Genomic DNA, 259,924 nt, shown 5'->3' with positions numbered 1-259,924 from the left:
AATAACAAGAACATTTTCAGACCAATTAAGTGCTCAAGAAGTTGTACCTCCCACTTACATGTCCCAGGAAAGTACTGGGACATATGTTCCTCCAGCAGGAACAAGTAAACCAAAAGAAGCTGTGAGAGGCAGAATCTAGGGCTCAAACAGAGAAGACAGGAATAGGGTCCTCCACCACAGATCGTGGTGATGTATGACCAGGCCACACTGGAAATTTTGTGGGCTTCAACCCACACAGGCTTTGTGTCCAGGGCTACTTCTTTTTGATGACCACCAGCTCTGCTCCACCGACAGAGGGGGAAGGGACAACACAGAGAAAATAAGGGTAAGACAACAGAGAATTGTGATCTCTATTTTATGGGCAGGAATGTGCAACAGACTGGTAGCTCAAGCCTTAATCCTAGCTACTTAAAAAGTGTACATAGAGGATCCAAGTTTGAAGTCAGCCTAGGCAAAAAGGTTAATGAGACTTCCTTTATCCAACCTCTATATCTCAACCAACAGAGAGAAAATTGTGGTGTATATCTGTAATCCCAGCTACTCAAAAGGAATAGGTCAGCTAGACACTGGTAGCTCATGCCAGTATTCCTACCTAGGCAGGAGCCTGAGATCTAAAGATCCCAGTTCAAATCCAGCCAGGGCAGGAAAGTTTGTGAGACCCTTACCTCTAATTAACTACTAGAAAACTGGAAGTGGCTCTGTGGCTCAAAGTGATAGAATGCTAGGTTTGCGAAAAAGCTCAGGGACAGCCCCCATGCCCTGAGTTCAAGCCTCATGACTGACGAAAAACAAAAAAAGCCATAGGTAAGAGGATTGTGGTCAGAGGTTAGTCTGAATAAAAAGCCCAAGAACCTATCTGAAAAGTAAGTAAAATGAAGACAAGCACTGTAATTCTAGATACTCAGGAAACTGAAATCTGAGGATCACAGTTTGAAGCCAGCTCAGGCAGAAAAGTTCATGAGACTCATCTCCAATTAACCAGCAGAAAGCAGACAATGGAGATATAGAAAACAAAACAAAACAAAAAAGCCCAAACCCACAAAAACTTCATGAAGCTGGGCGCCTGTGGCTCATGCCTGTAATCCTAGCTACTCAGGAGGCTGAGATCTGAAGATCACAGTTCAAAGCTAGCCCAACAGGAAAACCCATGAGACACTTATCTCCAATTAACTACCAGGAAACTGGAAATGGCTCTGTGGCTCAAGTGGTAGAGTGCTTGCCTTGAGCTGAAGAACTCAGGGACAGCACCTAGGACCAGAGTTCAAGCTCCAGGACCAACAAGAAAAAAAAAGAAAAGGTCATAGTCTCATATGTTCCCATAATGTCTGTCTTCCTGTGTGTTTGTAACTGATTTTAATATTGCTACATAATGTAATGGGATTATTTAAAAATCCAATTCTTACTATATTTTCCATTCTGGCCTCAAACTCTTGGGCTCAAGTGATTCTCTTGCCTGAGCCCCCTGTGTAGCTGATATTACAGGTGTACTCCACTAGGCCCTGCAACAATCCAGCTGGTTATTTCTAGTGCCACAAGTGACTACTACAAGATGGATAGAGGTAGAAATGCTGATAAGAAAGAAAGACATATATATGCACATATATATAAGAGAGAGAGAGGGAAAGAGAGAGAGAAATGAGTTATGTTCACAGAAACAAGGGAAAAATCCAAAGAAAAATTGGAAAAATTGAGTAACTAGGACTCAGGAAGATTAGGGACCCTCAATGATCCAATCCAGGTGAGAATGATTTCCCTTGCCTCAGGGTCCCTGACACACCCTTCCCCCCTCCAATTTGGTTTCCATTCCTGATGAAGGGGGCCAGGGAATCTTGTTTGTTTGGTCTGATCCCCTGCTTACCCACTGGGGAAGAGAGAAAACTCAGTGACTCATAGACACACGCACGCACGCACGCACGCACGCACGGACACAAAATGGGGTAGAGGAAGTCCTTTCAAGAGATGGGAAGTTGTGGCCGGGCAAACCAAACCAAAAGAGAGCTCTTCAATCCCAAAGATTAACTTCAGTGCAAATGACAGAGCCCCAAAGAAACAATGGCTTCAACAAGATCCAAATTTGTTTCTCTTGGGTTAAAACTCAGAGGTAAGAAATTCAAGCTGCTAATAGGGCGCCGGTGGCTCACACCTGTAATCCTAGCTACTCAGGAGGCTGAGATCTGGGGATCACAGTTCAAAGCCAGCATGGGCAGGAAAAGTCCATGAGACTCTTATCTCTAATAAACCATTCAGAAAACCAGAAGTGGCGCTGTGGCTCAAGTGGTAGTGCACTAACCTTGAGCTGAAGAGCTGAGGGACAGTACCCAGGCCCACAACTGACAAAAGGAAAAAAGAAAAATTCAAGCTGCTAGCTGGGTGCTGGTGGCTCATTCCTGTAATCCTAGCTATTCAGGAAGCTGAGATATGAGGATCGTGGTTCAAAGCCAGCCTGGGCAAGAAAATCCATGAGACTCTTTTTTTTTTTTTTGTAGGTCGTGAGGCTTGAACTCTGGGCCTGGGCGCTGTCCCCAAGCTCTTCAGCTCAAGGCGAGCGCTCTACCGCTTGAGCCACAGTGCCATTTCCGGTTTTCTGAGTAGTTTATTGGAGATTAGAGTTTCACAGACTTTCCTGCATGGGCTGGTTTTGAACCACAATCTTCAGATCTCAGCCTACTGAGTAGCTAGGATTTCAGGCGTGAGCCACCAGCACCTGGCTTCCATGAGACTCCTATCTCCCATAAACCACCAGAAAACTGGAAGTGGCATGGTGGCTCAAACTGGCCTTGAGCTGAAGAGCTGAGGGACAGTGCCCAGGCCCAGAGTTCAAGCCCCACAACCAACAAAGAAAAAAAGAAAGAAATTCAAGCTGCTACCTGGTTCCTCTCCAAGGTTCTCAGGACCTGGCTCCTTCCTTTTGAGTCAGTAGAGGGTTTAGTTCAGCTATATATGTCCCATGGAGAAATAGAGAGGAAAATGGTCAAAAGAGTGGGCTAAGTGTGTCTTCAACTTCTTAGATCTCATTGGCCCCATATGTGGTCTCATGACCATACTGAGCTTCAGGGCAGTCTGGGAAATGCCTCCCCTCGTGAATTTTATTACCCTAAAAGGAATGCCCAAACAACGGTAAGTCAAAGAACAATTCCTTCCATATCCTCTATGCACCATCTGGCTACATGTCTCTTCAAACACTGAATTTTTTTCATGCTTTATTAATATTCCATATTAATTATATAAAATGATGGATTTCCTTGTGGCTCTTTCTGGTGTTAGCCCTGGGGCTTGAACTCAGGCTGGGCCGGGGTGCAGTCTCTTAGGTGTTTTTTTTTGTTTTTTTTTTTTTGGTCGGTCGTGGGGCTTGAACTCTGGGCTTAAGCGCTATCCGTGCACTCTTCAGCTCAAGGTGAGCGCTATACTGCTTGAGCCACAGCACCACTTCTGGTTTTCTACAGGTTTATTGGAGATAAGAGTCTCATGGACTTTCCTGCCCTGGCTGGCTTTGAACCGACATCCTCAGATCTCAGCTTCCTGAGTAGCTAGGATTACGGGAGTGAGCCACCGGCACCGGGCTTTCTTAGGTGTTTTTTTGTTTGTTTGTTGGTCGTGGGGCCTGAACTCTGGGCCTGGGCGCTGTCCCTTAGCTCTTCAGCTCAAGGCTATCCCTCTATTACTTGAGCCACACCACCACTTCTGGCATGAGACCCAGGGTCTCATGCATGCAAGGCAAGCACTCTGCTACTGAACTACCTTCCCAGTCCGTTTTGTTTTTGCTGAAGAGTAGCTAATTCTACTACTTGAACCACAGTTCCATTTCTGGCTTTTTGGGGGTGCTTAATTGGAGATAATAGTTTCACAGACTTTCCTGCCCTGGCTGGCTTTGAACTGCAATCCTCACATCTTGGCCTCCTGAGTAGCTAAGATTACAGGAGTGAGCCATCAGTGCATAGGTCAAAGTAGTTTTGATCTGCATGTCTCTGATGGTCAAGGATATTAGACACTTTTTATGCATTTATTGGCCATTTGCTCTTCTTTTGACCTCTTGGCAACTTAGTAACCCCTCCAAGCACATATCTTTAAGCCTTACTTCATCTTCAAATAAAGACAAGGAAAATATCATAATTTAGTCTGACATGATATTATCTTGAGTAAGACCGAGTACAAAACTTCCAGTATTGCCGAGCACCGGTGACTCATGCCTGTAATCCTAGCTACTCAGGAGGCTGAGATCTAAGGATTGAGGTTCAAAGCCAGCCTAGGCAGGAAAGACCACGTGAGACTCCTATCTCCAATAAACCATGCAGAAATCCAGAAGTGGCGCTGTAGCTCAAGTGGTAGAGCACTTGCCTTGAGCTGAAGAGTTGAGGGACAGCGCCCAGGCCCAGAGTTCAAGCCCCATGGCCGACAAAAACAAAACAAAATTTCCAGTATTGCTCAAGTTCAAATTCAGAGTTTCCTCTGAGCCTCAAGGTGAACTCTGACCTGTGAACCCCTATAAGAATCAAACACAGCTATAGACTTCCAAGGTATAATGGTAGAGACTGAAGGGCTGAGATCAAGTGTGACAGGAACCCAGGGCTTCTCCCTTTCCTTAGCTTTTTTTTTTTTTTTTTTTTGTCAGCCATTGGTCTTGAACTCAGGGCCTGAGTGCTGTCCCTGAGCTTTTTCACTCAAGGCTAGTACTCTACCACTTGAAACCACAGGGACACTTTCAGTTTTCAAGTGGCTAATTGGAGATGAGTTCCACAGACTTTCCTGGCCAGGCTAGCTTTGATCCTGAGATCCTCAGATCTCAGCCTCCTGAGTAGCTAGGATTATAGGCATGAGCCACCAGTGCCCAGCTTCTCTTCAGCTTTTTTGGTCGTAAGGCAGATACTCTTTTTTTTGTCAGTCATGGGGCTTGAATTCTGGGCCTGGGTGCTGTCCCTCAGCTCTTCAGCTCAAGGCAAGCACTCTACCACTTGAGCCACAGCACCACTTGCAGTTTTCCAGTAGTTTATTGGAGTTAAGAGACTCAGACTTTTCTGCCTGGGCTAGCTTCGAATCACAATCCTCAGATCTCAGCCTCCTGAGTAGTTAGGATTACAGGCGTGAGCCACCGGCACCCAGCCACACACTATTGTTTTTGTTGGTCATAGGACTTGAACTCAGGGCCTGGGCGATGTCCCTGAGCTTTTTCACTCAAGGCTAGTGCTTACCACTTTGAGCCGCAGACCACTTCTGTTTTTCTGGTAGTTAATTGGAGATAAGAGTCTCATGGCTAGTGCCGGTGTCTCACACCTGTAATCCTAGCTACTCAGGAGGCTGAGATTTGAAGATCTCAGTTCAAAGCTAGCCTGGGCAGGAAAGTCCGAGAGACCCTTATCTCCAATAAACCACTAGAAACCCAGAAGTGGCACTGTGGCTCCAGTGGTAGAGAACTCTCTCCTTGAGCTGAAGAGCACAGGGACAGTGCCCAAGCTGAGAATTCAAGCCCCACAACTAACAACAACAACAAAAAGTCTCATGGACTTTCCTGCCTGGATTGGCTTTGAACCACGATCCTCTGAGTAGCTAGGATTACAGGCATGAGCCACCCTTGTCTAGCTGATGCCTCAGATTTTGTTGGCTTTCTGTTGTATGCCCTTTGACCTCTCATGTGTAATTACAACAGGCTTCCGACCTAATTGAGTTTAATTTCAGGTTAAATTTGTGGGCCACTTTATATATTAATTGGTTAAAATGCTTTTTTGTACTTAGCAACATAGAAATGAGTAACTAGAAGATAGGTGACAAGGCTCACAACTATTATTTAGCTACTTATTTAGGAGGCTGAGATTATGAGGATCATGAGGCTAGAGGCCATCCTAGGTTAAAAAAAAAGTTCATGAGCCGTCTTTTCAACTAATAGCTCTGTTTGATGTCTTCTGACTGGTATCCTAGTTACCAGAGAAAGCCTAAAATAGGAGTAGGGAGAGGCCCAGATGCGCTTTCACACAGAAGTTGAGAATCTAATCTTAACAATAACCAGCACAAATGGACTGGAAGTATGGCTCATGGATAAAGTGCCTGCCTAGCAAGCACAAGGCCCTGGGTTCAATCCCTAGGAGGACGTGTGTGTGTGTGTGTGTGTGTGTGTGTGTGTGTGTGTGTGTGTGTGTGTGTGTTTATTTCACAATGCCATAACCCATCTGCTCTTTCAATGTCATTTAAATAACCAGGATTGGCAATTCTCAATCCTCACTGGGGAAAAATCTTGACAGGCCTGGGCTGGGAAGGTGGCTCAGTGGTAGAGAGCTTGCCTTGCATGTATGAGGCCCTGGGTTTGATTCCTCAGCACCACATAAGCAGAAAAAACAAAAGCTGGAAGTGGCGCTGTGGCTCAAGTGGTAGAGTGCTAGCCTTGAGCTGAAGAGCTAAGGGACAGCGCCCAGGCCCAGAGTTCAGGCCCCATGACCGGACCCAAAAAAAAAAAAATCTTGACAGGCCTGAGAGTGATTTTGTCACATTGCCAAACTGATTTTATGTCTCCTAGCAAATTTCATCTTGAAGATGTTAGCTTTGAAAATCTCAAGCTATTTTCCCCAATTCTGCATCAGAAGACTTCATTTTGCTGAGTTTGAAAGGAATAGCTTGAAAAACAATAATAATTTAGCACATGTGTTGTATTCTGCAGTGCTCAAGATAGCAACCAATGTGCAATGAAAAAGGAAAAAAATAGCTTACTAAAAAAAAAAAAAAAAAGGAAGTAAGCTTTTTAATGTCAAGCATAAATGTGGCAAAACACAATGCTACAAGAATAAAAGAAATTAGGGACTGGGAAGGTGGCTCAGTGGTAGAGCGCTTGCCTTGCATGCATGAGGCCCTGGGTTCCATTCCTCAGCACCACATAAGCAAAAAGGAAAAAGCCGGAAGTGGTGCTGTGGCTCAAGTGGTAGAGCACTAGCCTTGAGCTGAAGAGCTGAGGGACAGTGCCCAGGCCTAAAGTTCAGGCCCCACAACTGGACCCTCCCCCCAAAAAATAAATAAAATAAAGGAAATTAAAAGTTTCTAAAAAATTCTTTGATGTTGTTGTTTCTTTTCTTTCTTTCTCTTTTTTTGGGGGTCCTGAACTCTGGGCACTGTCCCTCAGCTCTTCAGCTCAAGGCTAGCACTCTACCACTTGAGCCACAGCACCACTTCCGGCTTTTTTCTTATGTGGTGCTGAGGAATGGAACCCAGGGCCTCATGCATGCAAGGCAAGCGCTCTACCACTGAGCCACCTTCCCAGCCCCCAAAAAATTCTTTGAAAAAGTTTTTTTTTTTTTTTAAGTTGTGCGGCCTGAACTCTGGGCCTGGGCACTGTCCCTCAGGTCTTCAGCTGTAGGCTAGTGATCTACAACTTGAACCACAGTGCCACTTTTGGCTTTTTCTGCTCATGTGGTGCTGAGGAATTAAACCCAGGGCTTCATGAATGCAAGCAAGCACTCTACCACTGAACCACCTTCCTAGCCCCTGAAATTTTTTTTTTTTTTTGGGTCCGGTCGTGGGGCCTGAACTCTGGGCCTGGGCTCTGTCCCTCAGCTCTTCAGCTCAAGGGTAGTGCTCTACCACTTGAGCCACAGTGCCACTTCCAGCTTTTTTTCTTTTTGCTTAGTGGTGCTGAGGAATGGAACCCAGGGCCTCATGCATGCAAGGCAAGTGCTCTACCACTGAGCCACCTTCCCAGCCCCTGAAAATATTTTTTTATGGTAGTCCTGGAGTTTGAACTCAGGGCCTCTAGGTTTGTTTGGCTGATATTCTACCACTTGAACCATATTTCTAGCCTAGTTGTTTGCTAATTATTTTCAAGATGGAGTATAACAAGCTTTTCTTCCTAGGGTAGCTCAAACCATCATCTTCCAGATTAGCTAAAATTACAAGTGTGAACCACCAGTACTAGGCTAAAAGGTATGATTCTTGGGCTGTGTCTGGGAATGTAGCTTAGTGGTAGAGCACCTCCTTAGTTTGGGTTTGATCCTTAGGGTTAGAAAAAACAATTAACTATGTTTCTTTCAGTAGACATTTAAAGAAAATGGTAACATTTAATAATGCTAATACTAGAAACATTCTTTATGATTTAGCTTCTTTGAAATATAGACAAACATATATATAGAGAGATAGATGGACAGACAGACAGACAGACAGATATGTTTTCTTTGGTTGGTCATGGGGCTTGAACACTGGGCCTGGGCACTGTTCAGCTCTTCAGTTCAAGTGCTCTGCCACTTGAGGCACATAGCCACTTCTGGTTTTCCGGTGGTTAATTGGAGATGAGTCTCACAAACTGGCTTTGAACTGTGATCCTCAGATCTCAGCCTCCTGAATAGCTAGGATTACAGGCATGAGCCACCAGTGTCTGGTTAGATTATTTTGTTGTTGTTGTTGTTGGTCGAGGGGCCTGAACTCTGGTTCTGGGCGCTGTCTTTCAGCTCTTCAGCTGTAGACTAGTGCTCACCACTTGAGCCTCAGCCTCACTTCCAGGTTTTTCTGCTTATGTGGTACTGAGGAATCGAACCCAGGGCCTCGTGCATGCAAGGCAAGCACTGAGGCTCTACCACTGAGCCACCTTCCCAGCCCCTAGATGAATATTTTTGTGTGTGTATGTGGGTATTGGAGTTTGAATTCCAGGCCTGGACATGGTCCCTGAGCTTTTTTGCTCAAGGCTGGTACTCTGCCATGTGAGCCACAGCTCCACTTCTGACTTTTTCTTGTATGTGTGATTAGACATAAGAGTCTTACAGACTTTTCTGCTTAGGCTGGCTTCAATCCATGATCCTTAGTTCTGAGCCTCTTGAGTAGCAAGGATTACAGGGTGAGCCAGAGGTGCCTGGTTGCACATGAAATATTTTGTGTGTATCTATAAAAAGATATGTATCTTCATTGCATGGCAGATGTTTAGTAAAAAGCTAGATGTCTAAGCAACACTGTAAAAACCCACTATCAAACAAAGCTGTGGAAGTGGAGTTGTGGTTCAAAGTAGAACATTATCCTTGAGGAAATGAGCTTGGAGACAGCACCCAGGCCCTGAGTTCAAGCCCCATACATACACACACAAAGGCATACATACACGGAGATTTACATTTAAATCATTAAAATGAACATTAATAACTTCAAAAATCAACATATTTAATTTGATACTGAATCAATCTACATAGACTCGACTAGCTGTTGATACACACACACACACACACACACACACCAAAAAAAGAAAAAAAGCCTCCTGGGCTACTTTTCTTTTAATCGTGGTAAATGACACGTAACATAAAATTTAGGACTTTTCCATTGTCCGAGATTTACCTTCTTCCTGTGTTTATTTTCAGACTCGCCACTAGGAGGCAGTCGAAGAGAACACATCAACCTCGGTACCTCGCGCCTCGATTCCGGACGCATGCGCGCCTCACCTGCAAGAAGAGGGCAGGACCGAGGGAGGCGTGGGCGGGGCCTCACGCCGCGCATGCGCGGAGGGTTTTGTGACGTCAGGCAGCGCGGTCGGGCCGGGATCTCTGGCCCGCCGCTCGTCGAGGCGCTGCCGGAAGGAAGCGTGACGCGCGGACTCGGTTCCCCGGCGGCCCGCAAGCCCGCCGGCCTCGCCGCCTTCCTCCCTCGCTCCCGGAGCCCGGCCCAGCGTCCGGGACGGAGGCCTGGGGCGACGCGGCGCGGAGAGCGAGGGAGGGAGGGAGCGAGGGAGGGCTGACGGGCCGGCGGGCGGGCGGGCCACGGGAGCGCCGGTTCCTATATGGCGGCGGCTCTGTCGGGCCTGGCTGTCCGGCTGTCGCGCTCGGCCGCCGCCCGCTCCTATGGGGTCTTCTGCAAGGGGCTGACCCGCACGCTGCTCATCTTCTTCGACCTGGCTTGGCGACTGCGCATCAACTTCCCCTACCTGTACATCGTGGCTTCCATGATGCTCAACGTGCGCCTGCAGGTGAGCGAGCCGCGCCCTCCTGGACCGCGAACCCCAGCACCCCAGTTCCTGCCCGCCCCCCACTCTCCCCTCAAAGAATGGCCTAGCGCCGCCCTCAACCGGGGGAATCCACACCCCTGGCCCACATTGGAAAATGAATGTGTGCTAAGTAAGCATCGTGCATCTTTCTCATTGCAACCCTACTGGAGAAAAACAAACAGCAAACACCTCCTCGAGGTGGGGTTAGTCCGCCTTCTGTGAAAGGATTCCGGCCCCACGACCCTGAGTGGCGGGGAATGGGCGGGGGGGGGGGGTGGCAAGGTCGGAGGAAGGATGCTAAGGGGCTTAGAAAGATCCTGAAGAAGAAATTTTATTGTTTTGGGACATGAAAATGACAGGTTGTCGAGATCCAGGGGTGGGATTGTGGCAGGATTTTTGGGTTCCTAAACATTTAAAAAAGGCCTTTTTTTTTAAATACCCCTTTGGTATTTTCCTTGAGTCTTTGAATACATCAGAGATTAATGGTGCTTTGAGCAAGGCATCTAATATATTTCTGGTCAAGGGTAGAAGTGATGAGGGGTGGGGATGAAAGTGAGAGAAAGTGAGTTGGAGGAAGCAGAGACAGATGGTTTCTGAGCCTCCCCCCCAAAAAAAAACCACAAAAGAACCAATTCAGATGTGAAACAGTAGCCCGTATTCTCCAGTACCTCCCTAGGACCACTTTTGCTGTATACACGACTGACGTTTCTCCATCTCTTGAATTACAAATACCTTTCCCTCGTGGAAGGGGAAGTTGCGTATTGGGAAATTCTTTCTCAAAGAAAGATGGCCAGATACAGAGCCATTTTTGGATCTTGTGTACAGCTCTGGGAGTGTCACAAGCTCTGTGATAGAGGAGGACTTGTCCTTGGGGAGCTTACAGTCAGTGTGACGTACTTATTTTGTTCCCTGGTGTGTGGAATGAGCCAGGCTCATCCATAGCACCTGATTTTCCCTCCAGATTTGATCATGTTAGAGTGTAATTGACCCTGAAACCCTGAGTGAGCATCTTCAGGTTTTTATTCTCTGGCCCAAGTGAGAGTATATCATATGAAGCCATCTGTTAGAATTGAGGTGAGAAGAACTGGGTTATTTTATTTTGGTATTCCTGGGGTTTGAACTGAGGGCCTCATGTTTGGTTGGCTTGTTTGGTTGGCTAATGCTCTACCACTTGAGTACTGTCTTTTGCTGGTTATTTTGGAGAAAGAGTCTCAGATTTTTCTGCCAAGGCTGGCCTCAAACTACAGTCCTCCTGGTCTCAGCCCCTAGCGTAGCTAGGGTTACAAATGTAAGCCATTGGCACTCTGGAGAACTAGTCTGTTTTAAAGTCTAAAATTGAGCTGTTTTGTGTGAGCAAGGGCTGTGGCATCCTTAAGTTATATTAGGCCACAGGAGTAGAAAACTTAAATCTTTGCAGCAGGTGGTATAAATGAGTAAAGCCTGTTGGATATAGGCCCTGAGGTGAATCAGAAAACCTGCACTCTAGCAGGCTGGCACACTGGAAACATGGGTTCAGTATTTGCCAGATGAAGGGATCTCCAAGGGAGATTTTTAGATATCAAATTAATTCAGACTTAGAAATGTTTGCTTGCAAAACCAAGTTTCTGCAGGCTTTACTTGATCCTCAACCTCCCACTTTGGAACCTTATATAATTTATACTCTTCATAAAATCATTTGAAGAAGCCAAGCGAGGTAGCTCATGCCTGTTATTATGATAGCTATTCAGGAAGTTGGGATTTGAGGCTAAAAGTTTGAGAGACATCCTCTCAATCAATAACTGGGGGTGGTGGTGCACATCTGTCATCCTAGCTATAATAAGCATAATACAGTAGGAGTATGGTTCAGATGTGGGCCTGGACAAACAGACCCTTCTCTCAAAATAACCAGTGCAAAAAAGGGCTAGATATGTGACTCAGTAAGTAGAATTCCTGCCTACTAAGTGCAAGTCCCTGAGTTCAAACCCCAGTAAACAAATGTGTGCACACACAGACTGAGAAATTATCTACTACATGATGCTTTTATTGTTGTACTAGAAAACCTTTCCATATATTCACTTTCCTATTTATGACTACCTTTTTAGCTAAGCCATTATAACCACTGCCTGGACTATTTTAAACACATTTGTTAGGTTATATTGTTGCTTTTAAAGTTAGGGTCTCATGTAGCCATGCTGATCCTCCTGCCTCAGTACTGCCTGATGGTTAATTACAGGCATGTCCCACCATGCTGGGCTATAAGTCACAGATCATTCCATTCTTTTTTTTTGGTGGGGGGGATCCGGTTGTGGGGCTGAACTCTGAGCCTGGGCGCTGTCCCTCAGCTCTTCAGCTCAAGGCTAGCGCTCTACCACTTGAGCCACAGTGCCACTTCCGGCTTTTTTCCTTTTGCTTATGTGGTGCTGAGGAATGGAACCCAGGGCCTCAGGCATGCAAGGCAAGCACTCTACCACTGAGCCACCTTCCCAGCCCAAGATCATTCCATTCTTAAATCACGACCCCTTTCTCATGGAATGCATTTCACTCTGCAGATCTGCCTCCCATCCTTCTGTCATTTTTTCACCTGGCTTGCTCCTTGCTTACTTGGCTGGCTCAGGGTTTCCTGCCCTCTGCTTGTATCTAGCACTTTCCTGCCCTTGGACATTTGCACAGGCTATTCTTTCCATTTTGAATGTTATTCCCAGGTGCTTTGAATGCAGATACTTTACACATTTGCATTCTTCCTTCAGGGAGGACTTTTGTGGTCATGTATCTCCATGATCCTGTACCTGCTTTCTCTATTACAGGAGAGCTGGAGGCTTGTTTGTGGTATTCAGAGGCTCCATTTCCAGGGTGATGCTCAGGGTTTCCACATGGCTCATTTGTTGGACACTGAGATCATCTTGAAAGGGTTTTCTGATCCAAGTTTCATAATGCAGAGTGTGCATGTAATAATTATTGGAGGAGGGAAGCTAGATCAATAGAGTGATATGGGCCTTTGGAATGCAGACATATCAATCTCAAAAGCCCATAATCGGTGACTTACTTGATGGACTGGATATCAGAGCTTTGACACTGTGGAAACTGAATGGGAGCTTTTAGGTCAGGGGCAAGGGGGCACAGGTGGAGGGTGGCTCAGAGATAAGCCCATCACCAGGTATCTTAGGCAGGGGTTCTGTTAAGAGCTCTGCCCGGCACCGGGCACCAGTGGCTCACGCCTGTAAACCTAGTTACTCAGGAAGCTGAGATCTGAGGACCAAGGTTCAAAGCCATCCCGGGCAGGAAAGTCTGTGAGACTCTTATCTCCAATAAACCACTAGAAAGCTGGAAGTGGTAGAGTGCTCGCCCTGAGCTAAAGAGCTGAGGGATAGCTCCCAAGTCCAGAGTTCAAGCCCCACAACTGACAAAAAAAAAAAAAAAATGCTCTGCCAGGGTTTTAGGCTTGATCTTGGGCATGACTGAGTGCAATAGGCAACCTTTTCACATCCCTGAGGGTGGTGGAGTGTCTAAGCACACCCATAATACTACCATCTGCTTCTGTCAGTTCTGTGGGTTTTAGAGAGTGTGTTCATTTACGAAGCAGCACTAGCTTACCTGGAATGAGATTTCTTAACCTGGCCTCTGGTCGGGGGAGTGCAGTAGGACAGAAGCTGAGAGGGAACATCCTCAGCTCAGTGCCCTGCCCCTTCTTTAGGGGGGAAGGTAATACATTTCCTCATGTTTACTTAGGTCCCCTAGATGTCTTCTTTGTAGGACAGTGAGGCATTTTAAGGAGGCTATTAGCTCTTTAGTATAAAGGTAATTGAACGGGAAAGTAAATGTGAAAAAAGAATTGTAGACTGAGAAATGTTATGGTTTTAAGGTACTGTTTGCAAGCCAGGTATTGTGGCATACAACACACCTGTAATCCTGGCTACTCAGGACTGAGGCAGGAGGAGCACTTGAGCCCAGGAGTTGGAGACCAGCTGGCATTATAAGACCCTGTCTGAAAAGGAAGAAAGGAAGGAAGGCAAATGAAAAAGGTTCTGTGGCAAGTCTTAATAATCTCTGGAGTTGTTAATATTGCATTTATTCATGTGAAATATGAAGTACAGTAAAAGATTTTATACTAAACAGTAAATATAAAGCAAGATTTGTAAAAAAAGCCATGCCTACAATTTTTCAGGTTATATACCTTAATCTTTGTTCACTTGGATTCGTGGACTTCATGGACTTTCTGGCTTGGAACCATGATTTTCAAATCTTAGGCTCTTGAGAAGCTTGGATTACAGGCATGAGCCACCAGTGTCCAGCATCAATTAATTTTTTGTTTATGGGATCAAATGAGCTTTTCAGACTTTGGGTCTTCTTATCAGTAGAAAGGCCTTCCCACTTAAAGAAGGTGAGGAATTTTCCTATATCCTGGCATTGTTGCTCATTTATTTGTTTGTTCATTCAGTGCCAGCTCTGGAGTTTGAACTCTGGGCCTGGCCGCTATCCCTGGATTTATTTTGCTCAAGACTAGTGTTCTACCACTTGAGCCACAGCTCTACTTCCAGCTTTTTAAGTAGTTTTAATGAAGATAAGAGTCTCACAAGGCGGGTGCCAGTGGCTCACGCCTGTCATCCTAACTACTCAGGAGGTTGAGATCTGAGGATCTCAATTCAAAGCCAGCCTGGGCAGGAAAGTCCCTGAGACTCTTATCTCCAATAAAAACCACTAGAAAACCAGAAGTGGCGCTGTAGCTCAAGCGGTAGAACGCTCACCTTGAGCTGAAGAGTGTAGGGACAGCACCCAAGCCCAGAGTTCAAGCCCCACAACCAACCAAAAAAAAAAGTCTCACAGACTTTCCTGCCCAGGCCTTTGAACCAGGATCCTCAGATTATCAGCCTTCTGGGTAGCTAGGATTATATGAGCCACTGACCCCGGCCACACCTTTTCTTTTTTTTTTTGCCAGTCCTGGGTCTTGAACTCAGGGCCTATGCACTATCCCTGAGCTGCTTTTGCTCAAGCCTAGCACTTTACCACTTGAGCCACAGTGCCACTTCCAGCTTTTTCTGTTTATGTAGTACTGAGGAATCAAACCCAAGGCTTCATGCATGCTAAGCAAGCCCTCTACCACTAAGCCACATTCCTAGCCCCACCTTTTACTTTTTTGTTGTTGTTGGTCATGGGACTTGAACTCTGGGCTTGGGCACTATCCCTCAGCTCTTCAGCTCAAGGTGAGTGCTCTACCGCTTGAGCCACAGTGCCACTTCTGGTTTTCTGAGTAGTTTATTGGAGATAAGAGTCTCACAGAGTTTCTTGCCCAGGCTGGCTTTGAACCATGATCCTCAGATCTCAGCCTCCTGAGTAGCTAGGCTTACAGGCGTGAGTTACCAGCGCCTAGCTACCTTTTACTTTTAAATACAATCATTCAGTGTTTTTATTGGTAAGTGATGGGCAATGTTGGGGGGACATTGACCTTTCTGCAAGCACTACCAAGTGAGCTTTGCACGTGTAGCATTTCTGTGCTTTACATTGGCCCAGTAGAAAGATGGCTTTGTTTTGTCTGCTTGTTATTCTGTGCTGATGCCAGCAGCCACAATAGCCTGGGTTAGGGTAGAGAGAATTTGCTGATTGAATCTGTAGCAGAAGTGTTTTTAGAGTAGAATTTTCAGTCAAAGATAATAACCATTTGTTATTTTCTAAAGTTATTGTCCTCTTGCTGTTCCAGGGGGCTTGATGAGCTCCCTCCTCTCGTTCTTTAGCCCCCTCTAGCCTGGGTGTGTCCTCTGCTACTCCCTGAAATGCACTGCCTGTCAATGTGGATGTCTCTCAGCAGCCTTTCATTCTTCCCTGAAGTTCTTGATACTGACAACAGGAGCTACCAGGGATGTTGCATTCTCACAGAGCACCAGGAGGAAGTGTGGCTTTCTGTGAGGATAGGGGGATTGCATGACTTCTACTTGAGCATGCCTTCTTTTGTGTGTGCTAGCACTGGGTTTTGAACTCAGAGCCTGGGTTCAAGAGTTCATGCCCAAGGCTGGTGCTTAACTACTTGAACCACAGCTCCACTTCTGGCTCCACTTCTGTTGGTTAATCAGAAATCAGGACTTTTCTGCCTGGACTGGTTTCAGAACTGCAATCCTCATCATTCAGGTGACTGGGGCAGGGTGATTGCTATAGAGCCAACACAGCTGTTTTGTTTTGTTGGTGGTACTGCCATTTGACCTTAGAGCCTCAGACTTGGTAGGCAGGTACTCTATCACTTAAGCTATACTCACACTTTTTTTGGTTGATCATGGGGCTTGAATTCTGGGCCTGGGCGCTGTTCTCATCTTCAGCTCAAGGCTAGTACTCTACCTCTTGTTTTTGGGGTGTTGTTTTTTTTTTTGGGTCCAGTCGTGGGGCCTGAACTCTGGGCCTGGGCGCTGTCCCTCAGCTCTTCAGCTCAAGGCTAGCACTCTACCACTTGAGCCACAGTGCCACTTCTGGCTTTTTTTTTCTGCTTATGTGGTGCTGAGGAATCGAACCCAGGGCTTCATGAATGCAAGGCAAGCGCTCTACCACTGAGCCACCTTCCCAGCCCCGTGCTCTACCTTTGAGCCACAGCGCCACTTCAGTTTTCTGGTGGTTTATTGTAGATAAGAGTCTCAAGAGTCCAGTGCTGGTGGCTCATGCCTGTAATCCTAGCTACTCAGGATGCTGAGATCTGAGGATCACGGTTCAAAGCCAGTCCGGCCAGGAAGGTCCATGGTAGAGCACTCGCCTTGAGCTGAAGAGCTGAGAGACAGTGCCTAGGCCCAGAGTTCAAGCCTTACGACCACCAACAACAAAAAAGTCTCAAGAACTCTCCTGCCCTGCCAGAGTTTGCACCACAATCCTCAGATCTCAGCCTCCTGAGTAGCTAGGATTACAGGTGTGAGCCAGCGGTGCCCGGTTCAGACTTTTTTTTTTAGGTTATTTTTCTGGTAGTGTCTTATATTTAGGCCCACAGCTGACCTTGGCTCATGATCCTCCTACTTAACAGCCTCTACATAGCTGAGACCTAGTCTGCATGACCATGGCTGGCTTATTTTTGACTGTGGAGGGGGTGGGGTCTTAACTATCTTTTTGGTTGGTCTAGCCTCAAACTATGATCTTCTCAATTATCATCTGCTGATGAAGCTGAGATTACAGACATGAGACACAATGTACAGTCACAGCTGGTATTTAGGACAGCTATGATTCTGGGGGATCAGTAGCAGAAACTACAGATGGGGGTGGAGCACCAGTTGCTCATGCCTATAATCCTAACTACTCAGGAGGCTGAGATATGAGGATCTCTGTTCAAAGCCAGCCCGGACAGGAAAGTCTGTGAGACTCTTATCTCCAATAAACCACTAGAAAACCGGAAGTGGCACTATGGCTCAAGCGGTAGAGCACTCTCCTTGAGCTGAAGAGCGCAGGGACAGCACCCAAGCCCAGAGGTCAAGCCCCACAACCGACCAAAAAAAAGAAACTACAGTTGGGATTGTGTTTCTGTTCTGACTCACCTGATTTAGAAATGTTGAAGTCGGGCTGGGAAGGTGGCTCAGTGGTAGAGCACTTGCCTTGCATGCCTGAGGCCCTGAGTTCGATTCCTCAGCACCACATTAGCAAAAAGAAAAAAGCCAGAGTGGCGCTGTGGCTCAAGTGGTAGAGTGCTAGCCTTGAGCTGAAGAGCTGAGGGACAGCGCCCAAGCCCAGAGTTCAGGCCCCACGACCGGAGACCCCCCAAAAAAAAAAAAAGAAATGTTGGAGTCATTTTATTTATCATCCTCTTAGCTGTGTAGAAATTTAGAGGCTTGTTCTAGCCACTTCCAGCCTGATCATCTTAGGTGCAATGTTACTGTAAAGATACCAGGTGGGGCCTAAGCTGTTTCCCATTGGGGTCATCTCCTATCAACACATGGTGTCCTGCTCAAGGCCCATTGTTGCCTGGCTCCTTTCAGTCTCTTTTGGGACTAGCCTTGCTTGCTTGCTTTGGGAATACTGGGACAAGATATTTTTAGTTTAGAAAACAGTGGTAGTCTGAGCTGTCAGGTGCTGAAGGCCATTAATAGCCTGGGTTAGGGAAGGCCAGGAGACAGTATCCAAGAGGGCAGCAGCCGCTTAATTGGGTCAGGCCTGTTGTCATCGAGCAGGTTGTCACTTCCTACAGGCCAGGGATTTGTGTAGAAGACATACCTGAGCAGTCTTGCATCTGTATACATCTCCCCCTCTTGTCCCTGTGGTTCCATTTCTAGTCTTTATCATCTCTCTGTAGATACGGGGAACATAGACCAGGAATTTACTTCCACTGTGGTCCCTTATTTTTCCCTTGGATTTTCTAATGGCCTCCTCTCACTGTGGTGGTCTCAGTTTTGGTAATCAAGTTTGTTTGCCAGGTTGTAGACTTAACTAGGGGGTGGGACAAGGCCTGTCACATTATATAACATATATTATCATATACACAGAAGAAAATTGTATTTGTGTTTACACATACACTGTGTAAACAAACTCACATTTGCATGCATTTTCTGGCTCTCAGCATTTAGGTAATTCATCTAACAGCCCAATAGGAAAGGGGTTACTTGAGGGCTTTGAACAAACATGTTCTAAGGACCATTGAGGTATTATTGTCATGAGAATTAAGTACATAACTTATTAGTGAAGTTACTAAGGAGCTGAAATGTGATAAGGGAAGGGTTTGTTCTGTCATGATTAAGAACATGATGACTTGTCATTAAAAAAAAATCAGTGTTGAGCTGGGCACCGGTGGCTCACGCTTGTAATCCTAGCTACTCAGGAGGCTGAGATCTGAGGATCGCGGTTCAAAGCCAGCCCAGGCAGGAAAAATCCATGAGACTCTTTTTTTTTTTTTTTTTGTCGGTCGTGGGGCTTGAACTCTGGGCCTGGGCGCTGTCCCTCAGCTCTTCAGCTCAAGGCGAGCGCTCTACCACTTGAGCTACAGCGCCACTTCCGGTTTTCTGGTGGTTTATTGGAGATAGGAGTCTCACGGTCTCTCCTGCCCGGGCTGGCTTTGAACCGCGATCCTCAGATCTCAGCCTCCTGAATAGCTAGGGTTACAGGCGTGAGCCACCAGCACCCGGCTCCATGAGACTCTTATCTCCAATAAACCACTAGAAAACTGGATAGCGTTGTGACTCAAGCGGTAGAGCTCTCGCCTTGAGCTGAATTGCTGAGGGACAGCGTCCAAGCCCAGAGTTCAAGCCCCAAGACCAACCAAAAAACAAACAAACAAAGTCAGTGGTTGCTGTAATGGCGCCTTATTGAAGTATTTTGAGACAGTTCTGGAAACACTATCTTTCTGAACAGGAAATACAAAGTCCTTGAACAAGGACATATAAAGTACTTAGAAACTTTCTTGAGAGTTGTCCCATATTAAATGACCTGTTTTTCTTAAGAATTAAAAAACTCTAATATGTATTAAAAATATACTTAGTAATGCTTTCATTTCAAGAGTGTTCATTTCTGGTGCATTCCATCAGTAAAACAGTGTCATGTTTGCAATGATGTGCTCTGGAAAGTTAATTTGAGAGAAGTTAATGAGGTTTGGCTTGATGAACTTTAAAAGTGTCTGTTTTGAAATGTAGTTGGAGGGGCTGGGAAGGTGGCTCAGTGGTAGAGCGCTTGCTTGCATGCCTGTAGCTCTGGGTTCAATTCCTCAGCACCACATAAGCAAAAAGAAAAAAGCCGGAAGTGGCGCTGTGGCTCAAGTGGTAGAGCGCTAGCCTTGAGCTGAAGAGCTGAGGGACAGTGCCCAGGCCCAGAGTTCAGGCCCCATGACCAGACCGCCCCCCCCCCAAAAACAAAGAAAGAAATGTAGTTGGAGACCAGACTTGTAGTAATTACACCTTACATTTCTATATTGCTTTGTGCTATTCACATATATTCTTTTCAAAAAATGTTTGAGACAGTTTCTCTATGTGGCCTGGATTGGCCTCAAATTCATAATCTTTTTGCCTCCACCTCCCAAATGCTGGGCTTAGAGTATGCAGCACCACACCTAGCTCCAAATATGTTCTACCAGTAGATTTTGATCTTAAATTCTATTAGTAAAAATTTGGCACATGCCCCCAAAGTATCTGTATTCATAAACTAGTTTTTAAATTTGTTTTTTTTTAAGTAGTTATGCAAAGAAGTTACAATTCCATAAGTCATGTTATGAATACAATGTTTATTGGCCAGTGTCACACCTTCTTCAATAAATTAAATATTTTGCTCATCAAAATATGGCATGAGACTGGGCACTGGTAGCTTATAACTATAGACGTAGCTACTCAGGAGGCTGAGATCTGAGGGTTGCGGTTCAAAGCCAGCCAAGCCAGACTAGAAACTGTGAGACTCTTATTTCCAATTAATCATAGAAAAAGCGCTAAGTGGCACTGTGGCTCAAGTGGTAGAGCAAAAAGGAGGTCAGAGACAGGGTTCTAGAGCTCTAAGACTGCTCCCCCCCCAAAAAAAAAAAAAAAAAAAAAAAAACCACACACAAGGAGCTGTGTGGTAGCTCAAATCGTAATTCTTGGGAGGCAGTGGTCTGGAGGGTTGTGGTTCAGGGCCATCTCAGGCAGAAAAGTGTGTGAGACTCCATCTCATCCAGTGGCTGGTTGAGGAAGCATGATGGCTGGGTACAGTGGCACCTGCCTATCATCCTTAGGAACATAGGAAAGCACAAGGAGGATCACTGCCTACACTGGCTTTGGGCATGAAGTGAGACTCTGCCTCAAATATAACCAATACAAGCCTGGCACCAGTGGCTCATGCTTGTAATCCTAGCTACTCAAGGGCTGAAATCTGAGGTTTGTTTGGGGTTTGAAGCCAGCCTGGGCAGGAAAGTCCATGAGACTTTTATCTCCAATAGACAAAGCCATAAACAGAGCTGTGGCTCAAGTAGTAAAGCCATAGCCTTGAACAAAATTGCTCAGGGACAGCACCTAGACCTAGAGTTTAAGACCCAGAACTGGCAAAAACAAAAACAAAACAAAAACTGATTGGAGGTGTGGCTCAAGTGTTAGGCCCCAAGTTCAATCCCCAGTACTGCAAACAATGGGAAGCAATGTATCTCAGTGGTAGAGCATGTTCTTAAGCCTGCATGAAACCCCAGGTATCAGATCCAGCACCAAAAGGGGGTCACAGTGGAGATCATATAAAGCACAACAAATTTAGAGGAAGAAAGAGACAAGGGCGTTCTATTTTCTGCCATACTTGAGTATGGGTCAGCCCTGTGAAGGCCTGCTGGACTGGAAGGTAGTGACAGGAGTTTTGAGAACTTCCGGTAGCTGTTTGTACCAGAAGCACACTGAGCACTCTTCACCCTCAGTTGGCTACTTCCTGGGGGTACTTCCCTCCTTTGTTGTGCTACTCCCTCTCTACTCTGGTTCCTGCTGTTCCTGCCTGCTTCACCTGCTTTCCACCTTCCCTCCTTCCCTCTTGCCATGGTACCAGGGTCTAGACTTTTCTGCCACTCAGGACAGCCACTGCTTGCCCAGGTCTCCAGAATCATTCTGTCCCAATCAGAATCCTCCTGTTTTCAGTCAGTGACACCATCACCACTCTCTTCTTCCTGGTGTCGTACTCCATTTCTCCATCCCTTCCCGCACGTTGGAAGAGCCTCCTAGTGGCCCTTCTAGTAAATGCTGCTCTCCGGGCTGTCACATGGTGTCTGGATAATTAATTCACTCTTTCCTTGCTGAAGAGTCTTCCCTGTCCCCTACCGCCCCCTGCAGTTCAGGCCCTTGGTCACATGCCACACCTCTCCTGTGGTCCTGTCCATAGCTACCTTGCTTTCAGCTGCAGCCTCCTAGCAAGTTCTCTTTTCTGTCCAGTGCTCTTAAAAGTACTGAGGAGATTCATGGAGCCTCTTAGGTCTCCCAAGTTCCCTAAGAGACCAACTCAAAGAAAGGCAGCATCTTATCTGTGGCTTCTCCATGCTTGCAGCTAGCCATCTTGCCCAAGCTGTGCTTGCTTCTTAGCTCCAAATGGCATGCTTCTGTTGTGCTGCTGCTCTCCTCTTCCTCTTCTTCCTCCTCCTTTTCCTCCTCCTCCTCTTCATCCTCCGTTTTCTCCCTCCTCCTCCTCCTCCTCTTCCTCCTCTTCTTCCTCCTTTTGTCATGGTGCTTGAACTCAGAGCTTGGGTACTGTTGTGTTGCTTCTGAAATTTCTTTATTTTCCAGGCTGTGCCTTTTGTCTTCTCTCAGGGCAGATAAGGCTTCCCTCCTTCACCCACTGCCAACTCACGTACCCACATTTCTATCTTTTCTTTCTGGTTGCATTTTTTATTTCTGTTTCTTAAGCTAGCCTCTTGGAGAAATTGTTGCATACAATTCATGTTTGTATCTTCCATCTGTTCATTTGGAGAGGTGATACACTTGTTCCTTAAATGAACACAGCACTGTGAAAGGTCTTGTGTAGTTCATCAGTTACTGAGGAAAAGTGAAGGAATTAGGGGGTCAGCAGAAAGACACAGCCCCTGCCCATGTTTTTAATGTCAACAAAGGGCTTGCCTGCAGTCCCAGCTACTTGTAGCTCAGATAGGAAGATCACTTGAATGCAGGAGTTCAGCCAGCCTTTGCAACATAAGGAACCTTGTTTCAAAAGCAAAAGCAAGCCAGGTGCTGGTGGCTTACACCTGTAATAGTAGCTATGTAGGAGGCTGAGACCTGTGGATTGCAGTTCGAAGCCAGCCCAGGCAGAAAAGTCCCTTTGAGACTCTTATCCCCAATAAACTACTCAAAAAAGCTGGAAGTGGCTCTGTGGCTCAAGTCATAGATCTCTAGCCTTGAGCACAAAGAGGCTTAGGGACAGCACCCAGGCCCTGAGTTCAAGCCCCAGGATGGGGAGGTGGGGAAATGCCAAGGTGAGTTTAAAAACAGATACAAAATTATACACTATCAACAGGGCAGAGGTCTAATTTACTTCTGTCCACAAGGTACAATGAATTTGCACTTCTTTGGACAGGAATTCACTTACCTTACCCTTGGAGTTTTATACAACTTAACATAAAGTAGCTCAGAGACAAGGAAGGATACAGGCCTTGAATTTAGGATCCTCCTGCTTTACCCTCCTGAATGCTGTAGTTACAGGTAGGTGCCACAACACTTGGCTTCTAGCCCACCTTGGTTATTTTTAAGTGTTTTCAGGGAACACAGCAGTCTGTGGTTGTAGTTACAGTCCTCACTGGGCAGGCTGTCATCATGTTCCCTGTCACAGCGTATGGACGACTGGAACCTGTGCGTTAGAATGCAGTGTTCATTGGGTGCCTGAAGGTACTCTGAAGACATTCTGTCTTCACCTCAGAAATTTAATTTTATTATCTTTTCCAGGTTCATATTGAGATCCACTGAACCCCCTTCCCCTGACTCTCAGGCGCCCCCTCCCCAGGCTCATTGCATCAGAGAAAACAAACATGAACGATGGAAAAGGGACCCTGGACACCTGCCTGGCAGAAGCCCAGCTGCTGGGAGGGGATGACTCGGACACACTGTGGTGTAGCCTTAACAATCGGACACAGAAGGGGAGCCCCTGCTCTGCATATGTGGGGCTAAAGCCGCCAAGGGTTGATGGCAGTGGAAATTTCCAGGATGAGGCAACAGACATGAAGCGTGGTTGGAGCCAGGCTGGCCTCTTGCTTCACTGGGGCAGCAAAGTGTCTCTGGGTCCGAAGCAGCCAATAAGAAGTTCAGCCCCAGCTGCTCTGATCCAGGCCATGGGGCTGTGTGATGCCCCTGCCGCCGCCGCTGCTGCCACTATTCCTGCAGAAGAACAGTTTGCTAGGGAAGCCCTCAGGCGGAACTGGCCAAAAAGATGGCCTGGAGCCCCCAACAGTCACAGAGGATCGCACCGCAAGGGAGAGCCCTGGGTATCAGGAAGGCCCTCCATGTGCAAAGCTGGAGGTTTTAAAGGGGAACCACGAAGTGCTTTCTCCAGTGGCCTGGGCCTACCTGTCCCCTTGTCTCAGCTGTCTGCAAGGCCACCTACCCGGCCTGAAGGTCTCCCTGAGGGTGAAACCAGATGTGCTTCTCCTGTTTCCAGAGTGAATAACTGGGTACAAGAAAATTCTTCCAAGTGGCAAAAGTACATCAAGTGGTCTGCAGACAGCATTGGGGATATTGGCACTGCAGTTTTCAAATTAGCAAATCCCTTATGCCATAGTTAAGGTACAGTCAGAACAGTAAAAATGCCAGATTAATTTTAAACATTGTCTTCAAATGAATTCTTTTGCATTCAGTCTGGATAATGTATGCTGCTGCCTCATGTGACCAGACAAAGCAGGTTGGCAAGTTTACCCTTGCTCCAATCCATTCATGCAGGAAGAGGATTTGGAACATGTTTTAAATTGTGCTTGACAGACATTCAGACTTGGGGAACTCTTTCAGGAGAGGATTACTCTATCTGGTAGCCTGTCTGATGCCAGCATGAAGTACCATGGATTTCTGGATCTCCAATGTCCACCCTGCAGGCTTCAGTCCCAAGCTCCATCCGTTGTTACTTCAGCTTGTCCCTGATCACCTGATGGGAGTGGAAATGTGCCACATTGGCCCCTCTGCTCTGATGAAGACTTGCTGAGTCCATGGCAAACTGTGCATTTTGGAAAATTATTTTGATCTGCAGCAAAATTTGATTTCCTTTGTCATACCATATCCCTTCCAGCTTGAAAGTTTGAACAGAGGCCTGATGGTGAAAGTTGCAATATTAAATTTAGCATAATCCTCTCAAATTAGGAACCTGAGCAGTGTTACCCTAAGTAAAAATGGAGCTTGAAATACTTTGCTGGTGTTCAGATAGAGGCAAATGAAATGTTTTCCTTAAGGAAGTCCCCAGTTCCTAGGAATTGGGTCTTCTACACTGAGACTTTTCTTAACTAATACCCTCTTTTGTTTATTGATAACTTTAATAAAGGTCATTTAAGAGTGTAAATTTTTAAGGACTCCCAAACCGAGACTTAAAACAGCCCTTTTGGGGACAAGTGACTGCATATGTCAATTTATATTGTGTGCTCAATTATGATGTGTGCTATCTTGATGTTTTGGGAAAATGGAGATGACACAGTCTGTTCTTTAGCCTAATAAATATGTCCTATTTTCTGTGTGTACTCTGGGTTTGCCTTGTCTTTTTTTCACACTGTTGTCTTTCTGATACTTAGACATCGTGTGTGTGTGTGTGTGTGTGTGTGTGTGTGTGTGTGTGTGTGTGTGTGTGTGTGTGTGTGTGTGTGTGTGTGTGTGTGTGTGTGTGTGTGTGTGTGTGTGTGTGTGTGTGCTTAAACTCAGGGCCTTGCATTGTTCCTTAGCTTAAGGCTGGTATACTACCCTTTAAGCCACATCTCCACTTTCAGCTTTTTCCTGGTTACTTGGAAGTAAGATTTTCTGGGCTGGCTTCAAGTTTGGATCCTCCATATCTCAGCCTCCTGAGTAGCTAGAATCAGAGGCATGAGCCACTAGTATCCAACTTACTTAAACATCAGCCAGTTAGGCAAAGTAGGATGCTGATAGCAAATACGAGAAGCAAGCAGAGATTGAACACTGAAGCTGGATTGGAACCCTGCTTCTATCTTCTCAGGTATGTTGTCATCCTTGGGGGAGGAGGGGAAGGTTTTCTAATGGAGTCCTTATAAGTCTGTATCATCATCTCTCCATTAAGCCATTGAAGTCTTGGTGAGTGGATTTCTTTTCAGACTTCCTTTTCTTGTCTTTTTTTTTTTTATGTTGGTCCTAGGGCTTGTATTCAGGGCCTGACACATTTTTTTTTTCCTTGTCTGTCGTGGGGCTTGAACTCTGGGCTTGGGAGCTGTCCCTCAGCTCTTCAGCTCAAGGCAAGCGCTCTACCGCTTGAGCCACAGTGCCACTTCCGGTTTTCTAGTGGTTTATTGGAGATAAGAATCTCACGGACTTTCCTGCATGGGCTGGCTTTGAGCTGCAATCCTCAGATCTCAGCCTCCTGAGTAGCTAGGATTACATGCTTGAGCCACCGGTGCCCGGCTTGATCTCAGCCTCTTGAGTACCTAGGAGTACAGGTATGAGCCGCCAGCACCCAGCCCTCCCCCCCCTTTTTTTAAAGCTAAGTTTACTTCTTTGGGATGGAACTTTCCATGACTTGTATTTCTTTTGTAAATTAGAAACATACAGATATCTAGCCAATTGCCAGTGAAAAGTACAGAATTCCCTATTTAGCATAAAAAAATTAAATTTAGAGGGAGAAAATGAGGGAGGGAGTAACAAGTTAGACAAGAAATGTATTCACTATCTTATGTAACTAACCCCTCGGTACCTCACCTTGAAAATTAAAAAAAATGAACCAAAAAAAAATTGAAGGGCTGCATTTTGAGGTCAGCTTAGTTTAAAAACAAAAAATGGACTGGGAAGGTGGCTCAGTGGTAGAGCGCTTGCCTTGCATGCATGAGGCCCTGGGTTCGATTCCTCAGCACCACATAAGAAAAAAGCCAGAAGTGGCGCTGTGCCTCAAGTGGTAGAGCGCTAGCCTTGAGCTGAAGAGCTGAGGGACAGCGCCCAGGCCCAGAGTTCAGGCCCCACGACCGGACCCAAAAAAAAATAAATGTGAGCTGGGTACTGGTGGCTCACACCTGTGATCCTAGCTACTCAGGAGGCTGAGATCTGAGGATTGCGGTTCAAAGCCAGCCTGGGCAGGAAAGTCTGTGAGACTCTTATCTCCAATAAACCACTAGAAAACCAGAAGTGGCACTGTGGCTCAAGCAGTAGAGCGCTTGCCTTGAGCTGAAGAGTGCAGGGACAGCGCCCAAGCCCAGAGTTCAAGCTCCTCCACCGACCCAAAAAAAAAAAAAAATGGCTGGGTACTGGTGGCTCACACCAGTAATCCTAGCTACTCAAGAGGTAGATCCGAGGATCTTACCTCCAATAAACTACTCAGAAAAAAGCTAGAAGTGGCACTGTGGCTCAAGTGGTAGGGTGCTAGCCTTGAGCACAAAGGCTCAGTTACAGTTCCCAACTCCCAAGTTTAAGCCCTAGGACTGAAAAAAGAAATCATGAAACCTCATCTCAACCAATATTGGGGGGGGGGCGTGGCATGCATCTATCATCCCAGCTGGTTGGGAGGCTGAGATTAAGAGGATGATGGTTCCAGACCAGCCTGGGCAAAAAGTTTCATAAGCTCTCTATCTCAACAGAAATAGCTGTGTATTGTGATGCATATCTCAGCTACTTGGGAAGAATAAATAGAATTAAAGTCTAGGCTAGGCTGGGAAGGTGGCTCAGTGGTAGAGCGCTTGCCTTGCATGCCTGAGGCCCTGGGTTCGATTCCTCAGTACCACATAAGCAAAAAGAAAAAAGCCGGAAGTGGTGCTGTGGCTCAAGTGGTAGAGTGCTAGCCTTGAGCTGAAGAGCTGAAGGACAGTGCCCAGGCCCAGAGTTCAGGCCCCACGACCGGACCCAAAAACAAAACAAAACAAAAAATGCGTATCTTAAGATTATATGTTCTTCCAAAAAAAAAAAAAAAGATATGTTCTTCTACCCTGACTGAATTCTTGTAAGGGTTAAACAGTACAACCATTTTAAATTTAGAAACAAAGCATAGCAGAAAATCTTGGACTTGTTATTCACATTTGGACACCATTTCCTTTTTTTTTTTTTTAAACATTGGAATGAATGATGAAATCTTGAAGTCATTATGAAGTTGGAAGTCTATGGAATATAAAATGTTAATTAAGAGTGCTCATATATGAATGATGGCTTTATAAAAAGGATGAAAGATGTGTTACAAAGGTTAATTAAACTCCTGTGAATTCTAAAATTCAGATTGATTGTCTTTTTTTTTCTTTTGTCTTTTTTTTTGGGGCGGGGGGAATCCGGTTGTGGGGCCTGAACTCTGGGCCTGGGCGCTGTCCCTCAGCTCTTCAGCTCAAGGCTAGCTCTCTACCACTTGAGCCACAGCCCCACTTCCGGGTTTTTTCTTTTTGCTTATGTGGTGCTGAGGAATCGAACCCAAGGCCTCAGGCATGCAAGGCAAGTGCTCTACCACTGAGCCACCTTCCCAGCCCCTTTTCTTTTGTCTTTAACAAGGTTTACTTCCAGCTTGCTCTGCTGGTGCTCTACCACTTAAGCCACACCTCTACTCTAGCATTTTGCTGGTTATTTTGGGGGATAGTCTTGTGTACTTTTCTGCCAAGGCTGGATCTTAGCAGAAAAGATGCTCTGGATCTCAGCCTGAGTAGCTAGAATTACAGCTATAAGCCACTGGTGCCTGGCCATTTGTTATAATTTAGCACAAAATGAGGAATAGGCTATATAATCCTGTACATTTTTTCATTGATAATTTAAGTTCTTTTAAAATATTTGGAGTGGGACAAATAAGGAATTCCCTAAATAGGATTAATTAATTTCTACATTTGACAGAACTGAACTTAGGGCCTTATGCTTGCTAGGCAGACACTCTACCACTTGAGCCACATCTTCAGCCTTTTTTTCTCTCTTCCCCCTCCCTCCTCTCCCCTCTCTCTTTTTCTTTACCAGTCCCCGGGCCTGGGCACTATCCCTGAGATTCTTTTGCTCAAGACCAGCACTCTACCACTTAAGCCACATTGTCACTTCTGGATTTTTCCATTTATATGGTACTGAAGAATTGAACCTCGAGCTTCATGCATGCTAGGCAGGCACTCTACCACTGAGCCACATTCCCAGCCCTCTGCTTTATTTTTCAGGTAGTCTCATGTCTTTGCTGAGGCAGCTTCAGACAAAGTTCCTCCGACCTATGGCCTCTGGGCATAGCTGAGATGAGAAGCACATTACTGCCACAGCTGGCTTATTGGTTGATAGGGTCCTGTGAACTTTTTCCTAGGTTGGTCTGAAATTGTGATCTCCACCTTCTTCCTAGACAGTATGAGCACAGAGCTGGACACTGCTTTTTGGGGGTTGGTAAGTGTTGGAGGTGTAGAAACTCCAAAAAGTATATATACTATAAAAACTTGGCACTGGACACTTAAGTCTAGTTTGTGGTAATACAAACTTGGTTCCCTTTTGCTTGTAGATGGAATCTTTGGGCTGAAGGCATGGCTCAAGCGGTAGAAAAAAATCCATGAATGAAAATCCACATCTCAAGAGCTCAAGACCTTGAGTTCAAGCCCGAGCACTGGCACACATTAAGGCAGCTAGAGGTGTAGCTCAAATGGCTAGAATGCCTGCCTATAATAGATGCTTAAATTGATCTGACCAGTTGAGTTCATCACAAAAAAAATTTTTTTTATGTCGGTCATGGGGCTTGAACTCGGCCTGGGTGCTGTCCCTCAGCTCTTCAGCTCAAGGCTAGTGCTCTACCACTTTTAGCCACAGTGCCACTTCCAGTTCTCTGGTGGTTAATTGGAGATAAGAGTCCCGAAGTCTTTCCTGCCCCAGCTGGCTTTAAACTAGGATCCTCAGATCTCAGCCTCCTGAGTAGTTAGGATTACAGGCGTGAGCCATCAGTGCCTGGCCTGTGTCTATTCGTGTGTGTGTGTGTGTGTGCGCGCGCGCACGCGTTTCAAGTCCCCTGAGAGCTATGTATTTGTACAATGAATGTGGGATTATTTCCTTAAAGGTGCTTGCTTAAGAAAGGAGAACTTCTTAGGACCAGCTCTTTTCCTTATTTTTATTTATTTTTTCCAGTCCTGGGGCTTGAACTCTGGGCCTGAGGTTTTTTTGTTTTTTTTTTTTGGGTCCGGTCGTGGGGCCTGAACTCTGGGCCTGGGCACTGTCCCTCAGCTCTTCAGCTCAAGGCTAGCACTCTACCACTTGAGCCACTGGGCCACTTCTGGTTTTTTCTTTTTGCTTATGTGATGCTGAGGAATGGAACCCAGGGCCTCATGCATGCAAGGCAAGCGCTCTACCACTGGGCCACCTTCTCAGCCCCATGGGCCTGAGTTTTGTCCCTCAGCTTTTCAGCTCAAGGCGAGTGCTCTACCTCTTGAGCCACAGCACCACTATCAGTTTTCTCATGGTTTATTGGAGATAAGAGACTCACGGTCTTTCCTACCCGGGCTAGCTTTGAACGTGATCCTCAGATCTCAGCCTCCTGAGTAGCTAGGATTGCAGGTCTGAGCCACCGGCGCCCGGCCTCTTTTTTTTTTTTTTTTTTTAAATTTTGAACATACCATACAGAGGGGTTACAATTACATGAGCAAGGTACTGAGTACATTTCTTTCTTTCTTTCTTTTTTTTTTTGGATCCGGTCGTGGGCCTGAACTCTGGGCCTGGGTGCTGTCCCTTAGCTCTTCAGCTCAAGGCTAGCGCTCTACCACTTGAGCCACAGCGACACTTCCAGCTTTTTTATTTTTTTCTGCTTATGTGGTGTTGAGGAATTGAACCCAGGGCCTCATGCATGCAAGGCAAGTGCTCTACCACTAGCCACCTTCCCAGCCCCATGAGTACATTTCTTATCAAGCATTGTTGCCTCCTCGTTTGTTTCCCCTTACCATCATTTCCCATTCCCCCCGTCCCCTCCTCCCAAAGTTGTAAAGTTCATTTTTCTACATAACATCTTGTATATCTCATTGTTGCAATGGGTCCACCTGTATCCCTATTTGCTTTTTCCCTTCCCCTCCACAAATTATACCAACATCAAATACAGTGAAAACGGGTTATACCGTGGGGGAGGGACATACAAAGCAACAAAGAAATACCTTATAAATATGTTAGAAACAATAGCAAGCAAGAAAAAAAACATTTGAGTCCTTTCAACTTTTTAAATTGTTTAATCATAAAGGTGATCTACAAAGGGGTTACAGTTATATAAGTTAGGTAACAAGTACATTTCTTTTTGGACATTGTCACCCCCTACCCTCGCTCATTTATTTATTTTTAGAGGGTTTTTCTGTGTAGCCCAGGCTGGCTTCAAATTAGTGATCCTCTTGCCTCTGTTTCTTTTTCTTTTTTTTTTTTTTTTGGGTCCGGTCGTGGGGCCTGAACTCTGGGCCTGGGCGCTGTCCCTCAGCTCTTCAGCTCAAGGCTAGCGCTCTATCACTTGAGCCACAGCGCCACTTCCGGCTTTTTTCTTTTTGCTTATGTGGTGCTGAGGAATGGAACCCAGGGCCTCAGGCATGCAAGGCAAGCGCTCTACCACTAAGCCATCTTCCCAGCCCATTGCCTCTGTTTCTTGAGTGCTCAGATTATAAGTGTGCACCGCCACACATGGCTCAAATTACATTACAGTGGAAAATTCTCAACTCCATTCTGTAAAAGTAGGTGATGGATGCCTCAGGAGAACATGGCTAGCGGCAGGATGGGATATATATTTTGTCATGGGGATTGAAGTCTGGGCCTCGCTGTCCCTCAGCTCTTCAGCTCAAGGCTAGCGCTCTACCACGTGAACCACAGCGCCACTTCCAGGATAGGATATTCTAAGTGAATCTGAGTCATGCATGTCAAAGCAAGACCCCTGCATCTGTACCCACGAGGCTTGCTTTTGCCACTAGAGGGAGCCACATGTCCACTAGTGTGCCTCTTTACCAAAGCCTCAGTTTTTTTGTTTAATCCAGATCCTTAAGGAAAAATAGGTGTAAAAATACTGGACTTAATTCACTTTGATGTGGCTTGTGAACTTCTGTGGATGTGCCTCATTCAATACCTGTGGATGGTATGTTGAGCAAAAGAGGTACTAAAATATTTTAATCTGTAGTACTGAAAATGAAGCAGTTCTCATAAATGCTAGGCAAGCACTGTACCATTCAGCTACATCTCTACCCCTTTATATTATATATATATATTTTTTTAATTTTTAAATTTTTTATGTTTTGGTTTTTGTTGGTCATGGAGCCTGAACTCTGGGCCTGGACGCTGTCCCTCAGCTCTTCAGGTCAAGGCTAGCACCCTAGCACTTGAGCTACAGCACCACTTCCAGCTTTTTCTGCTTATGTGGTACTGAGGAATCAAACCCAGGGCCTCATGCATGTGAGGCAAGCACTCCACCACTGAGCCACCTTCCCAGCCCCTATATTTATATATTATTACCATTATTTTTATTATTTTTCAGACCTAGAGATCCAACCCTGAGCCTTGCCACTAGTACCTTGCACAAAAACATTCTATTAAAAGATTGGGAATGCCCAGTGCCAGTGGCTCACACCTGTAATCCTAGCTACTAAGGAGGATGAGATCTGAAGATCATGCTTCAAAGCCAGCCTGGGTAAGAAAGTCCATGAAACTCCTCAATTAACCACCAGAAAACTAAAAGTGGCACTGTAGCTCAAGTGGTAGAGTACTCCTTCCCCTTGAGCTGAAGAGCTCAGGGACAGCACCCAGGCCCAGAGTATAAGACCCATGACCGACAAAAAAAAAAGCTAGGTGCTGGTGGTTCAGGACTGTAATTCTAGCTACTCAGGAGGCTAAGATCTGAGGATTGTAATTCAAAGCCAACCTAGGAGATATATCTCCAATGAACCACCAGAAAACTGGAAGTGGAGGTGTGGCTCAAAGTGATAGAGCACTAGCTTTGAACAAAAAAGCTCAGGGACAGCCCCCAGGCCTGAGTTCAAGCCCCAAGAACAACAACAACAACAAAAAAAAAGATTGGGAACTGCTGCTTGAGAGGCAGAGATTGATTGGGGGCCAGCATGGATGAAAGCAGAAGATTCTACCAGAAACAAACCAAAGGCCCGGTGCTGGTGCTCATGCCTATAATTCTAGCTACTCAGGAGGCAGAGATCTGATGATCATTGTTTGAAGCCAGCCCAGGCAGACAAGCCCTTGAGACTCTGATCTTCAATTCACCACCACCAAAAAATATCAGAAGTCGAGCTGTGGCTCAAGTAGTAGAGGGCTAGTCTTGAGCAAAAAAGTTCAGGGACAGTGCCGAGACCCCAAGCTCAGGCACCAAGACCAATCCAAAGAAACAAAAAACCCAACAGAGTAAAAAGGACTGGAGGTCTCAAGTGGTAGAGCACTTGCCTAGTATGTGGGAGGCTACATGCAGAACCCTAGTTTTGAGTAGGGAGTGGAGAAAAGGTTGGGAACTGCTATTGTTTTATCACATCAATGAATTATTGCCCTTCCTGGTCATTGTTGTAAAAAAAATGCATCAGGAAAAAAATGATATATTGGAAAAATAGAGCATATATAAATAGCTTGCTTCCTACTTAATATCTTAGAGATGTTTTGAGTACTACTTAGGACTTGTTGAAGTGAGGCAATTTGTCAGAATAAACACCAGGTTTTTTCCTTTGTAAAATGTTTCTACTTTAGTCTGTGGGAGGAAAATCACCAGGCTAATACTCCCTAAGTTCTGTTTGGGTCTGATGTGTAATTTTCAAGGCTCCTTCAATATATTTTACAATATCACAAAGCTTGGTTTGTGCTTATAGAACTGATAGCTTGGGGTAGGGACATGACTCAAATGATAGAACGCCTTCCTAGCTAGTTCAGATTATGGTACAAGAAAAACAGTCTCAAACTTATACTATAAAACTTGTATATCTTAAAAAGATTAAGTCAAAATCTTCCTGTGTAGCCCAGGATGACCTCAACTTGTGACCTTTCTATCTCAGCTTTTTGAGGGCTGGAATCAATAAGCATGCCTGGCTCTTTTAAAAAAAATTCAAGGGGCCGGGTGCCGGTGGCTCACGCCTGTAATCCTAGCTACTCAGGAGGCTGAGATCTGAGAATCGAGGTTCAAAGCCAGCCCGGGCAGGAAAGACCGAGAGACTCCTATCTTCAATAAGCCACTAGAAAACCGGAAGTGGCGCTGTAGCTCAAGTGGTAGAGCTCTCGCCTTGAGCTGAAGAGCTGAGGGACAGCGCCAGGCCCAGAGTTCAAGCCCCATGACCGACAAAAAAAAACAACAACAAAAAACTCAAGGGGCTGGGAAGGTGGTAGAGCGCTTGGCTTGCATGCAGCAGGCCCTGGGTTCGATTCCTCAGCATCACATAAGCAAAAAGAAAAAAGCCGGAAGTGGCGCTGTGGCTCAAGTGGTAGAGCGCTAACCTTGAGCTGAAGAGCTGAGGGACAGCGCCCAGGCCTAGAGTTCAGACCCCACGACTGTACCCAAAAAAAAAAAATTCAGTTGTGTATATTTATGGAATACAGTATAATAAATCAATACATGTATATAACATATAATGATCAAATCAGTGTAGCTGGCATTTCTAGTTAAAGATTACAAGTCTGTTTCTATTAACATGTTATAGCTATAAATGTTTATGGGGGATGGTATGAAGTTTCAATATGTGTGTATGCTAGTGTAGTGATCAAAACAGGGTAATTCACATTTTCTTTTTTTTTTTTGGGTCCGGTCGTGGGGCCTGAACTCTGGGCCTGGGCACTGTCCCTCAGCTCTTCAGCTCAAGGCTAGCGCTCTACCACTTGAGCCACAATGCCACTTCCTGCTTTTTTTTTTCTTTTTTGCTTATGTGGTGCTGAGGAATTGAACCCAGGGCCTCAGGCATGCAAAGCAAGCACTCTACCACTGAGCCACCTTCCTAGCCCGAGATTTCATCCTTCTGAGAAGCTAGGATTACAGTGTGAGCCACTGGCTCCTGCCAAGGATTTTTTTTTTGGGGGGGGTCCGGTCGTGGGGCCTGAACTCTGGGCCTGGGCACTGTCCCTCAGCTCTTCAGCTCAAGGCTAGCACTCTACCACTTGAGCCACAGCGCCACTTCCGGCTTTTTTTTTTCTTTTTGCTTATATGGTGCTGAGGAATGGAACCCAGGGCCTCATGCATGCAAGGCAAGCACTCTACCACTGGGCCACCTTCCCAGCCCAAGGATTTTTTTTTAAGGTATTGGGATTTGAACTTAGGACTTCACACTAGCTAGATTGGCACCATATGCCACATTACACTCCAATGTTATTAATTTTTTTTCTTTTTTGCCAGTTGTGGGGCTTGAACTCAGGGCCTGGGCACTGTCCCTGAGCTCCTTTTGCTCAAGGCTAGTACTCTACCACTTGAGTCACAGCAGCACTTTCAGCTTTTTCTGTGTATGTGGTACTGAAGAATTGAACCCAGGTCTTCATGCATGCTAGGCAAGCACTCTACCCCTAAGCCACATTCCCAGCCCCAGTGTTTTTTTTTATTGTTGTTGTTGTTGTTGGTCCTGGGGCTTGAACTCTAGGCCTGGGTGCTGTCCATGAAGTCTTAACCTCAAGGCTAGCGCTCTACCACTAGAGCTGCTGGGCCACTTTTTTGTTTGTTTATTTTTTTGTTGGTTGTAGGGCTTGAACTCTGGGCCTGAATGCTGTCCCTCAGCTCTTCAGCTCAAGGCTAGAGCTCTACCATTTGAGCCACAGTACCACTTCTGGTTTTCTAGTGGTTTTTATTGGAGATAAAAGTCTCACGGACTTTCCTGCCCAGGCTGGCTTTGAAAGGCCATCCTCAGATCTCAGCCTCCTGAGTATAATCCTAGCGGATTATACTCATGATCCACTGGTGCCCAGCTCCTTTTTATCTTTTTTTTTTCCTCTCCTTTTTCTTTTGTGGATCTGGGGTTTTAATTCAGGGCCTTGTGCTTGCTAGATGGGTACCACTTGAACGCCACTTCCAGTCCTTTTGCACTGGTCGTTTTTGAGATAGGGTCTCACTGTTTGTCCAATCCAGCCAGGACTATAATCTTTCCTATTTACACATTCAGCCATAGCTGAGATAACAGCAAACACTAACATACCTAGCTTTTTCTGTTGAGATAGAGTGTTGAGAACTTTTTCCCTTAGTCTTGCCTTGAATAACAGGCCCTCTCTCATCCTACTTGGTCGTGAGGTACAGGTGTGAGCCAGTGGTGCCTGCCTACCTTTTGTCTTGACAGGGTCAAGGATGAGAAAGGTTAATGGAGTTCCACCCATAGGTCTCTAGTGACTGACAGCTTCTCTCTGCCTTGGTTTTGTGCTATTTGTATATTTCAAAATGTTTACTCTCAGGCTGGGAATGTGGCTTAGTGGTAGAGTGCTTGCCTAGCATGCATGAAGCCCTGGGTTCAATTCCTCAGTACCACGTAAACACAAAAAGCCCAAAGTGGTACTGTGGTGCTCAAATGGTAGAGTGCTAGCCTTGAGCAAAAAAGCAGCTCAGGGTCAGTGCCCAGACCCTCTGAGTTCAAGCCCCAGGACTGGTTAAAAAAAAACAAAACTTTATTCTTAAATTCTAGGCAGTTAGTTCAGCAATATCCTCTCTTCTTCCTTTTCCCTTTTTTTCCCCCCTCCTTCCTCCTTCTTCCTGCTATGAGTAGGACCCAGGGCCTTTCAAGTGCCCTTCTACTGAGCGACATCCTTCAGTCCTGGGTTATATATATATATATTTTTGGGTCCGGTTGTGGGGCCTGAACTCAGGGCCTGGGCGCTGTCCCTCAGCTCTTCAGCTCAAGGCTAGCGCTCTACCACTTGAGCCACAGCGCCACTTCTGGCTTTTTTCTTTTTGCTTATGTGGTACTGAGGAATCAAGCCCAGGACCTCATGCATCAAGGCAAGCACTCTACCACTGAGCCACCTTCCCAGCCCCTGTCCTGGGTTATTTTGACACAGGTTCTTACTATGTAGCCTAGGTTGTCCTAGAAATAGAGATCTTTCTGCCTCTGTTTTCTGAGTGCTGGAATTACAGGTATGTACCACCACATCCTACATTCAAAGTCAGTCTTGTACCCTACTTTTTTTTTTTTTTGGTGATACTAGGGATGGAACCCCAGGGCCTTCTACATGCTAGAGGAGCACTCAGCACTGAGTCATGCCCTGGCTTTCAAAACACTGAAGCATCAACTTGCAGCAGGGAAGAGCAGGCTACCCCTCAGCAAACTCCAGAGGAAATACATACTCAGGTTTAAAGCTTGATTTTGGCTATGGGACTGGGACAGTTCATTGAACTTGGGATGATTCATGAGAACATCCTGTACCATTCCCCCACCCCATAGCCACTGGGGGGCCTGCAAATATGAGAGCTAATGCCCAAGGCAGGGAAGCAAGCCTTCAAAGCATTTGTCTCTTTGTGGAGGGGCCCTTGAGCTTCTTCCAGCTCCAGGCTGCATTGCTCCCCCCTCACAACCTCCCACATGTTTTCCCCAAAATAAGATTTGGAACTCATTCCCAATGTGACATAATGCATCTTATACACAGAGGCAGGAAGTGGGTAGTTTCCGGCCAAGCCCTTGGAGATGAGCTGGGAAGGGAATTCCTTCTTTTGCCCTTTAGGACATTAGGATCCATTTTAGAAAGTGAAGGCTGGCCATGAGTGTTTATACCTAGCTATATCTTACTTAGGAGGCTGAGATCTGAGGATCACAGTTTTCAAGTCTGTGAGACTCCTTATCTCCAATTAACCACCAAAAAGGTGGAAGCGGAGCTGTGGCTCAAGTGGTAGGGTTTCTAGTTTTGAGTGAAAAAGCTCAGGGACAGTGCCCAGACCTTGAATTCAAGCCCCAGGACCAGCACACAAAAAATAATAATAAAAGAAAGATCATTATCCTCAGTTTAAAAGCACAGTGTGGTGTTCCAAATTGTGAAGTAGCTAAGATGGTCCCACTGGATGTGGATGGACAGCCGCTTTATAAATAAAGCTCAGACAGATGTTAGTAGCAGTACTTCCCGTTCACTCGGACACCATTCAGCTTATGTAAATAATGAGATGGTCTCATTGGGAAAAGACACTCATTTTCTTGCAATGTTGCAATGATCAGAGCAAGCAACAGGCTGGTGGACCTTGTGTATGTGTGTGTGTGTGTGCATGCATGTTTAAGAATCATGCGTGTGTGTGTGTGTGTGTGTGTGTGTGCATGCATGTTTAAGAATCATGCAGCCAAAGCAGGCAGATCAAAGCGGCTGGTCAGAACTGGAAATGTGTTGTCCTGATCAATTTGTCTTTCCAGAGAATGTATTTATTTCGTTGAGCCAGTTGCCAGGCTCTAAAGAGTGACGGAGGAGGAAGTTGGACATTGAGCTCCTGCATCCACAGGTCAGGGAGGAAAATGGGTCATTAGATTGCAGCTGTTCATTTTAAGTACTGAGAGAGTTATTTTTTGTTTTTGTTCTGGTTGTGGGGCCTGAACTCTGGGACTAGGCACTGTCCCTCAGCTCTTCAGCTCAAGGTTAGCGCTCTACCACTTGAGCCACAGCACCACTTCCGGCTTTTTTCTTTTTGCTTATGTGGTGCTGAGGAATCGATCCCAGGGCCTCATGTATGCAAGGCAAGTGCTCTACCACTGAGCCACCTTCCCAGCCCCCTGAAATAGTTCTTGAGGTCTTGGAACCATCCAGGAGGCTCTGGAAGTAGCTCTCAAATACCTGCTAACTGTTTTCCCAGCTGCTTTGGTGAATCTTGTAGCTCAGGGAGCCCATTTCAGACCTAACTGACTGACATTGGTTTGCTAAGGCCCACATGAGGAATTATGTGTGATTCTGAGACAGACATTCCAGATCTAGTTTCTAAACAAGAAGTACCAGGTAGGGTCCAGTGGCTCACGCCTGTAATCCTAGCTACTCAAGAAGCTGAGATCTGAGGATCACGGTTCAAAACCAGCCTAGGCAAGAAAGTCCGTGAGAATCCTATCTTGAATTAATCACCAATAATCTGGAAGTGGCGCTGTGGCTCAAGTGGTAGATTGTTGGCCTTGGGCAAAAAAGCTCAGGGACAGGCCCTGAGTTCAAGCCTAAGGACAGCAAAAAGAAAAAGAAAAAAAATGGTGAGTCATGAAGCTGGTCCCTTCTTGGTGGAGTAAAAAACTTACAGAGAACCGTGTGCAAACTCATGATTTCTCTCCTTTGTTGTGCTTGTCTTATAGTTGCTGGGGGAAGAGGAGATTAAAAGTAAAAAAAAAAAAAAACAACATTGGGGTTCTCCTGCCTCTGGATTACAGCTGTGTGTTATCATTCCTTGTTACAACTTCCAATGTAAGGAAACCCTGGTTACTTAAGATGACGAATCAGAAAGTTCACATTAATTGGATTTGCTATTAACTGGGTGTTTTCACACCAAATGGAACAACAAATTATTGGGAAGACAGCCTGAAATGATAATGTTGTAGGAAGTGGTGACGAGACTGACTGTTCAACGCCTCCGCTCTGGCTGCCCTGGGAAACCACAACCCTGTTTTTCCAGAGACTTCTGAGGCTTTGCAGCTGGTCTGGCCCTACAGAGTCCCCAGACTTCCCCAGAGTACAGAATACCTTATCCTCCCTCCTTTCCCAGTTACTTTAGGATCTGGTCTTTCTTTTCTTTTCTTTGTGGGTCTTGAACTCAGGGGCCTCATGCTCTTGCTCACAGCTGGTACTGGCACTCTACCAGTTGAGCTATATCTCTGTCTGGATTTTTGCTGGTTAATTGGAAATGGAGTTTTGCAGATTTTTCTGTCTGACTTCAAACCATGATCCTCTAGATCTCAGCCTCTTTATTTATTTATTTTTGGGTCCGGTCATGGACACTGAACTCTGGGCCTGGACGCTGTCCCTCAGCTCTTTAGCTCAAGGCTAGCGCTGTACCTCTTGAGCCATAGTGCCACTTCTGGCTTTTTTTTTTCTTTTTGCTTATGTGGTACTGAGGAATTGAACCAGGGCCTCCTGCATGCAAGGCAAGCGCTCTACCACTGAACCACCTTCCCAGCTCCCTCAGCCTCTTTAATAGTTAGGACTACAGGCCTGAGACACTGTGCCTAGCTTGGTCTCTTTTTCTGTTCAAGTTGTTAGCACTAACTCTTATTTTGTAGGATTCATTTCCAGAGCAAGTGAAGTTTTCCCAGGTTCTCGTGGTCTGCCCCCACCCCTCCCATAATGTTTCAGTGATCATCCTACTTAAGATTTTATTGTAGCAATGAGGAAGAGAAAAAAGAACAAGAAATGGAAAAGACAACAGGAGGGAAGATAGGAGGAGTTAATGCTTAATGTGGGTCAGTGGAGATGAATGGTGCTGGTCCTTGTCTAGCAGTGTGTGTGTGTGTGTATGTGTGTGTGTGTGTGTGTGTGTGTGTGTGTGCTTATTGCCATTGAGCTGGACACACACTTAAAAATGGTAGATATTGTGTGTTTTATTTAGCTTCAGTTACTAGGATGATTAAATCACTGAAATTGGCTACTTATGAAGAAAAGAGGTTTGTGTAGTTCCGAGACTTGGAGGCTCAAGCATCGGCTCCACTCTGTTTTCATCCTGTTGTGGGAGGTAGCAGTCACAGGAGCTCCTCCTATGTGGGCTCCAGAGAAAAATACTTTTTTTTTTTTTCCAGTCACGGGGCCTGAACTCTGGGACTGGGTGCTGTCCCTCAGCTCTTCAGCTCAAGGCGAGCGCTCTGCCACTTGAACCACAGCGCCAATTCTGGCCTCTTCTGCTTATGTGGTGCTGAGGAATCGAACCCAGGGCCTCATGCATGCAAGGCAAGCACTCTACCACTGAGCCACCTTCCTAGCCCAAAAAATACTTTTATAACAACCCTCTAATGAGACCTGATTTTTTTTTTTTTTATGCTGGTATAGTAACTCAAGCCTGTAATTCATGCTACTTAGAAAATGAAGACCAGGGTTTTGTGGTTTGAGGCCAATTTTTTTATTTTTTATTTTGGGTCTGGTCGTGGGACCTGAACTCTGGGCCTGCGCTGTCCCTCAGCTCTTCAGCTCAAGGCTAGCGCTCTACCACTTGAGCCATAGCACCACTTCCGGCTTTTTTATTTTCTGCTTGTGGTGCTGAGGAATCGAACCCAGGGCCTCATGCATGCAAGGCAAGCGCTCTACCACTGAGCCACCTTCCCAGCCCTGAGGCCAATTTTCAAGACTTGATATCAGTCAATGACTGGGTACAGTGGTACATCCCAGTCAGCTCAGCTACAAATGGATGGATCAGGGATAAAGCAAGACCCTATCTTGAAAATAAGCAACTCAAAAGGTCTAGCAGAGTGACTCAGGTGATAGTGTACCTACCTGGCAAACACAAGCCCTGGGTTCAATTGCTAGTACATCTAAAAGACTTACTTTTTGTGTATGGTGCTTGGGTTTGAATTTAGGTCTTGTACCTAGGCAGTTACTCAACCACTTGAGTCATACCTCCAGCCCAACCTTTTTTTTTTTTTTTTGGGTCAGGTCGTGGGGCCTGAACTCTGGGCCTGGGCGCTGTTCCTCAGCTCTTCAGCTCAAGGCTAGCGCTCTACCACTTGAGCCACAGTGCCACTTCCGGCTTTTTTTCTTTTTGCTTATGTGGTGCTGAGGAATCGAACCCAGGGCCTCATGCATGCAAGGCAAGTGCTCTACCCCTGAGCCACCTTCCCAGCCCCCAACCTTTTTTTTTTTGCATTAATTTTTCAAGTAGTGCTTTTTTCCATCTATCTCAGCCTCCTATGTAGCTAGAATTGCAGGCATGAACTAGCATGCCCAGCTTGTTTTTAAGACAGTGTCTCACTAAATTTTTTTTTTTTTTTTTTGCTCTAGGGTGGCCTATCTCAGACCACGATCCTCTCATTGCTTCCTCATGCATAGTTGGGATTATAGACATGCACCATTCCACCACATGTGAAGAGAGTTACTGCGCACGCACACCTGTGTGTGTGCGCTCATGCACATGCATGCATGCATCCATCCATGAGTCCGTGTGTCTGTGTGTCCTGGGGCTTGAACTCAGGGCCTGAGCATTGTCCCTGTGCTTTTATGCTCAAAGCTAGTGTTCTACCATTTGAGCCACACCTCCACTTCTGGTGTTTTGGTACCTTATTGGGGATAAGAGCCACAAACCCTCTTGCTCAGGTTAACTTCCAATTGCCATCCTCAGATCTCAGCCTCCTCAGTAGCTAGGATTACAGGTGTGAGCCACTGGTGCGCAGGCTGACAAGAGTTTTAACTTAATCTTTTTGGGGGTTGGACCCCCAGTGATCCAAGGATCTTTCAGTAAGCTCATATGCTCACCTTTGAGAGCTTCTGCTACCTCCAGGCTTTTGGAGTACAAGCCACATTCAAAGGGTGCTTTGCATGTCTACTTTTATTTTCCCTTGTGGGATCCTCCTGGGTAAAGTGTTGAGGGGTCCAGGCTTCTTTTCCATCTTGATTACTGGAAGATTTATCAGCCCTCTTTTGTGTGTGTGTGTGTGTGGGGGTGTGTGTGTGTGGGGTGTGTGGGGTGTGTGTGTGTGTGTGTGTGTGTGTGGTGTGTGTGTGGGGGTGTGTTGTGGGTTGTGTGGGGTGTGTGTGTGTGTGTGTGTGTGTGTGTGTGTGTGTGTGTGTGTGTGTGTGTGTGTGGTGCTGCAACTTAAAATCAGAGCCTCTCAATCTTGTTTGGCTTTTTTACTCAAGGCTGTTACCATCACTTGAGTCACAGCTATACTTCCTGCTTTTTGGTGGCTAATTGGAAGTAAGAGTCTCTCATACTTTCTTGTTTAGACTGACTTTGAACTGTGATCCTCAGTTCTCAGCTTCCTGAGTAGCTGGGATTATACTCACCTATCTTTTCTTTTTATCTTAGGGGCTCACTGTGTGTCCCAGGCATCAAACTTGGAATATTCCTGCCTCAGCCTCCTGAGTACTAGGATTACATACAAGCCTATGCAAATAGTCCTGGCTCTTGACCTTAGTTTTCTCCAAAGTAAACTCCAGATGGTGTCAACTCTCTCCCAGACTTTAGATCAAGTGATAAGCATACAAATGGCTGCTAGGCTGATTTCATTGCTTACCCTTCTCTAATCTTGACAGATAAGACAACATTCTCCCAGTTTATATGAATGCAAAGGCACTCTGGGAGAGGAAATGTGCACTGCTAAACTCAAATGCCCTTTCGATAAGAATAGGGAAGAGCAAATGAGTCAAATCTGTAACCAGCTCACGAGAAAATGACACTCATTTCCATCATTAGCCACGAGGGAAATGCAAATGACATCTCAGACATCTCTGAGGCCAGCTGTAATCAGAAAGACATAATAAATCTTGGAGAGGATGTGGGAGACTTGGAACCCTCAGATACTGTTGGTAGGAATGCAAAAGAGTACAGCTGCTTTGGAAAGTGCTTTGGCAGTTTCTCAAATAGTCAAATCTATGACTTAAACCATATGACCCAGAAATTGCTCTCCTAAATGAATTCTTCAGAGAATTAAAAAAATATAAGACAAGCATGGTGGAACACCAACCTGTAATCCCAGCTACTTAGGAGGCAGAAACAGGAAGATTGAAAGTTCAAGACCAACTTGGACTACATAGCAGAAACTCTAACTCAAGACCAACCAAACAAAAATATGCCCACACACCAAACAAAATACATGTAAGTAAAGCTGGGTCCTGGTGACTCTTGCCTGAGGATCATAGTTCAAAACCAGCCCAGGCAGAAAAGTCTATGAGATTCTTGTCTCCAACTAATCAGTAAAAAAAACCAGAAGTAGGGCTGGGAAGGTAGTTCAGTGGTAGAGTGCTTGTCTTGCATGCATGAGGCCCTTGGTTCGATTCCTCAGCACCACATAAGCAAAAAGAAAAAAGCCAGAAGTGGCGCTGTGGCTCAAGTGGTAGAGCGCTAGCCTTGAGCTGAAGAGCTGAGGGACAGCGCCCAGGCCCAGAGTTCAGGCCCCATGACCGGACCAAAAACAAACAACAACAACAACAAACCAGAAGTAGTACTGTGGCTCAAGTGATAAAGTACTTTCCTTGAGTAACAAGACTCAGGGACAGTGCTCAAGCCCTGAGTTCAAGCCCCAGTACTGGCACAAAAAACAGAATAAGGCATGTAAGTATGTAAGTGAATGTACATAATCATATTACTCTTAATAGCAAAAAGTAAAAATGATTTTCTTTCTTTGTTTCTTTTTTTTTTTTTTGTCTGCCATAGAGCTTGAATTCAGAGCCTGAGTGCTCTTTTGCTCTAGGGTACTAAAGTTCTTGCTCTAGGCTAACACTGTACCACTCTGAGTCACGGTGCCACATCCGGTTTTCTGGTGGTTTATTGGAGATAAGAGTCTCGTGGACTTTCCTGCCCAGGTTGGCTTTGAACTATGATTCTCAGATCTCAGCCTCTTGACTAGCTAAGATTACAGGTGTGAGCCACCAATGCCTGGCTGTGGAAATGATTCTCATTTCCATCAATTGATAAATGGGTAAATAAAAATATATACAATAAGCCGGGCTCCGGTGGCTCATGCCTGTAATCTTAGCTACTCAGGAGGCTGAGATCTGAGAATCACAATTCAAAGCCAGCCGGGGCAAGGAAAGTCCATGAGACTCTTATCTCCAATAAACCACCAGAAAACCGGATGTGATGCTGTGGCTCAAGCGGTAGAGCGCTGGCCTTAAGCTGAAGAGCTGAAGGATAGCACCCAAGCCCAGAGTTCAAGCCCCACGACCACCTCCCCCCAAAAAATACATATATATACAATAGAGTATTACTTGATTTTGTAAATGTGTTCCTCCTTCACCTGAAGGTCATGTATTGAAACCTAACCTTAATGTGATGGTGACCACTTTGTAAAATGTTTAAGGTACGAGGGTGGGGCCCTCATGAATAGAATTAGTGCCCTTATAAGAAGAGATAGAGGAGAGCCTGTCTCCACTGTGGGCCCAAGGCTGGATACAAGGAGAATATGGCCATCTGAACCAAGAGGGTGGTCTTCACTAGAAGCCACCCATGTTGGCACATTGATATTGGAGTTCCCACCTAAGAACTGTGAGAAACAGATTTTTGTTATTTAAGCCATGTGGTTTTGGCAGTTTTCTATAGTAGCTCAAGCCGATGCAGACATTTAGCAATGAAAATGACTGAAGTAGAGTTGGGGATGTAGCTCCTGGGTAGAGTGCTTGCATAGAGTGCATGAAATGTTTAATGCATTCACAGTCATTGAAGAAAGAAGTAGTCACACACAAAAGGTCACATAATGTACAACTGCATTTACATGATACTCAGAATAAGCCAGTCTAGAAACAGAAGGAAGACTCTTGGTTTCTGGAGCCTGGGGTGGCATGAGAAGGCCCAGAGGGATGATGATTAAGATGACTGACATGCTCAGAATTAACAAGATATGATGGCACCAGCCTTTAATCCCAGCTCCTCAGAGGCACATGTAGGAGGATGCAAGGTAGGCAGTTAATGAAACTTTTTTTTTTTTTTTTTGTCGGTCATGGGGCTTGAACTCTGGGCCTGGTCGCTATCACTCAGCTCTTCAGCTCAAGGCGAGTGCTCTACCACTTGAGCTAGAATTATAGGCGTGAGCCACCAGCGCCCAGCAGTTAAGGAAACTCTTAATCTTAAAAAAAAAAAACAAAAAACTAAGCATGGTAGTACAAGCCTGTAGTCCTAGCTCTTTCAAGTGGCAGAGATCTAGGTTCAAGGCCACTAGGGGCCAAAACAAAACCAGTACTAGGAGAGATTGGAGTTCAGGGAATTACAAATAGGAGGGTTGCAGTCCAGACTTGTCTGGGCATAAAAGGAGACCCTACCTCAAAAATGATCAATGCAAAAAAAAATAGCTGGCTGAGTGGTTCACCTGTAGAGAACTTCCTAGTAAGTATAGCATGTATGAGGCCCTGGTTCAGTCCCCAATATCACAAAAATTAGATACATAAAATTTAGTTTCTTCAGGGCAGTACTGCCTCACACCTGTCATCCTAACTACTCAAGAAACTGAGATCTATGGGGCTGGGAAGGTGGCTCAGTGGTAGAGCGCTTGTTTTGCATGCCTGAGGCCCCGAGTTCGATTCCCTAGCACCACATAAGCATAAAGCAAAAAGCCGGAAGTGGCACTATGGCTCAAGCGGTAGAATGCTAGGCTTGAACTGAAGAGCTGAGGGACAGTGCCCAGGCCCAGAGTTCAGGCCCCATGACTGGACCCCCCCCCCAAAAAAAAAAAAAAGAAACTGAGATCTGGAGGATCCAAGTTCAAAGCTAACACAGGTAGAAAAGTCCTCAAGACTCCATCTCCAAAATAACCAGCAAAAAGTATGGCTGGAGACATGGCTCAAGTGGTAGAACTTCAGATTTCTTTTGGGGGGGGGGGGGTCCGGTCATGAGGCTTGAACTCTGGGTCTGGGCACTGTCCCTTAGCTCTTCAGCTCAAGGCTAGTGCTCTACCACTTGAGCCACTGCACCACTTCCGGCTTTTTTGCTTTTTGCTTATGTGGTGCTGAGGAATCGAACCCAGGGCCTCATGCATGCAAGGCAAGCGCTCTACCACTGAGCCACCTTCCCAGCCCTAGAACTTCAGATGTAAGCAAACAAAACTGAAGTTCTGTGTTTGAGGCCTAGAACTGGCCAAAGTGTGGGAGGATGTTCAGTTATTTCTATTGAGGTTGATAAAAAATGTTCTATGATTGATGGCAGAGATGTTTGCACAATTCCAAGGCTATACTAAATGACACTGAATTGTGTCCTTCAGGTGGAAGAATAATCTCAACCCAGCTGTTTAATTGAGGGCAGTAGTCTCATGCTATGGGCAGCTAACAGTGATGTATAAAGGTAGTATATAGGATGGGATGGGGTAGGGCCAGACTGAGGTCAGTGCAGCTAAGTCCTGCTCAGAGGCTATTAGTGCAGGGTGGACTGCACTTCCTCCTGGTGGTGGAGGGGGAAACTTGGAATTTTGGTTTTATTTATTTAATTTTTTATTGTGAGAATACCATACAGAGGGGTTACAATTACATGGGCAAGGTAATGAGTACATTTCTTATCAAGCATTGTTGCCTCCTCCTTTGTTTTTCCTTCCCATTCTTTCCCATCTCCCCCTCCACCCTTGAATTTTTTTTCACTGTTGTTTAGTTTTTATTCATAATCATAAACTTAACTCTGCAATCCAGCTAGATTTGGAGGGGAGGAAAGGAAAACATGGAACCCAAAGAACTGCAGTGAGAGCACAAAGATGACAGGATATCTCAAGCAGATGGGGTGGAAGGGTGCGCTCCTGAGCTACAGAAGGAATGGTCTGGTGGTTATGGTAAACCAAATCAAATGTATTAGAGTTGTCCGCAGTCGGTAATGGTGACCTTCTTGCTGGGCTTGCCATTCCCGGACCCAAAGCCCTGCATGGCTTCCATGACTTCCATGCCCTCTTTCACCTTCCTAAAGACCACATGCTTGCCGTCCAAGCAATCAGTCTTGACAGTGCAGATGAAAAACTGGGAACCATTTGTGTTTGGTCCAGCATTTGCCATGGACAAGATGCCAGGACCTGTATGCTTCAGGATGAAATTCTCATCCTCAAATTTCTCTCCGTAGATGGACTTGCCACCAGTGCCATTATGGCATGTTTAGTCACCACCCTGACACATGAATCCTGGGATAATCCTGTGAAAGCAGGGACCCTTATAACCAAATCCTTTCTCTCCAGTGCTCAGAGCACGAAAGTTTTCTGCTGTCTTTGGGACTTTGTCTGCAAACAGCTTGAAGTAGACGAGGCCCAAGGGCTTGCCATCAGTGGCGGTGGGGTTGACCATGGCTGGCAGCTGGTAACCACAAGCGACAGTGGTGTCTGCAAAGCGCGAATTTTTTTTAATCTGCATAGCTGTATAGCCAGGTGCCAGTGGTTCACACCTGTAATTCTAACTACACAGGAGGCTAAGATCTGAGGATTGCGATTCGAAGCCAGCCCAGGCAGAAAAGTCTGTGAAACTCTTATCTCTAATAAACTACTTAGAAAAAGCTGGAAGTAGTGCTGTGACTCCAATGGTATAGTGGTCATCTAGAACAAAGAGGATCAGGGACAGTGCCTAGGCCCTAAGTTCAAGGCCTAGTACCCACAAAAAAAAAAAAAAAAGTTTCATTGTGACATTTCCACACAAGCACAAAACATATTCTTTTGTTTTTGTTTTTGTTGGTCATGGGGCTTGAACTCTGGGTTTGGGCGCTGTCCCTCAGCTCTAGGTGAGCACTCTACTGCTTGAGCCACAGCACCACTTCCAGTTTTCTGGTGGTTAATTGGAGCTAAGAGTTTCACAGACTTTTCTGCCTGGGCTGGCTTTGAACTGTGATCCTCAGCCTCCTGAGTAGCTAGGATTACAGGCGTCAGCCACTGGTGCCTGGCCACAACATATTCTTGGAGAGCCCTCCCCCCAGTTATTCTCTCAATCCTACTCCCTCTTCTTCTTTTTTAAAATGCCATCCTGGGGCTTGAACTGAGGTTCTGGGCATTTTCCCTGAGCTAGCACTCTATTATTTGAACCACAGCTCCACTTTGGCCTATTGGTCATTAATTGGAGTTAAGAGTCTCATGGACTTTACTGCTTGAGCTAGCTTGAAACCATGATCCTCAGATCTCAGCCTCCTGAAAAGCTAGGACTATAGCTGTGAGCCACTGGTGCCCAGTTCCACTCCCTCTTTTAAAACAATTTCAACAGGCTTCATTGTTCTGTTTTCCTATAAAAGGTATTTTCATGCCAGTAAGTTATATGGATCCTGTTCATGCTCACTCACCCTCTCCCTTAGTCCTCTACCACCCCCTTTACCCCACTGGTGCCCACCACTTCATCACAGCATGGTTTCCTTTCCTGTCATTATTCTTAGTGTGTATTAATTACACCAAGGGGTTTCACTGTAGTATGTCAGACATGCATATATTATGCTTTGCTCAGACTAACTGTCTCTCTGGCTTCCTCTTTCCCTGCCCCGATTCTATTGATCAGCAGTTTTCATTAGGTTCCTTATGCTGTCTTCATGCACAGTTGTACTGTATTGCAAAACTACTCATCCTTTACCTTTCTTTTTCCTCTCCTCACCTCCCCTCATTTTCCTACATAGTCCCTTGGTTAGAATCATGTTCTCTCTATATGTGTGTGTAATAGATATTTACCTGTGCATGAATATATATTATATATTTTTATTACATATTTTTTTGTTGTTGTTGGTTGTGGGGCTTGAATTCTGGGCCTGGGCGCTGTCCCTCAGCTCTTCAGCTCAAGGCTAGTGCTCTACCACTTGAGCCACAGCACCACTTTCAGTTTTCTGATGGTTTATTGGAGATAAGAGTCTCACGGGGGCTGGGAAGGTGGCTCAGTGGTAGAGCCCTTGCTTTGCATGCATGAGGCCCTGGGTTCGATTCCTCAGCACCACATAAGCAAAAAGAAAAAAGCCGAAAGTGGTGCAGTGGCGCAAGTGGTAGAGCGCTAGCCTTGGGCTGAAGAGCTGAGGGACAACGCTCAGCTTTGAACCCTGATCTTTAGATCTCAGCCTCCTGAGTAGCTAGGATTACGGGTGTGAGCCACCGGTGCTAGCACTCTACTACTTGAGCCACAGTACCACTTCTGGCTTTTCTGTATGTGTGTGTGTGTGTGTTTTATAACATGGTACTGATGAATTGAACCCAGGGCTTTATGCATGTTAGGCAAGCACTCTACCACTAAGCCACATTCCCAGCCCTCAATATGTATATTTTTTTAGGTCTAGCTTGTGCTGATAAGAAAAAACATAACTGGCTTTTTTTGGCTTGATTTATTCAACATGATTCTCTCTAATCCTGTCCATTTTCCTGAAATAATATGATTGATTGATTGATTTCCTTTCCTTTTTTTTTTTTTTTCTTATCGGTAGTGGGGCTTGAACTCTGGGCCGCACTGTCCCTCAGGCTCTTCAGCTCAAGGCAAGTGCCTTGAGCCATAGCACCACTTCCAGTTTTCTGGAGGTTAATTGGAGATTAGAGTCTCATGGATTTTCCTGCCCAGGCTGGCTTTGAACCTTGATCCTTAGATCTCAGTGTCCTAAGTAGCTAGGATTACAGGCATGAGCTACAGGTATCCAGTTGTTTGTTTGTTTGTTTGTTCCTTCCTTCCCCCTCCTCCTTCCTTCTTTCTTTTTCTTTTCTTTTTTCTTTTTTTTTGTTTTGGTGCCAGTTCTAGAACGTGAACTCCAGGCCTAGGCACTGTCCCTGAACTTTTTTTGCTCAAGGCTAGTGCTCTACCACTTGAGCCACAGCTTCTCAGACTTTTCTGCCCAGATGGTTTGGAACTATGATCCTCAGATCTCAGCCTCCTGAGTAGCTACAAGTGTAAGCCACCAGCATATGGCTTTATTTTTCTTTATGGTTGTGTAATATATATATATATATATATATATATATATATATACATATATATATATATATACATATGCATATATTAAACATAAGCATGAAGGTATCTTTCTGTATATTGTTCTACTCTCCTTTGGATATGTGTTCTATAGTGGTAGGTCAGGGTTAGATGGGCAAGTGCTATTTTAGTCTTTTGAGGAACTTCCATACTGATTTCATAGTGCTTGTACTAGTTTACATTCCCACCATCAGTGTGTGTGAGAGTTTCTTTTCCTTTTCCCCTAATTCTCATTAGCATTTGCTGTTGGTTTTCTTGATGACTGTCATTATGACTGGGGTAATATTAAATCTTAGTGTAGTTGTTTTTTTTTTTTTGTCAGTCATGGGGCTTGAACTCTGCACCTGGCTTAGCTCAAGGCTAGCGCTCTACTACTTGAGCTACAGTACCACTTCCTGCTTTCTGGTGGTTTATTGGAGATAAGAGTTTCACAGACTTTCCTGCCCAGGCTGGCTTTGAACCGAGATCCTCAGATCTCAGCCTCCTAGTAGCCAGGATCACAGGCATGAGCCACCAGCTCCCAGCTTTTTATTTTGTGTTGCTACTGGCACTTCAGAGCCTGGATGCTGTTCCTTAGTTTTTTGTTTTGTTTTGTTTTGCTTTGCTTTGCTGAAGATACTCTACCAATGAGCCATAGCTCCACTTCTGGTCTTTCAGTGGTTGATTGGCAATAAGAGTCTCACAGGCTTTCCTGCCAGGCTGGCTTCAAATCAGGATCCTCAGATTTCAGCTTCCTAAGCAGCTAGGGTTATAGACGTTAACCTCTGGCAACCTGCCTGAGTTCTTTGTACATGCTAGATATTAACCTTTTATATATTGAATAGCTGGAAAAGATTTGTCTCCCATTCCATGGATTGACCCTTGTTTCTGGTAATTTGATTCTTTTTTTACAACTTTTTTTGGGGGGGAAAGGGGATGCGGTCGTGGGGCCTGAACTCTGGGTCTGGGCACTGTCCCTCAACTCTTCACCTCAAGGCTAGCGCTCTACCACTTGAGCTACAATGTCACTTCCAGCTTTTTTTTTCTGCTTATGTGGTGCTGAGGAATCGAACCCAGGGCCTCATGCATGCAAGGCAAGCACTCTACCACTGAGCCACCTCCCCAGCCCACTAATTTGATTCTTTTGTAGTGAGGAGAATCTTTTTAATATAGTCCTGTTTGTCAAATCTTGTTCTTTTGCGCTGAGCAATCTGAGTCCTATTTAAAAATTAATTACCTGGACCTGTAACTTTTTTTTTTTTTGTCAATCATGGGGCTTGAACTCTGGGCCTGGGTGTTGTCCCTCAGCTCTTCAGCTCAAGGCGAGCTCTCTACTGCTTGAACCACAGCACCACTTCTGGTTTTCTGTGATTTACTGGAGGTAAGAATCTTATTGACTTTCCTGCCCGGGCTGGCTTTGAACTGCAATCCTCAGATCTCAGCCTCCTGAGTAGCTAGGATTACAGGCATCAGCTACTGGTGCCAGGCTTGGAACTGTAACTTTTACAGTTTACTCTATGTTTTCCTGTATTCACTTAAAAATTTCATGTCTTGCTGGGCACTGGTGGCTTAAGCTTTTAATCTCACCTACTCAGGAGGCTGAGATCTGAGGATCATGGTTCAAAGCCAGCCCACGTGGGAAAGTCCACGAGACTCTTATCTCCAATTAGCCACAAAAAGTCAGAAGTGGTTCCCTGGCTCAAGTGGTAGAGTGCTGGCCTTGAGTACCAAGCTCAGAGACAGCCCTTAGGCAAAGAGTTTAAGTCACAGGACTAGCAAACAAATAAAAACAAAAAAATTAAAGTCTTAACCGTGAGTTCTTTGACCCAGAGCTGATCTTCATACGTGTGAGAGTTAGAGGTCAAGTTTCTGTCTCCTGTTAGTGGGGATTTTTTGCTTCACTCAGTGGTTGGGAATGAGATCACCATTTAGGGGATGTCAGCCAAGAAGGCCCAACCCAATCCCACACAAGAATTGCTGTGGCTAATAGAGCCCCACTCCCTAACACCTCCTATCCCAACTGCAAACAGCCCAGGATACTTCCTGATGTTAACAAGGTTTGGTTTTTGGTTTCACGGTGCTGAGGATTGAACTCAGAATCTCAATACGTGCTAGCTATGGGCTCTACCATTTGAGCTATGCTCCCCCGCCCTCTTGTTTGTGATATGGAGAGTCTCACTAACTTTCCTGGGCTGGCCTTAACTGGTAATCCTTCTTGACCCTGCTTCCTGTGTAGCTTGGATTATAGGTGTGTACCCAAGACTTTTTTCCTTCCTCTTTTTTTTTCTTTTCTTTTTCTTTCTTTCTTTTTTTTTTCATGATAGGGATCAAACTCAGGACTTTATACCTGCTATACTATACAAGTGCTGGATTACTGAGCTATGTCCCAGCTCTACCCAAGGCTTTAAAAACATCTCTGTTACAATTTCCTGGCAATTGGGATAGGTCGTAGCATTTGCTTTTATTTATTCATTGCACAGTACTGGGAATGGAACCCTGGGCCTCGTGCATGCTAAGCAAGTACTCTGCTTCTGAGCCTCAGCTTTGACAGTACTGAGGTCAGAACTCTGGGCTTCACACTTGCTAGTTAGGTATCCTATCATTTCAGTCATACCCCAACCATTATTTATTTTTCAGATAGGATATTATTCCTCCCCACCCCCTCAAGCTGGCTTTGGATCTGGATTCTCCTACCCGTGCCTCTGGAGCAGCTGGGATTACAGAAATGTCTTACCATACCCATTATTGTTTGTCATGGTAGAGGGTCTTACTTTTTACCCAGCAGGCCTTGAATGGTACTCCTCCTATCTCTGCCTCCCAAGCAGCTGAGATTACAGCCATGAGCCACTGCACCAGGCCCATGTATTCTCTTTGGACTGGCATATAATTTTTTTCTGGTATATAATTTTGAACATATTTATGGGGTATGAAGTGATGTGTCAGTCTCTGCACATGTCTGCACTCTACTTTGGTTCCTTATACCAGCTGAAACAAACCAGGGTGGATCTGCGCCTCAGAACCTTTCTCTGGTTGAGAGAGGAACTCTTGGCTCTGGATTGCTACACTGGCTCTGACTTAGCTTTTGTTATTCATTGAAAGGTTATTTTTAGCCTTTGGGACTAGTTTTGGGGTAAGCCATTTGGGTACTTATGCAGCATTTTTTTTTTTAAACTGATCACGACTATTTTCAATTGGATAGAAGTTCTAAGAAGAAACATTTCCTTTTTAAGGCTGTGTTTCTCTGGCAGTTCTAAAGCCTAATCCAAAAAGATTAGCAAAAATAGCCACTGTTTAGTAGTTCAAATCTGGGAAATGCAGGCGACAAATAGACTTCTCGGAGCAATCTTCTCAAGATGAAAAGGAAAGAAGGAAAAAAAAAATAAGGGTCACCATCAGTAATGGCAAATTCCCTATTGGAACCAAATATTTTCTATTTTTAGCCAGGAAGCTAGCCTTTGGCAATGATACATAGCATATACCTGACTATAACCTCCCAAATTTAAAGTTATATTAAGGACTAGTTTTGGGGCATGGTGTCTCATGCCCGTAATCCTAGCTGCTTGGGAAACAAAGTATGGAAGCATTGTGGTTCTAGGCCAAGCCCAGGCAAAAAGTTAGTAAGATCTGGTGGGGCGTGTGTTAGGTGGCAGAATCACTGTTCAGCCTGGCCCAGACAAAAAAGGTGACTCAAGTGGTAGAATAACTGTCCAGGTTTTTTGCCCAGATCAGCCTGATCTTCCTACACCCCCTCCTGAGTAGCTGGGAGTATAGGTGTGTACTTCCATTCCTAGTCCTAGTCCTCTAACTTCTTTTGGGGTCAGTCTTGCATATTAGCTGGTTTAGCTTAGTGGGTGTGATTTGATTCCATATCTTTGGGCATCATCTGTTCCCAGGGCTCTCCTTGAAGCTCCAATCCCAGCAGTCATAGCCCCAGAGTCTGGCTTTTTCTTTTAAAGGCTACAAGGAAACATAGCAGGGCTGGGAAGGTGGCTCAGTGGTAGAGCACTTGTCTTGCATGCATGAGGCCCTGGGTTCGATTCCCCAGCACTACATATGCAAAAAGAAAAAAAAAAGCTGGAAGTGGCACTGTGGCTCAAGTGGTAGAGCACTAGCCTTGAGCTGAAAAGCTGAGGGACAGCGCCTAGGCCCAGAGTTCAGGCCCCATGACCGGACCCAAAAAAAAAAAAAAAAAAAAGGAAACAGCATTTCCTTTTTGGAAATGTGTGAACTGCTTTCCAACTTAGAAAACAAGTGCACCTGAAAACCTGATGCCAAGTAAAATAAACCAAAACAGAAAAGAACAAACTTTGTGTAATTCCACTTAGACAAGGTTTGTAGCATAGTGAGCTTCATTGAGATAAGAATGGAATAGAGACTGCAGCTAGAGATGAGGATAGATGAAGAGTTAAGTGGGGTTTTTTGCTTTTTTTTATTGGCTTGTTTTTTGTTGTTGTCAGTACCAAGGTTGAACTTAGGGTTCCTGCTTGTTCTACTGGTGCTCTACCACTTGAGGCATGCCTCCAGCACAGCTTTTTAATATATATTTTGGAGATGGAGTGTCTCAGTTTTGGAAGTGTCTGGACTGGCCTCAAACCAGGATCCTCTAGATCTCAGCCTCCTGAATTAGGTAGGATTACAGGTATGAGCCAGTGGTGTCTTGTAGGAGTTTTGTTGTTGTTGTTGTTGTTTTTGCCAGTCTTGGGGCTTGAACTCAGGGCCTAGACACTGTCCCTGAGCTTCTTTTGCTCAAGGCTAGTGCTCTACCACTTGAGCCACAGTGTCACTTCTGGCTTTTCCTGCTTTTGTGGAACTGAGGAAGTGAACCAAGGGCTTCATGCATACTAGATAAGCACTCTACCACTAAGCCACATTCCCAGCCCAGGAGTAAATTGTGTGTGTGTGTGTGTGTGTGTGTGTGTGTGTGTGTGTGTGTGTGTGTGTGTGTGTGTATACAGAGAGACAGATTGGAGTTTATTTATTTGCTTTTGCTATGTGGCTTGTTTTGAATTTTTTTTTTTTCATTTGGTGATATGGAGTTTGAACTCAGGGCCTTGCTTTTACTAGACAGGTGCTCTTCTACTTGAGCCATACCTTCAGCCAGTTTTGCTTTAGTTATTTTTCAGGTGAGGTCTGGAGTTTTTGCCCAGAGCCAGTGCACACTTTCATATCTGGCTTATTTGTTGGAAAGGGGGTCTTGTTAACTTTTTCTTGAGCTGGGCTTGAACCATGATCCTTTCAATCTCTGCCTCCAAAGTATCTATAAATATAGATGTGAGGCACTCCCTCTATATTTGTTTGTTTTGTTTTTCTTTTAGTGGTACTGGAGTTTGAACTTAGGTTGACACAATTCCACTGAGCTATGCTTCTAGACCTTAGAATTGAGTCTTGAGAGATATTTATATGTCCTAGATTCTCTATTAAAAAAATCTCAAGGCTGGGAATGTGGCTTAGTGGTAGAGTGTTTGCCTAGCATGCATGAAGCCCTGGGTTTGATTCCTCAGTACCATATAAACAGAAAAAGCCAGAAGTGGTGCTGTGGCTCAAGTAGTAGAGCGCTAGCTTTGAGCACAGACAGGCTCAAGGACAGTGCCCAGGCCCTGAGTTCAAGCTCCAGGACTGGTAAAAAAAACCCAAAATCTCAAGGTCCTGAAGCTGGTGGCTTATGCCTATAATCCCAGCTACTCAGGAGGCTGAGATCTGAGGATTATAGTCATAGTTCGAAGCCAGCTAGGGCAGGAAAAGTAAATGAGATTTTTATCTCCAACTAACCAGTAAAAAGGAGGGAATAGAGCTATGGCTTTAAGTGGTAGAGTACCAACCCTGAGAAGTAAAGCTAAGGAAAAGTTCCCAGGCCCTGAGTTCAAGTCTCAGTACTGACATAAAATTTCTGAAGCAAGGGGTTAGGAAGGTGGCTCAGTGGTAGAGCCCTTGCCTTGCATGCATGAGGCCCTGGGTTCGATTCCTCAGCACCACACAAGCAAAAAGAAAAAAGCCAGAAGTGGTGCTGTGGCTCAAGTGGTAGAGCACTAGCCTTGAGCTGAAGAGCTGAGGGACAGCATCTAGGCCCAGAGTACAGGCTCCATGACCGGACCCCCCCCCCCCCCCGCAAGAAAAAAAAATTCGGGCACTGGTGGCTCACGCCTGTAACCCTAGCTACTCAGGAGGCTGAGATCTGAGGATCACGGTTCAAAGCCAGCCTGGACAGGAAAAGTCTTGATACTCTTATCTCAATAAACCACCAGAAAGCTGGAAGTGGCGCTGTGGCTAAGTGGAGGAGCGGGCTAGGGAACTAAAGACCTGAGGGAAAGCGCTCAGGCCCAGAGTTCAAGTCCCATGACCACCACCAACAACAACAAAAATCTTAAGCATTTTGGATGAGTTTCTACTTGGATTGGTTGAGATCTCTCTCATACATGTAGTCTCTGGCTGTAATGTTGTGCAGTTATACAATGAGTCTTCCAGCCAAGATGACAGCATTTACTTGAAAAGGGTTTCCCCTTGAACCAGTGAGCAGGAGCCTGTTGTATTTCATGCTCCATTTCTATCTGGTGTTAATCTGCCTCAAGTATAAGGTGGTTCAGGCTTTCAGAAGCCAAGACAACTCCCAAATTCAACATGGCTCCAGCTTTTAACTGAGAAATTAGTCATGTGGCCTAATGATCTATTAAGCTTTTATAGTCTCCTTAATAGCCTGTGTCCTCCCCCTCTCCTCCTCCCTTTTCCCCAGCAGCCTGGGTTCCAAAGCTTCCATCATCCCTCAGAACTGATCTCAGGAGTTTTTCTTTGCTGCTGTTCTTCACAAAGCTCCTGACTGCCCTTGTGACTCAGATCAAAAACCCAAGTCCTCAATACCTCTGGGGCACTACGTCATCCACCAGCCATGCCCAGATCTCTCTGACCTTCTGCCTTTCTCCCCAGTGCAGCTATGCCAGCCTCCAGGACTTTCAAACACCCAGAGGAGCTGTGGGCTGAGAGTTCTTCTGGGGGTTCCCATTTCAAGCTCCTTCCCCCAACCAAAAGCTCCTAGATCACACCCTCATCCCCCTTCACATCTTTGTTCCTGGTCAGTCTCTCCCTCCCCCTCTCCCTTCCCCTCCCCGTCCCTCCCCCTCCCTTTCCCCTCCCCCTCTCCCTCTCCTTCCTCCCATCCTTCTCCCTCCCCCTGTCCCTCTCCCTCCCCCTCTCTCTCCCCCTGTCCCTCTCCCTCCCCCTGTCCCTCTCCCTCCCCCTCTCTCTCCCCCTCTCCCTCCCCCTGTCCCTCTCCCTCCCCTGTCCCTCTCCCTCCCCCTGTCCCTCTCCCTCCCCCTGTCCCTCTCCCTCCCCCTGTCCCTCTCCCTCCCCCTGTCCCTCTCCCTCTCCTTCCTCCCATCCTTCTCCCTCCCCCTGTCCCTCTCCCTCCCCCTCTCTCTCCCCCTCTCCCTCTCCCTCCCCCTGACCCTCTCCCTCCCCCTCTCTCTCCCCCTCTCCCTCCCCCTGTCCCTCTCCCTCCCCTGTCCCTCTCCCTCCCCCTCTCTCTGCCCCTCTCCCTCCCCCTGTCCCTCTCCCTTCCCTGTCCCTCTCCCTCCCCCTGTCCCTCTCCCTCCCCCTGTCCCTCTTTCTCCTCCTGTCCCTCTCCCTCCCCCATTCCTCTCCCTCTCTCCCTGTCCCTCTCCCTCCCCCTGTCCTTCTCCCTCCCCCTGTCCCTCTCCCTTCCCCTCTCCCCTACCACTGTTCCTCCTCCTCCCCCTCTCCCTCCCCTATTCCTCTCCCTCTCTCCCTGTCCCTTTCCCTCTCCCTCTCCCCCTCTCCCTCTCCCTCTCCCTGTCTCCCTCTAGTCCTGGGCCTTGAACTCAGGACCTGGGCACTGTCCCTCTCTTTTGAGCTCAAAGCTAGTGCTCTACCACTTGAGCCATATTGCCACTTCTGGCTTTTTCTGAGTGGTTTATTGGAGATAAGAGTCTCACGGACTTCTCTGCCTGGATTCGAACCAGGATCCTCAAATCTCAGCCTCCTGAGTAGCTAGGATTACAAATGTGAGCCACTGACATCTGGCTCTGGTCAGCCTCTTAAAGTGGAAAGAGAGAGAGAGAGAGAGAGATTAAATATTTAGGTCTAGTATATATTGTTAATTTAGGACAGTGGTATGGTTTCCCATTTCCATGCATTTCCAGTAGAGAAGTTTGGGGAGGCTGAGTGTGGTGTTATACATCTGTAATCTCAGCTACTCAGGAGATAGATGCAGGGAGATCTTGCGTTTAGGGCCAGCCCAGGCAAAGTTAGCAAGATCCTATTTTACAAACAAAAAGGCTGGGGACATGGTTCAGTGATAGAGTTTGGGTTTAATCAGAGAGAGAAATACAGAGACACAGAGAGGGAAAGGAAGGGAAGGAGAGGGGAAGAAAAGGAAGGGAAGGGAGAAAAAGAAGGAAGGAAAGAAAGAAAGGAAGAGACAAAGAGAAAGAAAGAAACAAAGAAAGAAAGAAAACAAGAAGAAGGAAAGAAGGAAGGAAGGAGGGACTGGGAGGATGGTTCAATGGTAGAGTGCTTGCCTTGTATGCATGAGGCCCTGGGTTCGATTCCATAGCACCACATAAGCAGAAAAAGCCAGAAGTGGCGCTGTGGCTCAAGTGGTAGAATGCTAGCCTTGAGCTGAAGAGGTGAGAGACAGTGCCCAGGCCCAGAGTTCAGGCCCCATGACAGACAAAAAGAAAGAAAGAAAGAAAGAAAGAAAGAAAGAAAGAAAGAAAGAAAGAAAGAAAGAAAAGGAAGGAAGAGAGAAAAGGAAGGAAGGAAGAGAGAAAGAAAAGCAAGCAGGCAAGCAGGCAAAGGAAGAGGAAGGAAAGAAGGCAGGCAGGCAAGCAAGCAGAAAGTTTAGAAGAAATGTCTCAGCTATGGAAAGCATAGCTTTTAAATATCCAGAATACCTTCTTTTTTTTTTTGTTTACTTGCAATTGAAACAATCTTGCACAATTGCATAAAAATCCATAACACAATTTGCATTTCCAAAGAACGGTTTCAAAAACCTTTGTAGCAAGGACTGATCACTTTGTTCAAACCTTGCTTATGAGGCTTCTTTTCCACAGTTCTTATCTTTAAAAAAAAAAGTGTGGCAAGGATTGAGAGCATGGTTCAAGTGATAAAGAGCCTGCATAGCAAGTGTGAGGCTTTGAGTTCAAACTCCAGTACTGCAACAACAACAACAAAAAATATGCTAAAATATGCATAATATAAAATTTGCCATTTAACCCATTTTGTGTGACAGGTTTAGTGGCAGTTAATACATTTGCATTCTTGGGAAACCATTATCAACTTCCATCCAACCATCTTGTGAAACAAACTACACCTCTATACTCTGCTCCCTAGCCCCTGTCCCAGCTACTGGCAGCTAGCATCCAGCTTCCTGCCTCTGGATTGTACTGTTTTAGGGATTTTGTGTAAGTGGAATTGAGAAACCTCATATTGAGGCATTTAGCGATCTACCACTTGAGCTACAGCACCACTTCCGGCTTTTTTCTTTTTGCTTATGTGGTGCTGAGGAATCGAACCCAGGGCCTCTGGCATGCAAGGCAAGCGCTCTACCACTGAGCCACCTTCCCAGCCCTCTACCTTTTTTTGGGGGGGGTCTGGTCGTGGGGCCTGAACTCTGGGCCTGGGAGCTGTCCCTCAGCTCTTCAGCTCAAGGCTAGCACTCTACCACTTGAGCCACAGCGCCACTTCCGGCTTTTTTCTTATGTGATGCTGAGGAATCGAACCCAGGGCCTTGAGCATGCAAGGCAAGTGCTCTACCACTGAGCCACCTTCCCAGCCCTGAATCTACCTTTTTAAGCCTGAGTAATATTCCATTTTATGTATATGTCACCTTTTATGTGTGCCATTACTGGGGCTTGAACACAATCTCATGTTCTTATTCAGCTTTCATGCTGACAGCTGGTGCACTGCTACTTGCTACTCAACGTATGTTTCCAGCCTGGCTTTTGGCTAGTTCAATGGAAATGAGTCTCCTGGACTTTTCTTCCCATTCTTGAACTGTGATCCCCAGATCTGTATCCTGCATAGTTAGGATGACAGGCATGAGACACCAGTGTTTGGCTTGTATATACCACTGTTCTTTATATAAATATATTATGTATAATATATTAAATAGTAATACAATATATGATGAACTACTGGTGCTTATCTCCACTTATTTATTTATTGATAGAAAGTTTCTTTTTAAAAAGTAATTTTTTTTGTTATTAAGGTATTGCACAGAGGGGCTACCATTTCATAAGTCAGGCAATGAGTATATTTCTTTATTTTGGACAATGTTACTCCATTTGGGTTCTTCTTACTTTTGAAAGTTATATATATTCGAGATACAAGTTTTTGGTTGAATATATGATTTGCCAGTAGCTTCTCCCATTCAGGGATATGTCTTTCCATTCTCTTATCAGGACCTTTTTCAGAGTCCATGTATTTAATTTTAATGAGGTCTAATTTATCAGTTTTTCCCTTTAATGGATTATGTGATCAGATGTTTCTTTCTTTACCAAACACCTATGATATAATTTGGCACATTCACAGTTGGGTACAACTATCACTAGTATTTCCTTCCAGAACCTTTTCATCAGCCCCAAAGGAACTTGTATCCATTAAGCAGATACTTTCCACTGCCTCCTTCTATCTCTATGTCTTTACCAGTTCCGGATATTTCCTGTAAATGCAATCATATGACATATGAACTTTATGTTTGCCTTCTTTTATTTGGGATGATGTGGTCAGATAATAGGGAGTTTGGGATCAGACTTGTAGGTCTGTGAGGACAGTTTGCATTCTTGCCTGGTCCTTCATCCAGCCTAACTTCTAGTGTTTCACTGCATTCTGGCCCCTGCCTACCTCTGGCAGCCCAGTTGTGCAGTGCAACCCACCCCATTGTCCAGCCAACTTTCACCATGCACCCAGTGCTCTCTGCATCTCAGGGATGGACTACTTCCTCCCCTCCAATAAAAATCACCCATTCTGGCTTTCTGGGCCTCCCTCCCTCCCACTCCCCTTCCCTCCCTTCCTTTTTCCCTTCCTTCCTTCTTTCTCTCTTTTTTTTTCTCTCTCTCTCTTTCATTTTTCTTTCCATGTTGGAGCTTGAACTCAGGCTGGTGCTCTACTACTTGAGACACAGCTATAATTCCAGCTTTTTTGGTAGTTAATTGACAATAAGAATTTCATTGACTTTACTATCCCAGCTGGCTTTGAACCTCAATCCTCAGATCTCAGCCCAGTGTTGATGCTGAACCCACAAAGACATCAGTCTAATAAAATGGTTATCTTATACCCATAGGTTTTGCAGAGGTTTCTTGACAGCAGTGGCACAGGACAATGATGATGGTGTCATGCCAACTCTATGTCCAGATTCAATTTCATTGATAAAGCTGGTCATTTCTCCCCCACCTGTCCCCATTTTTACCATCTTACCTTGATCCTTGACCTTTCTTTCTTTCTTTTTTTCCTTTCTTTCTTTTTTTGGTTGGTTGTGGGCCTTGAATTCAGGGCCTGGGTGCTATCCCTGAGCTCTTCAGCCCAAGGTGAGCACTCTACCACATAAACCATAGCTCCATTTCCAATTTTCTGGTGGTTTATAGGAGATAAGAGTCTCATAAACTTTCCTAGCTGAGCTGGCTTTGAATCATGATCCTCAGATCTCAGCCTCCTGAGTAGCTAGGATTTCAGGTGTGAGCCACCAGTACCTGGTCCTTGACCTTTCTTTTTCCTTTTTCTTTTCTTTCTTTTTTTTTTTTTCCAGTGCCTGAACTCTGGGTCTGGGCACTGTCCCTCAGCTCTTCAGCTCAAGGCTAGCACTCTGCCACTTGAGCCACAGCACCACTTCTGGCCTTTTCTGTTTATGTGGTGCTAAGGAATCGAACCCAGGGCCTCATGCATGCAAGGTAAGCACTCTGCCACTTAGCCACCTTCCTAGTCCCCCCTTGATCTTTCTTAATCCATAAATACACTCTGAAGTTTCCCTTTTTTTTTTTTTTTTGCCAGTCCTGGGGCTTGAAGCCAGGGTCTGGGCACTGTCCCTAAGCTTCTTTTGCTCAAGGCTAGCACTTTACCACTTGAGCCACACCTCTACTTCTGGCTTTTGGTTGGTTAATTAGAGAAAAGAATCTCATAGACTTTTCTGCTCAGGCTGGCTTTGAACCATGATCTTCTGATTTTAGCCTCTTGACTAGTTAGGATTGCAGGCATGAGCCACCAGTGCCTTGGTACATTGCCCTTTCTTAAATACAACACCGGCCTCAGCATCTTACCTTCCCTCAAGGGTCCTTCAATGATTCTCAGTAGCTAGAGCAAAAGTCTGAAGAGATTAATCATAGCACTAAAAGATATATAACTTGGGAAAATGTAAGCGCTATGATGAGGAACCTTACCTCATTGTATTCTAGTTCACTCAATTCTTCCTGGGAAAATAAGAATCAAGAATGTGAGACAGATACTCACATACAGGCTTACGCCTGCAATCCTAGTTACACAGGAGGCTGAGATCTGAGGATTGTGGTTCAAAGCCAGCTCAGGCAGGAAAGCCTGTGAGACTCATCTCCAATTTAATCACAGAAAAGCCATAAGTGGAGCTGTGGCTCAAATGTTAGAGTGCTAACCTTGAACAAAAGGAGCTCAGGGACAGTGCTTAGGCCCAGAGCTCACACCCTAGGACCAGAAAAAAAAAAAAAAGTACTAAAGCTCAGAGCCTTGATATATTTGGAAATAGAAAGTAGATTCTTTATTGAAAAATAGGTAAATACAGAATTCACCCATCTATGAAAAAAAATATTTTGGCAATACTGGGGTTTGAACTCAGGGCCTCACACTTGCTACATAAGCACTCTGTCACTTAGGCTACATCCTGGTCTTTTAACTTATAATTGGTTTTCCAGGTAGAGTCTCATGCTTTTGTCCTGGCTTAGCCTTGGATCATAGTCCTCTAGCTCTCAACCTCCCAAATAGCTAAGCTTTCAAACATAAGGTATTGGTGCTGACTCCAAAGATTGTATTTAACTAGTTATTTGGAAGATAAATTCATTCTTTTTTTCCTTACACAGTATGAGGCTACCATCACTTTGGAAAACATAGCAAAAGTTCCTATTAAAATGAACAAGCAAAAATGACTTTTTTAGCGGTGGGAAATGGAAAATAATACCTTTAAAAAATGTCCTTTAACTGGTAAGGTTTGCTTCTAATATATATGGCTGCTTGCCACTGCCTTGTAGAGCTCAGGCGTCCTGCATCAAGCTGAAAATTCTTCTGTTGAAAGGCACTTCCTTTTGTTACTTGACTGCCTTCCTGGTTTTGTCTAATCTCACCCAGATTACAGTCATATTTCTTGGTCTTTTAAATGTGAGTATTAAAATATCAAGCACAGAGCATTTGTTCTGTGGTCTTGACTTTTCTGTGCACTCTGAGGCATATTTTGGGAGTCTGATAAAGGAGAATGTTTGCTTTAAATAATTTTTAATGTCTCAAAGACCACATGGTCCTGTTCAACTTCTAAAATTTTCATGCATTCTTATGAAGTCTTTTATTTAAAGAGTATTTGTTTTAATTAAGCATGTCTGGAGAGGCTGTCAGTTTCTGAAAGAATGTGCTTTTCCCCCCTTTACAAGTCAGTTATATTTATAACATTCATAAACTGAATTATTAGCAAAGGCAAGATTTTAGCCTCAGTCTACCTAGGTCTTCTCAGTTCACAGGAATGAAAGAGAATAAGGCCAAACTTAGCAAAGTATGACAAATCAAAGTACTTTTTTTTTGTATTGGAACTGGGACTTAAACTTAGGACCTCACACTCTCATTTGGCTTTTTCTCGCAAGCTTGGTGCACTATCACTTGAACCACAGCTCCACTTCCAGCTTTTTACTGGTTAATTGAAGATAAGAATTTTGTAAATTTGTTTGCCCAGGCTGCGAGCCTCATATCTCAGCCTCCTGAGTAGCTAGGATTATAGATATGACCAACCAGTGCCTGGTATATTTTCATTCTTTTTTTTTTTTTTAACATTATGGGAGTTCGGACTCAGGACCTTAAGCTTGTTAGGCAGGTCCTCTTACCCCTGAGCCATGCTGTGAACCTGTATTTTGATGACTAATTTTGACAAAGAGACTTGATTCATGTTTGGGTGCTGGGCACAATCTAACTGTTAGCTAGAATAACAGTATTGTGCCCCAAAATCCAGCTCTGTCTGTTTTTTTTTTCTCTCTCTCTTTCTTTGTACTGGTCATGGGGTTTAAACTCAGGTCCTAGGTACTATCCTGAACTTTTTTGCTCAAGGCCAGTGCTCTAGTACTTTGAGCCATAACACCACTTCTGCCTTTTTGGTGATAAGTTTGAAGTAAGAGTGTCATGGTAAGGGGCTGGGAAGGTGGCTCAGTGGTAGAGCGCTTGCCTTGCATGCATGAGGCCCTGGGTTCGATTCCTCACCACCGCATAAGAAAAAAGAAAAAAGCTGGACATGGCGCTGTGGCTCAAGTGGTAGAGCACTAGCCTTGAGCTGAAGAGCTGAGGGACAGTGCCCAGGCCCAGAGTTCAGGCCCCATGACCGGACCCCCCCCCAAAAAAAAAAACAAAACAAAGAGTGTCATGGTGAGTGCCAGGAGACTGAAATCTAAGGATTGTGGTTCAAAGCCAGCTGAGGCAGAAAAGTCTGTGAGACTCCTTTTTTTTTGGCGTCCCGTCCGGTCGTGGGGCCTGAACTCTGGGCCTGGGTGCTGTCCCTCAGCTCTTCAGCTCAAGGCTAGCATGCTACCACTTGAGCTACATCGCAACTTCTGGTTTTCTGGTGGTTTATTTGAGATAAGAGTTTCACGGACTTTCCTGCCTGGGCTGGCTTTGAACCGAGATTCTCCATCTCAGCCTCCTGAGTAGCTAGGATTACAGGCGTGAGCCACCAGCGCCCCATGATTGTTTTCCAGACAGAGTCTTGTGCTTTTGTCTTGGCTGTCTTCACATTGAGATCCTCCTACCTACTTTTCAAAGTGGCTGGGATTACAGGCATGCAGGCCTTGCACCTTGGGCCTGGATACTATCCCTAAGCTCTGTTTGCTCAAGGCTAGCATTCTACCACTTGAGCTACAGCATGACTTCTGTTTTTTTTCTGTGATCAATTAGAGACAAGTACTTTCCTGCCAGGGCTGGCTTTGAACTGCAATCCTCATATCTCAGCCTCCTGAGTATTTAGAATTACAGGCCTAAGTCACAGGCACCCAGTTTAACTAATGATTATTATTTTTTTTTTTTGGGTGAGTACTGGGGCTTATTCTCTTGCTTGGCTTTTTTTATTTCTGGCTGGTACTTTACCACATGGATAACCACACAGATAAATGTTTATGCTGCTTTTACTATGTGGTAGCTCCTGGGTTAGATATGAACACCATGATGAACACAGTTGGATCCAGCCTATGTAATTGTGGGATCAAATCAGAGCCACAGACATTAGTCAAATAATCACCCCGGCTTCTTGTTCAAGAGATCTTTGGTGGAGCTGTCCTTTAAGACTTTCCCTGTTACCTTTTGTTTTTCTTTATGTGCTTAAACTAGGGCTTGAACTCAAGGCCTTGTGCTCTCTTTTGGCCTTTTCCCTCATGACTGGTGCTCTACACAACCAGATAGCTCCTTGATTTTTTTTTTTTTTTTTGTCAGTCATGGGGCCTGATCTCTGGGCCTGGGCGCTGTCTCTCAGCTCTTCAGCTCAAGGTAAATGCTCTACCACTTGAGTCACAGCACCACTTCTGGCTTTTTCTGCTTATGTGGTGCTAAGAAATCGAACCCAGGGCCTCATGTATGCAAGGTGAACATTCTACCACCTTCCCAGCCTTTTTTTTTTTTTGGTCGTGGGGCTTGAACTCTGCACCTGGGTACTGTCCCTCAGCTCTGCAGTGCAAGGCTAGCGCTCTACCACTTGAGACACAGTACCACTTTTGGTTTTCTGGTGGTCAATTGGAGATTAGAGTCTCATGGACTTTCCTGCCTGCCTGGCTTTGTGTTGGACCTGAGACTTGAACTCAGGGCCTGGGTACTCTCCTTAAGCTTTTTTGCTCAAGGCTAGTGCTCTTTCACTTGAGCCATAACTCCACTTCTAGCTTTTTTGTGGTTAATTGGAGATAAGTGTCTCATGGACTTTCTTACCCAGTCTGCCTTTGATCCATGATCTCCCAATCTAAGCCTCTTGAGTAGCTATCTACTTAAAAAAAAACCTAATTTGGGGCTGGGAAGGTGGCTTAGTGGTAGAGTGCTTGTCTTGCATGGATGAGGCCTTGAGTTTAATTCCTAAGTACCACATAAGAAGAAAAAGCTGGAAGTGGCATTGTGGCTCAAGTGGTAGAGCACTAGCCTTGAGCTGAAGAGCTGAGGGACAACACCCAGACCCAGAGATCAGGCCCCATGACCAGCAAAACAAACAAACAAAAACCTAATTTTTAATATTTTATTTATTTATTTAGTCAGTCATGGGTTTTGAACTCTGGGCCCTAGTGCTGTCCCTGAGCTCCTCAGCTCAAAGCTAGCACTCTACCACTTGAGCCACAGTGCCATCTCTGGCTTTTTCTGCTTATTTGGAGCTGAGGAATCGAACCCAGGACCTCATGCATGCAAGACAAGCATTCTACCACTAAGCCACCTTCCCAGCCCCCTTAATTATTTATTTTTATGTGGTACCAAGGAATTGAACCCAGGACCGCATGCATGCTAGGCAAGCACTCTACCACTAAGCCACATTCTCAGCCTGCTATCTACTTTTGGTGGCCAAGAAATACCTCATAGTTTGTATTATATATAATGGTTTATCCATTCATTTGGTAACAGGTTTGGGTTATTCCTATCATTTTGACATTTTCAAATATATATATCTATATATTTAAATATATAGACATATATATGCTTGTTTTATATCCATTTTTTGTTGTTGTTGTTGTTACTTTTATTTTCTTTTGTTTTTTGAGAGTACCAGGGCTTGAACTCAGGGCTTTGAGCATGCTTGGCTTGCTCTTCCACAGCTGGTACTCTACTACTTGAGTCACACCTCCAATATAGCTTTTTGCTAGTTATTTTGGAGATGGAGTCTTATGGACTTTTCAGCCTAAGCTGGGTTCCTTAGAAATGAAAATTGAAAGAGGGCTCCTTGGAGGAGGGGGAGGAGGGATGGACTAAGCTGAACTTTGAGGCTATTGTATTGACCAGAGAAAGAACCCCTTCCTTTCTTCCTTCCTTCCTTCCTTCTTTCCCTCCTTCCCTCCCTCCTTCCTTCCTTCCTTCCTTCCCTCCCTCCTTCCTTCCTTCCTTCCTTCACCACATCTCTCTCCCCTCCCACCCTTCCTCTCTCTTTTACTTTCTCATCTTTGTAGCACTGGGGATTGAACCCAGAGCTTTGCGCATGCTTAGCAAGTGCTTCTCTACCACTGAGCTACACCCTACCCCCACCCCCCAGCCTTGGGAGCATATTTTGTTAAAAAAGAAAAAACAACAACAAACTGTCCATGCGCAAGTCCTGGGGCTTGAACTCACAGCCTGGGTGCTGTCCCTGAGCTGCTTTTTTTTTTTTTTTAAACTCTAGGCTAGTACTTTACCACTTGAACCACAACTCTGCTGACTTTTTAGAAAGTCTCACTGACTTCTCTACCCAGGCTGGCCTCGCACCAGATCTCAGCCTTCTGAGTAGTCAGGATTACAAGTGTGAGCCACTGGCGCCTAACCTGAGGCATATTTCCTATAGACAAAATGCCACAAGCCACATTTTCCCAGTTGAATACATGTGCCATGGCACCTGATTCATCAGAGGCTGGGTGGGACCAGTCGTTTGGTGGATGATACCTGGGGAAGAGTTGAGGCCATAGCATAGCATTCAGTCCCCTGCAGTCTTCCTCACCTTTCCATTTTTTCCATATGCTATGGAGGCTCTGTCACCTAGGCAGGAGGCATAGTTTCCCTATTTGCTTCCCATCTTGGCTGTTGTAAGAATCGTTTTTGTTCTCAGCTCCTCCAGGACAGGCAAATGTAACATCTATAATTAAATGTGTCAATTATTAGATTTCACACTAAAATGAACAGTTCTTGCTAAGGTGCAGAGTGCCAGCATGCCTCAGAACACACACACACACACACACACACACACACACACACACACACACACACACACACACACACACACACACACACACACTTGCCTGGTGTGGAGGAAATGAAAAATCCTTCTGGGACAGAATTAAAAATCCTGTCCTCGCAGTGAAACTTCTCCTTAGGTTCTATGCCACATTTTTCCTCCAAGGAAGAATATCTGGGATTAAAAGGGATAAATATATGTCAACTTGTAGTTGTCAATGATGGCTGGAGTCAGGCGATATATAAATATATATATACATATAAATAAATATAATATACATGACACATTCAAATGACCTCTATTTTTAATGGCAGTACTGGGACTTGTACTCAGAACCTTGAGCTCCACTGGTTTGCTTGGTGTGGCATGCTACAATTTGACCTATGCCTCCAACCAGGCCTTTTGCTAGATAATTGGAGATGGAGTCTTGTGGACTTTTTTTTTAATCGGGGCTGGCTTCTAGGTAAGATCCTCAGATCTCAGCCTCCTGAGTTGCTAGGGTTACAGGCATGAGCCACTAATGCCTGGCTTTTTCCTTTATGTTGTTTTCTTGAATTTGTAGGGTTTTTTGTTTGTTTGTGTTTGGTTTGCTTTCTCAGCACTTTGGCAAACTTCACTCCGTCTAATCACAAAACCCCTCCAGCTCAAGGCTCCTGCTTAGAAACACTGTCCATTGCTCACACTTCATTTGTAGTCTGATCATAAATGATTAACCCACAGTTACCACCTGCAGACTAATGGGTGGGCACAGTTGGTGGGCTGCCTGGGAGCTTTTCCTCCTGGGTTTTTTTTTGGCCAGTCATGGGGCCTGAACTTTGGGCCTGGGCACTGTCCCTCACCTCTTCAGCTCAAGGCTAGTGCTCTACCACTCAAGCAATAGCGCCACTTCTGGCTTTTTCTGCTTATGTGGTGCTGAGGAGTCAAATCCAGGGCCTCATGCATGCAAGACAAACACTCTACCACTGAGCCACCTTCCCAGCCCTCCTCTTTTTTTTTTTTTTTTTTTTTTAACCTCATTTACAAAATCTAGGAAGTGGATACAGCCCTTTGCATTAGCAGGAATGTGCTGTCTACGCTCCACACTTGAGACAGGAAACCACAAGGAGCCACTTCTCCTGTGCATTTTAACTTGAGATTTGCTCCTGCAGTTGTGGAGTTCTCTGAGTCCCTGGACAGCAGTTCCTCCTGTGGGATTCTAAATTCCCCTAAGGGATGAGTCCGTAGCTAACCCTGTATAGATATTCCATTGTTCTCTTCTGGCCATATTGGGGCTTGAACTCAGGGCCTGGGCACAGTCCTTGAGCTTTTTCTACTCAAGCCCGGTGTTCTACTACTTGAGTCACATATTCACTTCAGGCCTTTTGGTGGTTAATTGGAGGTAAGTGTCACAGACTTACCTGAGGTCTATTTAAATTGTGATATTTAGAGCTCAGCCTCCTGAGCAGACAGGATTACAAGCATGTGCCAGCAGCCTCTGTCCTACATTACAATTTTCAAGTATAAAATTCAGTTGTGGGCTGGGAAGGTGGCTCAGTGGTAGAGCGCTTGCCTTGCATGCATGAGGCCCTGGGTTCGATTCCTCAGCACCACATTAGCAAAAAGAAAAAAGCTAGAAGTGGTGCTGTGGCTCAAGTGGTAGAGTGCTAGCCTTGAGCTGAAGAGCTGAGGGACAGCGCTCAGGCCCAGAGTTCAGGCCCCACGACTGGACCCCCCCAAAAAAAATTCAGTTGTACTTAGTACATTCATGCCATGGGGTACCACCAGCTCTCTCTAGTTTCTAAATATTTCTATTACTCCCCAAAGCCACCTCATACCCACTAAGCAATCACCCCCCATTCTACTGCTACCCCAGTCCTGACAACTAGCAATTCACTGTCTCTAAGGATCTTTTTTCCTTCTGGGTATTTCCTATAAATGGAATCACATAATGTGTGGTCTTGGTGTCTGGTGCTTTTACTCAGTTTATTTTTGGAACTCATCTACCCAGACTGTTGTTTTTTTTGGGGGGTGGGGGGATGCAGTTTGCTGGTACCAGGGTTTGAACTCAGGGATACCTATTTGTTTGGCTGATGCTCTACTATGAAAGCCACCTCTCTATCCTTGATTTTTGCTGGCTATTTTGATGTATGGAGTCTTGTAGACTTTTCTGCCTGGGCTGATTTTGAACAATGATCTTTCAGATCTCAGCCTCCTAAGAAACTAAGATTACAAGCATGAGCTATTGTTGCTGGCATATTGTTGACTTCCTTCCTTTCTTTGTCTCTCTAAATTTTGTGGGTTTTTGGTGGTACTAGGGTTTGAAATCTGTGTGTGTGTGTGTGTGTGTGTGTGTACCAGTCTTTATGGCTTGAATTCAGGACCTGGGTGCTGTCCCTTAGCTTTTTTTGTTTTGTTTTGTTTTTGGGTCCAGTCGTGGAGCCTGAACTCTGGGCCTGGGCTCTGTCCTTCAGCTCTTCAGCTCAAGGCTAGCGCTCTACCACTTGAGCCACAGCGCCACTTCCGGCTTTTTTCTTTTTGCTTATGTGGTGCTGAGGAATCAAACCCAGGGCTTCAGGCATGCAAGGCAAGCACTCTACCACTGAGCCACCTTCCCAGCCCACCCTTAGCTTTTTTGCTCAACGCTGGCATTCTATTACTTGAGCCACAGCTCCACTTTTGGCTTTTTGTTGGTTAATTTGGTTGTAAGAGTTTCTTGGACTTTTCTGCCCAGGCTGGCTTTGAACTGTGATCCTGAGATCTCAGCTTCCTGAGTAGCTAGGGTTATACGCGTCCAGCTCACATTACATTATTTTTGTGGTTCGTATTCCACTGTCCGGCCAGATTACCATTTACTTCTATGTTAATCTATTCATGCACATTTGGTCTGTTACCACATATTGGCAGTTGTGAGTGGGTGGAGCTGCTTTGGTATCTACGTACTCTATCTTCTATCTTCTAGTCTTCCTTTCTTTTTTCTTTTTCTTTTTTTTTTTTTGTACTAAGGTTTGATCTTAGAGCCTCAAGTTTCTTAGCCTGGACTGGTATGGCTGAGCTAAACTCTCTGCTCTGTTTTTCACTGGCTATTTTTAGATGACAGGCAGGTGCTACTGCATCTAGCTTCCCTCTGTGGAGATGAAGTCTCATGGATTTTTCTGCTCAGGTTGGCCTAGAACCTTGATCCTCCCAATCTCAGCTGCCCTCCCACATAGGTGGGATTACAGGCAGGAGCCACCAGCACCCACCTTGAATTTCTTTCTGTATTTACAAGAAGGCTTCTAGCTTCCCTTCCTCACCTATGGCTAGGTTGGTCCTGCTGTGGTCCCCTGAAGTAGCTTTTCTTGGGGAACCTGATGGGTGACATGTCTCAGGCTCACAGCCCTCAGTGGCCACCCAGTAATTAGGAAGCTGCCTGTCACATGTCTTGGGCAGGTGCCCAAGGAGGGTGGGGGCTGGCACTGTGACTGCCAATGATTTTTGTAGAAGCCCACAGAAAGAGAAATATCAGACTGTGTAGGGCAAGTGTAGCAGGAGTCCATGTTTCTGAGTCACCTGTCAGCCTTAATTTCAAGTCTCTGGACATCACCTCTTAGTTCAACTTGAGTGTTAGCAGGATATATAAGATATGAGATGGGAGGAGACACATTGACCAAAATGCTGTCCCGTCAGGGCTTGTCAGAAAGCCTGGAGAAAATTGCTGCTGCCACTCGAATACACCTGAAGGTGCCCCAGCTTCCAGCCAATGAAGGGGCAGGATGAGCTTTTAGGCTCTGACCACGTCAAAGCTCATCCACCATGGAATTCCTCAGCTGTAAAATTTTCAGAGCTTTTTAACTCATTGTATCTCATAAAATAAGCCATTTGAAAGTGGGCACTGTTCAGTACCCATTAAACATACTCACCATCCTCAGCAAAAATTTTCATGCTCCAAGAGAAAGCCTGGAACTCCTTAAGCAGCTGGTCCATGAGATTTCTATTCTATTCATTTCCGTTCCTGTTTGTTTCTATTCTGTTCTAAGTCTTATTCTATTATCCTGTTTTATTCCATCCTATCCTATTGTATGTATGTGTGCGTTTTGTTTTGTTTTACAGTTCAGGATCTCACACATGCTGGGCCAGTGCTCTACCAATGAGTTACACTCCCTTCCCGCACCTCCCTGACAGACCATGGGATATGTTAAAATACAATCCCTAGATATAAAGTCCCAGCTCTTGGCTCAGTGTATATACTGCCTGGTAGGGGCCCAACAAAGGTGTGACAGAAGCCAGGTATGGTAATACACTCCTGTAATACCAGCTATGGAGTAAGGTTTGGTATGAGAATCTTAGTCCAAAATCTTCTCCAAGAGAGAAACATGAGTCTCTTTGAAAAGTAACTAAAGCAAAACAGGGCTGACAGTGTGGCTCAAGTAATAGAGCACTTGCCTAGTACTGCCAAAAAAAGATTTTTTTTAAAGATTCCAGAGATCTTGTTTCTTGGAAGAAAGAGGGACAACAGAGGAAAAGTATGGATTCCACAACTGTCTCCTTGTGTGGTCCCAGGGAAGCAAACACCTAGGAGCCTAAATTCTTTAAAAGGAACTAATGGTACCTGCCTTATAGAGAGTGGAGAAGCTAGGAGGGGTTCAGGAAGGGTGAGGCGGATACTTAGTCCTCAGCAGGTGTGTTAATATGGTTATTATAGTGAGGTGTAATGTGGTGCATGCCTGTAATCTCAACTACTTGAGAGGCAGAGGTAGGAGGATTTATTCAAAGCCATGGAGTGAAATTACCATAGCTGAAAAAGAAAAGCAAAAAAGACTGGGGGCATGGCTTAAGTAGTAGAGCGCTCATCTAGCAGGTGCAACAAGATGAGTTTAATCCCCAGGTGCTTGGGATGGATAGGTTTAAGCATTTAATTGCTTCCTTTGTACACCCTAAATCTAGGACAGAAGGGAGTATGGGACAAGAGACACACATAGAAAGGGATAGAGACACAGAGATAGAAACTGATTGATTGATCAGTTGGTTTTGGGATAACTCTCTCACCCTCTCTGATAGGAAGTCTTTTGAGAAGGTCTAGTCCAGAATATACCCTCCCTGCCTCCTTGGAACTTGGCAGTGTGGAGGAGGTTGGAAGGGCTGTGACTAAGCTCCCAGCCAGCTGACTTAGAGCCTTCACAGCCGGGAGCAGGCGCCGAGGGGAGAATGTGCCCTGGGCACTGCATTCATGTGGCAGGCGGCACCAGAATGTGATTTTCCTTTGCTTGCTTTCCAACTCCTGTTTAAACACACAAAAATGCTGCCTGCTTCAGGGTGTGTCCCTTTTTTTCTTTTGGTAGAAGACAGTTCTTCAGCACCAGATGGAATCTGAGATTCATTTTCCCTGCCAGGAAGCTACACTGACTGCTCCAAGATGGGGAGACTTGTCTTTCTCTGGGTATCACTAACAAGGTTCCCCTTTACCCGAAATCACCAAAAGGGCAGAATCAAAGGATAGTAGTTAGATGGATGTGGTGGTGGTGCATGCCTGTAATTGGGACTTTGAGACATGAGGGTCACCAGTGCTAGGCTAATCTGGGTTAGACCTAGTTTCAAAAAGAAAGAAAGAAAGAAAAAGAGAGAGAAAGGGAGAAAGAGAGAGAGAGAGAAAGAAAGAAAGAAAAAGAAAGAGAAGGAAAGAAAGAAAGAGAAAGAAAGAAAGAAAGAAAGAAAGAAAGAAAGAAAGAAAGAAAGAAAGAAAGAAAGAAAGAAAGAAAAAGATAACAAAAGAGGAAGTGACACTGTGGCTCAAGCGATAGAGCCCTCGCCTTGAGCTGAAGAGCGCAGGGGCAGCACCCAAGCTCAGAGTTCAAGCCCCATGACCAACCAAAAAAAGAAAAACAAAACCAAGGGCTGACTGTAGCTCAGTGCTCTGTGGTTGAGTATGCACCCCAGACCAAGGCCCTAGTTTCAATCCCCAGAAAACACACACACACACACACAAATCCAAAGGTATTTGTGGCAACTGGCCACAAACCAAGTGGCTTAAAACCACAGAAATGAGCTGGACACTAGTAGCTACTCAGAAGGCTGAGATCTGAGATCTGAGAAACTCAGTTCAAAGCCAGCCCACACAGAAAAATCTGTACAATTCTTATGTCCAATTAATAAGCAAGACCCAGAAGTGGAGGGGTAGGTCAAGTGGTAGAGCGCCAGCCTTGATTGAAAAAGCTAAAGCAGGCATAAGCCCTTGAGTTTAAGCCCCAGTACTGGAACATACACACCAAGCAAGGAAGCAAGCAAGCAAGAACAAAAGGAAGGAAGGAAAAGAAAAGAAAAGCAGAAATGTACTATCTTATAGTTTGGGAAGGCAAGAGAGTCAGACCACAGTTCACAGCTCCTCTGAAGGCTCTGAGGAAGGCCCCTTCTTGCATTCTCCCAGCTTCTGGCAGCCCCAGCCACCCTCAGCCTTCATTTACTGACAACTATAGCAGCCTCTGCTCATTCTCGCCTTCCTGTCTTCCCTGTGTAAGTTAGGCAAAAGCTCTGCTACCTGAGCTATGCCAAGTCATTATTGTTCTAGTGTTCTAGTGCTGTTCTAGTTTCTTTGTCTCTTTCTAAATAAATCTTAGAATAAACTTGGTCCTATCTACCAAAAAAAAAAACTGGCTGAGATTTAGACAGGAATTTTTTGGGGGGAGGAGTGGGGACGTGGTCAGTCATGGGGCTTTAACTCTGGGCCTGGGTGCTATCTCTGAGCTCTTCAGCTCAAGGCAAGCACTCTACCACTTGAGCCACAGCGCCACTTTTGGTTTTCGGGTGGTTAATTGGAAATAAGTCTTGTGGACTTTCCTGCCAAGGCTGGCTTTGAACCATGATCCTCAGATCTCAGCCTCCTGAGTAGCTAGGATTATAGGCCTGAGCCACCGGTACCGGCTTGGATAGGAATTTTTTTAAAATTTACATCTCAGTTTGGGAAGAATTGCCATCTTCCTATGTTGTCTTCCAATTCATGAACGTGATATGTCTCTTCATCATTTATTTAGATCTTCTTTGGTATCTTCCATCAGTATTTTATCCTAGAAGAGAGTCTGGGTCTCTTTTCTTTTCTTTTTATGTGTGCTGATACTGGGGCTTGAACTCAGGGCCTGTTTTTTTGCTTGGCTCAATTTTCAGACTTCAGCCTCCTGAGTAGTTAGTATTATAGGCATGAGCCATGGTGCTGGACTCCAGCTGTTATTTTTATTTTTGCTGGTACTGGCACTTGAACTCAGAGCCTAGGTGCTTTCCCTTAGGATGGCAATCTGCCACTTGAGCCACAGCTCCATTTCCAACTTTTTGGTGGTTAAAGAGTCTCACAGACTTTCCTGTCCAGATTGTCTTCAAACCTCAATCCTCAGATCTCAGCCTTCTGAGAAACTAAGATTACAAGTGTGAGCCACCAGCACCCAGGAACCTTATGAATCTTTAAGGTTGACAAGAAAGCTGGCCTGCTATAGCCTAGGCTTATCCAGGTACCAGTGATTGTGCTTTGGGATACATCATGGCTACGGTCCAAAAACTATCAGTGGGTGTTATGTGGCCTTTTAAAGAAAGCAATAAATGGCTGGAATTCAGAACTGGCGTCTACAATCTGACAAGTCAGACTGCTTGTGTGTAGTTAGGACCTTAGAGTCACATGCTGTGTGACCATTGTCCTGTCCCTTGCTGGCTAGGGGCAACATTTTCCCTGAAAACAGGACATGAGTCAGACAGATGTTCTATGTCCTCATGTTTGTTATTTTAGCCCCCTGCCCTTTTTTAGTGGGTTTGAACTCATAGCCTTGTGTTTGAACTCATATACTTATACTTGTGTTTGCTAGGCAGATACTCTAACCACTTCAACTATGTTTCCTTTTTTGTATTATTTATCAGGTAGAGTCTTTTTTTTTTTGGCCTGGGACTGGCTGGAACTCAATCCTTCTATCTCCACCTTGTAGGTGGCTGGGATCTCAGGTGTGCATCATCACAACCAGCTTATTGATTGAGATGGAGTCTTGGGAACTTTTTCCCCAGGCTGTTCTCAAATAATGATTCTCTTAATCTCTGTCTTCAGAGTGGCTAGGATTACAGGTGTAAGCCACCACACCCAGCAACCCTTTTTCTTTTTAATTGCTTGACCGATAGTACACTTGACTCTCTGGGATGATTCTCCTGATGATTTTAAGCTGTACATTGTGGACTCTGACCAACTTTTTTTTCCTGACCAACTTAATTTTTGAAATTAATTGTTTTTTAATGTTTTAGTAGGTCAGGGACAAACTAAAAAAATGAAGAACTAGATAAAAATAACACAGCTTTTTATTACTATAGCAGACAACTTTCTTAAATAACTCTTAATATTGGTGCTGTCTTAAGCAGAATCTTTTTTCCAAGGGCAAAGAGCTCAGAATAGGGGCCAAACTATTTTATTCCAAGTTTACTGTGGGTGGGCACTGGTCAGTAATGCCTATAGTGCTAGCTTCTTCTTATTATGTGCCAGTCTGGGGGCTTGAACTCAGGGCCTGGGCGCTGCCCCTGATCTTCTTCTGCTCAAGGCTAGCACTCTACCACTTGACCCACAGTGCCACTTCTGTCTTTTTCTGCTTATGTGGAACTGAGGAATTGAACCCAGGGCTTCATCCATGCTAGGCAAGCACTCTGCCTCTAAGCCACATTCCCAGTCCTGGTGAATCCTTTTGAAGCCAGCCTGGGAAGGAAAGTCCTTGAGACTCTACCTCTAATTAATCAGGCAAAAAAGCTGGGTTGGAGGCATAGTTCAAGTAGCAGGGCACCAGCCATGAACAAGAAAGCTAAGTGAAAGCATGAAGTTCTGAGTTCTGAGTAAGCCTCAGTAAAGGCAAAAAACAAAACAAAACCCCAACCAACCAAACAAAAAACCCCAAAGCCAAGCAAACACCCTCCCCCCCAAACCAAACCTTTACTGTAGAAGAGAAATTTGACCATATTTTTTCCCCTGCTGTTTTGTTTTTGCAAAATTGCAAGTTACAAATCAATCAGAAAAGAATTAAGCTGCTCTTGGTAAAGTGACACTGAGGCACTGATGTCAAGGAGAAAAACAAGACCAAGGTAGAAGGATGGCACTGAGCAATTGTAAAAGAGAGACAGCATAGCAAAAGGCAGAATATCTGGGCTTTTGCAAATTTAATGAGGATGTGACTCGATACATGGACTCCTCTTGTTTGCTTGGGCCCAGTGGAGCACATTAATCTATGCAACATCAGCTCCATTCTTAGGTGGAATTAGATTTTGGAAAAGATTACTTTCCTTTTATGACTGTGAGCCAACAGGAGGCTGGCTGTGGTGTATGCCTTTTCCAGATTGACCCAGGCCCCTGAGCAGATGTAGCAGATCAGTGGAGATCCCCATTTGTTCACAGTCACCACTGTGTCTGCATTCTTAACTGTTATCAGAGGGGAGACAGGAACCGCTCTGTGCTGGTCTAGCAGAGGCAATTGGTCAAGCAGTGTGGTGAGCAAAAGATACTGGTTGCTGGGTGTAGTGGGGCACGCCAGTAATACACTTGATAGACTGAGATAGAAGGATGGAGAGTTTGAGGTTGCCTGCCCTACAACATTAGACTTTCCTTTTATTGTTTGTTTTTTTTCTTTTTCTTGGTCCGTCGTGGGGCTTGAACTCTGGGCTTGGGCACTGTCCCTGTGCATTTCAGCTCAAGGCGAGCACTCTACCACTTGAGCCACAGCACCACTTCGGTTTCTCTAGTGGTTAATTGGAGATGAGTCTCATGGACTTTCCTGCCAGGGCTGGCTTTGAACCTCAGTCCTCAGATCTCAGCCTTCTGAATAGCTAGGATTACAGGCATGAGCCACCAGTGCCTGGCTTCCTTTTATTGTTGTTTTGGTGTTTGAACCCAACGCCTCAAGTTTGCATGGCTTGCTTGCTCATGGCTGGTGCTCTACCACTTGAGCCACACCTCTAGCTGTGCTTTTTGCTGGATTATTTTGGAGACAGTATCTCACAGACTCTTCTACTCTTCTGGACTCAAATTGTGATCTTGCAGATCTTAGTCTCTTGAATAGTAGGATCACAGGTGTGAGCCACTGGCACACTGATTTTTTTTTTTTTTTGGTAGGTCATGGGGCTTGAACTCTGGGCCTGGGGACTGTCCCTGAGCTCTTCAGCTCAAGGCTAGTGCTCTACCACTTGATCCACAGCACCACCTCTGGTTTTCTGAGTGGTTAATTGGAGATAAGAGTCTCATGGACTTTCCTGCCTGGGCTGGCTTTGAACCATGATCCTCAGATCTCAACGTCCTGAGTAGCTAGGCTTACAGGCATGAACCACCAGCGCCCAGCCTGACTTATTTTAAGAAGTCAGCATGGGCAGTGTTCTCAGTTCTGTGCTTTTTAGCACTGGCAGGAAAATTTCACAGACTTCAACTTGCAGGATAGAGATGAATGTATAAAGAAGCTCTGACATCTCTGGAATCTGCACATTAAAAAAAATTTGTTACACTATTCTGCAGTGGTCAAAGGCTGACAAATGAGTTTCAGCATGTGTTTAGAATATCTTCTACTTTTCTTGGCCCTGGTTGTCTAGCAAATACTGTGTTTTCTTTTTTACATGCCTATCCTCTGAGGATATAGTTGAGATGGAATAAATTGCCATTACAATCTCTATCCTGAAGAAGTTTAAGGCTATAGAGCTAACACATATGCAACAACAAACACTTGGGTGGATGTCTCTAAGTAGGGGAGAACTTCAAAGTTACAGTTAAATGATTTTTTGCCTAATTACAGGCTTAGTGGGGCTATATGTATTCTAGGCCATCAGTCCCATGAACTTGAGGACTCAATCTTGGTATGTTTATCATTGTATGCCCAGTCTGTTGAGCAGAGGCTAGAAGAGGTGACTATGGGAGGTAGAGGTAGGAGGATCTTGTTCTAAAGTGGGCTGGTAAAAGCTAGAGACCCCATGTAAAAACAAAGGCAAGGCCAGGTGCTGGGTGACTCATGCCTGTAAATCCTAGCTACTCAGATTGCTGAGGTCTGAGGATCATAGTTCAAAGTCAGGTTGGGCAGGAAAGTCCAAGAGATTCTAATCTCTAAAAGTAAAGCTGTGGTTCAAGTAGTAGAGCTCTAGCTTTGAGGGAAAAAGTTCAAGGATAGTGCCCAAGACTTGAGTTCAAACCCCAAGACTGACACAAAAACAAAAACAAAGTCAAACAACAACAACAAAAAAAGGAAGAGCTGGGATGTGTGGATTAAGTGGTGAAATTTGGCAAGGTCCTGAGTTTAATCTCCAGTACCACAGGAAAAAGAGCAGATAAATCTTGCTAAGTCTTTATTGTCTTTCAGAGTGATTGCAATATGTAATAACTGGATTTAATACAAATACCTTGGCATTTGTCTGATGCATAAATTATTTTACTCACAAATTTACTTATAAAGATTTCAACATCTAGCCGGGCGCTGGTGGCTCACGCCTGTAATCCTAGCTACTCAGGAGGCTGAGATCTGAGGATCGAGGTTCAAAGCCAGCCCGGGCAGGAGAGACTGTGAGACTCCTATCTCCAATAAACCACCAGAAAACCGGCAGTGGCACTGTAGCTCAAGTGGTAGAGCGCTCGCCTTGAGCTGAAGAGCTGAGGGACAGTGCCCAGGCCCAGAGTTCAAGCCCCACGACCGACAAAAAAAACAAAAAAAACAAAAAGATTTCAACATCTAAGGAAAGCTTTCACAAATTAGACATAACAGTGCCTATCTTAGTGAATAACTAGGGTACTTAATGTTCCTATATTTGGCATAATGGCTATTTAAAAAAAATTTGGCCGATACTGGAGTTTGATCTTAGAGACCTCCCACTTGCTCAGCTTTCTTGCTCATGGCAGGTACTCTTACCACTTAAGCCATACTTTCAGTTTTGCTTTTTGCTGGTTAATTAGATGGAGATGAAGTCTTGGAGATTTTTCTGCTTGGGTTGGCTTTAAACTTCAATTCTCTAGGTCTCAGCTTCCTGACTAGCTAAGATTACGCTTGTGAGTCATCGGTTCCCAACACAATTGCTATCTTGGTGGGAACTGAGAAATATTGGAAAGTATTGCCTAAAAAAAAAAAAAGAAATCTAGCTTTTTAAGCCAGGTGCCGGTGACTCACAACTGTAATCCTAGCTACTCAGGAGGCTGAGATCTGAGGATTGAGGTTCAAAGCCAGCCTGGGCAGGAAAGGCCGTGAGACTCTTATCTCCAATAAACCACTAGAAAACCGGAAGTGGCACTGTGGCACTCACCTTGAGCTGAAGAGCTGAGGGACAGCGCCCAAGTCCAGAGTTCAAGCCCCACGAGCAACCAAAAAAAAATTCTAGCTTTTAAAGTTAGATATTAATATCCTTTAGTTATGAAGGTTTTAAAGCCTTCCAATTCCCCCCAATAAAGTGTAGAAATGACACTCTAAGCCTTAATTCTCCCAACATGCTGGATTTGAACTCAGGACCACTCACTTCCCAGACAAGTGCTCAATCACTTGAACCCATACTCCAATACCCTTTTTAACTTTAGTTATTTTTGGAATAGGGTCTTGAGTTTTTGCCTGGGCTGGCCCTTTGAAATACAATCATGATCTCTACCTCTAGAGTAGTTAGGATTACAGGTATGAGCCATCATGTCTGAACCTTTCCCAACATTTTTGCAGGGTTTGTTGAAATGGAAGTCCAGGCTAACCTGTAGAATAATATATTTTGCTTACAAATAATTGGGTTGTACTTTGTTATATTAGAAGAGATCAGAAGCAATTTTTAGATTCAAACTGTGAGGAATAACTACAGATTGGAATGCATGCTGAGAAAACTGAAAAATTAAGAATTGATATTGAAACACATTTATAATTGATGTCTTTGAGTTCAAAGCTCCATATAACACATTATCAAGTTCAAAGAATGCTTTCTCCCCACACCCCCCAGAAATGACATTAAGATAAGCTTGACAGGAAGAAGATCAGAAAGCCACATCTGTGAGTTGGGACTTAAATTTACATCTCCTGACTACCAGATCCCTTTTCTATTCCATCTTTGTCACATCAGCTGCCTAACATCTTATCTATACCCAGAAGTATCCCCCACAATTTAGGAAGCATGAGAATACCCAGTGTTTTATTCATAAGGTTAATAGGAAATTGAACTCTGTCTGTGTGTATGTATGTGTATGTACTGGTAGTGGGGCTTGAACTCAAGGGCTAGCCCATAGTCCCTTAGTGTTTAGCATTTTTGCTCAAGGTTGGTGCTCTATCACTTGATCCACAGCTCTCCTTCTGGCTTTTTGCTGGTTAATTGGACATCACAGTCTGACTTTTCTGCCTGGTCTGGCTCTGAACCATGATCCTCAGATACCAGCCTCCTGAGTAACTAGGATTACAGTTCTGAGCCACTGGTGCCCAGCAGGAGATTGAACTCTGGAATCATCCTACAACCTTGAACAAAAGGTGAAAACTGTTTACTTTGATAGATGATGGTGAAAGAATCCTTTGAGTCAATTGACATTTTAAAAATATAAAACAGTTGCTGGAAAATTCTATTAGAGATGAACAGTCTCCTCCATTACAATGTTTGCTTTTCTTTAATGTGATTTAGTTGGAGCAGAATGGCTTGGGAGGGCCCATATTCACTGCTGCAGGAGGGGTTACTGGAAATGAGATACATGAAATGAGAAAGGCAATCCATAGGTTTGGAACCGAGGCGAACCGAGGCCTTCCGCCCAGACCCGGGCTGTGCCCACGGGAAATTGAATTCAGAGCTCCTTCTGTATCATAAATCCAGGGCAATTGGCAGCAATCCAAGGGAGATTGGAGCTAAATTCCAAGGGCATCTGACGCCAGTCTGTCCAATCCCTATAATGTCCTCTGAGGGCTGGACCCCAGGTGCGCCGGATAGGGGTTTGGTTCCAATCTCATGACAACATTCATTTATAAGCTTTACACTTTGTTAATTTTAAAATACCATCGTCGGGAAAGAGGTGAGCTGCATTATATATTAGAAAACTGAAAGGCCGGCTTGAGTTACTGGGGCACGTCCTGAGGCTGAGGAGGAGGACTGCTCGATTTATCCGTGCGCTCATTTCTAGATCTTCCCAGCTCCCTTCCCTCCCCCTCTTCCTCCCTCCCCACCCCCCCTCCTCCAGATAGCACGTGCGAGCTGGAACCCTGGGCTACTGGGTTTTGTAGAGTAGGGTGTCTCGGTGTCCTGGACCATACGTCCATCCCCAGGCTGCTGGAGGGCAGGGGTCGCGGTGGGAGGGAGCGTTCGGAGCTGCGCGTTGTGTGTGTGAGTGTGTGTGTGTGTGTGTGTGTGTGTGTGTGTGTGTGTGTGTGTGTGTGACCCATGGTTTATGTCTCGGCTTCTCACTCCGACTGCAGACACCGCCTGGCGAGCTGAGTTCCCGCGGGTGGGGCCCGGCAGTCTCGGGCCCCGCCCACCGCGCCGGGACGGGCGGGGCTTGGATCACGTGACGGCGCGCCGAGCGGCGAGGCCCCGCCCGGCCGCAGGAGGAGGCCCGGCCGCGACCGGGGCCGCGCGCGCTGTGGAGACGCCTGGTCGCCCGTGAGCTCCTGACGGCGGCAGTCCCCAGCGCGTCGCCTGCCCGGCACTGGGCTCCCCGGCTGCGGGAGTGGTCTCAAGATGGACGAAGACGGTGGCGGCGAGGGCGGCGGCGGTGAGTGTAGGAGGTGTGGCCGGTCCGCGGGGCGGCCTGAGGGACCCGGGGGGTCGCCTGAGGAGACCTGGGGGTCTCGCGTCCTCGGGGCCGGCCGGGCGGCTGCGGGAGGCCTGACACGCTCCGTGCTGGGGTCGGGGTACCCGGGCCCCAGGAGCGGACGCGCCGGGGACTGGGGGAGGGGGGGTCACCACAGGCCAGGGGTTCTCCGCGTGGGGTGGGGGACGTGATGGGCGACCTTCCCCGCGTCTTGTCACCAAGGGCGTCCACGCCCTCCCGACTCCAGCCGTTTCGGACGACCCCTTTCGGCGGCTTTCCTCGCGTGGCGGCAGTGGGCGAGCCCGTGGGAAATGGGGAGGGGAAAGTTTTGAACTGGGGTGCGCGAAAGGAAGCGGGAGGGACGGGGCTTAGGTTGGAAACCCCGACTTTTCCCCGCCCCTGGCTTGAGGTCAGTAGGGATCTGAGGGCATTGCTTGAGCGAGGAGGGGGCCGCTGAGTCCAGGTCTGAGCATGCATTTGATGAAATGGCAAAGGTTCCGGAGTCAGAAAAAGAAAAACAAAAATCAGGTCAAAGGTGCTGCAAGTGTCTGGGGCCGCAGCCAGCCACAGCAGCGGAGGTGACACTCGACATCAGGTGTGGGGGACACCTTTGGGAAATAGGTCGTTGTTTCCGTGCCCAGTGTACCCCGAGTTGTGTGAATTGGATATTCCTCTTTGCGGGAAGAATGTTTTGCTGTAAATTATTTAGTGCAATTCAAATTACTGTCGTGTCATTGCTGTGAAGTAGGTTTTCCAAACATAATCAGATGCCTCTCTGTATGGAGTCGGGTCACTGATTTGGAAAGCAAAGGGTTAATTCGCCCCTATATTACAGGAACACCCCAAGTTGAGGAGCTCTCTACTTTCCCTAACGATCTTCTTTCTGCTGACAGACGGAATCATCAGAACCCGGTGTAATAAGGGAGTGTTTTAGAAAAATCCTAATTACAGGCTGCTGGAGCAGCTGCCTGTAAGAATCAGCAGTATTGAAGGCTTCAGGATGAAGTGGTTAATCAAGGTGCCTTCTAGAATTCAAGTGCTCACAGGGAGATGTTTTTGCTTTGAAGGAAGCGATGTGGCTGGGCTGGTGGGAAGTTGGCACCCGGCATGGCATTTGGGGAGTTCAGTTCTCATAGTTGAAGCCAGGGGTAGTACTGTAGCACCGAGTGGGTGTGTTGTTTATGAGAGGGTGCTGTGGCAAGAAGGCTCTGTTGCAAACCCTCCTACAGTCAGGCTGTTTGTCTAGAGACACCAGATCCCACTTCTGTGTGGCCTCGTCCCTCCTCCCATTTGGCATAGGCGCACAGGTGTATATAAATGGTAATAGCTGGCTTCATGGTTTTGTTCCAAAGACACTCCTGATTGTGAGTAAAGAAATATGAATGACTTGAAGGTACAAGTAGGCATTAAAGTATTACAGCAGTTTTAGATCTTTGAGGACAATAAGAAAGGATACTATTAACTATCAAAAGGCTGAAGACTATCTTTGGCTATATATATCTTCTGGGAAAATGTCACAGAAACAATCTGGGAATTAAACATAGGTAATGCATCAGTAATAGTAAGAAATTTGAGACAATAATGCTTGATGGTAGGAGATGGTGAGGTAGATTTGGTATGTTCATCCACTGAAATGTTTCTTAACTAATAAAAACAAGCAATTATTTTTATCCATGCTGGCCTTAAACAATGTAAAAACTCTTTAAATTTTCCAAGCATATTTCTTTTAAAGGTAGAGAGAGGAGGGAGAAGGAGAGAAAGAGAATGCTTGTAAGAGTCATGGGGATATTTTAAATGTATAATGTTATTTCACCACCTTGGGACATTCACAATGAGCATATATTTATTATTTATTGATTTTCTACTGAAATGCTAGGCAGCATGCTAGGTGCTAGAAAGCAACTTTTAACCTTTTATTGATTTGATTCATCAAAGCCTTTCCTCTTTACATTGTGGAAGACACTTAAAAATCATGTTTGGTCATCTTAGAGTATTTAATTTTAAATTAAGTGGAAATCTTTCAGTCTTTTTTTTTTTTTTGGTCAGTTGTGGGGCTTGAACTCTGGGCTTGGGCGCTGTCCCTGTGCTCTTTAGCTCAAGGCAAGCACTCTACCACTTGAGCCATAGCACCACTTCTGGTTTTCTAGTGGTTTATTGGAGATAAGAGTCTCATGGAGGGCTGGGAAGGTGGCTCAGTGGTAGAGCACTTGCCTTGCATGCCTGAGGCCCTGGGTTCGATTCCTCAGCACCACATAAGCAAAAAGAAAAAAGCCGGAAGTGGCACTGTGGCTCAAGTGGTAGAGTGCTAGCCTTGAGCTGAAGAGTTGAGGGACAGCGCCCAGGCCCAGAGTTCAGGTCCCACAACCGGACCCAAAAAAAAAAAAAAAAAAAGAGTCTCATGGACTTTCCTGCCCGGGGTTGGCTTTGAATGGCGATCCTCAGATCTCAGCCTCCTGAGTAGCTAGGATTACAGGCATGAGCCACCGGCGCCTGGCTTTTTCACAGTCTTGAAGTATGAGTCATTATACAGTGCTTATTTGTATAAACTTCACTTGCTTGTATTTAACTTCTAATTGTTTGAAGTGAACAGTTCTTTATGGTTCTTACCACTTAAGTTTCAAAGCAAAGCATTAAAAAAAATTGTCTTGAAAAATAAAATGGAGCCTTTTGAACAGGAACAACTTCATTGCCAGCCAATGGCAAAGCATAACGTGTTGGGGTATATTTTTAGAGTATAGGACAGAACTTTCAACTGTCTGGGGAAGTGTGTTTCAGCTTGTTTAGAAGATAGTATAAATCTATCCAAACAGTTTTTTTCCGACAGAGGCTGAAGAAAATTTAAAGGATCCTTTTTGTTAATTAGTCAGGTAAAAATATTTTTAAAACTCCTACTTGTTTTTTTTTGGGGTGGGGTGGGGGGTCCGGTTGTGGGGCCTGAACTCTAGGCCTGGGCGCTGTCCCTCAGCTCTTCAGCTCGAGGCTAGCGCTCTACCACTTGAGCCACAGTGCCACTTCCGGCTTTTTTCTTTTTTCTTATGTGGTGCTGAGGAATCGAACCCAGGGCCTCATGCATGCAAGGCAAGTGCTCTACCACTGAGCCACTTCCCAGCCCTCCTACTTGTTTTTATATATATATTTTTTTTTTGTGGTTAAGAACAGGTTTTTCTATGGAGCCCAGGCTGGCTCTTGAACTGAGACCTTTTGCCTTAGCCTGCCTAGTGCTGGGATAACATTATAGGCCTAGCTGTACTTTTAAGTTTGTGTCCAGGATATACGTATTCTTTGAATGCAAGATAAGGAGAGGATGGTGACTTGAATGGTTGGAAGGCAGTTTCAAGGAAGAGCAAGTGGGGGAAAAAGATTACAAGAACATATTGTTCTTTATAATGTGTGCAGAATGTAGTTAAGGTATTTTTTAATTCCTTTGGTGCTCTGTTGCCTTTCAGTTTTTCTAGAAAAGTTCTTGGAATCAGTCTGTACTTAGAAGGTGACTGACAAGTTTGGCTCTTTGCCACTATTTGATGTTCCTGAATGGACCATCAGTGGCAGATGTCATGAATTAACTTTAATTGGTTTCTCCTCCTGTACTGCTCACTCTCATTAGTAAATATAAGGCTCAAGTGAATGTCTTTCAGCTGCACTATAAGTAAATATAAATTAAGACCCCACCTTTCACCTGTAGACAGTAGTCCCCAAGTATGAAGATAGAATGGGGCTAGGTCATCTCAATATCTGCTGGTAAAAGTATAAATCTGTCTGCTCTTAATATACCCTGTGTCCTATTGGCTAAGCTCCATTTCTTGCCCTTTGCCTGAGGAGGAATTCGACCTTTTCTTTTTTTCCTTCTTATCGGGTGTGGAGCTTGAACTCAGGGTCTAGGCCACTGTTCCTGAGCTTTTTCACTCAAGGCTAGTGCTCTACCACTTTGAGCCACAGCACTGCTTCTGGTTTTTTGGTGGTTGACTGGAGCTAAGAGTCTCAAGGACATTCCAGATTGGGCTCACTTTGAACCTCATTCTTCAGATCTCAGCTTCCTGAGTTGCTGGGATTATAGGCATGAGCCACTGGCACCCAGCCAGGATTCCAACTTTAAAGGCAGCATTTCCAGGTCTTTGGTCAGTTCACTTGGGGACTCCATTTGACTAGTGGGTACCACCAGTGGTAGACAAGGGTGGCCAAGGAAGGGTGAAAGCAGCTTGTATCTTTCCCCTTGTTCTCCTTGAGTCAGTGTCTCTGTACCTGCCTGCTCCTTTGACTCTAGCTCCTGCTACCATGGCTTTAGCTCCTGAGCTTTGGAAATACCTTTTCCCCTTGACCTTCCAGCCAAAAGGTAGACAAGCTTCTTCCTGTTTAACATGTGTAAATAGTTACTTATTTTAGCCCTTTAAAGAGATGGTTCTCATTCTGATATATATTTAAAAAGCATTGGCAGTAGCTTTAGAAATGACAAGTTTTGACCGGGTGCTGGTGGCTCATGCCTGTAATCTTAGCTACTCAGGAGACAGATCTGAGGATTGTGGTTCAAGCCAGCCTGGGCAGGAAATGCTGTGAAACTCTTTATCTCCAACAAACCACCAGAAAACCAGAAGTGACGCTGTAGCTCAAGTAGTAGGGCACTTGCCTTGAGCTGAAGAGCTGAGGGACAGTGCCCAGGCCCAGAGTTCAAACCCCATGACCAAAAAAAAGAAAAGAAAAAGAAAAAGAAATCACAAGTTGTATAAATCCTTTACCTGACAGTGACTAGTTCAAGGAATTTAACCTGAAATTATTTGTTTATGTATAAGACAATATAGGCTCAAAATTATTCATTGCCTTGAGGGTCCATTACTAGGAGACTTCTTAGAGAAATCATAGTATACCTACCTGGTGATTGAAGTTGTGCAAAAGAAGAGACAGCTCTTCATGAATCGATACAGAAATATCTCCTAAGTTACAAAAGCAAACTAAGTAAATGTGCATTGTATTCTATGGTTTCATTTGTGGGGGGGGGAAGGAAGTGCTTGTATACTCATGAAAAATTGTCTGGAATGTTAAACAGGGAACTAAGAACAATGGTTACCTGTTTGGAGAGGTTGATGATAAATGTAAGTGGGGAGGAAACTTCACCACTGTTTATTGTTTGAAATTAATAAGAGTTTTAAGTTTATTCTAAAATGAGAAAACAAGTCTTATGGAGAAATAGTATGATGGTCAGAAAGCACTCTTTAAGGGACTATATATACAAATCATATATATATATATATATATATATATATATATATATATATATATATAAAATAAACCTATGGTGCAAATAATGCTAAATGTAAACTATAAATATTTTTTTTGGGAGGGTCCGGTCGTGGGGCCTGAACTCTGGGCCTGGGTGCTATCCCTCAGCTCTTCAGCTCAAGAATAGTGCTCTACCACTTGAGCCACAGAGCCACTTCCAGCTTTTTCTGTTTATGTGGTGCTGAGGAATCGAACCCAGGGCCTCATGTATACAAGGCACGCACCCTACCACTGAGTCAACTTCCCAGCCCACCACTACTCTTGAAAAAATATATATATACTTTTGCCAGTCCCAGGATTTGAACTCAGGGCTTGAGCACTGAGTGCCACCTCTGGCCTTTTCTGTTTATGTGGTACGGAGGAATCAGACCCAGGGCTTCACATGGTAGGCAAACTGTCTACCACTAGGGCACATTCCCAGCCCTACTCTTAAATATTTAAGAAGTAGACACCACAGGTGCTTTTAGATTATGCTTAGAGCATGATTTTTTTTAAATTAGCAAATGTTTTACAGGGGGGCTTTCATTGTTACATTTCCAAACATATTTACAATGTATTCCAGTCAGTCTTACCACCTCCAATACTCTCCATTATCCCCTGCCTCCCTTCCCCCAAACAATTGCAACAAGTTTCATTGTTCTGTTTTCATAGTTGCAAACTATCTACTTCAACCATATTCAACTTCCTTCATCCTCCTCATTAGCCCCACTGCCTCCTGCCAGTACCCCTCCATGCCCATTTCTTTCTTTTCAACAGCTCTCATTGAGGTTCTTTAAGAACATATTCTCTTGTAGCAACTTATTTATTCAAATGTTGATATGGTCCCTGCCAAATGTCAGGCCCTGTGCTTGGCACAAGGGCTGTGGTGATCAGTGAGGCAGATGACTATCCTCTGTTTATGGACCTTTTGTTTAGTTGGGGAGACAAACTAAAAAGGTAAGCAGGTATATAAAATAATTGCAAGTTATGCTAACTGTATTGAAGGAAATCAAGAATTTGGAGCTGAGAGAAGAGGGTGGTGGAGCAGTGTCCTGGGGCAGCAGCCTCTTGGAGGAAGTGCTCCTGGCAGAGGAAAAGACACTGACCTGCCAGAAGTGAGTGGGTAGCTGTAACAGAGTGGAGAAAGAGAGAAATTAATTGTAAATGTAGGAAGGATTTTAAGTGGAGAATGACGCTGGATTTGTGTTTCAATAATTTTAGCTAATATTTACGTAATGCTCTCTGTAACAGGTTCTATTCCACATACTTTACTTAATTACCCTTCAACATCACCATTTATAGATAGCCAGGATGAAGGCATAGGGAAGCTAAGTAATTAACTTCGAATTTCACAGCTAGTAAGTGGTCGCATTAGGACTGGAACCCAAATGTTGTGCTTTGAAAATCCATGCTTTTCTTTTTTCTTTTTCTCTCAGTTATGAGGATTGAACTCTGGATGTCAAGCTTGCTAAGCAGTTTGCTTTTCAGGTAGTCTTGAGCTTTTGTCTAGGCCAGCCTTGAACCCAAGATCCTCTCTTTGCGTCCTTAGTAGCTAAAGTTATAGGCATGCACCACAATCCATGTTCTATCCATTGCCTACTCTGCCTTAAAAAACAAAAAAAAAGTTCAGTGGTAGAGTGCTTGCCTTGCATGCATGAGACCCTGGGTTCAATTCCTCAGCACCACATAAGCAGAAAAAGCCAGAAGTGATGCTGTGGCTCAAGTGGTAGAGCACTATTCTTGAGCTGAAGAGCTGAGGAGTAGTGCCCGGGCCCAGGGTTGAGGCCCTATGACCGAAACACACACAAAAAATGTTCAGGCTGCCTACTGGAAAATGGATTGGAAATGGAGGAAGAAGGACTTGGGGACATCAGTGAGGAAGTTGTTGCAGAGGTTCATGAGAGGGGTACAGGGGCTTGCTCAATTAGGGTTATAATGGTTAAAGTAGGAGGAAGGATAACCCCCTACATACATGCACCAAGTCTCTATTAAATATATATATATATATATATATATATATATATATAAAGTAATGAACCAAATACTCAGATTTCCTTCGGTTAGAATTAAATATAATAGCTTTGAGTGCTGGGAATGTGGCTCAGTGGTAGAGTACTTGCCTAGCATGCATGAAGCCTTAGGTTTGATTCCTTAGTACCACATAAACAGAAAAAGCTGGAAGTGGTGCTGTGGCTCAAGTGATAGAGTGCTAGCCTTGAACAAAAAAGCTCAGGGACAGTGCCCAGGCCTTGAGTTCAAGCCCCAGGACTGGCGAAAAAAGGAAATACAATAGTTTTCAGTGTCATGTAACATTGTTTTGGATCTTCCTGCTTTTTAAATAATTGAACATTACAGGTAAGTTCCTCCATGTATGTCATTTTTGTAGTTGTGCAGGCTACACACTTATTGCTATCTCTCACCTCTTTGCCTTCTAACCATCACCTTTGTTTGCCCGGAAGGCAGAAGAAAAGGCATCACTGCTTACGGTCTGCTCTGCCCTCATCTCCCTGGGATTGTCCTCAGACCTCATCTCCACCCACACACAGGCTCCACACAGGGAGCTACAGGCTGCTTCTGTCCAGATAGTAAGCATTTCAGGCATTGTGGGTCACTTGCAGGGTCTTTTTTTCTTACTATAAATATTCCTTTAAGAACACTGGAAATGTGATTGAGTGGTAGAGCACTTGCCTGGCATGTCGCAGGGCCTTAGTTTACATCTCCAGCATCCCTCACCTTCAAAAAGAATGAAAACATTGTGCTTACCTGAGTGGCTGTCTTCAACCCCTGCTATAGTCCCCTGCTGTTGGAACATTTCCCACTTCTCTTGGCCACTCTAGTCACACTCACAGGTCTTCTTTATGCCACATGAACTAGTGAGGTGCCCTTGCTGCCTGCCCCTGGGTACTTTACCTTGAAAGAGTTGTGTCTGCTGCTAGTTTCTTGCTTCATTTAGAGTGTTTTTCTTTTCTTTTCTTTTCTTTTTTTTTTTTTTTTGTATGTGTGTGTGTGTGTGCCAATCCTGGGGCTTAAACTCAGGACCAGGTGCTGTCTCTGAGCTTTTTACTCAAGGCTAGCACTCCTACAACTTGAGACACAGCTCCACTTCTGGCTTTTTGTTGCCTGGGCTGGCTTCAATCTGTGATCTTCAGATTGCAGCTTCCTGAGTAGCTAGGATTCCAAGCATGAGTCATTGGCGTCTGTCTTCATTTGGGTTTGCTCAAGTGTCTGTCTCCTTACTGCAGAGAGGTCTTCCTCAACCAGCCTGTCTTAAAGAGTACTCCATTATCATTCTTTCCCCTTCCTCAGCTTGATTTTTCTTTTTGGCATTTATCATTCCCTCACTTACTGTGTATTTTTTTTTTTCCAGCCAACTCTGAGCCTGGGCACTATCCCTGGGCTCCTTTTACTCAATGCTAGAACTCTATCACTTGAACCAGAGCACCACTTCTGGCTTTTTCTGTGATTAATTGGACATAAGAGTCTCACAGACTTTCTTCCCTTGGCTGGCATTGAACTGCAATCCCCAGATCTCAGCCTCCTGAGTAGCTAGAATTGCAGGTGTGAGCCACCAGTGCCCAGCTTGTGTATTTGTTTTTTGCTTGTTTTTTTTTTTTTTGGTCCTGTCGTGGGGCCTGAACTCTGGGCCTGAGCACTGTCCCTCAGCTCTTCAGCTCAAGGGTAGTGCCCTACCACTTGAGCCACAGTGCCACTTCCGGCTTTTTTTCTTTTTGCTTATGTGGTGCTGAGGAATCGAACTCAGGGCCTCAGGCATGCAAGGCAAGCACTCTACCACTGAGCCAACTTCCCAGCCCCTGTGTATTGTTTTTGATCTTTCTCTTCATTATTTGAATCTAAGTTCTATAAAAGCAGTGATATTGTCTGCTTTTATCCACTACTGTGTCTCAAACATCTAAAGTACTACTTTGTGACTTTAGTAGGTCTTCAGTAAACGTATTTAATACTTAGTAACCTTGAAGTCACATTTGTATAGCAATCCCTGGTCCTATATTTCTTCTTCTTTTCACTTTTCTTGGAGGCAGCCATTATTGATTTTCTGTGGGACACTGAGATGTAGTTTTCATACTTGGACATATGTATGTGCATCTGCAAACATCTAGGTCTTGTTGGATTTAAAATGATAAAACTAGCATACTTCAGGTATTTGAATGCTACACTATTTTTGTGATACTGGGGATCAAACCCAGGATCTTGAATAGGTTAGGTATTCACTCTACCTCTGAGCTATATATCACCAGCCCTTACATGGCATGTAATGTGTAGCAGCTTACATGCAAGATTTTCTGTGTAATTATATATAGACCTTGTTAAGCTGGCTATTGTGGCACATGTCTGTAATTCCATTACTCTCTATGCTGAGACAGGAGATAGAGTGTTGAAAGCTAACTTGGACTACATAGAAAGTTCAAGGCTAGGTTGAGCTACATGGTAAGACCTGTCTTAAAAACATATACATATATGTGTACATACATACATACACACACACACACACATACATATATATATCTTGTTTTAGCTGCTCATATTTTATTTATCTTGTCCCATGATGAACTTAGGTGTTGGCTTTTCCACTAATGTTGTTACAAATAGCACCAAGATACATTCCTTAAGCTTGTCTCCTTTTACAAATATGGGAGAGTTTATCTAGTCTATTGCTGGAATGGCAGTTGTGGGTTACAGGCATGAATTCAGCTTTCCTAGATAGACAGATTGCTTTGTCATTAGGAGCTGGTGAGCAGTGTTATTTCCCAGCATTCTCAGCACCTGGTGTTTTTCAGACTGTTAAATGTTTGCCTCTCTCCAGAGTAAGAAATGATGCATTGCTTTACTAGTGATGAGGTGTATTTTGGAGGATCCTGTAGACACATTGACAGTTTGGAGGAGGTTAGTAGGGCAGAAACTACAGGAGTTGAAGATGACTTTGGTTTCTGGCTTGTGAATGGATAAGTGGTACTGCTCTGTGAGCAGGAGAAAAAATTTGAGGGTTCATTTGTTTGTTTTGGCAAAAATATCTTTGCTGGTGCTTTTGAAGCATAGTTTCATTTGGGTATATAGTTCCAGGTTACCAAGTTGATTTCTTACAATATTTTCAAGGGATCATTTCACTGCCTTCGGGCTCCCATCCCTGTATGGAGAAATCAGTAGTGTTAGTCTTATTGTTGCTCTTTTGAAGTTACTGTGTAACTCCCCATTCCCCTTCGGCAGTTATAAGAATTTTTCCCTTTGGTTTTGGTTTTCAGATGTGTCCAGATGTGTAATCTTCCAAACTTTCCTACTTGGGCTTAGTTATATGTTCTTTGCTTTGGTTATATTGTGACAAGACTTGATCTTAAATTAGATTTGGTGAATTCTTGGTCATTCTCTTCATTGATAACTTCGGTATTCTCTTCTCCTTCTGGGACTTTAACACCATGTGACTAGACATATTATTACCATGTTGTATGTGTGTTCTAGACCCTTCTAAATGTGCTCATTCTTTTGTCTGCCTGTGAATTTTGGCTTGAGTTGTATCCACTGTTATCAGTCCTTTCTTCAGTTCTAATTGCTGTTGAACCCAGCTGTAGAGCTCTTAATTTCAGCTACTGTTTATTTCAATTTTCTATATTCTTAGATTCTCATTTTCTGCTGAATTGTCATCTTGTCAACTAATTTATTTATATTAATAATAGTTATTGTAAAATCTGTGATAGCTTCAGATGCCCTGTGTTTCCTGTTGTCTATTTTACCTTTGGCTTGCAATCACATGATCTTGCCTCTAGATATGCTTATTAAGCTTTAATTAAATTATGAAAATGCATATGAAAAATTATAGAAACAATTTGAGACTCTGGCTGTCAAGATGTGTTCTGGTAAGCAGTTATAGTTGGGGAATATCTGGTTAAAATAGTGAGGATTAGGCACCTTCTGGTTTGCCTTCCCTTAGGAGAGAACCAGTATTTAGCACAACCTCTTCTACTTGGCAGTTCCTGAACTCTACATTTTGTCTCAAATCTATAAGACTGGTGGAGATTCTTCTGGCATTCTCAGTCACTTGTTTCTTTTTTTTTTTTTTTTGTCAGTCGTGGGGCCTGAACTCTGGGCCTGGGTACTGTCCCTCGGCTCTTCAGCTCAAGGCTAGCACTCTACCACTTCCACACTCCACTTCCAGCTTTTTTTGCTTATGTGATGCTGAGGAATCGAACCCAGGGCCTCGTGTATGCAAGGCAAGCACTCTACCACTGAGCTACCTTCCCAGCCCCTCAGTCACTTGTTTCTATTTAGTATTTGGCCCCTTGGCTGTAGCTTTGCATCAGCAGATGCCTTAAAGGAGATAGTTCAGATGATTGGGCTCACCTCTGCCTTTCCTTCTATGGTAACTCAGTGATGCCTTCAAACAGTTCTTAGAATTTGTTCAGATTTTCTGGTTGTTTTAGGTATAAGGTTTGGTCTGCATAAGTGAACTAGTTGGCTTTTATGGAAGAATTTCAGGATTTCAGTTTTGGTCTTTAAAATTTGACTTGGGGCGCCGGTGGCTCACGCCTGTAATCCTAGCTACTCAGGAGGCTGAGATCTGAGGATGGAGGTTCAAAGCCAGCTCGGGCAGTAAAGTCTGTGAGACTCTTATCTCCAGTAAACCACTAGAAAACTGGAAGTGGCGCTGAGGCTCAAGCAGTAGAGCGCTCACCTTGAGCTGAAGAGCTGAGGGACAGCTCCCAAGCCCAGAGTTCAAGCCCCACGACCGACAAAAGAAATAAAATAAAATTTGACTTGGGGTGAACTGTCTAAGTGGAGGTGGCAGCAGGCAGGAACATCTGCTCCCTCAATGGAAGTTTGTCCTACATCGAGGAGAGAAAGAAGCCCAGAGTAGTCAGAGCTCAGGGAAGGAAAAAGGTGTTTGTATGACAAGGAAATATTTCTCAATCATTTTGCTAGAAGGCCAGAATGATTGTACCAAGTATGTTAGGTAATACAGTTTGCATGCTCAACTCTTACTATAAGTGAGAGAGAGGTGGCTTTGTGTTAAGAAATTACTGGGAGCTCTTTTAGAAAGCAGGTTGTCAGTGTGTGATATAAGAGAATTGAAACTGGGCTGGGAAGGTGGCTCAGTGGTAGAGCGCTTGCCTTGCATGCCTGAGGCCCTGGGTTCGATTCCTCAGCACCACATAAGCAAAAAGAAAAAAAAAAGCCGGAAGTGGTGCTGTGGCTCAAGTGGTAGAGCACTAGCCTTGAGCTGAAGAGCTGAGGGACAGCGCCCAGGCCCAGAGTTCAGGCCCTACGACCGGACCAAAAAAAAAAGAAAAAAAGAAAAAAGCCGGAAGTGGCGCTGTGGCTCAAGTGGTAGAGCACTAGCCTTGAGCTGAATTGCTGAGGGACAGCGCCCAGGCCCAGAGTTCAGGCCCCACGACCGGACCCAAAAAAAAAAAAGAAAAAAGAGAATTGAAACTTAAAGTGAAATGGAATTTTAAAAATAGGTTTTTATCAAAGTTCCCTAAAAACTGTTTAAGGTTTATTAAATATTTTCAGTGGGAAAAGAGTAATTCCTTCAATGAGAGTGGAAAAAAATACCTTTCTCTCCATCCTGACTTTTATAGTTAGCCAAATTCACAAGCTTTATAATTAATGTCAGGTTCTTACATGACAAGGTAGAATAGACAAGATTTTGAAGAGTTATATAATTTGACTGGAGACAAGTTAGCAAGCATTTATTTTTAGATAAATATCTTTCAGTACTATGTAAATATTGGAAGAGACTCACCTGAGTCAATTCAGTTGGCTAAAAAGGTTTTGTAATTTACTTCTACAGAGCAAATTTACTCTTAGCTGGCTTAGTTTTTAGTTAAGTCACTCAAAGCAGTGTTTAAATAGGAAAAAGTAAAGTCCTTATCTTAAACTGAGCAGGGCTGTTGTTAATTACTGACTCCTTTTTTCCCCTTTGTGACAAACCTATTCCTGTAATTTATTAATAAAATCAGTAATTTACTGTAAAAGTAAGTATTTGATTATCAAAAAGCATTTCCCTCTGTGTGCCAGTGGCTCATCTCTGTAATCCTAGCTACTCAGTAGGCTGGGATCTGGAGGATCATGGTTTGACTAGTCTGGGCAGAAAAGTCCATGAGAAGCCTGGTGTTGGTGGCTAGTTACTCAGGAGGCTGAGATCTGAGGATCGCCGTTCAAAGCCAGACTGGCAGGAAACTCCATGAGACTCTTATGTCCAATAAAATACCAGAAAACCAGAAGTGGCACTATGGCTCAAGTGGTAGAGTGCTCACCTTGAGCTGAAGAGCTGAGGGATAGGACCAAGGCCCAGAGTTCAAAGCCCCATGACTGAGAAAAAAAAAAAAGGCGATGAGACTCCATCTCTAAAAATAAATACCAAAATATTGGGCTAGATGCCAACTGAGTGCAAGGCTCTCAGTTCAAACCCTAATACCACTAAAAGAAAAGTATTTCTCAATATTTAGGTAATTAGTGATCATTCCTGCTCTCCAGTCTCTCAGTTTTCATCCAGATGTTTGGCAACATGTAGCCATAACCCTACTGCAATTTTCAAATTCACTTTCATGGGAACATATAATATACTCCGTTTATTTTGGACAGAAGCATTTCCTTTTTCTGTGGACAGATACATATGAAACACATAGTCTTCCAGTGAGGCCTGTGGTCCTCTGAGAATTCTCTGAAGGAGGAAATGGGTTGACCTATTTGGTTGCTATGAAGTAAAAACAACTGTGTGTGTGTGTATGTGTGTGTGTGTGTATATGTGTGTGTGTGTGTGAACATCTGGATTACATTTATTCACATTCTGAAAGTTCTTTAAAACCACAACTTGACAATATGAGGGTTCATTAAAGCAGTAACTATTTGGCTACTTCTATAGTTGATATCAAGTATTCAAGTAGCTGGCAGAATTTTTAAAAGTTTCTTTTCTTTCTATAACACATTATTTAAAAAACAACTCCAGAAGCCAGGCATCAGTGGCTCATGCCTGTAATCCTAGCTACTTAGGAGGCTGATATCTGAGGATCGTGGTTCAAAGCTAGCCTGGGCAGGAAAGTCCGTGAGAATCTTATCTCCAGTTAACCTCCAGAAAACCAGAAGTGGCACTGTGGCTCTAGTGGTAGAGTGCTCACCTTGAGCCGAAGAGCTCAGGACAGCGCCCAGGCCCAGAGTTCAAGCCCCACAACCAACCAAAAAAACAAAAAAACAACCTTAGAATCTAGAATAAGATCTAGATATTTTGGGAGAAATATCAGCCTGTTTATTTCTCTGTTTCCCATTGCTGTCTAGAATCATTGTTAACAGCTCTATATGACTCTTTATAAGAGGTGTGTTGGTACCTGTTGTAAGCCCCTCCCCCCCCATTTTCTTTCTGGATCACAGAATCATAAAATGTCCAGATATTTACCCATCAAAGGAAGGATCCTTATCACCACCAAGAATCTGAGCATGAGCTTATCACTGGTTGCAGGAGGGGATCCAATCCTGACCAGGGCAAAGAGTGCCTTTGTAGGAGAATTTCTCAGAGAAGTTCTTCCATGGCAAATAAGTGCTCAAGGAGGACACCATTTCTTTTCTTGCCCTAGATTTTGTTGAGCCTGGATGATTAGCCAGCTTATGTTTACAGTTTCCCTCAAGTCCCTCCAGATCCAAGCCTGAGGATGAACAACTGGCTTCTTGATGTCCTGTCTTTATACTTCCTGTCACAAGGGCAGTAAATACCCTTCTTGTTTGAGCCAGAGGCATCCGGTCTGATGCTTGCTTAGCAGGTAGATTTCCTTTCCTGTCACTCAGTAAGTATCTCATTGCCATAGAATGCAGAAAGAAAAACGTCTTTTCTCTTTCATAAATATTCATTAAGCACATATATTTATTTTAAGAACTGAGCTAGGCCATATATATGTATATTTGAGATTGACACTATTATATGAAATACATGTAAAAGATTTTCACATACTTAGGATATACTAATAATTTTATTTGGCAAATATTTATGATTACATTTATTTTAACAGATATTTTAGAAAAAAATGGAATAATCAAAAATGGCAGACAATGGCAAATATTCTGTAAGAAGACAAGACTTCTTTTAGTTCTCAGCAGAGAGGAAATAAAATGATCAAGAATGCCCTTTTCCAAGTTTTATTAATGAGATTAAAATTTTTTGAGTTGAGAACGACTCAGACAAGTGAATTCATTTTTGTTGGTGTTAGTGTATGGGAAAATTGGAGGATTTAATGCCTTTTAAATGGCCTGTTCACATGATGAGGCACTATGTCCCAGTGTAGAAAGATGAACGGTTGCAGACTTTGATTCAGCATGACCACATTTCTGAGTGTATGAAACACTGAGAATAAAATGATGCCTTTCATTGCCTTATATAAAGAGAATCTTCATACTAGACAAGAGTTCCTATAAAATGTTGCATTTTTCTTGGGAGTCATAGGGTGCTATCTAGGATTCCTAAAGTTGCATGTTTCCAAAACATTTTCATGTAGAATATATGGTCAATTGGTTACTGGAATGTTTGTTTCAATGGGAGAAAGTCAAATACTTTCTTTCCCTGTTTCTGTGGCTGACTGGTCTTTTTTTTTGGGGGGGGGATGTCTGGTCGTGGGGCCTGAACTCTGGGCCTGGGTGCTGTCCTTCAGCTCTTCAGTTCAAGACTAGTGCTCTACCACTTAAGCCACAGCACCACTTCAGGCTTTTTTCTTTTTGCTTATGTGGTGCTGAGGAATCGAACCCAGGGCCTCAGTCATGCAAGGCAAGCTCTCTACCACTGAGCCATCTTTCTAGCCCCTGACTGGTCTTTATACACTCTGTCTCTTGCTCTTCAGACCTTGTCCCAGGGCTTTCACTCCTGATGACAGTACTCAGAGGAGTGGAGTCTGGAATGTACAATGTATATCCTGCCCTTGCTTGGCTCCCCTGGTAATGGTTCTGCTTCACAAGTGCCCAATAATTTGGCTGGACATGAGGAACATGAGTAATTTTTTTTAAAATGGGAAGAACATAAGCTATTTCCCCTGGGTTCTGCTAGCAGTGTTTGGACATTTGGTTTAAGAATTTAAGTCTGTTACTTTCATACTGCCTCCCCCACCCTTTTACCCTTCATAATAGAGGAGTCTAGGGCTTTCTCTCTACCCATATTCCTGTTAAGTATTTTGTTATCCTGGCGAAGAGCTGTCTTGCATCTAATACAGTGAAGACTGTTTCAGAAGTGTTAAAGTTCATGTGAAAATTTTTATTTCCTTTTTCATTTTACTTAGCTTTGAGGTAGGATTTAAAAAAAATCAGCCAACCACTGGTGGCTACTCAAGAGGCTGGGATCTGAAGTTTGCGCAGGCAGGAAAGTTTGTGACTGTTATTTCCAGTTGACAACCAGAAAGCCAGACATAGAGCTATGGCTCAACTGATAGAGCACTAGCCTTGAGCAAAAAAGCTCAGGGACAGCTCCTAGGCCCTGAGTTTAAGCCCCAGGCCTGGCCCACAGGCACACACATTCAAACATCTGCTCTCCCAGTTCTTTCAGGGACCTTGAAATTCGGTGCAGGCTTGACCAAGAGTTTTGAATTCTGTACTCTACCCTTGGCCCACTGTCTCAACCCATGGTTGGCTAACTCCCCTCTGGAGACAACATCTAGCAAAATTTCTCCAAGCTCTGAAGCTTGGTGTGCAGATTTCATCTTGGTTCAGTGATGAAGAAACATCGTTGATTGGATTGGTGACTGGAAAGTTCAGGCAGATTTTACAGGTGTACCACTTCCTTAAAGTGTGGTGAAGTTACTGGCAGGCAGGGCTGTTCTGGCTGCCACTAGTTAAAAATGATTAAGGCTAGGCTTAAGTAGTGGCACTCCCCATAGCTGCTTTTCCACATGCTAGAGAGAGGAGTCTCTTAGTAAACCATTATTTTTATGAGGCTTGAAGTTCTTCTTCTGGATGTCCCTGAAATGCTTCTCCCTCCCTTTCTCCATTCAGAGATGTTTACATACATCCCTCCTTCCCTCTATCCTCTCCTTCCATACAGAGAAGATTACTTCCATCTATTAATTGGATTGGATTGCCATAGCACCATGGTAGGCAACCTTTCCTATCCTCAGCCCTTGTCTTCATGGCTGACTTGATATGAATCATGCCAGAGAAACCATGGAGCCATTTCTTTTTTTAGATTCTTTATTGTGATTGTGATTACATAATTACCCAAATTTCACAGTATTGTGGGATAGTGACGCTTAAAGTCACAAACACATTCTAACTTTCATGGGGCAAATTGTCTATCGTGGTCTATAACATTTCTGAGTTCTATGAGCTTTTCAATACAGTTATTTCTTCCACATTGGGTGATATGTACATTTCTTTTGTTTTGCTTAGCATCAGCTGTTCCCTCTTTCCCACTTGTTCCCTCCCTCCCATTGCTGCCATTGAGTTGCTTAGTTCATTTTGATCAATGTCCAGTGCAGCTGATGGGCCCTGATTCCCTCTAGTTCTGTGTCATCCTCCTGATTTCCTTCTGGTGTGCACATATGTACCATATATGTGATCAGCAGCATGGGATTATTTAGTAGTGATTCTACCAGATGAGTGGAAGTTCTTTGCTTCTTAAGTCATGTTAATTTTGTCATATCACATTACATTTTCGATTTAACATCCAGTTATTAGGGAGACCATGTGCCGTATGTCTCTTTGATGAAGCCATTTCTTTATAAATCTTATCCTTGTGGGATTGGAGAAGTGTCCTTTTTCCTCTTAGAATTTATGATTTAAGAGTTTTTTTTTTCTCTCCTGTTTGCTGTGTTTCATCAGCACTGAGAATATCTCAGATAATTTCCCTAGTTCAAGGCAGCTGTTTCAAGAATGTGCATCTACAACTTCTGTATGCTTAAGCTTAACATTTAAGAGACAGACGTGGTGGTGCATACCTTTAATCCCAGCACTTGGGAGGCTGAGGCAGGAAGATCACAAGTTTGAGGCCATCAAGGCCATTTCAACCATGTACTGGGCTGCATTGTGAGTTCTAGGTAAGCATGGACTATAGATAGACCTTGTATAAACAAACAACAATCACCCACCCAAAATATCTGAGCCTGATTGTTACATTTGGTGTTGGCATTTTATTTTATTTATTTCTTTACTTTAAGAAAAAAGGGTTTATTAGGATCCTGGTTCATGAGAAACACAGTGAGAAGATATATTTTAAAATAAATTTGCATAGCTCTCTCTTTATCTCTATCTTTAAACTGATTAAAGTAATGTGTAAGCATGTATTAAGATTACATGCTTTGGAATTGGATAGGCTACTTAACTCTTCCAGAGCTGCAGTTTTCTCAAAAGTAATATGGATATTTGAGGTCCCAAATGAAATTAATGTGAAGAATGTATCAAAACCCCAAACAACAGTAGGCATTGAAAACTGTATCAGTGAGGCTGCAATGCTTGGTAAGAAATGTACGCATTATCCTGCCCATGTAATTGTAACCCCTCTGTACAGTATGTTCACAAATAAAATTAAATTAAATTAAAAAAAAAACTGTATCAGTGTATTTAGCTCCTCAGTTTCTCAAACTCACAGTAAGTTGGAGAAATGCTTGTATTTGGGTAAGGACTACCTTGTGGTTGGCGCATTCTTGTAGGTTTTTTTCACTTGACTTTATATTTTAAAAATGTTAAAAATGGAAAGAATAGTAAAATAAATCTATATACTCTAATTTTTTTTTTTTTTTTTTTTTTTGTCGGTCTTGGGGCTTGAACTCTGGGCCTGGGCGTTGTCCCTCAGCTCTTCAACTCAAGGTGAGCGCTCTACCACTTGAGCTACAGCGCCACTTCCTATATACTCTAATTTTTATCTAAACTCACCAATTATTAAAATTTATCTAATTTTCTTTCTCTTTTAATGTACAATTTTTGTTTGTTTTTTTTTTAACTGTATTTTTTTTGTTTTTTATTTTTTGGTACTGGGGATCGAACCCAGGACGTTGCACTTGCTAGGCAAGTGCTTTGCCACTGAGCTACATCCCAGCCCTGTACAATTTTTAAACTACAATTTTGTTTTTGGTGTATGAACCATTTAAAACTAAGTCATACACATCATTACATTTGTCCCTTAAACATTGTTCATTTCCTGTGAACATTCTCCTGTGTAACAACCATCACTATACTTAATAAAATGAACAATATAGTGCTGGGAAGGGGGCTCAGTGGTAGAGTGCTTGCCTCATATGCATGAGGCCCTGGGTTCGATTCCTCAGCACCATATAAGCAGAAAAAGCCAGAAGTGGCGCTGTGGCTCAAGTGGTAGAGCAATAGCTTTGAGCAAAAGCAGCTCAGGGACACTGCCCAGGCCCTGAGTTCAAGCTCCACAACTGACAAAAAAAAAAAAAAGTAAGTGAACAATAATTTCATAACACCATTTTATGTATAGTACCAATTCTGCTTTCTTCGGTTTCCAAAATGCCTGTTAGGGAGATGTTTCTTACAAGTCTAGGCTGATACAAATATTTAAATTTTAGCCTTTTTAAAAAAAGTTTTATATTCACTTTCTTAAGCCACGCCTAAATATTATTTGCATCCTACAGAGTAGATTATATGTATAAGCAAAAGCTGTAAGTGCTTTGGTTTTCTTAGTATCTTTAAAAAATTACAATAAAAGCCATCTACTTGATTCAAGGTCAAAGTTACATTCATTTTTCTTGTTCTTTGGGAAATGTGGATTAAATTGGTAACCAAAAGAAGTTAGTAAATGGCTCAGATGTCAATGGAATATGTGTGTGGGAGAACTTGGAGTAAGCATACCCTGTAGTTTTTTGATCTACACCCATCTGGAAGTGATTAGTTATCTGGCTTAACATAGTAAAGACTTTATTTGAATATTTGGCCATGGTTTTATGAAGAAATGAACTTTAGAATTGGAAAATTTAGCAAGACAAACTATACTTAAATAATACAAAAGAGATGCTTTTGCTGTCAGATCATTGGATGGAGAACAAAACCAGAACACTCAGGAACAAACCTTTTTTTCCCCTTCTTCCCTTCCCTCAATGCTTTCCTATAGGTTTTTTGTTTGTTTGTTTTGTTTTGTTTTAACAAAGCCATTGCTTTGTTTAACCGTAGCTGAGGCTAATACAGGATTCAGCTGTCAGTTTTTTTTTTTTTTGGTGGGTCGTGGGCCTTGAACTCTGGGCCTGAGTGCTGTCCCTCAGCTCTTCAGCTCAAGGCTAGCACTCTACCACTTGAGCTACAAGCACCACTTTCTGGTGGTTTATTGGAGATAATTGTTTTACAACTTTCCTGCCTGGGCTGGCTTTGAACCGTGATCCTCAGACCTCAGCCTCCTGAGTAGCTAGGATTACAGGCGTGAGCCACCGGCGCCCAGCTCAGCTGTAAGTTTTTTGTTGCTGCCCTTTATATCTGGTGATGGTCACAGCAAACTCATTGTATGAAAATTCAATAAAGGAAAGGGCAGGGTGGGAAAAAAATGACACTCTATGAAAGTATTCAAGAAATAGCAACAGGATCTAGGAGTCTCCCTTTCAGATGACTGATTTACATTCCATTCTGAAGTATTAATTTTGTTTGTGACTAGTCTAGTAGGCGTTTTGGTTTTTCCCTTTTAATATTATATGCGCACCATGTAACCAGAAAGTGTGTGTGAGGCTGACACATTTTCAGTGGGAGGCAGAAAATTGTAACATGAAAACCAGAGGACCTGAACAGTCCTAATGCTAAATAGAACAAGGATTCTTCGAACTATTGTTCAGGTTTTTGCTGGCATAGAGACAGCATTGATCTGTGAAAGTCAAGTTCTCTTATATTTGTTCAGTAGTATGTGTGTTTATGCATTAACCATTGAACAACCAAATTCAACTTCAGTTCAAATTACATATTTGCATTTCTGCTCCAGTGTAATTATCACAAAAATTTGCTCTTTGTGTCTTATGACCACCAAGTATACATCACCCTGTAGCTGAAGATGAATTAAGTGTTTTAAAGTAGCTTTTATGATCAGTATAATGATCCCAAAACTTGGTGATCACATTCTTGTGTGTCTCAAACATCTTGTTTTTTCCTTTTTCATGCGTGTTGGTCACATTTCTCATATTTCTTCTAATTGTAGCCAGACATCCTGTTTGGGGGCTATTTGAGACCAGTACTGCCTGTGAAGAAATCATGTGGTTGGTAGTAACTTTCTGAGTTACTCTTCTTAGATTTGATTTTTATGGGTAGGTTTCCTTGAAATCCATGCTCTATTTTTAGAGACCATTTCTATGGGCGTCAATACTGCATGTATTATTTAGTATAGAAATGTTGTTGAGTGGCTGAAAGCTGCTTAAACTTCATAGGAAAAACAAACCAGTGGTACTTTCATGGAGGTAACAATCAAACAGATTTAAGGAAAGAGAACTTTTCTCTCTTTAGCAGATTGTTGGAACTGTGCCAGCATGAATGATATATGTCTATATTTTTTTTGTCGGTCGTGGGGCTTGAACTCTGAGCCTGGGCGCTGTTCCTCAACTCTTCAGCTCAAGGTGAGTGCTCTACCACTTGAGCCACAGCACCACTTCTGGTTTTCTAGTGGTTTATTGGAGATAAGAGTCTCATGGACTTTTCCTGCCTGGGCTGGCTTTGAACCGTGATCCTCAGATCTCAGCCTCCTGAGTAGCTAGGATTACAGGTGTGAGCCACTGGCGCCCGGCTTGCATGAATGATATTTTGAAGAATATTTTCCTATTTTACAATGAGAGGGATCATCTCTGGTTCTTATGAGTTTCTATTCCCTGCCTCTCCCTGAAAGACACATTTTCATAATCCTTCAAGACATTTCCTGAATGTGTGTTCCCTGCCTCTATTCTGGCCCATTATTACTTAATTTAAAAAAATCCTGTCTAGGGCTGGGAAGGTGGCTCAGTGGTGGAGCGCTTGCCTTGCATGCATGAGGCCCTGGGTTCAATTCCTCAGCACCACATAAGCAAAAAGAAAAAAGCCAGAAGTGGCGCTGTGTCTCAAGTGGTAGAGCACTAGCCTTGAGCTGAAGAGCTGAGGGACAGTGCCCAGGCCCAGAGTTCAGGCCACATGACTGGACTCAAAAAAAAAAAAAAAAATCCTGTCTAGTAGCTTTGTTCTCTGATTTATCAAAAATTGCTTTGCAGCTTTGTGTACTATTCCCCTACACATTCAAAGTAGTTTTAGATCTTAGTAAGTTTTATAGGAGTAAGGGACTGTGACCCTTCATTCTAGCTGGTAAAAAATACGCATTGCTTTTTTTTTTTTCCTCATCAGTCCTGGGGCCTGAACTCTGGGCATGGGCGCTATCCCTCAGCTCTTCAGCTCAAGGTGAGTGCTCTACCACTTGAGCCACAGAACCACTTCGGCTTTTTCTTATGTGGTGCTAAAGAATCGAACCTAGGGCCGCATGCATGCAAGGCAAGCACTCTACCACTGAGCCACTTTCCCATTCCCCCATTGTGTTTTAATTAATTTTGTGGTACTGGGGACCAATTTTTTTTTTTTTTTTTGGTCATGGGACTTGAACTGTGGGCCTGGGTACCATCCCTTAACTCTTCAGCTCAAGGTTAGTGCATTACCACTTGAGCTACAGCACCACATCTGGTTTTCTGAGTGGTTTATTGGAGGTAAGAGTCTCATAGACTTTCCTGCCTTAGCTGGCTTTTTTTTTTTTTTTAAATTTTATTTTATTTTATTTGAGAACATACTGTACAGAGGGGTTACAATTACATGGGCAGGATAATGCATACATTTCTTACCAAGCATTGCAACCTCCTCCTTTGTTTACCCTTCACCTCCCTTCCCAGCCTCCCACTTCCCCCCCCACCCAATCCTTCCCCCCCTCCCCCCTTAGCTGGCTTTTTAAAAGCTACAATCCATATATAATAGTTACTCTTTTAAAATATTTGATTAAGTGATTGTTCATAAAGTTGTGTAGCCCATCACCACTCTAGTTTTACAGCATTTTTCTCATCTCAAAAAGAAACCATGTCTCTCTCAGTTGTCATTCTTTCTTTTCTCCTACCGGCTACCACTGATATATTTTCTTTTCCTTTTTATCTTTTATATAAATGGAATATATCATATGTGGTCTTGTGACTCTGGCTTCTTTCACTCAGCAAGTTCGTCCATGCTGTGGTCTGAGTCTGCTTTCTAGGCTTATCCATGTTGGAGCTTGACTCACTGTCAAGTACTTCATTCTCCTGTGCAAAGAACTGAGACCTGGGCTGGTTTTGTTGCTGGGAGTGGTAGGAGATTTGGCTTACTTCTGTGATGATCAAATATGGGGCCGGTATGCTGTCCCAAAGGCTTTTAGGTTTGCTTGTGTTTTCTTCACATTGAGAAAGATTGAAGTTTATTTTAAGCTTCATTATTTGGAGAAGGACCAGCTTGAATACTTGTAGTTGTGTTCTTAGTTTATAAGAACGGTTGCATCTGGAGCAGAAGCTTTGTCTGTAGAAAATGTTTACTTCCTAAAGGAGGACATATTGGTTCAAGGAAGTGAGGGTGTTGTGCTGAAATCTGTTAACAGGAGTGTGGACATCTATTTCTCAGGGGCCCCAGAAGATCCTGTCAGTGGACACAGGATGTCAACCCTTTCTTGTTCATCCTGGACTCTAAACATATGATAAAAAGAAAGCAAAAAGCGCAGCTGAGAGACTTGGCCCAAATGGGTTGGGGATTAAGGAGAGACCTTGGAGTTATGAGATGAATAAATTCTGGATATTTAATGTATAGCATGGTGGCTGCAGTTACTAATTGTATATGTGAAATTTGTTAATTTTAATCTTACCACACACTGCAACTATATCAGACAGTTGCTAGTTAATCAGCTTGACAGTGGCAGTCATTTCTCAACAGCTATACATATCAAACATCACTTTGTTACAGCTTGAATACATGTAAAGTTATCAATTATCCCTCTATTTAAATTAAAAAATGAGAGAATGGAAAGGGTGTTTTGGCATAGGACGGAGTTTAACAAACTGGAAGGAACAAGAAATCGGAAACCTGTAAAACAGAATGAAGACCGAGTAGGAGAAAAGGCTCTTGATCAGCCCCTTGCAAGGCTGAGTTTAGGTTAGGGCAGGGAGTATGAGAATTGGGTCACACACAAGGTTAATTCCAAGGCCATCTGGAAGCCATTGTGTCAGAATATTCCCTGCATTCTTCCCTTTTCCTCTTGTTTCAGGAAAGCAGTTGATAGCTTTTCACCCTCAAGCAACTATTTCCTTACAGAGATTAAATTCCCAGCCTTTTTCATCCTGATTGAAGCTGTTGGACAGGTTTTGCTCACTTTCCCATTCAGAAGGAAAGACACTTGTACACTGCACTAACGGAAGCCATCGACCAAGCTCCATCTCATTTTAAAATGTACACAGCAAGGATCTCCAGATGGATGGAAAACCTGCCTGCGTGAACAAAAATGTAGCCCCAAATTTCTATAGAAAGAATAATTGACTCTGCAACAGAAATCAGAAAACAGAAACCCTTTTACAAAAGGGTCATTGGAGCCAGATGCCAGTGACTCACACCTGTCATCCTAGCTACTTAGGAGGCTGAGATCTGAGGATCGTGGTTCGAAGCCATGTGAGACTCTTATCTTCAGTTAATCACAGAAAAAAGCCTGAAGTAGCGCTGTGGTGCTAGGCTAGAGTGCTAGCCTTGGGTAAAGGGACAGTGCCTAGGCCCAGCACCAGGACCAGCCAAAAAAAAGGTCATTGGTAGTCAGTCAGTGGTGGCTCACCCCTGTCATCCTAGCTATTTATCCAGCTGAGATTTGAGGATTGAGGTTTGAAGCCGTCTCTGACTCCATTTCCAATTAGCTATTAAAATGCTAGATTAGAGGCATGGCTTAAGTGGTAGAGCACCAGTTATGAACAAGAAAGCTGAGTGGGAGCTCGAGGCCTTAAGTTCAAGTCTCAGTATTGGTGTGTGTGCATACAAGCATACACATAGGGTCATTGGAGAAAACGTGACTTGGGACAAGAATTTGCCTAACTTCTTCCTTCTCTGTCCTTGACTCACCAGCTCCTGATAGGTAAGGATTGACTGAGGAAAGTTAAAACAAAAAAAGTGAAAAGCTAAACCATATCATAATAGATGGGACAAGGGTGAAGAAATACCAGAGTCTGACTCATCAGTTTCCTGAGAATTTGTTCAGGACTTCAAGGTACCTAAGATGTGATATTGCCTTTGCTAACTTGAGAGAGGCTGAATAATCTACGTTGACCACAGGCAGCCAGAAGTGGGTTAATTCCTGTATAGCAACAAGACAGAACAACTGAACTGGGAGGCCATAGGACATGTGACTTCCATATGTTCTGAACTACCAGAGCTGTTCCTTGTGCAGCAGCCTCTTTTCTCAATGCATCTGCAGTGAAAGCCATGTCACTTAGGTACTGACACTAGCACCCAGAACCAACACCATGGATTTACAGAAGGAGACCTTCAGAGATGCAGTATCTGTGGGCTGAAGCTGGACCACCCCAGAATGGATCATGTGGTTTAGATGGGCATCAGCCCTCCAGCTTAACAAATTTGTAGAGGTGGAAAAACAAAAGAAGAAATACCCCTATCAAACTTTGCAGCAGTCTAGGCAGAACCAGCCATACTGTTTGGGAGAAAATGAAGCTGGTCATCAGTAATCATAAAAGGAAACATCAGGGTGCTGAAATAAAATGAGAGGAGGGGAGAAGGTGTTTTTTAGTTGTTTATTTGTTTGTTTATTTTTTGTTGGTTATGGTGTTTGAACTCTGGACCTGGGTGCTGTCCCTCAGCTCTTCAGCTCTAGGCTAGCACTCTTGACACTTGAGCCACAGTGCCACTTCTGGTTTTCTAGTGGTTTATTGGAGATAAGAGTCTCATAGACTTTCCTGCCCCACCTAGCTTTAAACTGAGATCTTTTGAACTGTGATCCTCAGATCTCAGCCTCCAGAGTATCTAGAATTACAAGTGTGAGCCACCGATGCCTGGTGAGTAGTTTTTTTGGGTTTGTTTTTTTTTGGGTCAGTGGTGGGGCTTGAACTCTGGGCCTGAGTGCTGTCCCTGTGCTCTTCAGCTCAAGGCGAGTGCTCTACCTCTTGAGCCACAGCACAACTTCCGGTTTTCTAGTGGTTTATTGGAGATCAGAGTCTCATGGACTTTTCTGCCTGGGCTAGCTTTGAACTGTGATCCTCAGATATCAGCCTCCTGAGTAGTTAGGATTACAGGCGTGAGCCACCGGTGCCCAGCTGGCGAGTAGTTTTTGAGTCACAAGCAAAGTATAATGATAAAAAGGCTAATTAAAAAGGCTAGAAGTTGAGCTGGGAATGTGGCTTAATGGTAGATGCTTACCTAGCATGCATGAGGCTCTGGGTTCAATTGCTTAGTACCACATAAACAGTAGGTAAAATTTTTTTAAAGAAATTCTTGAAAAAAAAGGCTAGAAGCTGGGCACCGGTGGTTCACGCCTGTTAACCTAGCTACTTGAGGAGATCTGAGAATTGCAGTTAAAAGCCAACCTGGGGGAAAATCTATGAGCCTCATATCTCCATTAAACTGCCAGAAAACTAGAAGTGGTGCTGTGGCTCAAGTGGTAGAGTGCTAGCCTTGAGCTGAAGAGCTGAGGAACAGAGCCCAGACCCAGAGTTGAAGCCCCATGACTGACCAAAAAAAAAAAGCTAGAAGTAAATTTCAGGTGAAATATACTTTGTGCTATTATTTTAAAATTTGACAAAAGACTGGAATAAAGGATTGAAAAATGAGAGAAGGCAACAGGCTAGGCTGAAAACTAGTTGATTGTGAGACAGATTGAATTATAAATGGAAATGAATGAGTTGAGAAAAATAAAATAAGGATTCTAAATGCATCTGCAAAATTTTAAACTCCACTAGGACCCATGAAGAACAAAACTTACAATGTGGGAAGTTAAATTAGTGTTGTGTCTAAGTAAGTATTGTTCCTGAGGAAGATACCAAAACAAACAGAATAGAAACAGTAATCAAAGATAACAATGGAAAAAGTATCTTTAGACTAATAAAAACACCAGCTGCTTTTGTATATTCAAAGGGCTCATTCTGCATCAGATGAAATTAGTGGAAAGGAGACATATCCAATGAAAGTTGTAAGTTTTGAGGAAAAGGAAGTACTCTCCAACAGCCACTCAGAAGCAAAGAGAAAAAAGTTATCTGAAAGAAGTTAGGCCAGGCATTGGTGGTTCACACCAGTAATCCTAGCTACTCAGGATGCTGAGATCTGCAGATCACAGTTTGAATCTAGCCTGGGCAGGAAAGTCTGTGAGACTCATCTCCACATCAGAAAACCACAAGTGGAGCTTTGGCTCAAAGTGGTAGAGCACTAGCCTTGAGCAAAAGAGCTCCAGGGACATTACCCAGACCTTGAGTTCCAAGCCCTATGACCAAAAAAAAAAAAAAAAAGAAAAAGAAAAAAGTTAAGGGAAATCCTTTTGTCTTTAGACTTTTCTACAACATTGTCACAAGACAAGGTAGTGAGGCTGAATTTTGAAAGAAATAGATTTTACCCAAAAATTGAAAAATCATATTAGTTCTTACTTTGTGATTCCCAAAGATAGAGAAGTTGAACCTAACATGGAGCTTTCTGCCTTTGAACTAAAGAGATCCAAGAGCTGGTATGACTATTGCTTAAGGCTGAGTGGACTTTTCTTGCTACTTGTTGCAGATGCCATCTTTGTTTAAAAAGCAAACAAGGGGCTGGGAAGGTGGCCTAGTGGTACAGTGCTTGTCTTGCATGCATGAGGCTCTGGGTTAGATTCCTCAGCACCACATAAGCAGAAAAAAGCCAGAAGTGGCACTGTGGCTCAAGTGGTAGAGCCCTAGCCTTGAGCTGAAGAGTTGAGGGACAGTGCCCAGGCCTAGAGTTCAGGCCCCACAACCTACCAAAAAAAAAAAAAATTCTGTTTGGCACTTGAACTCAGGGCCTACACTCTATCTGTGAGCTCTTTTGCACAAAACTATCACTCAAGTCGACCACTTTGAGTCACATCTTTACTTCCGGCTTTTGAGTGGTTAATTGGAGGTAAGAGTCCCATGGGGACTTTTCAGCCCAAACTGACTTCAAACTGTGATCCTCAGGTTATAGCCTTTTCAGTAGCCAGGATTACAGGCATGAGCCACTGGCACCGAGCTCAAACAAAAATTTAAAAACTATAGGCATTCAGTAAAAGATTAATTGGTCCATGTGAAGTTCCAGCTACTGGAGAGGTTGAGATGAGATTACTTAAGCCAGGATGTTTGAGGGATTCAAGATAGGCCTAGGCAGCATAGCAAGAACCTGTTTTAAAGGAAAAAGTAAGTTCAAATAACTTGAGTGAGGAGACTGTGATATTAAAAACAAAAACAAAAAAACATGTTCACCAGGCGCTGGTGGCTCATGCCTGTAATCCTACCTACTTAGGAGGCTGAGATCTGAGGATCACGGTTCAAAGCCAGCCTGGGCAGGAAAGTCCATGAGACTTCTCTCTCCAATAAACCACCAGAAAATCAGAAGTGGTGCTGTGGCTCAAGTGGTAGAGTGCTAGCCTTGAGCTGAAGAGCTGAGGGACAGTGCCCAGGCCCAGAGTTCAAGCCTCACAACTGACAAAACAAAAACAAAAGCAAATTGATGTTGAATTGAAATAATTTAGACAGAAATTTAAACCTGATTATAAACTTGGTTACAAACCAATTCAGATGCTGATAATCTTGAAAGAGAAGATAAACAATGGAAAGAAAAATGCCAGTAGTAATACCAGTAATAATAAACTGAGGGCTCAGATAGCTAGTAGACACTGAGCAGTAGGTGGTAGAGGTGGGGCAGGGAATGTTGGGACACAGTAAAGGCCCAGCTTATAATAGTGATAATTAGAAAAATATAGGTAATGTAGTATAGTATTCAACACAATGTAAAGTAATAGAAAATTAAAATTAGAGAGCTGGGTATGGTGGTTCATATCTGTAATCCACACTTAGGCTGAGGCAGGAGGATTGCAGGCTGAGCTAGGAGGATTGCAAGTTTGAAGCCAGCCTGGGTACATAAAAAGACACTATCTTAAAAAAAAAAATCAAAGTAAGATGCATTTATTGCACATCTCTAAAGGAAGAAAAAAATAAATTTGATCTTGGTATAAGGTCATAATGAGGTAAAAGTAGCATGTCTAGTTTGTTTCTTTCCTTGGTTTAGGGGATAATTATCTGCTTTAATTCACAGTGTGTGTGTGTGTGTGTGTGTGTGTGTGTGTGTGTGTGTGTGTGTGTGTGTGTGTGTGTGTGTGTGTGTGTGTGTGTGTGTGTGTGTGTGTGTGTGTGTGTGTGTGTGTGTGTGTGTGTGTGTGTGTGTGTGTGTGTGTATGCGTGTACATGCGCGAGCCCGGGTGAGTGCTCATGCTCATCTTGGGGCATGAACTCAGGGCCTGGGAACTGCCCCTGAGCTTTTTATTTATTTATTTTTTTATTCTTTTTTTTTCTTGAGGCTAATGCTTTACCACTTGAGTCACAGCTCCACTTCTGATCTTTTGGTGTGTGATTAATTGGAAATAAGAGGCTCGGCAGACTTTTCTGCATGGGCTGGCTTAAGCTTCAGTCCTCAGATTTGAGTACCTTTAATGGCTAGGATTATAGGTGTGAGCCACCAGCCCTAGCTTAATTTTTTTTTTTTTTTTGGATCAGTTGTCGGGCTTGAGCTCTGGGCCTGGGCATTGTCCCCCAGCTCTTCAGCTCAAGGCTAGATCTCTACCACTTGAGACACAGCACCACTTCCGGTTTTGTGAGTGGTTTATTAGAAATAAGAGCCTCATGGGCTTTCCTGCCTGGTCTGGCATTGAACCACGAACCTCAGATCTCAGCCTCTCCTGAGTAGCTAGGATTACAGGCCTGAGCCACCAGTGCCCGGCAGCTTAAATGTTTTTTGAGGGAGAGATACTGTGGAAGGTTATTCATTAGAGAAATGTATATAATCAGATCAGATTTTTGATGATCTTTGATTTATCTTCGTATTTTTGGACAGATCTTTGTGAAGCTTTTGGGGTAGAAAGGCAAGGATGTCTGAGCATGTTGTTTCCAAGGCACACATTCACCAGACTGTTGTTGTTGTTGTTGTTTGTTTGTGTTTTTATCAGTCATGGGGCTTGAACTGTGGGCCTGAGCACTGTCCCTCAGCTCTCCAGCTAAAGGCTAGCACTCTACCGCTTGAGTCACAGTGCCACTTCCAGTTTTCTGGTGGTTTATTGGCTATAAGAGTCTCATGGACTTTCCTGCCTGGGCTGGCTTTGAACTGCAATCTTCAGATCTCAGTCTCCTGAGTAGCTAGGATTACAGATGTGAGCCACCAATGCCCAGGACCAGAAGTCTTTTTATGAAAAGTAGGAAGATCATTAAGAACTGTTCCACCAAAGCCTCAGAGGTTATCAGCAGAGATTCAGCCAGACTTTGGGGCCCTAAACCTATTTGAAAGCACTATTTAAGAAAAATAATACAAGCTTGCTTGTTTATGCTTGTATTTCTAGGTACTCTAGAATCAGTGATCAGGGTGATCAAGGTTCAAGGCCAGGTGAGGCAAGAAGTTTGAGAGACTCCATCTCAACAAACAAGCCAAATGTAGTGATTCCAACTACATCAGAGTTATAGGTAGTAAGATATTGATCTGAGGCCATTCCTGAGCAAAAGATGCAAGATCCTACTTTAAAAAAATTATCTAGGGGGCTGGGAAGGTGGCTCAGTGGTAGAGCACTTGCCTTGCATGCTTGAGGCCCTGGGTTCGATTCCTCAGCACCACATAAGAAAAAAGCCGGAAGTGGCACTGTGGCTCAAGTGGTAGAGTGCTAGCCTTGAGCTGAGGGACAGCGTCCAGGCCCAGAATTGAGGCCCCACGACCGGACCCCCAAAAAAAAATTACCTAAAAAGCAAAAAGGGCTATAGATGTGATTCAAATGGTAGAATCCTTGCCTACTAAGCCTTGAGTTTCTATCTTAATACTCCCAAAGAAAGGGGAGAGGAGGAAAACAATACAATGTTAGGTATCAGATATTTTAGTTGGAATGAAAATGAAGCACAATTGGGGCTGGGAAGGTGACTCAGTGGTAGAGCGCTTGCCTTGCATGCCTGAGGCCCTGGGTTCGATTCCTCAGCACCACATAAGCAAAAAGAAAAAAGCCGGAAGTAGCGCTGTGGCTCAAGTGGTAGAGCGCTAGCCTTGAGCTGAAGAGCTGAGGGACAGCGCCCAGGCCCAGAATTCAGGCTCCATGACCGGACACCCCCCCCAAAAAAGAAAAAGAAGCACAATAAAGTCCTTAAAGGCTGATAAAACTATAAGCAACTCAGAACTTGGAAAAGCTATTTTATTTTCTTGGTACAAATTTGTAATACTTTGTCCTTACTTTTTTGGTTGTTCACTTTAGGTTGTGGATAACCTATTTATATAACAATCTTGTGACAGTTTACTATAAAGAGACTAAGAAGATATTCCGGTCTTTTCTATAGAATGTTGATTTTGAGAGGTTTGTGGGAGTTCCATAGGGAGATGTAGGTTTGAAGCTTAGAGAATAGTGCTAGAAAGCACTAGAACTAGAACTTAAGTTAATCTAAAAAGTAAATGATGGAGATTGAAATGGTGGAAATTCATGTTTGCTAAAGAGGAACAAAGAACAAACTGAGAGGCGAGCGAGCTTGGACAGATGTGGATGATCACAGGCAGATACTATGGGGAAGCTGGGAAGAAAGGCTCATATTCCCCTCTTTTAATAAACTTTATTTTTAGAGTAAGTTTTAGGTTCATAGCAGAATATATATAGAATTCCCATGTAGAATAGCTGTCCCCTTGTCAGTGGTTTTGCTTTGTGTGTTTTCAGTTTCCCATGGTAAACCTTGGAACGAAAATATTGAATGGGCAATTCCAGAAATAAAAAAAATTCATGAGTTTGAAGTAACTTTCATCATAGTATCTTGTTACTTTATTCAATTAGCTATTGCTACTAATCTCTTGTTATCGGTATGTATACGTAGGGAAAAAACATACTAGCTTGATGACATCTTTGATAAAAGAATACCTGTCATTTGTAAAATTTTCTTATTCTAAAGAAAGCATCTATGTTCTATAAATATAAATTATGTTAAAGGGGTTATTTTATACCAAAAAAGAAAAAAATCATATAGTTTGATACTATTGACAATTTTAGGCATCCATCTTGCAACATGTCCTCCATGGATGAATAGACGCCTGTTCTTGCTGCACAACAACCCATACCACACTGGTACAATAGTTAGAAGTGATGTGTTAGACATTTTTAAACTGCTCTGACAAAATGCTTGAGTTAAATTAAGGGAGGAAAGCTTTTGGATCACAGTTGCAGTCTGTAGGCACTTGGCTCCATGATTCTGGTTTGTAGTAAGGCAGAACATAATGGCAGAAGCATAGATGAAAGCTGCTCACCTGATGGCTGTCAAGAAGCAGAGAGCTGGAAGGGTCCAGAGAGGAAAGGTCCAGGGGCAATATCCAGCTCTAATGTATAACAAATCTTTGGGGTTTTTAAATGCATCTATAACATTGATGAACCTACATTGGCTCTTCATTATCACCCAGAGTCCATAATTACATTAGATTTGCTCTTAGTGGACTATAATCTAGGAGTATGGGATATGTGTAATCACTCCTATCTTCATGGTATCACAGTTTCACTGAAAAACTGGTAGGCTGGCTTGCTTACTTTGTCTTCCTCCTTTTTCTGTCATTTTTACTTCCATGCTGTTTTCTCCAGACCTCTCTTCTCCCCTCTCCTCCTTTTCCTCTCCTTTCCCCTTCCTTCCCTTCTCCCCTACTTCCCCTCTCTCCTCTTTCCTCTTTCCTTCCTCTCTTCTCTCATGAGACTGAACTAAACACCGGTACTTTTGAGCTGTATTCTCAGTCTGAAGGACTTTCTTTTAAAATTCACTTTTGCTTAATAGTCTTCTGGATGTGTAGAAGTTAATTTACAGTACTATATCTGTACTAAGCATATTAGTGTATTTTGTTAAACATACTACTTTTATTGTCTATATTGAGCTTCATATTGTTACTAGCAGTCATTTCTTCAATCTTCCAATTTTTTTCCCCTTGGCCCCAGAATTTCCTTTAGTAGAAATTGTCTGAAGTTACCTGTAGGAATGAATTGTTCTTGAATGAGAGCTCAGGGGTTGTTTCTTTTGTTTACTATAAGTGAAATAACTAAATAGATTTCTAATTTAGAAAAAAATTATGGAAGTGAACTGAAAAAGCAGTTCATGGAAAAAAACACAACTATTAAAATATTAATTGTTCATTTTTATGATGATTGATACATTATAGTCATTTTCCTGGGTTTGAATGATACATGTGTTAGACTTTTATTGCTGTGACAAATTCCGAGCAAAACACGGCTCATGGTGGTTGTTGTTGTTGTTGTTGTTGTTGTTGTTTTTTGCCAGTCCTGGGGCTTGAACTTGGGGCCTGGGCACTGTCCCTGAACTTCTTTTTTTGTTCAAGGCTAGCACTCTACCACTTGAACCACAGCACTACTTTCAGCATTTTTTTTTTGTCGGTTGTGGGGCTTGAACTCTGGGCGTTGGTGCTGTCCTTGAGCTCTTCAGCTCAAAGCTAGCACTCTACCACTTGAGCCACAGTGCCACTTCTGGTTTTCTAGGTGGTTTATTGGAGATAGGAGTCTCATGGACTTTCTGCCCAGGCTGGCTTTGAACCTCACTCCTCAGATTTCAGCCTCTGGAGTAGCTAGGATTACAGGCCTGAACCACTGGTGCCCAGCAACTTCTAACTTTTTCTGTTTATGTGGTACTGAGCAATCTTTTTTTCTTTTTTCTTTTCTTGTTACTGAGGAATCTGAATCAGCGCTTCATGCATGCTAGGCAAGCACTCTACCACCAGTCCTGGCTCATGTTTTTTGTTTTTTGTGTTTTGTTTTTTTTTGGGTCCAGTCGTGAGGCCTGAACTCTGGGCCTAGGCGCTGTCCCTCAGCTCTTCAGCTCAAGGCTAGCACTCTACCACTTGAGCCACAGTGCCACTTCCGGCTTTTTTCTTTTTGCTTATGTGGTACTGAGGAATCGAACCCAGGGCCTCATGCATGCAAGGCAAGCACTCTACCACTGAGCCACCTTCCCAGCCCCTGGCTCATGGTTTTATAAGTGTCAGCCCAATATGGCAAGGAGGCTGTGGTGGAGCAGGGAGGGGGAGGATGGTGGAAGAGGAGGAGGAAGAGGTAGAGGAAAGGAAAGAATGACTGTGCTTCTGGCTTTCTCCTTTTTCTCCATTTATTCTGTCTGTGTCCCTGGCCTATGGGATGGTGCTGCCCATACTCAGGAAGTTCATTCCCGCTTAGTTAATTCTCTCAAGCAACACCTTCATAGGCCCACCAAGAGGTGTGTCTTTCTCATCTAGGCACTTGAGTCATGCCCCCAGCACTAGGTGCTTCTCAATCCAATCAAAAGTTTTCATCTCACAACCTCTAAGAAGATTTGATATTGCAGTTGTCTAAGATATTTCAGGGACCTAAACTTTTGTTCTATATATTAGAATGTTAAAATGAGCAAGCTTTGGTATTTTACCCTCAACAGACTCTATGCTCATTCCATACCATCTCAGCCAAATTATTGTGGGCTACATTCTAGCAATAGAGGGCAGAGACCTTATGAGAGTCACAAAATCTTTTGTTTTACATTTTTACACTTTTTTCCCTGGAAGTTGAATGAATTTTGACATTTATCAGAATAGTATAGAGATACATTTGTAAGTAATCAAACTGTATTGCTTGATTGTATACAAATGGAGCCTTCTAAGAAGTAATAACTTACAGGAATAACCATGGGATGTGTGTTTTAAAGCAGAAATCAAAACAGGATGGATGAAGGGTGCTTGTCTCAGACAGTAATGTTGTAAAGGTGGATTTGTTTTCTGAGTTCCTCAGAGCCAGACCATCAGGTGACTGTCTTGTGGCAGTTTCATTGAACTTATGTATCTAATTCCTAGTGCCACCACACCATTCTCAACTACACTCATGGGAATTGTCAAGAGGGTTTGCATAGTTGTGCTCTGAGAGAGAGATGTGTTGAGATCAGGGCCATTTCCATACTGTATACTGTCTTCTTTGATCATGACTTCCAACAAGAAGCCCTCTCACTTTTCACACTTGGGTGAAGAGATGTGTTACACACAGACACACACACACACACACACACACACACACACACACACGAAGCTGTTCTAGGCCAATTGACTGTTGATCTCAAGGCCATACTATTAAATTTCTTTTCACATGAATAGTAAAGCCTCTATTCATTTGTGTCAAAGAGAGCCTTCATTTTTAGAACCTTAATTGAGAAGTTGTAAATATTCCTCACAAGTAGCTAAGTGCTGTCTAGAATTGGGGACAGGAAAATTGGAAAATACATAGCAGAATGGTTTATAATGTGCTTGATTATGAGACTTGAAAAAACTACAAGGTACTTCTGTCTTATTCCTTGACTCACAGGTGGCATTTAATCTATAGTTTCAGTGTGGTATCCCTTACTCTGATGACCATGCCTAAGAAGAACGTGTGGTAGGTCTGTGAGAAGTACCGGGTTAGAACAAGAGGCAGCAGCTGATCTCAGGAAGGACCACATGGACATAGGTAGCTGGGACATGGCACATGCTATAACACCAAGGCTAGGTGCATGTCCTTCAGCAGAAGTCAGGACAGAGGCTGTTAAAGGTGGCAGGAGAGCCTCAGGGGACAAGGTCAGTCAGGCATCCTGAGAGGAGGAAATACTTTGACAGAAAGTACTGTGCACTTCTTGGGGAAGGAGCATTCTGTGTAACTAGAGTTCTGTGGGAGATGAGGTTGTGAGCATCATTTAGGAGCAGATAAGAAGCCTTGTTCAGGGATGTGAATCTTTCATCCTTCAGGAAAGTAGAAGGGGAAAAATCACTAATAACTGAATGACTATCTTTACCAACCAGTTTAGATCACTGCATTTTTTTCAACAAACCACTCAAGCTCTCTCATTACCAAGTATAGCAGGTAATCTAGTCTCCAGCTGAATAAGTTTGCCTGACCCTAAAATTGTCCTGGAGAATTCCAAAGATTCTGTACTGAAAGGATTAGTCCTGCCATATAGAGCAGGCCATAGAGACGAAGAAGGGTAGAGAACCGATGATGTCTTGAAATTGGGTAGAAGCTGGGACTACAAATGAAAAGACAGATATCCTGTCTAAAAAGTAAAGCTAAAGCTTGTCTAATTTGGTAGGAGGTTTGAGTGAAAGCATGGGGTAGACAGAATATACAGAGGATGAGGGAACTAATGACTGTGATCATATTGGCATTTTTTGGGGGGGTCCGGTCGTGGGGTCTGAACTCTGGGCCTGGGCGCTGTCCCTCAGCTCTTCAGCTCAAGGCTAGCGCTCTACCACTTGAGCTATAGCACCACTTCCAGCTTTTTTCTTTTTGCTTATGTGGTGCTGAGGAATCGAACCCAGGGCCTCAGGCATGCAAGGCAAGCGCTCTACCACTAAGCCACCTTCTCAGTCCCATCATGTTGGCATCTCTACTGGATATCCTAGTGGAGATGTCTCACAGGCAGTTACATCACAGTTGTGACTAGTACTCAGGTGATAGATTTGGTTGTGAAGGCATCAAGGCAACCAAGAAAAAGTTTAAAATGGCAATGGCTGGCAGAACAATGAAGTGTAGATAGCAGCAATACTGAAGGAACTTGGGGGAAGGAAGAGGAATCCTGGGATAGCTGTGTTGTATACAGTAGAGAAAAGAGAAGTGCTGGAAGAGTGGAGAAGTGTGGAGGGTGGCTAGAAGATAGTGGGGCATGAAACTACCATGTACCAGTATGTCCAAATGGACATACATACCAGTCATGGTTCTTGGTTCTTGGTTGCAAATCACAGATTATTTAAGCTGGTTTAAGAAATAAGGAAGCCATTGGGTAGGGTATGGTGATGTTACAGAACCTACAGGAAATCTAAACTGACCATAGACAAGAGAAGTAGAAATGTCAGTCAGAGCCATAGCCACAGGCAAGACGCAGGAACAGTCTGGTTTAGGTGCAGCATCTGCCATCCCAGGATCCTGATCATTACTGTCCCTGACAAAATGATTTCCTAGTTCTCATATTTCTTTGCCATGTTCTTTTTGATTCAAGCACTGGTCAAAAGTTTATGATAAGGCAGGTTCCTGACAGTAGGATTCAGGGAAAGCCAGTGTATGAATCTTTCCCTTGAGGCAGGTAGCCTATCATAACAGGACACGGCTGTCACTCTACTGAGGTTTGAATTTAGAGCCTCCTATTACTCTACCACTTGAGCTATGCTCCCAGCTCTTTTTTATTTAGTTATTTTCTTAGATTTGCTTAGTCTTGTGTTTTTGCCTGGATCTGGCCTCAAACCATTATCCTCAGCCCTATTCCTCTTGCATAACTAGGATTATAGATGTGTACCACCATACCTAATTTATTTTGTTGAGATGGGAATCTCAGTAACTTTTTTTGGGCTGGCCTCAAACTGTAATCCTTGTGCTCTATGCCTTCCAAGTAGTCTGGAATACAGGTGTGAATGCTATACCTAGCCGTGTGTGTGTGTGTGTGTGTGTGTGTGTGTGTGTGTGTGTGTGTGTGTGTGTGTGTGTGTGTGTGTGTGTGTGTGTGTGTGTGTGTGTGTGTGTGTGTGTGTGTGTGTGTGTGTGTGTGTGTGTGTGTGTGTGTGTGTGTGTGTGTGTGTGTGTGTGTGTTGTTTATTTGAAATAGGATCTCAGTATTTAGTCAAGGCTGACCTAGAACTTAAATTCTCCTGCCTCAGCCTCCCCAGTGCTGTGAAAAGTATAAGCTTCTGGAAAATTTTCAGAAAATTGGGGTTGGGTATGTGGCTTAGTGGTAGAGTGCTTGCCTAGAATGCATGAAGCCCTAGGCTTGATTCCTCAGTACCACATAAACAGAAAAAGCCAGAAGTGACGCTATGGCTCAAGGGCAGAGTTCTAGTCTTGAGCAAAAGAAGCTTGGGGACAGTGCCTAAGCCCTGAGTTCAAGCCACAGGACTGGCAAAAGAAAAGAAAAACTACTGTAATTCTAACATCACCCTTTTGGTTTATATAACTTTTCTGTAAATGAATATAGTATATATTTCAAGCTGTGAATGGAATGTTTTATATATATATATATATATATATGGCATTGGACACAGCTCTTTTTATTTAATGTTCTGTTGACTTTAGAGGTATACATCATCATTTAATAGTCATGTGTTTTTCTGTGGTATGGAGTGTACTGTGTCTCTGTCGCCTATTGTGGACATTTAGGACACTTCTGATTTTTTTTTACTGTGTAAACTCACTGTGGTAAACATCTTTCACATTGTCATTTCAGTCCCTTGAGACACAGAACTAGCTGTAAGTCTGGGTGCTGATGAAGTAGAATACACATTGTAACCCTACGTTTTTCTTCTGGCTAGTTCCATCTCAGCTTTGCATTGGTCATTCGATGGTCTCCATTCACTTAAGTTCTCTCTTTTGGAACAGTAGGCATTTGGAGTTGGAGGTGAGGTTCAAATGGTAGAGCACTAGGCAATGAGCCAAAGTATCGGGTACCAAGTTCGAGTTTCAGTCTTGGACTTAAAAAAAAAAAAGAAGCCGGGCGCTGGTGGCTCACGCCTGTAATCCTAGCTACTCAGGAGGCTGAGATCTGAGGATCTCGGTTCAAAGCCAGCCCGGGCAGGAGAGACCGTGAGACTCCTATCTCCAATAAACCACCAGAAAATCGGAAGTGGCGCTGTAGCTCAAGTGGTAGAGCGCTCGCCTTGAGCTGAAGAGCTGAGGGACAGCGCCCAGGCCCAGAGTTCAAGCCCCACGACCGACAAAAAAAAAAAAAAGAATAGGGGTTTTAACTTAAGGTGGTTGAGGCTCTGCTTTAAGGATAAAACTTGTAAGTTTCCAGCTGAAGGATAGTTAATAGAAATTAATACAATTTTAAGAATAATAGCAGGCATAATGGCAAGTGAATCACTTTTACTAGGCTATGCGCTCACTTGTATTTCTTAAAATACAAGTGCTTAAAACCCTATGCAGTAAATGAGGAAAGCCTTGCCTTGAGCAAGGTTCCTAAGTGGAGCATTGAGCTGAGAGGCCCACTTCGAGCATTAGTACGCTCTTACAGAAAAAAGAACACACCACACAGTAGCATGATACAGGAGTTGTTGTTTCTTTATTTCTTAAACATGTTTAAGCTAGAAGCATTTTGTCACTTTTTGGACACTTAAAAGAAATGTAATTGCTTTCCTGCCCCCTCCCCCCATTGGCTGTAGACAAATAGCAGACAGGAGAAGCAAGTCAGCAGGGTACCCTAGCTTTGCAGCCAGCTTAATAACTACCTGTTTCCTCCTTGGATTTCCTTCTACATTTATTTGGTGCATTCAAGTTTTACCTTCTGTTCAGTTATTTCAATCTGCCACTGGACAGCTGTTAAACATCTGTTGCTCTGCTCGGAGAAATATGACTCTGGGTGTCTCCCTACAGTGGTTCTCTATTAGTCGGTGCACTGGGAACTTTCTGAATGAAGGCAAAGCGTTTTATGTTTTCCTTGCCACTCCAGCTCCAGTAACGCACTACTTACCAATAAAAATGTCTAACAAAATGAGCTGCTTTTTCCTATTAGAGGAATGAAGGAAAAGAAGACTAAGTGGAAGGAGGAAGTCTTTGGTTTTAAAAAAAAGTTATGTGTGTGTATGTGTATATGTGTGTATTTTACAATCTTAAAAATATGGTAGTGTGCTGAAGCTGAATGAGGAATTCTTTTGTGGGTGGGGGCTGTGGAGAGAGTTAGTGGAAAGATCAAGAGACACTGCTCTGAGAGGAAGCAGCCCGGATTTCCAGAGTCTAAATGTTAAAGTTGAGCATGGCTTGGAGCAGAGTTCTTTTGCCCTTACCACTTGCTTTAAAACTGTTGGGTGGTTTTGCTTTGTTTTAATTTTTAAGGTCATTTGGGGGGAGTTTCTTTGCTTCCAGCCTAGTTCTCTCAGTGTGGCCTGACCCCTGAATCCTGCCCTCCTACACAACTTGAGGACTTGATTCTTTTCTCACAAAGACTTCTTTCCAGCCCTTACCCCCACCCCACCCAAACCTCCACATTTGGAGCTAAGTATTTTGAACAGAGCCCAGGCTAGAGGGCATGTTAAATATGTTCTTCTGTTCCATGTACATGGAAAAAACATGAGCTTTGAAGCAGATGTATGGAAAACATCCCCATCAGCCAGTGACCACAGTATAAAGAATAGTAGAGAATGCATTCAGGAAAGTCTGAATGTGCTCTACGTATGTGATCTTTTCTCTTGCCTATTTGAAATTGGAAAGCTGACCAATAGCGGGTTGAAATTATAAAACAGAATTAAAAGTCAAGAATAGGATTTCTGGGTGGGAAAGAGTGTAGCTCAGTGGTAGAAAGCTTGCCTACTATGTGTTAGGCTTAATTCCCAGCACTGCAAAAAGAAAAAAAAAAATCACAAACCATTTTTCTGTGACTCCTTGCGTTAGCAGAGTTAAACATTTAAGAATATAAAATAAACTTGAGAGAATGAAGCCAGGAGGATTGTGAGTTCAAGACCAGACCTAGCTATACAACATAGGAAGGTCGGGCTGGGAAGTTGGCTCAGTGGTAGAGCACTTGCCTTGCATGCATGAGGCCCTGGGTTCGATTCCTCAGCACCACATAAGCAGAAGAAAAAAAAAAGCCAGAAATGGTGCTGTGGCTCAAGTGGTAGAATGCTAGCCTTGAGCTGAAGAGCTGAGAGACAGCGCCCAGGCCCAGAGTTCAGGCCCCATGACCGGACCCAAAAAAAAAAAGAAGAAAACAAAACAAAACAAAAAACATTACATAGTTATCTGTCCATTCATATACATATAGTTTTATATGCACACATGTACATAAATATATATGTAGTTGTATATATAATATGTAATATGTTTAAATATATTAATATAAATGAAGCATATATTGTATATGTACAATATAATTATATATAGATAAAATGAGGACAATTCTCCACGCTTATATTCATTATTACCATATATTATGTATGTATGTAATATGGATGTAATGTTAATAATGTTACATGAATGTAAAATGTAAAGATTTTCCCATATGTATACACACACATATCAGATACTAAAGCTCTTTTGGCTTTAGGTTATTTTTCATATAATAACCAGGGCTGGGCTGGCCTCAAACATAATTTTCCTACCTATCCCTTGTAAATAGCTGGGATTACAGGTGTGTATCGCCGTACTTGAGGTGAAGTCTTGGTAACTTTTTTCCTGGACTGCCTTGAGCCATGATTCTCTGATACATGCTTCCTAAGTAGCTAAGATTACAGGCTTGAGCCACCACACTCAGCCAACAAATAATCTTCATAAGAGAATCTGAGTCAAAATGAACCTAAGATTCTAGCTCACCTGCCATATTTTTATAATTAGACACAGGAGGCTAGAGATTTGTCTCAAGTGATAGAGAGCTTAGCACAAACTCAGTACCACCAAAATAGAAGAAGAAAACAACATAGGCTCTCCATGCAAAGATCAGAGTTGTATTTTCCTGAAAGTTAGAATTCCTGTACCCTCCTGGTTCTGCTGAGGACCAGTAAGGCTATTTGTTCACAATTGCTGTGAGATGATTTGCTTTCAGGAACCATAAAGACATTTTCAGGAATGTTTTCAATACAGTTGATGAGATATTGTTGGCTTGGAAAATGCACAAAGGATTTAACAACTGATCTGAGCAGAGGAGTATAGATTGAGTATGCTTTCCTTTGGCTCGCTAACTGATACCCCAACCGAAGGCTTCCAAGTCTTGAAAACCCTAGAGCTGTTCATGTTGAAGAGCAGAAGGGTAGAACACCCTATTCTGGTCCTGTCTTTCATGGGCATGCTTCCCAATTCGGTGTTTGTTGTAGGATCCTGCCAGATCTCTTTTTGCCATGCTGGGCATGGAGTCTAGAGCTCTCTTGCATGTTAGGCAAATGCTCTACTACTACTGCACCACACCCCCAGCCTGAGAATTTTTTTTTTAAATTAGGAAAGGCTGTTTAATTTTATCAGATGCTATTTTTCCATGGAATGAAATCATCATATGTTGTTCATTATGAGCCTTTCTGTACTGTTTGACTTTTAAGAAAACCCATTTGCACATAGACCCACTGACTTGAGGCGTGAACTTCACTACAGCCTTCTGTATGTGTTTTTCTGGAATCTGATGTTTTCTTCAGTCTGTTCTGTCTGCTTTCTTCTTTGTAGCAATGTTAACATTTCTGGGCTGCTAGTGACTTACTCTGTAAAAAGGTTCTGCTGTCACTTCAAGGGTTTAGAAGGAGAGGAAACACATGCCCTTGTGCCAGCCCTGCCCTCTGGAACTGTCTCTGGCACTAAAACTGCCAACTTTTCTGGCTCAATTTCTGTTCCATATGAACCTCCAATGTGAAAGAGACAGAATTTAGAATTTTATATTGTAATGGCATCATAGGCTGAAATTTTGGGAGGTGACTGGAAGCTTTGACAGGGCCTTGCCATGGATCAGTTAGAGAGTCCTTGCTATGGCTCTGCCCTATACTGCTGACTTCATCTTTTCTCCTAGACTGTGAGATAAAACCCAGATGGGCTGTGCCCCAGTTTGTCTGCTGTGTACTAAAATAGCTCTCTCCTACCCCTCCCCCCATCTAAACATCAAATTCCTCAAGTGTTATACCTTTTAGATGTTTGTAAGTGGGAATCCAAATGCCAGATGTTCTACAGCTGTATCCAATCTGCTAAAGAGGGAGTTGTGATTCAGTATTCCCAGAAAGGAATAAGAACACATTTCCTCTGCTCTGTAAGCAAGCTTACTGGGGAATGTTGTTTGTGGGTGCCAGTATGTGATAGGTGCCTGAGGGCCTATGGATCTTTATTGGATGAAGACTGCTCAGATTCCTCATATTTAAGAAAGGAGCCAATCAAAGACGCATTGCTTTGCTTGAGGGAATGGTTTGTTAGACCAGTGACCCACCTGTTTCTCATGACCATCTAGTGTTGAACATTTCAGATTTTCTTCTTTGTTTAAAGGCAAAACTTTTTTTTTTTTTTTTTTTTTTTTTTTTTGGTACTGGGCTTTGAACTTAGGGCCTTGTGCTTCCAGGCAGATTCTTTACCACTTGAGTCATACCTCCAGCCCCTTCTTACTTTTTTTTTTTTTTGGGTCCGGTCGTGGGGCCTGAACTCTGGGCCTGGGCACTGTCCCTCAGCTCTTCAGCTCAAGGCTAGCGCTCTACCACTTGAGCCACAGCGCCACTTCTGGCTTTTTTATTCTTTTTGCTTATGTGGTGCTGAGGAATCGAACCCAGGGCCTTAGGCATGCAAGGCAAGCACTCTACCACTGAGCCAACTTCCAAGCCCCCTTACTTTTTTTTTAAGAGGGTGAGGTGGTCATAGGGCTTAAGCTCAGGGACTAGGTGCTATCCTTGAGCTCTTTTTGCTCAAGGATAGTACTCTACCACTTTGAGCCACAGCTCCACTTTGTTTTCTGGTAGTTAATTGGCGATAAGAGTCTCATGGACTTTCCTGCCCAGGCTGGCTTTAAATGGTCAGTAATCCTCTGATCTCAATCTCCTGAGTAGCATGATTATAGGCATGAGCCACCAGCACCTTCTACATTGGTTATTTTTGAGGTGGAGTCTTGTTTTATGCTTTGAAACCTGGCCTGTGATCCTCTTACTTTGTTACTACACTCAGCCATTGATTGAGATAGACTCCCTGTCCTCCCAGGTTAGCCTCTAACCAGCATCCCTCAAACCTCCCAAGTAGCAAGGATTACAAGCCTGAGCTAACAAAACACAGCATGTAGAAAATAGGCACACAGTGACAGTATAGGGAATTAGGGATCTTGGATCCTAGAACTCCAAAACAGAGTAACTCTGAAACTTATCTTTTAAACTTGGCTTCATTGAGCTACCCCATTATGAGTGTATAAAGACTTTTAGTAAATGCACAAAGTTGTACAATCATCACCTAATTTAGTTTTAGAATGTTTTCACAAAAGAAGCCTTATTCCTGTTTGCATCCCTAGCTACCACTAATCTGGTTTTGGTTTCCATAGGTTTGCCATAAATGGAATCATTCAGTTTGTGGTTTTTGCTTCTTTTACTTGGCATAATATTTTCAAGTTTCGTTTATGTTGGAGCATGTATTCTCTTTTTAAATAAATATATTCCACTGTAAAGAAATTCCACGCCGGGCGCTGGTGGCTCACGCCTGTAATCCTAGCTACTCAGGAGGCTGAGATCTGAGGATCACGGTTCAAAGCCAGCCCGGGCAGGAAAGACCGTGAGACTCCTATCTCCAATAAACCACCAGAAAACCGGAAGTGGCGCTGTAGCTCAAATGGTAGAGTGCTCGCCTTGAGCTGAAGAGCTGAGGGACAGCACCCAGGCCCAGAGTTCAAGCCCCACGACCGACAAAAAAAAAAAAAGAAATTCCACAGCTTACCCATTGATGGACATTTCTGTTGTTCTCCACCTCCTTCCTCCTTCCCCTTAGCTATGTGAATAGTGCTACTATGAACGTTCATGTAAGTATTCATTTGAATGAATACCTGTTTCATTCTTTTGAGTGTAAACCTAGATTCAGAATTGTTGGATCATACAGTAATTCTTTTTTTTTTTTTTTAAATGTTTTGTGGTCCGGTTGTGGGGCCTGAACTCTGGGCCTGGGCGCTGTCCCTCAGCTCTTCAGCTCAAGGCTAGCGCTCTACCACTTGAGCCACAGCGCCACTTCTGGCTTTTTTTTTCTTTTTTTCTTTTTTTGCTTTTGTAGTGCTGAGGAATCGAACCCAGGGCCTCATGCATTGCAAGGCAAGTGCTCTACCACTGAGCCACCTTCCCAGCCCTCATACAGTAATTCTATGGTTAACTTTCTGCAGAACCACAGAACTCTTTTTCCCAGGGACTGTTCTTTACTTTCCCATCAGCAGTGTATGACTGTTTTAATTTCACTGCATGCTTGCCAACACTTGTAAATATGTTTTAAAAATGGAACCATCTTAGTGGGTTTCAACTGCAATCTCATTGTGGTTTTGATTTGCCTTTTGTAATGACTAACAGTATTCAGCCTCTTTTCATGTGTTTCACTGGGCATTCTTTTTTCAAAAATTAAGTTACTTTATTGTGATAGAGGTGATGTACAGAGGGATTACAATTACATTTCCTTCATATAGTGTCTTCTCTTCCCTCATTCTCTCCCAGTCCTGTCTCCACCCACAATTTGTACAGTTCACTTTCATCATTGCCATTGGGCATTCTTTAGAGAAGTGTATATTCAAGCCCATTACCAATTTTTAAATTGGATTTCCCATTACTTTGTTGTTGTAAGAGTACTTTAGGTATTTTGTACTCTAGACATTAGCAGACATATGATTCAAAGATATTTTCTTCTAACATACTAGTTTTCTTTCCACTGTGCTGGCAATTATTTTGATGCACAAATGTTTTTAATTTTGATGAAATCCACTTTATATTTTATTGCTGTAGCTTTTGAAACAGGTTTCATTTAAAAATGTCAGTTTATGAGTACAATGTGTCTTGATCAGTGTCACCTTTCTATCATTCTCCACCCCCTCCCTGGCTTTGTTTTGCATGTGGATATCCAGATGTTCCAGCACATTTTGTTGATGACTTGATTACAGTATCTTGATAGATCATTCTATTTTGAGGCTCTATAGTCTATTCCATTGATCACTTTATTTTTTTGTACCAGTACTACACTTTTGTCAGTTTTAATGAATGCATACACATTCTAATATATACCTAACAACTTAGCTTGTTGACAACGTTCAGATCACCCTTTTCTTGGAGACAGAGAATTCAAGTCCAGAATGCTTTGTCTAGCAGTTCATATGAGTGAAGAGATTTCGTGATAGATCTGGGGGACTGTGGGTTTGAAGAGGACAAGATGGGAGAAATTTGTCAAGCATATCTAGTGGTATAAAGGAGTTGGTATAAAAAAGAAATTGCAGAAAGATGGTGTGACTTAGGGAAGAGGGGCTTGGAAAGAAAAGGAGTTAGAAGTTCAGGGATTGGGCCTCAGTGTGCCACATGATTACTGAAAGATGCCCACTTTTGCCTGACACAGTCCTGACTACTATACCCCCTGCAAAAGCTGAAACTATTATTAATATAACATTGATACATTTAGTTTTTATAAATTAAGTATGGATGTCTTGAAAATAAGTTTAAAATTTAGGCATTTGAGAGTGAATGGTTATGTTAAAGAAATTTAAAGCTAGGCACTGGTGGGATCATGCCTATAATCCTAGCTACTAGGAGGCTGAGATCTGAACATCATGGTTCAAAGCCAGCCTTAGGAAAGTTTGTGAGGCTCTTATCTCCAATAAAGTAACAAAAAAAAAAAGGCCAAGGGCCAGGGAAGGTGGCTCAGTGGCAAAGTGCTTAGCCCCAGAGTTCAGGCCCCATGACTGACCAAAAAAAAATAAAATAAGAAAATTAAAAAATCCCACAAAATGAAAAAAAAAAGCCAAATGTAGAGCTCGGCTCAAGTGGTAGAACACTAGCCTTGAGCAAAAGAAGCTCAAGGACAGTGCCCAGGCCTAAGCTGAGTTCAAGCACAGTACTGGCGTATGGGCACATGCGTGCATGTGTGTGTGCACACATGCACGCATGTGCACGTACACACACACCCAACACTTAGTCATTCTCTATAAGATCTTGCCACTTAGGTTAATTTTTCATTGATAAGTACATTCTACCTCTTGAAAGTGAGTTTTTAGTTAAAAATAGGCCAACAAGATTGGGACTCATGGTGACCTGAAAAGTTTTGAGATAAAAAAAGATGTTTTAGTTGGATGCTGCTGCTTGAGATTTTGATAATTTTTTTTATGCTTCCATACATTTTAGGATGTGGGGTTTCATTGTTATCTTTTCTCACAATTACAGTGTATTCCAATCAGTCTTACCCCTTGTATCATTCTCCCTGCTCCCTTCTCTGTTCTGATTTTAAGATTCTTAAACTTACCATATATTGTTTTGCTGTTTGAGACAAGGTCTTACTTTGCAGCCAGGTTGCCTCCAATTCATGATCCTCCTTCCTCAGACTCCCAAGTGCTGGGATTGCAGGCTTGTCAACCTCACTGGGCTAAATTACCCTATCCGCAGAATTTTTTTCTAAAATTGTAGAATGGTGTTTTATAAAGGGCTAGTTATGTGGTTATAAGAAGTGATATATTGAGGTTCTAATTATTAGAGAATAACTATCTTTACACCAATCTTCATTGGTTCAGCTGGATTATATTATCAAAGTCTGTGCCACTAGTTCAATTTCAACATCATTTTGTTGTTATTATATTTTTATTCTCTGTGTGTGTATGTGTATGCACGTGCGCGTGTCTGTGACTGTATCTTGGAAGACTAGAATCCAAATGTTAACTGTAAATGTCCCTGTGTAATGGTGACACAAGTATATTTTCTTTCCTCATTTGCTTTTTCTGCATGAGAATATATTTTCTGTTTTTGTGCAATAGAAAAGTGCTCAAACACATGAACAGGTACAGTTGTGAATCTGAGAATTATGTGTGTAAAATTGAGAAGGGACTGTTTGCATCATTCATCATTCATAGGATTGAATGCTGTAGTTATACACATTATCTGTTTTTGGAATCTAGAGAATAACTTTAGGCATAAATACCTAATTACTAGCTCTGCAATGTCCTTAGTCAATTTTGTTTACTTCAAAAAATGAAAGAAAATGTACTTGATGATTGGCAAAGGCTGCTAGGCAGGTATTTAGTATACTTTAAATTTATCAAGTTAATGATAGATTGTTATGAGCAGGCCAACCAGAATTTATTTTTATTTTTTTAGAATTTGTTTTTGGGGTTGGAGGCATGGCTCAGGTGGTAGAGTACCACACCAGTAAGCCAATGTGTCAGGTAAGGAGTTTGAGTTCCAATCTCAAAAAACCCCACAAAAAACAACTTTTTCTTTTGTTGGTACTGAGGTTTGAATTCAGGGCCTTGTATTTACTAGGCAGGCAGTCTACTACTGAGCAATGCTTCCAGCCCTTTCCTGCGCTGGTGATTTTTGATATAAGATCTCACCTGTGTATGCACCTGGACCTAGTATTCACTTATTTTAGGCTTCTGTTTGTAGCTAGGATAACAATTGAATGCCACAATGCCCAGCTCTAGGTTGAGAAAGAGTCTTGAGAGATTTTTTTTTTTTGTGCTGGTCTCTCAAATTACAATCCTCTCATTTTCAGCCTTCCAAGTAGCTAGGATTATTAGTTCTAGCTAGAACTACTTATTTAAATGCTCTGTGTCTTTTTTTTTTTTTTTTGGGCCCGGTCGTGGGGCCTGAACTCTGGGCCTGGGCGCTATCCCTCATCTCTTCAGCTCAAGGCTAGCGCTCTACCACTTGAGCCACAGTGCCACTTCCAGCTTTTTCTTTTTGCTTATGTGGTGCTGAGGAATCGAACCCAGGGCCTCATGCATGCAAGGCAAGCGCTCTACCACTGAGCCACCTTCCCAGCCCTTTTTTTTTTTTTTTAAAGCCAGGCATCAGTGTGGCTCACATCTGCAGTCCTAGCTACTCGAGAGGCTGAGATCTAAGGATTATGATTCAAAGCTAGCCTAGGCAGGAAAGAAAATGAAGCTGTGGCTCAAGTGGTAGAGCACTAGCTTTGAGCAAAAAAGCTCAGAGACAGTGCCCAGGTTCTAAGTTCAAGACCCAGGATTGGCACCAAAAAATAAAAAATAAACAATCAACAGCCCCAGATTTGGAACATTTCTTTATTATAATGAGTTATCAATGAATATATATATATGCACATATATATGAATATGTGCGTGTATATATACACACACACACACACATATATATAGTTAGTTAGCGTAAATAACAGCATTCAGAGTAACATTTGTCTAGAATTCTTCTCCCTAAGGTTTTTTTTTGGGGGGGTCTGATTGTGGGGCCTAAACTCTGGGCCTGGGTGCTGTCCCTCAGCTCTTCAGCTCAAGGCTAGCGCTCTACCACTTGAGCCACAGCGCCTCTTCCAGCTTTTTTCTTTTTGCTTATGTGGTGCTGGGGAATCGAACCCAGGGCCTCAGGCATGCAAGGCAAGCGCTCTACCACTGAGCCACCTTCCCAGCCCTCTCCCAGCCCTCTCCCTAAGGTTTTAAAATGTTAGTGACTCTGGGTGGGTCAGTCCACTGTGACTGGGACATGGGCAAAGAAAGCAGGTAACTTGCTTTGAGGAGATGAAGACCAGGTTATTGGCATGTTCTTGTTTGGTATCCCCCTTTTAAATGGATAAGCCTGAGGTTCATTGAGTAGTGTGTTTTCAGTGTCTGCCTGGATTTCATTACTTTGATCACCATGCAGTAAGAGGGTATGATAAGTAGGGGTCCTCAGTCCTTTGTCTTAAGCTACATGCTCTTCTCATCTGCCTGCTGGTTTTCCCTTTGTTTGCAGGACCTGTATAAGAAGATCAGGGCTGGGCGCTGGTGACCTGTAATCCTAGCTACTCAGTAGGCTGAGATCTGAGGATCTCAGTTCAGAGCTAGCCTGGGCAGGAAAGTCTGTGAGACTCTTATCTCCAATAAACCACTAGAAAACTGGAAGTGGCACTGTGGCTCAAGTGGTAGAGCGCTTGCCTTGAGCTAAAGAGCAAAAGGACAGAGCCCAAGCCCAGAGTTTAAGCCCCATGACCAACCAAAAAAAAAAAAATGACCAGGGGGTCCAAGTCCTACTATTCTGCCACCAGGATACAGAAAACACCTGGTTTTCCCTTAGGCAATGTAAAGGGTTGCTTTGTTCATTTAACTTTTTACTTTGAACTAATTGTAGATTCACAGAAAGTTGCAAGGTATATAAAAAGGTACCAATAGAACTGTGTATACGTACATAGTTTTTGAGTGTCAGCTTTTTGTTGGGTGCACTAAGGGTGTGCAAGTGCAGATACATGCACACGCATGCATCTATGTATATACAATACAGCTACAGCTAGCCTACCAGTGTCATTATTTTACCAGTTCCAGTGAGATATAGAAACTCCTCCTTAGGTTCCTTATCTTCCCCAATTTATAATTTTTTTTTTTGAGGGGGGTCTAGTTGTCGAGCCTGAACTCTGGGCCTGGGCACTGTCCCTCAGCTCTTCAGCTCAAGGCTAGCACTCTACCACTTGAGCCACAGTGCCACTTCCAGCTTTTTTCTTTTTGCTTATGTGGTGCTGAGGAATTGAACCCAGGGCCTCATGCATGCAAGGCAAGCTCCCTACCACTGAGCTACCTTCTCAGCCCTCACAGTTTATAATTTTTTTAAAAACTTTTTTTCTATCTACGTTGAAAACTATACCAGATAGTATTATAATTTTTGCCTCAGCCTTCAAACACTATTTAGAAAACTTGAGGACTACTCAGGAGGCTGAAATCTGAGGAATGTGGTTTGAAGCCAGCAGGTAAGTCCATGAGACTCTCACTTCAGTTAACCACCAGAAAACAGGAAGTGGTGCTGTAGCTCAGTGCTAGCCTTGAGCAAAAAGAGCTCAGGGACAGTGCCTAGGCTCTGTCAAGCCCAATGATGGGGGCAGGAACTTGAGGAAAAACACATTTTTACTTTTGTTGTTTCTTTCCTGATATTCTGAGATTACTCCTTTTATCATTTTCTTTGAATTTAGAGAACTTGCTTCTTTTAGGGAAAGTCTGCTGGTGACAAGTTCTTTTACATTTCCTTCATTTCAGAATGTTTCAATATCCTTTTTATTCCCAGAGGATAGTTTTTCCAGATGTACTATTAATGGTTGACAGTCCTTTTCTCTCTTCACTTGAAATATATTGTGCTACTTCCTTTAGCTATAATGGTTTTTTTCCCCCTAATCCCTGTGTATGTGTGTGTGTGTATATGTAGGTGTGTGTATTAAAATGAATACATATGTATTTTTACACATAAATTTATATATTATCAACATTTTCAGTTTTTGAGTGAAATATGTGATGAAGCATCTTATGAATTTTTAAGTTTAAGAACTAAATTAGGTAAGGGGTAAGATTTACTGTTCTTAAAGTTAGTTATTTTTAGCCAGGCATAGAGGTTCATGCTTATAACCCTAGCTCCTTCAGAATGGAGGCAAGAGGATCATGGTCCAAGCAATAATATAAGACTTGGGCTGGGAAGGTGGCTCAGTGGTAGAGCGCTTGCCTTGCATGCATGAGGCGCTGAGTTCGATTCCTCAGCACCACATAAGCAAAAAGAAAAAAGCTGGAAGTGGCACTATGGCTCAAGTGGTAGAGCACTAGCCTTGAGCTGAAGAGCTGAAGGACAGCGCCCGGGCCCAGAGTTCAGGCTCCACGACCGGACCCCCCACCCCCAAACCAAACTAGAATAAAAAGGACTAGGGGCATGGCTCAAGTAGTAGAATACTTAGTAAATGCAAGGCCCTAAAATCAAACCTTTGTTGTACCAAAAAGAATTATATTTTTTAATTAAACACAGTAAAAATGAATATGTTTGCATTATATAATATCCTGTATTAGTCAGGATCCCCTGAGAAACAATAAGAGAAAGAAAAGGGAAGGGGAAAAAGGGAGAAACCAATTGATTTTCAGGAATTGGCTCATGTGATTGTGGAAGCTGGCAAGTGAATATGTCCAGCCATTCAACAGACTGGAAATTCAGGGTGTAGTTCTTACTGTCCTTTGAGTCAGAAATTTACAGATGATATTTTCAAGCAGGAGTTATATGTTACAATTACGAAGCAGATGGCTTTTTCTCCCATGATCCACTGCCATTTGAATTACCTTTGTCCTCTAGGTAATGTGTTATTTTCTCTGATGGAAAAGTTTGAATTCAGGGTTTGGGGCTTGTTAGACAGGTACTTTATTGCGTGCTATGCCTCTAGTCCTTTTGCTTTTAATTTTGTGCTTAGATAGGATCTCTCTCTCTTTTGCTTGAGCCAGCCTTGGACAATGCTTCTCATTATTTCTATCTCTGCATGCTGAGTGAGTAGCAGGGATTAAGGAGTATACCACTACACCTGAATTAAAATAATTTTTTTTTGTAAAACTTTTTGGGCAGTAAAGATTAGATAATTGTGGTTGAAGGTCAGGCTAGGCAAAAGTAGTTCTTGAGACTCCATCTCAACTAATGGCTGGACACAATGTTACTTGCCTATTGTCCTAGCTACCCTGTTGGCTAGGTTTAGCGGTGTACTTAGTTTTTGTACAGTGACTTGAGGAAAAACCAGTAGGACTACAGCCAGGCCTGTGTGGGCATAAAGTAAGATGTACCTCAAAAACTAACCAATGTGCCAGGCACTGGTGGCTCATGCTTACAATCCTAGCTACTCAGGAATCTGAGATCTGAAGATCAAGGTTCAAAGCCAGCCCGCGCAGCAGGAATGGCCATGAGACTCCTATCTCCAATTAATCACCAGAAACCAGAAGTGGCACTATGGCTCAAAGTGGTAGTGTGCTAACCTTGAACAGAAGAGCTTAGGGATGGCATCTAGGCCAAGTTCAAGCCCCACAACCTCCCCCCCCCCCAAAAAAAAAGGAGGGTAAGAAACATGGCTCAACTGATAGAGTACCTGCCTAACAAGTCTGAGGCACCAGTACCACTAAAAGATAATTTAAAGAGTTTCAGTGCTTAGATGTATATTTGTCTCGGTAGCTCTGAAACAGTGTGGAGTAGAGAGGAAGACATCCCAACTATGAGATCTGCCCCCAGCACTGGGCTTCTGTTACAGGTTCTTGATTTGCTGCTTTTAAGGACACACTGTTCATCTTGTATTTGGGTACAGTCTTGACTTAGGTATCTGGAAGAGTCGCCTGGAAGATAACACATTGAGTCACATTGAGCAGCTGCATCTGACTGGATTGTTGGTTCTCAAGGCCCTTGAGGTCTTTTAGCCAAGAAGATTAAGAACAACAACAACAAAAAAAAAAAGGTTGAATATTTAAAGAGGGTGACAAAAAAGAGTAGAAACACTTCACTGTGATTGAGATTGTATTGTAGAGAATGAGTCAGGTGGCCACATTGTTACAGATCTTAAAGATCTTAAAGTGCTGAGCACCGTAGATTTTAAAGCTGTAGTGACTTTAAAACCATTTGACAAGCTGAGGGTCACACCTGTAATCCTAGCTGCTTTGGAGGCTGAGATCTGAAGGTCAAGGTTCAAAGCCAGCCGGGGCAGGAACTTCTGTGAGACTCTTATCTCCAGTTAACACCAGAAAACTGGAAGTGGTGCTGTGGCTCAAATGGTAGAACACTAGCCTTGAGCTGAAGAGCTGAGAGACAGTGCCCAAGCCCAGAGTTCGAGCCCCCAAACCAACTCAACAACAAGGGACTGGGAAGATGGCTCAGTGGTAGAGCGCTTGCCTTGCATGCATATGGCCCTGGGTTTGATTCCTCAGCACCACGTAAGCAGAAAAAGCCGGACGTGGTGCTATGACTCAAGTGGTAGAGTGCTAGCCTTGAGTTGAAGCTGAGGGACAGCTCCCAGGCCCAGAGTTCTGGCCCTATGACTGACAAAAAAGAAAAAAAAATCCACATTTGACAGAAGAGTGTAGAAATCATATTAAAATGTTGGAGGTGTTTTTCTCTTCCTCATACTCTAGTTTTCACACAAGGTGACAAAGTTCAGTGCTGGGACTGATTTTAAGAAACTTACTAAAACTATTAAATGTGTGAAATAGCTCTTTATCTTGCAAAAAAAATTTAACAAGCATGGCGATATGAAAATAGAACAGTGAAATCTGTTAAAATTGTTTTAGGAAGGGAAGGGAGAGTAATGTAAAACGAAGGGAGAGTAATGTAAAACGAAGGGATGGTTAGATTATATTGTATATGTACATGAAAATGTCACAACCAGATTCTCCCTAGTGTAGCTAATATATACAAATAAAAATATTAACATAAAAACCATAATAAAAATATTAACATCTAATCCCTAGAGTAACTTCTATGAAAAATCTGGGGGGTTTTTAGGTACTCTTATAATTCAGCAAATATTTCTGAGCACCTACTATGTATGATTTAGATGTTACTGATGAAATTAGTGCATTGCATTTCCTATACAGGCTGTGAAAGATGAGAAATCAGGGCCCTTAGGCATTGCTGGTGGGGATGTAAAATGGTACAGCTGTTACGGAAAACATGATGACAGTTCTTTGAAAAATTAAAACTGTATATGTCTTCACAGTGGCTAAGAGGTAGACACAAATCAAGTTTCCTTAAATAATAAGCAAATAATGTTCTTATATCACACATAAACAAAATGTGGTATGTCCTTACAATTGTATGTTACTCAGTCTTTAAGAGGAAGGACCTGGGCTGGGAAGGTGGCTCAGTAGTAGAGTGCTTACTTCGCATGCATGAGGACCTGGGTTCGATTACTCAGCACCACATACACAGAAAAAGCCGGAAGTGGTACTGTGGCTCAAGTGGTAGAGTGCTAGCCTTGTGCTGAAGAGCAAAGGGACAGCAACCAGGCTCCACGAGTGATTAAAAAAAAAAGTGTATGTTGGGGGCGGGCGGGAAGGACCTGTTGCATGCTATAACCTGAGTGAACCTTGTATGAGGTATCCAAGAGAAGTCGAATTCCTAGAGAAAGCTGAATGGTTTCTCCCAGGGGCTAGAGGGAGAAATAATTATGTAACTGGGACAGAGTTCCAGTTTACCAAGATGAAAACAATCACAACAGATAGGGATGAGAGTTGCCCATATTGTGGATGCACTACAGTCCTGGACGCTATCTACCCTCCAAAATGGGGAAGGTGGTCCATATTATGAGATATGCTTTTTTGTCCTTACTGAAACCAAAAACAAAGTTTTTAGTGAGAAAAAGTGAGCCAGGAGCTGGTGGCTTGTGGTTGTAACCCTAGTTACTTGGGGGGGCTGAGATCTGAGAATGAAAGTTTGAAGCTAGCCCAGACAGAAAAGTTCATGAGACTTATCTCCAATTAACCACCCAAAAGCCAGAAGTGGAGCCTAAGGCTCAAGTGGTAGAGCTCTAGCTTTGAATGGAAAAAGCTGAAGGGTAGTGCTTAGACCCTGAGTTCAAGCCCCAGTTCTGGCACTAAAAAAGAAAGAAAGAAAGAAAAAGATGAAGTGCAGGTATCTGGTCTTACCAGGTAGTAAAATGGTAGGTCATGGAGGCTAACACAAAGGTGTGACTCCAGAGCAGATATATTTACTCTTTCATCTGCATTGCTTCCAAAACTCTTCCTCCCTCCCTCTTTTCCTTGTTTCCTTCCTTAGGGGTTTGAAATTGGGACAGCACACTTGCTAGACAGATGCTCTACCAGTTGAGCTATGCCCTAGCTCTCCAAAACATAGCAATATTAAACACTGTGGAGGCAAGGGGCAAGGAAGAAAGCAAAGGATTGCATAAGAAGCTGGGAATCCTTTAGACATGCCCACCATGGTAGGTGACACTGGGGATGAGTCTGGGTTTTTGTTGTTTTCGGTTGTGGGGCTTGAACTCAGGACCTGGGCACTGTCCCTAAGCTCTTTCACTCCAGACTAGCGCTCTACCACTTTGAGCCACAGTGCTACTTCCTGGGGATGAATTTGAAGGAGTGGAAGTCAGCTAGCTGAGGGACTTGGAGCAAGCAGAGGGAACTTGGTGTGCTGGATGGAGAGTGGCTCACCAGAGGGTAGGGGACAATGTCCAGAGGCACAGCTGGGGAGGATCAAGGAAGGATCTAAGGCTAGGGCTTGGACTTCATTCTAGGAAGCCATATGTGTTTAAGCTGAGAAGAGTCTTGATCTGTGTTTCAGTGAATGCTGCCAAAACTTCACTTGGAAAGGAAGTTGAGAAGAAACTGCAGGATATTTATTTGTCCACTTGGTAATCAGATGTCAAATGGAATACTTCAAGTTTCACAAAAGATTAAATTACTGTCTCTCCCTTTTTTTGGTGCTGTTTAAGCATATTTAAGTACAATAAATCTACCAATGATGACAATTACTACGGATGACCATTTCTTTTTGAAAGATATCTATTAAAGATGCTGTGGATAGGCTGGGGGAGATAGTTCAGTGATCATGCACTTGGCTAGCATGTGTAAGTCCTTGGGTACAATTTTTAGAATCACCACCACCAAAAAAACCCCAAAAAACAAAAAAACCCCAAGATGCTCTAGGAGAGAAATTGTTGATTTCCAAGTCTGAAACCACTGCCCTAGCTAGTAAGGCAGTGTCACCAGAAACATGAGATGAATTGGAGAAGAAGGGACTGAGTTTCACATTGAAGGTTTCTTTTGGGGACACCAACAGGATCATTACTGTTTGGATTTCATGTATAGTTTAGCTAAAACTTCACCTTTGGAGACAGCAATTTGGTTAAAAATATGGTTGTTGTTTTTTTTAATTCAGTTTATTCTAAGTAAAGTGCATCTTGATCAGTATTACCCCTTCCATTGTTTTCCCCCATCTTTCTTTTTTTTGGGGGGAGGGTCCGGTCGTGGGGCCTGAACTCTGGGCCTGGGCACTGTCCCTCAGCTCTTCAGCTCAAGGCTAGCGCTCTACCACTTGAGCCACAGTGTCACTTCCAGCTTTTTTCTTTTTGCTTATGTGGTGCTGAGGAATCGAACCCAGGGCCTCATGCATGCAAGGCAAGCGCTCTACCACTGAGCCACCTTCCCAGCCCCTTTCCCCCAACTTTCCCCCATCTCAACTAAATGAAGTTCTCAAGAACAAAGTTTTTGTACCTAACTTCAATGAAAAGAATAATCTTAAATTTTAGGTGACATTTTTCTGACAACATAGTTGTAAATCTTATTTAAATTCACTGAGTAACTGGCTTTCATCTTCCATCCAGTCTTTAAGAGGAATGTTGAAGTTGGATTGATTAAATTGTCAGAGCTGACAACTTTTGCAAAGTTGTTTTCAAGAATTATTTGGGGGCTGGGAATGTGGCTTAGTGGTACAGTGCTTGCCTAGCGTGCATGAAGAAAGTCCTGGGTTCAATTCCTCCATACCACTTAAACAGAAAAAGCCAGAAGTGGCATTGTGGCCCAAGTGGTAGAGTGCTAGCCTTGAGCAAAAGGAGCTCAAGGACAACACCCAGGCCCTGAGTTCAAGCCCCAGGACTGGCAATAACAACAACAACAAAAAAGATTTAGTTGCTTTGAGTATAATTATATTTATTTTAAATGCTATTAAAAATAGACTTTTTTTTTTTTTTTTTGTCAGTCATGGGGCTTGAACTCTGGGCTTGGGTGCTGTCCCTGCACTCTTTAGTTAAAGGCGAGTGCTCGACAGCTTGAGCCACAGCGCCACTTCCAGTTTTCTAGTGGTTTTATTGGAGATAGTCTCACCGACTTTCCTGCCTGGGCTGGCTTTGAACCGTGATCCTCAGATCTCAGCCTCCTGAGTAGCTAGGATTACAGGCATGAGCCAATGGTGCCCGGCTTGACTAGACCTTATTTTGTAGAACAGACTTAAATTATATAAAGATGAAGAGGTCCCACCTGCTACTCCACATTGTAGGTTCCCCTGTCATGCTCAGGTGATTCTGTCTCAGCCTCTGAGTGGCTGGGGCTGCAGGCCTGGGCTTAGTTTTCCTAGCATAGACATCTTACATTAGTAAGGTACATTGGATATAGTTGAGCCAGTGTTGGTTCCTTATTAATGACTAGTCCAGAGTTTACCATTGGTTCAGTCTTAGGGAGATACAATTTTGGTTGTTGTGTTGTTGTGGCAGTGCTGGAGTTCAGTCATACTTGCATGGCTGGTGTAGTACCTCTGAACCATGCCTCCAACCCTGTTTCTCTCTGGTTATTTTTGAGGTAGGGAGGTAAGATCTTGTTCCCCCATGCTTCCTTCAAGTAAGCTGCAGTCTGTCTAACTTTTTAGCCTTCTATTCTCACTGGAATCACAGCTATGTGTTTCTCTCCATGGAGAAAAGAGTCTCACAGTTTTCTGTGCAATCTGGCTTGAAACCATGATCCTCCCATTTTCAGCCTTCCAACATAGCTTAGGATGACCAGCCTGTCCCACTGCACCCACCTCTGTATTGAGGAGGGATCTTGCAAACTTTCTTACCTGAACTGGCCTCACCTCAAAACATGGTTCTTTGATTCTCAGCCTCCCAAGTAGCTAGGGTTACAGGCCACAAGCACCCAGCTGGGAGATAGTTTGGTGGGTTTGACCAATCTATTCATCGTTGCAGTATCATGTAGAAAAGTCTCACTGCCTGAGATTCTTGTGCTCTGCCTAGTCATTCCTTCCCACATCTCCCACAACCTCTGATGCTTTTATGATCTTTGATGGTTTGCCTTTTTCAGAATGCTATGGAGTAGAAATCATGTAGTATACAGACTTTCCAAACTGACCTTTTTTGTTTTTTGTTTGTTTTTGGTCGGTTGGGGGCTTGAACTTTGGGCCTGGGCGCTGTCCTTGCACTCTTAAGCTCAAGGCGAGTGCTCTACCGCTTGAGCCACAGCACCAATTCCAGTTTTCTAGTGGTTAATTGGAGATAAGAGTCTCACAGACTTTCCTGCCTGGGCTGGCTTTGAACCACGATCCTCAGATCTCAGCCTCCTGAGTAGCTAAGATTATAGGCGTGAGTCACCGGTGCCCAGTTCAAACTGACTTCTTTTATTTAGCATGCACCTCAGGTTCCTCCATGTCTTTTCATGGCTTCTGTTAGAGTTTGGATATGAAGTACCACTCAAAAGGTTTGTGCCCTTGCTGTTGTATGTGATCATTGAGAAATGATTGGATCCTAAGAGTTCCAGCCTAATCAATGGATTCATTCTTTGGTGGACTTACAACATGTTGTTATTGGAAGGTGGAGGAAATTGGTTAGTTGAGGATGTACTGTGGGAAAATATACCTTGTCCCCAGACCCTTCTGCTTCCTGGCTGCAATGAGATGAGCATCCTGTCACATGTTCCCACTGCCATGATGCTCTGCCTCACCTCAGGCCCAATGCCCTGGGTCCAGCTGACCTTCATCAGAAACCTCTGAAATCATGAGTCAGAGTGATCTTTCCTCTTTTAAACCTCTTTCCTCAGGCATTTGTCTTAGTAACAAAAAACCAGCATAGCCTTTTAAGTACTAAATAATACTCCACTATGCAAAACATCACCTCCTTTTATCCATTCACCTAATGAAGGACATCAAGGTTGCTTGTAGTTTCTGGCAATAACGAACCAAGCTGCTATAAATATTCATGGGGAGGCTTTCATGTGGACACAGTTTTCAACTCAATTGGATAAATTCCTAGGAATGCAATTGCTGGATCATATTGTAAGACTATGTTTAGCTTTGTGAGAAACTGCCAAACTGTCTTCCAAAGTGTCAAGCCTCCGTTCTTATTCCTGTGCATTTGGAAAAATGTTCCTCCTCTCCTGCAACCCCAAACTCTGCATGCAAAAAGAACCAGTTAGGTTTCATGTAAAAAATTTACTTATTTGTTCCATGTTTCAGTTAGGGTAGAAAGCCTCAATGTCTATGGTTACTTTTTCATGGTTAAGGTAAAAAGATGTGTCTCAAGAGCACTCAGGGCCTAGCCTGTGGCCCTGAATTCAAGTAATAATAATGTATCCTTCAAGATTTTAAAATGCTTCTTGTTTTGGTTAAAGATGCAACACTTAATTTGAAATATCAGAGAATATTGAAGAAGAGATTTTAGATGCTTTATTTTTATTTTTATGTAATTATTTATTTGTTTTTGTTGGTCGTGGGTTTTGAACTCTGGGCCTGGGCGCTGTCCCTCAGCTCTTCAGCTCAAGGCGAGCACTCTACCACTTGAGCCACAGTGCCACTTCTGGCTTTTTCTGCGTATGTGGTACTGAGGAATCAAACCCAGGGCCTCACACATGTGAGTCAAGCACTCTGCCACTGAGCCACCTTCCCAGCCCTTGAAGAAGAGATTTTAATTAGCTTTCTGAAATAGTTTCCTCATGGCTCATACTGAGCCATACTTCTAAGGCTAAGTCCAAGGTCACACAGCTAGTAAGTGGTAGAGATAAGATTTGAGGCAAGTAATGTGTGGCTACCAGATTCAGAATAAGACATCCTAACTATGTCAAACCGCTTATGTTAAGTCAGCTTTCTGATGCTGTGACCAAAAAAAAGCTTAAAAGAGGAACGGCTCACTTTGACACATAGCTTCTTAGGGTTCAGTCCATGGGCAGCTGGCTCTGTTACTTTTAGGCCTGTTGTGATGCAGAAATATCATGGTAGAAGAGTATACAAAGGAAAGCTGTTCACATCATGGTATCTAGGAAGCAGAGAGACTAAGGAAGGGACAAAGGACAAAATCCACCCTTCCTGGGAACACCCCAATTCCCTACTTCCTCCAATTCAGTCCCATCTTCTGAAGTTTCCATTCTCCCTCATAACATTACAAATCCAACAGTAGATCAATTTATGACATCAGAGCCTAAATTCCAGTCACCTTCCAGAGGTCTTACTTCTGAAGAAGGCTGCATTAAGAACTAAGCCTTAAATATTCCTCTTCTCCTGCAACTCCAAACTCTAGGTGCAAAAAGAACCAGCTAATTAGGTTTCCTGTAAAATATTTCCTCTATGTTTCAGTTAGGGTAGAAAGCCTCAATATGTATGGTTAAGGTAAAAAGATGTGTCTCAAATATTAGAGCACTCAGAATACCCTGTAGATAGAGGGTATTCTGACCAAACCATAAAGCTGCCTCTTATTATCAAATCCATGAATTAAGGACTGACATATTCATTGCTGCATTTTAGCAATGGTTTGCAAATTTCAGTGTTTAATACATCTGGAAAGCTGGTTAAAACCCAGAATCCTAGGTTTCATGCCCAGAGGTTCTGACTGATTTGGGAGGTTTGGGTGGGGCCTGGGAACAGTGTATCAGAGATACTTTTTTTTTTGTGGTCATTTGTGAGGCTTGAACTCAGGAGTCTGGTCTCTGTCGCTGAGCTGCTTTTTTTGCTCAAGGCTGGCACTCTACCACTTGAGCCACAGTGCCACTTCCAGCTTTTTCTGTTTATGTGGTTTTGAGGAATTGAACCCAGTGTTTCATGGATGCTAGGCAAGCACTCTACCACTAAGCCACATTCCCACCCCCTGAGCCTCTTTGTGCTCAAAGCTATCATCACTCTACCACTTGAGCCACAGAGCTCCTTCCAGTTTTTGAGTGGTTAATTGGAGGTAAGAGTCTCAGGGAGACTTTTCTGCCTGGGCTGGCCTTGAACTGCAATCCTCAGCTCTCAGCTTCCTGAGTAGCTAGGATTACAGGCATGAGCTATCAGTGCCCAGCTTTTTTCATTTAAAAAAATTATATTTTTATTATCTTTAGTTGTACAAAGGAGTTAAAATTCAATGAATTACTTTAGAAATAAAATACATCTCAATTGATGTCAGCCCTTTTATCATCCTCCCCATTCCTCCCAACACCTTCCCTCAGTTTTCTTAGTTTCATGGGCTATGCGTTGATTACTATGACTACATTCTTCTTGCTTCCTCTCTTTATTTATCTATTCATCTCCTCTCCTTAACCCTGCTCACCTTTCAAGTGACAGTTTCTGGGTATTCATTTTGTTGGGTCTGTGAGGTAGTGTTTGTTTTGTTTTTTAAGGAATTACTCTGTAACATCATTTTCTATGGGCTTTGCTGGTTGGTACTTTCCTTGGATTCAAGTTTGATTTAAGTACATGCAGGCACATTTCACCAGCTTAGTTTACACTTCCACATGCATCTGACTCATTTCACATGGCTCGGATTGCCTCTTCATTCTACCTGCTCATGTTTTCCTGTCCAGACAGACACTTCTGAGCTACTCTGAGGAGGGTCCTTAGACCATGTTGTAAGGACCTCCTATGGAAAACTAGCAGGAATTGGTGACTGCAGTGAAACCCTTTTTTTATAATAATTACATTAGTTATACAGAGGGAGAGTTCATTGTCACATTTCCATGTTTACAATATATTCCGATGAAGCTTTCCCCCTCTTATTACTGTTCCTTTTTCTCTTCTCCCTTCCTGAAGCAATTTAAACAGGTTTACTTGTTGAGTTTTCACAGTTCCAAACAATCTCTTTTGGTTGTATTCATCCTCTTTCAAAGTGTATTTCAAAAATCAATGAAATCCTTTTCATAGGGGTCCCAGTAAGCTGGCTAATCCTTGGTTCTTCCATTTCGTTTTTCTGGATGGAACCAGGAAACAAACTGCCCTTTACCATTGCATGCAGTGAGACACTACCAGGGTGGTTTTTCTGTTGCTCACTGGTGATTCGTTACATCACCAAACAGGAAGAGCAACAATTGTGGGTTGGCATGTTGCTGGGCAAAGGGATGTTTATGTTTAATTCCAAAAGGCTTAATTTAGGAGAGGATTACAACACTGTATTTTCCTTTGCATCAACATTATGTAAAGATAAAGCAGTTATTTAAAAACTTAACAAGGATCACCCTGATTCCTAGTTTATTGGTAATTTTATCTCTCGTCTTTATAACAATGCTAAAATCCTGAACTGCCCTGTGCACTGTTAGATGTGAATTCCTCTGGTAGTAGTTTGGGAGAATGACAGCAAGGTGTCATCTTTCAGAAGATAGTGATGTTTGATTTTACATTTTTCTCTTGTTTCGTATGCATGCATGCACGTGTGCATCCTTGCGCGCCAGTCCTGGGGCTTGAACTCCGGACATGGGCACTGTCCCTGAGCTTTTTTGCTCAAAGTTGGCACTCTACCACTCGAGCCACAGCTCCACTTCCAGCCTTTTGGTGGTTGATTAGAGATAGTCTCATGGATTTAGCTTGGACTGGCTTCAAACCATGATCCTTAGCTCTCAGCTTCCTGAGTAGCTAGGAATTATAGGCATGAGCCACTAGTGCCCCATATTTTTATCTGTTCCACCAAAAGCAGGTTTGGATGAAGAAGAAATGTTACACTGCAAAGTAAGCATTCCTGTAGCTCTAAGTCATTGATTAGCATCAGTTCTGCTAATTTGTGGGTTTTGTCTTTTTTTTGTTGTTGTTGTTGGTTATGGGGCTTGAACTCTGGGCCTGGGCACTGTCCCTCAGCTCTTCAGCTCAAGGCTAACACTCTACCACCAGAGTCATAGGGCCACTTCGGTTTTCTGAGTGGTTTATTAGAGATAAGAGTTTCACAGACTTTCCTGCCTGGGCTCACTTTGAACCTTGATCCTCAGATCTCAGCCTCCTGAGTAGCTAGGATTATAGGTGTGAGCCACCTGCACCCGGCGGGTTTTGTCTATTTAAAGAACATTCTTCCTTTATTCTGCCACAAGTTGAAAGGGATCAGTTAGGAAAATGCAGCACTGGAGCTTGAACTTGGCCTTGTGCTTGCTAGGCAGCTACTTTACCACTGAACCATGCTTCTGTCACTTTTTTTGCAGTGGTTATTTTGGGGTAGGGTCTTGATTTTTCCCTGGGCCTGCTTGTAGATTTTAATACTCCTACTGTATAGCTGAAATGACAAGCCCCCATTACTCCATTATCCCCATTCTGTTGAGATGAAGTTGTGTGATCTCCTTTGGGCTGACTTCAAACCACAGTCATCCTAATCTTAAAATGTAGATGTTTTTGAAAGTACTGAGATTTGGGACTCATGCTTGCTAGGCAGGTACTCTTTAACACTTGAGCCATGTTCCAAGCCCTTTTTGCATTATTTTTTTATTTATTTTTGGGTCCAGTCGTGGGGCCTGAACTCTGGGCCTGGGCGCTGTCCCTCAGCTCTTCAGCTCAAGGCTAGCACTCTACCACTTGTGCCACAGCGCCACTTCCGGCTTTTTTCTTTTTGCTTATGTGGTGCTGAGGAATCGAACCCAGGACCTCATGCATGCAAGGCAAGCGCTCTACCACTGAGCCACCTTCCCAGCCCAGTTATTTTTTTTTAGACGTAACTAGTTTATGAATAGTTCCATGCTTTTGGATAGGCTAGCCTAAGATAGATTCTCTTACCTACAGTCTCTCATTAAATACAATCATAGTTATACATCAATGGGCTGACTTACTGGTTGAGATGGGATCTTACTTTTCACCTGAGATCACCTCAGATATTTACCTTTCTAATCTCTGCCTCCTGAGTGACTGAGAATACAGGTGTGGGCCATATGCCCAGCTGGACCTTTTCTATATATGGACTTTTATGCTTATTTTACTTAGCTGCTTTCAGGGCTCCTTTATGTTGTAGCATGTATCACAACTTCATTGCTGTTGATGACTGAATAGTGTCTTCTTGTATATATAGATCATATTTAGCTATTAATGGACATTTAGGTTTTTTGTTTTTACCTTTTGGCCATTGTGAACAGTGCTAGTTTGAGTTCATATATAGGTTTTTATATGGAGTATACATCCAGATTGGAATTGCTGGTTGCATGCAAAAACTCTTAATTTTAAAATTCTAAAGAACTGCCAAGCCCTCTCCCAACATGGTTGCACTTCATTTAAATTTTTTTTTGTTTTGGCTGGTTATGGGACTTGAAATCAGGGCCTGGGTGCTGTCCCTGAGCACTTTTGCTCAAGGCGAGTGCTCTGCCACTTTGAGCCACAGTTCTACTTCTGGCTTTTGGGTAGTTAATCGGAGATAAAAATCTCATGTACTTTTCTGCCTGATCTGGTTTCAAGCAATGATTCTCAGATCTTAGTCTCCTGAGTAGCTAGAATTGTATGCATGAGCTACCAGTGCCTGGCTTCATTTAATTTTTAGGATTAATTTCTATATTTTCATTTTGTTTTAAACACTTTTTTCTGATTTTTTTCCTTTTGCTGGTCTTAGGGTTTGAACTCGGAGCCTAGGCTTTGTTCTGAACTTCTTTTGCTCCAGGCTAGCACTGTGCCAGTTGAGCCACACAGTACCACTTCCACTTTTTCTTGAGTAGTTTATTGAAAATAAGAGTCTCATGGACCTTCTTGCCTCAGCTAGCATGGAACCATGATCCTCAGATCTCAGCCTCCTGAGTAGCTAGGATTACAGTTTGAGCTACCAGTGTCCAGTTAGTTTTTCTGATTTTTTTTTTTTTTTTTGTCGGTTGTGGGCCTTGAACTCTGGGCCTGAGTGCTGTCCCTCAGCTCTTCAGCTCAAGGCTAGCCCTCTACCACTTGAGCTACAGTGCCACTTCGCCACTTCCGGTTTTCTGTCTGGTTTATTGGAGATAAAGAGTTTCAGGGACTTTCCTCCCCAGGCTGGCTTTGAACCTTGATCCTCAGATCTCAGCCTCCTGAGTAGCTAGGATTACAGGCGTGAGCCACTGGCACCCAGCTAGTTTTTCTGATTTTTAAAAGTGAGTGCTTAGCTTGTGATTTTTTCAGCTTTCTAAACTAAGCATGTTAATTTGTCTTGTTCTCAGTGTTGTTGCTGTAACCCACAAGTATTGATAAATAGTACTTTTTATAATTATTATTCTTTTCTCATCTTCTAGTTTACATTATGATGTCTGTTTTGACCAGTACTTACTCTGGAATTGGGTTTCCTTTTTAATAATTGTGCATATTGTGAGGTATAATGTGAGGTTTCAATACACAAATACAATATATACTTACCAATCAAGTAATTAGCATTTCCATCTTCTTATCACTTCTTTATATTTGGAGCTTTTGAACTCCTTTCTTCTAGTTTATTCATACATATACACATACATACAAACATTCATAGGTAGGATTGAACTATTTAGCTAAGGCTGGCCTTGAATTCACTCTAAGAACTGTCTCAGCCTTATGAGTACTACTAGTATTACAAGCAAGTGCCATCACTTCTGGCTTAGCTCTATTTAAAAATAGGTTATTGTGAAGTATGTTTACCTTACTGTGTTGTAGAATACCACTTACTCCTTTTTCTCACCTATCCTGCTTTGGTATGTGTTACCCAACTCCCTCCTATTCCCTCCCCCTCTTAGCCTCTAGTAATTACTATTCTCTTTTCTACTTTGAGATCAATATTTTTAGCTTTCACATATGAGAGAGAACATGTGGTATTTGTCTTTCTGTGTTTGTGTTATTTCATTTAACAGAATGTCCTCTCTAAAGTTGTTTCTTAATTTCCAGATAGGTTTTCTAGTCACCAGTTTGTAACCAATTTCTAACTTAATTGTCCTGTGGTTAGCCAATGTGGTATTTATGATACCAGGTTTTTTTTTTGTTTTTTTTTTTAATAACAGTTCCAAGAAACCAGCTGGGCATTGGTGGCTCATGCCTATAATTCTAGCTACTCCTGATTACGTGGAGTGCGTGAGACTGAGGCCTCCTGAGTACATGGATTCTCCACGAGATTCTATCTCCAATTAACCAGCAAAACACTAGGCTGGAGTTGTGGTTCAAGTGATAGAATTCTGGCCCAGCAAGTTAGCAAGCAAGCTGAGTGAGCATGAGGCCTTTGTACTAGGGAGGTGGGAGAAGTTCTACGAAAGATAAAGTACTCTAGGTATTTTGAACAGGAAGGAATGATGGAATGATTGATACAGAGAATTAGGAAGTGGCCATTGCTGCAGCAGAGTCTACTTAATTCCTAGGAATCTAAAGAATGAACCCTGGAAGAATGCTGCTGTGGAAGGTCCACATCCTGAACAGCTTAGTTGGCCAGCAGAGACGAGCCTGTCTAAAGGGCAGGATTGGACCTCTGCTCTACTTCTCTGTCTCTAGTTTGTGTACTGCTTCTAGTGGGTGGAGCCTACTTCATCCTTAGAAGTTTATCTAGGAATGTAATTTTACCTGCCTTTTTTCTTCCTAGCTTAATTAAGGTGTAGTTGATTTTTTTTTTTTTTTTTTGGTCCAGTCTGGGGCCTGAACTCTGGGCCTGGGCGCTGTCCCTCAGCTCTTCAGCTCAAGGCTAGCACTCTACCAATTGAGCCACAGCGCCACTTCCAGCTTTTTTCTTTTTTCTTATGTGGTGCTGAGGAATGGAACCCAGGGCCTCATGCATGCAAGGCAAGTGCTCTACCACTGAGCTACCTTCCCAGCCCCTAGGTGTAGTTGATTTTTTTTTTTTAAAGTATACAGTTAGGCCTGGTGTCTCCTGTCTATAATCCTAGCTAGTTAGGAGGCTGAGATCTGATCTGAGGATCATGGTTCGAAGCCATCCTGGGCAGAAAAAGTCAGTGAAACGCTTGTCTCTAATTAGGCACCAAAAATCCAGAAGTAGATCTGTGGCTCAAGTGGTAGCGTGCCTTGAGTGAAAAAGTTCAGAAACAGAGCTCAGACCCTGGATTTAAGCCCAGGACTGTTGGTACACAAAAAGTGTGCAGTATGATGTTTTAATTTATGTATACTTTATGAAATTGTTACGTGCCATTGAGCATATATCTATCACTTCACATATGTGTCTTGGGGTGTGGGCGGGTGTGGTAAGGACACTTAAGATCTACTTTGTTAGCAGTATTTGAGTTGCAGAAATTTAATATTTATTGTCATCATGTTGTACCTATAACCTTTTGAGCCATTCCTCCTAACTGAAATTCTATACCTGTTCCTTTATTGTATCTATCACATTGATTTTTTTGGTATTTATTAAGATGCTTTGTTTTTGTGATATATGGTAATCAAACCCAGGGCCTCACTCATGATAAGCAAGTATTGTTGGTCACTCTTCGCTTTATATATTTTGGGACAACTTATAAGGTACACATGAGGTCAGGTTTATTGAGTAATTGAACAATAAATCATTGTCTAATGACCTTTTTCTCTTTAGCCTTTTTATATCTTTACCTAAAATTTATTTTGCTTGTATTAATATAACAGCTTATCTTTTTTTTTTTTTTTTGTCAGTTGTGGACCTTGAACTCTGGGCCCGAGCACTGTCCCTCAGCTCTTCAGCTCAAGGCTAGCACTTTACCACTTGAGCTACAGTGCCGTTTTAGGTTTTCGGGTGGTTTATTGGAGATAAGAGTTTCCTGCCCGGGCTGGCTTTGAACTGAGATTCTCAGCCTCCTGAGTAGCTAGGATTACAGGCGTGAGCCACCAACACCTGGCTTGAGTACATTTCTCTCTTTTTTTTTGGGGGGGGGGGGCAATCCAGTCGTGGGGCCTGAACTCTGGGCCTGGGCACTAACCCTCAGCTCTTCAGCTCAAGGCTAGCTCTCTACCATTTGAGCCACAGCACAACTTCCGGCTTTTTTCTTCTTTCTTATGTGGTGCTAAGGAATCAAACCCAGGGTCTCATGCATGCAAGGCAAGTGCTCTACCACTGAGCCACCTTCCCAGCCCTTGAGTACATTTCTTTTTTTTTTTTTGGTACAATCATGGGGCCTGAACTCTGGGCCTGGGCACTGTTCCTCAGCTCTTCAGCTCAAGGCTAGAGCTCTACCACTTGAGTCACAGTGCCACTTCCGACTTTTTTCTTTTTGCTTATGTGGTGCTGAGGAATTGAACTCAGGGCCTCAGGCATGCCAGACAAACGCTCTACCACTGAGCCAACTTCCCAGCCCCTTGAGTACATTTCTTATCAAGCATGTTGCCTCCTCCTTTGTTTTTCCCCTCCCATCGCTTCCTTCCCATCTCCACAACTACATCCCCACCCCCACTCTCCCCTCCTAAATTGTAAAGATCCTTTTTCAACATAGCCTCTTGTACATCTCATTGTTTTCTGCTCCCCAAATTATACCAATATCAAATACAGTGAAGACAGGGATTATACCGTGGGGGAGGGACATACAAAACAATAAAAAAAACACGTGGTAGCTTATAAATATGTTAGAAACAATAGCAAGAAAGAAAAAACCACTTGTGTCCTTATCTTGGGGTTCATTCATTTAACATCATCAGCTTATCTTTTGGTAAGATTTTGCCTAGTATATTGATTTCTATACTTTTATTTTCAACTGCTAAGTATTTTTAAATGTGCCTCTTGTTATTAGCCTTTTAGTTAGATTTTTTTGTTAATTTTTTTTAAGTTCGGGTTTTAAAACTTGCCCTTCTTTCATGTCTATATGTGCATATATCAGTTATTACTGTGTAGAAAACTACAAAAATAATTAGCATAAAAAACAATGGTGTCTGTGAGTTGGCTGGTAGTTCATATGTTCTGGTTGTGGTTTGTGTGTGTGTCTGTGTGTGTGTGTGTGTGTGTGTGTGTGTGTGTGTATGTGTCTGTGTCTGTGTTTGTCTGGCCTGTGGATTTTGAAGTGGCTGCATGGCTGGAAAGTCTGCAGCTCTCTCAGGGTTGTTTCTTTTCCTCAATCGATTTTTCTTCTCAAGGCTTGTGGGCCCTGCTTCTTCACAGCATGGTGGTCCCAGTGTTCCAAGACAGTGGTGGCACAAGACCTTGTGACCTGGGCCTTGTGTATTGTCATATCTGCCACCTTGGTTTAGCCAGAGAAAATCCCTAAGCTAGTCCAGTCCAGAATCAGGGTTGGGAGTTAGACTCCCCTTCTTAATAGGAAAATGCAAAATATTGTAGATTTGTTTCTCAACTAACTAAAAATGAACATTTCTTCTTTCCCTACTTTTGAATACTTTGTATTTATATATATATACATATATATATATTTTTTTTTCTCTTTTCTGTTTTTGTTGGTATTAGGAGGGATTAAACTTCAGGGCTTCATGCTTGACAGGCAAGCACTTTAGCACTTGGGTCATGTACCCACTCTTTTGCTTTTACTTTTTCAAATTGGGTCTTGTGCTGACTGTCTAAGCTAGCCTTGGCTCAAGATTCTCCTATCTCTGGCCCTGGAGTTGCTGGGATTATAGACATGTTCCACTTCACCCAGCTTGATTTTATATTTCTATGGGGTTTTTTGTTGTTGTTGTTTTTGTCAGTTGTGAGGCTTGAACGCTGGGCCTGGGCGCTGTCCCAGCTCAAGGCTAGTGCTCTACCTACCACTTAAGCCACAGCTCCACTTCCGATTTTCTGGTGGTTAATTGGAGATAAGATTTTCACAGACTTTCCTTCCTGGGCTGGTTTTGAACCACAATCCTCAGATCTCAGCCTCCTGAGTAGCTAGGATTACCAGCATGAGCCATCAGACCCTGGCTATGTTTTTTTTTTTAATGTTTCTGTTTTCTAGTTTATTTTTGCAGTGCTGGAGGAGGAACCCAGGGCCTTATGCATGCAGGGAGAGCCTTCTACCACTATTGTATATCCCCAGCCCACTTACTTTTCTGGGGATCAATTAACTTTTTTCCTCATTCTAATTTTTGCCCCTGAAATTTAGGCATTTAAAACTCCATCCCTTTCCTGTTTAGACTAGAAATTTTTAGTTATGAATTCTTAACTGATCAAGTCTAAAGCTAACCAGTCATTTATAACCTCCTCAGAACTACTTACAACTTTGGAATAAAGTATTTTGCTTTTCACTTACATGCTGTTATTGTCAGCTACTTTAGTTCTGTTTTGTATTCTATGAGCTGTTCCCTACATAGTCAGTTTTTCTGTTGTTTCACTTAGGGAAGTCTATGCTTAACCCCATTCCTTTCCTCTCATAACTCCTACCTCCTGTCTTGAATCCTTTTTATTGATGTTCATTCTTTCCAGATTTCCTTTTATAGTGGTGGCTAATTCTTCAATTTTTGTTTGTCTATAATTATTACTTCACCTAACTCAAAGAAGACTAGGTGAAGAACAGATGTTAAAAGTAAGCAGTGGAGAGTGAAGGGATGTGACAAAGAGGTCCTAAAGGGGGGTTGCCAGTGTTATGAGCTGGAGCAGTTCTTGTAGATAGGACAACTTATCACTCTTGGCATGGAGGCTTCCTATTGCTACCAAGGGGGCAGTTCAGGCCATGCATCCCCACCAGCCAGCGGGTGGCCTCAGCTCTCCACTGCTTGTTCTTTCCCTCAAGCAAGCATGTGCCTGGCCCAGTGACACACTTGGATGCAAGTGTTTGAACTTGACACTATCAACTCCCTGATATCATGTGGCTGTTTTGTAGTGAGGAGACCCAGAAGCACAGGTCCTGTGGCACATGGCTACCTTTTTCTGTGTGTCTCATATTACCCTGACAGTCCCTCAGAAATCGTGCCCATTAATCGTTGAAATCATTCATTTTTGGAGTGTCACAAGAATGCTATTATTTCTCTGTGCACAGAGTGCCCATTTAGCAGATTAACAACAGTGGTTTAATTCCCAGGGTGTCTATTACTATCCCTCGTGCGTTCTGGGATTGGCCTGTCCCTGAACTGACTAGAAATCATAAAAATACCAAATTATAACATATTACTGTTGATTAGTTAATATTAATTTCAATGAAGCAAAATTATGGGTAGGAAACATCAGTTGAAGTTAGGAGTAGTAGCTAGAAATAAATTGGATTTGGTTGTAACTTAAATCATCAAATTTCTATTCACTGGGTAATTTCTTAAATTATCACACTTGACTTCGAGTGACTGAAGCACAGTAAAGGTATCTAGCCATAGTAGAATCTTGACTTTCTCCAGGAGAAGTTGTAGAACTGTGTATGTAAAAATTTTAGGGCTGTCATTATATATACTTATAGCACTAAACCAGAAATTTATAGTTCCTTGGTAAACTGGAATCTAGATAACTAGATTTTTTTTTTTGGTCAGTTGTGGGGCTTGAACTCTGGGCCTGCATGCTGTCCCTTAGCTCTTCAGCTCAAGGATAGCTCTCAGCCGGGCACTGGTGGCTGAAGCCTGTAATCCTAGCTATTCAGGAGGCTGAGATCTGAAGATCACGGTTCAAAGCCAGCCCAGGCAGGAAAGGCTGTGAGACTCTTATCTCCAATAAACCACTAGAAAACCGGAAGTGACACTGTGCCTTTCATGGTAGAGCTCTTGCCTTGAATTGAAGAGCACAGGGACAGCGCCCAAGCCCAGAGTTCAAGCCCCATAAACAACCGAAAAAAAAAAAAGCCCTCTGCCACTTGAGCCACAGCACCACTTCCATTTTCTGGTGATTTATTGGAGATGAGTCTCATGGAATTTCCTGCCCAGGCTGGCTTTGAACCGTAATCCTCAGATCTCAGCCTCTTGAGTAGCTAGGATTACAGGTGTGAGCCACCGACTCCCATTGATAACTAGATTTTTAGTACAATTTTACAGTTAGAAAATACTTCATCAACTTACTTTTTATTGTTTATATGTTTATATACATTTAATATCACAAGCCATTAGCATTTTCCATGTTATGTTCATCTCCAGTCACCTCTGCTTGTCCTTCATAGATCTTGTCCATGGCAGACCTAACAAGAAGGCTGCAGGTCTGTAGCAGGCCAGTACAGTGGGCAGAGCATCATTTGTTAGGCCACATTTCACACTGTATTTTTGTAGTTCATGTACATTTGCTGCAGACTATCCTTTGCCTACAGGGATAAACAATCTGACTTGCTAGCTGTTATCCTGTGTTTAGGTGCCCTTTACTCAATGTCTATTCCAGATTCCCAGCATAATACTTTACCTTCTTGTCTTCTAGACTTCACTAGGTATGTCTTTTTTTTTTTTGGGGGGGGGGGGGCTCTGGTCATGGGGCCTGAACTCTGGACCTGGGCGCTGTCCCTCAGCTCTTCAGCTCAAGGCTAGCGCTCTACCACTTGAGCCACAGCGCCACTTCTGGCTTTTTTCATTTTGCTTATAGTGGTGCTGAAGAATCGAACCCAGGGCCTCAGGCATGCAAGGCAAGCGCTCTACCACTGAGCCAACTTCCCAGCCCACTAGGTATATCTTAAAGCAACTCTTTAACAAACCCCATCCTGCAGGATAGACCCATGTCTGTGGCTCACACAACCTTAAGAGTAAATCTTATAAAGAGTTGTATAATGAGAAGAAATGTTTGCTCTCTCAGATACCAGTTCAAGTACATTTCATTTCTTTGTCTAAGTACAGAGGTTCATCTGGCATTATTCTCCTACTGCCCCTCTGAGGATTTTTGACATTTCTTGTAGCATAGCTCTACTGCATTATTCCAAGGCTTTATGTATGAATACAGCTTTGCTTCGTGTGTGTGTGTGTGTGTGTGTGTGTGTGTGTGTGTGTGTGTGTGTGAGAGAGAGAGAGAGAGAGAGAGAGAGAGAGAAAGAGAAGAGAAGAGAACCACAAGTCCTGAAGCTTGAATTCAGGGCCTGGGCACTGTCCCTATGCTGTTTTGCTCAAGGCTAACATTCTACTACTTGAGCCACAGCTCTACTTCTGGCTTTTTATTGGTTAATTGGAGATAAGACTCAGACTTTCCTGCCCAGAGGCTGGCTTTGAACCTCAGTCCTTAGATCTCAACCCCCTGAATAGGATTACAGGTATGAGCCATCAGTGCCCAGCTGTTTCACCATTTTTGAAAGACATTTTGTTCATTCCCCCCCATCATTTCAGGCAAGAAGGTAAATCCAGTGTCAGATACTACATCTTGGTTGGCAGCAGAATCCCACTTTTAAGAACTTTAATTAAATGTGGACCAACCCAGCCTAAACTCTTCACCAACCCTGAGCTGCTGTGATTCTGCACACCTCCATTCATCAGAGCAGGACCTGAGAAGATCAAGGACTCAGGCTTAGTTAATGAAATTGCTCCTGAGTCTTGCTCTGAACTGATGGGCAGCACTGGTGTACTGCACTGGAGGACTTTCTGCCCCCATCCCTTGTTTGCTCCTTGTGAAATGTTTGTGCTTTCCATACAGAAAAGGCTCAAAACATTCCTGCTACATTGTGTCTAACATAAACTCATCCTTTTTTTTTTTTTTTTTTTTTTTTTTTGCCAGTCCTGGGGCTTGAACTCAGAGCCTGGGCACTGTCCCTGAGCTTCTTTTGCTCAGGCTAGCACTCTACCACTTGAGCCATAGCACTACTTCTGGCTTTTTCTGTGTATGTGGTACTGAAGAATTGAACCCAGGGCTTCATGCATGCTAGGCAAGCACTCTACCGCTAAACCACATTTCCAGCCTAGACTGGGGTATTTTAATGTTACAATAAATACTAAAAGAGGATGGGTTTAGGGCTGGGAATGTGGCTTAGTGGTACAGTGCTTGCCTAGCATGCATGAAGCCCTGGGTTCGATTCTTCAGTTTGATTCTTCAGTACCACATACACAGAAAAAGTTGGAAGTGGTGCTGTGGCTCATGTGCTATCCTTGAACTAAAGAAGCTCAAGGACAGTGCCGAGGCCCTGAGTTCAAGTCCCAGGACTAGCAAAACAACAACAACAACAATAATAATAACCCAGTCTTTTCGGCCTTCCCTATCACTTCACAGAAGACCTGAGTTCTCAAGCCCGTGTCTGATGCGTCAGAATTTCACAGGGAAGCTCATGAGAGAGACATCAACTGATTTGGGGGGTTTTACTGGGCAATCAGTTAATTTCCAGTGTTTTGGGGTTTTTTTTTGTCGGTCATGGGGCTTGAACTCTGGGCCTGGGCACTGTCCCTCAGCTCTTTAGCTCAAGGCTAGCGCTCTACCACTTAAGCCACAGGGCCACTTCCGGTTTTCTGGTGATTTATTGGAAGTAAGAGTCCCACGTACTTTTCCTGCCTGGGCTGGTTTTGAACCTCAGTCCTCAGATCTCAGCCTTCTGAGTAGCTAGGATTACAGGGGTGAGCCACTGGTGCCCGGCTCAATTGTTTTCTTTTTATAGCAACTTTATTGAAGTAGCAAGAAAACTTTCCATCACATGCTCCTTACTCCCCTGTGTGTATACCTGTATATTACATTTTCCATAAAAAAAATTTTTTTGTCAGTTGTTGTGCTGGAACACAGGGCCTGGACACTGTCCTTTAGCTTTCTTGATCAAGGCTAGTGCTCTTATCACTTTGAGCCACAGTGCCACTTCCAGTTTTCTGGTGATTCATTGGAGATAAGAGTCATATCAGGGGGCTGGAAAGGTGGATCAGTGGTATAGCGCTTGCCTTGCATGCCAGAGGCCCTGGGTTCGATTCCTCAGCACCACATAAGCAAAAAGAAAAAAGCTGGAAGTGGCGCTGTGGCTCAAGTGGTAGAGCGCTAGCCTTGAGCTGAAGAGCTGAGGGACAGCGCCCAGGCCCAGAGTTCAGGCCCCATGACCGGACCCAAAAAAAAAAACCAAAAGAGTCATATCAGTTTTTAAAAACTGAAAATGGCCAGGCACCAGTGGCTCAGGCCTATAATCCTAACTACTCAAGAGGCTAAGATCTGAGGATCAGGATTTGAAGCCAGCCCAGGCAGGTTTCAATCTTCTATTCTTATCTTCTACTAACCACCCTCTTCCCCCTCCCCCCCCAAAGCCTAAGTGGAACTGTGGCTCAAGTACTACAGCACTAGTCTTGAGCAAAAAAAATCAGGGAACATGCCTCAGCCCTGAGTTCAAGCCTCAGGACCAGCAAAAGAAAAAAAAAAAAACTGATATATTTCTTGAGTGAAAATAAATCTACCTTGACAATTTGGTTTCTTGTTCCCTAACAGAGGTCAAGTGACAAAATTAAACAGTTTCAGTAAGTGAATCCAAGCCATTGCTCTCCATGCAGGGACAGATCTGGATAGTTAGGGATACCTTTTCTGAACACTGCTTATTTTTTCCCATTTTCAGTTTGGCAGTGTGTGAAATTGCCCCAGTATCAGCAGATTTGTGACTGCAGAGTTATTTTTGGATGCAGAGAGTTGCTGATAGAACTTCACCAAACAGCTGGTGTAACATCTCACTGTTGGTATTCACTATGCTTTCTGTGTGTTTAGAGAAATAACAGGATGACAAGACACTAAAATGACAGAAGTTGTACAGGCATTAGCCTAGAAATACTTAGTTCACATCCTTCTGTCCTTTTATTTTTATTTATTTATTTATTTTTGGGTCCAGTCGTGGGGCCTGAACTCTGGGCCTGGGCGCTGTCCCTCAGCTCTTCAGCTCAAGGCTAGCGCTCTACCACTTGAGCCACAGAGCCACTTCTGGCTTTTTTCTTTTTGCTTATGTGGTGCTGAGGAATTGAACCCAGGGCCTCATGCATGCAAGGCAAGCGCTCTACCACTGAGCCACCTTCCCAGCCCCCTTCTGTCCTTTTATTGAGTCTTCAGCCTTCTTGCTCTTTTGTCCCCCCTCAGTACTGGGGTTTGAACTCAGGTCCTTTCTTACTTGCTTAGGCAGTTAACACTGTGCCTTCAGCTCTTATTTTTGTGCCCTAGTTGTTTTTGTGATAAGGTCTTTATGGAGTCTTGTGCACTCTTTTATTTTTTATTTTTTGCAGGACGGGGGGGAAGGGGTCAGTCATGGGGCTTGAACTCTGTGCCTAGGCACTGTTCCTCAGCTCTTCAGTTCAAGGCTAGCGTTCTACCACTTGAGCCACAGTGCCACTTCCAGTTTTCTGGTGGTTTATTGGAGATGAGTCTCATGGACTTTCCTTCCCAGGCTGGCTTTGAACTGCGATTCTCAGATCTCAGCCTCCTGAGTAACTAGGATTACAGGTGTAAGCCACCAGCACCCAGCTTGTGCACTTTTCTCTCTGGAACTACATTCCTCCTGATCACAGCCTCTCACATAGCTAGAAAGAAAAATGTACACTCCTTTGCCAACTATTGGTTACGAAGAGTCTCATGGACTCTTTTTTTTTTTTTTTTTTAATTTTTTGGCTTGGGCCAGCATTATACCATAATCCTCTCAATCTCATCCTCCTCTGTAGGTAGGCTTATAGGCATAAACTACAGGCATCTAGTTTCTCAGTCATGTGCCAGAATTGTTCCATTATTTCCTACTAGTGCTTTTGCTAAGTACTCTAAAAAATAAGACTGTAAGACACTACTGGCCATTTAATATTGAAGACTTTTTTATTATTAAATTTTCCCAGTCTGGGGCTGGGAAGGTGGCTCAGTGGTAGAGCGCTTGCCTTGTATGCATGAGGCCCTTGGTTCGATTCCTCTGCACCACATAAGCAAAAAGAAAGCCAGAAGTGGTGCTGTGGCTCAAGTGGTAGAGCGCTAGCCTTGAGCTGAAGAGCTGAGGGACAGCGCCCAGACCCAGAGTTCAGGCCCCACGACCGGACCCAAAAATAAATAAATAAATAAAAAATAAATAAATGTTCCCAGTCTTAGAATATGAAATAATGAATTATACATCCACCAAATAGATTTAACAATTGTTATTTTATGCCAGTTTTTTTGCTTAGAATTTCAAACTAAAATATAAGATACAATAGCATTACACTCAAAATACTATATAGTATGCATCTGTAGAAATAAGGCCATCTTCTCATAATCACAACCCTATTATCTCACCTTTACAAAGTTTCTCTTTCTGTGGACTAGGGGCATGGCTCAAGTGGTAGAGAGCCTGCCTAGCAATCATAAGTCCCTGAGTTCAAATGCCAGCATGGTAAACTAACTTTATTCAAGAACTTATTGCATGCAGTTTTTGACAAAGCAGAGTCCAGAAGACATGATAAAAGAAAATTCAAACCCAAATTTCTTTGTTTTTCACATGCATATTCTGGTTGCAATTGCTGGTAATGAACAACCAGCACTTTATTAATAATTTAACTCTTCCATGCCTTAAGGAAGTAAGAAAAGATAGGCAGAAACTGGGAGAAACTGGGGAAGTCCACAAAAACTTCTGGCTGAAGTTCCTGGGATGTTGAGAGCTGAGTGTGGGTACAGTCCCTTTCTAGGTCTTTATTCTGTTTCCAGCAGCCCTGCTTGCCCTTTATGTAGGAGAGAGACGGTAGGTAGGCTTTCTCAGAAGAGCCATAGTGTCTGTAGATGGCTAAAATAAAATGCTGAAAGAGGGCTAGGAAGGTAGCTCAGTGATAGAGTGCTTGCCTTGCATGCATGAGGCCCTAGTTTGATTCCTCAGTACTACATAAGCAAAAAAGGAAAAAAAAATGGAAGTGGCGCTGTGGCTCAAGTGGTAGAGCGCTAGCCTTGAGCTGAAGAGCTGAGGGACAGCGCCCAGGCACAGAGTTCAGGCCCCACGACCGGACCAAAAAAACAAAAACAAACAAAAATGCTGAAAGACTCTGTATTTTCATGTATTTATGCTGAAGAGCTCAGAAGAATTTTTTCCCCTCTTTGGGAGGCTACTTTTTGGGAGCCCAAACTATGTTGCTAGCAGACTTGAATCTTGAGGCACATTTACTTTGTAGCAACAAGGCTGTGTTAATTTTCACCTGCCACTTTTAGTAAAGCTGTTCTCAGCTGGGCCCGATAAAGCATGCCCTTAGGGACTGAGGTAGGTAGACAACCTTAGCTACACAGCAAGACCCTGTCTCAAAAACCAAAACAGAGCAGGAGGTGTGGCTTAGATGGTAGAGTGCCTGCCTAGCAAGTATGAGGTCCTGAGTTAAAAAACAAAAACAAAAACAAACACCCAGTACTGTGGAAACAAACAAAAATCTCTGAACAAGAAATTTTTTCTTTGGTTTTTTTTTTGTTTTGTTTTTTGGTCCAGTTATGGGGCCTGAACTCTGGGCCTGGGTGCTGTCCCTCAGCTCTTCAGCTCAAGGCTAGCGCTCTACCACTTGAGCCACAGTGCCACTTCTGGCTTTTTTTCTTTTTGCTTATGTGGTGCTGAGGAATCGAACCCAGGGCCTCAGGCATGCAAGGCAAGCGCTCTACTACTGAGCCACCTTCCCAGCCCCTGCTTTTTTTTCTTTGGTAGAATAGATTCAGTCTTTGTGGGAGGAACAATAGTTCTGAAGGGTCAAAGGCTGTATGCTTTCTTATTTTGAGATGTCTGGGCTTTGATATTGATGGATTTCTCCATCTTGATAGTCTCCCCTTGAATGCTGAGTGGCTAACACCTAGCAGGATGGGCCTTGAGGGTCCTTCTGGGGAGAAGCTTGAGTGAGCCCAGGAGCAAGCAAGAGTGCAGCCTCAGCTCCTGGTAGCCTCTGACAACAAAGAAAACAGCTCTAAGAGGAAGCTGGCACTTTGGAAGGTGGAATGGAAAGACCAGGCCCTTATGACCAGCCTTACCCAAAGCATGTTGCCTAATTTCATGCATCTCTCTCCAAGTTTATCCTACTTGTAAGTTGTTGAACATCTTGGATGTGTGTATCTATGGTTTTCACTAGATTTGGGACTTTTCAGGTAGTATTTTTTTAAATGGTTTTTATTATTGTGAAAATACAGAGGGATTACAGTCACACGAGCAAGGTAATGAGTACATTTTTTGTTTTTGTTTTTTTGGTCCGGTCGTGGGGCCTGAACTCTGGGCCTGGGCACTGTCCCTCAGCTCTTCAGCTCAAGGCTAGTGTCTTACCACTTGAGCCACAGTGCCACTTCCAGCTTTTTTCTTTTTGCTTATGTGGTGCTGAGGAATCGAACCCAGGGCCTTGAGCATGCAAGGCAAGCGCTCTACCACTGAGCCACCTTCCCAGCCCATGAGTACATTTCTTATCAAGCATTGTTGCCTCCTCCTTTGTTTTTCCCCTCCCATACCTTCCCTCCCATCTCCACAACTACATCCCCCCCCCCCCGCCCCTTCCTACCCCCACTCTAAATTGTAAAGTTCCTTTTTTGACATAGCGTCTTGTACATTTCATTGTTGCAATAGGTCAACCTGTATCCCTATTTAAACAATTTGTTTTTTCCCTTCTGCTCCCCAAATTATACCAACATCAAATACAGTGAAAACAGGGACTATATAGCCGTGGGGGAGGGACATACAAAGCAACAAAAAAAAAATCACATGGTACCTTATAAATATGTTAGAAACAATAGCAAGAAAGAAAAAAACCACTTGTGTCCTTATTTTGGGGTTCATTTCGCTTAACATTATTTTATCTGATCTTTTCTGCTTGTCTCAGATGTATACTAGTTATTGCAAATAAGGGAAACCATGGGACCTATGTTTCTTTGGGCCTGGCTTACTTCACTTAATATAATTTTTTCCAAGTCTTTCCATTTCCGAACAAATGGGGCAATGCCATTCTTTCTGATGGAGGGATAGAATTCCATTGTATATATATCACATTTTCTTGATCCATTCATCTACTGAGGGGCATCTGGGTTGGTTCCATATCTTAGCTATGGTAAATAATGCTGCAATAAACATAGTTGTTCTGGTAGCTTTAGTGTGGTCTTGTTTATGATCAGTAGGGTAAATGCCCAAAAGTGGGATTGCTGGGTCCTAGGGGAGCTCTATGTGGAGTCTTTTGAGGGAACTCCATACTACTTTCCAAAATGGTTGAACAAGTTTACACTCCTACCAACAATGCAGTAGGGTTCCCTTCTGTTCACATCCCCTCCAGCATCTGTTGTTATTAGAGTTCTTGATTATAGCCATTCTAACTGGTGTGAGGTGTTAATCTCAATGTTGTTTTGATTTGCATTTCTTTTATGGCTAGAGAGGTTGAGCATTTCTTCATGTGTCTATTGGCCATTCTTATTTCCTCTTCAGAGAAGTTTCTCTTTAAGTCTTTAGCACACTTATTTATTGGGCAGTTGTTTCCTTGAGGATTTGTTGTTGGGGGATTTAATTTTTTGAGTTCCAGGTATATTTAGATGTAAGACCCTTGTCAGTTGTATGGATAGTGAAGATCTTCCCCCAATCCGTGGGCTTTCTATTGATCTTGCTAGCTATGTCCTTTGCCATGCAGAAGCTTTGCAACTTCATGCAGTCTCAGGTAGTATTTTTTAAAGCTTTCTTTCCCCAGGGAAAATGATAAGCTCTCTCAGCTTCGGTCTCTGTTACAAAGTGGAGATGGTAATAGCTATTCTCATAATTATTTTGAGAGGTTTAGTTGAGATAACATATTTTAACATATATCTCAATAAATGATAGTTCCTGCTTCACTAATTGTTAAGGTAGAGTATTGCTTAAGAAAATTGCTGACTTGGAATTTCAGGAAATTTAGATCTGGTACAAGAATATGAAATTAAAAATTTGAAATAGCCTGTGCTTCCTGTCCTGGTCCCATGCGCTTCCTTCCCTCTTGGGGGGGGGGGGGGGCTAGTGATCTTCTCAATTCTGTATTGTTCTAATTATTTTCTTTCTTTCTTTCCTCTTTTTTTGGTTGGTCATGGGGCTTGAACTCAGGGCGTGGGTTCTGTCCCTGAGCTTTTTTACTCAAGGCTAGTGCTCTACCACTTTGAGTCACAGGGCCACTTCTGGTTTTCTGGTGGTTATTGGAGATAAGAGTCCCATGGACTTTCCTGCCTGGGCTGGCTTTGAACTGGGATCATCAGATCTCAGTCCCCTGAATAGTTAGGATTACAGGTATGAGCCACTGGTGCCCAGCCTAATTATTTTCTTCATGACATATACTCAAACAATATATTGTTTTGGTTTTTGAGGTTTACATAGAAAATAGTCATTTCTACATTAATTTTCATTTTTGGTGTAGTTTTATTCTCCTTGCTATTACATAAATACATAGCACACTATACATTTATCAATACTGTGGATGGCTATTTAGGTTATTTTTTGAAAAATATGCAAAATGTACTTCTTTGAGATTATTATACAAAATTTCTGGTGCATTGCTAGAGAATTTTTCTACATATACTTAGAAAAAACTTGCCTGGGTTGGCCTGTATACCTTTGATAGCAGCTGACAGTGCCTAATTGCTTCCCAAAGTGGCCATTATAATCTATACTCCCAGCAGACACTTTTTTCCTTATTTCTTCCAGCCCCATTTGGTGATCTTAACATATTTTATGTTTGGGGGTGTGCTGTAGGAGAGTGTGGCTCTAGAAGGCTCATAGGAGGGCTTAGCACTGCCCTGCCTTCCCACAGCATTTCTGGCTACCTGCGGTCTAACCACTTTGACCTTTCTTGCTTTATGATTGTGGTTGGTTTGTGTTCAGCATCTTAGGGCTTACCACACTTGGGCAGGAAGGGCTGAGAAGCGATTGGGAGCTTGGATCCCGGAGCAGTTCTCTGCAGGGTTGGGACACCCACCCTGCACCTCCCCACTTCCTGTCTACAGCATCTGTAGACTTGCAGCTCAGTTTTCAGTTGATGCTGAAAATTGCCCCTCCCCCCCAAAAAAAAACATCTAATTAGGGCAATTTGGCATTTGCCTTCCCTTTCCCCCCCCCAGTTTGGTGGGGCGCCTATGCCCTTGGTTGGTTTTTTTGCCCCTTGCCTCTTTGTTTTCTCTGTAGAGATGCAAATGGTCTATGCAGTGGAAAGGAGAGTAGGGATCCAGAGTTTTACCAACAGCCTTGCAGTTGGTCCCCATCATATTCTTTTTTTTTTTCTGTCTGTCATGGGACTTGAAGTCTGGGCCCTGGGCGCTGTCCCTCAGCTCTTCAGATCAAGGCTAGCGCTCTACCACTTGAGCCACAATACCACTTCCAGTTTTCTTGTGGTTAGTTGGAGATAAGAGTTTCACGGCTTTTCCTGCCCAGGCTGGCTTTGAACCGTGATCCTCAGATCTCAGCCTCCTGAGTACCTAGGATTACAGGCGTGAGCCACTAGTGCCTGGCAGTATTAATTAATGTAATTGTTGCGCTGTTTGATTTTTTTTTTTTTTATCTTTTAGTGCCAGAAGACCTCTCATTAGAAGAGAGAGAAGAACTTTTGGACATTCGTCGTAGAAAGAAGGAACTTATTGATGACATTGAGGTAAAAATAAAAGCCCACAGTTGGGGCTTCAGGGTGAAACTGTGAACAAAGTTATTTGAGGAAAATGTAGAACACTGGTGTTCAGCATGTAAGAACCACACATAGAGAAAGAGTTATCCCCATCAGCAAAACAGACTGTCTATACCAGACAGTGCAGACTCTGAAACCAAAGTCAGGATGGTGGACCTGGAATCCACAACAACTGATTGTGGCTCCAGATTTGGCAGTGATGGGTTTCCACAGCTGCACTAGCATGCTACCCCCTGCTTTTCACTGTAACATAATACCCTGTTCCTGTTTCATACTGTGAGTGCCAAGGCTTGCCCACTGTGATGTCTTTCGCATATGCAGATACCCTTCTAGTGGACAGACAGGCTGCATGCTAGGTACCTACTAGGTATTAGAAACAGAATGACAAATTAAGCAAAGATGAATAAAACAGACAAGCCACATCCTTCTCTCCTTCATGTACTTTCTTCTGACGGTGTCACATAGGAAAGGCAAATGAATAAAGCTATAGTTCAGAGCTGGGGTGACCATGATTGTCACGAGAACTGTATCGAAGGTCCACCATCCTTCCCTCTGGGCTTTCTTAAGAAAGTCCATCATGTGAATCTTCTTTGAGAAACTTCCTAGTCACTGTCATTGCCAAAACAAATGTCACAAGCTAGTCTTGAACCAAAGAACAGCTCCTTTTTAAGAACTTACGTTTTTGAGTCTGGATTTCTTGGCACGCAAATAATAGGGTGCTGGATAAAAATTTCTTTGTTTGAAAGGTAATTTGTGGGCATTTTTATTCCAAGGCTACCTCATTCATGGAACTGTCCCATATCCCAGCGAAAGTCCTGTGGCTGAAGAAAAAAAAGGCATAGTATGTGGACATTGGTAACCATACCGCTAAATTCCTATGGAATCTACTCTAGCTCTGACTGCTTTAGTCAGAGAGAATGCTGAGGTCCAGGGAGGCTAAGAAGCTGTCAATGGGGAGTCAGCCAGTAGGGCCACACCAGTTCTTCCCCTTCTCAGGTCTGTATTGGATGATTATTCAGTCTAGGCCCTGTCCATATGGGGCTTCATGCCCTTACTACCTGGCAGATAGTGACTGCTGATTAGTGATGCCAACCTAAGTGCACCTGAGCCTCAGCTCCCCTGGTCTTCCAAGAACACACAATCTAGAGAAGGCAGGCAACCCATGCCAGGCAGGATAGAATGGCTGTAGTTAAGCCTGCTGCTTTCCTTTGACTGCTTTTATCTTTTCACACCTCTGATATTCTCATATCCTTTCTTTATTTTGAGACAGGATCTTATTGTGTAGCCCAGGCTGGCCTTGAACTCACAATCCTCCTGCTTCTGCTCCTGAGTGCTGGGTTTGCAGGAATGGGCTGCCACATGTGGCTTCTATGCTCCTTCCTGATTTTTCACACAAGTAGTCTGGAATCAGCCTCCTGGGCTGTGGTGGGTGATGACGCATTGTTTTTTTCTGTAAGCTTTACGGATACAGGTGTGAGGTCTCTAGCACTGTGATGCTCAGAGGAGCCCCAGGGAAGCGTGTACCTGGAAGGCAAAACATCTGAGTCTAGAAGGAGTTAGAAATCCCATGATGCTGAAGTGCCTTCTTTTTTGACAGAGGCTGAAATATGAAATTGCAGAAGTGATGACAGAGATCGACAACTTAACTTCTGTGGAGGAGAGGTAAATGCTTATGGCTAACACCTTCAAGTCATTAATCTCCTGGCTCCCCATTTCCCTGTAGCTGAGCTCACTGGCTGGTAACTGCAGCTGGGGGAAAGGCCTGGGCTAGGTAGAAGGATCTTTGAGATGCTCTTCATTTCTTTTTCTGGGGAGATTACTTTTTGTCCTCAACTTTCTTGAAGTCCTTTGTGTATCTCTGTACCTTTGGAAATAAGCACAGGCACTTGAATTACCATCCTTTATGTATTATGAGGAATTACACTTTTTCTCTGTTAGCCAAATGTGATGGTACATGCCTGTAATCTTATCACTCAGGAGGCAGAGGTAGGAAGATTGTGTGCTCTACCCTATCCCTGGCTACCTATCAAGACCCTGTCTCAAGTTAAAAAAAAAAAAAAAAAAAGGCACTGTTTTTTCACTAATAGCAGGGTGTTTTATAGTTTTTGTTTTTTAGTTTTTTGGTGCCAGTCCTGGGGCCTGAACTAAGTGCTAAGGCACTGTCCCTGAGGTTTTTTTTTGCTCAAGCCTAATACTCTTCCACTTGAGTCACAGCTCTACTTCCAGCTTTTTCTGAGCAGTTTATTAGAGTCTAATGGATTTTGCTGCCTGGGCTGGCTTCTAGCCATGATCCTCAGATCTCAACCTCCTGAGTAGTTAAGATTACAGGCATGAGCCACCAGCCCCAGGCCTTTTGAGAAGAATGTTCATGTAGGGCATGTGAAAAAGTAAAGCAAGTGTGACGCAAAGGGTGGGTGGAGACTTGGCTGTGCTCTGTGAACGTGCCCACTGATAGTTTTTCATTATTTCACACAGCAAAACCACTCAGAGGAATAAGCAAATAGCCATGGGAAGAAAGAAATTCAACATGGACCCCAAAAAGGTAAGAGAACACCCCTCCAGTTTTCTAGCATGCAAATGATTGACTTTAGTAGTGGACATAGGTAGTCAAAAGGTGATCCTATGACCCTGTAAAATGATGGCACTGGGGCTCCATTGTATCAGAAATGGGGTGTTCCTGAGCAGGGTGAAACAGAGGCCTCCTGTGGAGCTGGTCCCTGGACCCAAAGGCCTGTCTTGCAGAATGCGGTCCTGGGAGCAGAGGTGGCCAGGGGAGCCTGGCTCCGTGTGCAGCCGCGGAGTCATCCTATGGCGTCTGCTCACCCAGTCTGGAAGTCAGGGCTTGCTCAGGCTATGGTGAATTGCCCGACAGGCTTCACCTAAAAGATAAGTTTTATACTAATTTACTGGTTCTAGTTAAAGATTTATTAGGTCACTCAGTAAAAGCAGAAAGCACATTTAATCTTCATGTGGCCCTTTGCTGAGAAAAAATTATCGAAATTATTTGATTTTGAAGACTTGGTTATGGCAGTTGTCTTAGCTTGGTCTTCGCTTGGACCACCATAACAAAATGCCATAGATGGGATGGGGGTAGAGGGCTTAGCAAGCATGTTCACCTTTGGTCCTGGAGGCTATACACCCAGAATTGGGGGGTACCAGCACGGACAGGGGCTAGGGAGATGCTGCCCTGTGTGAACAGCTGAAGGTCTAACCCTGGTCACCCACAGAGGCCTTTCCTCCCCTACTGTTGTGGGGACACACACATGTGGGGTCCATCACCACACCAGAAGCTGTCTCACATGCTTCAGATGGAATTCAACACGCACACACACACCTGGCCTCATAGCATCACAAGGCATGAGGTGCTGTTGGTAGATACCTCTTTCAAGCAGAGGGGAGCCTTTAAGTCCCAAACGGCATCTGAAGCACGGAGCTTTCATGTGTCCAGGTGCATCAGGTTCTACAAGTAGCACTTGGGTTTATAAATAAGAGGAAAGATCTGATTTGCTTGAGGAAGCTGCCTCTCCCTTTTATTCTCAATGTCCTAGAAATGCTTTAAAAATAAATACATAAAGCTGTGGACCAGAATTTTGGACCAGAAATTGAGTCTGTGTAGGAAAGAAGATAGAATCTGTTGGGGAGGGAAGGATGCGCAAGCCAGGAACAAGAAAGAGCTGCTGGCGCACGTGAGAGCCGCCTTGGGCCAGCAAGCTCCCAGGAGCTGGAGTTGGCGGGGAGGGGGATAACCCAGGACACTCAAACTGTGACCAGGCAGGAGGAGAAGCCTGCCTGCTTCTTGAGGTTGCCTGTGGGTACAGACCGCTCACCATCCCCCCCACATACATACCCCCACCCCAGTTGCTCAAAGTGCTGCACTGCCAAGTCACAGAAAGCAACTCCAAGAGGAGAAGCAGCATCAGGGCACCAGGCATTTAAGGGAAGCAACCCCTGAAGAGCAGAGCTAAAGCTGGGGCTGGAGTGGGGGTGGGGGTTGGTGGGGTTCTGCAAGTAGGGTGCTTATAGCACTGTAAATATCATCAGAGACTCAATAGGATGTTTCTTGTCTGTGATACTCAAACAGGGACTTGTGAAAAGAGCCCTAGAAATAAAGAACATGAGGTGACATAAACCCGGGCCCTGGGCTGTGCACAGGACAGGTGAAGAATGGATTTGGCTAAAGAGCCATGATTTTGTCCATAATCTCACACACAGCCACACAGCATGAAGATGGGTCCATATCCCTAAGTCTGTCCAGTAGAAGTCCAAATAGAACTGAAATATTTTAAGGAAATTTCAGACTATTTTAGAACTAGGCTAAGATAAAATCCTCAGATTCACAAGCCCATCATTTGCCAACTAGAATACATTTCTGCATTGAGTAAAATACCATAACCCATGGGCATAAAGAGAACCATTGAATTTTCCAAGAAGGAAAGACAGACTAATAACAAATGAGCTCAGCCTGGTGCCAGTGCCTCAAGCCTTTTCTCATAGCTACTCAGGAGGCTGAGATCTGAGGATTTTGGTTCAAAGTCAACCCAGGCAGGAAATTGTGTGAGACTCTTACTCCAATTAACCATCAAAAAGCTAGAAGTGGAAGTGTGGCTGAAGTGGTAGAGAGTACAAAAGCTCAAGAACAGTGCCCAGGCCCTGGGTTCAAGCCCGAGGACAGGCATAAAACAAGCACCTTTCTGGGTCACTGACTCCAGGGTACCTATCCTGCTACCATAAATTATGCTTTCTTTTCTTTTTTTTTTTTTTCCTGTCAGTCATAGGGCTTGAACTCTGGGCCTGGCCACTGTCTCTCAGCTCTTCAGCTCAAAGTGAGCACTCTACCACTTGAGCCACAGCACCACTTCTGGATTTCTGGTGGTTAACTGGAGATAAAAGTCTCACGAATGGGGCTGGGAAGGTGGCTCAGTGGTAGAGCGCTTGCCTTGCATGCCTGAGGCCCTGGGTTCGATTCCTCAGTACCACATAAGCAAAAAGAAAAAAGACGGAAGTGGCGCTGTGGCTCAAGTGGTAGAGCGCTAGCCTTGAGCTGAAGAGCTGAGGGACAGTGCCCAGGCCCAGAGTTCAGGCCCCACAACTGGACCCAAAAAAAAAAAAAGTCTCACGAATGGGGCTGGCAAGGTGGCTCAGTGGTAGAGCACTTGCCTTGCATGCCTGAGGCCCTGGGTTCGATTCCTCAGCACCACATAAGCAAAAAGAAAAGAGCCGGAAGTGGCGCTGTGGCTCAAGTGATAGAGCGCTAGCCTTGAGCTGAAGAGCTGAGGGACAGCGCCCAGGCCCAGAGTTCAGGCCCCACAACCGGACCCCCCAAAAAAAAAAAAAAAAAAGTCTCATGGACTTTCCTGTCCAGGCTGGCTTTGAACTACAATCTCAGATCTCAGCCTCCTGAGTAGCTAGGATTACAGACATGAGCCACTGGCACCCAGCTTTTTTTTCTTTTTTCTTTCTTCTTTTTTTTTTTGTGTGGTAGAAAGGTTTGAACTCAGGGTCTTGTGCTCTTGAGGTAGGTGTTCTCCCACTTGAGCCATGCATCCAGCCCTTTTACGTTAGTTTTCAAATAGGATCTTGCATTTTGGCCTAAGCCAGCCTGAACTGCTATCCTTCTATCTATGCTTTTGGTGTGGCTGAAATGGTACGTGTGTGGCACCTCAGCCAACTTATGAGTTGAGGTAGAGATTTCAAACTTTTCAAGGGCTGTGATCCTCCATATCTTAGCCTCCTGAGTAGTTAGAATTCTAGGGTAAGCCTGTACACCTGGCAGGTTTGCATTTTAAAAATCTTTAGTGAAAAAAATAAAAATCTTAAGTGGAGCCTGGGTGCCAGTGGCTCACACCTGTAATCCTAGCTACTCAGAAGGCTGAGATCTGAGGATCATGGTTCAAACCCAGCCCAGGCAGGAAAGTCTGTGAGACTCATCTCTAATTAGCTACCAGAAAAAAACTGTGGCTCAAGTGGTAGAGTGCTTGCCTTGAGCTAAAGAGCTGAGGGACAGCGCCCAGGCCCAGAGTTCAAGCCCCATGACTGTCCACAAAAAAAAAAAAAAAACCTCCAGTGGAATTAAAATATCCCCTTCTGTGTTGTCTCATAAGAGTCTTCCTCCAGTGAGTGTTCATTCCCTCATTGTACAGGTCTCCTGTTATACTTCCATCATAGCATGTTAGTCTGTTTCTTAGTGGCTGTTGGTTGCTGTTTCCAGTTTTTAGAAATGCTAAATAGGACTGTTATGGACACTCACGTATTTTTTTTAAGTCTCCAGATGGACCGTGGGTGCATGCGGAAGCTTGGGCTCGGGGCTGGGAGTTTTGCCTGGGAATGTCTCAGTTTTTAGAAAAGCTTTGTGGCAGACAGCAGAGTCCCTGTCTCCTCCCCAGCCATCATGCTGACATGGCCCTGGAGCTGGGGTTGTGCCGGTCCCAGTGCTGTCCATGAGACAGAAGGGCCAGTTCAGGGCCTGTCAGCTGTGCTCTGTGGCTCCTAAAGTACCCATGAGTTTGGACTCAAGTAAACTCAGTGGCGGCATGCCAGGTACATGTTTCAGTCTCAGATAACAGCAAAATCAAGCTTATCTTCTCACACAGCCGGCCCTGTACAGCAGGAGGAAGGTGCCATGTGCGTCTCAGCCTTTCCCCATATGAATGATGTTGTGGCTCTGGGCCTCACCTGGTTCAAAACAGGGAGGAGGAGGAGGAGGAGGAGGAGGAGGAAAAAGAAGGAGGAGCAACAGCAGCAGCGGCGGTGGTGAAGGTGTCACCTTCAAGCTTCCGTTTATGTCTGGCCAGATCGGTGCCACAGGGTCATCTTAAATCCAGTGCAACTAGGAAGTTTTCCAGCATAGGCCAGCAGGGCAAAGGGGATGGGGTCAGGAGGGTCTGTTCCATACAACGAAGTTCTCCTGACACAAAGTGGACTATTTTCCTGCCGCGGACTGGGTTCTGTCGGGACCACGGAGGACACCTAAGGGAGGAACCTGGAATAGGTGGGGAGATGGCAAACAGACAACTCACACACATTAGGAGTGGATGCTGAGTGCGATTTAATGCAGAGGATAACAAACTTTTATAGCAAAAGTCTCCATGAGGAAGGGCAAAAGGTTACACAATCTTGCTGCAGGGCTTCTTTCTTGGGTGGTCACCAGCTGGGCACCTGATAGGCATTTGTCTCCGGCTTATCTCTAAGGAATACAATGGGTTTGGGTTTCGATGTTTGTCACCAATTAACCATTACCTATCTTTATAGAGGCCTTAACTTTCCCAAATAGATCTTTCCTGTTTCTTCTTTAATAGTAAACCTCAAGGAGACCTGGATCTAGCAATTCTCTAGGTCTAGCAATTCTCTTAGTAAATAGCAGGAAATTCTTTCTCCTAAGTAATTATCTCAGCAATTGCCATACATTCTTTCTGTTCTAGCTGAGCCTACAGCTTCTTGTAAATCCCTTACAAATAATTCCTTCTGCTGAAGTGACTTTGTGAAACCCCCAATACTTTTATATTTACTTATAACTTATCTCCTAGCCTCCATAAGAGGTGTTTCAGGGTAGCACTTAACTCTGGTGAGTTAGTCATATTTTTAAGACACTCATCAGATATTGGGGTCGTCAACACTCTTAAGAAAGAGCTTTGAATAAGGGAACGTTGACAATGAGCAAGTACAAAGAGCAGTAGAAGCAGTAAAAGATTAATAGGCACTCTTATGCAGTGAAGAAAGGCAGAAACACATCTTTTCCCAGGGGTTTTTCCAGCCTTTTCCCAGGAGTAGGCCTCTTAGAAGCCCTATTCTCCGAGGTAGACTTCGGTGAAGTCCCAAAACTTGGAGATAGGTTTCTGTAAAGCCCCATTCTCTGAGGTAGACTTCGGTGAAGTCCCAAAACTCAGAGATAGGTCTCGAAGCCCCTATCATGGTCTGATAGATGGTTTCCCATGCTAAGCAGACTCTACTGGGGTCGGCGTGGCATTTGCCCCTTTTTTTTTTTTTTTTTATTTTCACCAGTCCTGACTTCGTGTATCACAGTTAACTCAATTTTATACCAGCTGTACTTGTAAGCTCCAATTTTAAGACATACTCATACCATTTGCTACATACTTAAACTTTCTGAGTTTTGTCTTCTTTAAAGACAATTCTTACTTTTCAAATCCTTTCTTATCCAAAGTGGATATCAATTTTTTCCCCAATTCCTTTCCCAAGGCTTTCTTTACTACCTTCTTTCTTTACAATCCCTTTTCCAAGGCTTTCTTTACCACCCTCTTTCTTTACAATCCCTGAGCATCTTTGTAGCTGTAGTTTAAAACTGCACAATTTTCCTTTTGCTTGCGGAACCTTTATCTTAGAACAGCCTTAAGGCACCACTGTGATGTAGAAGCTTGCTAGATTTTAAGGCTAAGAGTATTACCTCCATTGATAACACACTCAGGTTATTACCATACCAGAGCCAAACTAGGCTGTGACCATAGAGTGGATTTTCAGTCACTATGCACTGAATGGCCTAAGGCAAGCAAGCCAGTGATATCCTTGTCCCCAATATCCACTGTGGGAAGAGAGGGTTTTTGGATATCACCCAAAAGAATGTCCCACAAGATCTTAGATTTAGCAGCAGTCAACCAGGAAGCAGACTCAGGTGATGGAATCTTTAGGCAGGAGTTTCTCCAGGTGGCTGTCAGGCAGTCATTGAACTTTAACCATTAGGGTATGCAGCAGCAGCAGCAGCAGGATCTCTCAGTGGCTCCAAGGGACTGTCACACCTCATGCTGGGCTGTAAATTCCTACACAGACTGGTTAAGGATACATTGCATAGGCTTGGCAGGCTTTGATCCTGCTGGTTTTTAAGATCTTTAAACAATAGCCCAGGACAATTTACCAAAATCACAACTTTTTTACTAACCAGATATTTTTGTAAATAGACACAGAAGGCTCAGAAGGCTGTCTTGTAGCCATCTCTGACAGATGCAGTCTCCACACCTTGCATACCTACAACAGTTAACACTATTCTTTATGCTTTTTTTTTTTTTTTTTTTTTTTTTTTTGCCTCATTTCTCCAAAATTTCTGACTCTGGACCCTTGATCTTAAAAATGAGGGTAGAAGGGCGAAGATCCATCTTCTGTAACTTCTTCAAGCTGACTTCAGGGGCGTTGATCTTACCTAGCCAGGAACCTATAACCTTAGCCTATTTTACAAAGAGGCTATCAGGGTTAGATGTCATTAAGAACAATATTTAACTTTTGACAACTGCACAGACCTTTTTTCCAGCTACAGCAGTGTAGCTTGTTTAGCACTCTGGTTTGCAAAAGCATCTTCCTAGATGGCTTAGGAATGTGATCTCAACAATGCCTAAGATGCCTAAGTTACCTTTGCAGGCCTTTAGACAGATATCAATAGAAACACACTCAGGTTTACAAACTTTTTCCTGAGCAGATGAATTTCATGTATCTGATGTCAGCTCAATTGGAGCTGCCAATTAGCACATAAAGGGGTTGAGATTTAAACTATCCCCCACATTTTATAACATTAGCTTTTTTACTATCACAGAGGACTGGCAAGTTTCTGTTCCTTACAAGGTAGATAGTCATGGACATTAGGCATGCTTCCAAACTATCTTCCTATGACCTCCCGGCTCTGACCAGTTTTTGAAGGGCCACAAAATGACTCTAGGATCTGACATTTCTGCCATCCAAGCAGTGGCTTACTGCCTCTGGATGCTCCTCCATTGCTCTTGTCCCAGGAGTGTCTTCTCTACACTGGATAAATGCCTCATTGGCATTTCCCTTTAGCTGGTCGCTGGACTCGAACTCAGGGCCTGAGCACTGTCCCTCAGCTCTACAGCTCAAGGCTAGTACTCTGCCACTTTGAGTCCCAGACTCGGGGCTTGAATACTGTCCCCTAACTCTTCAGTCCAGGGCTAGTACTCTGCCACTGTGAGTCTCGAGCTTGGGGCTTGAGTACTGTCCCCTGACTCTTTAGTCCAGGGCTAGTACTCTGCCGGCTGAATAGAGATGACAGTCTCACTGGGACCTTTTTCTGCCCGGGCTGGCTTTGAACCAGTTTGCAGATCAGTGAGTCTTATAAAAGGCCACTTTCCTCCAATTAAAAGCAACAAGGTGGTCAACATAGAAGTAGCTTTTAAGCATGCTCTTACCTGAAACTTATTAAGAGTCAAAGTTACATTTGACAAACTTTTAAGAATACTCTGTGTTTTGCTCTGGACTTTGCTGGAGACTTAAAAAGACCTATAAGAGCAAACTAGAATAGCAATTCTTTTGATAATCTTAATTTTTCCTTTGTGCACATTGAGGCCAATGTCAAGAACAATTTTACATTTAAACTTTATATCCCAAAATCCATTTTTTTTAATTAATTTTTTTAAAAGCCTCTTATTAATCACCTTTAATATTTCATACTTTAGTTTTCATTTGCGTTTTGAAAAGATCCCTTGAAATCTTGAGGCCAAGTGTCACTCATTGCCTCTTGGTTGCTTGTTTTAAAGCAGACACACATTAAGATTTTTAAACTCAAATGACAATTTTTCCTTAATGCAAAAATTACAGTCACCATCATTATACCACGAGGCTAGACTTAACACCTCTATAACTTTCAAAAATATCTTAATTGTAAAACATTAAAAGCAAGTCACATTATACAAATAACTTTTTAGCCCTCTTTTTAAGGCCTTTCTAATTTTAATGTTAACACATCCAAGGGGAAGTTTTAGCAATACTAATCAGATCATCACATCACTCATTTTAACCATCATGTTTTCAGTGTCTGTCTGTAGGGAAAAGAAAGAACAAAGATGGGCCACTCAGCCCCTTCTATGGAATGGGCACACACCCAATCCGACTCTTTAGGGTTAGATGAACTGCGTTTGTGCCAGCTTGCCTCACCATGCGTGGACTCCTCCCAGGGCCTGTCCCACCATGCATGACCAGCTGAACTGCACTTCTGCTTGTTCACCCCTTACCCCTAAAGATAGGTCTTCTGTTGGCTTCTAAGTTTTTCCCCGTCTCTTCTCTTGGTTCTCGAATGAAATACAGTTTTAGACAGACAAAACAGGTAACATCTTTGGCAGTGTTAAACTAACCTTTACATTTAAATTTCTAATATTTATCCCCAAATTTTAGCCAAGGGAATTAGATCCCAAACAGCCAATGCATTTTTGTTAAGCCAGATAACTTGATTACAGAATAAACAGTCTTATGCATTTTAAAACATTAGTCTTTTAAAATACCAGATTTTCTAATTTGCAAGTTAAAGAATCTTTACAAAGCCATTTAAAACAATGTGAAGATTTTTTAAAATCCTTGGTAATGTCCAAATCTCATTACCTTTTGAATTTTAAATTTAAACTCACCCAATTGTTACAGCATGCTGACAATTCTTATCTTTGAACATGTTCACAGACAAACACAAAACACACAGATCTTAAAGCGCGCAAAAATCAAAATCAGTTGTATGTACATTATTTCAAATTTTTAAACAAAAATTTAAGACAGTATTTCCTTTAACTAGGTACCTTTGTTGGGCTTTATTTTCCCAGAGCTTGCTTATCTAGCAAGGCAATTCACTAATTAGTCTTTTGAATCTCTGTGCTGTTCTCATTCAGCAAGCTGAATCCAGAGTCTGCTGAGTGAGCCTGCCATACTCACCCAAATCTTCCCTACCTCAGAAAACATAAAACGAACACACACACTAAACAAGACAAACAAGTGGCCACAAAGACAAAATCAGGTCTCAGTGAATGGGGTGACATCTCACCACTGACCAGGGGACTCGAACCCCCTCTACTTATTCCAGATAATTTTTCTTTTTAGATTCTTCTGAGATTTCCAATTATACTCAAATTATACCCCCTCTCTTTTACCTCTTTGAAATGACTGAGCAGGAGGTCGAGAGGAGTAAGCTTGCTTTGTCCTTGCCCCATCTCTGCGACAAGGAGTGTCCAAATTAATAAAACCGAGATAAGAAAGAAAAAGAAGTTAAAATTACACACTCACACACACACACTCACGCCGCATACGGGGGTTGGTAATGTACGCGCACTTGGTCATGCTTTCTCTGGGGAGGGGGGCGATCTGGTCCGGGCACTCCTGGAATTCTAAAAAGGTGGATGGGGCAATTAAGTGCACACTCTTCCTCTGGTCTAGGGGATCAATAAGCCCCTCATCCACCGGCCCCAGGGCTGCATGCCTAAGATTCAAATTAGAGTTAACAGAAGACATATACGCACACTCAAGACAGACAGCAAGCGCGTCAGACTGCTGTTCCGACAGTCTGTCCAGAAGGGCTTCCAATCAGAGAGAATCGGCCAATCAGGGGGACTCGAACCCCCTCTACCCGATCTCGAGGACAGTCCCACCCAGGGGTCCAGGGGACGTCTCCCACTGGCCCCGCTGGCAGTCTTATAGCGCGTCCGCCAAGACTCTCCGCCAGCCCCAAGACCACACCTGCAGGCTTTCACCATTCCTGAAATATGAAAATTGTATCAAATGATCTAATTGTTTCTTATTCTCTTGGGGAGGGGCTGGTTGCCCCTCTGTCCGTTTTTTGTTTCCTCTCGAGGAGGAGTTCCGTCTTTATGGAACTTAGATTTACATTCACTTTTTCAATGGTTGCCTTTTTCCATTTTTTATTTCCTCTCGAAGAGGAGTTCCGTCTTTATGGAACTTAGATTTACATTCACTTTTTCAATGGTTGCCTTTTTCCTGTGGGAACCAAGGATTAGTTTGTTCTCCCTTTGCTGCTGTGGAGGCTTTAATGCCTCTTGCTTTTAGCATATGTTTTAAAATAGAGACAAACTATCCTTATTCTTAGAAGATGAACTCCCCATGATTTACTCGTTATCTTTCTCAGTCACAACTGAGGGGCCTGCAGCACCCCAACGAGCTTCTGACTACTATTCCAGGTGAAAAGAAAAGAGAGAGATGCTTACCTCCCAAGGTTCCTTGACTGAAGAGACTGCTTCGTGCCCCGCTCTGAGCCTCAGCCTCTGCCCCACGTTGGGCGCCACCTGCCGCGGACTGGGTTCTGTCGGGACCACGGAGGACACCTAAGGGAGGAACCTGGAATAGGTGGGGAGATGGCAAACAGACAACTCACACACATTAGGAGTGGATGCTGAGTGCGATTTAATGCAGAGGATAACAAACTTTTATAGCAAAAGTCTCCATGAGGAAGGGCAAAAGGTTACACAATCTTGCTGCAGGGCTTCTTTCTTGGGTGGTCACCAGCTGGGCACCTGATAGGCATTTGTCTCCGGCTTATCTCTAAGGAATACAATGGGTTTGGGTTTCGATGTTTGTCACCAATTAACCATTACCTATCTTTATAGAGGCCTTAACTTTCCCAAATAGATCTTTCCTGTTTCTTCTTTAATAGTAAACCTCAAGGAGACCTGGATCTAGCAATTCTCTAGGTCTAGCAATTCTCTTAGTAAATAGCAGGAAATTCTTTCTCCTAAGTAATTATCTCAGCAATTGCCATACATTCTTTCTGTTCTAGCTGAGCCTACAGCTTCTTGTAAATCCCTTACAAATAATTCCTTCTGCTGAAGTGACTTTGTGAAACCCCCAATACTTTTATATTTACTTATAACTTATCTCCTAGCCTCCATAAGAGGTGTTTCAGGGTAGCACTTAACTCTGGTGAGTTAGTCATATTTTTAAGACACTCATCAGATATTGGGGTCGTCAACACTCTTAAGAAAGAGCTTTGAATAAGGGAACGTTGACAATGAGCAAGTACAAAGAGCAGTAGAAGCAGTAAAAGATTAATAGGCACTCTTATGCAGTGAAGAAAGGCAGAAACACATCTTTTCCCAGGGGTTTTTCCAGCCTTTTCCCAGGAGTAGGCCTCTTAGAAGCCCTATTCTCCGAGGTAGACTTCGGTGAAGTCCCAAAACTTGGAGATAGGTTTCTGTAAAGCCCCATTCTCTGAGGTAGACTTCGGTGAAGTCCCAAAACTCAGAGATAGGTCTCGAAGCCCCTATCATGGTCTGATAGATGGTTTCCCATGCTAAGCAGACTCTACTGGGGTCGGCGTGGCATTTTCCTACATGGGACACCATGTGCCCTTCTAGACTTGAACAACTACTTCCATTGACTCGGTCAGCTTCCCGGGTTTTTGTCTTTTAGCCTGTTAGGTTGCCAGGAGGTGCTTTTCTCTGTTGTTCTGTGTACAGGTACTTTTCTTGGTGGATACAGTGTACTGTGGTGGTGTGCAATCATGGGTCGCTGGTGAGACAGTCATACTGAGTGTCTGTGTCAACACTGCATGGCTCCTAACCCAGCATCCTGGCTCACGTTGCTCCTCAGGGAATTCAGTTCCTGATAGAGAACGACCTGCTGCAGAGCTCCCCAGAAGACGTTGCCCAGTTCCTCTACAAAGGTGAAGGCCTGAACAAGACTGTCATTGGGGACTACCTGGGTGAGAGGTAAGCTGGAAGAGGAGCAGCCCCACCTGGCCCATTCTCTGCCTTAGGAATGCTCCCAGAATCTGCTGTGAGCCTCAGTGCACACTGCTTCCCCTAACAGTTGTTAGGAGGTCCAGTGTGCTGTGTGGTGGAGGGTACCAGGTGTTTGGGCTAGGTGGGGCCTGAAGCCTTCTGGACCCCTTCACTCAGAACATGGAGACACAGTCCGCAGTGCTGTCACCTCCTTCTCCTGGCCTTGGACAGCTTCTTGGCCTTCTTTAGCTTGTCCAGAAACACTCCAGTCTCCCAGTGGTTTTCCTTCCCCAATACATAGGAAGTAAAGAGGCAGGAGGTTGTCAGTAATATTGGAAATGGAAAGCAGCAGTTGAGATATACTCTCCCAATCTTCTTCACTAACAGCTCATCTAAAATGGTGGGGATATAGCTCAGTTTAGAGTACTTGCCTGATGTGTGCAAGTCCCTGGGTTCAAAATAAATATTTCAGAAAGTCCGCCTAATGTGTTTAGGAGAGGTTAGGCCAGAAGAAGAGGGCAGCAGATGCCAACAGTGTTGAAATAGACTTACTAAGAGTCAAAAACAAAAGTTCTGCTGGAGGCATGGCTCTACACTAGAGTACTTGCCTAGAAAGTATGAAACCCTGAGTTCAAACCCCAGTACTGGGGAAAAGAAAAAAAAAGTGTAGTTTTTTGGTTTGAACCTACAGTCTTGTGTTTTTGCTTAGCTTTTTTTTTTTGGGGGGGGGGGGGTGTGGGGCTTGAACTCTGGGCTTAGGTGCTGTCACTGAGTTCTTCAGCTCAAGAGTAGTGCTCTACCACTTGAACCACAGTACCACTTCCAGTTTTCTGGTGGTTAATTAAAGATAAGAGTCTCACGGACTTTCCTGCCCAGGCTAGGCTGGCTTTGAACCGCAAGCCTCAGATCTCAGCTTCCTGAGTAGCTAGAATTACAAGCTTGAGCCACCAGTGCCCAGCTTTGCTTAGCTTTCTTGCTCTCTGCTGGAACTCTATCACTTGAACCACACCTCCAGTCTTTCTTTTTTGATACTGGTCCTGGGGCTTGAACTCAAAGCCTGGGGGGCTGTCCCTGAGCTTTTCTGCTCAAGGCCTATACTCTAAACTTGAGCTATAGTTCCAATTTCTAGCCTTTTATTGGTTAGAGATAAGAGTCTCATGGACTCTCCTGCCCATGCTAGCTTCAAAAAAGCATCCTCCTGAGCAGCTAGGATTGCAGGTGTGAGCCACAGGTGGCCGGCCTGTCTTTTTTTTTTTGGTCATGGGGCAGTCTGAACCCTAGGCCTAGGCGCTGTCCCTCAGCTCTTCAGCTCAAGGCTCTATCACTTGAGCCACAGTGCCACTTCCAGCTTTTTCTGCTTATGTGGTTCTGAACCGAGGGCCTCATGCATGCAAGGCAAGCACTCTACCACTGAGCCACCTTCCCAGGCCTGTCTGGTATTTTTGTTTGTTACTTTGAGATAGAGTATTTTTGTTTGTTACTTTGAGATAGAGTCCTGTGGCTTTTCTGCCTAGGCTGGCTTTGAAACTCAAGCTCCTAGGTTGTTAGGATTAAAGGCGTGAGCCTTTGGTACTCAGCTAGCCACAGTCTTAAAGAGAACAAAGCTGAAGAACTCACATTTCCTGGTTAAAAAGTAGACTAAAACAACGCTGATCAGCACAGTGTGGTACAAAATAAAACAGAGTTCAATCTTCGGTATCTCCAATAAAAGAAAACCTGTCAAATAATGGCATTTGCAGGGAAATGGATGGAGCTAGAAGGAATCATGTTGAGCGAGGTAAGCCAAGAGCAAAGAGACAGACGGTACATGGTCTCCCTGATAAGTGGATGCTAAATCCAAAATGTTAGGTGATACGACAAAACTAACAGGACTTAAGAAACAAAGAACTTCCACTCATCTGGTTGAACCACTACTAAATATCCCCATGCTGCTGATCACATGTATGGTGTATAACATGTGTACACCTTTATATGTTACAGACTGTGATAGACAATTTGCCCCAGGAAAGTTAGATGAACTTGTGACTTTAAATGAGCATCATTATTCCACAATACTGTGAAATTCGGGAAATTATGTAATCACTTAATCACAATAAAAAAAAAAAAGGCTATTGTTCATCAAAAAAAAAAAGAAAAAGAAAACCTGTCTATGAGATGGGACCAATGCCTGGGCCTCAGATCACTTAGAGATGGGCCTCACAACTTCACAACAGTGGTTGTCATTTGGTGGTTTATGACGATCCTCTTCCTGACTCCTATTGATGGAAACAGGTTCCCAGCATCCTGTCACTTCCTCTTGGTACTAGGCATGAAAACATTGGGTATGGTGGTGCACATCTATAATACCAGCACGTAGGAGGCTGAGGCAAGAGGACCTAGGCAAGCCTGAGATGTACTCTCAAAAAACCTGAAAAAGGTACAGTGAAGGAAATGACTGTAGAATAAAAACTGCAAAGGCCTGCTGTGGATGCACAACCCTCACGGCGACAGAGAAGAGCATTCGTCCCCAAACTAACTTCTGCTCTCTCCTAGGGATGAATTTAATATCAAAGTTCTTCAGGCTTTTGTCGAGCTCCACGAGTTTGCTGATCTCAACCTTGTACAGGCCTTAAGGTGAGCGCCTGGCGCACACTGCGTGTAGAGTAGACAGACGCCATGAGGCCTTGCTCCAACCCCAGTGGGAACCGCATCCCTGTACTCCCAGCCCTAGGCAGGGAAAGATGGCCCTGCACCATCGCCCTGCACCCTGCCTGTTATTTCCTCGCTGTCCTTCACTTGGGTTACCACTCAGCCATTCACCCCATCTGCTGTGAGCCCTGTCTTGCCCACTTACCACCAAGTGCCCACAGTGCAAGGCAGGGACTCCTGCTGGCCAAGGCTGCCCTCCTCGTCACCTTCCTTGTCATTGACTCTCAGACTCTCACGCTGCCCTCCCTGGGGCTCGAGCCACTGGTCCTGCAGTCTTGAGAGGATGCATTCTTGTCTTCTTGTCCTCTTGGCATCCTGGCATCCTGATGTTGTCACTGGCGCTGGCTGTTGACCCTGAGCCACCTTCCAGCATGGGAAAAGGTGGCAGGGACAGGCCTCTGGCGGCTCCTGGCCTGCTCTGGCAGTGCAGGTAGTAGCCAGGTCTGGTCTGGTCATTGTCAGGCCTCTTCCTTGTCTCCAGGCTGGCGTGCATGGCCTGTTTTCTCACAGCCTTGCTTCAGCTGTAGCCATCAGCAACCTTCCAGGCTGTGGTAGATGTGATGCTCAGCCACGCAGGGTTGCAAAGTAACTTAGAAGCTCTGGTCCACATTACTATGTTCTGTTCCTGAGGGCTGTACACCCAGAGAAAAGCACAGGCCTGGGGGGGTCCCCGCCAGGGCATGGATGGTGCTGCCATCACTACTGTGGTGTTACTTCTTTTGGCCAGGTTCTGGAGCCAGGCATTAGGAGCTGAGAGGCTCCTAATAAACCCTGCAGATTGAAAGCTGGCCCAGCCGCACACGAGGGAGGCAGGGAGCTGCCACCATGGCCTTGCTCCTGTGGATGGGCTGTGCCTGGCCCAGGCCATCTGTTGTCCCTCTGCCCTGGGGCCTGTCCTGAGCATGAGGAGGAGGAGCTCAGGCAGCAGTGTTCCATGTTCCACAGAGCTCCTGCTGTGCGCAAAGGGAGAGGAAAAAAAGTGTCTATGGGTTGTCAGAAGATGATGGTTGCTGTGGAAACAGCATGAGTCTGGAGAAGGGGAGGGGGCTACAGGCTGGCAGGAGGGGACTGGGTGGGTCAGGGCTGCCCGCTGGGCCCATCAGGACCCCAGCCTAAGGATTGAGTGCCTGTCAGGAGAGTCAGGACAGTGCGAATGGCCCAGGCACCTGCACCTGCTGTGGGTGGGAAGAGTGTGTAGTGAGCAGCAGGCAGAGGGGTGCAGTGAGGGACAGTGGTGTCTTGGTCAGTTGGCCTTGAGAGTGGGGGGAGAGTAGCAGGTGATTCCAAAGCTGTCTGGTGGAGGGGGGAGGGGTCCAGGGAAGAGGAGGATGAGAAAGGGGCAGTGGCCTCCCCTGCGAACCTCTGCTGACCTCGGGTCTCACCTCTGCCCTTATTCTGTGCCAAAGCCACTGCAGCACCAGCCATCCCCAGGTTGCTGGTGTGAAGCCTGGCTGGCCATAGGGACCAGCAAAGGAAGGGCAGGGGCTGGCGCAGGGCTGCGGTTTAAGGTAGGGAGGGCAGACAAGGAGGACCTGCTGAGAGGGACATCTGAGGACAGGAGCGTCTGCATGCTGGGGCCTGGGGCAGGGGTGTGTCTGCCCCTGTGAGGTCAGCAGCAGACCCTGGCTACGGTTGGGATCAGGGGTGCCGGCAGGCCTTGCTGTGTGGGTGAGTGTCCTCAGAGGAGGGCGTGGCCCTTGCCATCTCAAGGCTGTGGCAGCCATGGTGATGTTGGCAGGGCTCTGGTGACATCAGACCTGGTCCCCATCTGACCTGGCACAGCCTGGGGTTGCACTTAAGGCCGGGGCAGGGGGCGGAGTAAGAGCAGGGAGCCATCTGAAAGGCCATCTTAATGGATGAGGCCCTGCTTGCCAACCCTGAGCCCCTCCTTCCCTCGGCTACAGTGCAGGGTGTAGGTCGCCCCCACCCCTGGCTGCTGCTGAAGGGCTACGCTGTCTCCGCAGGCAGTTCCTGTGGAGCTTCCGGCTGCCGGGAGAGGCGCAGAAGATAGACCGCATGATGGAGGCCTTCGCAGCACGCTACTGCCTCTGCAACCCCGGCGTCTTCCAGTCCACAGGTGGGCCATGGGACCAGGGCAGTGGGCAAGGCGGCATGGCATGCTGCAAGGGTTTCCTGTTGCCCCTGATCGCCACTGAAAATAGATGTCCTCTGGCTCTTGCAGACACCTGCTATGTGCTGTCCTTCGCCATCATCATGCTCAACACCAGCCTGCACAACCACAACGTGCGGGACAAGCCCACGGCTGAGCGCTTCATCACCATGAACCGTGGCATCAATGAGGGCGGAGACCTCCCCGAGGAGCTGCTGAGGGTGAGTCTGGACTGGATTAAGGCGGGCCAAACCCAGTGAGAGTGGGCAGGGCTGGCGCTTCCTGGCCTCCCTGCTGATCTTGTTCCTGCTTGTTCTGTCCAGGGGAGAAGCAAAGACAGGATAGCTGCTCTTCCTCCAGTAGAGCCCTGAACTTGCTGCTCTTTTCCCTTCTAGAACTTGTATGAAAGTATTAAGAATGAACCATTTAAGATCCCGGAGGATGATGGGAACGACCTGACGCACACGTTCTTTAACCCGGACCGGGAAGGCTGGCTCCTGAAGCTGGGTGAGCCTGGCTGTGGGGGACCTGTGTTCATGCCTGCCCCAGCCCCGCAGCGCACATCCCACGGAGCTCCTCCCTGGCTCCTTGTAGCCACGGCCCCTAGTCACAAGCAGACATGTTAAAAAGGAAACACAGTTAAGCCAGAGTCTGCTCTCTGCAGTGCGCGTGTTCCCGCACGGTGGCCACATCCCTACGCCACAGCACACGCAGACATTGCGCCACCAGGCCCTGGAAGCTGCCGAGTTAGCGCCCGCGTAACTAGGGCGGTGCTGCACCTTTATCTCCAAAGAACCTTCGTGCCTTTCTCTTGGTGTGGCTGTGATTTTGACGAGTGGTTTAAATGTGCCTTCTTGTTGTTTTCCTTCTGCCTGTGGCTCCCACCTTTCTGTTCTGTGCCGGGCTGTCCCTGCCTGTCCTGCGTTAGGAGGTAGGTACCCAGTGGCTTCCTCCCTCCCCAGCAGCTCACTCCTCTCCGTTTCTCTCCCTCACCTTGGTGTGTGTGAAGCTCCGGTCTGTGGCTGCCATTCATCTGATCCATTTGGCTTTTGGGCTTGCAGGGGTCAGCGTCGTGCATGGTGCGGTGTGCGTGGCACCCACCCCCAGGGCAGGGCCTAGGGCACATTTCCCTCCCCACCCCATTTCACATGCTGAGGTGTGAGGCAGGAGACTATCCCCACGCTCCAGACTAGAGTGCGTGGGGCTGGTCCTCACCAGTGACAATGGTTTGTTTGCATTTGGGATAATTTGGACAATTTTTAGGGTGTTGCCTTGTATTAACATAATCTCCAGAGCCCTGAGGGCTGCACATTGTCCAGGTGGCGGAGTATAGGCATGAAAACTGGAGTTTCACTGATTGAATTTCATCTAGGGAGCATGTGGCATGGTGACAATGTGACAGGCCTTAGCTGACAGGGCAGGACACACCAAGTCTGCCATTCCACTGAGGCTCTTCAAATTGCGCCACTGAGGTTTTTACTTTTGTAGGTTTTTCTCCCCTCTGGTGGTACTATGCCTCCTGCTTGCTAGGCAGAAGCTCTACCTCCTGAGCTGTGCCTCCAGTCCTTCTGTGTTTTACTTTTGAGGTAGTGTCTCACACTTGTTCCTTGAGCTGGCCTCAAACTCCAGGTCCTATTCTACCTTCCAAGTAGCTGGGATCGCAGGTGTGTGTCACCACTCCTGGCTCAGCCATTGCTGTGTGGCTTTCCTCTGGCTGTGCCAAGGAGTATGCTGGTTCCTGACCTATCAACCTCATACGTAGTCCTGGATTTGAATGCCAAGATTCCAGGCACTGCCCTCAGCCAGGCTAAGCAGGGAACCAGCAACCTTCCTCCTGGCTCCTGTGTTGTTATTTAAGGGACCATAGCACTGCCGGGCTGTGTGGCAATTTATGTGGCCTTTGGGCTAGTAGGGAGGAGGACCCTGAAATCAAGAGTGCATGAAATGAAGGCACAGACAGGTTGCATTTTCTAACCTGTTTTCTGATGGGGCAGACAATCAGAACACAGGATAAGTGCGTAGTTGGCCTGGTTCCTGGGTCTCAGCTCAATGAGCATCTGGAGACCATGGTCTGCAGTCTTCCCTATACCCGCTCAACAAGCTGGTGCTGACCACACAGTGGCCTGGGTTCCCAGAGGCCGAAAGCACATCTGAAGTCACAAGCCACCGCCAGGGGGCCCTACTCTTGCTAACACACAGGGCCCCTCCCAGCACAGAGGGCAGGCGTAGCCAGAACACATGCCAGCAGGTGTGCAGAATGGGTGGACTTGGCTCCGAGCACGTGCCAGGGTGGGAGCCACCTTGCTTGCTTGAACTCCTTCCATAATGTAGGGTAGTGCAGGTGGTGCCCTAGGGCCAGGCACATGGCTGGAACATGCACACAGCAGCTCCAGGCCTTATGACTGAATCATAGGAGATGGTAGACGCGAAGCATTCTTGGAAGAAAAGGCATGTGTGGGCACATGTGGGCCTCCCATACCCCAGAGCAGCAGTGGGGATGGATCGCGGACACACAGTCCACAAGGAACCTGGCTGCTGTCCACAGGGGTGGGAAGATGACCAGCGGTGGGGGTCCAAATGACCCCCTCAGTCTGGTGCCCACAGCCCCAGCCCAGGGACTCCTCTGGCCCTGGAGGCTGGCACTGGGAGCAGAGGGATGGGAATCCAGGTGCAGAACCTAAGTCCCTCTCCCATCTGTCCTCATCCTTGGCAGCTATGCCTCCATGTAGAGGGCTGGCGGAGCTCATAGGGGTCCTGATTGGCCCCCCAGGAGCTGTGTGGGGATCTCACAGGACACATGGAGGCCCCCAGCAGCCTTGGCTGAGGGGAGCAGCTGGCACTTCGGGCATTTGAGCAATGGACACTGGGCCGCAGAGGGTGCCAGTGCAGCTGGCGTGGGATGGTCTGTTCTGGGGTCTCTGAAGAAGGCTAGGGCCCAGAGGCAGCGCTGTCAGCTGATTCTGTCACCGTCTGGGGCCTGGGAAGGGTGCCCAGAAGACCTGATATGTCCCCTGATCTTGGGATGTTGGGGTAAAGAGCCTCTCTCTGCCCTATTGCCCTGTAGAATGAGGCCCCTGGCGGGCCTGGCCCAACACTCCAACAGGTGCAAGCAGAGCTTGGCCATGGCCAGGAGAGCCAGAGGGAAAGAGATGTTCCACCCTAGGCCCAGCAAAGGCCCTGTGGCGGGAGTGCGTGATTTGGGTGGTAAGGATGCAGCGAGGCGCTGAGGTGGCTGTGGAAGTGCATCGGGACTCTCAGGGGACGTAGCCAGTCAGACATTCTGGGGCAAGGGGTGGGGCGCTGTGTGGGGAGAGGCAGGCACGGGGACCGCTGGCACTCAGGTGCCTCCCGCCGCACGTAGGCCACCAGAGAAGCCCAGTGGTGAGGGAGAAGGGGTTCCCAGTGGGGTTCTGTCGTTGTCTCCTCATCTGGGGTCTGAGAAGCTCCTGCCTCAGCCCTGCCCTCCAGAGCCCACCCCACTCGCAGTGCCTGTGTGTGCCTCTGTGACCCCAGCTGCAGTGGCCAGCTCTCCTGCTTGATGGGTGGAGGATGCCAGGCCTGAGCGCCTTCAGGGCCAGCTATGAGCCTGCACCCAGCCAGCCTCACGCAGCATCTGGGTCTTACTGGAGCATCTTCTCTTTTTGTTTATGTTTTGGTTGTCCTGGTAGAAGTGTGAGGCAGCCCTTGAAGTCAGTGAGGGTGGGAGATTGTCTTTCCGTAGTGGAGAGAGTAGGAACTCGTGCGTACACAAGTGTGTGTGTGGGGGGGTGCCGGTGGTGTGTGTGGTGTGTGTGTGTGTGTGTGTGTGTGTGTGTGTATGTGTGTCCAGGGTGTGCTCCTGATGGGGTGTGTATGTGTGCAGGGTGTGCTCCTGATGGTGTGTGTGTGTGTGTGTGTGTGTGTGTGTGTGTGTGTGTGTGTACACAGGGTATGCTCCTGATCTCCTTAGAAGACTAATTGAATCTAACAATTCCCTGAGCCGGGGGTAATTGACTCTGATGGATCCCAGGGCTGTGCAGCGTCCCAATAATGCGCTAACAGCCCCGACATAACCAGATCAAGCCCTGGGTGAGCTGGCACTGACTCCATCATGTTGTCATTTCACGGGGAAATTACGCCCATCCATTCCGACTAACCTTCCAGGAAGCAGAGAGGAGCACGTGATCTGGGTGGCACGGAGAGGACTCTGTGGGGGCCGGGTGGGGGTGCATGTGGGCCCCACAGCACACCCACCACGCAGCTTGGCCTGACCTTTGCTAGCTGCTGTCTGAGTCACGAACAGTTTCATGAGGAACCCCAGTTCTAAGCTGGGCTCCTGTGGCCTTGCAGAAGGTGTAGTGGGTGACTTGTGGGGTCCTGGGCCCCCTCGGGCTCTGGCCATCCCCAGCCCCTGCCTCATGGGGCTCTTCTGCTTGTAGGCGGCCGTGTGAAGACCTGGAAGCGGCGCTGGTTCATCCTGACCGATAACTGCCTCTACTACTTCGAGTACACCACAGTAAGTGTGGCTCGCAAGGCCCTCACGACGAGGGACCCTGGGACCCTGCACACCTCTCTCTCTTTTTCTCATAGGACAAGGAGCCCAGGGGCATCATCCCACTGGAGAATCTCAGCATCCGGGAGGTGGAAGACCCACGGAAACCTGTAAGTGGCATCCCTTGGTGAAGCCCTTTCCATCCATGTGGCCAGCAAGGCCTTTCTGGGCAGGCAGTGATTGCCTCTCCTCCTTCCCCCCCACCCCCCAGAACTGCTTTGAGCTATACAACCCCAGCCACAAAGGGCAGGTGATCAAGGCCTGCAAGACAGAGGCAGACGGCAGGGTGGTAGAGGGGAACCACGTGGTGTACCGGATCTCTGCGCCGAGCCCGGAGGAGAAGGAGGAGTGGATGAAGTCCATCAAGTGAGTAAGGCCCCACAGGGGTGGGCAGGCTCTGATAAGATTCCCCTCCTCCCCTCACCTTCTGTCCTCTGCTTCCACAGAGCCAGCATCAGCAGGGACCCCTTCTATGACATGCTGGCAACAAGGAAAAGAAGGATCGCCAATAAGAAATAGTCTTCCAGGCACAGCAGGTAAACGTCAGGACCCGAACCCACAGCAGGCTGAAGGCCTCCCTGACACCCCAGCCACCTCACAGGTGGACTGGGCCAGGAGCTGAAGATCCTGCGCAGCCTCCATGGCTCCCAGAACAGCCAGCTGTGGATGGGACTGGGGACCCCTAAGGCTTCATGCTATGGTTTGGGGTGTGGTCAGCTGCCAGCACTACCTTCCTGCCACGGTCTTGCTGCCCACTGCTGCTGAGAGTACCACCCTCTGCTTGGTCAGCAGCGATGCCTGCAGAGGCACTGGCCACGGGAACCTGCATGGACACACACCTGCCTCGCTCACAGCCAGAACCTGTTTGTACCAGTCATGCCACATCTGCCCACTAGGCAGTGCTAGCCATTCCAGAAGCCGCTGTTTTATATCTAATGGGAAAGGAAAAGCTACCACTTTTTTATTCAGATTTTTTTTCTCAGATATATAGGATTATAGCTTTTATATGCTTTTTTATAATCTGAAATTATAATGAAATACTTTCTAACAGTAGTATTTTTAGAATGGCAGCTATAAATCTAACTCCTGGACACAAGTATATACTGTGCACAGGAAAACCCACACGTGCAGTTCCTGGTGGGAGCACGGGGAAGGGTTCCTCCCTCCCCTGGGCACCTGGGGAGCTGCTGCCCTACCTGGCTATAGCAGGAAGGGAAGAGGGCACTGGGTACCCAGAGGACCTGTGCACTTGCCCTTGCCACCTCCCCTCATGGGCTTCTCCAAAGCCAAATAAGATGGCTTGTTACCCTGTAACTGCTGAATCCCGGGAAATGGAGCCGATGCCCTGGACATAGGCCATCCACGTTGAACCGCATGAAATGGCTGACCTCCATCTGCTTCCACCTTCAGTTTCATGCGGCTCAACTGCACTTGTGGGTGAAATTGGATTTTGACTTTTGTCACTATTTCAAAACTTCAGCAAGACGTTGGCTCCCACGTCGCAGTTGGAAGTAATGAGCACATATTCAGGGAACTGGAAAAAAGCCCACCCTTGGGTAGAGCCATGTTGCCAGGTGTCATCTCCCTTACGAGGTGGGGAAGAGCAGGCTGCATCAGGAGGGATGGCATTGGGCGCCACATCTGTGCCAGGGTGGATTTGTGAAGCACCACAGCCCACAGCTTGTCCAGGCTTCCGCATATGGAAATAGTTGCAGACACATGCTGCGGATGCCTCTGCCAGGTGGACCTGTGGGTGAAGGCCAGGGCCATTGTGTGATTGGTACAAGGCAAGGTTGGGAGTCTCTTCTGCACCTCTAGGATGCCCTATGCATAATACATAGAACCCCACCCTTACCTCACCCCCATCCCCCAGGCTTGGGGGGTTGGCAGTGGCTGCCTACCCATGTGCAAGCACGCCTGGAACTTGCTCCCCCTGGAGGTCATTTGTGTTGTGCAAAATGCAAGTCCAGGAAGGAAGTCCCCAGACCCAGTGCACTTAGGTAGAACAAGACCTGCCTGACATGGTGTAGCTTCATCATGCTAGACCACACAGGCCCAAGTCTGAGGCTCCACCTACATTGAGCTTATTCTCAATCACCTAGGCTTTACTGATACCTCAAATCTGAAACCAGTGTTTGAGCAGGGCAAGATGGATTCCTCACGCTGCCTGACAGCTGCTTGTGCAACTTGGCCTCCAGTCCTCCATGCACGAGCGCCGCCCCGCCCTGCCTGGACCAATGCCACCCTCTGCCATCCAACCTGGGTATGGCCCTGGGGGTGGAGCTCGTGTGTCAGGTGTTAGAGCAGTGAGCTTGGGTCACCGGATGGCAAATCTAATGCCACAGTCATCTGTGAGCAAGGCTTGCCTGACACCGTTCAGCAGGAGCAGTGCAGAAGGCCTGGTGCTCATAATGTAAGGAACTTGACCTCCAGGATGTTATGTTTAGTCCCCCAATTCAGGTTTCGTTGTGACACTGTTAACCTAAGAGAGGCCAGCCGTTTTAACTAGTGTAGAGGCAGGGCTGGCAGGACTTACCCTTCTCTCCACCCGTGTCACTCAGTGCTTATCAGCCCACCCATACCTGGCCAAAGACAAATGGCAGCAGCCCTGGACGTAGTCCCACCAGCCAGCCTTGCTGGACCCTGGGCTGTGACAAGCAGCAGCATCAGGGACCAGAACTGTTGGTGCCATTTAATGTGGTTCCATGGAATCAAACAGATGACCACAGGGGAGGCCACCGCCTTCATGTCGTGTACAGCAATGCCTGTAGTTACAAGCGCATATGTCCACACACGTCTCTGCTAAGTTAGGTCTGTTATAGACCAGAAGCCACAGTTGTGATTTCTCATTTTCTTATGTTTTTTCTTAGAAAACATTTCTATTTACAATATAGTTAATATGTAGATAATGTACATATGTATTGATTTCTGGAGTGTTTGTTATTCAATGTATATATATATATATATATACTCCAACTTGCATGAAGAAATACTCTACTGATCTCAAAGTATCTATTGATATCAAAATATCTATTGATATTTTGTTGCTAAGTCAACAGTGAAATTGGAGGGTGTATGGCTGTGAAAACTATTGCAAATACTGTGTTCATGAAATAAAGATGAAAGCTATCGTTAAGCTGTAGATTGTCTGATCCACTCTTTCCTGCATCCCTGGCATGCCTCTAGTCAGGGTGACAGTCCAAACAGAGTCCTGCAGGGGGCGGCACAGGAGCTCTGCAGGCTTTAAGAAAGGCATCAGTGAGACGTACGTGGCTGTAAGCAAGTGGGGAAAACAGAAGAACAAGACACAAAATGTTTACTTTGCTGCCATTTATATACTATATAAATTTTACATGCTGTATATTTACAGTGGGGCTAGTGCTTTTTTAATCTTTAAAAAAACAAAGATCAAACTTTAGACATCTCTGAACAACACAAACTGTATTAAATACAGTTTTCCCCACTCCATCTCCTGATGCAGGACCAGTGAATTATAAGTGTATCACAGTTTGATAGCATATCCATATTAAAAATAAAATCACAGTATAATTTTTGTCTGTAACTAGAAACTTGAAGGGACCAAGCTGACAACTTAGACTCCAATATCATATAATCAGGACGAGAGACACTGTATAAAAAAAGTGTTATGTAATAAAAACATACTGCAGGCTTTACAAATAATGTTTGAATTATACATTCATAATGTAAATACTCATTATAATAACTGGTAATTGATTGGAATATTTTCACAAAGTTCGAAAACAGAACTTGTCTATAAAATACACGTTCAAATCTTGAATACAACCAAAATATGAAGCAAATTAGTTTCTAGTATCAGACATTACAGAAAACAGACTGCCCTCGAAAGTCTAGTTGAGAGCTTGCAAATCTTTAAATAAGTCTTTAAATTAAATATGCACACTGTCAGTTTGTACTTTTAATAATTCCATGGTTTGTTTCCCGGTTGGTCTGCACCAGATGTCTAACGTGGAGGAACATTACATGAAATACAAGTAATCAACCTGAGTCTGTAATTAAGCAGCATTTGAGATGTTCTATTCCAGGGCATTATTTCAATGTGATTTATATACACGGTATTTTACAATGGTCAGCAGTTGTAGAAAGTGTTCATCCTTTTGGAATAAGGGCAATTAAGAAAAGGTAAAAACTAAAAAAAAAACTAAAAAAAAAAAAAAACTAAAAAAAAAATTCTCCATGGTAAAATCTGTACAGTATTTACTAAAAGAAGCACCACGCAGTTTGAACAGAGTTATTCTCTAGGTTGATAATTTAAGCTGGGTTGGGGATGGCTTCTGTTGAACACATTGAATCTGAAAGACAAGAGGTGCATGTTAGTGCCCTCGGGGGGTGGGCCTGTAGTCACGGTGAAGGAGCCAGCGAAGCGCCATCTGCTGGACCTGACTGGGCCCTGGCTCCCAGGGAGCCCAGCCCCTCAGCAAGAGAGAACACCTAGAGACAGAGCACTTGGAAATTGTCCTACCATGTCCTTTGCCAGACACACTCACTGGCCATGACTGCCTTTCAAAAGCCAAAAGGCTCCCTCTCCCTGTTCCCTCAGCATCCCTAGGCTGCGCACAATGGCCCTTGCCCTGGGTGGGGCTACTCTGCTCTGCTTTGCCACACCCACGGCCCAGTCTAATGAGCCGGGGCCACTGTGCTGGAGCAGAAGGAAGGAGACAACTCATTCACTTGGGCCAGGGCCAGGGTCCCTGATGCCCTGTGTTCTCTTCACCCACATCCCCCCTAGTGCTTCCACTAACTACATAGCAGAAGCAGAGAAGGGCTTACCGTAACTAGTGACGTTTGTCTAAGGCCAAGTTTTTCAATCACCTGGAAGGCAAAGGTTAGAAATAGATTTTAATGACTCTACAAAATCTAACATCTGGGCTCTGTGGCCTCACCTATAACCCGAACCCACACAGTCACCTGAGATCAGTCTTTTTATTTTTTATTTTTTTTGGTCAGTCGTGGGACTTGAACTCTGGGCTTGGGTGCTGTCCCTGAACTCTTCAGTTCAAGGCGAGTGCTCTACCGCTTTGAACCACAGCGCCACTTCTGGTTTTCTAGTGGTTTATTGGAGATAAGAATCTCACAGACTTTCCTGCCCGGGCGGGCTTTGAACCTCGATCCTCAGATCTCAGCCTCCTGAGAGCTAGGATTACAGGCGTGAGGCACCGGCGCCCAGCTTCTGAGATCAGTCTTCACAAGGGTCAGTGCACAAAGACATAGCTCCTTCCTGTGTCCCAATGAAATGGGTTCACATGGTGAGGCCAGACCCTCAGAAAACATGCCCAAGCCATGCCTGCAGGGGATGTGCCAGCCTTGCCTGAGGCGCTCATGTGCACGCAGAAAGAGCTGGCTGGGGTACATGTGATGAGGCTGCTGAGGGTTGTCCTCAGCCGGCATGCAGGCATCCTGGTCTGCAGGCCACGCTCAGTCCTCTCTGCTGCTGAGTGTCCTCAAGAAAGCAGTCCTGGCAGGAGTTCTGGAAGCTGCCACAGCCTAGTATGCCCAGCACCCCACTCAGCCTCTGACCAGCCCTCTTCACCAAAATGCTGACATGTTAACATGGAACCAGTTCTTAAATACGATATGTGATCATTGTTTAGTAATCCTAGCTACTCAAGAGGCTGAGATCTGAGGATTGCAGTTCAAGATCAGCCTGGACAGGAAAGTCCACAAGACTCCCATCTCCAAATAACCACTAGAAAACCAGAAGTGGTGGGGCTGGGAAGGTGGCTCAGTAGTAGAGCGCTTGCCTTGCATGCATGAGGCCCTGGGTTCCATTCCTCAGCACCACATAAGCAAAAAAGAATAAAAGCCGGAAGTGGCACTGTGGCTCAAGTGGTAGAGCGCTAGCCTTGAGCTGAAGAGCTGAGGGACAGCGCCCAGGCCCAAAGTTCAGGCCCCACGACCGGACCCTCCCCCCCCCCCAAAAAAAATAAAAATAAAAAATAAAAAAATATAAGAAAACCAGAAGTGGCACTGTGGCTCAAGTGGTAGAGCATTTGCCTTGAACTAGCTCAGAGACAATGCCCAGGCCCAGAGTTCAAGCCCCATAGCTGACAAAAAAAAAAAAAACACAAAGGACAAATGCCACATTCATATTTCTTTCCAGGCAGCCAATATCACCTGTGGGCTGCAGCCTGGTCTTCTAGACTGGGCACTTTACCTCGTACCCTGCACCAACAACTGCATGGAGGGCCTGGCTTTGGCTGGCTCTTGGCCTGACCTCCCTCACAGAAGAGAGGACGTGGCCCTGTGCCAGCCATGGTGTCAAGTCCTTGCTCACATATATAAACTTCAGGTGTGTGTGGGTGGCCAGCCTTTGTGTCACTGGTTCATCTCTGCTGTGTGGCATCCAGGCAGTGGGACAGCAAATGACCCTACACAAAGTCTACAGGTGTAAACCCACAGTGCTGGCATGAAGCACCCTCATGAGTGGCACTGTTACCCTGCAGAGCAGAAAGAACAAGTAGGACTGGCTCTGTGTGGCAAGGGCCTCTGCTCTGGATCTGGACTTGCCCATCACCACTTTAAACAGCTCATCCTTCTTGCTGCAGGCAGCTGCAAAGCAGAGGGGCTGCCCTAAGAGCAATCAGTGCCCGAAGCCAAGACACGCGCCCTTGGAGTGAGCAGGGAGGGCAGGAGCCATAGGCTGACCATTAACATTTCTTCAATTTTGGGGGGCCGGGCACTGTGGCTTACACCTGTAATCCTAGCTACTCAGGAGGCTGAAATCTGAAGATGGTAGTTCACAGCCAGCCTGGGCAGGAAAGTCCATGAGACTTGTCTCCAATTAACCACCAAAAAGCAGCCAAGAAGTGCAGCTGTGGCTCAAGTGGTACCAGCGCTAGCCTTGAGCAAAGCTTAAGGGCAGCACCCAGGCTGAGTTCAAGCCCTTGGGCTCAGAGCCTCATGTTGTTAGGAAAGCACTTTGCCATTGGAGCCACATCCCTAACCCTTTTTGTTTTAGTTTGTTTTTCAGATAAGATCAGGCTCTCCAGTATCTGAAAGTGTAGGCTTTAGAAATCACATTCAACTTCTTTGTTGAGATAGCGCCTCACCCTTTTGCCCAAACTGGCCTTGAACTGCATCCCTCCTACTTCCATCTCCCAAGTAGGATTTACAGACATAAGCCTGCTAACATTCCTAATGACCCAACTCATCAAGTTTGACCCCAGAGTTAGGATACACTAAGAAAGCTTTAAGGAGAACAAAGCACATATTTCAAAACTATTTCTATAAAAACTATGTTAGCCAGGTGGCAATGATTCATGACAATAATCCTGGCTACTCAGGAGGCTAAGATCTGATGATTGAGGTTTGGAGCCAGCAAGGGCAGACAAATCATAATGCTCTTCTCTCCATTAACCAGCAAAAAGCTGCAAGTAGAGGCATGGCTCAAGAGGTAGAGCACCAGCTATGAACCAAACAGCTAAGAGCTTGAGGCCCTGAGTTCAAGCCCCAGTCCCTTCACAAGACAAACCCTCAGAAGGTGGGGGCCATAGGTACCAGTTCTGAGTACAATAGGCCGGGTTCCACACAGCAAAGGCGTCACGCAGCCACACTGAGCGACTGCACAGCTTAGCAGGCACAGCTGCGTCTGCAGGCATAGGATGGGTGCATGGCCTGCCTGGGGGGCTTGAACACTTCTGTGGCCCTGGAGGGTCTCTCTCCAGGTGTTAATCACCTTTTTGAAAACAAAGTTTCCAAGTTTCTCTCTTACCCTGGCCATACTCGGACAGATGGCATCTGTCGGCCCTGCTCTCCATCCTCAGATGCTTCGTCTTCTCCCGGAAGGGGCCCTCAGTGAGCAAAACACTGCCCTCAGTTCTCCGGAAATGGCCCATGGCCTCATAGCTCACGGGTTTCACTAGGTGTAGTTCTGCATCTTTCCCAAAGTCCTCTGATCTCCTCGAGTGTCTCTTCTTTTTCTTCTTCTTCTTTCTGTGTCTGTGGAGGTCAGCGTCAGAGTATGATACGGAAAGCTCCAAATCCTGCTGGGGCCTGCAGAAGCAGCAGCCGGAATTCAGCACCAAGACAGCGGACAGAACAGCGTCAGACAGGCTGCCCTTTGCGTGCGTGCCACCAGCCAGGGCCATGTGCACATGCAAACTCCCCAGGGCAGTGTCTCACTGTGTAGCCCTGGTTGGTCTCAGTCTCCATCTTCCTGCCTCTGCCTCCCAAGTGCTGAGATTACAGGACTTCACCACCACGCCTCAACCTACTGTAACCATTTTTTAAGCCCAGAATTATATACTAACCAACTTCCACTCTGCCACTGGATTCAGCCACCACTGAGCTCCATCTACAAAAGCCATGAGGCACGGCTCAAGTGGTAGAGCACACCGCAAACAAGCAAGCCAAGCAAGTATGAAGTCCTGAGTTTAAGCCCCAGTACACACACACACACACACACACACACACACACGCGCACACACACACGCACACACACGCACACACATGCACGCACACACACGCATGCGCACACACACACACACACACACACACCACCACCACCACCAGACACCAGCGGCTCATACCTGTAAATCCTAGCTACTTGGGAGGATGAGAATAGGAAGACTCAAGTTGGAGGCCAGCCTGGGCAGAAAATTAGTAAGAACCCTTCTCAGTCCAGAGCTGGGTGCAAGGGTCAGGCCAGGCGGAAAAGCCCATGAAAATCCATCTCCATAGAGAAAGCTGGGTGCAGGCACCTCGGGATGATGGGAAGATAAAAGTGGGCAGATTGGGACCCCGACCTGAGTAACTCTACGCTATCATGGACTTGTACAGAGACCTAAATTCAAACTCCCGTACCAACAGGAAGAAGACAGACCCAACCAAGTAAACAAAAATACCTTTTAGATTTCAAAATGAGATTCCGAAAAATAAGACAAAACCAAGGAAATAAGCGATACACCTCAGCCCCCGGCCTCCATGGTCGGCCTCCATCATACTCACTAAATGTGAAGGAAGCCCAAGCCAAGAAACCCCACTAGAGCCCACAGAAGCTGCGGGCTTCCGCAGCAGGTCCAGGCAATGGACAGGGAGGCGTCTAGAGGGCGCTAAGTTTTAGAATGTTAGCGAAGTGAAAGAGTGTAAGAATAGTGTTACAGGCCAGCGCGGGACGGAGATTCCGAGCGCGCGCAGGTCGCGCAGGTCGCGCAGGCGGGCGGGCAGCGCGGCGCCCTCCACTCACCTGCAGTCGCGCTCTCTGTGTTTGTCTTTGGACTTCTTCTTCTTCTTTGACTTTTTGTGCTTCTTGGCCCTCGGCTCCCCTGACGGGTCCTTCTCGAAGCTTCTGCGGGCTTTCTTGTCGGGGTGGCTGTGGTTGGAGTCCACACTCTCGTACCTCCGCTTCCGGGCCTTGGCACTCTCGTGTCCGTGAAGGCGCTCGGGAAGGCCGCAGCCGTCGGGCCCAGGCGGCGGTGTGGTGTCCCGGGGCCGGTCGAGGCCACGGGCCTGGGCCCAGTAGCAGTCCCGGGGCCGGGCCGAGGCCCAGTGCTCGCGGGCGGCGTAGGGCGCGAACCTGTGGCGGTAGCCTCGGTCCCAGCGGAGCCTCCCGGGGTGGAAGTCCTCGCGGGCCCGGGCCAGTTCGCTCTCCGCGCGGCGGTGCCGCCCCCAGTCCTGCTCGGGCCCGCTGCGACTCCGGCTCCGCGGGCGGTGGTGGCCGTACCTGCCCGGACCACGGGGCTCCGGGCCGCCGTGGCCGTGGCTGTGGCCGGGCGGGCGCGGGCTCCCCGCGCAGTGCTCCCGGCCGTAGGAGCGCCGCCGCCCGTGGCGGTGGGGCCCGTGGGCCGCGGAGCCGCCCCGGCTGTCCCGCAGGCGCTCTCCCCGATCCCCGCTGCCCGAGCGGCCGCGGTCTCCGGAGCGGCCTGGGTCGCGGGCATCGCGATCGCGGTCCCGGTCCCGGTCCCTGCGGCTGCGGTCCCGGCAGTGGCTGCGGTCCCGGCAGTGGCCCCGCTCCGCCCGTCGGAGGCCGCCCAGGCCATCCGCCTTGTCCCGGGCCGGGATCCCCGCGTCGCCCTCGTCCCCCGGGGGCCCGCGCCTTGCACCCCCGTCCGCAGGGGCGGCCGCGGTCCTGTCTGGCGCGGGGGGCGCCGGGGGCTCCTCGGCGGCCTCGCCCCAGTCCCTGCGGAGGTGAACCCGGAGCGCGGGCTCCGCCCCGTCTTCCGAGGGCGCCGGGGGCGCAGGGCTCCGCTTCTCCCCGGCCTCTGCGGCAGGGCTCTCGGCTCTCCGGGCCGCCTCGTGGGGCGGGGTGCGCGGGACTCCCGGGGGGCCGCAAGGCGCGTGGATACGGGGAAGGGTCTCGTCCTTGTCCCGGTCCCCGTCCTCATCGCGGTCCCCATCGCGGTCCCCGTCCTCGCCGGGCGCCGCCGGGTCCGCTGCGGGTCCGCCTTCTTTGGTAGAGGTGACGCCGCCGGGGTCCGCCAGCGGGGGCGCCGTGGACTTGCTCGGGCTGGCGGCCGCCGGCGTGTCGGGGGCCGCGGCGCTGGCGCTGGCGCTGGGCGGCTCGGGCTCGGCGGGGTCCTCGGGAGGGCTTCTCCCTGCTCCAGGGGGGCTAAAGCAACACACCACAGTCAGCCAGACCGCGAGGGGCCGCCCGCCGACCCAGGAATACTTCATGACTTCAAGCACATCTAGCTAACACACAGCGCTGGAAGGCGTTCCTTTCTCCCTCATTATATAAAACTAAGTTATTGGTTTTTGTTTTGTTTTTTTAATCAAATCTTAATTTTCAGTAACAACCCAACCCCAGCAGTAAAATCTGTGAGACACTTATCTCCAAGTCACCAGCAAAGGGCCAACAGTGTAGCCCGACACCCGGCACAGAACACCAGAGGCTCACGCCTGTAATCCTAGCTACTCAGGAGGCTGAGATCTGAGCCAGTCTGGGTAGGGCTGGGAAGGTGGCTCAGTGGTAGAGCGCTTGCCTTGCATGCATGAGGCTCTGGGTTCGATTCCTCAGCACCACATAAGCAAAAAGAAAAAAGCCGGAAGTGGCGCTGTGGCTCAAGTGGTAGAGCACTAGCCTTGAGCTGAAGAGCTGAGGAACAGCGCCCAGGCCCAGAGTTCAGGCCCCACGACCAGACCCCCCCCCCAAAAAAAAAAACCAACAACTTAAAAATAAAGCCAATCTGGGCAATTAATCACCAAAAGCTGGAAGTGCAGCTGTGACTCAAGTGGTAGTGCTTGAGGGAAAAAGCTACATGAGAGAGCACAGGCCCTGAGTTCAGCTCCAGTACTAGCACCAAAAAACAAAACATAACAAAACCAAAGGCAGGGGAGCTTTACACTAGACTAGGTTCCTAAATCTCCTGTTCTCAGGAAGCCTGGGAACATTCTGTAGGGAAATCATTCTGCCCTGACAGACCCAAGCCGGCACCTCACACATGGGAGCCGGGGACAGCTGCAATGCAGCTGTGGTGCACATGGCTGCAGGCAGCCGGACCTCCTCTCACTCATATATCTACACATGGGGAGCTCAGGAAAGAACCAGGAGGGAAAAGACGTCCTGTGCCCACAGGACTCCCATTCCACTGGAAGGGTAAACCCAGAGATTCAGTAGGGTGTTTCTGCCTGCCAGGGCCCATCCTGCACATGGCATCTATGGGATGTAAAACCCAGTTCCCACAAGCACTGAGAGTCCCAGGAATTTGACTCCTGAAAGACTGAGAGGTGGATATACTGTGTTTTGGTCAGAACTGTGCCAGAACTTGGTCTTCATCAGAACGTGGCCACACACCATCTACTGAACATGTGCCCTTGGGTGGACTGGACCCTGAGTCACTGGCCCTTCCATTTGATTCCTGAATTACACCTTGGTCAGCATAGACTGATAGGAACAGTCTACATTCTCTATGAATTTCATCCCATACTTCTCCAAGGGTCCTTACTTGATTTGTCCAAGTTCACAACTCCCACACTATAACCTTAATACTTTCACATAGCTGCTCCTTATTAAGAGCATATGAAGCTGGGCGCCGGTGGCTCACGCCTGTAACCCTAGCTACTCAGGAGGCTGAGATCTGAGGATCCAGGTTCAAAGCCAGCCCGGGCAGGAAAGTGTGTGAGACTTTTATCTCCAATAAACTGCCAAAAAAGCTGGAAGTAGAGTTGTGGCTGAGTGCTCCACTAGAGCACTAGCTGCCTTGAGTAATAAAGAAAAGAGCGCAGTAGCACTGCTAGCCAGAAAAGAGGTAGATGGGTGGAGACGCTGTCAGCATAAACACCATCCTTAAGAGAGACAAACAGCTCCACAAAGGCTTTACCTTTCTAAAAAGCAAATTAACCAATTCTACAGATCTCTTCAAATCATTCCTGGACTCAAAATGTGTGCTATAAGACTTCTACAGAGCTAACAGAACAACACAGGCACAACTGACTGTCGTGCTGCGAGCTTCCCTTCTCATTTATTCTTTTTTATTTTTGTAGTATTTTCACTACCTTTCAGTAGTTGTACGAAGTCACCTATTGTTTTACCTTGTTTCACCCGCTGAAACTTTGACTTTGTGGCTAAGTTTGAAGGTGTCCAAGATTTTGTCCTCTGGGAGAGATGGCAAAAGGACAGGTATCACCTGCAACGAGAAGGAGAGAGGTCACCTCCAGCTGCCATCCGTGCTCCCCGATGACACAGGAGCCGCCACGCAGATGCTCACTCACCTTTCCAGGAAGACCATTTGCTTTGGAAAAGGGGTTTTCTGCGAGTAGAGAGGGCTGCACATGGCAGCTGGCACTGTCAAAGGACAGGCCATTCTCCTTCGGGTTGCCATCTGCACTATTAGCACCATTTAGGGAGACAGGCTCCAGCAGCTCCGGCTGCGAGGCCTCGCCTTCCTCCGCTTCTTGAGCAGTGGGGAATGGGCTCAGTGTGGGGCCCACACCGTTCTCCTTGGCACCATTCTCCTTGGTGAGGCCCTTGGACTCCTCATCGGACTCCTCGGAGGACTCAGCGCCATAGGGGACCAGCACGCTGGAGCTCAGCTTGGACTTGCCGTTCACCACTGGCTGGGAGCAGGGCTCGCTTGGGGAGACTGATTTTGCTACTTTACTAGAAACTGACATCGGCGATGCATTCGAGGTAGACTGTATTGCAGAAGAACTGGTGACGGTGGAGGAGGGAGCAGGCTTTGTAGGGGCCTCCAGAGAATTGCTGTGAATGTTAGGCTGGGACTGACCTTGGCGGACAGGCAGCTTGTTGTGAATACTGATGGTGATTTTTTGTTTCTTGGGGTGTTCAGGGATAACTGAGGGCCTGTTAACTGACCAGTTTTGAACAGAAGTGGAAGCATTAACAGGACTAGTCCTGTTAACACTGGGGTTTCCATTAGGACTTGACATGGAACTGCTTGGCGTGTCCTTCAGTGGCCCAGTCCCATTTAAGTGAGGTGCATTCTGGAAGAAGAAAAGCTTGCATCAGTGCTCAGAACCACATCCATGCTGCCTCAGGCCTGCTCGTTTTGGTCATGTTTGACTTATCTAGAAACACCTTCTCATTCACCTGCTCCACCCACATGCCTTTCACAGGCCAGGGTTTCTGGCAATGAAACAATAAATCAGACAAGTATGTCTTTCAGAACACAAACCCTAAGCCAACTTCAGTTCCAAACCTGACAGTGATCGTCAGGGCCCTGAGGACGTGGTCGGTCGCCTGTAAGCTCCTCGGCTCAGGCAGAAGGAAGTGCCAGGAAGCAAGAATCACTAATGGCCTTAGCGCCAGGGATACTACCATGTGGAGAGACACAAAGACGGCTCCACGTCCTGTCACCAGGCTGCCACGTCTTTGCCACCTCCCTATCAGCTCCCCCAGTTCTCATGCAGTTCTGTTGTTCCATGTCCCCACTACTATCGCTAAACCCTATGATGACCATAGTGAAAGCTAGTTTGTAGACAAATCATGTTGGCCTTCATGTTTTCTTTTTTTTGTCGTGGGGCTTGAACTCTGGTTCTGGGCACTGACCCTCAGTTATTCAGCTCAAGGTTAGCACTCTACCACTTGAGTCACAGTACCACTTCCTGCTTTTTCTGCTTATGTGGTGCTGAGGAATCGAATCCAGGGCCTCATGCATGCAAGGCAAGCACTCTCCCCTGAGCCACCTTCCCAGCCCAGCCTTCATGTTTTCTTACATAACTGAAGTACCTGATATCTTAACAGTTATAGTGAAAGGCTTCACACAAAAATCAAACAACTGGGGGAAGAAAATAAAAGTAGCTCAAGCCTGAAATCCTAACTACTTGGGAGATGGAGATGGAGGAATTGTGTTCAAGGTCGGCCTGAGCAGAAAAATTCTTGAATGAAACTTTACCTCAACCAATGGCTGAATGGCTGGGCAAGGCGGCTGGAGCATGCTCCTGTCACCCCAGCCATGGGAAATACGATGGCTAGGGCCACGCAGCCACAGTGCTATAAGCACTCATCCTCCCAGAGAAAAAGGGAAGGACAAAGAGAAGGATCACAGTCCAGGTCTTAAAATGAAAGCCTATCTCAAAAGTAACTAGTGATCCCTCCCCCACAGTATAACCCCTGCTTTCACTGTATTTGATGTTGGGATAATTTGTGGAGGGGAAGGGAAAAAACAAATCGTTTAAATAGGGATACAGGTGGACCCATTGCAACAATGAGATGTACAAATCGTTATATGTCAAAAAACGAACTTTACAACTTTATGCGGGGGATTGGCAGGGGGAGGGAGGGAGATGGGAAGAGATGGGAAGAGGAAACAAAGGAGGAGGCAACAATGCTTGATAAGAAATGTACTCATTATGTTGCCCATGTAATTGTAACTCCTCTGTATGGTAATTTCACAAAAAAAAATTTTTTTTAAAAAGTAACTAGTGCAAAAAGAGACTGGCAGGGCTGGGAAGGTGGCTCAGTGGTAGAGCGCTTGCCTTGCATGCCTGAGGCCCTGGGTTCGATTCCTCAGCACCACATAAGCAAAAAGAAAAAAAAAAGCCGGAAGTGGCTCTGTGGCTCAAGTGGTAGAGCGCTAGCCTTGAGCTGAAGAGACAGCGCCCAGGCCCAGAGTTCAGGCCCCACGACCGGACCCCTCCCGCCCCCCCCCCCCAAAAAAAAAAGAGACTGGCAGAGGGGCTCAAATGGTATAGTATCTGCCTAGCAAGCTGAGTTCAAAAGATTAAAAAAAAAAAAACTTGAAAAATAAATAGCTGCTACCCTATGCAAGGGCATGTAAAGCACAGCCCTATTGAGCTAGAAGCCACCCCTCAGAGGCACTGAGTTCATATGCTGCCCAATAACACCAAGGAAAAGTGACAACTAGACCATCAGAATTCAGACCAAACCCAATCCTGCACCAGCGACACAGCTGAGCCCCGTGCAGCAAGCTGCCTCAGTCTCAGAACTGGGAGAGTGAGGCCCCACTCTGTGCACTGCTGCACATAACACAGGCACGCTGCAGGCCTGCCAGGGCTACTGGGTGGACCATCACCCAGGTGGGAAGGAGATGGAAACAGGCATGTGGACATGATGACCTCAGCTCTGTAAATGGGCACTTTGCTACAGCCAACACTCATGAAGAAGCCAAATATTCTCCTGCACGTCCCATCAAGTCCGTGGTAGGAACTAAGATCTGCACATACTCAGAGCGAGCTCTGGATCACGCCAACATCTCAGGCTTTCTAGAGATCTTCAGATCTCTGACACAACAGACCTAATGAGAAACTAGGCTGTAGATGGAGGGGAGGGAGGTGTTACTAGCTGGGACAGTGACACATCTTTCAAACTGACATAAAGATAGGTTTCCACCTATGAAATGTTACCTTCATTATATGAGAGGGAAGCTGTGGTCCAATAAACCCTGGTGCAGCCTGCTTGTTGGTAACAACCCGCTGATTGATCACCGGGCGGGGAGAGGACTGTCCAGGGCTGTGGGGAGAATGTGTAAGTTCACCTCCATTTTTCACATCATGGGACCTGGGGACAAAGAATATTGCTTAAGGTGACAAATGACATCTCCCTACAAGAGATTCACTTGCAAATTCAACAGCACTAACCCCTCAGACAAAAGCTGAAGAGACCAGGCTTTTGTTTTCCCATACAGTGTAGCCATGGCCTCCTCTAGTGGAGGTGAGGTGCTCATCAAGACACCTGGAGGAGGGGCTGGGAAGGTGACTCAGTGGTAGAGACTTGCCTTGCATGCATGAGGCCCTGGGTTCCATTCCTCAGCACCACATAAGAAAAAGAAAAAAGCCGGAAGTGGCACTGTGGCTCAAGTGGTAGAGTGCTAGCCTTGAGCTGAAGAGCTGAGGGACAGCACCCAGGCCCAGAGTTCAGGCCCCAAGACCAGACCCAAAAAAAAAAAAAAAGACACCTGGGCAGACAGTAAATAACACATTGTGCTTCACAAAGCTACTTTTCAAAAAATGCAGCCATGGTATTCACTGAACGCTATGTTGAAAGTGAACTACACAACTTGTGAGTGAGGATGGGAGAGAAAATCAGGGAGAAGGAAGGCGTGACATTGTCCAAAAAGAGATGTACTCTTTTATTTTTTTTTTTCCAGGGCTGAGGACCGAACCCAGGGCTTTGCACGCAGCAGGCGGGCGCCCTCCCACTGGGCTAAACCCCCAGCCCCTACTCTTTACCTGACTTAAATAACTACAACCCCTCAAGCCGGGCGCTGGTGGCTCACGCCCGTAATCCTAGCTACTCAGGAGGCTGAGATCTGAGGATCGCGGTTCAAAGCCAGCCCGGGCAGGAGAGACCATGAGACTCCTATCTCCAATAAACCACCAGAAAACCGGAAGTTGCGCTGTAGCTCAAGTGGTAGAGCGCTCGCCTTGAGCTGAAGAGCTGAGGGACAGTGCCTAGGCCCAGAGTTCAAGCCCCACAGCCGACAAAAAAAATAAAATAACTACAACCCCTCAGGATATCACCTTTATAGTAACAATTTTAAAAATTAAATAAAAAACTACTTTTCACCGGGCGCCAGTGGCTCATGCCTGTAAACCTAGCTACTCAGGAGGCTGAGATTTGAGGATCACGGTTCAAAGCCATCGAAAGTCCATGAAACTCTTATCTTCAATTAACCACCAAAAAACTGGAAATAGCGCTGTGGCTCAAGTGGTAGAGCACTTGCCTTAAGCTGAAGAACTGAGGGACAGCGCCCAGGCTCAGAGTTCAAGCCCCACGACCAACAAAACAAATGAGCAAACAACCTACTTTTCTAATTATTTATATTTAGTAACAAATGTGTACCGCTGTAGAAAACCAGGTCCAAGGCTGAGGGGATGTGGGTCAAGTGGCAGAGAACTGCCCGGCAAGTACAAGGCCCTGAGTTCTAACCGCAGGAGCAAAGAGAAACAAACATTCTGTTAGATCCAAAAAAGTTAAGAAGAAAACATTATCTATCCACAACATTGTTTTAAACACCAGTGTTTTAATATTTCAAACTGCTTTCCTCAAAAATCACTTAGCTGCAAGATTACGAGATCAAGGCCAGGCTAGAACAAGGGAAACTCCCCCAACGCCGGCTCAAAAGAAAAAAAAAATCACTCTTGATAGCTACATAATACTTTATCACACAGCCCGACGTACAATCATCTGTCCTCATTGGATGTTTCGGAAAATTCTACATTTTTAGCTATTAAAAAAAGATGCCTTGGGTTGGGAAGGTGGCTTAGTGGTAGAGCGCTTGCCTTGCATGCATGAGGCCCTGGGTTCAATTCCTCAGCACCACATAAGAAAAAAGCCGGAAGTGGCGCTGTGGCTCGAGTGATAGAGCACTAGCCTTGAGCTGAAGAGCTGAGGAACAACGCCCAGGCCCAGAGTTCAGGCCACACGACCAGACCCAAAAAAAAAAAAAAAAAGATGCCTTGGGGCTAGGGGTTAAGCTCAGCAGGGCCTGGAGAGCACAAGGCCCTGAGTTCAGTCCTCAGCTCTGGAAAAAGAAAAAAAAACTATAAAAGACCTAAATGAATAAATAAAGCAACTAAAAAAAGATGTTTTGCTGGGGCTGGGAAGGTGGCTCAGTGGTAGAGCGCTTGCCTTGCATGCCCGAGGCCCTGGGTTCCATTCCTTAGCACCACATAAGCAAAAAGAAAAAAGCCAGAAGTGGCGCTGTGGCTCAAGTGGTAGAGTGCTAGCCTTGAGCTGAAGAGCTGAGGGACAGTGCCCAGGCCCATAGTTCAGGCCCCACGACCGGACTCAAAAAAAAAAAAAAAAAAAAGATGTTTGTTGGGTGCTGGTGGCTCATGCCTGTAATCCTAGCTACTCAGGAGGCTGAGATCTGAGGATCACGGTTCAAAACCAGCCCAGGCAGGAAGTCCATGCAACTCTTAACTCCAATAAACCACTAGAAAACTGGAAGTGGCATAGCGGCTCAAGATGTAGAGTGCTAGCCTTGAGCTGAAAAGCTAAGGGACAGCACCCAGGCCCAGAGTTTAAGCCCATAACTGAAAAAAAAAAAAAAGATGCCCAATTAGCTCTGGTAGAGAGCTTGCCTTGAATATCTAAAGCCCTGGGTTTAAGCCACAACACCATTAAAAGGAGGTGGAGGATTGGAAGGCTTGGAGCATTCATCAGATTTTTTTTCTAAACACAGAACTAGTAAGTCAGAGTTTGCAGCCTCAACAGAACAGAGACCTGAGTACTATGCCAGGCTAGACGGGTTCCTAATGGCAGGTGTGCTCAGTGGTGCAGAAGTCCAGCTATGACCATGCAGGGTACTCAGCACGCCTTCACAAAGCCCCATCCTGCCTCCAGAGCCCCTCGTGCCACTTGGTTTGCAGCCAGAAGTACAAGTCCCCCAGCTGGCATCTATCTGTCCTTCTGCACCTTTTAGTATTGAGCTGCCAGAGCAGGAAAGCAATGACAACTCCCAAACTCTATTCAGAAACATCTTTCCTCTTAAGGAACATGGCATTCATCTTCAAGTTGCTAGGGTGTTTGTTTTGTTGGGGTTTTTTTGTTTTTTTGTCGGGCTTGAACTCTGGGCTTGGATGCTATCCCTGCACTCTTCAGCTCAAGGCGAGTGCTCTACCGCTTGAGCTACAGAGCCACTTCTGGTTTTCTAGTGGTTTATTGGAGATAAGGGTCTCACAGCCTTTCCTGCCTGGGCTGCCTTTGAACCACGATCCTCAGACCTCAGCCTCCTGAGTAGCTAAGATTACAGGCGTGAGCCACTGGCTCCCGGCAAGTTGCTGTTTTTAAAACTAACTTAAGGAAGGGAGTGAGGGAGGGGATGGTAGGGGGAAAACAATGGAGGGGGTAACAATGTTCAAGAGGAAGTGTACTCATTACCTCACTCATGTAACTGTAACCCTCTGTATAGTAGCTTTACAATAAAATAAAATAAAAAATAAAAAAAAAATAAAACTAACTTAAACCAAATTTAAATATGTTGATGAAAGGAAAAGAGATAACAGAAAAGCTTGTTTTTATGACAATACCTGATATAAAAGAGCACATAAGCTTGTTGGCTGAGTACTGATCTAATATCACTGGTGGACACGATGGAGTCATTCATTTGATACCAGAGGCCATTGCTAGCCTGCAAGAGAGAGCAGTAAGAATGGAAAGATTTACATTAACAAAGAACACAGTCAAGAAACACATAAGCAGAACAGACATTCATTTGTTTTTGTTTTTTCCTTTTTGGCAGTAATGGGGATTGAACTGAGAGCCTCACATTTTTTTTTTTTGTTTTTGGTCGGTCATGGGCTTGAGGCTTGAACTCTAGGCCTGAGCGCTGTCCCTCAGCTCTTCAGCTCAAGGCTAGCGCTCTACCACTTGAGCCACAGTGCCACTTCCATCACACTTTTTAAATAACTTTTTTTCAGAGCCTGCTGCTGGTCCCTGAGCTTCTTAGTGCTCAATGCTAGCGGCTCTGCCACTTGAGCCACAGCACCACTTCCGGTTTTTGAATAGTTAATTATAGATTAGTCTCACAGGGACTTTTCTGCCCTGGCTGGCTTTGAACCACAATCCTCAGAGCTCAGCCTCCTGAGTAGCTAAGATAACAGGCATGAGCCACCAGTACCTGGTCCCTCATAATTTTAAGCAGGCATTGAGCCAGTCCTCCAGCCCTTTTTGTGTTGGTTATTGTTTGCCACAGGGTCTTGCTTTAGGTCAGGCCAGCCTGGACTGGTATCCTAATTGTGCTTTCTCAAACCAGTTGGAATGACAGTTACATGCCAAGTTGCCAGGCCGTTTTGCTTTCCCTGTAGCTTAGGATGACATGAACACGTTGCAGTGTCCGGCCACTGGTCAAGATGGAGTTTCATCAACTTCATTTGCCTGGGCTGGTATAAAATGATGATTCCCCAGTCTCTGCCTCCCAAATAGCAAGAATTAAAGATCTGAGCCAACTGTGGCCAGCTGACAGGCCCACTTTTAACTGTAAAAGTTCCACCATTCACCCACAAAGAGCGATCCCACCCAGCTTACTTTTATGTAGCAGAAGTAGTGGCCAGCATGGCAGTTAAAGCCAGTGTGTACCAGCACTGCATACAAAACATAAATAATTGGTTCTCCATTGGGTTGAGACATGTATGGCCGAATATCAAGGTACTCAGGATATTTCACATCCTAAACAGACATGGAAAGAGGAAGAATGAAGGTCATCTCTGAAGGCACAGACTGTGCCACATATTTAGGTACAGGGCTATCTTGGGGGTGGGGTGGGGGGGTGATCCACGGACACTGTGATGTTCTGGCAGAAAGCAAACATGTTCAACCACCTTTCAAAGGACATCTGAATCTGAACGTATTTTAAGGCAATCGTCTAGTGAATTCTTCAAATTTGCCAAAGGAGACAGTAAACAGAATGATGATCTGCCAGCTGCCATTGCTACAGCTCACCAGCACAGAATGACAATTCTGGAAATTAATACATTTTTATTTTAAATGACCCAGGAATGTATTAATTATTTCTCTCATGATACCGAGCTTTTAGCCATTTGCAGCCTTTACTAGGTAAACAGAAAACAGGAAAGTTTAATGTACATCAAAAAATTAGACAGCAAACATCTGTCAGTGAAATCCTTTGTGTGTATGTGTGTGTTGCAACTGGGGCTTGAACTAAAGGCCTAGGTGCCTAGGTGCTGTCCCTAAGTTTTTATGCTCCAGGTTAGCACTCTACCACTTGCTCCTAAGTGCCATTTCGGGGGGGGGGGGGGGGGGGCCACAGTTGAGCAGTTTATTGGAGATAAGAGTCTCATAGACTTTTCTGTACCAGCTGGCTTTGAACTTGCAATCCTCAGATATCAGTAGCAAGGATTTCAGCTATGAGCCACTGGTGGTCAGCCATCTTCTGGATTTCAAACTATACAAGTTCTCCCTCTATCACCTCCATACCATGGATACTAGAGAAGTGAGTATGAAGTCTAAAAGCAGTTTCTTCACTAGAAAGTGTAACCAGCTGGAGGACACAGAGAAAATACATGCATTCATAAGCTCCTTCCCCTGACCTTTTTTGCCTGCTACCAAATGCCAGGAAGTTTAGAATAAACTATAATGAAACCACAATAAACTATTAATATCAATAAACTATCAACAAAACTATTGGATCAAGTCATTTATAACTCTTAACAGCTGCTGACACTTAAGCCTTGAAAGCCTCCACACAAAAATTATTAACATCATCTACATACCTTAGCAATTTTTCCCCCTGTGAAATTTGCAAAGCGTTTCAGGGAAAGTGTAAGAACATTGGAGGATCTATGTATAGTGAACCTCTTTGAAGCTGGAACCATCTTTTTACACCTGAAAATACACAGAAAAACAAGATTATGATGTGTCTTTTTTGATATTTTAATCTTTCCCTTCTTATTCTTCTGAGACATCATAAATTAAGATTCCAAGCCAGGTGCCTGTGGTCCACACCTGGAATCCTAGCTACATAGGAGGCTGAGATCTGAGGACCACAGCTCAAAGCCAGCCGAGGCAGGAAAATTCATGAGATAATTATCTCCAAACAAACTACCAGAAAAGATGAAGTGGAGTTATAGCTTAAATGGCAGCTTGCTAGCCTTGAGCAAAATGAAGCTTACGGACAAAACCTAGACCCTAAGTTCAAGCCTCAGAAGTGGCAGACACATATGTACAAAAACAACACACAGCAGTAGCTCATGCCTGTAGTCTCAGCTACTCAGGAGGCTGAGATCTGAGGATTGCAGTTCAAAGCCAGCCCAGGCAGGAAAGTCCATGAAACTCTTTATCTCCAATAAACAACTAGAAAACTGGAAGTGGCACTGTAGCTCAAGTGTTAGAGCACTAGCCTTGAGCTGAAGAGCTGAGGGACAGAACCCAGGCCCAGAGTTCAAGCCCCACCACTGAACACACACACACACACACACACACACACACACACACACACACACACACACACACACACACACACACACACACACACACACACACACACACACACACACACACACACACACACACACCCGATTCCAAAACAATAGCTGGACACCAGTGGCTCACACCCGCAATCCTAGCTACTCAGGATGCTGAGATTCGAGAATCTTGTTTCTGTGCCAGACAGGGCAAATAAAGCTGAGTCTCCTCTCCAGTTAATCAGCAAAAAGCTGTAAGTGGAAGCATGGCTCAAGTGGTATAATGAGAAAAATCAATAATTAGAGGCCTGAGTATAAGCCCTGAGTTAAAGTAGTGGCACACACATGCACACAGACATGCAGACACCAAAGATTCCACAATAGGAATATTAGATGAGAAACACCATCGCCTTATATCAATATTAAAATGATTCAACATTCCAAGAGGTCTGGGGATGTGGCTGAGTGACACAAGACTTGCCTAGCATATGCAGGCCCTGGGTTCAATCTTTAGTACCATCAAAAGAAATTTTTTTTAAGGGAAATTGCTGAATGCATAAAAAAGAAAAAAAAAAGATAGACTAGGCACAGTAGGACACACCTGTCATTCCAATGCTGGGAAAAATGAAGCAGGAGGATCTCAAGTTTGAGGCCAGACTGGGCTACCTAAGGAGACCCTATCTCATAAAGAAAAAGGAAGGAAAAGGGGGGGCGGGGGGAAACACCAAAAAAGGGGCTGGGGGTTTAGCCCAGTGGAAGGCACCCGCCCGGGGCGTGCAAGGCTCTAGGTTCAGTCCTCAGCCCTGGGAGGAAAAAAAAAACACCAAAAAACAGGTAGGGCAAATCTGAAACACCAGACACATAGGCCACCAATAATCTCAAAATAAATTAATTTAGGCCAGGGATATGTCTCAATGGTGAAGTGCTCGCCTCGCATGAATAAGGCCTGGGCTAAAGCCCCATATCCCAACCAGACTATAAAGTAGCAATCTACTTAAAATATGTAAAGACATGTAAAATATATGAATAATGTAATATAGGGGCTGGGAAGGTGGCTCAGTGGTAGAGCGCTTGCCTTGCATGCCTGAGGCCCTGGGTTCGAGTCCTCAGCACCACATAAGCAAAAAGAAATAAGCCAGAAGTGGAGCTGTAGCTCAAGTGGTAGAGCGCTAGCCTTGAGCTGAAGAGCTGAGGGACAGCAACCAGCTTTCCCTCAAATAAAAAAAATAATAATAATAATGTAATGTAAAATGTTTCCAGCAGACACTCACCACACCTTGGATACCCATGAGAGGGAAATACCCTGATCTCCCCTGGGAGGAAGTGTCATTATTTCAATCCTCTTCTACCAGGAAAAGCAGCAAAGAAGCTCTCCTGGCTCCCTGCATCACCTATGCAACTGCACTAGTGTCCAGCACATTATTTTGTCCTCTCCCTCCACAGCTGGTCCTGTGGTAAAGTACTGGCTTAACAAGGGCACAGAATCTTAGAGAGTGCCAACACTGACACTGCATGCTGTGGCCTCCCCAGATGGCTCGAGCAGCTACAGGCAAGCTGGTGGGTAGTTTGGGAACACCCAACTCTTTCACACCATGGGGGGAGCAGGAAGCAAGGCCCAACAGGTCACCCTCCATCATACTTGCTGCACTTGTAGGAGTTTTCTCCATCTAGCTGTTCTGGCTTCACGAACTGCTCCAATGCCTTATTCACACTCTGAGCAGCCTGGAAAGAAAAGATATAAACATATCAATGTGCACTGCCATGTGGGCTCAGGGAGGAAAGCAAACGAGAATTCTTGTGCAGAACCCTTATGATCGTATCTATTTTTCTACCCATATATGCCAGGTTATCCCCAGTACACTTAAAGAAAACAAAGGGCGGGCTGGGAAGGTGGCTCAGTAGTAGAGCGCTTGCCTTGCATGCCTGAGGCCCTGGGTTCGATTCCTCAGCACCACATAAGCAAAAAGAAAAAAAGCTGGAAGTGGTGCTGTGGCTCAAGTGGTAGAGCGCTAGCCTTGAGCTGAAGAGCTAAGGGACAGCGCCCAGGCCCAGAGTTCAGGCCCCATGACCGGACCCAAAAAAAAAAAAAAAAAAAAAAAGAAAAGAAAACATAGGGCCTGCTCACTGCAGTTTCACTGAGAATAGCATCTAAATGGGACCAGAAAGGAGCCAAGTGTATAAACTACGACACACTCACTCAGTGGATGCCAGAAGAATAAGGCAAGGTCACTGTAAACAGCAAGTGCACAATACTGTTTTATAAAAAGCAAGCTATCTATCTAAATCCTAGCTACTCAGATGGTTGAAATCTGAGGATCATGGTTCAAAGCCAGCCCAGGCAGGAAAGTTGGTGAGACTCTTATCGCCAATTAACCACCTGAAAACTAGAAGTAGAGCTGTGGCTTAAAGTGGTAGAGTGCTACCTTTGAGCAAAAATCTCAGGGACAGCACCCAGGCCCTGAGTTCAATTTCCACAACTGATCAAAAAAAAAGAAGAAGAAGAAAAAAAATCTGGTTTTATTAAAATTAACTGATTAAGGAGAAGGCCAGGGTCAAATCCCAATAACACCAAAAAACAAAAAAGACTTATTAATGAAAAGTCTAAAAGTAATAACAAGATCTTAAACTTAGTCCCCACAAGTTATTACCTTATTTTACTATCAAGTTATTTACCTTGATTTCCAATGTTATATCAAGATATGGATCAAAAGTATCTGAAACACCTTTGCAGTTTAAACATTTGACTGAAATAAAAAGTGAAATGCAAACAATAAGTAAAGTGTAATTACACCAGTACCACTACATAAATGACAATATAAATACTATTTCAAAATAAAAAATGAGCACCATTTTTCTTTTATTAGGTTGAGAAAAAAATTAGATAAATCTCATTCACAATGTGAATGAAAGTGTAAACTGGGCCTACATCCACTAGTTGGAATACAAATTGGAATAAGCTCTTGAATAACTACAGAATAGTATTGAAATTAAAATACACACCATGGCCAGGCACTGGGGTGACTCATGCCTATAATCCTATTCAAGAAGTTGAGATCTGAGGATCGCAATTTGAAACCAGCCCAGACCTTTTACTGCTGCAGACACTGAGAGAAAAGTGGAAGTACTACACGAAATAGGACCCCAGGTTGCTCTGCTTAAGAAACTACTAGATGGGTATACCAGTTATAGGGGAGGAGGACAGGAATCCAAGATGACCCAGAAATCTACTTTTCATTATTAGCACCTTCCTACTATTTGCATTTTTATGTATTTTTGTTTTTATTATCTTCAAGTAGTTGTATAAAGGGGTTTCAACTCAACATGTCAGCTTATGAGGACAGTGCATCTTGATCAATTTTTAAAGTCACATGCATGTACCAGTTTATGAAACAAAAGCTTACCTCTAGATCTTAAATATCCTCCAAATATCTGACAAACAAGTGTAGTGGCCTGGGTATGTCTGTCTAATCTGAAAAACAATCAAACAGTGATGTAAAATTTACAGTTGCAATTATAAAAGCATGTATATTCACATTAAATAACAAGAATTCAGAGAACCACAAAATTGGGTATATGAAAACCAGAGGCCAGTGCTGCCTGACAGAACCCGGTGAGGGTTTGTGAGGAGGATAGAAGGAATGATACTATGAAGGCAGGGATTTGGCCTTGAAGCAAAGAAGCAAGAGGCAGATGCCTCAGCAGGACTGTGATCCTGTGCAGGAGCCAGGCAGAATGCTTTCCCCTATTTTAAGCCTCACATCACAGACAGACCACAAAGACCTGGACCAGGTGAACTAGAGTGCAAGGAGAAACATACCAGGTAAAGAAGGCTACCTCAAGTGTTTTAGGGCTAATTATCCAATTATCTCCATAGTCTTTCTCTTGAGTTTGTATTTAGGTTTTAGGAAGAAGCTATTTTAGGAACTGGTAACATAGGGCAGAATATGAGGGGACAAACATTTGAGGCCAGAAATCAACACAGAAAATATCAGTCACAACTAGAAAATAGAAGCAGCTAGTTTTAAATCTGCCAAGGTATGCAGATACCAGAGATTAAACAACAAAACCAATATTTATTTCCTAACACTGTAACTGAACAAATTCAAACTGCTACAATAAGTACATCTCTTTAAACTTTACTCATTGTAAAATAATGAAAATCAGCTGGGGAAGATATGGGGCAAAGCCAAAAGGTAAACAAACAGATTAGTATACATTCAACATAAAAGGTGAAACTGGGTGAGGGTGTGGCACAAGTGTAGAGCTCAACCTAGCAAGTGCAAGTTCCTGAGTTCAAACTCTGGCACTGGCCCCCACAAAAAGCAAAACAGCCCCGATGCAAAATGAAGAAATGTCTACCTATTGTACTTACTTATTGCTGCCATTCAAGCATGCCTTTTGCATAGCATCGACAGTATACTGAAGGAACTCATGGGCATCTTCTTGGTTTCCAAAACGGAAGTGCCTAGCTATACCTATAAAATTTAGGTAAAAACAAGGATTTATCATTACACATTATATACCCAGACTATTCCCTGAATGGTGTGTGTGTGTGTGTATACACACACATATACACACATATATATACATACACGCATATATACATATGTATACGTACGTATATATACATACATACATATACATTCACATATATATATGTATGTATGTATATATATATATATATACATACACACACACCCAACCCAACTCACTAGTGGCTCATGCCTGTAATCCTAGCTACTCAGGAGGCTGAGATCTGAGGACCAAGGTTTGAAGCCAGCCCAGGCAGTCAGGAAAGTCTATGAGATTCTTATCTCCAATTAAATCACAGAAAAAGCCAGAAACAGCACTGTGGCTCAAGTGGTAGAGCTCTAGCCTTGAGCTGAAGAGCTGAGGGACAGCGCCCATGCCCAGAGTTCAGCCCCACAACACACACACACACACACACACACACACACACACACACACACACACACACACACACACACACACACACACACACACACTACAGAGTTGGTTAGAAAATCCCTGAAAAAGCTCGCATCAGTGGCTGAAGCCTATAATCCTAGCTACTCGGGAGGCTGAGATCTGCAGATTGTGTTTTGAAGCCAGGAAAGTCCATGATACTACTTCATAATCTCCAATTAAGCACTACAAAAGCTGAAGTAGTAAAGTACTAACTTTGAGCAAAAAAACTCAGGGACAATGCCGAAGGGCCTGAGTTCAAGCCCCAGGACCACCACACACACACACACACACACACACACACACACACACACACACACACACACACACACACACACACACACACACACACACACACACACACACACACACACACACACACACACACACACACACACGAAAGAAAAAGAAGAGAAAAGCCCCAGGACCACCACACACACACACACACACACACACACACAAAAGAAAAAGAAGAGAAAACCCCTGAACATTTAATAAGAAAACAACACACACAAAGCTGCATTGACAGCAGCCAGGACCATGTGACTTCAAGAAGAACCCATAAGGACTCCAAAGAGTAGCACAAAGCAGTTCTTGCATCTTTATCAACCTAATAAAATTACACTCAACCCAAAATTAACATATGTGCTGCCTTCAAAGTATATCCAAATGTGAGTGTACACATTCCAAATATATGCTGGGTCTCTAACCATGCAAAATAAATACCCAGCCTGCCTCAATACCACCCCAATAACTGACAAGTTATATTCTCAATTACATAGTACCATTTCAATCTGACATATAATTAACTAAACAGCTATAAGACCAAATTATTTAATAAGTAAAAATACAATATATATGGATACACAGATTTCTATGCAAATGCACACATATTCACAAAAAAACTAGCTTGTAACATGAGATTACCAATATTCCACTAATTCTGACCTATAAAAATGGCAATACGCTGGACATCAGTGGCTCATGCCTGTAATCCTAGCTACACAGAAGGCTGAGATCTGAAAATCCAGGTTTGAAGCCAGCCCTAGCAAGAAAGTTTGTGAGACTCTTACCTCCAGTTAACCATGAAAAAGCCAGAAATGGTGCCGTGGCTCAAAGTGGCAGCACTAGCCTTGAGCACAAAAGCTCAGGGACAGTGCCCAGGCCCTGAATTCAAGCCTCAAGACCGGCACCGAAAAAAAAAAAAAAAAAGATTCAATCATGTATGTGTGTTTGTAGAGAAATGTACACTTAACATATATAGGAACTAACAGTTTCTTAAGACTAGATTTGAAAATACTATTATGGCATATATATACATATGTACACACACACACACACACACACACACACACACACACATACACACACATGTATATAAATGGCTAAGTGCAGACAGGTAAGTCTATGAGACTCAACTTATAATTACACAGCAAAAAGCCAAAAGTGGAGTTGTAGTTCAAGTGGTAGAGCACACCCTTGAGCAAAAAAGCTCAGGGATAGTGCCCAGGCCCTGAGTTCAAGCCCCAGGGCCAGCACAATAAATAATCAGAACATACCCTGGTTAAAATTTTGCAAGGGTCTAATAATGTCTTAAAGATTTTGGCATATGGGAAGGGGAAACAAAGGAGGAGGCTACAATGCTTGATAAGAAATGTACTCATTGTCTTGCCCATGTAATTGTAACCTCTCTGTACAATATTTTCACAGTAAAAAAATAAATAAAAATTTAAAAAAAAGATTTTGGCATAGTCTATTCTGGGCTGTCAATAATATAAAGGTTAACTTATTTTTCATGAAGGGATTAATAAACTGTAAAAAAAAAAGGGTTATTTAATCGTTAGCAGCTTTTTAGGCAAATGGTTTATAGTTTGTTATGGTGTAATTATGAACCCTTATAATAATTAATTACTCAGCTTAGATACCCAATTAAGAGTTAACAGGCTATGCCTTTGTGGCTCACACCTGTAATACTAATTACTTAGACAGCCAAGAAATTAGGATACTGATTTAATGCCAGCAAAATCAGTGAAAACAGTTCAAAACAAACTGACCAGCCAAATCCAAGAGACTCCAATTAATCAGCAAAAAGCCAACCATAGGGGTGTGGCTTAAGTGACAGAGCACCATTCTTGAGTGAAAAAAAGCAAATCCTGAGCATAAAATCCGGAGCTGAAGCCAGGCGCTGGTGGCTCACGCCTGTAATCCTAGCTACTCAGGAGGCTGAGATCTGAGGATAGCGGTTCAAAGCCAGCCCAGGCAGGAGAGACCGTGAGACTCATATCTCCAATAAACCACCAGAAAACCAGAAGTGGCGCTGTAGCTCAAGTGGTAGAGCGCTCGCCTTGAGCTGAAGAGCTGAGGGACAGAGCCCAAGCCCAGAGTTCAAGCCCCATGACCGACCAAAAAAAAAAAATCTCGAGCTGAAGCCCAAGTACTGGTATGCACATGCATGTGTGCATGCATGCACGCACGTACACACGTGCATGTGTGTACGCACTCGAGCACACACACACACACACACACACACACACACACTTGAGTTAACAGGATGTGGTGGACCACACCTGTGATCCCAGTACTATGGAAGTAGAGGCAGGAGGACCATGAGTCTCAAGCCATCTTGAGCCACATAGCAAAGCTAGTTCAAAAAACCACAAGCTGGAAATCAAGCTGGGAACAGCTCAGGAGCAGAGTATTAGTATGCATGAAAGGTCCTGGATTCAATCCCCAGCACAGAAAAAAAAAAAAAGTGTTAATAAGTTTTTTAAAAATCGTATGCATTTTCACTACAACTTGGTTAATTAAAAAGTGATATAGAGTGGTGGCAGTGGCTCACACCTGTAATCCTAGCTGTTCAGGAGGCTGAGATCTGAAGACCGTAGTTCGAAGTCAGCCCTTGAAGAAAAATCCAAGAGAGATTCTATCTCAATTAACCAGGAAAAATAGCTGTACTGGAGGCAGAGCTCAAGTAGTAGAGCACCATTCTTGAGCAGAAAAGCCATACCAGGACACAAACACACCAACAAGAGGTATAAAAATTCACCAAAGTCCATAGAAAGTGCATACAACAAGCTCATGTCATTTCTCAAATGAAAAAAAATTATGCTGAAAAAAATATAGCTTACCCATAAAGTTGTTAACTATTAATAGACAATTTTCTTTTTTTGTGTGGTACTGGGGATTGAATTTAGGGACTCACACATGCCAGCCAAGCACTGTACCACTTGTGCCACACCTCCAGCTCATAAATTTTTCTTTGAAAATTCCTGCCATTTGTATAATGCAGTATTCATTTATCAAACTAAAACTAGTTGAAAGAAACTGTGGGACAGTATCATAGCACTACTTAGCACAGAAAACCTCCTATCTGGAAAAAAAAATGTAAAAACATTCAATAATTAACAAATTGAATAGTTTTTTTTGTTTGTTTGTTTGTCGGTTGTGGGGCTTAAACTCTGGGCCTCGGCATTGTCCCTCAGCTCTTCAGCTCAAGGTGAGTGCTCTACCATTTGAGCCACAGCGCCACTTTTGGTTTTCTCATGGTTAACTGGAAATAAAGAATCTCACAGACTTTCTTGCCTAGGTTGGCTTTGAACCACGATCTTCAGATCTCAGCCTCCTGAATAGCTAGGATTATAGGCGTGAGCCACTGGCATCTGGCTTGAGTAGTTTTTTGTTGTTCTGATGTTTTTTTTTAATGCCAGTTCTGGGGCTTGAACTCAGGACCTGGATGCTGTCCCTGAGCTTCTTTTGCTCAAGACTAGCACTCTACCACTTGAGCCACAGCACCACTTCCGGCTTTTTCTGTTCATATGGTACTGAGGAATCAAAGTCAGGGCTTCACGAATCCTAAGCAAGCACTCTACCACTAAGCCACATTCCCAGCCTAAAAATTTTTTTTTGTTTTACAATACATTAGGACTGATTTTTCTTCCCCCAATACTGAGGACTGAATCTAGGACCTCACCCATACTATGAAGTAAGCACGTACCACTTACTCTTCACTTATATTTTGTTTCTGAAATAGAGTTTTACTAACTGTGCACCAATGTGCTGACCTCAAACTCAAGAACCTCCTGCCTCTGCCACTTGGCCTGGCTTAGGAGCTTCATTCTCATTACACAGATGATCAGTACCAATGATCTAAATAAGAGCTAGGGGAACTGTTGCCCACCTGCAATACCAGCTATCTAGGAGAGGTAGAGACAGGAGGATCCCTTGAGCCCAGGAGTTTGATGTTAGCCTGGGAAATACAGTGAGAACTAGCTAAACAAACAAACAAACAAAAAGAAAAACTGAGGTAAGAAATACTGATATAAACCACTCTATCAATACTTACGGCGCATCTCGTTGATGACAAACATGGGTTTTATAACATCACCAGGATTACTGAGCGCCTGGGTAATATGTGCTTGCATTGTGCACATCATACAAAAGCCTTCTGCATGACCTGAAAGACAGATTATAACCCTCCAAATCAGCTCAATTTGAATTCACATATGCTCAGGTATATGATAAATACAGCAAAATCTGCTTTTATTAATTTTCATTTAATTATATACCAAGCCTAAGTAATAAGTATATACTGGCTCTAGTCTACAGGACAGGAGAAAAGGTCCAGAGTTAAAAATTCGGCCACAGTCAAATATTTATTATGGGGCAGACACAACAGGACTCAAATCATATACAAGACAGACCAAATCCTGAGCTGTAAAACAAACCTCAAAAACTTAATATGGCTGGAAGTATGTGGAAGTGGTAGAGGGCTAGCCTTGAGTGAAAAACTAAGAGATAGAGCTTAGGCCCTGAGTTTAAGCCCCAGCACCAACACACACACACACACACACACACACACACACACACACACACACACACACACACACACACACACACGGAATGAAATGAAACAAAAGATTTTTAAGGGCTGAGAAGATGGCTCAATGATAAAGTGCTTGCCTAGCATGTATGAAGCCCTGAGTTCGATTCCTTAGTACCACATACATAGAAAAAGCCAGAAGTGGTGCTGTGGCTCAAATGGTAGAGTGCTAACCTTGAGCAAAAGAAGCTCAGGAACAATACCCAAGCCCTGAGTTCACAAGCCCCAGGACTGGCAAAGTTGAAAAAAAATTTTAAAAAGATTCTTAAAAATCCTAAAATGGTGGCTGGGAAGGTGGCTCAGTGGTAAAGCACTTGCCTTGCATGCATGAGGCCCTGGGTTCGATTCCTCAGCACCACATAAGCAAAAAGAAAAAAAAGCCAGAAGTGGCGCTGTGGCTCAAGTGGTAGAGTGCTAGCCTTGAGCTGAAGAGCTGAGGGACAGCGCCCAGGCCCAGAGTTCAGGCCCCACGACCGGACCCAAAAAAAAAAAAAAAAAATCCTAAAATGGCTATTTCTGGTTCCACTGGTAAGTAAATATATAAAAGAGAATATAAAATTTACAAATCTTTTCTAAAGCACATCCTAAATTCATTTTATATACTTATATATTATCATGACACCAAAAGCAGGCAAGGATAATACAAAAAATTACAGCCGGACACCGGCTGCTCACGCCTGTAATCCTAGCTATTCAGGAGGCTGAGATCTGAGGATCATGGTTCAAAGCCAGCCCGGACAACGAAAGTCCATGAGGGCTGGGAAAGTGGCTCAGTGGTAGAGCGCTTGCCCCGCATGCATGAGGCCCTGGGTTCGATTCCTCAGCACCACATAAGCAAAAAGAAAAAAGCCGGAAGTGGTGCTGTGGCTCAAGTGGTAGAGCACTAGCCTTGAGCTGAAGAGCTGAGGGACAGCGCCCAGGCCCAGAGTTCAGGCCCCAGGACCAGACCCCCCAAAAAAGTCCATGAGACTCTTATCTCCAATTAACCACCAGAAAACCGGAAGTGCACTATGGTAGATTGCTAGCCTTGCCCTGAAGAGCTAAGGGACAGCGCCCAGATCCAGAGTTCAAGCCCCACAACCAGCAAAAAAAAAAAAAAAAAAAATTTACAGACTAGTCTCTCATTACTTTAGATGTAAAAACTCTTAAATATTAGCAAGCCAGACACCAGTAGTTTATGCCTGCAATCCTAGCTACCTAGGAGGCAGAAAATGAAAGACTGCAATTCCAAACCAATCAAGGCAGAAAAGTCCATGAGACTCTATCTTCAAAATAACCAGAAAAATACAGAGGCACAGTTCAAATGGTACAGCATTAGCAGAGGAAGTAGACAAGCCAAAGAAGAGAATGAGGCCCTGACTTCAAATCTTAGTATTACCAAAACAAAACAAAACAAAAATCCCACAACCACCTTTGGCATAACAAATAGCTATAGGTGGTTAGATTCTACACATGCTAGTCATCCCAAGCTGTAGCACAGGCATGGTGGCACACACTGTCATCCCAGTGACAAAGGGAAGCATAAATAGGAGGATAGCAGTCCAAACTGATCTGAGTAGAAGGCAAGACCCTATCTCAAAAATACTCAACATAAAAAAGGGACTGATGAAGTGGTTCAAGTGGCAGAATGCCTGCTTACCAAGCATAAGGCCCCAATACTACAAAAATAAAGAGCCAGTGCAAAAAAGGGTTAGTGGTATGACTGGACCATCGACCACTTGTCTACCAAGTGTGCAGCCCTGACTTCAAACCACACTACCACCTAAATAAACAAACAACAGGCCTAGGAGAGTAGCTCACATGGCAAAATACTTGCTTAGCGAGCATGAGGTCCTTAGTTCAAACCTACTTTTATATTTTAAAGTAAGAAAAAGAAAAGAAATAACCAATGCTGTGGTGGAGGCAGCGCTCCAGTCATAGAGTACCAGCCAATGGGAGAAAGCAAACATCTGATACCAAGTTCCAGTCCTAATCTCAGAGGAAAGAAAGAAAGAACCAATCCTGCCAGATGCCAGTGGCTTACATCTGTAATCCTAACTACATGCAGGAGGCTGAGATCTAAGGATCACAGTTTGAAGCCAGCCTGGACAGGAAAATCCATGAGACTCTTATCTCCAATTAATCACCAAAAAGCCAGAAGTGGAGTTGTGGCTCAAATGGTTTAGTGCGATAGCCTTATACAAAAAGCTCAGGGACAGCACCCAAACCCTGAATTCAAACATCAGTACTGGCAAAAAAAAAAAAATCCAAAAACTAATTTAAAGGGATAAAAACAGAAGCTACAATATGAGAGAAAAATCTGTGGAATCCCTATGTCCAACAAAGGCCAGGCATTAGAATAGGTATATCAGGCCTCTCAAGAATATATAAAGTATAAAAAGCACTCTCAAAACTTGGCAATACAAAAATAAAGATATACTAGCAAAAATAAGCAAAAAGATACAAAATGACATCTCTTCAAAGATTTACAGCCAGTAAATAAGTTAATTATAAAATGTATCAGTACAGATAAAATGAAAAATACTTGACAACACCAAATGCTGGTAAAAATGGAGAACTAAAACTGTCAGATGTTGCTGACAAAGACGTGAAACAGTACAGTCAATATGGAAAATCGTTCTGGCAATTTCATATAAAACAAAACTCACAATTACTATATAACCCAACAACTGCATTCCTACACATTCATCCCAGAGAAATGAAGACTTATATTCCCACAAAATGCTTATATTATCTCTATTCATAATATCCCCAAACTGGAAACAACAGTTTTTTTAATAGAATTAAGTGGTTAAACAAACTGTTATAACCACACCAAGAAATACTACTTAGCAATGAAAGAATTGCTAATACACCCAACAACTGGGATGAACAGCCAGAGAACTATGGACGAATTGCCAGGGAATTAAACTGAGTAAAAATGCTCATTTTAAAAGACTCTATTACTGTGTAATTCAATATAGATAAAATATTCCTGAAATGACAAATTTACAGGAACACAGAATAGGTCAGTGGTTACTAGGTGGTCTTAGAGGAGGTGGGCACAAGAAAGAACAGTATGGGGGCTGGGAAGGTGGCTCAGTGGTAGAGCGCTTACCTTGCATGCATGAGGCCCTGGGTTCAATTCCTCAGCACCACATAAGCAAAAAGAAAAAAGCCGGAAGTGGCACTGTGGCTCAGGTGTAGAGCGCTAGCCTTGAGCTGAAGAGCTGAGGGACAGTGCCCAGGCCCAGAGTTCAGGCCCCACGACCGTATTCCCCAACCCCCCCCAAAAAAAGAAAGAAAGAACAGTATGGACTGGGAGAGGGAGGGCAATGTGATTGGTCTGGAAGAATTGGAATGCTCTTCATTATCCTGGTTCTAATGCTGAAGAGAAAGAAAATAAGGGTACATGAAATCTTTCTGAATTATTTCTTACAACTCATGAGAATCTATACTCCCAAATAAAAAGTTAAAGCTAAAAAGAGCTGAGAACTGGTGGCTCATATCTGTAATCCTAGCTACTCAGTAGGCTGACATCTGAGGATTGTGGTTCAAAGCCAGCCCAGGCAGACAAGCCTGTGAGACTCTTATCTCCAATTAACCACCAGAAAACCAGAAGTAGTGCTGTGGCTCAAATAGAGCTCTCGCCTTGAGCTGAAGAACTCAGGGACAGCACACTGGCCCAGAGTTCAAACCCCAACAACTGACAAAAAAAAGAAGAGAAAAGAAAAATATAGTTGGAGGACTTACCTAACTTCAAAACTTAAGTGTATACAGTAATCAAGACCTTGTGTTATGGTGGCAAGATAAACAAAGGATCAGTATTGCAGATAGAGATCAAATAGATCCACATCCATATGCACAAATGCCTTTTCACAATTCAGTGGAGAAAGGATTTTTCTTTCACAAATAGTACTGGAACAACTGATGTCCATTTACGGCCTGCCTATAGGCAAGTTACATTTCCAGCACTATCAAATACATATTTTCATTCTTCAAATCACAAACAGATCACTGACCCAAAAACCCAAATGTAAAAAGCCAAAATTATAAAACTTCTACAAGAAAATATTGGGAAAAAAATCTCGGGTGACTTCTGATTAAGTAAAGATTTCTTTGGGGCTGGGAAGGTGGCTCAGTGGTAGAGTGCTTTGCCTTACATGCCTGAGGCCCTGGGTTCAATTCCTCAGCACCACATAAGCAAAAAGAAAAAAGTCGGAAGTGGCGCTGTGGCTCAAGTGGTAAGGCACTAGCCTTGAGCTGAAGAGCTGAGGGACAGTGCTCAGGCCCAGAGTTCAAGCCTCAAAACCGGAACAAAAAAAAAAAAAAAAAAGATTTCTTCATATTATTATTATTGCCAGACTTGGGCTGGAACTCTGGGCTTGGGTGCTGTCCCTGTGCTCTTCAGCTCAAGGCAAGCACTCTACCACTTGAGCCACAGAGCCACTTCTGGTTTTCTAGTGGACTTTCCTGCCTGGGCTGGCTTTGAACGGAGATCTCAGATCTCAGCCTCCTGAGTAGCTAAGATTACAGACATGAGCCACTGGTGCCTGGCTGTTTTGTTTTGTTTTGTTTTGTTTTTTGGGTCAGTTATGGAGCTTGAACTCTAGGCCTGGGCACTGTCCCTGAGCTCGTCAGCTCAAGGCGAGCACTCTACCACTTGAGCCATAGTGTCCACTTCTGGTTTTTTCTGTGTATGTAGTGCTGATGAATTGAACACAAGGATTCATGCATACGAGGCAAGCACTCTACCACTGAGCCACCTTTGCAGCCCAAAGATTTCTTAATATAACAATTACATACAATTGATAAAAGGAAAACATAACCAACTCTCAAAATAAAATGAATTCTTCAAAAGACAGAGAGCTAGGTGTACCTAGTGGCACACACTTATAATCCTACCACATCAGAATCTAAAACAGGAGGACTGTACTTTTTTTTTTTTTTTTTTGGGGGGGGGTCCGGTCGTGGGCCTGAACTCTGGACCTGGGCGCTGTCCCTCAGCATTTCAGCTCAAGGCTAGCGCTCTACCACTTGAGCCACGGTGCCACTTCTGGCTTTTTCTGCTTATGTGATGCTGAAGACTCGAACCCTGGGCCTCATGCATGCAAGGCAAGCGCTCTACCACTGAGCCACCTTCCTAGCCCACCAAGCTGTCTTAAATGTACAGTCCTGGGGCTGTACCACATAAGCAGAAAAAGCCAGAAGTGGGCCTGAGGCTCAGGTGGTAGAGTGCTGGTCTACAGCTGAAGAGCTGGGGGACAGCGCCCAGGCCCAGAGTTCAGGCCCCACAACTGACAAAATAAAAAAGAAAGAAAGATATTCGACATAAATTCAAACCAAAATAAGATACTACTTTGCTACATATCCATTAAAATGGCTAAAATTAAAAAGACTGTCCACACCATGTATGAGAACATATATAGAACAAACAGAACTTGCATTCACTACAGGGTGTAAGTGGAACTCCTTACCATCACCTTGGGTAATCTAATTATGTACCCTAGAGAAATGAAAATAGGTGCTGACCAAAACGTGTTTGCAAATGTTTGTGGAAGTTTAATTTATGGTGACCCCAACAGGGAAATAATACAAATGTTATCAATGGTTAATAGAAAACAAACTATGGTATATAATTCAGACAACAGAATACTACTCAGCAATAAAATGAAGCACTGATACATGTGACAAACAGAATGGTGAAATAGTTATGCAGAGTAAAGCAATATAGTATATAAGCCCAATGCCTGTGGCTCATGCCACATCATCTCCAATTAAGCACCGAAAAAAGCCAAAAGTGGAGCTGTGACTCAAGTGGTAGTATGCTAGCCTTGCTCACAAAAGCTAATGGATAGTAGTACCCAGGCTGAGTCCAAGCCCCAGGACCAGCACCAAAAAAAAAAAAAAAAAATCAAACAAAAAATCAAACACACACACACACACACACACACACACATTTCCACACAGGCCATATTTTTGACAATTCAAACTTATCTCTACTCACAGAAGCAGCCTATCAGTAGTTGACTAGGGTAGAGAAAAGAAGGGGTGAGGGAAGCGCTTTGAAAGGGTGATACCAACCAGGCACCAGTGGCTCACGCCTGTAATCCTAACTACTCAGGAGGCTTAGATCTGAGGATAGCGGTTCAAAGCCAGCCTGGGCAGGAAAGTCCATAAGACTCTTATCTGCAATAAACCATTAGAAAACCGGAAGTGGCACTGTGACTCAAGTGGTAGAGTGCTAGTCTTGAGCTGAAGAGCTGAGGGACAGCGCCCAGGCCCAGAGTTCAAGCCCCACAACTGACAAAAAAAAAAAAAGACCCAGATGCAGTTCAAAGCCACCCTGGGCAGGAAAGTCTGAGCTTCTTGTCTTCAATTAACCAGCAAAAAGCTGAAAGTAGAACTGTGGCTCAAGTAGGAGAGCACTATAGTGCCTTGAGCAAAAATGCTCAGGGACAGCATCCAGGCCCTGAGTTCAAACTCCAGGACCAGTACAAAAAAACCCAAACATACAGATGTATGAATCTGAATTGAACTACTCAGCAAGAAGTTGGCTTCCACCTAAAGAAATATTAGTATGTTGTAAAAGACTTTCTACTAGGGGCTGGGAAGGTAGCTCAGTGGTAGAGCGCTTGCCTTGCATGCATGAGGCCCTGGGTTCCATTCCTCAGCACCACATAAGCAAAAGAAAAAAAGCTGGAAGTGGAGCTGTGGCTCAAGTGGTAGAGCGCTAGCCTTGAGCTGAAGAGCTGAGGGACATTGCCCAGGCCCAGAGTTCAGGCCCCACGACCGGACCCAAAAAAAAAAAAAAGAAGAAGAAGAAGAAAAGACGTTCTAGGGCTGGGAAGGTGGCTCAGCGGTACAGCACTTGTCTTGCATGCATGAGGCCCTGGGTTCGATTCCTAAGCACCACATAAGCAAAAAAGAAAAAAAGCTGGAAGTGGCGCTGTGGCTCGAGTGGTAGAGCGCTAGCCTTGAGCTGAAGAGCTGAGGGACAGCGCCCAGGCCCAGAGTTCACGCCCCACGACTGGACCCAAAAAAAAAAAAAAAGACTTTCTATTCAGTGGGTTTAAAACAGAGTATGTGAATTGCAGGAGGATGGGAGCAGTGATAAGAGATGACTATCCTCTCGGCCTGAAAATAAATCCAGACTTCCAACACAAGATAAATAAAGAGATAGTAGTTTTTAACTCTACTGGTCCCAAGCTGTTCACACTAGACATTATGGAGCATTTACTAATGTCTTTCACACTAGCAGGGAGGGGGCTCTGAAGTGCCAAATGATGATAAAATAGGCATTAGGTTAATAGGCATTAGGTGTTGGTGCAAAGTGTTTCTTATGCAACTTGAAAATAAATCCTAAGAGTACTCCTCAGTTTCTTTAAAAAAAACAAAAAACAAAAAAACTTCTTAGTGATCTTGAAAAACAAATAAAAACACGATACTACAAACATGGAACAAGCATGGAACACTTACATGTCTTGGAGTGCTCATGTGATAACATGTAATTGGCGAGGGGCGGCGTGTAGGTTAAACACTGCAATGCTGCATTGGCAAAACAAGTGTTACCCAAATTCTGGAGCCCAGCGCCAACCCTATGAGTTTGTTGCCACTTAAGACAAATCTTCTCAGATGGGAACAGAACTTTCTGTGGAGGAGCAATGCCATCACCTAGGACTAAAAAATAAAGAGCAAAGATTTAAAAACAAAAGATTTGCAAGCACATGAAGTGAAATAAATATCAAAGCTATTCATCAAAGCTGAATCTGACCAAGATTCTAAATCTCATTACCAGTTTGCTACAAATACAGGGAGAAAGGGATGTCTTAAAAGATAAAATTTTAAATGTGAGAAACTCTATACTTTGGTTTCCTCAATAAACTGATGAAAAAGGGGAAGGCTACAATTTAAAGTAATCTTGAGAGAGATAGCCAGCAGATACAAAGTATAGCTTAATTAGATGCTGCTTTCAACAACCAACCATTAAAAAAAAAAAAAAAAAGCAGAGCAAACAGGGAAATTTGAATGTTGACTGGATGTTTGTTTTTTTTTGTTTTTTTTTTTTTGGGGGGGGGGGAGGCGCGGTCCATTATAGAGCTTGAACTCTGGACCTGGGTGCTGTCCCTAGCTCTTCAGCTCAAGGCTAGTGCTCTACCACTTAAGCCACAGCGCCACTTCATTTTTTTTTTTTTTTTTTGGTCAGTCATGAGGCTTAAACTCGGGGCCTGGGCGCTATCTCTGAGCTTTTCCATTCAAGGCTATTGTTCTACCACTTAAGCCACAGCTCCATTTATGGCTTTTTCTGTGAATAATTGTATATTAAGAGTCTTACAGACTTCACAGCCCAGGCTTCACTGGATTTTTAATATAAAGATATTTTAATTTTTAGAAAAGAATTCTCTAGATTCATACTAAAATATTAAAAGTAGATAAGATATGAAATACTGGAATTGCTTTAAAATATTGGGGAAGACCAGGTACAGTGTGGTTCAAATGGCAGTGCACCTGTCTACCAAGTGAGAGGCTGAATTCAAACCCCAGTACCAAGGAAAATAAAAAAACTAAATGGGTGTGTATGTGTACATGCACTTATGTGTGTGTCTGCGCTCACATACATTTGACCATGAGTTAATAAATGTCAAAGTTGCCTGGTGGCCACATAATATTTCCTTATAATTACATTTATATACTTAAAAGACAGGTCAGTGATTACTTATAGGAATTAGTGAAGCAAAAGCAGGTTTCACCTCAATGGGAAATGGGGGACAAAGATAGAAAAAGAGCAATGAGTCTGTAGAGAAAAAAAATACGAAACAGGGATGCAGGGAGTCCTCAGGGAGAGTAAAAGAGTTCTGCAATACGACAGGAGAAAAATGTCCTGTGGGGAAATCTTCCTGATGAGAAAGTCAAAAGGACCTTAAACTTCTATGGGTAACACTCTCCTAAGTGAACTGCATTAGGTGACTCAAACTTTTTTCTAACAAACTGAAGCACTCATTCTTGTAGCTCATAACCAAACTAAAAGAACTCAAAATAGCCTAGGGGTCAAACAGTTCTAAGCCTAACAACATCCCCTTTACATTTCAAATATCTTCAAGTAATCAAATCCAAAAGTCTTATAAGTAGCAATGTCTTGTTTACCTGTATAAATTTTAACAAATACAACCACATTAACCTTATTTTAGCAAATGCAGCATTTATATTATCTGCCCTCTTTCAGTCTTATTACTTTATATGATTTTTTTTTTTTTTGAGCTGTTCCTAAAGCTTGAACTCAGGGCCTGGACACTATCCCTGAGCTCAAGGCTAGCCCTTTACTACTTGAACCAAAGTTCCTCTTCTGGCTTTTTCATGGTTAGTTGGAGATGAGAATGGACTTTCTTGCGTGTTCTGATTTGAACTGAGTGGCTCAACCTCCTGAGTGGCTAGAATTACAGGAGTGACAGAACATTTTGATGGGGAAAAAAAAGGAGGGAGTAGGACAGTTCAAGTGGTAAAGTGTCTACCATGAGGCTCTGAGTTCAAATCTCAGCACAGCCAATTTTTTTTTTAAATGTTTACACTTAAAAAAAGTGAGGTAGAATCTGTCTAAAGATAAGCACTATAAAAAAAACATCTTAAGGGGCTGGGGAGGTGGCTCAGTGGTAGAGTGCTTGCCTTGCATGCATGAGGCCCTGGGTTTGATTCCTCAGCACCATATAAGCAGAAAAAGCAGGAAGTAGTACTGTGGCTCAAGTGGTAGAGCGCTAGCCTTGAGCTGAAGAGCTGAAGGATGGCACCCAGGCCCAGAGTTCAGGGCCCACTACCGACCTAAAAAAAAAAAATCTTAAAATTTTAAGATAGATAGTTGTTTAAGGAACTGTAACAACTACTGGTTAATTGAACAAGGTCTATTTATCTCTAAGATAAAGCCTCTCCTTCAAATATAACTGAGTAGGTAACAGAAATTTCTCATCCTAGTATCTAAGAATAATATGCCTTGTTGTGATACATACTAATAAAATGAATGAATATTCATTAGCGGAAAAATGAGACTATTAAGTAGTTCCCACCTCCCAGGAAGCAATATCTCTTGCAAAATAAGTCCCTCTTTGAAATGACCAACTTCCTAAAAACATTTACAGAGTGGTTTCTGGTAGGGATTTTCAAAAATTTTATTTGAATTTCTGTCTGTGCAGGTCCTGGGACTTGAACGTAGGGCCTGGGCACTGTCCTTTAGCTTTTTTGCTCAAGGCTAGTGCACTACCACTTGAGCCACACGCCCACTTCTGACTTTTTGGTGGTTTATTGCTTTGAATTGCCAGCCTCAATCTCAGCTCCTGAATAGGTAGAATTAAATTCTGGTACCCAAGTCTGGCAGTCATTCCTTTCCCATGTAGTACCTTGATCCTTCTGTGGTGATGGTTTTGATTTGTCAGGTACAGATGAACTCGAATAAACTACAGCACCAGGTACTGGTCCTAAAGAAAGTGTGTGGTTTGGAACATCATTTAACGAAGACACAGCACCCCAGCTGGCAGAGCCGGCATCCATGTCTCCAGGTGAGACAGCCTCAGAACTGCCAGGCTGGTTCTGATAGGCTGGCGGGCCTGAAGATTCAGCTTTGTCAACTATGGTCATTGTTCAACTCTGCAAGAAAGGAAAAGCATACATTTGCTTCACAAGATAAAAAAAGTAATTTACTTAGCCTAGTGGATCTATGAACTTTTTTTCTAGCTCTTTTAAGTTACTTTCAAACAAATCCCCAAAATATAAAAACAGTATTATTTAACACTTTGCAATTCTTTGCAATTATTTCAAGACATTTAGAATCATAAGTCCAATATGTCAACCATTTTTTAATTTAAAAGTTTTCAGTAAAGTATTTGGTTACAACTTCTATTCTATGTCCCTTAAAAATACATTTCAGTTGCCAGGTGCCAATGGCTCACACCTGTAATCCTAGCTACTCAGGAGGCTAAGAGGCTCTTGGTTCAAAGCCAGCCCAGGCAGGAAAGTCTGTGAGACTCTTATCTCCAATTAAACACCAAAAAAAAAAAAAAAAATGGAAATGGCAATGTGGCTCAAAGTGGTAGAGCATCTGCCTTGAGCTGAAGAGAGCTGAAGACATGGACAGTGCCCAGGCCCAGAGTTCAAGCCCCACAACCACCACCAACAACAAAATACATTACAGTTTATAGTCAGGCCTCCTGATCTCCAATTCTACATGTTTACTAAGTACTCATATTTTTCCTCACTAGTTCTAAGGAACTAGAGGGAAAAAAAAATCTGAGCTAGGTGTTGCTGATGGCTCATGCCTGTAATCCTAGCTACTCAGGAGTCTGAGAGCTAAGGATCACAGTTCAAAGTCAGCCCTACAGAAAAGTCTCTTAAGACTTCATCTCCAACTAACCACCAGAAAACCAGAAGTGGAGTTGTGGCTTAAACTGGTAAAGTGCTAGGCTGAGTTCAAGGCCCATGACCAACAGAAAGAGGGGAGGGAGAGAAGGAGAAAAGAAGAGGGAGAGAAATGTAGCCTTAATTTTGAGCTTAAAAGTCTAAAATAGGGGCTAGAAAGGTGGCTGGCTCAGTGGTAGAGTGCTCGCCTTGCATGCATGAGGCCCTAGGTTCAATTCCTTGGCACCACATATGCAGAAAAAGCCGGAAGTGGTGCCATGGCTCAAGTGTAGAGCACTTGCCTTGAGCTGAAGAGCTGAAGGACAGCACCCAGGCCCAGAGTTCAGGCCCCACAACTGACAAAAAAAAAAAAAGGTCTAAAATGGGGGACTGGGAAGTTGGCTCAGTAGTAGAGCGCTTGCCTTGCATGCCTGCGGCCCTGGGTTCAATTCCCCAGCACCACATAAGCAAAAAGAAAAAAAAGCTGGAAGTGGTGCTGTGGCTCAAGTGGTAGAGCGCTAGCCTTGAGCTGAAGAGCTGAGGGACAGCGCTCAGGCCCAGAGTTCAGTCCCCACGACCAGACCTCCCCCCCCCAAAAAAAAAGTCTAAAATGATATGGTATTAACTACTAGCAATTTTTATTTTGTTGGGGTTTTTGGTTGTTTTTTTGTGCTGGTACTGGGGCTTGAACTTGGGACCTAGGTGCTGTCCCTGAGCTTTTTTTTTTTTTTTTCCTCAAGACTAGTGCTCTACCACCACTTGAGCCACAGCTCTACTTCAGGCTTTTTGGTGGTTTAATGGAAATAAGACTTTTCTGCCCAGGCTGACCTTGAACCGTGATCCTTAGACCTCAGCCTTCTGAGCAGCTAGAATTACAGGCATGAGTCATCGATGCCTGGCAAGAAATATATATAGATGTAGATATAGATATAGATATACACACATATATGTATACATGCATATATGTGTATATATATATATTATAGAATGTCTATCATTGAAATAAATCCATTTTTCTTTTTCTTTTTTTTTTTTTTGTCGGCCGTGGGGCTTGAACTCTGGGCCTGGGCGCTGTCCCTCAGCTCTTCAGCTCAAGGCGAGCGCTCTACCACTTGAGCCACAGCGCCACTTCCGGTTTTCTGGTGGTTTATTGGAGATAGGAGTCTCACGGTCTCTCCTGCCCGGGCTGGCTTTGAACCGTGATCCTCAGATCTCAGCTTCCTGAGTAGCTAGGATTACAGGTGTGAGCCACCAGCGCCCGGCTTAAATCCATTTTTCTGAATAGGTTCAAGTATGTCACTTGTCCTTTTTAAAATGAAATTCTTAGTTTTACTAACATCAAACTTGAACACAAATATTTATGACAAAAGAAAACTGCAATTTTCTCTCTCAATCCTATTCTTCAGGCTATTAACTGAGCATTTTTTATGTGCAAGGTATTTCATTCATTGCTGATCAGATGGAAATCCAGAGTCTACAAAAGAAACTAGTTGGCAACTAGAACCAAGAATCAGTTCCCACAGCTGGGCTTCCTTTTAGTTATACCACCTAGTCAATACAGTACTTTTAGAAATGTTCCCAAAACCGTCCAGGCAGTTATCACCACCCTGAAGAAAACCTTTCAGCTGTGCCCAGCTGCCCACCACAGCACCTGGTCCTAACACTGACTAGGCTCTAGGACTTCCACAGCATGCCCCCTATATAACAAGCCCCATACGAAGGTCCCTCTTCTCTCTCTGGACTGTGCACAAGTTCTTCTTTTCACACTCTTTTTCCATCCTTCCACCTATGGCCAGTTGTTAGAATTCATTTCCTCCGAGACATTTTCCTTAACCCTCCTTCTCCCAAGTCTAGGTTAGAAACCCACCATGAAAAGCTCCATCAGCACCCTGCCAGCACCCAGCGCTAACTTCTGTGGAGTACTTCAACATTTCCATTTAAGCTATTTTATTTATCAAGATTTTTTTAAACACAAAAAGCTTTGTATACATGTGTTCAACAAACAAATCAACAAACAGGAAGGAACTAGTGCTTGCTCAACACCAACTACTTGCTTGCTCAACGACAACTACTACGCTCAAGTGATTTATACAGTATCTCATTTAATACTTTTTAAGGGAGGCTGGGCGCCCAAACTCTGAAGGGAAGCCAGACATCCATGGCTCACCTATAATCTTAAACTACTCAGGAAGCAGAGATCTGAGGAGTTTGATTCTAAGCCAGTCAGGGAAGGGAAGTCCATGACACTCCAATTACCCACCAAAAAGTCAAAGTAGATCCATAGCTCGAGTGATAGAGAGCTAGCCTTGTGCAAAAAAGCTCAGGGACAGCATCCAGATACTGAATTCAAGCCCCAGGACATCCTCCTACACACACACACACACACACACACACACACACACACACACACACACACACACACACACACACACACACACACACACACACTGGTATAGTGATGGTATAGAGTCTGATATCCTGGCTGACACCTGGAGGCTCCAGATTCTACATCAGACTGGGCAGAAAACTCTGTAAGATTCCATTTCCAATTAACCATCAAAATGCTGAACTGGATCCTGGCACAGGTGGCTCACTCCTGTAATCTGAGCTTCTCAGGAGACTGAGATCTGAGGATCACGGTTCAAAGCCAGCCTGGGCGAGGAAAGTCTGTGAGACTCTTATCTCCAATAAACCATTAGAAAACCGGAAATGGCGCTGTGGCTCAAGTGGTAGAGCGCTTGCCTTAAGCTGAAGAGCTGAGGGACAGCGCCCAAGCCCCAAGTTCAAGCCCCACGACCAACCAAAAAAATTAATAATAATAATAATAATTCAAGGGGCTGGAAAGGTAGCTTGCCTTGCATGCATGAGGCCCTGGGTTCGATTCCTCAGCACCACATAAGCAGAAAAGGCTGGAAGTGGCACTGTGGCTCAAGTGGTAGAGCACTAGCGAAGAGCTGAGAGACAGCGCCCAGGCCCAGAGTTCAGGCCCATGACCAGCAAAAAAAAAAAAAAAAAATTCAATAGTGCAAGGCACAATGGATAAAATATCCATGTACATCCTTGTCACTTTAACATCATCAAGTGTTTCCATGATGCTCACAATAAGGCTTTAAAAAGCTCCATTTCGGTTTTGAGGTTGTTTTGGGTGCGCATGTGTGCCTGTGTGTGTGTGTGTGTGCACGCACACGTGTTTGCGCCTGTCCTGACACTTAAACTTAGGGCCTGGGCACACTGTTTCTGAGCTTTTTTGCTCAAGGCTAGTGCTCTACCACTTGAGCCACAGCTCCACTTAGGGCTTTTTTTTGGTAGTTATTTGGAGATAATAGTCTCATCAACTTTATTGCCTATGCTGGCTTCCAACCATGACTTAGATCTCTGCCTCCTGAGTAGCTAGGACCATAGGTGTGAGCCACCACCTGACAATTTTGTTTATAATAAAAAATATTTTAAAATTAAGACAATATTTCCATCCTTCTGAGAAAGTATAGTCTTATAATTTTAGAACACTTTCTGAGAAACAGAAAGGATGTTACATCTAATGAAGAAAAAATGGTCTGAAAATTTTTTTTTTTTTATGGGTCCGGTCATGGGGCCTGAACTCTGGGCCTGGGCACTGTCCCTCAGCTCTTCAGCTCAAGGCTAGCGCTCTACCACTTGAGCCACAGCTCCACTTCCAGCTTTTTTTTCTTTTTGCTTATGTGGTGCTGGGGAATCGAACCCAGGGCCTCAGGCATGCAAGGCAAGCACTCTACCACTGAGCCACCTTCCCAGCCCTGGTCTGAAATTTTAATCAATTGAAAATATATGACTGTCATTCAGAAGAAAGCTTGATACTATTATCCAAGTAAGTTTACACTTTCTTCAACTAAGCAACAAAACAACTATGAAAAAAGTAGATATGAGAGGAAAAAAACAAGAAGAGGAAAAGAGGAAAAAGAAAGCCCAAACTGAGTAATAAAATGAGATTAATCTAGCTTTAATTTACAGTAATAAAGTAGCAGCAAAACTTTCACTTTCCTGAGACAACTAAGCCTTCCAGACAATGATTAACAAATGACAAAAAAGACCTAGAAAACATTTTACTTGCTGAATAAAAAGCAGAGGAAAAAAAAAAAACTCCTAAATGAAAACAAAAAGAAAGAAAATTAAACACTTAAAAAAAAAACCCTAAAAAAAGAAACCACCAAAAACTGTCTTCTTTATACACTCAGCCATTGAAATCTTACCCTAAAACCATCAAGTATCAAAAACTACAAACTCCATCTGCTACAGAAATACAATTGCTTGAAATAAGTAGACAATATCTTGTAGAATTTAAGATTCAGGTATATATTCTTTACTCTCAGAAAAGTCTCTAAATATTACCGTTCCAAATAGCCTTTTAAGCAACAATACTTTAATGAAAAGTTTAGCATTCCTTTTAACACCTAATGATACACAAAGTTACAAGAGCATGTATTTTTTTTAATGCACACAAACATAATAAATCAAAGTTGGAGGCATGTGGAACTGAGACAGATCAACTTCACAAATGTTTCCTCAGAATAAACAATGTTTTACTGAAGTATTGAAGTCCTCAGTTACTTAGGTCTCTCTTGTGGTAACCAAATGTTAGAATGTATTATTCTTTTTTTTTTCCTTTTTTCTTTTCTTTTGGCCAGTCCTGGGGCTTGAACTCATGGCCTAGGCTCTGTCCCTGAGCCTCTCTGTGCTCAAGGCTAACGCTCTACCACTTAGGCCACAGTGCCACTTCTGGCCTTTTCTGCTTATGTGGTACTGAGCAATCGAACCCGGGGCTTCACGCATGCTAGGCAAGCGCTCTACCACTGAGCCACATTCCCAGCCCCTTCTTCATGTTTAAAAGACTATCACTATTTAAACATCGCGGCACTCCCCATATACTCAAGTAATCACATCAACTATACATTTAAACTTACATTCTGCTTCACCAACAATATGACCCAGGTTCTTGTAGGTTTCCGTTTTAAGACACACATGCTTTAAACAACAACAACAACAACAACAATACAACCCTGCTCTTAATTAGTTAAATAAACAAAACTATTTGGGCCCTTTAAACCTTTACAACCCAAATATTGTAGCCCTGATTCAATGATCATAGAAAAGAAAGCGAAACTGATCCTAAGTTTAAAAAAAAGGCAGCCGATAGATCCTCTGCCCTTTGGATAGAAAAAAAAAAAAAAAAAACAGAATTATGTTTAAAATTATCTACAACTCCGAAAAATTCTTAGATTCCCCCAACGCGTAGGAGAAGCCTCAGACGTACACCACCGTGGTGCCTTTGAACACGGAGGCGTTAACTAGTTTTTCCACCGCTTTCGCTGCTACTCGGAGGGCATGGACTTTTAGTCACCAGCGTGCTTTCCCATCAACACCGGGAAGGCCTCCGTGAAACAGACCGAGAGCTCTTCAACAAAAGTCAGCTCAACTAGAGCGGGGCTGGAGTCCCACCCCGTGAAACTTGGGGTCCCGTCAAATCTTTATTTCACTCGTCTGAAACCTATCTCCACCCCCACTCCCACCCCTCACTCTCCTTCCTCAGGTAAGTCTGATGTTTTGTTCTTGCCCCCCGAAGATAAAAGAAGCTAAAAGGAGGCACACGCGTTTTGGGGGAGACGCGCCGCCCGGGCTCCTCCTCTCCTCGGGCCGGCCACCACCCCTCGGCTGGCCGCTCGGCCGGCGGCGTGGGCACCTCGCACCCGCGGCGGGGCGGCCAGGTGGACGGCCGGGCGGGGGAGGGGACGCCCGGGGTGGGAAAGTTTGCCCGGCCGGAGGAAGGGGGGCGGCGGCGGCGGGCGGGGAGGCGAGCCCCGAGCCGTCCCCCCCCACCCCCGAGGGGGCTCCCGGGGGCGGGAGGCGGCGGCCACGCGGGGGGCGGCGGGCGGGCCAAGGCCGCCGGCTCCGCCACTGCGGCCGGCACACGCCCACCCCGGCCACGCCGAGCCTCCCCGAAGCTGGCCGGACACCCTGGCCAGCCCCGGGGCCGAGGGGCGGGCTGGGGCTGGTGGGGGTGGGAGCGCAGTGTCCATGGCAACCAGAGGGGTCCGGCCTCCCCGCGCAGCCCGGCGCTCCCGGCGCCCGCCCGCCCTCCCGCCCTCCCGCCGCGGCCGCCGCCCCCTGCTCAGCGGCCAGGCCCGGCCGGGCCCCGCGGCCGCAGCGCCGCTGCCCGGGGAGCGACGGGGTCCCGGGGCGGCACCGTGAAGGCGGAGGGGACGGCGGGCAGAGGGGCCGCGCCGGTTCCCGGCGGGCCGCGCCGGCAAAGGTGGTGGACGGGCCAGCTGCAGTCTTGACCCGCGGGCCGCTCGGCAGGCCTCACGCCGGCCTGCGGAGGGCGGGAAGAAGGCGGGGAGCTTACCTGACCCGGCTCGGTGCTCGCTCCATCCCCCTCGGCCGCCGCCGCCGCCGCCGCCGCACACAGCCCAGCCGCCCGGCGGGGGACAATGACGTGCCTCCATCCGGGCACCGCCGCCGCCGCCTCCGGGTCAGCGCCGCGCCCGCAGCGCGCCGCCGGGCCGCCAGGGGGCGCGCCAAGGCCGCACCCGCACGCGCCGCCGCCGCCGCCGCCGCCGCCGCCGCCACCACCGCCACCGCCCAGGGGCCGTCGCACAAGAGGCGCGGCGCGCAGTTAACGGGCCCGGCAGGCGCGGGAGGGGCCGTCGCCAAAGGGCGGCGCTCGCAGGCTGGCCTCGCGCGTCAGCAGAGCGCCGGTCGGCCGCCCCCGCGGAGGGGCCGCCGCTGATTGGCCCATCAAGCCAGGGGCAGGGAGGGGCGGGGCCTTGCTCCCGGCAATCCTGGGAGCGAATCCGCACACCGGCGCCGGTTCCAATGATGACTCGCGGCACCCGGATCCGCTGGACGACAGCGGCCCTGGCCTGGAAGACCGACGGACCCTCAAAAGACTCCCTCTGCGTGCGCTTCGCACTCCGCGAGTGCGGTTCGCCACCCTCGGCCCCGCAGTCTCCGCTTTCAGCACCGCCACCGCTCCGGTCCCCATCGCAACGGAGCTCCGCTCTGAGGCGTAGTATCTAAGATGCTGGAGATGTGAAATCTTAAACCCAGCTCCGGAAAGGAAAAGGTTTCTGTCCGCCCCATCAGCAAGATGTCACCTCAATTTCTAGAGCTCTGCAACCTCTACATGGACTCTTGCACCCTTCCCGTCACCGACTGACATCCGACTGCTTCGGGTTGCTGCTCCTTTCCACCGTGACTTGACTCCTGCCTGTTCGGTCTTCCGCCTGCTTTGATGAAGGACATGGCACGGCCTGTGTTGAGTCTTCACATTGTCTTCCCTCCCTCCTGTACAGGATCCAGTGCCTTAGACCAAGTCACTCCATTTGATCCACCCGAAGGCGGCATCCTTTTCTCCCTCACCAAGCCCTTTCCGACAGTCAGTCATCTCTCTGATTCTCCACTCACGAGGAGTGTGATCTTTCAAAACCTCAGATCAAAGCAATGTGATTCCCGCCCCCCTCCTCGGAGCCTCAGCCCATAGAAAAGTCTAAACTCGGGGCTGGGAAAGTGGCTCAGTGGTAGAGCGCTTGCCTTGCATGCCTGAGGCCCTGGGTTCGATTCCCCATCACCACATAAGCAAAAAGAAAAAAAGCCGGAAGTGGCGCTGTGGCTCAAGTGGTAGAGCGCTAGCCTGGAGCTGAAGAGCTGAGGGACAGCGCCCAGGCCCAGAGTTCAGGCCCCACGACCAGACCCCCCCTCAAAAAAAAAAAAAAAAAACAGAAAAGAAAAAGTCTAAACTCTTTAGTCTGACATTAAAAGCCCCAAATTCCCCATCACTTGGGAGACTAGAGCAGGAATATCTCGATTTTGAGGCCAGCATACAGACATAGACACACCTACCCTATGGGGAGGGGGAGAATCCCCAAATTTCCTTTCTTCTTTATGTGTTGCAGCCATTACGGATTCTCCTACAATCCCCAGCATCCTGCCCCACTCAGATCTTCCAGCAGCTGCTAAAAAGTCTATGAGTGCCTCCTTAGGCAGCCCTCTGAGCCCTCCTCCTAATAGGTTGCCTATTGAAAAATGTAACAGTTTTACATTTGTATCACAACGCTAAAGACCTTTAGAAACAGAAAGAAGAATTTCCATCCTGCAGACGAAACAGAAAGGAGAATTTCCATCCTGCAGACGGCAGTGTTCACTTTCAAGATTAATACCACAACTTTCTTCCTGATGAAGGATGGTTATGAAATTTCACCATGGCCTTTTTTAAAAATTATCTTTAAGTAGTTGTACAAAGATATTCCCATTCTACAAAACAGTATATGAGTAAAAAGTGTCTGACAACATTGTCACCCATCTCTCCTAACCCATCCCTTCTCTCACTTTTTCACCATGGCTTTTTTTTTTTTTTTTTTTGGTCGGTCGTGGGGCTTGAACTCTGGGCTTGGGTGCTGTCCTTCCACTCTTCAGCTCAAGTGCGAGCACTCTACCACTTGAGCTACAGCGGCACTTCTGGTTTCCTAGTGGTTTATTGGAGATAGGAGTCTCATGATCTTTCCTGCCTTGGCTGGCTTTGAACCAAGTTCCTCAGACTCAGCCTCCTGAGTAGCTAGGATTACAGGCATGAGCCATCGGCGCCCGGCTACCATGTCCTTTTTAACAGAGACTTTCAAGAACTGAGAGATGGGCTCATTTTCTTGCCTTTTCCAAATGACTTTCAGATGACTCAATCCAAGAGCTAAGGAACTGAAGAGGCCATTTTTTTTTTTTTTTTTGTCAGTCAAGGGGCTTGAACTCTGAGCCTGGGGGCTCTTCAGCTAAGGCTAGCACTCTACTACTTGACTCACAGCACCACTTCCCGTTTTGTGGTGATTTATTGAAGATAAGAGTCTCACAGACTTTCCTGCTCAGGCTGGCTTTGAACTGCAATCCTCAGATCTCAGCCTGTAGAGTAGCTAGGATTATAGGCTTGAGCCACCAGTGCCTGGCTAAGAGGAAAATTCTTGATAATCACCCGAGCTCTGTGGTCTTTCAAAATACTTCCCTTAGAAGTCTCATAAATTAAGCTTCTTTTACACATAGTCTATGAATAAATTGCACCTTCTGTTGGTCCCTTAAATGAGCTACTTAAATAATAAAAGTGTTTTATTTGGCAGTACTGGGGATTGAACTCAAGGCTTCATGCTTGTAAACACTGATGCTGTTAAGCCATACCCCAAGCTAGCACTTTTGCTATTTTTTGTTTGTTTTCAAACACAGCTCCGCAGACTTGGATTCAACTATATCTACCTCTTGAGTAGTTAGGATTGCAGGTGTGCACCACCATGCCCAGCTATTTTTTTGAATGGTCCTTCAGAATTCTTCAACCAGATTCTTTTGTTGTTGTTGTTGCCCATGGGGCTTGAACTCTGGGCCTGGGCGCTGTCCCTCAGCTCTTCAGCTCAAGGCTAGTGCTCTACCGCACTCTACCACTTGAGCCAAAGTGCAACTTCTGGTTTTCTTGTTTTCTTTTTTTCTTTTGTTGTTGTTGTTGTGGGGCTTGAACTCTGGGCTTGGGCACTGACTGTCCCTGCCCTCTTCAGCTCAAGGCGAGCATTCTACTGCCTTAGCCATAGCACCACTTCCAGTTTTCTAGTCTCAGTTTATGGCTAGTGCTCTACCACTTGAGCCACAGCACTACTTCCAGCTTTTTCTGCTTATGTGGGGCCGAGGAATCAAACCTAGGGCCTCATGCATGCAAGGCAAGCACTCTACCACTGAGCCACCTTCCCACTTTCGGTTTTCTGGTGGTTTATTGGAGATGAGAATCTCACCAACATTTCTGCTCGGGCTGGCCTTGACCCAAGAAACTCAGATCTCAGCCTCTAGAGTAGCTAGGATTACAGGCTTGAGCCACCACACCTGGCCTCAAATCTTTTTGTTATTGTTGGTTGTTTTTCCATTTGTTTTTGGTTGGCTGTAGGGCTTAAACTCAGGGCCTGGGCACTGTCTCTGAGCTTGTTTATGCTCAAGGCTAGCACCCTACAACTTGAACCACAGGGCTACTAACACTTCAGCCAGATTCTTGGAGAGGAAAACGTACCTCCCTACTCCTTCTGTGACCTCAAAGCAAACAGAAAAGATTCTAAAGAGATCCAATGTCACTTATTCTAGCAAACTGACAACAAAATGAAGAGCTTACAAAGAATATGAAGTCCCTGCCTTCAAACAGCTTAATCTGCCTGAAAATGACTAGCAAACTTGTCCTAGAAACTTATCTCCAGACCAGAGTTTAATCAAAAGTGACTTGTTTCGGGATTTCACTTTGTTCTTACACATTGTGTGACCTACAGAAGATCACTCCTTTATCATTGTCCTCTTGCTAAAGCCAACGCCATGTACCCCACTGTCACCCTCAGTCCTGGGAAGCAAAGATGTGATAGGTAGATCTCATCATTTTTGTCTTTTCTTCCTGAGGAACTTCACTCAAGAATCCCAAGGGAGGGTGCTATTCATGTCTACTGGCCCCTCTACTCACTGACTGTCCTCTTCCTCTGTTTATGAGAGTTGGCTGATATTAACTCACAGCTGCCCCTTCTCCAGAGTACTATTCTTATCTGAAAGAACAATAATCTCCCACCCAGAGTCTTTTTTTTTTTTCCGGTCATAGGGCCTGAACTCTGGGCCTGGGTGCTGTCCCTCAGCTCTTCTGCTCAAAGCTAGCGCTCTACCACTTGAGCCACAGCACCACTTCCAGCTTTTTCTGCTTATGTGGTGCTAAGGAATTGAACCCAGGGCCTCATGCATGCAAGGCAAACACTCTACCACTGAGCCACCTTCCCAGCCCCGAGTCTATTCTTTCTTAACTCCTTCCCCTGCCCTCTCTTTTATTACCTTCTCTCCAAAACACTCCCTAAATGTATCTAAAGCACCTAATTCCGTATCATGCCCCACACTTCTAGATAGCTAGGCTTAAGGCAGTGGGTACCAAGAGAGGATTGAAATTAAGCTCTTTCAGTAGAACCACAATCACTTGCCCAGTTGCCTTCACCTGAGCCAGTTCTCAATTTCCCAAATTCTGTCCAATAAAGACAAATATACACAGTAGTGATTCTCCAGAACCTTCCCCAGAAACCAATGGCCATTTCATTTACTCTGTGGAAAAAGGAATGCTTGGATACCTCACAGATGCAGAGTCCATGTAAATGGACATATGACATCTTTGCATCTCTCTTATTGCTAAGGTGTCAGTGGTACCCTGAATCCTAACACAGACCATGTACTCTGGGGCTCCCAAGTGCAATACTCAGAAGTTGGCAGAACCCTCACGTCAGTTCCATGGCTCATACAGTAAGAGCTACTGAAGTTGCAGAAGTCAAAAGGAAGCCCCTGAGCAGCCCTCTCTGGCCAAGAGAATAATTCTTGAGGCAAAGGAATGGCACCACTCTCAAGCATTGTAGAGGATGCAGGGTTGAGAGTCTCCAGTATATGCCCATGGAACTAATCAGTATGACCTTAGCAAAAACTAGTGGATCAGAAGGATGACCAACTGCTGCAAACTTAAGACGCAGCTTAACTGCACTAACACTGACTTCCATCCCGTGACCTTGTACAACCCATCAGAATGGAGTAGAGCAAATGCGAATCTCTTGTAGATTTTACTCATGATCACCATAGACAAAAGTAATATAAACAACTGAAATAGATTATTCACAAATCATAGTCAAAAGAAGTAGCTACCAGCGTTTCAGAGAGGAAAAAGGGAGACAAAGGGAGATGGAGGGAAGAACAGAGAGGAGGAGGGAAGAGGAATACCTTTCTTGGACTACTAATAGTGCTCAGCTTACACCATCAATTAGACTTATCCCTGCAGATTGTGTGAAGACTCAGTCATCAGAAGTTGCTGTTTATAACAAAACAATTTGTCATTGTCAGCTCTGCTTTTCTTTATCCATTGTGTTCTTCCACTCTTCCTTTGAATTGCCACAAAAATGAAAAGCTGGTTTATCAAAGCCTACGTGATCCTAATAGACAATTATCACCCCTTCCCATTTATATGTGTGTACATATAAACGTTTTCAAGGTAAGATATATTTGACTGTCTCCTACCTATGGATGGTCAGATGTTAAACCTCACTTGTTTGGCGGGGTTGGGGATGTGGGAAGGGTGTGTGGGGGTGAAACTTTGGCGGATTAGCAAAATATTCAGAAGTCAAAAAACATTCTACTGACTTTCCAGTGCCTTTTTTGTTGGCAATTCAGTCATATACAATAATTACTTGCTAGAAGGGGCAAGTAGGCAGGTTTCACCCCAAGTTTTGCTCTTTAGGAACTACTAAGGATTATTAATATACTATTATTAAGCAAATTAAGCAGAATTTCTCCAAGCAAATAGGGGCTAGGAAATTAGTGGCCAGCATTTCAAGACAAAATGCTAATTGGAAGCAAATTCTCTCTTCTCTGCCTCTTGGTCTCTGTCTCTCTTGTGTCTCTGTTTCTGTCTCTAACTCTTTTGTTGGTGGTGGTAGTCATGGGGCTTGAACTCTGAGCCTGAGCACTGTCCCTCAGCTCTTCAGCTCAAGGGGAGCACTCTACCACTTGAGTCACAGTGCTACTTCCAAGTTTTCTGGTGGTTTATTGGAGATAAGAGTCTCATGAACTTTCATGCCTGGGCCGGCTTTGAACTGTGATCCTTAGATCTCAGCTTCCTGAGTAGCTAGGATTACAGGTGTGAGCCACTAGTTCCCAGCTTTTAAAAACAATAACAAAAGCTGAAACAAAATACTAAAGAATAAAAAATTTGAAAACTCATGGTAAGTGGACTTGCAGAAAGACTTTCTGAGCCAGGCATGGTGGCAGTTGCCTGTAACACTAGCTACTAAGTATGCTTAAGCAGGATGATTTGGTACTGGGGTTTGAATTTGGCAAGTCTTACACTTGAGTCAAGAATCTGACCTTCAAGTACTTTTTCCTTTTTTTTTTGGTCAGTCATGGGGCTTGAACTTAAGGCCTGGGTGTAGTCCTTGAGTTCTTTTGCTCAAGGCTAGTGCTCTACCCCTTCAAGCCACAGTACCACTTCAGGTTTTCTAGTGATTAATTGGAGATAAGAATCTCATGAACTTTCCTGCCAGGGCTGGCCTTGAGTGGCGATCTCAGTTCTCAGGCTCCTGAGTAGCTAGGATTACAGGTATGAGCCTCCAGCACCATCTATTTTTTTCTGTTTTAATGTGAGGTGATTGTTCTGGTTGAATAGTGATGGAGCTTAGGGGCTGGGGAGGTGGGGGGGAGAAGGTTTGGAACAGAACCTCTCTTCTCATAGATAGATTTAAATCCATTTACATTTGTGTGTGTGTGTGTGTGTGTGTGTGTGTGTGTGTGTGTGTGTGTGTGCGTGCGCGCGCGCGCGCAGGTCCTGGGACTTGAACTCAGAGCCTGGGCACTATCCATGAATTTTTGTGCTCAAAGCTAGTGCTCTACCACTTGAACCTTATTTCCACAGTCAGGCTGGCTTTGAGCTGAGACCCTCAGCTCTCATCCTTCTGAGTAGCTAGGATACCTGGTATGCTCCACAGGTACCTGCTGCATTTACATTTAAAGTAGCTACAGATAGAGAAGACCTTACTACTGCCATTGTTCTATTTGCTTTCTGCATACCTTTTATCTGTGTTGTTCCTTACTTCCTCTATTCCTGCCTTTTTTTGTATTTAATTGATTGTAGTGTATGATTTTGACTTTTTATTATTATCATCATCACCATCATTCACAACAGGGTAAGTCACTATCACCTGGCTTTTCAGGGCTTGTATTACTCTATTGTTCTTCTCAGCCTCCCACTTTTCTGTATTTTTTATTTTCTTGATCAACCCAAGTGTTTAGAGACTACAAATTAACATTTTACATTTATAGCAGTCTAGCTTGAATGCATCCAACTTAGCTTGGATAGTATACTACAGATTTTACCTAATGCCATCCCTCATCTTGGTTACTATAGTTAGAATTCATTATATCTCTATAAGTTATGTGCCCTTTTACCTTTTTTAAACTACTGTTTGTATTTTTGTCTAGCACTTCTAGTAGAAAATATGTATTGGGAACAAATTTCCTCCATTTTGTGCATGTGAGGATGTCTTCATTTTGAGGAGAGGGATACAGGTGTTGGGGATTGAACCCAGGGCCTCATACAGGCTTATGCATGTGCTACTTCTGAGCTACATGCTAACCCCTGTGAGTATTAAAAGTTCAACATTCCACTGCCTGTGTGCCTCAATAGCTTTGAATTAGAAATTAGGTGTTAATCTTACTTAGAATACTTGGTATGTTGCAAGTTATGTCTCCCCTTTTCAAAATTCTCTTTTTTTGTCTACATTTCATTCTTATCTGTAGGTGAATATCTATCTTTGTGTTTATTGTGCATAAATTTGAATCAATCTTTCTTTTTTTTCTTTCTTTGTTTCTTTCTTTCTCCCTCCTCCTCCTCCTCCTCCTCCTCCTCCTCTTCTTCTTCTTTGGTTGGTAGTCATGGGGCTTGAACTCTGGGCCTGGGCGCAGTCCCTGGGCTCCTCAGCAAGCACTCTACCTCTTGAGCCACAGTACCACTTCTGATTTTCTGGTGGTTAATTGGAGATAAGAGTCTCACAAACTTTCCTGCCCAAGCTGGCTTTGAACCATGATCCTCAGATCTCAGCCTCCTGAGTAGCTAAGATTATAGGTGTGAGCCACTGGTGCCCAGCCATGGTTGAATTTCTTAAATGTGTAGGCTTCTGTCTTTAACGAGATTCAGGAAGCTTTCATTGTTCAAATATTCTTTCTACCCCTTTCTCTCTCTTCTTACATTAGTTGCATTATGTGTATGTGAGCCTACTTGGTGTTCTAAGGATCCTTTAGGCTCTATTTTTTTTTTTTTTTTGCCAGTCCCGGGGCTTGAATTCAGAACCTGGGCACTGTCCCTGAGATTTTTTGCTCAAGGTTAATACTCGACCACATGAGCCAAAACTCTACTTCCAACTTTTTTTTTTTTTTAGTAGTTAATTGAAGATAAGACTCATGGACTTTTCCTGCCTAGGCTGGCTTCAAAACATGATCCTCGGGGCTGGGAAGGTGGCTCAGTGGTAGAGTGCTTGCCTTGCATGCATGAGGCTCTGGGTTCGATTCCTCAGCACCACATAAACAGAAAAGGCCAGGAGTGGCACTATGGTTCAAGTGGTAGGGCGCTAGCCTTGAACTGAAGAGCTCAGGGACAGCACTTAGGCCTAGGGTTCAAGCCCCACCACCGAAAAAAAAAAAAAAAAAAAGATCCTCAGATCTCAGCCTCTTAATTAGCTAGGCTGGTTTTTGCTTTTGTCTAGGGACTGGGAATGTAGCTTCATGGTAGAGTGCTTGCCTGGTATGTACAGGCTGTAGATTCCCCAGCACTCCAAAAAAGGAAGAATTAAACAAAGGGTCTTTGTTAAGTCTAATTTTTATATTTCTTCCAGGACAATTGTGTTAATTGTTATTTTGTTTTTATTAATATATTTGCATGTTCAATAATTTTGAGTAAAAAATAATTGTACATTTTGAACCAGACACCAGTGGCTCACACCTCTATTCCTAGCTACTCAGGTGGCTGAGATTTGAGAATCCACTTTCAGAGCCAGCCAAGGCAGATAAACCCAAGAGATTCTTATCTTGAATTAATCAGCAAAATGCCAGAAGTGGAGGTGTGATCCAAGTGGTAGGGTGCCATCCTTGAGCAAAAAATCCATGCAAGAGTTCAAGACCCTGAGTTTAAGCCCCAGTACTGGCACCAAATAAAATCTAGAAGCCAGCCCAGGCAGAGAAGTCTATGAGACCCTTATCTCCAATTAAGCACCAAAACGCAGAAGTGTAGCCATGACTCAAGTAGTAGAGCACTAAACTTAAGCAAAATATCTCAGGGACAGTACCCAGGTCCTGAGTTCAAGGGTCAGCACAAAAAAAAAAATTGGAAGGAAGGAAAGAAGGAAGAAAGGAAAGAAGGAAGGAAAGGAGAAAACATTGTGAACAGTAAACCTCACCAAAGTAGTTGAAATAAAATGACACACAATAAGCAAAATACTGAAGTAATTTGTAAGACTGAAATGAATAGAACATGGGAGGGATTATGGGTGTAGCTTAGTGGTGGAGAGTTTGCCAAGCATATGTGAGATCTTGCATTCCAGAAAAAAATGAAAAATGACCAAGGAAGATTTGCTGAAGGAAGACTTATAGCTTAGTACTGAATAGACATCATCTGTCCCCAAATTAGCTTGTAACTGTGAATAAATGGATTCCAAAGGGATTCTTTCTACAACATAATAAATTACTTATCGGGATAAATATATAATACCCTTTAATTAAGTTATGAGTGTAACATAATGAATCCCAGGAAGATTCTAGAAATTAGTAAAAATGTTTTAAATGTTCCCTAAGCAATAAACACATTAAGTTGCAAGTGTAACTGTGAATATGGGCTAGCTTTCCCTCCAGGCAGTTCATTCATTTATCACTTTTTTTTTTTTTTTTTACCAAAGTATCTATTACACATTAGAGTGTAGGCATGATACAGACAGCCAGATGTGGTGGACTACATCTATAATCCCAACTACTTGGGAGGCAGAGGTAGGAGAATCAAGGTCTAAGGCTAGACTAAGCAAACTGGAGATCCTATATGGAAAACATTAAGATGGAAAAGGATTAGTGATGACTTAAATGCTAGAGGGTTTGCCCAACTTTGAGTTCAATCTCCAGTACAGCTGGAAAGTGTGTAGTATTCAAAGAAAATGAAGAGCTAGTATTCAAGAGAAAATAAACAGCCCTTGTACTGTAAGATTTCCAGCATGTTTATATAGGAGAGGATTATGGGAGTTATAGGGGGGAGTGGATGAAGTAAGGTCTTTACCATTCTATCCCCAATGTCTATATCCTTTAGATAATGCTGGTTTCAAGGGCAGCGCCTTGAAAGAAAGGGAGATGAGGCTGGGCGCTGGTGGCTCACGCCTGTAATCCTAGCTACTCAGGAGGCTGAGATCTGAGGATCACGGTTCAAAGCCACCCCGGGCAGGAGAGACCCGTGAGACTCCTATCTCCAATAAACCACCAGAAAACCAGAAGTGGCGCTGTAGCTCAAGTGGTAGAGTGCTCGCCTTGAGCTGAAGAGCTGAGGGACAACACCCAAGCCCAGAGTTCAAGCCCCACGACTGGAAAAAAAAAAAAAAAGGGAGATGAAAGGAGAGAAAGAAAGTCATGCGACAAACTCACCTGGAAGTGTTGAAGACAGAAAATTGCACACTGAGAAGAACTCTTCCCTGTTTAAGAAGCTTGTAATGGGGAAAGACCAATGAAGAGGTACAACCACCAGGGTCAGTGGTACTCTGACCTAAGTGACATCCGTCAGTGCCGACAGCACAAATCAGCCTCCTAGGAGCAAAGAAGAGGAGTTGTCATTAAGAAATACATGTTATAAGCCACGTGTTGTGGCTCACACCTGTAATCCTAGCTACTTAGGAGGCTGAGATGTAAGGATCATAGTTCTAAACCAGCCTGGGCAGGAAAGTCCATGAGACACTTATCTCCAATTAACCTCTAGAAAACCAGAAGTGGCATTGTGGCTCAAAGTGGTAGAGTACTAGCCTTGAGCAAAAATGCTTCGGGACAGTGAAAAAATTATATATATAAAATGCTAGTCTATTTTATATCAGGTCTCTTTTCTATGAGTTAAATTTATATGTATTATATATGTGTGCTCACTAACTACATTTAATAAAACTGTAAGAAAAAATATAATTCGATTTTCATTTTACACCTCCCAACAATGAAAAGAGAGTGGCTAAAGACCCAAACCAAAGCTAAAATATCTGGGTGCTAGTGGCTTACCCTATAATCCTAGCTACTCAGAAGGCTGAGATCTGAGGATTATGATTTGAAGCCAGCCCGAGCAGAAAAGTTCCTGTGAGGCTTTTATCTCCAAATAATCACTCAAAAACTGGAAGTGGTACTGTGGCTCAAAGGTGGTAGAGCTCTAGCCTTCAGCAGAAGAGCTTAGGGACAGCACCTAGGCCCTAGTTCAAGACCTACAACCAACCAAAAACAAAAACAAAAAAACCCAAAAAACAAAAACAAAACCCCAAAACCCAAAACCTAAAACAAGCTAGGCACTAGTGGCTCATGCCTATAATTCTAGTTACTCAGAAGGCTGACATCTGAGGTTTTAGGCACTAGTGGCTCATGCCTATAATTCTAGTTACTCAGAAGGCTGACATCTGAGGTTTGAGGTTTTTATTTTTGTTTTTGCCAGTCCTGGGGCTTGAACTAAGGGACTGGGTGCTGTCCCTAAACATTTTTGCTCAAGGAAGCTCTCTACCACTTGAGCCACAGCTCCATTTCTGGCTTTTTTTTTTTTTTTTTTGGTAGTTTATTGGACTTTCCTCTTCTGGCAGGCTTTGAATCACGATCTTCAGATCTGCACTTCCCTCAGTAGCTAGTTTTTTTGTTTTGTTTTGTTTTGGTTGATTGTGGGGCTTGAACTCTGGGCTTGGACACTGTCCCTGCACTCTTTAGCTCAAGGCGAGTGCTCTACTGCTTGAGCCACAGCACCACTTCCGGTTTTCTAGTGGTTTATTGGAGATAAGTCTCATGGACTTTCCTGCCCGGGCTGGCTTTTAACCTCAATCTTCAGATCTCAGCCTCCTGAGTAGCTAGGATTACAGGCATGAGCCACCGGTGCCCGGCTAGTAGCTAGTATTATAGGTGTGAGCCACTGGCACCTGGCTTCCATGAAACTCTTAATTCCAATTAACCAGCAAAAAAGCCAAACATATGCCAAGGACTGGTGCTTACACCTGTAATCCTAACTATTCAGGAGGCTGAGATCTAAAGATGGTTGTTCAAACCGGCCTAGGCAGGAAAGCCTGTGAGATTCTTATCTCTAATTAACCACTGGAAAACTGGAAGTGACACTGTAGCTCAAAGTGGTAGAGTATTAGTTTGGAGCAAAAAGCTCAGGGACAGCGCCCAGGTCCTGAGTTTAAGCTCAGGACCAACAAAAAGAAAAAAATGATAGAAATAGAGGTGTGGCTCAAGTAGTAGAGTGCCAGGCATGAGTGAATAGCTAAGGGAAAACGAAGGGTCCTGAATCCAGGCCTCAGGACTTGTGCATACATACAAAATAATGGTATGAAAGATGTACATAAACAGAGTAGAGTCACTGGCAAGAGAGGGTCATGGTGATCACAAAAGGGACTTGTGGACTGTTACAAATTGCTGTAAATCTGAAGAGGACTTTACCTAGACCTTCCCGCTCCTAGAAAAGTTACATTTTATGTATGAGTAGTATGCAGTGATTTTAAAAAGGCAGACTAAAAAAAAGTAGGCTGTTAGAAACAGCAAAAAAAGCACCTGTTAGAAACAGGTGTTAAGTGGCTCATGCCTATAATCCTTACTGAGGAGACTGAGACCCAGAGGATTTCAGTTGGAAGCCGTCCCAGGCAGAACAGTTCACTAGGAAAAAGAAAACAAAAACCAACCAACCAAACCAAACCAAAGCCAGCAAAAAGCAGGGCTGGAGACACGACTCTGCAGTAGAGCACCAGCCAAGCAAAATTGGTAGAGCTTGAGTTCAAAACCCTAGTACTGGCAACATCTTTTATTTATTTATTTTTATGTTTTCTGTCGGTCGTGGGGCTTGGACTCTGGGCCTGGGCACTCTGGGCCTGGGCACTGTCCCTTCAGCTCTTCAGCCTCAAGACAACCGCTCTACCCCTGGAGCCCGAGCCAGACCAGCCTAGGTTTTTCCCTCCCGGAAGTGTAAGGGCGGAGCCTACGCATCGAAGCATCACCATCTCCTCAAGATGGCAGCACTCACGCACGCGCGGGGAGCGAAGGCGGGACCTCCGGTTCACGAGCAACGACTTCCGGGTTGGGCCGTTGAGGAAGGTTGGTCGCGGTGTGCGAGCCTGCGGAGAGGATTGTCTGTCGCGTGGGGTTGCGTGGTTAGTTGGGGCGGGGATGAGTTGGTGGAAGGGGAAGGCGGAGGCTGATCCTGATCGGCCGTTGCGGGACCGTAGCTGCGTGTTCGTCGTGCATCGCCTTTCCTTTCTCGGGTGTGGCCTACTAGGCCCCCGTTCTCCCCCCCCCCCACCCCCAAGATGGTGAAAGTTGGTGGTGCGGATGGAAGTAGCGGGTCGGTGATGGGAAGGGTGTTAGCAGAATATGTGTCCAGCCTCACCTCGTCGTTGACACGGTGACGGGAGAGCGAGGAATGACCGAGGGAAAGACACTCGCATCCGAAAAGACCATAAATAGTGCACGTCAGCCAGAACCCAGTCTCCCAGGAGCCGAGGTAGAGGAGATCAGAGCTAAGGAAAGGACTGTGATACGGAGGGAAAAAAAAGATGGGTCATGTCACTCCAAGCCTGTGGGACTTGTGACTACTGCAAAGAAAAAAAAAGCCTTTACCCAAGGTGAAATAAGGTGTGGTGGTGGTGGTGGTTGTTAGTCACAGCTAAATAATACAAAATTCTTGGGGGGGGAAAAAAACTTAAACTGATGGTGACACGTCATTTTTGGAGAATGTGTGCAATATCTGAGACACTCCCCCATTCCGATGCATCTGGGGAAGTGGCATTTAGTATGGGATATCTATCTGGTTATGGGAATCTGGTTACACCAACATAAAGTTTTCTCCAAACTATATTTTGGAGTGGAGAGGGGAAAAAAAGATAAAGTTACAGGAAAACATTTAGCAATTCTTTGACACCAAAACAAATCCCTTAAAACTGTTTTGTTGTGGTTGAATAGATAAGGAGTAAATGTATGCAAAATCATAAAAAGCTGGAAATAACGTCAGGATAGGGAAAGGGTAAAATAGAATTTGATGTTTATTCAAAGTTACTTTGGAGGGATCAGTCAGAATATGTATGTAAGGTGCTTTAATAAAATTTAATTTAAAAACGAGACTTTAAACATAGCATTATTTGAACACCCACTGTTAAAAATGTCATTTGAGCCAGACACCCAGTGGCTCATGCTTGTAATCCTAGCTACTTAGGAGGCTGAAATCTTAGGTTCACAGTTCAATGCCACTGAAAGCTAGAAATGTTGGTGAGACTCTTATCCTTAACTACCAGATGAGCCGGAAGTGGAGCTGTGGCTCAGTAGTACAGTAGTACAGTGCTACCATTGAGCCAGAAAAGTTCAGGGACAGCACCCAGGTCCTGAGTTCAAACCCAGGATCAGCACAAGAAAAAAAGTTATCTTAACCAGTCCAGAATTTCATTATTTAATTATAAAATGTTTAAGAAAAAAAGTTACCTGATACTGTTTAGGGCTATTCTCAGTGAGGGGCACTCAGTAATATGAACAATTTTTTTCAAGTATAGCTTCTGATATTTTCATTTTAAATACTTTATAACATACTTGGTAACGTTTACACTACCTTAAAATGCAATTATTAAAGGTTTGCCATAATCTTAAACCTGACAGTTGTGTGGTACTATATAATCAAAAACCCTTAGCAAGCCCAGTGTTGATGGCTCACCCCTGTAATAGTAGCTACTCAGGAGGCTGAGATCTGAGGATCCCAGTTCAAAGCCAGCTGGGGCAGGAAAGTCCATGAGACTCATCTCCAATAAACCACCAGAAAACCAGAAGTGGCACTGTGGAGCAAGTGTAGAGTGCTAGCCTAAGCTGAAGCGCTGAGGGACAGTGCCTCGGCCCAGAGTTCAAGCCCCATGACTGACCAAAACAAAAACAACCCTTCAACCCTTAGCAAAATCCCTTTTACACACTCTACTGAGGTTGAGTCCTCAAAACTGAAAGGGCAAGTCCAGGGACTGAAACCAAATCCAATTCACACTTACTGTCAGTAGCCACGGAAATCATCATTCTAAAGATGTCATTGACTTAAACAACATCAAGATCCCATTTCTGTTTGAGGATTTGTCAGTTACTCATTTTGGAGAAGTAAACAAAGTAACAGATGTGCTCACCCAACAAGCTTCTTTGTATCTGAGACTAACAGTCATAGCTTTGGCTAGGGACTGCACATTTAGATTCTAAAACTGATGAAACCAAAACTGTTGCTTGGTAACAAGCCAAATCGAAAGATTTGCCATTGGCTTAGGCCATTCCTTTCTCTATGAACAGGATGTTTGAGACCTAGTTCAACATATGTATTAATATTTCTGGGCAATAATATACTACCATAAAAACATTTATTTTTCTCCAGTCCCTGATAGTAAGAAATCTGTGGTATTTCTAGCTCAGCTTTTTTTTTTTTTTTCTTGGACTACTGAACTCAGGTGATCTACCCCTTGAGTCATGCTGCCAGCCCCAAATGAAGGATCAAACAACACTATATAAATAAGATCGGGTCCTAGTGCCACACATACACAACTTCCTTAACATCAAGTGAATAGGTGTGTAGGGAAGACCACAAAATATTTAATTACAGTTACAAACTTAAGCATTTTATCTTATATATTTATTGACTGAATCCCTGGAGTCAGTATCTCTTAATTCCCTGTTGTTTTGGTGTTTTGTGTTGTTTTGTTTGGTCGGTCGTGGGGCTTGAACTCTGGGCTTGGGCACTGCCCCTCACCTCTTCATCTCAAGGCAAGTGCTCTACCGCTTGAGCCACAGCACCACTTCCGGTTTTCTAGTGGTTTATTGGAGATAAGAGTCTCATGGACTTTTCTTGCCTGGGCTGGCTTTGAACCAATATCCTCAGATCTCAGCCTCCTGAGTAGCTAGGATTAGAGGCGTGAGCCACCGGCGCCTGGCTTGTTTCTTTTTTGGTCGGTCCTGGGGCTTGAACTCTGGGCTTGGGTGCTGTCCCTGCGCTCTTCAGCTGAAGGCAAGCGCTCTACTGCTTGAGCCACAGCACCACTTCCAGTTTTCTAGTAGTTTGTTGGAGATAAGAGTCTCTTGGGCCGGGCGCTGGTGGCTCTTGCCTGTAATCCTAACTACTCAGGAGGCTGAGATCTGAGGATTGTGGTTCAAAGCCAGCCCTGGCAGGAAAGTCTGTGAGACTCTTATCTCCAATTAACCACTCAGAAAACTGGAAGTTGTGCTGTGGCTCAAGTGGTAGAGCACTAGCTTTGAGCTGAAGAGCGAGGGACAGCGCTCAGGCCCAGAGTTCAAGCCCCATGACCAACTTAAAAAAAAAAAGTCTCTTGGACTTTCCTCCCCGGGCTGGCTTTGACCCGAGATCCTCATATCTCATCCTCCTGAGTAGCTAGGATTACAGGCGTGAGCCACAGCTGCCCGGCTTTATTTTGGTTTTGATTGTGGCCTAAGGGATGTCACTGAGCTCTTGAGCTCAAGGTGAGCGCTCTCCCTTGAGCCATAGCACCATGTCTGGTTTTCTGGAGATAAGAGTCTCATGGACTTTCCTGCTGGGGCTGGCTTTGAACCATGATCCTTAGATCTCAGCCTCCTGAGTAGCTGGAATTACAGGTGTGAGCCATTAGTGCCTGGCTTAACTCCATGTTTTATAGGTAAAAATTCTACATCTTTCCATTTTATTACTTCTATTTTATACTGTTAAAGTATATAACAGTTATTGGCTAACCATACTTAGGTATTTATACAATCATCAAGTAATAACCAGAGCTTAAGGACTAAAGATTTCTTTTGGTGTTATCTCTCCCTGAGTTGACAGAGCTGGGTTTTTTTTTTTTGATGAATACTGGGGATTGAACTTGTTGCTTCACACTTGCAAGGCAGACACTGCTACTGAGCCAATCTTCAGCTCCAGAGAGCTGTGTTTGAATTTTTTGTGTGTGTGTGCCAGTCCTGGGGCTTGAACTCAGGGCCTGAGCACTGTCACTAGGCTTCTTTTGCTCAAGGCTAGCACTCTATTGAGCCACAGTGCCACTTCCAGCTTTTTCTGTGTAGTTGGTGCTGAGGAATTGAACACAGGTCTTCATGCATGCTAGGCAAGCACTCTACCACTAAACCACCTTCCCACTGCTGACTTTGAATTTTATATGGATTTTTATGAGAAAGCCTCACATTAGAGAGCTTAGTTGGGCAGGAATTAGGGGAGACAGTGGACAATTTATCATAAACAGATATACAGATATATGCCTACATTGTTTTTATAGTTTATTTCACCTTGAAGGAAAAAAATACTACATGTAGAAATGGAGAAGGTAGACCACAGCTATCTATGTTGTCAATTGCCAATAATTATTCAGCTAGTTATCCATTCTACTTCTGGGTGAGTTTCTCTGTCTCTGTTCTGTCTAGAAGCTGTGATCCCCTCAAAAATTCCCACCCTGGCTCTGGCCCAATCTCATGCATGAGTCTTAACTTTTCTATTCACCAGGATGATTTTGTAGATTACTGAGGCACAAGCCAACACTGGCGAAGAAGGCGGGGGGCAGGGGGGTGCTCCTGAAAGGTGCTTCACTGGCTGCATTTTATTCTAAATGCATAGGGAAAACTGGTGCATACTATAAGGCCTAACTTACTGTCTCCCTGCCTATATGTCTACCTTCTTCCTTTTTTCATGGCTTGCTCCCTCCCTCCCTCCTCTTTGTTCTTACACTGCTAGGACCTGAACCCAGAACAAATCCAGGGACTTATACTAGACAAATGCTCTCCTACTGAGTTACAACCCCATCTACTGAGGAGGCTTCTTTTAAGCTGTTACTTGAATGATGACAAGGCCAAGTGAGGCATTGAACAACTGTAGTCCCAGTTACTCAGGAACCTGAGGCAAGAGTGTGGCTTCCTTTTTCCTTCTTTTTTCTTCCTCCCTGCCTTCCTTCCCCTCTTGGCCCTTCCCCCCTTTCTTCCCAGATGTGCCTGTAACTTGAGATCCTCCTGCCTTAACCTCTGAAATGTTGGGATTACAGGCATGTGCCACCATGCCATGCTCTACCCTCTTTGAAATACACCCATATTCTTTCCTATGAGAGCCCAAGTGCACTTTCTTTCTTTTTTTTTTTTTTTTTGGTCCGGTTATGGGGCCTGAACTCTGGGCCTGGGCACTGTCCCTCAGCTCTTCAGCTCAAGGCTAGCACTCTACCACTTGAGCCACAGCGCCACTTCCGGCTTTTTTTCTTTTTGCTTATGTGGTGCTGAGGAATTGAACCCAGGGCCTCAGGCATGCAAGGCAAGCGCTCTACCACTGAGCCACCCTCCCAGCCCAGTGCACTTTCTTTCTACATGGGGCAACTTCCCCCATATCTCAACATGGACAATGTCTTCTCATAATATTTTTTATTAGCATACATTACTTGTACACGGAGGTTTCATTGTGACATTTCCATAACTCATACAGTGTATCCTAATTAAACTCACCTATTATCCCCTTAAAACAATTTTAACAAAGCCAGGTGCCGGTGGCTCATGCCTGTAATCCTAGCTACTCAGGAGGCTGAGATCTGAGAATCTCGGTTCAAAGCCAGCCCAGGTAGGAAAGTCCGTGAGACTATTATCTCCAAGAAACTACTAGAAAACCGGAAGTGACGAGCTGAAGAGCGTAGAGACAGAGCACCCAGGCCCAGAGTTCAAGCCCCATGGGCCGACCAAAAAAAACAACAACAGTTTTAACAGGTTCTATTTTCCTTCCTTCCTTCCTTCCTTCCTTCCTTCCTTCCTTCCTTCCTTCCTTCCTTCCTTCCTTCCTTCTCTTTTTTCTTTGTCTTTGTCTTTCTGTATTTCTTTGTTTGTCTTCTTTTCTTCCTTCCTTTCTTTCTTTTTTTGTTGGTTAAGGGGCTTGAACTCTGGGACCGCGCGTTGTCCCTCAGCTCTTCAGCTCAAGGTGAGCACTCTACCACTTGAGCCACAGCACCACTTCCAGTTTTTCTGCTCATGTGGTGCTGAGAAATAGAACCCAGGGCCTCAAGTATGCAAGGCAAGCACTCTACCACTGAGTCACCTTCCCAGCCCTGCAATCAGATTTAATCAGCAATTTACATAATGAAAAGTAAACCTTAGCCAGACACAGGTGATTCACGCTTGTAATCCTAGCTACTCAGGAGGTTGCGATCTGAGGATCATGGTTCAAAGCCTACCCTGGCAGGAAAGTCTGTGAAACTCTTATCTCCAATGCACCACCAGAAAACTGGAAGTGATGCTGTGGCTCAAGTGGTAGAGCACTAGTCTTGAGCTGAAGAACTGAGGGACAGCACTCAGGCCCAAAGTTCTTTTATGGTTTTAGTTAGAGTTTTAATTGAGATGTTAGCAATTATTTTAATGGGCTTGCCTTTGTAGGAACCATGTCTCTTCTTTTGTGCACTTGCAATATTTTTTCTTCTGTAAAGTTACTGTTTTGACTTCAATGCGTCTAGGGGTATTTCCTCTCTGATTTTGCCTATTTGCTCTTCTGTAAGACTTTTCCTCATGGATGGCCCCATTTTTCTCAAGATTAGTGACATTTTCTGCTATTTTATTGAGTGGATTCTCAACATCTTTAGTTTTTATTTCTTCTTTCTTGTCTATACCATGATTTGATCTCTTGATGGAATCTGAAAGATAGTGGTAGGAAGGTTGTGAGTTTGAGTTAACCTAGCCAAAGTTAGCAAGACCCTACAAGAGAAAGAAAACAAAACCAAAGGTCTAGGAATGTATCTTTAAGTGGTAAAATGTTTGCCTAGCATGCAGGAAGCCTGGGATCTATCTTCAGTACATGAACAATGTAAAGAAACACCAATGTTTAGACACCAAAATGAGCAACCATTGATGAGCTATATTTGCTGTCTTAGCTTTCTATTGCTAATAACAATCCCACAGACTGGGCTTGGTATATAAAGGTGTTTATTTTGGTTCATGTTTCTAAAGGACCAAGCTAGAAGGAGTGCATCTGTCAACAGGCTTTCTGATGGCAGAATCTTGAGGTAGTGCAGGGTATCCTGTGGTGAGAGATAGAATGAAAGTCATCTGGTCAAATTGGTCTCTACAAGTTCTAAAGCTTTCTAAGCTGTTAACTTAATATCCCATTTATCCATTAATCGCATGAGTGGCTTAATCCACTTTTGAAGGCAGAGACCTAATCACCTCTGAAATGTGTCACAAGGTCTCATCTCTTAATACCTCTTAATGCAGACTCTACTTCCAGACAACTTTCATAGGGAATGAAGTATGTTTAAACCATTGCAGTTTTTTTTTTGTCCGCTGTGGGGCCTGAACTCTGGGCCTGGGTGCTGTCCTTCAGCTTTTCAGCTCAAGGCTAGCACTCTACCACTTGAGCCACAGCGCCACTTCCTGCTTTTTCTGCTTATGTGGTGCTGAGGAATGGAACCCAGGGCTTCATGCATGCAAGGCAAGCACTCTACCACTGAGCCACCTCCCCAGCTCCTGCAATTTGTGTGTGTGTGTGTGTGTGTTGTGTATGATGGTACTGGTTTTGAATTCAGGACCATGCACTTCCTAAGCAAGCACTATGACTGTGACACCACATCTCCAGCCCTGATTTCTACCTGTTGAATAACTTTCCAAAAAGGCTATATTGTTCCCAGAATAAGAGAAGAT

At 44.5% G+C, this 259,924-nt stretch overlaps 3 protein-coding genes and 1 pseudogene across 4 annotated transcripts; 2 read left to right on the top strand and 2 right to left on the bottom strand.

Moving 5' to 3' along the window:
• The first annotated feature begins 9,488 nt into the window (after window positions 1-9,488).
• Window positions 9,489-24,974, top strand: Fam220a (family with sequence similarity 220 member A). Its single transcript, XM_042686962.1, is given in 3 exon segments — window positions 9,489-9,910; window positions 23,212-24,006; window positions 24,009-24,974. Coding segments are annotated over 2 exon segments (744 nt in total). The 5' UTR covers window positions 9,489-9,910; window positions 23,212-23,294; the 3' UTR covers window positions 24,041-24,974.
• A 21,506-nt stretch (window positions 24,975-46,480) lies between these two features.
• LOC122113672 lies at window positions 46,481-47,194 on the bottom strand (annotated as a pseudogene).
• A 35,150-nt stretch (window positions 47,195-82,344) lies between these two features.
• On the top strand, window positions 82,345-192,103 carry Cyth3 (cytohesin 3). Of its 2 annotated transcripts, XM_042686644.1 has the most exons (14): window positions 82,345-82,508; window positions 165,085-165,167; window positions 166,795-166,859; window positions 167,673-167,739; window positions 179,508-179,626; window positions 182,171-182,251; window positions 184,291-184,403; window positions 184,509-184,657; window positions 184,832-184,943; window positions 188,855-188,931; window positions 189,006-189,077; window positions 189,179-189,333; window positions 189,414-189,503; window positions 189,619-192,103. In XM_042686644.1, exons 1-13 carry the CDS (start codon window positions 82,475-82,477, stop codon window positions 189,484-189,486), a joined length of 1,200 nt encoding a protein of 399 aa, XP_042542578.1. In that variant the 5' UTR covers window positions 82,345-82,474; the 3' UTR covers window positions 189,487-189,503; window positions 189,619-192,103. The 2 variants fall into 2 exon arrangements, with proteins under 2 accessions (XP_042542578.1, XP_042542577.1); XM_042686643.1 differs by having other exon boundaries at window positions 189,414-192,103.
• A 179-nt stretch (window positions 192,104-192,282) lies between these two features.
• Window positions 192,283-238,925, bottom strand: Usp42 (ubiquitin specific peptidase 42). Its single transcript, XM_042686741.1, has 18 exons — window positions 238,869-238,925; window positions 231,499-231,745; window positions 228,593-228,793; window positions 220,598-220,708; window positions 215,663-215,765; window positions 214,692-214,759; window positions 213,964-214,034; window positions 212,930-213,012; window positions 210,601-210,712; window positions 209,396-209,536; window positions 208,399-208,499; window positions 204,769-204,922; window positions 201,655-202,386; window positions 201,475-201,569; window positions 198,191-199,552; window positions 196,718-196,998; window positions 193,777-193,818; window positions 192,283-193,298 (listed from the first exon to the last, which is right to left on the bottom strand). The coding sequence occupies exons 2-17, from the start codon at window positions 231,734-231,736 to the stop codon at window positions 193,811-193,813; spliced, it is 3,861 nt and encodes a 1,286-aa protein (XP_042542675.1). The 5' UTR covers window positions 231,737-231,745; window positions 238,869-238,925; the 3' UTR covers window positions 192,283-193,298; window positions 193,777-193,810.
• Window positions 238,926-259,924: the final 20,999 nt, after the last annotated feature.

This window comes from Dipodomys spectabilis, unplaced genomic scaffold, assembly GCF_019054845.1.
Source record: "Dipodomys spectabilis isolate Male_0828 unplaced genomic scaffold, ASM1905484v1 ptg000098l, whole genome shotgun sequence".
Lineage (NCBI taxonomy): Eukaryota > Metazoa > Chordata > Mammalia > Rodentia > Heteromyidae > Dipodomys > Dipodomys spectabilis.
Note: the sequence above shows the minus strand (reverse complement) of the source record. Positions and strands in the feature narration are given on the sequence as shown.

Coding starts and splice junctions, on each gene's coding strand:
- Cyth3 (XM_042686644.1), top strand. CDS start 82,475: ATGGACGAAGACGGTGGCGGCGAGGGCGGCGGCG. Junction 184,404..184,508: donor CGGCGTCTTCCAGTCCACAG/GTGGGCCATGGG, acceptor TGGCTCTTGCAG/ACACCTGCTATGTGCTGTCC. Junction 189,334..189,413: donor GAGTGGATGAAGTCCATCAA/GTGAGTAAGGCC, acceptor CTGCTTCCACAG/AGCCAGCATCAGCAGGGACC.
- Usp42 (XM_042686741.1), bottom strand. CDS start 231,736: ATGACCATAGTTGACAAAGCTGAATCTTCAGGCCCGCCAGCCTATCAG. Junction 228,794..231,498: donor ATCACCACAGAAGGATCAAG/GTACTACATGGG, acceptor TTTATTTTTTAG/TCCTAGGTGATGGCATTGCT. Junction 202,387..204,768: donor TTCCCTCTCATATAATGAAG/GTAACATTTCAT, acceptor TTCTTCTTCCAG/AATGCACCTCACTTAAATGG.